Raw genomic sequence first — 288,358 nt, 5'->3', positions numbered from 1 at the left:
AAAATAGCCCCCCCCCCAGTTATAATTGAAGTTAGAGACACTACTACACTGTTTAATCATTAAATTGACAATTATATTTGTTGTATCTCTCTTCGGTGTTGTAATTTGTAGAGTGTCCCTAAGCACTCATCTTACTGCCGCTAGCAGTAGCAACAGAGAGCAGAAGCCAGCAGGCAAGTGTTATTTAAATAAATTCCTGGTGTACTTACAAACTGACAAACCAATCCATTGTTTTATGAGTACATAACCTTGTTGTATCCTGCAGACGTTTGGTATCATTTCGGATATTATTAGTGGGGTCATTTACGAGATACACAGTTGGTTTCATTAGCGCCTGCACTAAGCTAATCACGCTAACTCGCCCATATTTGACCCAGGTAAAAAAAAAAAAAAGCTTCTGGGGGGTTGTTTGGCTCGAGGTCATGGTGCAAAGGACCCTATGGTGAAATTACTCCAAACCATCACTTTAAAAAGGCAGGAGGGGGCCTCGTTCTCTTGTGTGCTAAATATTGTGACATTGTCACGATAGACAAAAAAACATGCTAGTCTTTCTGTCATTAGCTCTTGAGGCATTGTAGACACAAATCTTCAAAGGTTTTTAATGGCAGAGAGAAGAGAGAGAGAGACAGACAGATGGGGTGGGGGTGGGGTGGGGGAATGTGAGTGCTGATATGAATTTCAACCTGAGCTTAAAATTGGCTACAGCAACTGTCAGCAGTCGACAAAGTGTCTCTGGTGTGTTCCCTTTGCAAGATAGGATTTTGAGACTTCCTGATGGGTTAATCACATTCACAGGTCAGGTCACAGGTCAGGTCAGCATGCCTCCTCGAAGTGTAATGATAGACAGACAATTACCAATCGGCACTATTCCGTCTTGGTAGAAGCATGTTGCATGCTTAATGGCTCACTGACGAGATTCACTCCTTTAGGTGTTCACATTTGGTATTGAATGACAAGTCATATTTTGATATACGATACTTTGGAGGCAATTCGGTCGGTGCCTCAAACGTATCGACGTTCGGTACTCAGCCATGCCAACGATGTGTTTTGTTCATATTCATTTTTTTTCCATCTAATAACGATGGGTCCGGCTATAAAATATCCACAATTTGACATTTTCAAATAGGTCAGCCAGGGAAACCAAAATGTTATCTGAAGAGATTATTGCCATATCTGCAGATGACGTCACTGCAGATAACTTAACTCCAGTGACTCAAGGCATTGCACAGAACTGAGTCAATCTCAAAATGTTCCAGTGTCTTTATTGTGTGCAAAAATGTCATAATACAAATAAAACATAATTCATAGTCTTGAATTAAAACACAATCCTGCAACTAAAATGACAGTACAGAAAATTTGTTTAAAATGTATCTTAAGGTTGACTGAAGGGATCTGTGTCTGCAGACTACATTTGAAAAGGTCCAGAGCCAAGCAACAATCGCTGACTCTGAGCCGGTGCGAGACGAGCAGATTCAAGCCAAAGAAACAAAACAAACACACACCCTGTTCACTCACTCCCCTCACAAGACTGTGTCAACAGCAACCATGGCAACAGAGACCCGAGGGCTGCTTGGGCAAAATCATTTTACATCTTGCAAAGCACAAGTATACACACGTGAACACACACACAATCAGTGACTGGGCAAACATAATTTATGACGCACATTTCCTGTTTTGCACTTTTTGTTCCCGACACCCATGTTGGCCTACACTAACAAAGGTGAGTTCCGGTTAATTCTACAGGACAACCTGGAGCACACACACAGCCCAAAGGATGACATAACACGCTATATGTGCTTTCAAAAGTAACTAGTAACTATTTATTGTGCCACAATTTGTAATTGAAGACATGTGGACATGATTAGGTTTGCTTTCACATTGACCATATGTAAAAATATATCTGTTTTTCTATATTGTTTCTATCAGTGTTTCTTATGATGGTGCTTGTAAATGTGAAAGAAAGCAGAACCTAGTTCTGTATTTCTAGTTGTTTTCATGGCAACCAACAGTTAAACCTAGGTAATATGTTAAGGCTGCACAATTGTGGATAAAATGTTTAGACAGAACACTTTTTAAAATAAAAAGTCAGGTAAAAAGTCAAGTCTAAGCACTTTAAGTAGGATATATTTATCTATTTATTTACTTTTGTAAATGTAACCCTTGTAAAGTTACTTTTCCTGAAATGTATTTTTTATCCTTCCGTCTTGGCTATGTATTGTTTGTAATGTCCTGTCTATTGTGTATTCTTGAATTTATGGTGAAACCGAAGAAGAATTTTCGCAGTTGTGGACAATACAGTTTTTAATATTTGTATTAGGAAGAATATGTTCTTGGCTTTAATAACTTCATCACTACTGCATTTTGCACTGACTTTTCAGGTGGTTAGACTTTGTGATGTTGTCCTGCCTTGGTTCAGATGGCAAAACATGTCTTGCAAAGAATATACTTGGGACTGTCATCATCATCATCATGTTTAAATCTGAAACAAAAAATCAAAAACAGAATGGGATTCTTGTTTTGCTACAAGCAAGTTTTTGTCAAAATTAATAAAAGTACATTATCTTACTGACCCCCACTGGCCGGGTTTCCTGACCTGATACTGACTCTCTTAAAAGCTTTTTTCACCGTGTTACTGTTTTGTCCTTCCGTCCCATTTTATTCTCCTCTAACTGTGATTTAGTCTTGTCATTTGTTGATACAACTTCCTGTGGAAGGATATTAGAAATGCTTGGTTGGTTGACAAGCTGTAATTTTCAAACAAGACGTTTGTGACGGTCCATTTCACAAACTTGCTTTGCTTGCTCAACAAACACCCTGCTGAGTCAGACATTATCTCCTCTCCAAAAGTTTTACTTTCATTGCCGTGTGAAAACAAAATATAAGAACCCATCTGTCACCAAATGATCTTTGCATTGCATGAGAAGGAGGGAGACTACAAAGCCAGAACATAAATGTGTTTCAAGTTTGCCTGGGGACACCTCCAAAGACAGAGCTCCCTCCTCCGGTCGACATTCCTCACATTATTACATTCCTCTAATCACTTCAGGATCTCACACACACACACAGAGAGAGAGAGAGAGAGAGAGAGAGAGAGGAGAGAGAGAGAGAGAGAGAGAGAGGGTTGTGAAAGACATTAAAAAAAGACCATCCAAAACTGATGTTATTGTATTGTGAAACCAATCTTGCAAAAGACGGAAGATGTTGTACACTGTCTCTTGTTGCTGGTCACACAACTCAGCGGAATTCAGCCATCAGCTGCAGTATTTACTGATCAAATACTCCACCACATCTCACCTTATCTATCCCTGGCAATACAGGGCACACAGGAAAGGAGTTCTCTTCAACAGGTACTTTGGTAATGACAGAGTAAGCACACCCTCTCTGATTCACTACATTATGCAAGACAGTGGAGATCAACTCCATCTAATGACGGATCACAGAAGTGTGAAACAGGACAGTAATCTTACAATGAGCATCAGAAAAAAAAACTGGGACTAGTGACTGTTAGGCCATGAGCTGATTTTTAAAAGGCCGTCAGAAGCATTTACACACCACATTTTAAGAAGGACCAAATAAACCATTCTTAGCTAATGGGAAAGCTGGACATTCTGACAAACAATACAAAAAAAATTGGCACGTTTTACAAGCCTGGTGTTTAACTTACTTTCTTTATTCTTAAGCGGTACTTTACATAGTTTCTTTCCAGAGCCATTTAAACTATTTATGTGGGCTGATTTTGTGCAACACAGGTGTGTCTTGTCCATGCTAGAACACTTTTAGTTAAAAAGGTGTATACTGTCTGGTACAAATTGAGAAGGAAGGATCTGTGACTAAACGTTTGATATAATGCGAGTAAAACACCAGCACAGATATAGTCATGATAGAGTTGAATTGCACGAATGCAGACTCATCAACAATTTGACAGAAGATTAAAAGCTTCACAGAGGTAGACTCACCTGAGGCTGTCCCTAGCCACACTCCCATAGCTGTCTGGTCTCTCCTGTCTTCGTCTGTACAAGTCTGAGTTTGACAACTCTTTCAGCCTCAAAGAGTTCATCTCCCCTTTTTCCTCTCTCCCTTCCTTCCTTCCTACCCCTTTGTCTGCTGAAAACCCTCAGTCCACAGTAATACTCCAAAGTGTGTGTGTCTGTGTGTGTGTGTGTGTGTGTCACGGCTCGATCCAAATAAGAAGATGAAGTCTTGTGCCAGGCTTGTTCTCCCTCTCACACCTCCAGGGCTCACAGCCTTGGGGGAGGACATAAACAGAGGTGTGGTTTCACAGGCTGCACACCTATCAAATACTTCTTGGTCCTCCTCCCCCTCCTGCAGCAGGTAGCGGGAGAATGCCACAGAGAAAAGGAGAAAGAGTCGCAAAAGAAGAGAGAGAGGCACTGCCCTCCCTGGCCTTTACCCCCACTGTCTCTATTTACCTCCTACTTCTCTCTGGCTCATTCCTCGGTTCAAAAAGGAAAGCCCGAGATCGACAAGAGAGCACAGACAACAGAAGGGAAAAAGAAAGGCTATTTCCCACACACATACTGTATATTCATGTGGAATATAGAGATGGATCCTAACAATGTCATTTCAGGTCAGCAACCGACCCCGACTCATATTTTTTTGTTTGTGGGTAAAACCAATATCTACTTTATAGTACATAAAATATATAAAATCAGCCGGCACTATAATTGATACATCACATTTTTGGCAAGGATCCTACATGTTTGGTCATTACAAATATAGTATGTACTAATGCAGTAGATATTATAACAATAAACCTTATGATTAACAATTACAGAAACAGTCAATATGTACAAGATAATGGTATATATTAACCAGTAAAAATCACTGAAAATTATACAAATTTAGTTAAAAGTATCAATGTACTGCAGTTTCGTTTTTACGTATGTGATAACACATACATTGACACGAAATTACACTGTGTGTGTGTGTGTGTGTGTGTGTGTCTGTGATAAGCCAATATTGGCAGATAAAATCATCATTCGACGTAGCATCATTTTAATTTAGGAACAGGAGTATGACATTTTTTTTTAAACTCATTTTAAATACTGTGTGAAGGTTATGCCTTAAATAACATAAATCATTTAAGTAACTGGTCATATCAAGCACACAATAACTTGATGCACCATTGTTTGGTATAACTGTGGGTTGTCTTCTCCAGGCCAGGCATGTTTTGAACACAGAAAGGAGCAATACTAAAAAAACTACAATCAGAACTTTAATCTGAACAGCAGCTTGTTTATTAGGGTGGAAACATAATGAAGCTGCACTCTATGGAACAATGCCACCTATTATGGAGTAATATTTTCCTCCATTGTAAACTGTAAGATGACTTCCCACCAGAAACAGGGGAAAATGTCAATCTATGAATAATTCTGCACAATGTTATGTCGGGGGAAAAGGGAAATTTTCGACCAAATACCTCAGTATTGATACCGCAACAATATTGTGGTGTTGACACTTGGTGCTTTCACAAAATATTTACATAATGATATTTTTGATAAATAATCATCAGTAATGTGGATATAATGACTAAGTGGGTAAAGGCAAATAATAGAACAGTTACAACAGTCTGGTAAGTTCAGAAAATGACATTACTTTGCTGTAATGCAGCCTTTAAAATCAGGGTAAGACAACACTTATGCCATATTACAATATCCAAAATCTAAGACAATATCTAGTCTCATATCACCATATCAATATAATATTGATATATGGCCCAGCTCTATTAGCAATGTAATTCTATATTTACTCTGTGCATACCATTCAGTCCATACCTGTACCTGCCATTACAAAGGAGTTAAAGTTAGTGTTAAATGGTTGTGGGTGGACTAATCGCTGACAAAAACCATGTCTCTCCTTAACCCTTGTATGGTATTAGGGTCAAATTGACCCATTTCAACTTTTTACAAGATAAATGGTACAAGTTACATTTTTATACCTGAAAATCAAGGGGCCTTACCTTATTTTCTGTGATAAACATGTATTCCTGACTCAATTCAGAAAGTTATTCTGGATATGACAACTTGTGTGTGTTCCCCAATATAACAATATCACATAGTGGATTTTTAACATGATTTAAACCTTATGACAAAAAACGAATCACAGTTCTAGAAGAGCCTGATTGCTTTCCCTAAATGTATACGCTATCTCAATTGTTTGAAATATTTGTCAATAGATTATGAAGTAAATTTTATTTCAGAATTGTTTTAAAACCCCATATACGTCACGGGTCAGTTTGACCCAAATGACACGAGAATTGAAGACATACAAGGGTTAAGATGTACAGACAGGTACATTCCCTAGAGTATGAACAGTTCACACACTATGTAGATTCACCTACAGCGGCTTGCTTTGACCTGTTCAGCATTCCACACACACACACACCACACACACACACACACACACACCACAACACACCACACACACACCACACACACACACACACACACACACACACACACACACACACACACACACACCACCACACACACACCACACCACACACACACACACACACACCACACACACACACACACACACAACACACCACACACACACACACACACACACACACACACACACACACACACACACACACCACACACACACACACCACACAGTGTAGAATGTAAACGTGGAACTTCAAAATCACATCACCTCACATCTGGAGCAGCTGCAACAAGGTCACAGTAGCATAGGCTGACATGTCTGAGATATGGCAAACATTCGTAAAAAATCACTTCTTGAGGCTTTATATCTGAGATCAACTCACTCACAGTTCAGTCCATTTGGGATGTGCAATTCACTAAAAATTCAAAAACTGGGATTGTCATAAATGTAAATCTATTCCATCTTGGTAAGGTTTAGTAAAAGTAACACATTATGCCATCTGTTCTGAATTAGTGAAGTGTATGGAATGTGTAAGTAAATGGCAGCAACAGACCACCGTGTTATGTCAAATCTCTCTCTCTCTCTCTCTCTCTCTCTCCTCTCATCTCTCTCTCTCTCTCTCTCTTCTCTCTCTCTCTTCTCCTCTCTCTCTCTCTCTCTCTCTCTCCTCTCTCTCTCTCTCTCCTCTCTCTCTCTCTCTCTCTCTCTCTCTTCTCTCTCTCTCTCTCTCTCTCTCTCTCATCTCTCTCTCTCTCTCTTCTCTCTCTCTTCGTACGGTACTGCCACTGTGTGGACAACAGTAGTACAACCGCTATTCTATCTATACATTTACAGTATCTCTAACCTCGTCACTGCAAAACCTAAGATTTTCAAACTGACAACAAACTAAACATTATTTCTTAACATGTTCTAGTTGTGTTAAATTAATTAAAATAATTTCAATGAATTGGAATATTGGCATCACACACACACACAATAATCCAAATGCTTTGCAAAGATGTATGAACGGAAAAAAATTAGCCCCATTTACCAGCTGAATGCTGGTAAAATATGTAAGCATATTGCAATGGTAATCTATTGGGTGGGTGTTGAAATTTGAACATTCACTTGCCATTTGGTTGGTGGACGAAAAGGTAATTTTCCACTCTGGATGTATGTAACAAGACATCACTTGACATCAAGCTGACTTCCTATAGCTTAACTTTCTCAGACAAAATACACAATACAATATTCAACAGGTACACAGAGGTGTTAGACCATGCACACAGCTCTTTAAACAGAAAACAAAAGCAAGTAATGGTGCCCGACTGCAACAATTACAAATAGTTCTTAACCACATAAATTCACCTTACCACTGTTTTGTGTAAAACTGTAGTCGGGATATTTGTTGTTGCTAAAGTCGCTTTGCTGTCACTGCAAACACTTCTACTGCAGTTATCTCAGTCTGCATGGCCACATCACTTCCTGCTTGCTGTGGTGTGTGTGTCTCTGTGTGTGTGTGAGGGCGTGAATGTTTGTGTTAACTTGTGCCTATGTGCCAGTATGTGTTTGTGGTAGACGGGTGGATGTAAAGCCGCAACACAATTGTCCAGCCCTGTGTGGTTTAGGCCTCCCAGACTGTCCGTCAGGATGGGGGTGGGATGTGAGGAGGAGGAAGAGGAGGGAGGTTCAGGGAGATAAAAGGTGGCGCAGAAAAGAGGAGGAATGACCAAGGAGGTGTGAGTAGGTGCGAGGAGCCTACAATGATTAGACTGAATGGATAAGTAGATCTCATAGACCTGCCATGTTAAGTGATCCTCTCCAGCTTCCATTGAGGAAGTGAAAGGCCAAACCCAGTGACCACACTGCCTGCCACTGGAGCATTATGCTGGCTGTGTGGGTGAGCGATGATAATCATCATGGGTGTGGCTTGAAATACGTAACACAACTCTGTCTTCTCTGACTGTTTTGCAACTGCTTGTGTTGTTAACTTGACCACAACATAATATAATGTTGGTAAAACGTTCTGATGCAACAGAAAACATGTAAATAACAAAATAAAATAAACGTAAAAGAATACCTAAAATGTTATGCCATACTTAAACATTAAAATACAAATACAGAATGTATTATCAGGAAAGAGGGGATTATGTGCAAAACCAGCATCAACAAATCAGTAAAGGAGTGCAAAATATCTGCCATATAACAAGAAGTGAGCATAGTTTATATTATTAAACAGACATGAAGGCCTGATGACACATTAAAGTTGCTGGTAGTCAGATAGTAGTACATTTGCTGTGTTTTTCACATTTAAAGCATATCAACATGCATGTATAACTCACCTGTTAACTGGAAGGATACAGCAACTTTTGCAGATTGCTGTGTCAGGAATGAGTAAATTATGACATATTTTTCTGGTCATTCCTCATATGAAAGTATGAAACTAATAGGAGGTGTTTGAAGTGGGAATAATCATAGTGTGACGTACAGATTTTGAGGTCTCTTTAAAAATACACCATGGAGGAACTGCAGCAAACCATTGCAAAACTTCCTCTGCATTGGTCGTCAGTGTTTCTCATAGCACACACACACACACACACACACACCACACACACACCACACACACACCACACACACACACACACACACACACACACACACCACACACACACACACACAACACACCACACACAACACACACACACACACACACACACACACACACACCACACACACACACACACACACCACACACACACACACACAGCTTTAGAATCTAAAGACTAGTTTTAATGAAGGACAACAAACATACCACTCACAAATCTTTTTGTCAAAGCAGCTCTATAAGCAAATGATGATGTAAGCACCAAGTTAGTACACACACAGTCCAAATCCTACATCACACAACTTCACCGCTCTTCCAAACAAGGACAAGTCCACACTGGAGAGACTGGGACATTCTTCTAAGCTCTAGTTGTATCAACACAGCCTTGAATCAGGTCAAAATGTAATGCGTTGGAAACGCAGCAATCCGTAGGCCTTTAAAAGACTAAAACACTACTTTAGTGTCCAGAGTGCTTTATAAAAGCCAGATTCATCCCAGGCCATAATTAACTTGGCAGTACACACAGTAGCATTCAAAATAGTGGAAAAAATATGGGCCTGAATAGCAGTCCCCAGGGAATGGATGGTCAGGAAGTGGCTCAGAAAGCAATAACTACTGTCCAGTGACTTTATGTAGACATTCCTAAGCAGGGAGGTTGATCTGCAGAAAATGGAGAAACATCCTCTTTCCTTCTTTAAAATTTCTTTCTTGCAGCTATTCTGGGAGTCCATCACTTCTGTCAAATGTTTGTGTATAAGTTGCGTTTAAAGCTATTTGGGCTTTTTATTATTAAAACTGTGCAATAAGTGCAGATTTACTATCATTATCATCCAATATAAGCAACAGCAAATGTTGGAATATACTGTATGTGGATTCATTAACAATCTGTTACTTGAAAAATATTACCTATACCAACTTTCAAGGCTTAACTAAGGATGCCACTTCATTAGACAGTTTTCACATCCATCACATCTAATTCAAACATAATTTAAAGTTGACTACATTTCTGAAGGTCTAACTAAATTAGGCCATTTCATTTTGCATGGACTATTTTTTGTTTGACTGACATATCATCTCCAGATTGTTCAGCAAGACAAATAAATGAAGCAGATAGAAGTGGCAATTCAGTCTGAGCATGGAGCTAAAGAGTGTTTACCTTCCTACCAGGAGCAGCAACGCACACAAGTATGAAAATAAGAAGAAAATGAGTATCAAGAAACAACTACAGACTGAATCAGAGGTTTAGATTTCCAGTCTATTATAGGATTTAGTTAAACAATCTCAAAAGGGATGATACCGTCCCATAAAGGAATTACAAATGGAGTCTCTGTTGCTTCTTGGATAATGATTTTGATCTCTTCATTGCACTCATGCCTCTATATTGTTTCTGTTTAGAGTATGTACTGTATATATTGTGTATATATTAGTGTGTATATTTCTGTTTTGGTTGATATGTATGTGTAAGCACAGTGTGAGTAACAATGCTCCAAAGACAAATTCCTCGTATGTGTCCTCATACCTGGCGAATAAAGCTGATTCTGATTCTGATTAATACATTTAAGGAAAACAATGCCATGTAAATAGAAAACTTTCTCAAGTGAAAGGATCAAAAGAAATCTGGTTTACACTATTAGATTTCTTATGGAGAGAGAGACTGTACATTGACGCTGAATCTTTGATATAATAAACTTTATAATCAAGAAACAGTGTCGAAGCGGCTTTCTTTTGACGCATCCTTGGCCAAGTATTTGGCCAAGCTCATGAAATACTTCGCATGTGTCAGAAAGAACACTACCAAAATGTGATAAACAACACAAACCTACTAATTCGAAAAAATGTTGACCTCTGGAAATACAGAAGTGTGCCAGCTAATAGCGCCCACCAATATTAACACGGCGGAGGGCGCTAGTGAGCAGTTTGAAAAGTGACCAAGTTGAGATTGTAGCTATATACTGTAGTAGCTATACAACATTAAAGTAACTAAGCTACATTAGCTAGCTCCATGTATCAGTGTGTAGCTAAACGTGATAAAAGCCATTTTCTCCGATACACATAAGCTATTTTTTGGACATGAAAGGCAACACTAACCTGGCAGATATTTTAATGGTTTGTCATGACCGTATTATAGTTTTTCTAGCCCATGAGAGAATGGAACATACCAGCGGGGCTGTGTCTTTTTCTTCATCCAGCGAGAAACTGTAAACTTCCCAACTTAACGAGCAAATGTCTCTTTCAGGAAAACACTTTTAAACTTCATACTCACCCGTTTGTCATTTCAGTAATGCCGAGCATCACTCCGCTCTCTCCCGGACCAGACTAGTGTTTTCTGACTTCAGTTGCAGATGTCCAGATGTTGTAGCTGCAGTCTGGGATGTAACGTTAGAAGGTTTTCACACAGAGAGTAGAATGGCGGAGACTGGCCTCGCCTCTGTTCACAATCCGTCAGCACAGTCAACGGAATATCGCACTTCCGCTCATGACTTTCAACGTAAAACCATACCGCTGATTCTTCAACAATGTGTTGCAGCGTCCATTTATCAGTTTTATTTTGAAGAAAATAAAAAAAAATAACGAAATTGAATTCACAAAACAGAAATTAGAGAAACGTCTAGGCTACACTTTAGCTGAAAACATTTTTTTTAAACTGTATTATACATCACTGTTGCAAATGGAATTTTTCACGGCAATATTTGAACTGTCATAGTAGGAACAAAGCACACTGAAATTGATAACCGGTAACAAGGCCGCAATTCCATTAAGTGTCCATGTGTCCTATCAGCAATCAGTATGACAAAAACACCAGGCCTGTCTCAAGGTGGAATGCAGACTATCATTATGGTTTGGAATGACACCTGTGCGTTTCCTGGTATACTATGACATGTCAGATAGGTCATGTCAACAATGTCTGCATGAAAGGGTCTATGTTCACACCTGCAGCATTTGCTCAGACATATACACCTCCTTGGTCACCCCAAAAGCCCACACCTCCTATGGCCTCCACTTCCATTTCTCAGCTGCAAATGACTGGAACAAACTACAAAAAAAAAACACTGAATGTATGTGTATGCATATGTATATCAACAAAAGGGTAATTTTAGACGAAATCCTTGAACTATAGCACATAAGTGATTCCACCAACATGCTTGTCACATAGAAGGAAAACAAACACGTAAATAATAATATTGATAAGGGTGAGACACTCATAGAATAGATTGGAACCAACGTTAATTATATTCATATGTGCTTTTCCTTTTAAACGTCCATTATAAAAAACGCCTTTTGCCAACACTGAATGCTGTCCTTAAAATTCTATTCTATTATTATTATAACTATTAATATAGTATAGTATATAGTAATAGTAATACACTTTTTTTCAAGCTAACTAATTTTCTCTCTTTCAGCAGTTAATTTGTTGATCTCAATACAAAGATAATGTTTACTGAAAACACATAAATCAACTGGTTTCCAGCCTAACACTACATTTTATCTTTGGGTCTCACATAATACCATTTTGGCAATTATTTACAGGCTAAATCACAAATATCAAGAAACACTTTTTCCATGATCAGACTTTTAGGAGGAAGTGAGGGGTCCCAATCCAGTTTAGGGCCCCAAAATGGCTGATGCAAACCATTATATTATATTCTGGGAGCAGGTACGCAAACACAGGCAACCAGTCCCATAATAATGTGGGCTTTTATTTTGAAGGCTCCAGTGCTCGGGGACAGTGTTTCTGTGTAGCTGTGGCAGCTTCTCAGTCTGCGAGCGTCCACCGCTGGTTTTCAGCCAGAAAGCGGCGACACCCGCCCTTCGAGGTTAGTGCACCATGTGTTTGTATCAACAGATTAAACGTGCTTGTTATTATCTGGATTAATATAGTCTTTTATTATTTAGGCTTGGCTACACATGAACCATCAATTCAGGATATATGACAAGTCTAGCTTCGTTTTCTGGCCACCGGAAACTATACAGAAGTTTAACTTGGCAAGGGTTGAAGAAACCAAATTTCCACACCAAGAACTTTACTTTTGATCGATTTAAAGAAAAGTGCTCGCCACTACTTTGCAAGGCTCTGCAAAATAACAGTATACGAAAAGATGATTAAGTGAATAGCATAGAATAATAGTAGCAATATAGCTAAATGAATGCATCACAAAGATGTGTTAATGATAACGCTGCTCCCCAGGGGGGTAAGAGCAGATAATAGCATGTTTTTCTTTCCTCCCGGTGGCATATGCAGTAGCTATTAATTAGGTTTACGGAACAGACTGCGTCATGAACTAGAAACCCACATATATTTCCGTCTAACGGAAAGCCCCCCCCCCACACACACACACACCTTCAAGAGGGATAACGACTTTCTTAGCAAGAAAATAAACGCATGCGGTAACTGAACTACAAAGAAACTGCAGATACATCAGCTCATACTACACACAGACTGAGGCTAAGAAACTTTCCTTGGAGAGATGTCCACCAAAACAGTGAAGGATTTCCAAATCTAAAAACAATATGGAGAAACATTAACACTGTTGTACTTTTATGGTAATTTTACAGTCCTAATCTGTATTTAATTAATTTAATTTATACTTTTATTGATCCCGAGTGGGGAAATTACAATTGTATTGCATTTGTGTTTTCATCCTGATTCCCTTTATCCAGCTAAATACCAACCTGTATGCTTTTAAGTGCTTTAGGAACAAACATAAATCCTCTAACTGAAACAAAGTTGTGCCTGTGATTTGTTTAAAAAAAACAAGGGCTTGATGTTTAAATGCAAAAATTTCATACAAAATGTTATAATGAAGTTTTTGGAAAAAACACACCCCTTTTTAACTTTTTTTAGTTTAAAGTTGTAAATATCCAAAGAAAACTGAAAAAGTTTTTCTGCTGAATCGTTAACTTCTGTATCCTTTATTCTGATGGACCTTTTTAAGAACTGAAATTCTCATAACTTCTGCGGCTATTAACCGTCATAACTATAAAAGCCTTCGGTTAAAATACTTTCCTTGGTGAAGGAATCACAAAAAACGCCAGTGGAATAAAAAAAAGAAAAGGGGCCTTATCCTTTGAAAGTGGGACCAACAAAAATTGATATGTAAGTGTGTGTGGAGTGTGTTTATGGGGAAGGGGGGTTTCTGTCGAATTACTTTTTTTTTTTACCTCCAGGGTGCAGGTCAAGGTCAGGTCAACACTAAGCAGCACCCTAGGGAGTCTTGCCCAAGGACACTTTAGCATGGAGGATGTGCTTGCTGTCATGGGGACCGTGCTTTAACAGGTCAGCTGTGAAAAAAGTTGCAACAAAATTTTTATTTTCATTTTTTTTTTTTACATAAAAAACGCACCGGAAAAAACCCTTTAATTTTCCCCAAAAAATATAGAAACTATGAAACAAAATTTGGCTTTTAAATATAAAAAACCCAAAACAAACGTAAAAACCCAAATTACACAGAAACCGGAACAAAATCAAAAATAAAATTACAAGGAGTGGGGGAATAAAAAACTAAAGGGGAATTAAAGTTATTTTAGAAGTGAGGCACAGTGAACAACTGAAAAACCATAAAAAAAAGTATAAATATCATTATTAACGTAAGCGTGTTGGTCACGTAAACCTAGAATTAACATAAATTGGTGAGTGAGTTATGATTAGACACAGAAAAAGGCTTGGGCAACAGCCCACACCCAGTTTGCTTGTTTAGCCATCAACTAAATCCCCAACATCGTATGTTTTCAAAAGCTGGGGATTTTTTTTCTTAAATTTTTTTTTTTCACTTTTAAAATACAGTTTACTCTAATTTTAAAAAGTTTTGATGTCTTTTTTTCATACTGTAAGAATGGGGGGGGGGGGGGGGGGGGGGGGGGGGGGGGGGGGGGGGCCCCTGGGTAGTAAAAAACAACTAAAAACCCATAAACATAAACATGTATTAAAAGGGCTTTATTTGTTTTAAAAAAAGAGGGGCCCGGGTCGCCTCCAAAATTTTTAACTTTTGTGCTTGTCACCTGGGTCTAATACCTACGCACAAGACCGCCCGCTTCACACGCACGGCCACCCCGGGGGGCCTATCAATCCCCCCCCTGTACATATAAAATTTTTTCATATGTAATAATTGTAATGCCTTTTGAGCGCCACTTTCAAAAAATGAACCTTATGTCCAGAAATATTGTTTTTTAAAAACAGTGCAATAGTAAGACAAAGGGAAAAACTGTCACAGTTTCATTGCTGAAGTAATGCACGAAAATTCAAACCCAATATTAGGCAAGTATCTTTTATTTTCCCCCACAACTTCCCTTTCTTTTCTGATCCCTTCCTTGGTCCCTTCTGTTTCCCCCCTTTTTAAAAAAACCCCTAGTTAACCTCCCCTTATCCCAATTTTTGGGGAATGCACAGTAGTACCGGTTTTTAAGAAAAGGGCCCAATCTTTTGGCAGGGGGCCCTACTGTTTTAGGGGGGTGGCGATACCCAAAAACTTTTTTCCCCACCACTTGAAAAGGGACTCCCGCCCCCCGGCCCCCGGGACCCCCCTCCCCCGCAAAAACAAAAAAAAAACTTTGGTTAAAAATTTTGGAGCCTTTTGAAAAATAAAATAATGATTAACAATCTTTTGGAATTGAGTTTGTGTGCCCAATGTGTGGTTGTGTGTTTTGTGTGCACTACAAAACGGGTTCCCCTAAACATCCCTTGTGCAATGGCGCTTTGTTTTTTTCCTCTGACGGCTGCAGTTGTGAATGGGGGGAAAAGCGCCTGCCTCTCGGCAATTTGCGGGAAGTAAACGCAAAAAACGTTTTCAATACCCAGGTTGGCCACACCCTTTCCCTCCCCTGGTTTCGTTTAACGACGCACTTCACCTTCGGGAAAGCGGGGGAAACAAAAAATTTAAAAACCCTTTAATTTTTGGCAAAGTCCGATTTAACATTTTTTTGCCCCAAAAAGCAAAATGCATCCCAAACCCTCCACAAAATCTCACATGGGAAAGATTATTATTTGGTAAATAGGTTAAAAACTTTCAACAAGTTTTAAAAGGTAGAGGCAAAATAACAAAAAGGGCCAAAACTGAAAACGGCCATCTTTTTAAGAGGAAAAAAAGGGCCCATTCAAGGAAAGGGGCCCCAAAAGCAAAATCAAAGTTAAATACTCCTAAGAAAAAGAACTTCAGACACAAGTTTAGTACCTATTGAATAGGCCCAAGTGGTATCAGGGGGCCCGGCATAAATAGCAACTCGGCTTTCTTAAAGACAGGTAATGGGTTTTTTATTTAAAATTTTTTACCTGCGGGGGATAAAAAAATTAACCATGCACAATTCTTTAGGGTTTAAAAATGCGATCTCCCATAAAGCCTAGACGGATTTTATTGATAAAAAAATTAACTCTATTGTATACCCTAACCCAGCATTTTTACGGGGGGAAGGGATTTTTTGGTCATCCCCGCTTTCCGTAATCAAATACGTCAAACATAAAGTAGGCGGCGCCACCTCACTGCGATTGACCGGGGTTTTAATTCTTCAAGGGTCTAGGGGTTTTAAAACATTTGGGTTGGGAGAAAATTACGATTTTTGAACATATAGTAAATTTCCCGGTCTAACAGTGGGAGGGCCAAAACCCCCTTTTTGCTGCGGGGAAAAAGGGGTTTCTGCGATGGCCTGCGGGGCAATGGGGGTTTCCAAACATTTGGGCTCGTTACTTTACAAAAAGTCAATGGTTCGATGCCATCGATTCCCGGCATGGCCCCGCTGTTTTAAACCGGGGTGCATGTGTACGGGATGTAGTAGGATATTCGCCAACCAACCGCCGGGCCCCGGGCCGTAGGACAGCGTCTACCCTCCCACTTGAAACCCCTACCCCCCTCGCGAGATTTATTGTCGGCACACAGAACCCCTTTTTTCGGCTCCCTCGGTCTTCTGCGGGGGCCCGTTCTTTTGGACATACCGGGCCCTCGCTTACACTGGGTCAGAGAACAGGTGGGCTACAGGAAAAGGGGAAGCCCAAAGCCCCCCCCACCGGTGGCTGGGATGTGGATTTTTACAAAAATGGGGGGAAAAACCCCGGGGGTACGGCTTTTTGCTGGGTCCCGGGGAATAGGGGGGGGGATGTCGGGTCGGGGTCTTTTTCGAGGCGCGCAGCAGGGGGTTTTTTCCCAAGGGGGAGGTGGTACTTTTCAGCGTCCCCCTTTGGGCCCCGGCCCAGGCCGGCAATAACGTCCCAAGTCCCAGGGGCCTGTCTGCTCACAGAAGAGTCCCCCTCATTCATCCCCCCCAGGGCAAGGAACAAATTTTACTTTCTTTGGACAAAAAGGGGGGGAACAACGCTGGCTGTTTTATATTGTTGGGCTTACCCCCCATTTTAAAATTTATTGTGACAAAGCGGGTTTGGGAAACCAAAAAACAAGGACTGGTCCACGAAAGGATTTTTTAAAGGTGCCAAACAAAAATTGTCCCTTTTTTTTGGGGTTTTCTCTTCAAAAAATAAAAAACTAAGATAAATATGGACAATTTGGATGAAGATCCCCATATGGTTGACACTTCAAATCTTTTAGAAGGGGTTTTAATATTGGCATTTTAAGGCTTTATTTGGAAGGGCGGGGAGGCCTTTATATGAAAACAAAAAAAAAAAATATTAAAAAAAAATTTTTGAGACATTAAAAAAAATTAATATTTAAAATCATTTGGGAAAAAAATATTTTTTTTCGAATGTCTGTACTTATGTGATTTCTACTTTATCTGCCCATGAACACCTTGGTGGCCCCGTTTCTGCGGAGGTGTTCATATTTCCATATGCGTTGGCTTGCTCAATTTTGACTTATCTTCTTTGGGAGGGCCCCCCCCCCAAAAATGGCTCTAGAGAACCCAAACCAAACACAAAAAAAAGATCACGGTTTGGGGGAAAAAGGAGCAAAAGATGGGGAAAGGTCAGGACCAAATTTTTTTCTTTGGCCATATTTGGTCAGACTTGAAATGCAAATTTTGGACGGTACGAATGACATGTTTATAAACTAAAAGGGTACAAGGGACCCCCGTTTGGTAACCCCTTTTTGGGGCGGGGGATTGAGAAATGCTCCGAGATGGGAGAGGCTAAGAACAGGAGAAGGGCTTCATCTCATGGGGTCCATGCCCTCCCCCCCCCCGGCCAAGACTGGGGGTCGTAAGGGCCATTGCCACCCTTTGGGTTTTGGTCTGGTTTTTGCGGGGGGTCTGACCATGGTTTACGACCGGGGCTGGACCGCCCCGAATCTGAAAAAGGTGGGAAAAGTTGGGAGAACAAAAAATTTTTTTTTTTTAGCGATGAAAAAAACAATAGAAAACTATTTTTTTAACATAAAATGTGTTGATATTTTTCTACCAAATGTTTCACGGTCTGAAAGGTACAATACCTAAATAAATAAAGGGTTCAATACTTATTTATTTGTCAAAAGATAAGGATCTGCGTGAAAACAATATTAATCCTTCTATACTAAAAGAAAACCCCACTTATTTTGCACCAAGTTTTTGGGTGAGTGCAACTTTTATTTTTTCATGGGGGCACCAAACCCACACGAAGTTAAAATTTATCCGTTGGCAAAAAAATGGGTAAAAGAAGGTGAAAAAGGACGGGGCTTTAGAGAGGGGTGGACAAAAGAGAAATAACGATTTAAGGGGGCCCGAAAATAAACCAATCCCCCCAAAATTTCCCCCCTCACTCGCATCTACCTCAAACACACAAACTGCGGCAAAACGCTAACAAAAAACCCCTAAATCTTCAGCCCATAGTGCTGTGTCTGCATAATGTTGGTACGTCTTATCCTTCTCCTGACTCTTGACACAACATTCCTTGTTAAAGAGAGCTTTAGGATGTGCACAGATCTAATCAATCAAATCTGTTACACGTTTAACATGAAGAAGGACTCAAGCTAAATCAAGCTGTAGTGGTAAAAAAAAGAAGAAGAAGCTATGAGCGGGGTAAAGGGACACAAATTCATAGTAGAATAAGTTTCCTGGACCACATAAATACTGAGCACAGTCTCTGCAGAGCCACAAGAGTCAGCAACATAGAACAGCGGAGAATGATGCTGCCTCCACTGGTTTCTAACTTGTAAAATACTGTTTCTGGAACTAGTATTTGTAGTTTGTCTTAATGTACTGATTGTTTGTTTAGATTAAAGAGTAAATGGGACAAAACATGACAATGAATATAAATCAATCTGACTGTTTGTTAAAGTTGATTCATAAAAAACAGGCCAGTAAAATGTGTCCATGGGACCAGCAGTTTTATGACCCACCTGCCAAATAGGGCCAGATGTTAAACTCTTCTCCATTTTAACTACCATTACATGCAAATACAGTCGTTAAAAGGCTCAAATATGACTTTCAGTAAAGGGTAATATTGGCCCCATGTATCGAGCTAATCCTGGCGTGCGTGTGTGAGCCTCTAATGACGAGTCTCTCCAGATGCCACAGTGAGCTGTTTGCCACACTGAGAGGCGGGAACATAGCCGAGGAGCCTGGCCAACACCTGGCCATGCTGGAGTGACAGAGAAGTCATTACTATGTATTACTGTGTATTTGCTGAGTGACTCCAGAGGGCAGCTGTGTGGGAGGTGATGAATGAGCTCCCAATGCTGCTCTACTGATAAACACACCAACATGCACCTTCCTCTGTTCTCTCTTCCATCATTCCTCTCATAAAAAATCTAAGCGAACAAGATAGAAAACTTCACCACTCTAAACACTTGATGCTTTGATGGATCTCTTTGTAGGATACCAATCATGCACCCGTTGAGCTAACGGCCGTGTATCTTAGCAGCAGTCACTTTTTGGATCAATCTTTCTGATTAGCAATATAATAGATAACATATGTTATATCACATATTTTCACTGCTACTTCATGAACAGAATCAGGTACTTACTGCCTGATTAATTTAAATGGATAGTTTTTAATTTGCTTCCATGCTTACTGTTCTGGCTCTGAAAGTAGAAGAGTTGCTCCTCGATGCGGGTCATCTGGCCCTGCAGGGTCTCCACAGTGGCCCGGTGGTCGTCCTGCAGCTTCCTCAGCTGCTCCCTGTAGGTCTGGCGCTGGCTCTCAACCTGTGAAGACAGGTCAGCCTGAACCTGGGAAAGATCTGACTTCAGAGCCCCATTTTCTGACTGCACCAACAGCAGCCTGGAGGGGGAGACAGAGTGAGAGGTAATTAAAAGAATCATTTAGAGACTTCTGCTGCCACAAGGTATCTAGGTAGTATGAGGAAATGTACGGTATGTCAATATGGTAGTATGATAAATTCTAGACAAGAAAGGGTAAACAACTGGAAAAAAAACCTTTTGAGCCAAGAACAGCTCACCTCTCACGGAGCTCGGCCTCCTTGTTCACGGTTTCCTGGAGGATTTTGTTGTGTCTCTCCAGCAGAGTGTCGTGTTCAGTCTGGAGCTGCTGCAGCTCAGCTGTGCAGCTCTGGAGACTCTGCTGGCTCTCTGCCAGCCTGGACCTCAGCTGTTCTACCTGAGAGGACAACTGCTCCCTGCCAGACACATCACATATTCATTATATTCACTTCACTCTTACAGCGTTGACTGACACATACTATTAATTAGTGTTCCCTTTAATATGGTCCATTGAGCGGCTGCCTTTTAACCTGTGAATTAATTAAATTAACATTTAAATACTTACTCATGTGATATGATCTGTATTTAGCCAATCCTCTGTATATATCTGATTATTATCCTAAAGACCAAGCTGTGTTATCAAACCTGATCCAAGCATTGAAACTGCAAAGAACTTGTGCTTGTGTTACACAACATGCAGTAAAGTAATTATTTGTTTGTAGCTATTAAGTCAACCTATATTTAGGTGTTTTATGGGTGTGTATCTGTATTCTCCATTACTTTCTGGTTGCCTCTACATCTTCCTTAGTCATGCATGTTTGTCACACAGGAGTTCTCCATACCTTTCTAATTTGGTAGAGTCTCCGTCACTCTGGGAAGTGGTTTTGCTTTTCTGCTGTTTGAGCACATTGTGGACTCGCACCTTGTAACCCTCAAACTCGCCAGCTGTTGCCATGAGCTCAGCCTGGAAACAGCACAAAGATTAAACAGATATACAGTAAATAACAACATACATTTTGTACTACAGTTTTACTCCACCTTGATGGTCATGGTCTCATAGTTTACTCAGACGTAGACCTAAGGACATATTTTATGTGACTAGTTGAGAAAACAACTGCAGAGACATTATTTGACTGTGTCCAACTGGTGAAAGATATGGAGCCAGTTTCACTTATTTTCTTTACCAATTATGTTTTAAATGTTTTTCCTTTCTCCCGTTTTCTCAAATTGTTTTCTTTCTATCCACTAGTGCACTCACACTCACTGTACTCTCACAATTTACCTGTCTCTGGGCAACTGCTTCAGATAAATAAAAAAATCAATTATACATATTAACATGAAAAAACTGTCTTTTAGGCTTTTGTTTCAGCCAGTTCATATGCATATATCATTAAAACTGCTTGTGCCAGGTCTCTAATAAGATTGAAGACCCAGCTGAGCGTAGTTTACTCTTTTAAAGTTGTACACTTGTGATCTTTTCCATCATGTAGTAATACTAAGAATGTGGGGAAATAATAATAACTTACAGTCAGTCATCAACCAAAAATCAACCAACAACCACACATATTTGCTACTTTCAGCTTCTCAAAAAAAGAGAACTTCTGGCTTTCTCTCTTTTACTGTATAATCACTATAAATTGAATGGCTTTGGATGTGTAAAAAGTTGTCATTTTTCCACAGTTTCTTGACATTGTAAAGATTAAATGACTCATAAAAATGATTGAGAGCTTAAAAATAAAAATAGTCCCAAGTTGCAGCGCTACATAACCCAGCTCACTAAGCATGAGCTGGTGCAATCTTCAATTAAACTGATCAGAGGTGGAAGTGTCTCTTATAGTTGCTGATGCTGCAACTATAAGATGTGCTCTTTACCTTACCCCAATCTGGTGGAGATGTTTGTGATCAGCAAGTGTATATCGTATAGAGGAGTGTCAGTCGAACAACCCAACATGATTTGACCCAAAATGAAACTGTGTGTTATGATCATTAAACATTTGATTAATTGTATGTGTTGCTAATATGTTGCTAATTTTCAAGTGGAAAAATGCTCACCTTGAAACAGACCTTTTTACTCAATTGTAAATGCAGCAGATATCTGAGATGCATAGTGTTTACCTTTTACTGAGCGTGTGTGTGTGTGTGTGTGTGTACCCTAGCAATGTCTCTCTCCTGCTGCAGGCTGTTGATGCGTTGCTGCAGGGAGCTGCTGGTTCTCTGTTGCTGCTCCAACGCAGACCTCAGCTGCTCCTGCAGACGATGGCGCTCGGCCATCAGCTCGCACACCTCAATCTCAACGCACAAACACAAACGCACTTTAATTTGTGACTTGTGTAATGAAATGTTGATTTATAAAACTACATATTTTATCAAAAGGGATAGCTGAGAGAAGTTTTGCTGGTACCTTGGAGCTTTCTAGCTGCTGCTGGTGAGCCTCCAGCTCTCCTTTCAGAGAGGCCTGCAGCAGCATGAGGGAGCTTTCCTGCATGTATGCACACGCACACATAAACAACTTTAAATGCATACAGCCGTGTAAGCAACCGCGGCTACACACATATGATTTACTGTTGCTAACATCTTCAAGGCCTCCCCCACCATCATGCCCACACATGGTTGCATAACACTATTTACATTCATCAGGCAGCAACGTTACACACACACAAACAGACCTGCATCTTGACATCGGCCAAGTCCTTCTTGGTGTTCACCAGCAGCTGTTTCATCTTTGAGGTCTTCTCCTCCCCCTGGTCCAGCTGGGACTTCAAAGTCTCTGGAAACCCAAATTCACATGCACAGGCCATGCAAACACACAAACAGACAAATTAAAAAATGGTTTAGGTAAAATACATACTGTATTGACATTTCTTTCAGTGTTTTGTTTTATTACAAAGCTTGACAGTATAGCGCAATAGGAAACCTGAAGACAGAAAAATGACATACTGTATAACAGAGGGCCCTGCAGTTACATGGTTGACAGTAAATCATTAGGGCTCTGCAAGAATAATAACATGTTTCATATCGTATCAGTGAACGCTGACTGGAGTAACTAAAACTATGCAGACCTGCAATATATATTATTTTATCAACAATCAAAGGATCTAGAGTACATTGTCAGTCTTATATTATTGTATTATTATTGTATTTCATTAGGTGTCAGACATCTCTGATATGATGGCTACAACGCAATTTTTTGATCACATATTTAATGTAGTATTGGTGAATACCGCACAGGTTGTATGGGTCTGATCAATCTTCAAATACCAATTCTGTGGAATCTTACTGTGAGCCAACAACAGTGTGAGCACAATTGGCATTCTTGTATCATGCAATTTCTCAATAGGAATACATCTTTCTTTTAGCTAGACCCACTTATCCTTAAGGGTCCTACAATGACCCAGCTGACATTGTAGACGTATTAATCTATGCGTTAAAAGAATTAGTGTAAATGTGAACGTCTCATACACACCAATTTTCTCTTTGAGTGTGTCCTCCTTCTGGGTCAGTGCATTTATCTGGGCCTTTAACTCCTTAGCACACTCATCTCTATCTGCAAGTTGGACGTTGAGTTCTTTTACCAGGCGTTCGTAGTCGGCCATCTCCATGTCCATTAAGGAGCTCTGCTGCGCCTCCTGGAGGTAGAGCCGACATACCACATCATTACAGGGAACAAAGCTAAAACCTCATATCCCTGTCAGTCAGGTCATTCATCTCAAATGTTGAGGGAAGAAGAAAATTGGTTTAGAATTAAAGCTCACTTTGCCAACTGACTTTACCTTCATCCAACATGTAATTGACTGTTTTTAAACTTTCACTTTTTGAAGAGATTTCCTTTATCTGTGATTGTGTGTGTGACTGTTGAGAACCTTGTAGCCTTAAGAGGACTTAATATTTTTCACACACAGTAATTTAGCACCTGACCTTTAAAAGCCCTAACTTCTTAAGCTACTGCAATAATTACAATTCCAGACACACACACAATTAAATCTTTTACTATGTGGTAAACTTTAAGCAAGGTAATATTTTTATGGATTTTGATGGAGTTTTACATTTTTGTTGTAGGTATCATTTAACTTTCTGGAACCTTTGCCGAAAAAAGAAAATGTTTCGTTATTTGCTTTTTTTTTTAATACTCTGAAAAAAATATCGGTATCAACCTCAAAAATACCATATTTGTTGGGCTGTAATAACAATGTGGACACATGACATGAAGTCAGACCTCCATGGCAGCTTGCATGTAAACTGTTGTACTATGTAGGTCTCCACTAATGGAAATGAAACAGCAAATCCTCCAGGCTATAATTGCTCTCTTTCTCTCTGAGAGGTTCTGCTGTAGCTGCAGGCTGGACATCACAAGTCCAGTTGCTTGACTGGACAGGCCCTCAGAGACACTAGTGTCTGAGAAGTTGTGTGTGTGTGTGTGTGTGTGTGTGTGTGTGTGTGTGTGTGTACCTTGCGTAGCTGCTCCAGCTCCTGGGCAGTCTGCTGAGACTGTTGCTTCTGTTTGCGGAGCTGGGCTGTCAGCTCTTCTACCTCCTTTGTGGCAGATGACAAGTCCTGGAGCAGCAAGCAAACACATGATCAGTTTTTTTTTTTGTATGTATATAGTATATATTTCATATTATTATAGGCTGGCATGACCTCTGATAAGTACACAACAGTAGTACAGAGTATCCATCTCCCCTGATTTCTACCTTGATCTTCTGTTCTTTCATAGCTCTCTCAGCCAGCAGGTCTCTGTCCAGACTGGCTGACTGTCTTTGCAGCTCCTGGTTTTGGACTTCCAGCTGCCTCACTGTGCTCCTCATGGTCTCCATACTGGCCAGCAGGCCCTCTTTCTCACTGCTCAGTGTATCATTCTGTAAAAACAATGTATATGTCAAGTGCTACACTTACATCTACAAGATAGCAACTTGTCAAGAAGGTTTTTACCAGTAGAGAAAATGTGATTTATTGATAATTTGTGAAATGAAACAAAGTGTGCTGAAAAACAATTTCACACTGAGACTGCTGCTTTTCTTTTTTCAGATTTGAGGTGTTTCACGTGAAAATGCACATGTACTGTGGGCAAATGCGTCAAACCTGCATGTACGAACGTGACACATTTGAAAGTCATTCATGCAGATCTGACAGCGGCAGGCTCGGAGGGCTTTCTCTGCAAGGAACACCAGCACCAGCAGCAGCTACCTCCCAAGATCTGTCAGCCAAAGACTGAAACTATGATTGGTAAACAAAGATGTCCAGACATACTCTTAGATCCCTGACTAGCTTTCAGTCTGCCTGGCCCCATTCCCCTGAGACCCATAAGCGCACACAAGAATAAACCTGTGTCTCAGAAAATGGTGCTGCACTAGCACACAGCAGATGGAAGCAATACTCTGCTCCATTTACCTGCCTGTTGTTCTCTCATTGGAAAGAGACAGTTATGAGCTTGGGGAGAGGAGTATATATAAACAAAATTTCTCCCTAGCTCAGCCAGCCACATTTGATGGGCTATTTGTTGGTGCCAGGCTGTCAAGCGTAGTGGGGTAAAGTGGCACTGGCTAAAATGGCTCACTGTAAATCAGAAGGAAACTAAGTTATGTGAGAAGTATTGGACAGATGTATCGCTGGACAAAGTGGCACTGTTTAGATTTACTGGAGGGTGAGAGCAGTCTGTGTGTTTGTTAGTGGTAATGTGTGACTGTGTGTCTGAGTGATAGAGTGTGTATTTGTGTTACCTGTGTGACAGCACTGCTGAGTCGTTTGGTCAGCTCAACAATTTGTCTCTCTGCCTCCTCCACCTTCTCTCTCTCTTTATCAGTTGCTCTGTCTGCCTGTCGTAATCTATCTGCAGGTTCTACACACACACACACACACACACACACACACAACACACACACACACACACACACACACACACACCACACACACACACACACACACACACCACACACACACACACACACACACACACACACACACACACACACAGCATCTCAGCTATCTGCTGCATTTACATTTGAACAAAACTCTCATTACACACAACAGAGTGGTTTTGTTTCTAATGGAGACACAGTTGTAAAGCGAGCATGTTTCCACTTGCAAATTAGCAACATTTTAGGATGACATTACCCTGGCCTCCAGCACCACTGTGAGGAATCTTGGAGTTATCTTTGATCAGGACATGTCCTTTAATTCCCACATAAAGCAAATTTCAAGGATCGCCTTCTCCTTCTTCTCACCTACAAAGCTCTTCATGGTCAGGCACCATCTTATCTTGAAGAGCTCATAGTACCTTACAACCCTACAAGATCACTACGCTCCCAGAGTGCAGGGTTACTTGTGGTTCCTAGAGTCTCTAAAAGTAGAACGGGAGCCAGAGCGTTCAGTTATCAGGCTCCTCTCCTGTGGAACCAGGTTCCAGTTTGGGTTCGGGAGGCAGACACCATCTCCACATTTAAGAGTAGGCTTAAGACTTTCCTCTTTGATAAAGCTTATAGTTAGGGCATAAAATTGAATATTGTTAGGGAGTGAGGAGTCGCAGCGTCCGCCTAACCCGGCCCACCTGCTTCTCGTCATAGTTGTCAGATTTATCTATCATATAATCAAGCATATAATAAAACTAAAGGGAGACTTGGCATACAGCCCGATCTGGTTGGGGAGAGTTCTAGCCTGACCAGGCTCCTCTCTTTACCCTGTCTCTCTTGGTTATGTTTTGATAAAACTTATAGTTAGGGCATAGAATTGAATATTGTTAGGGAGTGAGGAGTCGCAGCGTCCGCCTAACCCGGCCCACCTGCTTCTCGTCATAGTTGTCAGATTTATCTATCATATTATCAAGCATATAATAAAACTAAAGGGAGACTTTGCATACAGTCCGATCCGGTTGGGGAGAGTTCTAGCCCGACCCGGCTCCTCTCTTTACCCTGTCTCTCTTGGTTTTGCTGTAATAGTTTTAGACAGCTGGGAACATTCTTTGATACACTGAGCTCCTCTCTCCTCTATCTTCCTATCTTTTCATTTATGTGTATCCATGTCCCAGAAATGCATGTTACTAACCTAGCTCTGGGGAGTCATTCCCCGGAGTCCTTATGTTCTTTTTTCCCCAGCATGTTCCCTCGGATCAGGGATGCTCCAAAATCATGGTAGCAGCTGTCGCCATGGTCCCGCTACACGTTCTGCGGTGCCATGTTCATCTGCTACACTCTGCAGTGCCCAGCTACGTCCTGCTGTGCCTTGTAATGCCGCACAGTGCCCTGCTATGCCATGAACTACTACAAAGAACTGCTACAAACTACTATTTTTTCTATTTTTATTATTTCCACTAACCCCAACCGACCCGTTAGACACCGCCTACCAAGAGCCTGGGTCTGTCCCAGGTTTCTGCCTAAAAGGAAGTTTTTCCTCGCCACTGTCGCACTGTTGCTTGCTCTGGAGGAAACTACTACAACTGTTGGGTCCTTGTAAATTCTGGAGTGTGGTCTAGACCTACTCTATCTGTAAAGTGTCTTGAGATAACTCTTGTTATGAATTGATACTATAAATAAAATTGAATTGAACATTTTAGGAACGCATACAATTAATCAAATGTTTAATGATCATAACCCTCAGTTTCATGTTGGGGTTCTCTTTGAAAGAAAATCTAATCATTTAAATAGTCCATCATATGGAGTGACATTTGGATACCTTAGCTTGTGTCATTTTCAATCAGTCATGGAGGCAAAAAAGAACAAGGCTGTTTAAATATTGCCTTATGTGGTCCATGTTCTTACATGGACAACACAAAGAATTATCTTTTACATTACATATTTATTCATGCTCTATTATGGAATCCAGCATTTGATTTGCAATGGAAATAATTATCGACCGGAAAGTATGCATCCCTAAACCACATTATGCTACACAACAAGGCTTTTAACTCCATCTTTGATAAGATGATACACAGCTTACTGCAAAACAGTGCAGTGACTTAAACGTTCTTAATGAATGAAACGTATTAATATTTACATCTCTGCTACCACGGAGCTGCCATTTGAAGCCAGTCGGATAAACTACAATAATGCATGGCTATCTATCTAAAAACAAGGCTGTTTTCTATTGTTCCTGAATAGTTACCGTTTTACAGATCGAATTTCTTCACCTGGCAGCCGCTGTTGGCATTAATGTCTTTATGGAAGTACCTTTTAGTTGTATAATTACAGAATTGAAACAGGGTATTCTTATTTTTTCTCCCCAAGATTATTTTTTGGGCATTTTAGGCCTTTAATGACATGCAGGAAAGGGCCGCAGGTTGGAGTCAAACCCGGGCCCGCTGCTTTGAGGAGATAAACTCAATATGTGTGAGCCCGCTCTACCAACTGTGCTACCCGGGCGCCCTAAGCAGGAGATTCTGGCAGCACTCCTGTCCCGCCTACCTTGTAGCCTTCAGCACCGTGGATGATATCTTTCATAGAGCTGCTTACTTTCTCCCTCTCTGCATTCAGTAATTCTACTTTTTCCTTGAGGGATGCAACCTGGAAGAAAATCAAATAAAATGTACAATTAGTAATCTAAGCATAGAGCAAAACAATATATAATAATTTTCTACCATCTATACAATTATTTATCTAGTCTAAACTTGAGGCATTGCTTTCTAATACTAAAAACTTGATAAAAATCAAAGCTTTTTGATATTTGAATTTCTCTTGAAATTTACAACAGATTTTTATATGTTATATAGTTGAAGAATTAGCAGGAAACACTGTACCATGTAAAGTCCTGTGTATTTACTTTGTTTAAATGCCACGTTCATGTTGTTAAATGAAACAGTGCAAACTAAAATGTACAGTTTAGACATGTCATGCTTCACTCTACCTCTTTCTTGCTGATTTCCAGCTCCTTCTTTGCTTTGATGGCAACTGATTTGATTTTGTTCATCTTCTGATCCTTTTCTTTGTGTTCCTTCTCCAGGAGGGCTGAGGGGAGCAGCAGAGTAACATTCTGAATTTATAATCTATAATTTATTACCTGCTCCAAAGAACAGGCAAACTAAATTGTTTCTTGAAGGACTGTAAATTTAATAAAATGCCACCTGCATACCTATTTTCTTTGTGAGCTCACCAGTAGCATTTTCCTCAGAGGAAGCAGACTGGGCAGCAGACTCCTGAGAGAGAAAAGCAGGAAAGAGCAGGAAAGTGTAAAAAGCACTCAAATTACATGTCAATTATTAGTTTTTTTTGGTTTGAAGCCAACATCTAATATTTTTGCAAATATTTATTTATCCTTTCATAATATCTGAAATAGCCCCCAAAAATGTACATGCATTTTGTTCTTATTCCAGGCTGAGTGGATAACCCCAACCATCCTCCAAGTGAAAGAAAATACCAACTGCAATATTTCTAGAGCTAAAAGACACATTGCATTTATCTATCAGTTCATCTACAGATTATTTCTTTAGTTTGCAAGATGTAAAAAATAATGCCAGACGCCTGTTTGCTGGCAGCTTTCTGTTTCAAGCTGTGAACTACATATATGTTAGGTATTTTACTTGCTACATGACTTAAAGCCACTATGTGCAAGTTTGGTAATTTTCTGATATTGCCAATTTCCAATGGTGTTATCAGAAAAGGCACCATTACAGACAGCATAGCATCTAATTGATTAATGTGGCTTCATGATCTTGTCTGATCAGGCAGTTCAAAGCAAAATGTGGTCCATTAATGACTTGAATATTGAATATAGAATATTTATCAGAATATCACCAGTGATTATAATCAGGAGCATAACTGTCAAATTTCCATTTCTGTGGACTAACAAATGTGGACAACTATTCTAAGAGGAAGCTGACACATCAGGAGCTCCACTCACCTGGAGAGCAGCAGTCTCATACCTCAACTGAGATATGAGTGAATCCTTCTCTGCCAGCTGGTCTTTAAGCTCTCTTCTCTCTTTTTCCATATTCGTCTCAATTTCCCCTTTCTCCTTTTCCTCTTGCTCTTGAGTCATGAGAGAAATGTGAGCCTGCAGTCTCTGGTTCTCCTTGTGCATCTTCTCATTGACTGACTTCATGTCCTCCAGATCTTTCTGCAGCCCTTCGGTATCCTTCACCACCTCCTCCAGGTTGTTTCTCAACATGCTCCTCTCCTGTTCCAGGTCTGCGATATGAGCCTGAAGCTCCTTTTCCACCTCCTCTAATCCTCTTACCCCTTGGGCCTCCTCTAGACTACTCTTCAACAGCCCCCTCTCCTTTTCCAGCTCATCAACCCGTGCTTGGAGCTCCTCGACTACCGCAGTGGAGTTTCGAAGTACATCAGATTGACTTCCCTCCAGAGCTGTTATGGTAACGCGGGCCTGCTCTGCCTCCTCTGTCAGTGAATTCAACTTCGCCACGAGGTGATTCTTTTCAGAGGTCTCCTGTTCTAGCTGAGCCTCCAGGGCTGCCAGCTTAGAGGCTAAAAGCTCCCTAGTTTCCTGGGCTTTGGAAAGCCCAGACGATGCCTCTTCCAATTTCTGGTGAAGGTCAACCTTTTCCGAAGAGAGGTCTTTGATAGTCAGCTCTAAAGTGGAAACCGTCTCCTGCATTCTTTCCACCTCCTCTTTCAGGCTCTCCTCCATCTTCTCCCTCTCCTCTTTCAGATGTTGCACTTCATCCTCCTTCTCTTTTTTCAGGCTTTCTAACTTCTTCTCTTCCTTTGTTCTCCACTGAAGTGCCTCTTTCTCTTTCTCCTCAAGCAGCCTCTCTGTTTCATTTACTCCTTCATTGTTCAGCTTTTGCATTTCCTCTTCTCTGTGCTGAAGCTGGGATTGTATTTCGTCTCGCTCTTTAGTCAGCATGTTGACAATCTCCTTCAGGTCTTGAGTCATGTTTTCCTTCATCTGCAGTTGGGAGAGGATCTCCTCGTTCTGCCTGGTCAGTTCCTCTACAGATTCCTTTAGTTCACAGGCCAAAGTTGTTTGTTCCTCTACAGACAACTGGAGTTTCTGGTCATCGCATACAGAACCTTCAAGCTTTGGCTTCAAGTGTTCTAAGTTCTTCATCAGAGTATTTTTCTCCTCTGTAACTTCTCTCACCTTCACCAAAAGATTATCCCTCTCTTGGCTAAGTTCGTCCATCTTTTCTTGGAGTTCCCGTAAAGTTTTGCCCCCCTGCTCCTTCATGGCTTTGTACTGAAGAACAAAATCTTTCGTCTTCTCACCTAGTTCTATCTCCACAGCTTGCAGTATGTCTCTCATGTGTTGACACTCAGCCTGGGCAGAGTTTCTCTCTTCAGTCAATGACTCACATTGGGCCCTCAGCTCTTCTGGACTTAAGGGGTTTTGGTCCCCAGGACAGATTGCTGACTCTTTCAACTCACATCCATCTTTGTGTGCTTTACTCTGTTGCTGAAACTCTCCTTGGACTTCTTGTTGGTCCGGGTCCAGGGTTATGGCTAGATGACTGGGAGCACTTTCACGGCTCATCTGCAATTCATTGATTTTGAACTCCATCTCTTCTCTCTCCATCTGAAACTCCTCCTTGGCTCTCTCCTGCTCTGCCTCGAGCTCAATCTTCACATTACTGAGCAGGGTAAGCTCATCCCGCAACATGGTGTTCTGGGCTTGAAGTTCTTCCATGGCTGCTCTCAGTCTTCCGATCTCTGTCTCCTCTTCATCACCTTGGCTGGAGTCACCCTGAGTGCAGGCAGACAGCTCCAGCATTTTGGCAATCCCTGAACTGCGGGCAGGTTCCTCGTCTTCCTCCTGCACATCCTGCAAGTAGCTGTCTGGAAAAAAGAGGTAATGTTTATGTAAAATTTATAGATTTCACAATCAATTAAAAAAATATTGAACTCATGAATCTATATTAAAACCCTTGCTGCTTGGTCCACAAAAAACTTAAAAAAAAGTTAATGAATACTGCATCATTGTATGGATAGTTGAAATCACCTAAAGGAAACAGTGACAGATCTAGCTCCTATTCTAAACTCTTTGCATGAATGTTGTACTGTTTTACCTTTGAGAGCGAGCTGCTCGGTCAACTCCTCGTGGAGTAACAGGAGACGCTCCCTCTCCATCTCACAGTCCTCCTCCAGAGCCCTCATTTCCTCATCGTGCTGCAAACTCTTCTGAGCCAACTCCTCTTTAAGGTTCTCCACCTCCTGCTGGGCCTCCGTCAACTCCCTTTGGTGGCTCTCCTGCAGCTCAGCGATCTCCTGGGATTTTCGCTCTTGAATCCCTTCCACTTCAGCTCGAAGGGTTTCCAGCTGAGCTTCAAAGCAAGGGCGGACCTCTTCAGTGGTCTCTTTTGCAATGGCTTGTTCCCTCTCTCTTTCACTCTCCCTCTTCCTGTCACTTTCTTCCCGGTCTTTCAGTAATCTCTGGAAATAAGCCACTTCTTCTTGGTGTTTGTTGTTGGATTCCTCAATGCTGCTCTCTAAAGTCTTAATCTGCCTTTGGTGATCTTCTATCACACGGTCAAGCTCTCCTTGCAGTACCGCTAGATTATCCTAAACAAAATAACAGTTAAGTGTGTTTTATGACAATCTGGTTTCCATATAAGCATACATGCATCAATGAATGGACTTAACAAGTTACAGAAATACACTGAAATCTCAAAAAGTATTCAAAGAAACCATGTAGAATTCAACAAAACTGGCAAATTAACCAGTGTTACACAACGTACAGTATTTGTGTTGTATTTTACCTTGGCTTGCTGCTTAGTCTTCTCTAGATCTTTACGAGATAGTGAAAGACTTTGTTGCACTTCGGCCTTCTCCAGTAGTAAGGCATCCATCCTCTCAGTCAACTCCTAAGACACACACACACACACACACAATTTACATAATGCAGCATGAAAATGACGCACAGCATGTTAAATAGAGGAATATTTATAGCAGACACATGATGAAATGCTGCCGTGCAAACAAACCTGTATCAGAGTGGAGTCATCTGAACTGTTATTGTTTTTAGATTGCTTTTTGAGGGATTCGACTTCTTTTTCCAAATCTGAAAGAAGAAATAATGTCACATACTTGCACACTATTGGTCAACAGAGCCACACACAAGTTTGTATATATATCAGAATATATCAAGGGTTAAAGGACTTATGTGTCAACAGGATTTGGAAAAACTTGTCCATGCCTTTATCTTCAGTAGACTTGACTACTGTAACGGGGTCTTTACAGGTCTCCTAAAAAATCAATCAGACAGCTGCAGCTGATTCAGAACGCTGCTGCTCGAGTCCTCACTAAGACCAAGAGACTGGATCACATCACTCCAGTTCTGAAGTCTTTACACTGGCTTCCTGTGTCTCAAAGAATTGATTTCAAAGTACTCTTGCTAGTTTATAATCACTTAACGGTTTAGGTCCAAAATATATTGCTGATCTGCTACTACACTATGAACCACCCAGACCTCTCAGGTCATCTGGGACAGGTCTGCTTTCTGTCCCAGAGTCAGAACTAAACAGGGTGAAGCAGCTTTCAGTTTCTATGCTCCTCATATCTGGAATAAACTCCCAGAAACCTGTAGATCCGCTGCTACTCTCAGTCTTTTAAATCAAGGCTGAAGACCTTCTATTTGATGCTGCCTTTCTTTAAATGACTAATCATTTCTTTAAATTTCTTATGCTGCACTGTAAATTTTTTTCTTGTGTTTTATGTTTCTCTTAGTTTTTAACTGTCTATTCATGTGTTTTACCGGTTTTAATGCTTGTGATTTTTAACTGTTTTTACTTGTGTTTTATCTGTTTAACTGATTTGTGTGTAAAGCACTTTGAATTGCCTTGTTGCTGAAATGTGCTATACAAATAAAGCTGCCTGCCTTGCCTTGCCTTGTATAGCATTTATAGCTACCTGCACATCTGCCCTTCATCTTCTGCATAGCAGCCATCTGCTTCTTGGCAAACTTGATAAGGTCATCTTTGGGGAGTGTGTCCAGCTGAGAATAATATATAAAGAAAAGAGCTAAAACATGAAACCATACCAACATATTTAACAGTGAATCCTGTTTATACAAATCTAGACTCATAATACACTTTTCACACATAGATGTGCAGTACCTTTGACTTGGCTGCACCTGCTGGTGATGGAGCCCCATGCTCTGCTCCTGTACCACCAGGGTCCTGTTTCAGTGAAGGGGGGTGGGGGGAAGAAATGACAAACTGAACTAGATAAGACACGATAAGAAAAACTTTATCCTCTTAGGTGCAGATTGCAACATTGACATTTAAAAGCTTTGTATGTATGCTAGATTTTCTTCTTCGTCTTGACTGCGTGTCCGATAAATGACCAGTCTCACAGTCAACACAATATTTCTTTTGAAAAGTCAGAAATCTTAATGTTGTCGCTAAAAGTGAACTGTTGATAAATTATGTTTTAAAAGCTTGTGTTTGTTATTTGGAACCCTTTTTCAATTTGGCATAGATGGACAAAATTGTCACCAATTCGGAGAGCTGGCTTTTTTGAAATACAGCAAAAATATGCCGCTTGTACCTGAACGATATAGTGTTATGCGCCAGCTTATTGTCATTTTCTACCAAGTAACGTGTTTGTCGTTGGTGTATTTCAAACCAAGGTTTGGACTGTAGTTAAAGACATAGGGTTAACCGGTTAGTGTTTTACAGCCTTTCAAGCCTTTTCAAAGTCCCAAACACCGCTATTACAAACGGCAGAACATTATACTATAAGCTCATTTAGGTTGCTATAACGTTACATGCATTAACGTTGCTTAGTTATGCCAGACTGGCTAAAGCTAATTCCTCGTCACTGAACATTTACCTCCATCTCAGTCGAAGTTTATCGCTCGCTAGCTACTTCTATGTCGTCTGTCAAGCAAAGAGAGGTAGCCGGTAAGTTGTCCCGGATAGAGTCAAAGCGATATCTGAAACAGAATCAGATTTTTTGGGAGATTTAATACGAAAAAATCCCCTCTGTTATGGTTCTGAGTTAACGAGCTAAAGCAACGACTTGCTTCCGCTAACGTCAGCCCCGTGACGTCAGCAAAATTTACGTCAAACATCCAACAGGATCAGCATCCTCCAGAAGATTTTGGCAACACTTCAGCAGATTTATCATTGACCGTATCTATAAAGACTTTGCCCTATTATGGGAAAATGTTGTATTTTGTTTTTATAGAACTCATAGTAAAGAAAAGATGTTTTTTATTATAAATTTACTAATCCTTTTGGCCAAATTTCCTATCCACAAATGTAAATTCAGTTCTAAAAAACCTAATTTTATTCTTTTTTCCCATGATGTTGTGCATTATATAAATCTGATTTCGGGCTCCCATAACAAGAAGGCAGCTAAAACTGTCAGTATTTGGTCCTCCTTATCTCTCTAATGACCTTTAAGCTTCCCCTGGCAAATTGTATCGTATTACCATGTTTGTTGTGTTTGTATCTTTTACTTTTGTGTGTTGTTGGTGTTCTGTTTTGTATTTTTTGAAATAAAGATGGCATTTAAAAAAAACAAAAAAAAAACAGGATCAGCATCCGTTTTTTGTCCCGTCCAGTCTTTTGCAGATTGTACCCTTATTAATTGTGCACAGACAATCTGAATTTATTCTACATTTTTTTTGGCTTCCAGATACAAATATATATATATATTATTTTTCACATGTGGAAATAAAAAAATATTAGTAATAACAATTAACTGACACCAACCAACAATAGTCTTAAACTACTTGTGCAGCTGTATTTTATACCTGGCCACTTACACTGTTACCTGGAGGCAGAAATGTCATTAACCACATGGTGCATGACCTGATATCTCAGGTCCTCCAGAATGTGTCACAACTGAGTAATGGAAAGGTCAAATTAAGCGCTTTCACCTGTTTTCAGAGAACTGGGTTGAAAGCCATTATGTCTGGGCATCCAAACTAGATTACAATACAGAAGAGTGAGTATGGAAGAGTGAATAAATGTGGCCCGTAGCTTCAGGGATTACAAGCTGGGGCCATACATTAAAAATGCTCTTAAAATTTAGTAGATGAGTAATATTTCATTGCATTCTGACCTTTTGGACCCATTCTGACTTGAAAAGAGTGCACATCACAGGGAGCAGAAGTAGTAGTAGTCTAGTAAAAAGACCTTGTAAGTTAGGAGAAGCCTATTCCAATTGATTCTTTTACCTACAGTATGCTAGCAATGGATATATTGTGTAGTACAATAGTACTGTGAAAAGGTTTTATGGTTTTTGCACAATATGTTGTACCACAAATTAAATAAAAAGGAAATGACACAACATTTACAACTATGTATAAAATAACCTCACAATCCACACTTTTGTGTAACCTTAACCTTTTTTTCTAAATTTGATCAATCCAGTTATAAACAAATGTGGATGGTAGTAATGTTCAAAACCGTTATATACAACCTAAATATAATATCTATATAGTAGTATAACACAAGATTTTGATTAAACATTTCTCTGCTAACCTTTGCACACCCTAATTGATAATAAATGTCACATTGTATTAACTACATTAGAATAAACACAAAATAGAGCTTAAACAATTTTTTTTAAAAGCGTCTCTTTACTGTGAATTTTTGCAGTGGAGCAGTCAGAATAAGATCATCAAACATTACACCTTAATGACAATTAAACCCATCTTAATGACCAGTATTCAACATTGACAGAATGCACAGATCTTGATTAGAGAGAGAGAAGTGATGCAGAGACAGCAAACACCTTTAAATGACAGTTTGACAAGGTGGCTGCAGACAGAACATGCCGTAGTTGAAAACCTGTGTAAATCTAGCTGCTCTGATAAGTTTTTACTGTGTATTCAAGGCCATATGGGGAATAAAATTATGAACACAAAGCTGTCTGATGCGATACCATCATGTTGTTTTGGGACTGCTATTGGGAGGTGGCAGGGGTGGTGGTGGTGGTGGGGGGCGAGGGGGGGTTTCTGACCTCATGCTGACATCAGGCCTGTCACAAACTCAGTGGATGGCCTAGCTGTGCTTCTGTATTCCCATCACGTGAGGTCCAGTTTTATCCGTTGAATATGGAGAGTGTCTGTTTTGACACAAGTGATAGAAGCACTGACAGAGGCAGCTTAGCGAGGTGCCTCTCATCCTGACAAGGCTGGGGTGCTCTGGGCAGAGGGGCAGGGGCTCTGCCGACTCCCTGTCTCATCTGGAAGAGACCCATCTCTCCCTTCCACCCCGTCTGGGTCAAACACACTCATCCATCACAGCCCCTCCCTTGTTTTCTCCCAGGGCATCGAGCCACATTTTGCAGCCATTTTTCTCCCCCCACTCGTGGCCGTCAGTCAGGGACGGCTTTGCAGTAATATAACTGACACTGGCTGGCGTTCAGGGAGTAATGAATAGCCTAGCTGGGTCCATCAGGACAAGCAACAGACACCCCTTACATCCTTCTCTCTCTCACTTTGTCCTGCTAGTTTTGTCTCAACAATCACCACATTTCAAACTAACATGCAGAGTGAAATACATTCTACTCTTTCCTGCCTGTCTCTCCCCATTTCTGGAGTGCCCCCTCAACTGTTTACATGAAAAGACGTTTTGTACATTTGACTTTCCAAATGTAAAGGTTGCACAAGGGTTGTGGGAAATAAAAATAACAGTCAGTGCTCATTTTAAAGTTTAAACGTTTATAAAATTGAGTTTAGACTCAGTTTAAAAAAAAGTTTATTTTAAAGAATATATCTGTTCTCCGTCAAATTTCACTTGCAAAGCTTCATGTCAGTCTACAAAGATGCACTGGGTCTATGCAGAGTCACTCTCTGCTGCACTGCTGAGTGATACTGTATGTCTTTTTTCATGGCTGTAGTATACAAGTATAGCTTTTCATGGCTGCAATATACAAGTATAGCTGTGGAGCCAGTTCCAAAACTGTAAATGTGTTGTGGTGACAAACCTTTCCTGTGATAAAAAAAAAAGTAGAATGGTAAAAAAAATATGACAACTTTGTCATATTGTTTACATAGGCTTTAAGTGTTAAAATGGTGTAAGGGGTGTAAAAAAACATAAACAACTTCACAGCTAAGAGAGCAGAGGAAGTTCATGCCAGCCCCAGCAGTTGAGGCTACATTTCCCCAGTTGTGACCAGCAGCAAGAATACTGTCATTGTGATAAAGAACAAAGCATAAAAATTAGACATTGTGGTTTTACAGGAATTATGCTCAGAACTATTTCTCGGCTGGACACAGTGATCTTGTCACGCTCACCATAGTCTACGTCCTTGATATTCCACTTTTAGGATTGGTCCATTCCTGCCGGAAAATCCGCTGGATTTCGCCCATTTAGGCCAGATACCCGTTGCCTTGGGCTTCCTTTGTGTTGGCATTATAAACTCTGGTCAACTTACGTGGACTATGGTTCCCCTTTTATCTAATCTCTGCAGGATAAATTCAGACAGCTAACTAGACTATCTGTCCAATTTGAGTTTTCTATTGCATGACAAAAGCAACTTTCAAACCTACGGTACACCAAAACAAGTTCTTTCCACGCCTATTTTGCAGTGGCATCGAGATTTTCTCCGGTGCTTAGCACCAACCAAGACGATTGTGATTGGTTTAAAGAAACGCCAATAAAGCAGAGAACGTTTTACTCGGATCCCTGAATGCTATGTGGAGTAGCCAGACTCTCCTCCAGCGCGCTTTGGAGGAGAGTCTGGAAAGCAAGACTATATACTATGGCCGGCCAAAAAAGCTAGCTGTTAGCCTCAGCCATCCCTTGTAATTAATCAGTGTAGTTGTAAAAACATTGAAGTGAATGGTACAATAAAGTAGTCGTCCTCTCCAGACTCCATTCCCCCTTTCTTCTTCCATTTGCTCCCCCACTCCACTGCACTCAACCTCCTACCCAATCAGTGAAAGGTGACTTTGGTGGTGGCAGGATGGAGTGGTTATGTTACCAACCCCCTACCGCGTGATTGAAGCCTCTCAATTTTAGAGGCCAAGAAAGATGGAGTCGTAGATTACCCCTTCATTACAACATTGGGATTTACATTTGTTTGAATGAATCTCTCAGATAAGATTGTTACTTTACTCAGCATACTGGTCCACCTCTCATTTTGTTCCAATGCATAGTGCATTTGTTTTCTTCCTGACATTTTACCTCTGCAGACTGGCTGAACCATTAATAGCTTTGACATTTAAATGTTTTAATGAGTCAATTGAACCTCTCAGATTGTTCTTTTCACTACAGAGCATAAGAGTGGGGGTTTCTAATAAATAACCAAAGTTTATACTCCTAAGATGACAAAATATGTCATTATGTTCTGAGCTGCTCCAATAGTGTTGGCGCTGTACATAACAGGTTAATATATGATAAAGTCTGGGTGTCATAAAGTCAAGAGAAGGTACTGTGTCCGACGTACATCATTAATCAAACATAGCTGTAAATGATGGATACATACTCTTTTTCTTTGATGATAATTCATAATTAAATCTGGTTTTATTTTATGAATTTGCAAACTTGTGGCAGTACCTGACCCTCTCTCATCACTGCTGCTGAGGTTCTCTTGAGAAAGGGCCATTTTGGCCAAAGGAGGTGAAGACAAGGGACCTTATTTTCCCGAGACGAGCAAACACAGATCAAAGACCCATTTGATCTGAATGAAATTATTGGTAAGAACTACACATTAATCTAACCTGTAACATACTATACCATCGCTGTAATTGCACTGTGCATAATATTTTATGGAAAATTTCTGTAGTAACAGATTAACAAGACAAAGATTCTTTGGTAGCAGCTCTGTGAGGCTTTACTAACACACAGTGGTGCTTTGAGCTAAATGTTGAAGCCAGCATGCTAACATGCTCACAATGACTATGCTAACATGGTATAATGTTTACCTTGTTCACCATCTTAGTTTAGAGTGTTAGCATGCTTATGTCAATTAGCACTAAACACAAAGTAAAGGCTGATGGGAATATAATTAGTTTTGAAGGTTATCTATCGCTAACAGATTTGACTACAGAGGTAGGAAACATTTGTGGAGATACACAGTACTTTACCTTGTTTGTGTGCATACATGTGCAGCAGTGGAGGCCCCATCCTGACGCTTGTCTATTATTGATGTGGCAGAGTCACATCCTGTCAGCTTGGCCTCTGATCTGATGAATCCAAACTGCATAGTTGACCTTTGATCTCCGTGACAACCTATCTCTCAGGTTGTTCCGACTTTTTGAGGCAGAAGCCGCCCCGTGACACCAACAAGTCAGAGACAATAGAACAATGTCAGTAGTGTTTCAAGAGTTGTTGCTTATCAGCATTTATTTGTCATAATGTTAATGGCAGACCATGATGGGTCTCTTCATTTTTTTTTGTAGCGTACACATACATAAATAAATATATGACCTAGTTTAATCTGCCACTTTGAGTAGAAGTATTGAATTGAGCGATCGAGGGATTAGGAAGAAAGAGTAGTAAGTGTAGCAGTTTTCTCTTCCGTGCCCATTGGCTGTCAGTGTGCTGTATATAAATTGTTTGGTGGCTCAGCAGGAGTCGAACAACACTTCATCAAGGACCACGGGCACAACATGCATCCGTCTGCACCCACATCAGGCGCTCCGCCTTGATTGCAACAGTCTTTCCCCTACGCACTCCATTCCCTCTTTTGCCCTGCTCTTCCACGTGCTTAAGGCACATTCTGCACATCCTGTACAGATCTTGTTGATTCACTGATTTGTTTCCTCCAACAGTGGAATTGAGACAAGGCCACCTTTCTCCAAGATAACACATAACTAAATCTTGTCAGATAAATAACCCAACGGCCCAAGAAACTTGCTGATTATCTGTATCTAGAATTTTATGCTGTTTAATAGCTTTTATTTCTGTAAGTGGTGACAATTATGCTGCTCTTACAGGATGTGCTGAGTAAAATGTCTAACATATTGCACTTCCAATTTTGAAGTTGGACAGCATTGCACTCACATGCAATTCTGTTGGGACATCAAAGGCAAACAATAAATAACCCTGAAATGTTATAGAGGTTACAGGTTTGTTGCCCAATAAGCACGCTAAATTATTTATTTTGTTATACTTCATTCATTCAGTTTTACATTGTGTTCGTGCTAGCTGAGTATCCTGTAGGGCTGTAATTAACAGGTAATATTTTGAACCAATTCAAATGCAACTCAACCTAATCCTAAACTACATGGTAGAATGGATGTGAGTGTACAAAGTAACAGGTAATTTCAGATTTGTTGTTGTGGGAGTGTTACTGTGAGGCATTTGCATTTTGCAAAGTTATCAATAAGTCACAAACAGGTACAAAGAGTCCAAAATGCTTACACACATGAGGTTTTGAGTCACGATTAAACTTTCAACACGGCTCAACTAGTTTTCTCCATTTAAGTCTATGATTTTAAGGTTGTGCGCAGGAGAACAATGGCCACCAGGGAATGTGATATATCAGAGTGCATTTTACAGAGACTCCTGCTGGAATACAATGGACGCCCTTTTGTGATCATATTAATTTTTGAAGTTCATTTGTGACCATTTCCATTGGGAGCGACATGTTTGCAGATATGCAAATAAGGTTTATTGTACAGCTCAATAAAAATGTACAAAGTCTTTGGTGATTAGACTCCATCGCTATACAAATATTTCGTATATCTATATAGAGGTAGAGAACCCCATTAGCCCCCCCCAATGGAATCTAGACACCGGTGGTGGTGACGAAGGAGCCCGAAGACCAGACCGAAGGAGGTTTCGGACGGTCCGCTGGAGTAGATGACTGGAGGTGGAGGATTGCAATCTTTGCCTGCAATGACAGCTGATAGCAAGGGGAGAAATATATTTAAAGCAGGATTGTGACTCTGTGATTGGCCCTTGCAATTTTTGTACAATTCTGATTGGTTTAGCAGGGAGGTGAACGCCTCCAACAGCTGATTCGAGTTAGGTAGAGCAGTGATTAAGAGTTAGGTCTTCCAGAAAGAATTTATGCTGAGCTACATGAGGTGTAGTTACAGTTCGGAAAAGCTAGTAATGGGACCTTTAATTTAATTTTGATTTTGTCACGCATAGCTAACAATTAATTTTGAATAAAGACCTATTTAAAGGACAATTCCGGGGCAAAATTAACCTAGAGATGAAAAACATGTGTACTGAGTCAATCGTTCTCTGGGATCTGTGTTCATGCTAATCAAATGTGTCTCAAGCTTGAAACAAGCTACCGCAAACCGGTGATTAGCTGCTAACGCTATCATTCGGGGGATTGGGTAAATCACTATTTTTATACCACTAAAGCTCAAAATAGTAACACACTAGAAGCACTTTTCCAGTGAGGGCTGAGCGTTACTGCACAGCCTCCAACTGAACTTGAAGATGTAGATGTGACGTGAGCAACCTGTCAATGCACTTCCAAAACTTGCAGAGACGGAGAGTGTTCTCCAAAAACTGCCTTTATTCAAAATCTTGAAAGTTCCTTTTTTGGGATTTTAGTGATGAATAAGGTGGCAAAAATTATTAAAATTGTCCCGTTGTTGGTCTGTCTGTACCAGAAACCCGACTCTCGTTGACCTAGGTTTCTATGTGGAAAAGGGAATAGCGAAAAGACCCTGCCCTGAAGCAGGAGCTGAAAGAGTTACAGGAACCCAAATTGGTCCAGTCAGAACCCAAGAAAAAAAGGTTCTAAGAATCTTATGTTCTTGGAACTGCAAAAATCCCTCCAGTTGGAAAGCGGCTAATGAGAAAGTGATCCACTTCTCACTTGAATTATTACCTCAGTAAACATTTGCATAATGAGTTTATGGTCTCAATTGCTAGTTTTAAGTCTTCTGTAATACAGAATGATGTTCATTTTTGGAATTATGGTCTTGTTGATTTTAAAAATCGGCGATGAAGCAGGGGGTGTTTATGGGCGTGGCTATGATGTGATTGTGATTGTCTAACGTAACGTGGAGTGTAAGCAGCTCCTCCATCTCTCCTCCGTCTTGTGAAAATCAGCACATCTACAACCAGGATGGCTGCGCCCGTGACGGCAAACTCGACGACTCTTAGCAGATATCCACCAACCAATGGGTGATGTCACACATTCTCTGTCCATTAATATTAACGGTCTATGCGTGCAACCAGTAACCAGTAACATGGCTCAAACGCCTCTTTTCCAAGATGGTGCCCGCATGTAAACATGAACGCTACTGTCTTTATATTCTATCTTTTTATTTAACTGTCTGTACACATACAAAGTTCTCAAGGTCTCGGTTTAGATGTAGGGACCCTCATCATGCTACTATTGAAGTGTGGTGCTATTTTGAGCTTTGTTTGTGGTATAAAATAGCGATTTACCATGTGCCCTGAAAGCTAGCATAAGCAGCTAATCACCTGTTCACTCTTGTTTTAAGACAGAGACACATTGGATTAGCATGAAAACAAATCCCAGAGAACAATCGACTCGGTACACATATGTTATTAACTTCTTGGTTCATTTTGCGCTGGAATTGTCCTTTAAGTTACTGAACAAATTGGAGATGACCCTCATCTCCAGTTTTTTTAGAGGCCTGGGACCTGCAGCTTTTGAGCACTAATAGAGGTTAGCGATCGACAAGGCCAGCTGATGCAGAAATGCATCAGAATGTTTGTTAAGACCTTCAGTGAGCAAGTAATTTTTCATTGTCATTGTGTTGTACATTACCCTGTTGTGCAGTAGCTATGGAAGCTAAATTGTACATTCACTCAGCCTAGTGAGGCAGCCCTGAAATGACAGCGCTGTTTAATGTATGGTCCTTAAAACTACCCAACACACATGTACGTGTACACGTACACACACGCACGCACGCACGCACACACGCACACAAACACACACACACACACAGCAGACCAGTGTTGATTTCATCAGCAGGGGCAGGAACAACACAGTAGCTGATGGCTTAGAGAGTGATGAGGCATTTAGATTTACCAATGACAGCTATTTGCTAAGTGTGACTGAAATACTGTCTCCTCTCTTACTCTGTATTTCTCTTATGCTTCTATTCTCTCCATATTTTCCTCTCTCTTCTGCTTCTTGTCATTCATCATCAGTCTGGAGGAGCTGGGGCCTGTAACCATTGGCCTGTGTGTGTGTGTGTGTGTGTGTGTGTGTGTGTGTGTGTGTGTGTGTGTGTGGTGTGTGTGTGTGTGTAAGAAGACTATTAATCTCAACTGAATGTATTTCATCTGCACTGCCTCAATTTCAATCAGAGCTAATGGAAGTGCTGGCCAACGATCAGCTCAGCCCTGGTCCTCAGCTAACACACGCACACACACACACACACACCACACACACACACACACCACACACACACACACACACACACACACCCACACACCACACCACACACTACAGCCCTGCATGCACCCTGTGTGTAATAAAGTTGGTAAGCATTCACAATAAACTATAACAAAAGAAGCTACTCAACAATGAGACAGTGGCATGCTGGACCTGAAATAAAATAAAATAAAATACCTGACTGCTTACCATCCAGGCACTGAGACTAAGACACAATTATTTGTACTGTGAAAATGATTGCAATGTTGCACTTTATCCTATCTTAAGGGAAACCACTGTCACAGCACAGAGACACATTGTTGGGCAACAACAATTTGAAATTCGGTAATTACAATATAGTTACTAAACCAGGTTATGGTCTGTTACTTCAACGTTTTTGTGGTTGGCTTGTTTGCCGTACAATCAGAAGTTAGAACCGAAGATTAACATAAATTTCTTCTCTGTGCGTCCAGTGGAGGGACTGATCTGGGATGTATTGGCTTGGGGACAGTGAGGTGAGGGTAGATGGATAGCCTTTGTCAGAAAAGAAGGAATACAGCTTCTGGTAACAAAGTTGTCTTATTCACATGTTGTGTTGTCCCAGCTGGCTCTTTGCCATTAGCCATTGGTAAGCATAAACACAAGGGTTAGCTGGTTTTCAGAGTTGGAAAATGTATTAATCCAGTACTTTTACTATCTAAGAGGTTGGGCGTTCTTAAATGTATTTATCTAATTTAATTAACGTATTCATATGGACAAAGCACCTTAATCAACATTACTGTAAATGTACATGTGTTAGCCAGCTGACAAAATGTTTTGAAGCACTGTGTGAAATTATCAGAGCCAAGCTAGCTGTTAATGGTCCATAAATACCTTACAATGTAATCACTGTTTCAATGACTAATATTATGCAATGAATAATTGATATTTGCCCAGCACTGATTGTCTATATAGTTACTTTGTATCTATAATTTGATGCATACGTATTTATGCTGATGTCACAAAGGTATGTTGTCACAAAGGCATATCTGCTCAAGAAAAGTTAAATCAGCAATTACAGATTTTTTTAGCCTCTTGGGGGCAGCAGAAACAAGTTGTTGACACAACATTGACATATCACCTTTACAGTTGATATGGCCAATATGTACTTTCTTTTGGTTCTATTTTTGGCCTATACCTGCTAATCTTTGACTGTCTGTCTGCTGTTTGGTGCTGATCAGAAAGCATAGTGGGTTTTTAGAACTTCACTTATGTGTATAGTCTTATGTATGGAAAATAAAGTTTACCTTCCCTTACCCTAGATTCAGGTGACAATTCATCGACCTCTCCAACATCGTTTTATATTGTATTTTGATACATTGAATTCATACAAATATAGATAATAGCCACTTTAAGCTGAAAAAAATTCACATTTAAGTTTTCTGCAAATGCATGCAGTTTGTCTCACACTATTAAACCACATATTTTTATATTATATCATGTTATATAATGATAATGGTTTTTTTTTCATACTTATTTTATTATGCAGCATTTTGGCCCTCCTTTTGTCATATTATATTCATTAACACAGAATTTGTATTAGGTGTTCAATTATTTTTACTGCACACATTCACATGGTGTAATAGCCTCATTCATTCTGTGCATATCTCTGAAAAATACAGGGTTTTAATTTTGTTCATAAGAAATGGAAAGTCCTGGTTCAGCCTTATTTTCCAGTAATATTGCTCCCTTGTGACCCCAACAGTATGTGCTTCAGTGTAACACATCTTGGGTATCGTTACGAGAGCTCCTGCACCTCTCTGTAGCTGCAGTCATGCTCTATGTAGCAACAGAAGAGAACCCCTCTCTATTTTTTTCAGCAATTAAGCAGCATCAGTCACTGTCAGAAAACTGGCCCTGAATGGTGAGCAGTCCATTAGTGGAATTACAGCAGCTTCAGACTGCTGCAGAAAGAGACGGGGAAACGAGGGGAGTTAATGAATTCCAATAGGTGATCCATCAGTTGTAATATGCCTTTTGCAGGAAACACTCGTGGTGTGGACTGAAGCAGAATCTTAAAATTACCCATCCTCAAAACACTAGTCTACAGTTAGGTGTAAATAATGAACTGCATATTCAGGTGGATAAGGACAGAAACCGTAATTACACTGAGGAGCTCCAGATGGTTAGACTGGAAGACTGCGTCCAATGCACATTACCAGAGTAAGGAAAGTTCTTGCTTAAAGAGCACCATTATGTTGCATTTTATTAGGATTAAAAAAAGAATATGTATATACATGTATGGGTTTATCAGTGAATTTTGGCAATTAATGTAGAGAAAATCCGCTTTCTACACACTGCCCACATGATTTAGTGAAACAAGTACTTTTCTTTCCTGGACTTAACTAGACTTTAACCATGTAGATGCATGATCAGAAAACAATCAGTCCAGTACTTTTGTGTAGCTTTAACAGTATTTGTATTTTCTACAGATTATCTATCTGTACAGTATGTCCTGCATAGAGGGGCTTTAGTCAGCTCTTTCTGTTTTCAGGCTTGGCACACAATATGTATAAATGTAATACATCTGGCTGATGTTCTGCTTGTTTAGACATTTTCAAGCTTTACTCCATAATATCTAATTTACATGAACCTCTCTCGTCATCATTACCTTCTCACTTTCTTTTTCTCTCAGACTCCTCATCGGGTTCCATATCTCTTCCCTACCCAAAGCTTTGATTGACTTTTTTAAGTTTCTTCTATCTCAGTAAAGAAAGCAAACACAGGGTAAATTTATGTTTATATTTAAGTGTTACAACAAGCCGTAATCATGATGAATGTCCACTGTCTAGAGTAACGTGAACGCACAGGTCATGTTTGGGGATGAATGAAGTACAAGCATTCCACTGGTAAAACGATCTAGTTACCTCTATCATGCTTCACATGGATTTCACTTCACACGACTTCCACCTTTGCTTCTGCTAAAGGACAATTCATATGAACACAGGTGTGTAAATGTAACCATAAGTTGTTTTCAGTCAGTTGACTCTTCTTTGTTATTTAGCTGTCATTCAAAACATCGCTAATGGTGCATTTTGGTTTACAGTGATTGCTGGTAACCAGAGAGCAACCAAGAAGGTGCTGTCTGCTAAGTAACCAGGTTAGTCAGGTCAAAGGTGGAGTGACTGGTAAGTGACAAGTAGCCCAGCTCTGGGCCCTGGATAAGCATTCCTGTTCTCAACTCAAATGCCTCTACATCTCAAATCCAACACTGGACAAATGAAACTAAAGGCTGCAATGGCCTTTTCCAATCCCGTTCTCCAACCTCCTTCATTACTCACCCTAAAAGTTACTTTAAAAAGTAATACCCTTCTGTCTTTTGGTGCTTTGTGGGCATCATGTACACATTTCCAGGGGAATTCTCATATTTGTCTGTCGGTGCATCCACCCTCTGTGTTCCCTGATCAAGATGAACGGCTGTGTGCAGCCCAAATTCAATCCAGCAAGACCCAGACATCAATAATATATTAGTGGAGCAGTAAGAAGCCTAAATATATCAGTATTGATTGCCTACTTAGATTCAGCTTGTTTGGACTAGGAGACAAATAGCCTCTCCGCTTCTCTCGAGAAACCCATTTCATTTTACAGAAAGAGTTACTGTACAATGTTACTGCACATCTGCTGCTGTGTGTAAAAGTGACATTAACAACAAGACTGGATATGGGACCCAAGAAACATTTTTTATTTGTATTTCCAATTACGCGATTACAGAATGCTGCATTCATTCATTATCATTTCTATCACATGGTGTGACTTGAAAGGCCAAAGTGAAGACTTGGAAGTGTTCATGTTCAGAATTGTAGGTGTCAAAATGCCACGACTGGAATATTCCATCAGATTGATGGATAGAACGTTGTCCAGATCTTTGAGAATGGCTTTCCTCCTATTCTAAGAACAAGTCAATTAATTCCCCCTCTCTCTTCCACAGTTTTTTCTTTTATAGCTGCTCTTTGTCAAACAAATCAATGCAAGGGGGACGTTTTAGTTGACTGAACGGGTGAAGAACCTGCAAACCCTGCCTGATCAAGTTTGCATGCTGATTGTGACATTTATTACACATTCTGTCTGTGCATTCTGCTTCTCTCTTTGAGCAGGCAATATTTAAAACTTATATTTTATTATTAGACAAAATATCAAACAATTAGACAACAAATCTGTGCAGCGCTGTTTTGTTATGTGATTATTCTTGGTCGTAGTTATATATTTGTCTACAGTCTTTTTTGAGAATGATGAAAAGTTGAGTTTAAATGTCAGCTGGTATAAAAGAGATAATACGATTCTTACTGAATGAAAAGCACAAGTGAGTTCAGTTTAGTGTATTATGTCAAAATTAAAGTGGAATAGCTGCAATTATAAAGCAAAACGTGCTTCAGTTTTCAAATTTTCTTTTGTCTATGGCAGCGAGCCCTGTCAAATTCTGTTGTCCTGACCATGCTAGCAAGAACCCAATGGTTGTGTCTCTAAAAGGTTAAATCCAAATATTTTAGTATCAACATTTTTGTAATGCAATTCACCTTTTCACATTCATTTATCTGCTGTGATATGATTTCATGTGGAATGGAAAAATCCTGTCAATGACAATGGAAAGCAGTTAATTAAGTCAGGGCTACATAATGACTGAATGACTGAATAAATATTTATTAAGCAGTAAAGGCTACATAAAAGGCAATACAAAACCAATGTGTAGGCTGTTGTTTGCTTTGTTTTTATTTAGACATTTCAAATCGTCCATAGAGATGCGAAGGTGTTAGCCTCGACCAACAAACAATGTTCCTTGGTAAAACAAATGTTGCCAACACGCACGGGTAGCTTTACCTCCATTCAGTTGGTAAACCTTCAGTTACTGTAAGAATGGAGTGCTTCATATGGTCAGTCACCGTGGCTAAGCTAAAGCTAAGCTAAAGTTCTTAATAGTCAATAAATACCAATACCTTTGGAGTTGTTTAAAGGCACCTTTGACAGAGTTGTGGTGAGTAGTGAAATTAAAGTAACGAGTAGTGTAAATAATTACTGTAATTAGGAAAGTAATATTATTACTTTTGCAATGAGTAATTAAGAAAACATTTCTTGCAACATTGTGTATGTGGGAAGTAAATCACTTTTGTAATGTAATGCTTTCAAGGGATACATTACTGAGAGAAGAAGACAAACTTTAAATGTTTAGCCCAAGTTTAGCCACACAACAGGAAAATGTCAGATTATTAGTTTAATGTTAGGGATGTAATGAACAGTGCAGCCTCCAATGGCCGATTAGCTGCTCATCAGAGTTTTTGGGTGCCATCTTGCACCCGGCACAGCCCGGCACGATGCCTGCCGCAATGCCCAAAGTGTCTTTGCTATTTTTTGTTTAAACAGAAAACGCACCTGCACCCATGTTTGGGCGTGCCAGTCTTAAAGGGAGGTGTGTTCAGGTGAATTCTTGGCAATTGCTTTCTTGAGGCAGCGGGAAGTGATCGCGCCGTTGACCAACAAAAACCTTGTCTAAAGTGAATAGTGCAGAACTTTATTGTTATTTTAACAGCACATTAGTAAAATGCGCTTAGGCTTATGCACAGCGTGTGCACACTATGCTTGTTACACACACACAAGGAAGTGCAGCAGCACACAAACATGCAAAAGATTACATGTAAAAATATGAGTGCAAATCCGCCACTATAGCAACGCGCCAAGGTACAAAGGCGCCTGGCATTTAAAGGGAATCGGAGATGCACTTTACCTGGCTATTTCTGTCAGTGGCTCTCAGCGTTAGACACCAACGCAATCAGGGACTTTCACCAAAGAGACGGGAGTTTATGTCACTAAAACGTACACGTGTAACTCCACCCATGATCTTTTCCTAAACCTAACTGTCTTGCTCTGTGCCGCATGTCAGTTAGACCCATAGCGTAAAAAATTGACGCAGAGAGTACCGACCCAAATCGTCATAAAGTGATGCCCACTCAAAGTGTCAGAAAGTGCCAGCCAAGAGCATATAAACAGGATGCCAAAGGGCTTGACGCTATAGGAGACTTTTTGCGTCAGTAACAAACACCAAAGGCACCTGACCAAGCGTCACTTTTTAACTCTTTTTTTAAGCTCTGGAAGTGAGAATGTTTTGCAACTGTCAACAGAACTTAATACATGTTCATGTCAGTCATTTAAAATGGAACAAGACATAAACTGAGTTCAGGAAGGGTTTACCCACCATGACATCCCAACATAAAACTAATAAAATATGAGCATGCATGTAAACCGGTCTAAACATTTACAATTATAGTAAAGGAAGAATAAAAATCTTAAACAATGCAATTTCCATTTTATTGATCTCAATTTAAGAGCCATTCCTCTGCATTTGGAAAGGGTGTCCCAATGCGTTACATTGGCAATACATTAGTAAATGGGTTAGCTCATGTTAGATTTAATTATATTTCCCCATTCAGAACAGGTAATCTGGTTATCCTCTGCGGCTTCCTGTATGGAGCAGAGGGAATGAATGAATCGGAAGTACTGAAAGTAAAAAAACAGTTGTTTGTGAAATATTTCACTGCGTCCAAGCATCCTCCTTCTCTTAATCTTGCTCAGTTCACTTTGCGTTTCTGTCAATTAACCTCACAACAGAACAATTTCAAGTCAATAAGCCAACATAATTCCACATTAATTACTGCTGCTCATTTCATTCCTTGATGACAACAATCCACAATTAATGCAGTTGAAGCTGTACACTGTGTTTTCCTGGCAGATATTTGGAGCAATTACATTATGGGAGACGTCACTTAAAGAACACATAAATATTCCCTTGTTGATTGCACTTTCCAAGACTGAGCCAGCACTGAATCAATAGGCCTTTTGTAACTAATGAAAACATGTCTTAATAAAATAGAAGCCTTGCAAAGCCTTTTAATGTACACAGCCAGATGCATTTCAAAATGACTTCAATAAACAGAATCTCCTGGGTTAAAGGTTAAATCACGTTTGTTTGTCATATATCACATTCTTTCCATCAATTCAGTATGAGTTGCACTAAATCTATCTATCTATCTATCTATCTATCTATCTATCTATCTATCTATCTATCTATCTATCTATCTATCTATCTATCTATCTATCTATCTATCTATCTATCTATCTATCCATGGAAACAGTGTGCTCTGCCGCTGCTGTGTGTTATAATTGGGCCACTGGACTCACTTTCTCTTGCTAATTAATCAATTATTAATTGATTAGTTAATAAGTAATGTGTCTGTTCAATTAGTGATTACTTATAGGAGTCACCTGGGCCCAACAAACTGTATTCTGTGTGCTCGGGTTGTAGTCACCATTTTGCTAGTTTGCTAGACACACACACACACACACGCATGCACTTACACACGCACATAACTGATAAGACGGCCAATATCCAGAGTTTCACAGAACCATTCCTCTTGATTCATGAGAGATGTAAAACCGGAAGAAATAATCAAATAAATAAACAAGACTGGCACGCACGCACGCGCACGCGCATGCGCGCACACACACACACACACACACACACACACACACACACACACACACACACACACACACACACACGTCCATCCATCTCTGCCTTGTTGTTCGCTTCTCTGGGTTGCCTCCTCAGCAGCTGTGTGTGTGTGTGTGTGTGTGTGTGTGTGGTGTGTGTGTGTGTGTGTGTGTGTGTGTGTGTGTGTGTGTGTTTGTGAGATGACCTGGGATATTGGCAAGCTAAACCCTGCTATCATATGTCATCTTTAAATGACAGTGTCGTAAAGCATTACGGAGAGTGGAGTGGAGGAGACAGGCCCTGCCAGGGCTTTGTTGGCCAGATTAATGTTTCTGCCCTGTTAGCCTGTTAGCCAGCAGCAGGTATCACTTCTAATCAGAAACACACCCCGCCTGCTGCAACAGGTGTCCTGCAAATGGGGGAGGATAAAAGAACACAGATACGGTTTGACCAATAACAAAACTGACAATTTTGGTTTTGTTTGGAAATATTATATTATATTCTATTCTGGCCACGTGGCAAATTTAAGCCCAATAGTCACTTTAGGTTAGCTCTGTTTTTGTTCTCCTGTTGTGGAAGTTTCTGTACAGCGAGGGAGGAATTTGAGTGGCAGAAGAGACCTTGTTGAAACAAAATAAAGACAGGCTGCAAACTGGATTAAAGGTTTGGTTTATTGTTTTCTGCAGAGAACAATCAAATGACGAGAACAGCTTTCACAATGAAACAGAGTTACAATGTGGCCACAGCTCTGGTGAATACAATCAGTAACACACTTCTTATATCCCCGTGTATCTGTCTCTAGTACGTCAAGAATTACTGTAGTCGTCATTCTGTCTGAGAAATCAGAGATTTATCTCGTCTGTAGAATGCTTCATGGCTCCAACCTTGCTTACAGTGGAGAAATGCAGAGTCATAACATTTTTGGCTGTCTCCAACACTCGAGGACTTATTTTAGGATATACACATATTTCAGAGGCAAATTGAAGGATTTACTTATAATGAAAAAATCCCTTAATGAATGAACAATTATTGAAAGAAAATCATTGTCTTTGTAATTTTCCCATTACACTCCAAAAAACTCCACCAACACAACCAAGGGAACTATCCAGCTCCTTAGCTGCTAAATATTCCAGTATGTTCATCAAATAGTCGCTAGCTGTCTGTCTGCTGGTTGGTGGTGAGCAGGTAGCATACATTCCGTTTTTTGTGAGTTTTTAGAGCGAGCACAGGGGGAAACCAAATAATCACTTAGACTTACTGTTCTTTCGAGAAACAAAAAGGCACAGCATGGAATTTTTACGAAAGCCTCTCAAATTATAATTCCAAATGGGATAAATCATTTATTTTGGCTTTTCTTCTTCAAAGTAGAGCTTGAATAAAGAATACTTTCGATTTTGCCAAGTGAATGTGATACTATATGAGTAGTGACAACTTCAATTTTCTTCCATATTAATGTACAGTATGAACATCACCTGCCAGCTTTCATGTTTTTTATCTAAAATTGAATTGTTCTTAAATTTAGCTGTTTGCAGAACGGGCGTCTTACTGTAAGCCGCAGTAAAACATAAAGACACACGCACGCACACACGCACGCACAAACACACACAGATGCATAGCCGTGTTTTTACTATACTGTATGTCTCCAATGTGGCTTCAAGGCTGCACCTCCTTCCCCCACTCAACATTCATCGTGAGTCCAGGCATTAACTAAATCACTCGGAAGCATCCCACCCTCCTCCTTCTCAAACTGTGGTGTAATATAATTTGTGCGTCGAAGGTTGTGTGGGTTCAGCTGATTACGTTAGCATTGCTGTGACGAGAGTCAGCTTCTGTCAGCTCTTCAACAAGGAGAGAAAGCAGACTTAGGGCATTCAGGCTTTAGGAGGTATAAATTGTCAAGAAAGAGGGGAAACAAGAGTGGATAATCAATGACTCTGCATTGCAACAAACTTAAAATATATAGTAGCTATAGCATAAATAGTCCATGTTGTCCCAGGGAGACTTTAAAATGTGATGATTGGCCGTCAGAATACAGCAGTTTGTTTCCATCCCACGACGCCATGCTCATTACACTGATTTATTGTGAAATATTAAACTTGTTGCAAGTAAAATGTGGGATTTGTTAAGCTTCATCACAGGGAACCCAATTTATTACACATCACAATCTCCTCTCCTCTCCTCTCCTCTCCTCTCCTCTCCTCTCCTCTCCTCTCCTCTTGGGCCTATTAGAGGCATAATTGGAGCAGAGCTACTTACCACTGATGGGATCAATGGGAGAACCAACAGTGGACATACACCATTTTCATTACTTACCACAGTTCAATACATACTGCGGGCAGCGACAGCATCAAACAGTAAGTGCAGCATTGATAAGAATGGCTGCCTAATTTGTCAAAACAAGGATGTGCAGCTGAATTATATTACATAAAACATATACATTTAACATGTGGATGGGTGATGGTAATTGGCCGTAAGTGAACCGAATATGGTTGAATAACTATTATGACATTTCACTTAGAGTGCATGGTGATTGCAATACATTAAAAGAAATTGTATGCCGTGAATCCAGATGAAACTGGTAGCACAATTGAAAAATAAAAAGGAGTAGAAAATGTATGGTAAAGCAGCCCAGTTTGAACCTTACCTTCACATACACACACACACACACACACTCACCGCAGCAGGTACAAAGGAGCTGTTTGAGAACCTTTTTAGTTGCAATCAGGGAGAAAATCAAATCCGATTTGCAAACAGATTAGAGAGAACAATTGATTTGGCTTCACAAATTGAACGTCTAAACAAAAATAACTGAATAATGGAATAATGATAGATGGAGGCTACATATTAGTAAAAGAGTGTTCTGTTAGGCTACAAACACCAAAAATGTCTATCATACCTTCCACTTTCACATCCTTTTTTCTCCATTATTCACGGTTTTGACTGACAAAGGTCTTACCAACACCTTGGAACGTGCTTTTTTTCAAGCCATCAAAGAAATAAAAACACAAGGCAGGTCATTAAGTACAAGAAACGAATGAGTCTGCAAATTTGGTCTGGTGAGCGTTTTCTGAGAAATGTGACTAATCTGCCTGTTCACCAAAGATGTGAATGTTTGATTGACAAAATATCAGCTGAAAAAGGGCTTTGAAGAAACTATTTCACCTTTTCCATTTCCACGTAATCTAGTGCAAGAAACACAGTACCTTCAGTAAAGGTGGCATGGGGAGAGATTATTAATAACATTGTACGTTAGTATGACTGGAGTTAACTCAATTTCAGCTATGTGATATTTTCCATGGCCCACTATCCAACCTGACACTGCACCTGCCCAAAGGTATTGTCCAGAGTATATCCAGATCACACAGCACCGACGTAATTTCATCACACTCCCGGAAGAAACCCTGCTTTTGGAAGAAATATACATTAGATATTATCAGCCATGACAATGATGGAGAGCTGAATAAGAATGTTTAAAATGTTCTGACCTGATTGACTTAAGTATAATACTTTACAACTTTACAATCAGAAAGTGAAATGTCAAGCAAACAGGTCTGAGCTCATTTAAAACACAAAGTAATGAAGAAAAACTGAAACCTTTCTCTCCCAGCACAACAGAAATCACTGGAATGGCAGAACATGATATCAGGAGAATCTGGCATGAATACTATTATCTTTATCCCAGCCCTGCTCCAGCTGCCTTTGTCACAAAGTGAATTACTTAATTATTTAAATAACTTCACTAAGTAAACTTGGAGTCTTCTTAAATGAGCCTATTTATGACATTGAAGCTTAGCTCAGCTTAACAACTGGAAACAGGGTGGCACGGCTGGCTTGGCTGAAGGGTAAGAAAATCCGCCCACCAGGTAACGTGGCTCATTGCTGCTGTTACAATTTGGCTCCTTCTTGTAACAAAAGAGGAAGCTCAAACAAACATCAACTTAAAGGCTTTATTTTGCAAAACTAAAAATGAACATAAACCTGGAAGTCAGTAATGTCAGCAGTGCCATGAGTCCATGGGTGGATGGGAGGTGGAGTGAACCCAGGGTGGTGCATGGTGAAGAGAGAGACCTGAGCATGGTCTGCAGCCATCTTAAAGGTGCTCTAAGCAATGTCAGGAGGTTTTAGGCTACAACATTTGTTGTCACATGCAGCAAACATCTCCTCACTATCCACAAGCTGCCTGTCCCCAGAACACACTGTAAACAAAACACGGTCTCTGTAGACAGCCCAGGGTCTAAAATTTCCTTCGGGATTAATAAAGCCTCTATCTATCTATCTATCTATCTATCTATCTATCTATCTATCTATCTATCTATCTATCTATCTATCTATCTATCTATCTACAAACGGCAACAAAACCAAACTGTGCCCACCTGCATCACGAAGCATGCACAAACAGGGTTCCAGCGTTCCAGCCAATAACCGACAAGAAGGGTTTGGGGGTGGGGGTGGGGGGTTATAGTGACAAAGCACAGAAGAGAGCGGGAGGGGCAAGCTAGTCTCGTTTTGTTTGAAAATACTTTGAACGTCGACAAGAAGTAACATCCCTCAACATCGCTTAGAGCACCTTTAAATACATGTGAGCCGGGCCGTACGGGAGTCTCCGCTGACGACTCTGGCTTGGACTCTGCCTACAGGCACCCTGAACACAGTTAAAGACACACACAAAAAAACAGCACAGCACAGGACATTTTAGACTGTAATTAATTCCCTTACGTGATGGCAAAACTTAATGACGTCCGACACATATCGTGTAACGTTTCGATTCCTACATGAATTCTACAACGAAAGCTTAGCAGGATAATTAGAAAGCTTTAGAGTTGCTGGTAGGTGCATGTTGCAAACTTTGGACAAAGCAAGGCTAGCTGTTTCCCCTTGCAACCAATCCATGCTAAGCTAATAATAAATAATAATAATAAAAAAAATAATCACATTATTCCTCTACATAAGTAATCAATATCAGTACATAAAAGAACTGAATGAGTACCAAGAGTCAGTATAGTATTTCTCTGTGTCTGCTGCCTTTTTTACATTAAGCTGGCATTTTTCAAAATGACAGGTTATTTATAAAAAAATGTATGGTAGTATGATTGCAATGAACAGTTATATTATGGCATTTGACATTTGCTTGCAGAACAATGTGCTTACTAAGTGAAATATGTCCGTTTTCTCAGTCTCAGTTTGTTACTGTGCAATATTATTCTTGCCATAGCTCCAGCTGTAATAAATCTCCTAATAAGTTATGTTCCTGTCTACAGTATTGGCAGCATTAATAAAATGTACCCTGGGGACAGGGTGGATGTGTGTGTGTGTGTGTGTGTGTGTGTGTGTGTGTGTGTGTGTGTGTGTGTGTGCAAATCCTGAATCTGACTGCATATGTGTGTATACCATGAAAAATAAAAATGGAACACAAGAAGCAAACACTGATGTAGAAAGTGAGACCGACTAATGTACTGTTTGGTCTCTCACGGCACAGGAGATGTCAACAATTAAGAAAATAAATAAGAAAGCTATGGAATAATTCCAGCCCTAACATGATAACAAAAACGGGTGGTTGTTTGATAAGACCAAGCAAATTCAAGAAAAGGTTGTTGACAATGAAATATATCAGAAGGCTGATGTGTAAGCACAGTTATCTGAGTGACAACGTTGTTAACCTGGGAGCAGGTGTGGGTCAGGTTGGGTCAGCTAAATGACCTCTACTGTGGAAAGAGTAGGTTGGACACAGCTTCGCCAACAGACCGTCAATCGGTAACAGAAAAGTAATGTATAAAAGGCATCATGGTAGGCTGACAAATTGTTGGATAGCCAAGCGATCTCAGGGAAGTGCAGAGCAAAGTCTCTCAATAATCACTACTCAGTTCAAAACTGGACAAATATGAATCTCTAAAGACAATAAAACGGAAAATAAACAATATGAATAACAACTCATCACACACTCACAGATTGTCACAGGTTTAAGGGACACAAGCAAGGACACAGTCGATTGGCGGATGGAGACTTCCAGCCCATGACTCATATGAGCTAAGGGTGCACCAGTGGCCTTCCTATTCATTTCTCCCTTCTTCTCCCCCCCCCCCCCCACTGAAGTGGAGCACTTAGTCTAATGCGAATAATAACGATGACTGTTTTCCAGGCTGACCGTTACCCCCTGCCCGTATTGAAAAAGCAGTAAATGAGCCAAGATTTATTGCTTTAAATTACATCATCCACCTCTCTATCCTTAGCTAGACCTTTGTTCTTTTTTATGCGATATCTTATTGTTCAATCTTCATTGCTCCCTTTTCCAGTTATTGTTTCTGTTAAGCTGCATTTATGACTCCCTGTTCTGTCTCTCTCAGTTGAATTCTCCTTAGCGGCGATAACATAGCCCACACACATTAATAATAATATTAGTAACAGACATACAGTATGTTTGTGTGACCACAGTGCATGGGTGCTGAAGATGATGTCTGTCATTAACTAAGACAACTTCATTCCTTCTCTTCTACTCCTTCATTCCCTTTATAGCTATGCCTCTTGGATATGAGCCATTTATAGATTTTATTATTTTTACTATTCCTATTATCCTATCAGTTTAAAATGTATAAAGCTACCTTCTCTTGGTTTCCACCGCCCTGTAAAGAAGAAAATTACAAGAAGTAAAGACACCTTCCCCACCAGCATCAGTGCAGACCAGCCAGCCTGTGTTTCTCCATACTGTATGGATGTCAGTGTAAGAAAAAAAAGCTTTAATTAAACTATCCGAAGGCATAACATATAAATCATAGCTGTTATTAAAAGCTCAAAGCAATTAAAATGTAGAATACTATGTAATTGATAAATAAAACATATAAGGGGTGTCAATGAGTGTAATGAGCTGGCTTTTCATCAGCACTTCCAACTGCCTTCCTGACTTTTTTGTCATTTTAGAGAGAATAAGTCATGAGCTGTGCTTCAGGGCTAAATCTCTCTTCTTTCTTTCTCTCTCTCTCTCTGAATTACATGCTAGCCTACTAATGACGATCAGGGAATTTGCTGTTGTTTTACACAAAGAGGAAACGTCAGCAAGGACAAAGCTTGCGGCAAGGCTGTTGGGTTAGGAGATATATATATATATATAACAATAAAGAGAGAGCGGAAACATTTCAGAGGCTCACTCGCCCGGCTGGGAGTTCAATCAGAGGATTGTGGTGATAAACACATGACAAGCATCAGCTCAACAGAGGTTGTATTTGGTTTGAATGATACATCAAACATAAGAAGCGCCACGCAGGAAGACCCGTGAATTCTTTATTTGAGCCTGAAAATTCCCCCTATCATGCAAAAACAGCGTTCTTGCATTTTACAAGCTGCTCTGCTCAACATGTTGGATCTCAAAGCCAAAATGATCATACATTTATCATAAAACATTAAATGGTTAAGAAATAATATAAATAGTAATTTGTCTTACAAGGACAAGTTGAATGTTTGCTGTTCCTGCAAATTTTCTGCAGTGTTTTTTTAACAATATGGAATATTTTCCAATATATGTAATATATGAAATGTGTATCTTTCCAGGTCGCCACAGGTTTCTATTGACAAAATGCAGATTGCCATATTAGTCACTCTGACATTTCCTTTGTTTTATTTTTCAGACTTGCTTTGTAATTGGCTGGAATATTTTTCATGATGTCAGACCAAGCTCATGTCTGTCACCTGTGGGCCAATCATCTGTCATTGTGGAAGCTCTCATTAACACTTACACTAGTACCTATTAAAGCTGCTGTCATGCTTCAATCTCTTTTTACACACACAAATGGCATTTTTCCACTGAATGATACCTTCTTCGCCTCACTCTACTCGCCTTTTTGGTTTTCCATTATGAAAAAAGACACTTTTAGTAGTCCCACCTCAGTCGAGGTTCCAAGCAGCTGAGGCGATACCAAAAGGTGATGTGAAAACCTGCAGACTACCGACTGGTCGAGAGAATCGTCACCATTCAATGCGTCGTCTTTGCTCGAGACAGACAGGGGTGGCCTGAACAAACCGCTGTGTTTAAGTAGTTTAACCAGCGTGGTTTTTTTTGTTTTTGTTTTTTTTGCTGCCTCCAGCTTCTTTTGATACTAAATCTGTCTTTGGGCTGTGGCAGCAGCCACACGCCGAGAATCAAAAGCAACACACCTTTGACGTTCTGTGTGTGTGTCGCGTCAGGACACGGCAGTTTCCTGCTAGGACAACCAGCCACGCTCACCTCACACATGAGGCGAGTACTAATCTACAATGGAAAAAGGAAGACGGAGCACAGCGGTTGAGTCGAGCCGAGTCGAGCAGGTACCATGTAATGGAAAGATGCCAAAACTTGCTTTCACTTTAGGTGGCCTGTTAGTCTAGAGGCATGGAAGGTGCATATGATTCTCACAAGATGAGGAAGTGACAATAATGGGTGTAACAGCCACACATGACTCAACTCTTTATTTAAATGTCATATTAGTTTTTGTTTAAGAATAATTTTGGGGCATTTATTTGACAGGACTGCTGACGACATGAAAGGGGAGGGAGAGGGAAACGACATTCAGCAATGGGCCGCGGGTTGGAGTCGAACCCCGGCCCGCTACGTCGAGGAGTAAACCCCTATATGTGGGCGTGCGCTCAACAGGTGAGCTATCTGTGTGCCAAATATCCCAGTTTTACAGATAGAAACATTACTGTCTCAATTTCCTTTAGCAAGACTGAAATGCACATAAGTGACTGAGATAGAAGTGGCTCTCTGAACCACCATGACTCAATGAACCATATCATTAGTGAAGAATTACAAATCTAGACAAAAAAACCAGCATGGAGCTTTTACATATTTTTTAAAATAACTCTTTTTAAGTACAACAAGTGTCTATATAGAAGCGCCTGGAGCCTTGTCAAATATAGAAATCTTTTTAAAAAGGCAGAGAGCGAAGAACTGAATGTACTCAGATAATCATACCCTATAATACCTTCAAGAAGACCAGTTAGTGAAACACATTTTTGACATTATAAATCCTGTAATGCAAGAAGACATTTTCAGTCAAGTGGTTTATTATAATTATTACTCCTATTAATGTGATTATGGTTGTGTGGTATGGATACCATCTTAAAATTTGAAAAGAAATTACAGATATAATCAGTAATGAAGTTTCTTCTGAACTTACCCAGTTGCATTTTATTTCTTTCTGTCCATCCTGGTTTCTTGATGTTTGATATTGCCAATACGGCCCTGTCCCATCCCCATTACTGTCACTCACATGTTTTACTTAACATAATTAAGCTTTAAACCCAAATCTTCTGCTATGGATATTGCTTACCTATACTGATCTGGCTCAAATTTGAACATCATAGTACACTGCTATATAAGGTGCAATATGAAAGGAGCTTTATAAAATATAATTTTGTTTTTTAATCACAAAACAAATGTAATTCTTCCTTTTGTTATTTCTACTTTGAGAAAAAACACATGGCATCCAAGGGGTCAGACTGGTATACGTAGATATATTGGGATCAGTGACGTGTGAGTGTTTGTGTGTGTGTGTGTATGTGTGTGTGTGTGTGTGTGTGTGTGTGTGTGTAAAAGAGAGATTGACAGCCCTGACAGTTTTGGCAGTTATACAATTCTGAGGTGGGCGTTTTGATTGATGCGTCTACAGTTAGATAAACCCTTTGCGCACGCACGCACGCACACACACACACGCACGCACACACACACACACACACAAGTACAAGTATGTACATATGGAGAAAGAAAACCATGACTGTGCTAAATAATATAATTTATTCAACTGATCTCACATATGTTTACAACTATACTCTTATAGACACTGCATGAATAAATAAATAAATAGCTGTATTTCCCTATCAACAAACATCATTTTCAATGCTGCATTTAAAAGTAGACTAATTTGTTCCAATGCTTTGGGTATATACATTAGTCACACAAAAATACATCATCATTGCAATTTACGACATACAGTATATTCACAAATGTGCCAGTTCAAGGGCTGACAGAATCTTTTGTGTGTGTTTAGGTTAGTGAATGAACCTAAACTACGAAACACTCGTTATGAGGCTTATCTGACGAGGAGGAAAGTCTACATTCACATTTAAGTCCAATGAGATTGCCTGACACTTTGCACAGCGTCAGACCACCAGTCAAGCCATTCAGTTTGAAGCTGTCATCGCCTTGGTGGCAAATCATAAATCCCTCAACTGTTATTAATGTTTTAGGGATGAGACAGGATCGGGTTGGGATTTAGTTTGTCTCACTGGATCTCAGCAGATATGGCTGCATGCCTAGTTCAAGTCCCCTTTACTCTAAATACTAACTATAAGGCCATTATGCCACCTTAAAGGATAAGGCTGGTGTTGTCCTAGATTTTTATTATTGGCACCATATCCCTTGACAAGACCAAAATCAACAATGAATCGATCCTACTAACAAGTATTTTCTCAGCAACCATACCCAGCTAGCTTGTTTTTCTGTGCTATAAAGCTTTTTTTGTTTTTGTTGTTTTTGTTGCCCAATAAACTAGTGAAAACACATCCGTGAGCCACACTCATTGACGTATTCCTCCATTGAGATTAACATTGGCATTTTTAGTTGTTTAAAGTTCTACACACTATCCACACTGCTGCCATAAATGCCCAATAGGATGTCTAATGTGTATTAATCTGCATGGAAATAGTCCCCAACAAATGCACCATTTACTCCTGTTTGATTATTGTTTGTTCTGCAAACTACAGTGTCCCAACTGTGATAGGCCATTGTTCCTTAAAAGAAAATATCATTATATATTTATGATCTCCTTTTAAAGATGGACGTCTTCTGTCAGAATTAATAAGCTTGCGCCGAGTGCTATAGATATGGTCGGGAAGTCGGAGAATACTATAAAATAGTAATAGACACGGTGTTGGTTTTGGTCGTAATCATTGACAATAAATAAAATACAGAATGTCACCCGCCTTATCCTTTAACTGAAAAACTATTTCTACATAAGTGGTCACTTTTCGCCAGTGTTTCCAAACCCAGTCATTGTCCATGGTTGACCTTGGCATTAAGGCAGGTCCATAGATAAAATAAAACACCAACAAACCACAACAATTCCGACAGGGAATTGTTAGACAACATAAACACAGAGAAGTCAACTGGACAACAGTAACACGTAACAAAGCCAAAAAAAATCACTTCCTAGAGAGACTCCTTTCCGTGATTCTGATCATACAGAGTAGCAGTGTGCCAGGTAGTTTGAAACAGCCAGACCTGGGGAAATGTGAGGACTGACGTTGGAGGATATATGTGTGAGGGTGCTCCATCACCCTCTATCATCAGTAACTTTCATCACTGTATATGACACACTGTTGAACAAACCCTTATAAACTGCAGTTTCAACCTTATCTGTGGCCTTAATTAAACGTCCGCAGGGCTACTCGACTGGGGATTGGATCAATAATGACCGGTACTACCGACACCATCCTGGGAGAAACAATCATTTCCTGTCTCTGCTTACCTGCTGTGGCTTGCCAGTCAATACAGGTTTATGAAGAGCAACCAAACCATCATAGGCACACACACTGTTTCAAATTAGCTTTTGTGTGATCGTTTTAAAGGATCATATCAGTTGTTTAAAAGGATACGAATGAAGACTACTGTAGGGCTGTGCAATTACTCAAAATGTCGTCGCGACTATGATTTTGGTTCCCAATGATCACAAAAACAAGAAAAACAATCATTTAGCTCATTGCGTTTTGCAAGTAAACACTTATTTTCTCATGTGTTCTGAATGAAAAAATAAAGTTTGAATAGGAAAAGTATTAAGGCAAATTTCACATTTTGTTTTTACTATTGATTTATTTAACTTTTCCCACTGTTTAAGTTTGATAATGGCAACATCTTTCCAGAAGTTTACGAGTAATCGTGTTAAATTCTTGTGATTTCAATATTGACTGAAATAATTGTGATTACATTTTTTTCTATGATTGAGCAGCCCTAGTATACTGTTTATTAATTGCAATATTTTTTAAGAGTTACTGTAGTGTTTTGAATGTCTGAATTGTCATACTTTCCATGCTGCCATTGGGTTCCAATCATTTATTTATGAAAATGATCAAATGTGCTTTAATTTGGCAATGTTAGTATAATGTGGTGATGTAGTTGTAAATGCATATTAATTCAAAGATGTATGAAGAAGATGTACGACACAATCATAAGTTTGCCAAAAAATAAGATTGCAAATTGATTTTCACAACGTATGGAAATGAATGAAAGCCAATGGCTGCTTAGAAGGTACACAGTAAAAAACAGCTTTCTATTGGATATTTGTCAGGGTGGTATGTAATGAAAGCTGAGGCTTTTAAGGAATTACATTCATACATGAGGATTCTGCAGTACACGTGTTACGTCCAGTGCAAAAAGTATGGAGTTCAAGATAGTGGAGGATGTTTGATTTGACAACAAATAATCATGTTTGTGTCTCATTTTTATGTTTAAAAATGACCATTATCTTTTTTTAAAGCTGATTTAATCAATATTTTCTATTAAATAAAATAGATCACAGATTGATTAAATGACTAATGGTTATCAAATGACATAATTAAATATTAATATGACGGCATGTGGTTCTTAATACGACATGTACTGTGTGTGAGATTAGCGATTATGTGAGGAAATTTAAGAGCAAGGTGAACATGAAACAAAATAAGCAAAAAATAAAACTAAAATCTCAATGACAGTAACTTGCAAAGTCAGTTCAATGTATCCGTGTATCTATACAACGTAGATCCTACAAATATTATTGCTCTATTAATACATTTACTCTATGCAAACTTACAACTCAAAACGTGAAAAGGTTCTGGAGCACTCACTGCTTTGTTGCATGTGTACACATGTGCATGTTCATCAACACACACACACACACACACACACACACACACACACACACACACACACACACACTGCTATTAGGTGGATACGCATGACATGTACACAACTCCTTGGTTAGATATTGCACTATTTTCATTACTCACAGCAAACCCTTGTAGACATCAATGTCCACAGCACTCATTCCTTGTTTTCCTCTGAAAGTCCTTCTGATCACTGTTGCAGCACTTAAATTTAAATAGATTCACAGAATCATGATTTAAAAAAAAAAACATGAGTATGGTATGCTTGACACAGCTGACTGACAGACAACGTCCTGGGATCTTAAAAAAGAAGGAGGCACCATGTAATCATCATAAAACAAACTTGTGGAGTCACTCGGAAGCCACAGCAGATTTCTGTTGATTTGGCTTCCAGTGCGGCAGTAGCAAGTTTCCTGAAGAATGTCGATGCCTCTTGGATTATTCCTTCGTCTTCAAATTCCTTGGTTTAGTTTTCTTTGTGCCTTTGTTGCCTAGTTTTCATTGAGTAACGCCTCTGGACTGGACGGCCCATCATCACTGAGGACCTCAGTGTTGATGAATGTCCCAGCGAGTGACGCGCCAAGGCCCTGCTTGACCGGCGCCATCTCGGAAAGAATGATGGTTTCTTGGTTGCTCACCAGTGTGGCTTTGTCCATGATCTCCTTGCTGTGCTTGGACACCACGGCGTCCAGGAAGTCGTACTTGTGTGACCACAAACCGCTTTCAAATAGGTACTTTGTCAGGTAAGAAAAGAACACATTTGCCAAGAAGGATGCCAGCATGGACATAGTCTTGAATGGGAACCTTTGCTGGATAAAGTGCTCTACTTCCCCTGTGACGTGGTGGATCCTCTCCTGGCTCACCCAACCCGGGTAGTAGATGAAAGGAGGGAGTTTGAGGTAGGGCTCCCCTCCACCAATGCGCAGCAAGAGACCAAATATATAGCCAGCCACGGAGCCATACGTGTTGGTGCCCTTGACGAATAACACACTGATGAGTTGGGGAAAGATGATGACATAGACCAAGTCGGAGCTCAGGTACCACAGGCCATACACGGATCCTGTTAACAAAGCCATAGCAGTGGCAAGAGCTCCGAATACAAAGATGGTGAAGCGCATCACCCAAACAATCTCCGTATCTGAGGCCTGGAAGAGAGAAGAAAGACAGGGAAAAGGAAAACGTGGATAAAATGTGGACAAGACAAGTTGAGAACATAAGGAAAAGATATGACAAGAGAGATAAAATTAAAGTCCATAAAGTCTACAGATAAGCTTTTGGCTCTATGAGGCTGTACTCAGTGGTGCTTGAACTGAATGCTATTTTTCAGCTGAAATGGTAACAATGAATTTGCCAACCCGCTGATGTTTCAAAGGCATAATGTTTTCCATCTTAGTTTAGCATGCTAACATTTGCTAATTAGCATTTAACACAAAGAACAGCTGAGACAAACACATTCTCACTCCCAATGCATCAAAAAGCAACGCTTGGTCAGATGCCTTTGGCGTTTGTTACTGATGCAATATATCTCCTTTAGCCTCAGTCTGACACAGTGGGGCATTCAACTGATCTGACATGTTCGGCACTCTTTGCGAACGTTTCAGTGACATGGGGAAAAAAAACAGGACACAAACCCCGGTCTACTGGGTGAAAGTCATGTATTGTTTGACCCATCCACCACCCTAACCTTGCTCTTTATGTGGATTTATTTTTTCACAGAAAATGACAAATTTTGACCGGATAATGATGCTAGATGAAACATTAGAGGATCACCAAAGTTGTTACAATACAAGCTAAGGAGGACATGAATGTCGGTATGAAATGTTGTGGCAATACGTATAATAGTTGTAGAGACATTTCACTCAAAACCAAAAATGTCAACCTGCTGGTGGTACTAGAGAAATAAAATATGAAATAAAACCATGCCAATCTCAGGGGATCAGTAATATCATCAGGATTCTTAATTCTCTGGGGACTGTCAGTGTCTGTAGAAAATGTCAATCCATATTATAGTTGCTGAGATATTTCGGCTTCCGGACATAGCCACTCTAGAGGCTACCATCCCTAGAGGCATAACAGTCACACAATGTTAACTAACCTCAAGCTACATATTTCATATCAGCAGGAGATAAATACAATGTTGTAATTTTGAAATAATTTGATTTTTTTGTTCTTTTGAGTCTGAGCTTGTCTGTCTGAATGTTGTCTGAAGCTTTGGGGTCTAGGTTTGTATGTTTACCAAGTACAATCATCACTTGAACAAAACTACAATTGAGTTATTGATGATTTGACTGACGCTTGAAACCAGTGGTTTACACAGTGCAGATGTATGTTAGTATCATTGTTGACACTCTTACCGACTGCCGAAAGGCGAGCTGATAGATGTTCCTGGCAAACATGGAGCTGGCTGAGAGAATGGATGAGTCTGCTGATGACATGACCGCAGCTGACACCGCCCCCAGACCAAAGAAGGAGACGTAGGGCGGGCAGAGGTGCTGAAGCACTATAGGAAGGATCATGTCTGATTGATCCTTGTCCTTTGGGGGGATGGACCCATAAGTAGTCTGGTTCCAGTCTGGAAGAAGAAATGGCAAACTGTAAAAACCCATTGTTGTAAAAGATGCAGATGTAAATAGAAATATCTAGGCATATTTTTAGACCTTATATATGTGCGAAATTGTAAACAATGAAAAAAATGTAGCGACTTGTGGGAGGCAATGACACAACATAACTAAAGTTGAACAGGCTCTCCTTGGCGCATGTTGCTATGTTGAGATTAATACAATTATGTTCCTGGCCAACTTGTGGACTTTAAAGCGGACTGATTACAACACTGCAATTTTTTCTTAGCTTTTAAGAAAAACATTATATGAGACGTTTTATTATGCCCCTTTGGATACACCTGCTCCAGTTGCTGAGAAACAAAAAGCCTTCACTTCACATGTCTGTGTGCTGAAAAACAGCAGGAAAAAAGCCACAGTTGTAAGAGGAATGCCAGAAATAATGGATACTGATGTAAAATATCACATCCATGCAATATTAACTATAGTTCTATCAGGTCCATTAAGTCAAGAACAATGCAGACATAAAAATGCTTTTGTGTTTTAATTAAAAATATTACTAATTAAATTTGGCGTCCCCTGACTTTTCATGAGCACCCTAAAAGAGCAGAGAATCAGGACAGAAGCAGCAGCAGAATTAGGGGACGCTCACACAGTTTAAGGCTGGGAGGGCTAAACTATTCCCCCATAGGAACAGAGCATCAACAATGACATAGAAGCATATGCCATGTTAGACATGACAAAGCGGAGCTGGGGAGGAGGTGGGTTGCATCAATGCAGCAGCAAGCAGCCGACACCGCAGTTAGAAGCAAACTAAAGCAGCTTTAAGTAGCCATTTAGCAGCGAGGGGAGTTGACCAGCTGATGCGCTGATGCATATCAGCTGCTGCAGCTCAGCTGATGCAGATCAGTGCTGCAACCGTGTTGTTAGCCAATAGCGGTTAGTAGCATTGTGACTACTCGGCCTGCCAGAACTGAAGCTGATACACTGGTACACTGGTTTGTCCTTATAAGATTGCTAAACCTAATATGAAATATGAGTCAGTATTGTAAAATACATTTTGTAGTTCAATTGCATTTTAATTGTACATTTTACTAATAATTATTTAATTAATTATTGAATTATGTGTGGGGGAAGCCATTGATTCTAATGACATTTTGAGCAGATTAAAAAGGAAATATTTAACAAAACCTACAGCCATGCTCTGTGAGGCTGTACATTGGCACAGCACTACTTTAAGTTAAATACAACATAACATGCTAACATGATGATGTTTAACAGGTACAATACAGCATCATGCTTACCATGTTCTCCCCTACAGTCTCCATCATCCCATTCAGTGGGACAATATTTATCTCTTTCCCCCTTAAACCGTCTGACATCTTTCTATCTCTCTCCAAGTTTTTTTGTCCTTCTTTTCATCCTCCAGAGGTCTACAATCTGTGTCTCTGTGTCTTCCTCTCCTTCCCCTGGATATTTACGAGCAGTGGTTGATTAGCGTTGGTTTTGCATAAAACAGCTTCAGACAAACCAAATTAATTAGCTCCTCTTCAGATGTAATATTCACTAAATTGGCATGGTCTAATGACTCTCTCCTCTGCTAGTCGTGACAGGATCCATCTGATGTTTTTTACCCTCCAGATACTGTATGCATCTGCATTTACACATCTTACAATAAAGCAAAGAACCAAGGCGGCAAGGAAGGAATGCATTGTTTTTCCTTTGATCACAACTTCCTGTTTAAATAAAGATTCCTGGAGGTTTTGATTGTCTTGTGATCTTTCAATAAATGATTTATCAATGTCTGTGTCTGTGTGTATCCACATCATACATGGATTATTGTTTGTGTTCATCTCTGATATAACAGCGGCTGTGTGTGTGTGTGTGTGTGTGTGTGTGGTGTGTGTGTGTGTGTGTGTGTGTGTGTGAAATAGAAATATTGGGTGCAGTTTGGTAATTTTTCTGTCATTTGTAGGCTTTAAATCCAGATGTAAATAACATGTAATTGTTGCTATTTGATCAATACTGAATCAGAACTTGGCTTACTCCGATTTACAGCTTGAGGACAACAATTTAATTCATTTTATTTGAATAGTATTTTACTCAATTATAACAAAGAAGAAGGATGTAACAAAACAGAGCAAAAATACAAGAATTAGCATAAAAAAAATAAAGTCAGTTTTTGTAGTCCCAGACCCATATTTTGTATTTTATTGCTGTTTTAGGAGTTCATAATTATAGCAAGAGCTCCACTTTTTCACATTTCAGAAACTAAATTCCTCAAAATAGCTTTAAGCCTGTGTGTGTGTGTGTGTGTTATGTGTGTTTGTGTGTGTGTGTGTGTGTGTGTGTGCGTGTGTTTATTTACCAGTGGAGGCCCCTATAGCTCCTATTAGGACAGAGGGTACGGCCATGACCAGGCAACCAAAGGCCGCAAGGAAGGAAAGGACCTGGGCGTAGGTAGCTGAAGAGGCAGAAAGAACCCGTTGAAAATAGACCTGCCAGGGAATCCCCCCCAACATCTAGAAACAGAAACACCAGCGTAAATACAGACACCAAACCAATGCATAACAGTCACACACTAGTACAGCTCTGAAACGTACTCAACAAATGTGACAAATCTGTTCCGCAGCTGTGCTTTCAGTGATTCTAAATGCTACTCCTGTACTGTTTCTCAAACAAATATAATGCCTTGTTCCTCAAAGAGATATCTTGCTGCTTTAAATCCAGCTCTGTGTCATGGCAGCGTGGGCAGTGTGTTTAAATGAACAGTGTTAGGCTTCCCTCCATGGCACCGGTGCACAGAGCTCCCACGGGGGGTCGGCCAAGATGCGCTGGATGACAGGAAGTGCGCCACGGAGGTCTGCCGAAATCCGCTGTTCCACTCCGGGGGAAGCTCCGTGCACTAAGCCAAACACCTTAAAGTATCCCTTAAACTGCACCACTTCACTTAAACCCCCTGTCCACAACATTTGACGATAAAACTGCAGTGGCTTGAGAAAGTTTACACACCCATGCTCAAGTTGATTAAAAAGAGGAATAAAAAAAATCATCTTTTGTAAATTGATCTTAATGCCTTAATAACAATTTTTCTTTGTGAATGAATACTGGCGTGTATATAAATAAATGTTCTTCCTTTAAATACCGGGGGCATAAGTATACACACTCATACGTTAAATTCCCATAGAGGCAGGCAGATTTTTATTTTCAAAGGCCAGTTATTTCATCCAGGATATCATGCATTCTGCTAATGTTCCCTTGGCCTTTGGGATTTAAATAACTCCTCATCATCACATTACTCTTCACCATACCTAGAGATAGGCACGGGGAACTTTCCATAAACTCATCTCTCAATGCAAATCAAACCAGCTATTAGGCTAACTGAAATAAAACCATGCCAATCTCTAGGTATGGTGAAGGGTATGTGGTGATATGGGGTTATTTTAATTCCAAAGGCCGAGGGAACTTTATCAGGATGCATAGTATCCTGGATCCATGAAAAAACTGGCCTTTAAAAGTAATAATACATATTTTTGAATTAAGGCATTAACATCAATTTCCAAATGATTGAATGATTTTTTTTATTCTTATATTTAAGCAACTTTTGCATGGGTGTGTAAAGTTTCTCAAGCCACTGTATGTATGCAATTTACTTTACAGTAATACACTTTCTCGTAAAGAATCTTCTAATAAAAAAAGACTTACCAGTAAACAGAAGTTGTCCGCCCAGAGCCATTTGTCTTTAGGCTCAATCTTCCCCAGCCACGGTGACTGGTAGATTACTTCCTTGGCTGTAACACTGATGTCCGACACCGCAGGATTGGACAGGGCAAAAGGCACACTGATCCACTGATGGAGAGGAGGGTATCACAATGCAAATATTATTAGTGTTACATAGATATTCTGGGATGTTAATATCCACTGTCAAGGTTGTTGACTGTTACATTGGATTTAAGTTTCACTTATTGTTCCACAAAGTTAGATATAATTTTAAGCTTAGGCAGGGACACTGTAGACTAGTGTCTTTAGATGTAAATCAGTTATGTTTCTACCAATGTGTCTCTAATATAAACAACAATTAACACACTTTATTCAGCCTTTTGATCAGATTTCACATGTGTTCATACATGCTCAAAATCTTTGGATGTTTTCAGCAAGAAAATGGCCCAAACACCTCAAATATTTGTATAAATATTGGCTATAAAACGATGGCTTTTTGTTTTGAGCAGAAACATACAGTAGAGGTAATAGTTTTGGACGTCAGTCTGTATTGGTAAAAACTGTTTACACTGCTGGAATTCCTTGTCACCCTTAAATCCCTGGCTGGGTAGATGTACAAGTGAAACTCACCAAGCCCAAAAAGATACAGAAGAGCTGGACCACATCCGTGTATGCAACAGAGTAGAGTCCTCCAACAAGTGTGTAGAAGATAGCTATCAGGGCTGAGATCACCACCGACATGTTGATGTTTATGTCCACGATCACACTCAGAGTGGCACCTGCAGGACAATACGTTCAGTTCATGAGTTTAGACTAAGCATAATTTGTGTTATTATTTAATAAATCCTGTCCAACAATCACCCACCCAGGGCAGATAAAATGGCTGCAGACCAGAAGATTTCTCCCATTAGTGCGGGGATGAAGAGCAGGCCACCCATCCTTTTTCCATACAGCTGCTGGAAGGGATCCAGCATGGTGACATATCCACGTGAACGCATGGGCTTGGCAAAGAAAAGGCCACCTGAATGATGTCAGACATTAAGATAAGGCAGACAAATAGTGTAACAAGAGCATTGAAGTGTGTTTTACAGACCCTGAATCAATGAAATTGTATAATATTACTTAGTTTGTGCACAAACTAAGTAATATGTCATGTCTGGTGAGTGATTTATACGTGTATCATGACCATGTAGAACTGTTTGTTTCTGGTTGAAGCACAATAACATTTTTGTTGTTTATATGTATAATATACTTTATTTCTTAGAGGACCATGTGTTGTGTTTTTGCTACACTACTACATCATACTAAGCTATAAATGCTAAAGTACCCTACTGTAGTACCTACAAAACAGAAAATACTTGACATTGATTTCAATTAAATAATCCAATGCAATAAACATCAACCTATTATGTTTTTTTAATTTTTAATTTTTAATTTTTTATATTCAAACATAAATTTATTGTCAAAGTTTTTTTTGTGTAGTAGTTTTACATTCAGATTGATTTGATTTGCTGTTAAAAAGGCAGCTATCCTGCCTTCTTGCTATATGGTTTCTGGCACTATACTTTATATACATTTGCTTTTTAATGTAAATTAAAAAAAGACATACAAAGACATGGGGTCTTACCTACTACCAGGCTCAGAGCGTAACCAAAGGGTGCTTGTGCCCAAGCCAGGCCGTAGTCTGGCAGGTAGACATACTCTGCTGTCCCGTTGATGTAACCCCCACCCACCCAAGTGGCTGAAACCAGGACATAAAACACAAGTTTAGTTTGTCAGACTAGTTTAGCAAATGCCATGTTGCATAGCCTAATGTTAATTCCAACAACAATAACCCTATAAGTACATGGTTGTTTATTGGGGATGATTTAGAAATGATCGAACACCAAATCCATTTTGTGTTGGGAAGACAGAGCTAAAATTCAGAACTCCCCCAAAAATAATGCGGGACCACCCTATCACTTTTCAGTAATCACGTATTTTACCTTTAAGTGCCCAGACATTCGAGGAATGTAATAATAAAAGTTGTGGTATTAAATTATATTTGTGCTGTCCGTGCGTAAAAGGCGGAGTAGGTGGAACGTATTTGTCTTTTTCTGACTTCTTATGACACTCATGTGTGACAGCATGCGCATACGGGTCATATTAAACACCTGCCAACAAACACAAATCCAAAGACTCCCCGTAATTAAACAACTCACCGGTCATTGTGAATCCGCCAACGAACAATCCGATGTCCCTACCACCGACCATGATGCTCTCGCTCCGGTCTCCGCTCTCGCCTACACCGGAGTTCTTGTTCTTCCACGCGGCCCAGATCCCCACAACCAGAATCAGGAGGTAGAAGATCACGATAGCCACGAGACCCTCGGCGTGGATGGCCATCTTCCTTTCGTCCGCTTCCTCCCGCCGAGATCAAGTGCGCGCGGAGGACTGGAATCTCATGGAGAGAACTTTGAAGAAGACAAGAGATAAACACGTTTCTGTGAACTGTTCTTGACTTCGATCTTTCATAAATATTTTACAGAAGCCTCACCTTGTGCCACACCCTTTTAGACGTTCCGCTATTAAAGTGCTTTACGCATTAGGCTACATGGAGATAAATAAAAATAAGGATTAACCTAACGATCAACTTTAAAACACTAATGCCCAGACAATGTATTTGAGACTACCAAATGCTTAAACCTTACACATTTAATTTGGTCAAATTACTCGTTTTGAGTTGATGAGTGACCATATTAGAATAACATTTTGCATATTAGAAACTGGCATCCAGGGTTTTTCATCCAGTTAGAGAATACAAAGTAATTTAAAATTGAAAGTTTATGTTTTCTACGCACCGAAAAACTTCATTTTTCCAACTATAAAATCCCTTGTTCACCAAAGTAGTAACATAAACACAAATTATTTCCGAACTTAAGCGGATGTTTTTAATCAGTTCAAGTATTAAATGGCAAATCACAACAAGAGAAAAATCTACAAATTCCAATTAAGAAAACAACATAGGGATAATCTATAGCCTACATTTTTCGAGTCTGATTTTTGTTAGTAGCCTCCATTCAGCAATGTCCGGCAACCCAAATCCACAGAACTGCTTGTACATTCCTGCTCGTTGGTCATATATTTTACCCAAAACGATCAATTAGCCTATTAGACAAAGGACCAGTTGGTGCTGAACGCCTCTCGGATTTTAAAAATTCTGAAATAATTTCGTACCTTTTCCACTTTGATATCGTTTCATACTTGAATGAAAGATCATATTTGAACTTGTTCGGATAAAAGCTATGAATATTAGCCATACCTTACCAAAGGAAGAGGAACAACCGGCACTCCATAATCTGTCACCAATTTAAAATATATGAGTTAGAATAAAACTAGAAACAATGAAATTATTATTGTAACACTTGTTCAGCTTTTAAGCCACTTGAAGATGTTTTACGCGCGCCTTGCTGCCTCACTTTAATTCCAAAAATGGCTTTCTCTAATCATTGTGCCAGTTTACTCACGCAGCGTCTGTTACATTTAAATGCATTCGTGAAAAGTGTTCAGGCTGCCCTGTAGCATACTATGATTTTAACATTTTGGACCGACATGGTTTTGTTTCGTGCGTAAAAGTCCGTGGGTAATTCCCAAATGTAACGCCCCGTCAAAAAACTGCGAACCATTGCCCAGATGAGACCTAAAACGGATGCACAAGGGTTTTATGTACTATGTGCTGCATCACTAGAATCAAACCTGTGGGTTGCAGCCCCCCATTGTGCTGACACCTTAGTTCCAGGAGGCCGGTATTGCAGTATTGATCTTTCTTTAAATCAGCGTCTACGGTCAAATACAGTTCCAGCCAGCCAACACATATTAGTAAAATAAGACAATATTAGAAACTGATATGATCTTACCTTTCCTTGGGAGAAACAAGTCTAAATAGATTACAGAAGCAGGATCTCCAAAAGAATAATTGCAAAAGTGCCAAAGACGGGTGGAAAAGTGTTAAGGTACCACAAAGTAATCCTCTTGGACGACCAAACACAATTCTCCTATGTTGTTTTTTTTAAGTCTCCAGTGCTTGTCGGAAAGGGAGAGAGAGAGAGAGAGAGAGAGAGAGAGAGAGGGAAAGAGCGACGGGGAGGGAGGGTGGAGGTGGGTGGAGATGAATGGGAGTGGTGGGTTTATTGGGTGCTGTCAGGGTGAGTATATGGTGGATGGATGTCTTCCAGGGCAAGACGAAAATAGATAGACTAATAGAAAGTGGCGTGACGCACAACCTCTTCGGGAAAGCTTTCCAATATCATAATATCATATTGGCAATGGATGAAACCTTTACTCTGCCAGGTTACATTGCAGGCCTGATTTACGATCTTGCTTCCCGATTAAAGCACTTCGCGTTTATTCTGCAAATGCTGGCTGTGTGGTGGTAATGCTGAAGGTGTGGAAGCCCCACATAAGATTACTTTTTCATTTTACCATCCATCTTACGCATGCAGCTCTGACGCCTTTTTGTCCCAAAAACATCACTCCACTCACAAGCTTTTGCATTTACATATCCAAACGTTCAAATCAACTTTGTATAAACAGACAGGAGTCACAATGAATGAACAATGGCGACTCACATGACATTATTTTATCACTTGGAGTAGAATTGAAGTCGTATGTCACCAAATCCAGTCTTGAAGAACACTTCTGTTTTAAAGGGCTACAATTCATTCCTTCTTTTTTAATCACATAAAGATGTTTAGAAAGAAATGCGACTATTCAGATGTCACATCTATCTTCTATCTACATGGTGTACAAATTATTATCCTATCTATTTCCTGTTCCTTGCATGTTTGTCACACTTAAGTGTTTCCAACCATCAAACTGAATTCAACAATAGTCAAGACAACACAAGTTAAACCACAAATGCAATTGTAATAAAGGTGTTTATATAAGGTGAAAAAAAATCCAACCATCATGGCCCTGTGTGAAAAGTGATGCCCCCTAAACCTAATACTGGTTGGGCCACCCTTAGCAGCAACAACTGCAACCAGCGTTTGCGATAACGGCATGGGCTTTACAGCGTCCTGAGGAATTTGGCCCACTCATCTTGCAGAATTGTCCTAATTCAGTACTTAGAGGGTTTTGAGCAGAACGGCCTTTTTAAGGTCATACCACAACATCTCATAGGATTCAGGTCAGGACTTTGGCTAGGCCACTCAAAGTCTTCATTTGTTTTCTTCGGCATTTGGTGGGACTGCTGGTGGTTAGGATCATGTCCTGCTGCAGAACCCAAGTTCGTTTCAGCTTGAGTACACAAACAGATGGTCGGACTTCTCCTTCAGGATTCTTGTGAAGCAAATTCATAGTTCCTTTTATCATGGCAAGTCTCCAGGTCCTGAGCAGCAAACAGTCTTGGGGATCATCAAGAGGTTGGGAGAAATTGAGACACTTTGAATTTCTTTTGCCAGCATGGTTTTCCCTTGGAACTTGCCTGCAGCCATTTTTTCCCATCTTTACCTGATGTGGAGGAATGACGCTGACCTTACTGAGGCAAGTGGGCCTGCAGTCTTTGACGTTTTGTGGGGTCTTTTGTGACCTCTTGGATAGTCGTCGCTGCGCCTTTGGGTAATTTAGCGCCCAGCCATCCTGGAAGGTTCACCACTGTTCCATGTCTTCGCCATTTGTGGATAATGGCTTCACTGTGGTTCGCGATTCCCAAACTTGGAAATGGCATATAACCTTTCCAGACTGATAGATTCAATACTTACTTTATTATTTCAATTGTTCCTGAATTCTTTGGGGCTCGGCATGATGTGTAGCTTTTAAGGATTTCTGGTGGACCTACTGTGTCAAGCAGTCCTATTTAAGTGATGCCTTGATTTGAACAGGTGTGGCAATAACAGGCCTGGGTTGGCTAGAGAAATGAACTCAGTGTGGACAACCACAGTTATAGTATGTTTAACAGGGGGGGCAATCCTTTTCACACAGGGCCATGATGGTTTGGATTTTTTTTCACCTTTAATATAAACACCTTCATTTACAAATGCATTTTGTGTTTACTTGTGTTGTCCTTGACTATTTTTAAATGGTTGATGTTCCGAAACACTTAAGGTGACAAACATGCAAAGGAACGAAATGAGGAAGGGGGCAAACACTTTTCACACCACTGTATCTATCTATCTATCTATCTATCTATCTATCTATCTATCTATCTATCTTCTATCTATCTATCTATATCTATCTATATATTATAATCTAATATATAATACCACTGCCAAGCTTGGGGAGATTTATACCTTGTAAAAAACGTTACCTCATATAGACTGCCTTCAAACCACAACTGGAACAGTAATAAAGGATCTCCAGTCCGCATTGCTACATCTCTTTTCCCACTACATGAGGTTTCCTCGGTGCATTCAGACCCCTGTCCATGGTGCTGAAATGTGAAAACTAAGCGCCCGCAGGCCACAAAAGAAACTTTACTAGCACTACTCATTATGGAGTGTTTAGTTTGTGGCCTTATTAGTATTATTTATAATTTGCTTTGGTGTGAAGCCTTTTTATCGTGTGATACGTCTTTATTTACATTATTTTTTGGAACAGTTTATTGTCCATAAGCAGTAGCCTACAAACATTTTCCTTTTCTGAATTCCAAACTTAAAAAACAAAACATAAATAGCAATATTTTTGGTGCTTTACTAGCAAAATAAATGAGCTCCTCGATGTCAAGATGTTGATGCTGACTAGTCAGACTGCTGGGAATAAAATAAATGATTTGCTTGAATTGCAACACATCCTCTAATTGAATGTATGTGCGGCTGACAGGCTGCCAGATAGAGGGCATCTCCTAATTGGAAGGTTTTCTAACAATAAGCCTCACACAAATTTCCTCAGTGTTACAGGTAGTTATAGGCAAGCAGTCGGAGAAGCTTTAGAAGAGTCACAAATCACTTTGAATTCAGCATCCAGGAATGAGATTTCTTTTTTAATTTAACCTTTAATTATTCAGAGAAGGCAGCCTCTTTTTTTGAAGGAATGCCCTGATCACATTCACACAGTTGCACACATTCATACCTGGAAGCTGCCCAGTACAACCACAGTCTGATCTGCTGGCCACGGAGCAGCTTCACTGGTGTGTTTTTTTGTTTTAGGTTAATGGCCTTGCTCAAGGGCACCTCAGTGGTGGTAATGAGGGAGGGAGAAGCACTGCTCTTTCACTTTCCCCAACCAGATTTTATCCTATAGGTTTAAGGATTGAACAGTCACTTCTTCTCAGAAGACCTTTGTCGCCATCCAGTGGCTTTCTTTTGCTTTACAAAATGTATTCTTTATGTAACTATACTGTACATGAGAATAAAAGTTGGACAGTCTTGTGTTCATAACTGCAGCAGGGGTTCCTAGGTGTTAAACTGTAAATAATCAACATTGGGTTTTAGGGCAAAAAGTGTCATAATGTCCCCCACTGTAGTTCTAGCAGATGTCTGGACTTGCCATAGCAGGAACAGCACAGTTGGAACTAATACTGTTAACAATAGTTCTGTTTCATCTAAGAATCCCAGCAACCCAGGTCAATTGATGTCATTATTAACATTATTGTCTCTTTTTTTATTTTGACATGTCAAAATATGTGCTTTGAAAAATGCTAGTACTAATCTATGTCTAAATCATCAGAAAATGTCTTGGTTTATTTTTACAGAATTAAGGTATCATCCATTACCTTTAAAATAACTATTATATTTAAATTGGCTTTCAGAAAAAATTAACCCCAACTAGAAAGTAGGCTACAGCAAGGAAGTGAGAGAAAAACAGCAGATCCATTAACATGTGTGTACAGTGTGTTTACAGTCTCTTCTGTGGCAATCTGCAGTAAAATATTGCCACCTTCTGGTCCTTTAGGTACACGGCAGGAAGTCAACAGGTTTGAGGTCTCTGTTCTTTCTCACACACTGTTCGTTATGTTAGGTTCTCAGGCCTGGTCCTGTTGAAGTTAGAGGAAAGCCTGTGCAGTGTGTCAAATTGTGAAATCCTTTCAAAATCAGATTTTTGGTCAAACATGGTGATGTAAAATACAGTTTTTTTTTAAAAACTTTTCTTAAAATACTTGTTAGGATATATTAAGAATTATTGTAGACATTTTTAGTCGACTGTTTTGGTATATGCAGTATCTTTTTCATTCATAATAGTCCCCATGGTTTTGCAGTTTTTGGGTTTCCTAGAGTTAGACATAGTTATTGAGCCTATAGCCACTGCTGGAAAGGTAGCAAAGGGAAGGAGCATGATTGTCCTTCAGGGCCTCGGGGGGATTGTAGAGTGGAGCAGGAGGGTATATGCTGTTGAAGGCAGGGGGAGGTGATAATGGTTGATTTCTCTGCATATGGCGGGGCCTCTGTGACCTGCCACCACTGCTGCTCCAGCATAGCACCAATCCTCCAGTCAGACTAAGGCAGGCTGATGCGTAACCGAGGTACACGGCCAGGCCGATCTCATACCTCAGGCCGCTGGGAAGGAAGGGGTCGTAGAAATCCATGATGACATCGTTAGTGGTCCAGGACACGGTGGTCAGGCAGAGCAGGCCCGCACAGAGAAAACAAACCCCCCCACTTAGCAGCAGGGGAGACTTGATTAACGAGTCACGGGCGAAGCGGGTACACTTCATCCCCAACACAGACAGCAGAGATGCCAGGACAGATGTGACGCAGGAGAGCACCATGAGCGCCCGGGCAGCCTTATGTGGAGAACAGATAGAGAGATTAAAACAGATTCTGACTCTAGCTAGTAGGGTTAGAAAACTGCAACTGCACTACTTGGTCATGCAAGACCATGGTAATAAGAAAATCTCCAAATTTCATTGTATGTTATCATGTAAAATGACAAGTCTATCTATCTATTTATCTATCTATCTATGGAATGATTCACATTGAATATTTTTCTTGATTAATCAATTAACAGTTTTGTCTATAAAATGTTTGAGTCCAAACGGTCTTCAACTTCACCAATGTGAATGTGTAGTACCTGCAGGTCGCGTGGCAGTGCCAGTAGAGATCTGTACAGCTCACATTGGTAAATGCCGGTACTGTGCCATACACACTCCATCCACAGGCCTTTCATATAGGCGTTGGCGGTGGTGATGTTGGAGCTCATGTAGGCTGTGCTGCGCCAGTGGGGAAGCAGAGTTGCAACAACAGTTCCTGCAAACCCCAACAGCCCCAAGAAGAAGCCAAGGAGTTGGACCACCATGCTGGCCATGATTTGCCAACGCAGGACAGATGCTCAAACTGCAAAGTACAAAGTTACAGTTTGAAATCACTGTTGATTAGGGATCAACCAATACTATTAATAATATTATTAGTAGTTAATGAAACCGATACTTAGAACCAATATGCATTTACACTGAAAACAAAAAATCTTTAAATAAAAGAATTTTGAATGTTACAAAACTCCAACACAAAACTTTAGAGTTTAATGCTTAAGCAATTATTTTATAAATTAGAAACATTCGACATAATCCACACAGGGACAGACACAGAGCTGTAGCAAAGCAAAAGTAACATACTTTTTAATTAATTAACTTTATCTGTTATCAGGCAAATAAAACGCAGATACAGATAATCTGCAAAGTGCCAAAAAACGGCCCTATAATCGTCCAGGGCCGATAATTGCACTATCCCTACTAGAAAGAGACAATTATGGACATTTGGACATCTCAAAATGCATAAATCACTAAGTAGGCTCATTAATATACATGGAAATCAACAGATAACATAAGTAGACAAAAGGAAAATCAACACACAGGAACACAATAAAAAAGAAACACTTTCAGAACAAAACTACAGTCCCCCAGGCTGAAGATGAGGCTGGATTTCTTCTGTTATCTGCATGGTCTCCAGCAGTACAGTATATTCCACTGAGCTTAGATCCAGTCACAGAGTCTGAGTCATTTCTCAAGTGTCTCTGTTGTGCGGGCAGAAAAAGCTGTGTAAACGTTCTGGCATCAGTCTCTGGTGAGTGGCTGGTGACTGCATCTGTAACTAATGAGAGCAGTGTTCAGCTTCACCTGTTTACCGCTCTCCTCTGGAGGGCAAACCACAGAGTTTATTTGTTAAGCCCACCACCACCCCCTCCGAGATAGAGAGAGAGAGAGAGAGAGAGAGAGAGAGAGAGAGAGAGAAGAGAGAGGAGAGAGAGAGAGAGAAATTAGAGATTACAGAAACACACAGCTGAGAGATATTAAAACCATAAACATTTTCACAGCTGCAGAGTATTTGAGAGAGGACTAGACTTGTTACACTTGCTATCTGAAATAGTGACACATATGGGATTGGTTTTAGGGATTACCCGGCACTCACTTATACATTTTGAAATTCACACATAGCAGTATCAAATCCACAATTGTCCAGTATATATTAAGAAACTCAATGACAAGCCCCCCAAAAATACAATGTCAAGCATGAAAATATATTATTAATGAACTGGCAAAAAATCACTTACCCACTAAAATGCAAAATTCCCCGCAAAAAAGGAAAAGGAGCGACTTTAAATTTGAAAGCAATGAAACCAAACTGTGCTGCTCATACAGATCCATTGTTTTAACTTCCCCAGAGAACAGAGGCTGGTTATAAAGCCTGATTATTGTTCAGTTAGACCTGACACTGTTGGGGCCTCGTAAAAAAATCACAGATACAAGCCTCATTGTGTTTATTCAATGATTGACTGCACTGAAGGCATGAGAAGTGAGCAACAGAAACAAAGGCAAGGCTGTGACAAGCATCTTGTTTCATGTCAGTTTGCCCACACATTAGCCCACCCAAGAGCAAAGCCAGTGCATTATTCATTGTTCAAAATGTTTCGTCACTCGCCAATTGCAATTTCTACAATATGAAATATTGAACATAGGATATTGCTTAACCTTTCGCATTTCAATATTTAGTAAAACTCTCCACATTTGGATACTCACCAGCAAGGTCAGACGAGGACTACAGAGCCATGGTCACAGGTGTCCAGACGGTACACTTCCAGAGAAATAGGGCCATTGGCACTGATTCCACACTCTGCTGCTGCCTCAACGGACAAGGAATATGCATCTGTGCTGCAGGAGTGTCAGATATTTGACTGGGCAGTGTTAGATATCATCATCATCATTATCCCTGTCAGCATCAGGCGCATCCTGCCAGAGATGACATGAGAGACAGTCCCAGTGATGGTTGGTTGCTCCAGACAGATGAACCTGTGAACCCGGAGGCAGAGCAGTGTTGCCAAGCAGAGACAGACAGAAGAGATAATTGTTCTTACTGGTTGTGCTGTTTTTGTCTCAATAATTCAGCTCTCTGCATCTCCACATCTTCTGAATGATTAATGGACAAAATGAAAAGAAAGAAAAAGAAAAGTAAAAAAATCATCAAATTATCAACTGATAAGCAACTTTTAGAAAAACATCAATACATTAACTAGTTATGGTTGATCAGCAGGCATATGAAAATAGGGCTCAGGTAGGAATAAACGGAAGTTACCCTTTAAAAAGTAAACAACGCTGCAAAGTTGATAGCCAAACTGCTCTTGATAGTGACGTGGTACTGTACGTTTGTGTCCTGCAAGCCAGGTGAGGTAACTTAAAACTGTAGTTTTATCTCCGGGTTCTTCTGACGTCCATCTTCTTCCTTCACAGTTCTCTCTCTCTCCCTCTGTGCCCCAAGTGTAACCTACCATGACATCCTGTTGGTATACAAGGGCATTTTCCCAGCCCTTGCACTGGGTCCCCTGTGTAGTATTCAGTTCTTTGTAAGAGCTCTATAGTGAAGGGATGATCCTCTCTGAAGTCTGCCTGTGGGAGACGCCATTTGAATGTGGAACACTTAATAGTCTTAGTTAAGCAGAATAATCCTGTGATTAGCAGCTGAGCATAGCTGGTCTGTTGTGCACAGTGCTGGAGGTTAACACAACCATAATGGTGTGTGCAGTACAGGTCTTCACTTTTGTAGTGTTTTATGTTCTTCAGAGGAAAGCTGCACTCTTTTTTTGTACTGCCCTAACCATTTCAACACTATGCAGATATACACAATGTTCTCAAAATATAGTACAAACTAGCATATCTTAAAGGGCCTGAACTCCCGCACAGCTGATGGCCATTCAGGTTGAATACACCTCTCTGCTCAGGTTAAGGTTGGGCGGAGTGATGATGGGAGTTATGTGAGGCCGCTGCACTTCAAGAACAATCTGTTACTGCTTCATTACTATTTGATATTTGACACACAAAAAAAATATTGGGACAAGGCTATGTACCAACACAAAATAATTTAAGATGTAACCAACACAAAATAATTTTGTAAAAAAGCCACCTTACAAAAAACTGAAAGTGAGAATAAGAGCTGGGATGTAGGCTACTGTAAATTTAGTGTAGGCCTACTATTATTAGTCAGTGTTGAAACATTAGCACCATTTAACGTTACCAGACAAATACTGGTAAAATATGCAAGTGGCTGGTAGATTTACTTCCCACGCTAGCCAAAACAATGGTAATCTTTTGAGTGGCTGTTAAAATTTGAACATTCACTAGCCATTTGGCTGGTGGAAGAAAAAGTTAATTTTTAACCCTGAATAAATGAATGAAATAAGGGAGACTCTATTATATGTCAAAGAAATTACTTTTTATAGTTAAACATTACTGAGCAAACTCAAGCACGCTTTTCTTCTATGGAGCACATTAAACATTACTGTAGGCAGCGCTATTGTTTCCTTAGTGTACCCAGCTGATGGGCAGTGAGGCCTAGTGTTAGCTGGACCATCCACTATGACGTTACTGCAATACAGTACACAACGAAACCTTTACAATCAGCTAACGCCAGTAATGTGCTACTTTTGCTTCAGTTTAGTGGATAAAGCCACTTCTAATACTTCCTTGCCTTAAACGTTACTTTTGTGACATTTTGAATGATTTATCTTACTTCAAGGATATTATTTTAAGGCTACTTCCCATGTGCGTCTTCGAGGGAGACATTTTTTCATGTGGAGACTAGCGTATGTATAAAGTTATTCATTTCGCGCCATCATAGCGTTAGACAGCGAGCACACAGCTGTCTCAACTTTTACAGATGACATTTGCTGCCTATCGACATTAACGTTACTAAGTTAATTATTGGTAAGATACTCTATTGCTTTAACGTTGTATTCCTACGTCCCAGGCTATGACTACATAAAGTTAATGAAATCGAAAATCGAAATTAACGCTAGCTAAATTAACTTTAGGTTAGCTATCTATCTATCTATGTAGATTTAGCTAGCTAGCATAGCTGCTTCTTCTGTGAAACTGGTTTTAGCTAACGTTAGGTTAGCTTGGGAGTCAAATGTCCTTCATTTTGTTTATTACAGTCAATTCAGCGACGATGGCAATGGTTAGGAAAGCCTCCAGAAAAGCTGGGATCTACACACAGACACACAAATCCCGCAAGAGGACTCATCTTCGGCCCCGTCCAACCAGAACCATCATGACCCGCAGCCAGTGTAACAACAGCAGTAGCTTCTTCCACGGGCTCCCGTCAGAGGTGTTTGACATGATCCTGGATAAACTGTCTGGTAGGTGCAACTGGTTAGCCTTAAACTAATAACGTTAACTATGCCCTTCAGAGTGTGATTTAAACTTTCTTGTATTTTACTGACTAACGTTAAGTACCTTTGCTTATGAACTACATTTGTTCTGGGGAAAAGAATAGTTTAGTGTCCTGGTATTTTGTACGGTGCATTGTTAAGTATCTACCAGCAGTCATTGGATATTTTAAACTAAAGGGTTTTTAATGATCAATAATATATATAAATAATATTGTGGTTTACATACACAAGTGTACACAAGTACCAAATACCAAAAGATGTGTCTTTTTCTTAATTTAACCACTACTTTTAGGACACTTTCAGACAAGTTAGTAGAAAACAATGTTTGTTTTCAGTCATATTTGAAAATTTGTAAATGGTCAAATATTTCAAAATGTTTGTGTTTGTCAGAGGTGGAGATCAGTGTGTTCAGCATGGTGTCCAAGGAAATCACTAGATACATTATGAACTACATCTCGACACTGGCCTGGAAGAATAAAACAATCAGTCAAAGCTTTCATCACTCCACCTGCCTTGAACAGAGATCCATTATCGGACATTACAGAGATCTGGGTAAGTGGCAATGCATGTTTAGGTGAATATTTGATCTTGTATAGATCTTCTCCAGACTATATATGGGGAATTTATAACTTACATTCTGTTGATCTGTGTCAAGCATATCAGCCTCTCCCAGCATTTAACATACACTTGAATGATCACCACATTGTACTTGGGATAAGCTACCTTGTCAAGTGAAGTGTTAGGAAAGACCAGCATTTTTTTTTTTTATAATGTGCTTTTTTGTTCAATGTCTTAGGTTTGTTGTTCAAGAGATGTACCCTATTGCTACCAACAAAGGACAGGTTAAAGTTTATCTTTAGCAAGTTTTCACAGGTAAGAAAAATGAGAGGTGAGAGGACAATTAGACAAGGTGTTGTATTAAATGTCACATCAACAAAGAACATGTAATTACACCAGGCTAAATGGTTTAATTTATCTGATGGATTAGATTTATAGGGTAGTTAAGACTATTCATGAAAAAAACGGTTAGTAACATAGTGTAATTTGCTTCATTCCAAAGGATGTAAGGGAATGAGGCAAACTACACTATGTTACTAACCGTTCAGCTTTTGCCTACATTGCAATGTTGTTGTTGAAACAATATGTTATCCAGCCCTAACATCTATTTATCTATTTTCATGATGATGCAAAATAAATAAAGTTGTCCCACTGGTCTGTTTCAGATTCCATGCTTCCTGTTGGAGCAGTGTTTGGCACCAGACTGCATTGGCTTCTCCAGCTACGGAGTCTTCCTCCAGGTAAGGGCCTTATAGAAATACAGATGATGTCAATCATGTTACCCTTTGTGTCCCATCCCAGTGCCTGAAAACATTTAAGCAGGGAATATATCTTTTCTGTTATTAAAAATATTTAGATGTGTTCTGTTGAATACTTTACAGACACTGATCGCAGGTTGGGATGAGCTGGAGTGCCACAGAGTGTTCAACTTCCTTTGTGACTTCACTTATCTGCTGCAAAAAATGGAGGCAGTCATCACTGGAAAACCAGGTGTGTTTTCAGTGTCTGAAAGTGAAAATGTTGCTGAATATAGAACAGGGTTTAAAAAAATAAATAAATAATTAAACAGTCCTGGTTAAAACTGGCAAGGTCTGCGTTGCATGCTTAGCTTTGTGAAAGCCTAAATGGACCTGATACAAAAAACATGTTTCTAAATTTGTTTGTCTGTCCTCAGGGGTGAGATGGTACCAAAAGCTGCAGCTCCGTCTATTCTGCCGTCAGGTTCTGTTGGACCCATGGCCTAACCAGTCGGAATGTCAGTTCTGGCTAATGCAACTCCTAAAGCCTTGGCCGATGGTCAGCCAGGCACACTTACTGTTCATCCTCTATGGACCTCTGCTGCCTGAGGGTATGATTACTTTTATACCTAAAGAAAACAATCAGTTAGTTGGGTTTGTATTCATTTGACTTCATGAGAACATATTAATTGGGCTGATATTTCTTTTGTTGAGAATAATGTTTCTGCATTGGTTAACACTGCCACTCTGAAAACATGATCAGACTGTAATCCTTGCCTACAGAAAGCGCTGTGCAAAAAATGCAACACATTTTAGGTTAGTGGTGAGTTTTGTTCTGAAATGATTTTCTTTCTGTACCAGATTTCTCATCAGTAAAAAAAAGACTGCTACCTCTTGGCCGTGGTTGATAATTATGTTGAAACGTTGATTGAAATACAAAATGCATAGATGTATTATCAGGCCCAATAAACCACTTATGGTGTTGTACTATGGTGGAGGAGGCCTGGGTAACTTACATTGGGGTTGGAAAACGTGGCTGCATTTTTTTAATTTATTGGAATGTGGTATAGCCTAACACAGTTATTAAGTGAGGTTCTCTCCTCCATGCAGGTTCCCTCGGTTGGCAGGATCTGGTGGAGAGGGGGCTGCCTCACAGTGCTCTGTGGGACCTGGCCAGGGCCATCCTTCTGCTCTTTGGCAAACTAGAAGTCCAAGGCCAATGCACCAATTCGCTGCTGTCAATCTTGGAGGAGCTCATTGGTATCATACTTCAGTGGTTCTCAAATGTTTTTATGTCACAGATAAACACATAGTGTTAACTAGGGGTATGGTGTGACACTTAGCTCATGAGACGTGACGAGACATGAGAAGGGGTTCACGAGAACGAAACAAGACAAGATTTTAACACTATTTTAAAGAAAGCTTTAATGAAGAAATATAACTGGAAAAATAGACTCTCCTCAGACAACCAAGGTTATAATGTAACCAAGCGTTTTATTGCAGCAGTATACAAGGAACTTGGCTGCTCTTGTATTGATTGATGACCATTTTGAGACAAGGGGAGAGCATTTCTTTGTTTAATATCATTAAAACTAAAGATAGGTTTTGCTTTCTGCTTCCGATTTATTTTAAAAAGATAGCGAAAGAGAGTGATCTGCGTGAGTCAGCGCCACACTGAACTGTACGCTGCAGTTTGTGTGTGTGTGTGTGTGTGTGTGTGTGTGTGTGTGTGTGTGTCGGGCACAAGTGAGAGATAGAGAGACCGTACCCTCTAACACTGGGTTTTACCGGCAGCTTTGTACCATTGCAGCTCCGCTACCGCTCTGAAAAAGTGAACTCAGAGTCAACTTTGCACACGGGCAGGGGATCTTCAATGCTAATTTAGAGGTCCAAGCCAGACTCATCTTCAAACATATTATAAGACCAACCAGGTCAGACTTCATCTACGGGCGGCTGCTCTGCATTTGTGACCGATATTATCAGACAATTTTTACCTTGATGAGAAGTCTCGTCACATTTTAATGCCGAGATCTCATGAGGGACAAGATCTTGTCACACCTCTAGTGTTTACCGCATGTGATAAGAAATTTAACTGATTGTACTTGGTTGTCCTCCTTGTCATCTCCAGTCATTCCTCAGCCGTGGCATGTGGAGAATGTAGCTCGTCTGTTGGTGTTGTGTGGCAGCAGTCTCTGCTACAATGTTCTAGTCAGCAAGGCTGTCAATAGACGACTTCTTGAGACCTCTAGACTCATTGTGTACATCATACTGGTGAGAATACTAGTTATTTTATCATCCGCAGAGTAAATTAAAGAATGTAAGTTCATTTATGTGTGAATCAGATATTGGCTAGCATTATCCATTTCTGATTTGATTTGATATGATGCAGTTAGACTACAAAGTCATTGTACAGTTGATTTATGTCAGATTGAACATGGCTTAAGGATAAGTGTGCAGAATAGCATCAGGCAGAGAGGAACATGAGTCATGTTATTTTCATTATCTATTGCTTTGCCCTGGTTGTTATGACTCATTTTGCCCTGTCTGCTCATTCCTATACAATATCATCATGGAAAGGGTATTTCTGTTTGTTAACAATGTCTGTAATTGTTTCTCCTGACTGCATTTTATTATGTGCTTGATTTCCTTTATGTTGATCAAAAATCTTTTGACCAATTGGTCTTGTTTATTTTCACTGGTCATTACAGGAAAAGCAGTCAGTTATCCCAGGTAACCTGTGCACAATACCAGGACCTTGGACCTGACCTTATTAAAATTATTATTAACTAACACATTGTTAATTTCATTAATTAAAGCTACAACAACATCTGCGCTGTAAAAAGGCATATTGGTTTTGTATGACTTCCCTAGGTGTGTGAGAAAGACGGCTATCACATGTCCTGGGCGGTGAAAATGGTGCAGCAGATCTGCAAGGTCTTCACCACGGCTCCTGAAAGGTTTGGCTTCATCCAACAACTGGAGAACATGTTTTCTGAAGTCACCAGGGAGTTTTTTGAGTTTTCTGTAGCAGGTGAGGTGGGACATCTAAATTGTACTTCACTCTTTCCTCTTGGTATCAAAAATGAATCTTGAAAAAACCTTGCATCAAGTTATACCACACTTATTTGAAATTGCAGTCATAAAAGCATGAAGGAACAATAAATACAGCATTACGATAGTGGGCAAAGCTACAGTAATAAAATACTGAAAGAAAAATAACAAGACAAACAAGTAATACACAACATATGGGCAGATGATGCAAACAATATTGAGGGGCAGGCAGATTTAAATACCAAAATATCCTAAATTTAAAGATGTGGAATATATACAATCATAAATACAATATGTATGTACAGTATGTATGTACAGTATGAATGTATTTATGTATGTACTGTATGTATGTATAGTATGTATGTATGCAATAGGGCTGAACCACATTGTGTTTTAGCATCGACATTGCAATGTGTGCATGCCCAATAGTCACATCGCAGGACGTTGCGATGTTGACGCTAATCCTTTTTTGCTGCTTGATAGAAAAGTAAACTTCCACCGTTCTCCTTTTACATGATTATTACCGTCCGACTTTAAGACAGGTAGCCATGTGGGCAGCGTGGCAGACGTTAGTCCGACAGGGTTTGTTATGGGAAGTGAAGCTCTCCGTGTGTAGAAAAGTACCGTAGGCAGCAGCTGACCCTGAAGCAGGGATGTGCATAGTTTTGATTGGTAGTCAGTGAAGCTACAGCTGACAGTGTTTTATGTTTGCTGCAAATACAAATTAAATCACTTGATTAATGCAACATAATCACGTCTCCCGGCCATTTCCCCCCGCAGAAAAATGCTACCAGCAAGGCTAAAGCTAATATAGTTAGCCCAAGGAAACAAGAGGTCTGTCCGTCCTTTACGGTTCGGAGCTGCGAGGCTGGAAACGTAACACTAATCTACTACAGAAGTCTGTGTCTGATCTAACGTCATTTCCACTGATTTAATTGTTCTTGGATACACAGTTTGTTGCTAGTGCGCGTGACATGCAGGTCGGATCAATTTATCAAACTAACGAGCTGGCCCCGCTAGTCGACCACAACCGACATTTAGAGGAAGCAACATGCAGTCACTGTCATTCACGTTAGCCTGGATTGATTATTATATGAATCCAATACCAGGATATTTCTACCTGATGTCCCTCTTCAAAATTACAGAGTAACGTTAGTCACAACGCTTACTTGCTTTTGTGTTTGTAAAGCATTAAAGTTCAACAAACAATGGTTCACTTTAGAAAAGATCCTTTTTCATTTTTTTCTTCTATGTAGATGCACTCCTCTACAAAATCACTGCAGTAGTCTAGAAGGATTTATTATTTCCAACAGAGCTATTTATGTAATCTTTTAAAAATTACTTTTTCCTTTTTTCATATCGCAATATATATATCACAGGGTAAAAACAATATCGCAATGTCAGATTTTTCCAATATTGTGCAGGTCTAGTATGCATGTACAGTATGAATGTATGTATGTATATGTATGTATATGTATGCATGCATGTACACTATGTATGTATGTGCTGTATGTATGTATTCTGTATCTTGAAAATAATAATGATAATAATAAGTGTATTCAGGGTATGTGTATGCACGGTTGAGTGGCTGAGAAAATGCTAATGCCTGCAGTGTTGAGCAGCTAGTCTTGAAAGTCTGTGAGTTGATGTGTGGCTGTGCATGTTTGTGACAACTCAGACAGATTGGATTTTATTGGGTTCTCCTCATTATTTTATCAAAAACATTTCTGTCTCAATTACGCCACTGAGAGCAACCCCTCATTTGTTTGCCTTTGATTACGTCCCTCCTTGAAATTTTGGACCCATTTTATCGACACCCATGCTAATGGGCAATAAAACATCTGGAGTGGTGCATTCATTACATTATTTAACTCTCTGCTAGTGTGAATTTATGAAAATAAATGCTACGCGTTTTAAGCTCTATCTGCTATAGAATGGGTTTTGCCATCCAGAATGCCATTAAAAAAACAATGAAGAGGGATTTTAAACATTCACATAATTCAAATGTATTTGAATTATTATATTATCCCTAAACAGTTGGTTCTCGACTTCTTTGTGTTTAACCTTGTGTTGTTTCAGCTGAAAAACCTGTGATCAATTTTTTCAACATTATTGTCACTATTTTCCAACAACCTTTGTCACTTGTTTCAATTTGTGGGTCTTTTTTATTGACGTTTTTGGGATCTTTGCACAGAGTTTTCGACTGTTAATGTTCTGTACTCCGCGCCGCTCAATTTTAATGTCTAAACAGAATGAACGATATGGGTCAATTGACCAAGGACAAATGAGGGTTAAGAATGTTAACTGAGGGAGATTGAGGAAAAGCTAGAAAAAAAACTCTTTAATACAATGGTCAGCATTTGGTAAAGCATAGTTGTGTTCACCTAGATTATCTCTAGAGGTTGGGAACCATGCTTCAACTAGTACCGCCACAGTGCATCGGTTTCAAATTAAAAGAGGTACAGAAAGGATTTTTTAAATTCATCAATTTCCCCCTTCAATCTGTTCTCAGGGAACCATCTTGACGACAGGGAGACTTTCCAGACCCTGTGTATCCTCCTGGACTCCAGCGCTCGCTTCCACACTAAATTCCTCCACATGTTCCTCAAACAGGAATGATGCAGATTAAAAGTGACAATGGAGAGAAGGAAGAGTTGGGAATGAAAAAAACGTAAATAATGAAGTGGGTTAACGGTGAACAGAATGAAAAAGAGTGATGGACCTTAATAACAATAGTCAGATTTGGAAAAGGCGAGTGTTGTCAAGTTCAGAGAAATCTGAGGGTTGAATTGGTTAACAGTTCACTATACGCTGTAACCAACACTGCATGTGTTGGTTCAAAGGGCTGTTTAATTACTTTGGCTAAACAGCATGGTTATTTGTACAAATTTTATATTTCTCTCCAAGTTTCAAAATCTTGTTATTCGTAAACATCTTGCATGCTATTTTCTGTAAAAATGTAATATTTATTCATTACCGTAACACTATTTATTGACACTATTATTTATTCACATTGAACCTTTCTGTAAATGTAGTGATACAATTATTACATTGCTTTTGTATAATTTATTAAATTGGTATTTTCAATTTTAATTTGTCTTCATTTACACATTTTATTTCTTTTTTTGTGGCTTCCTTCTTCGAAAAATAATAAATAGCACACACTCAGCAAAAAACAAGCTTTTATTATCCTCCAGGTTGTACAATATTCAGCACTGACAGCATTTTCAAAAAATAAGTTTAGTTGACGAAATGTGTTAAATTAAATTGTGTCATGGAATAAAAAAGCAGCTTAAAATAAAAATGTTAATACAGAAACAGTTTTTTTTTAGTTTACAGTATGTTATTCAGACTGCATTCACATTTTTGTAATGATGTACTGTAACTATTAGTAAGCGCTTTAAAAAATCTATTTAGATAGTATCCCTATACAAATTAAGCTATGACCAAGATTTAGTTTTCCAAAGAAACATGGTTTCAAAGTTGTACCATTCACAGGAAGTACTAAGCCATTTGACAGTGAAGTTTAAGGCCTACAACATCAATTGTGATGAATGCTCCAAGTGGTAAATTAGATCCAGTTACCACATCGCCATTTCAGTCATTCATGTGCTCATTGTTTTCATATGATCTGGCAGGAGAAAAACAGAAACATTGATTTTTAAGGATTTATTTGTGTTAACAACTCATCATTTGGCACACCATGAGTTAAACACCATCCAAAAAGATACTGAGATACGATCTACCACCACAACCACTTTACATGTTGACATACTTACTGTGCAATTTGTTCTATGGGTATGAAAAAAAAACATGTCTTAATATTGACAGCATTTTTAACATAAAAATTCTGAGCACAATTTAACATGACCTTTTTGTTTCTTTTGGCCCAGTACGACAGTTTTATGAAAAGTATTGAACAGACACATTACCTTGTAGCCAGTCCAACCCTTCCTGGAGACCCTCTCCTTTGATAGCATTGCTGGCACTGAAAATAAATAAGAAGTCAAGGAGTTGATCTCGCTTTGCCAGACCATCCACACACTGCGGAGCGGTGGAAGGGTCTGGCTACTCCACACAGCATTTCAGGATGGGAGAAAACGTTCTCTGATTTATTGGCATTTCTTCAAACCAGTCCCAGTCGTCATGGGCGGCGCTAAACTCCGCACAGAGCCGCTGTAAAATGGTCGTGCGAGAGAAAACTCAGATTGGACAGATAGTCTAGCTAGCTGTCTCAAATTGCCCTGCAGAAATCTGAGGAGCAGTTAACTATAGTCCCCATGAATCCACCGGAGTTTAAAATTCTAACACAAAGGAAACTACGTGCATCCGGCAGAACTTATCACCTTGTGGCACTTTCTCACGACTTTTCTTGGATCCTGGCTGTTTAAAGCTGCCTAGCTCATAATCCATCTGCCTCCCATCTGTCTAATAAGTAAACAGGGTGGTAAACCCTCTGTTACCACTCTGTTTAAGTCTTTAATCCGTAACTCTTGAAGACACAAATGTTGGGGATCGGGAAGAGAGGATTGGCTCAGTTCAGCCAATTAATCCAAGTGCATTTACCTCAAGACCACCTAAAAAAAAGTATGATTCCTGTTACAAACTGCTCAACAATATATCTGGATGGGGCTTTGAAAGCTTTGCTCACACACCCTTTAACAAGGGGAATATTTCTACAATTATGTGTCCACATCAACGTCACAGCATCCTTGTAGGACTTGACCAGAGTACTATAAGTGATAATCAGAATTATAAACTAAAGATTGGTTTGGAATGACCAGCCTGTTTGAAAAACCAATGACATATTTTACCAGATGTTCCAGGGTTTGTCTTTGATGTTCTCCAAAGACAACATCTGTGAGATTTTGACAGAAGACATGGCATCACGGAGATCCGTCTTGTTAGCAAAGAACAATACTGGTATCTTTTTGCTGCGGATATCTGGATAAAAAGACAGACATGAAGACCAGTAAATCATCGACAAAGAGGAAGATTTTTTTGTTTATCCAATAAGGAGTCAACTATCAGCAAAGTTTATAGTTTATGTCGACATATAGCCTAGCTTTAAATGTGAATATTCTTAATTAAAGGTGCTCTAATGTTGGGTGATGTTGCTTCTTGTTGACGTTCAAAGTATTTTCAAACAAAATGAGATTAGCTTTCCCCTCCCTCCTCCTCATCCCATTCCCTCCCTCTCCCTTCTGTGCGCACTAACAAAGTCAGAATTCTGACTTTAATCTCAGAATTCTGAGAATAAAGTCAGAACTCACATAATGTTTTCACCAGTGGCCCTAATCCACTTCCGTAGACATCGCTTAGAGCATCTTTAATACATGAAAACGTTGTACCATATTGGACCAAGTGCCATGATGGACTAAAACTTGCAGGTTTTCATTTAAAATGATTTTAATGAATTCTCCATCGTGTTTTGGCCAGTGAAATTAACTTTTACAGTCTTAAACTTAGTATTTCATGCCACATGGTTTAACATGCCAGATTCAGACAGTTAGTATACTAACAACTTAATTTCAGGACACTTCATATTAATACTAATGCCTACAAAGAAATGCAAACTGTATAATTTCTATTATTTTACAGAATATAATATGAACCATGTCTGACTGTACTTTTTAAAAGGCCACACTTGGTGTCATATATCATTATAAATATATATATAGTAGATATTGTTAATGCATACAGTATATGTCAATTCTGCATTCTGCTGAAAAAATAGCATCCACCCTGTGTCTGTATACAAATGAGTTAAAACAGTATTGCTGCTTTTTTGTACCTTCGTGATTGAGAAGAGTGTCTAGCTCCTCTTTGGCAACAACCATTCTCAGTTTGTCACCGCTGTCAACGACGAATATGATGGCATGGCTCTCTCTAAAGAAAGACAAGAGAAGAAGTTACAGATGACTGTTGAATGTTACTGTGATGTGTTTTTGATAAGCATGTTGTGTGTTTCATACTTGTAGTAATGCTCCCATAGGTTTCTGTATCTGCTCTGCCCAGACATATCAAAGACCGTAAAAGACAGGCTGCATGCAGGAAAAAAGAGAGGACAGACAGCTGAGAGTGATACTATACGCTGCATTAGCCTTTTTTTTTAATTTCATGTCTGTAATTTAGTAAAAAATAATAGTGATGAAAATACATTATACATTTCTACCTTGAACTCTTGAACTTTTCAATGTTGAAGCCAATTGTTGGGACTATTTCTGGTGCCTGTGTCTGCGTACACACACACACACACACACACACAAACAAGCGCATGCACACATGTACACACACACACACACACCACAACACACACACACACACACACACACACACAAGTAATGGCAAAAGTATGTCAACGAGAAAGTAGTATAAGGAAAGCAAGATATGGGCTTTACCTGACTAACATGTTTCCATTCTTCTGACAATGGGCCTACATGATTGGAATTCTGAAAACAAGCAATCAGTGAATGATTGCAGTGAAAAAGAAAATTTTGACAGGCTTTGCCCCAAATTTATCCCAAATGATCATGGTTTAAGATTTTTTTGAATGCATTACAAGTTTGTGTAGCCGTATTACAGATTACGGTACACAAAGGCCTCTCTCACTTTTTCTAGCAAAATAAATTTCATCCCACAGTCTCATGTACTCACATGAGATGGTTTGAGTTGGTTGATGATGGTAGTTTTGCCACTGTTATCCAGTCCCAAACACAAGACGTTGACCTCTTTTTTCCTCAGGCCAAGCCAGCCCGACAGTTTATCCAGCAGCCCCATCAGACTCGATTGATGCTACATTTAAATCACCCCATGGAAAGTCTGACTATTGGAAATCTGCAAATTCTGGTAATGATAAACATAGCTGTGGATCGAGAGTTCCTAGTCCTTGCTTTGAATAGTGCGACAAGTGGAGATACCGCCTTGACACGGGTAATCCTATTAAGGTGAATTAAGCTCTGTGAACCACCTGGTAACCTGGTCACGGAGTATGGAGCTCTCCAGGCCCCCTATCCTGATTTCCTAATCTAACCTTACCTTACTTTAATTGGAGTCAGCATGAATCTGTTTTGTCATTATGTGTGCTTTATACTAAGTCAAACAATCTTTGATTAGAGTGTTGATGTAAATCTACAATGACTGGAAAATATAAAAAAAAAAACAGAGAGCTCCAGGCCTGAAGCTAATCAGTGACCCAACAGCTCCATCTCTTGGTTATCAGTTATGTGCACAACTTCATGTAAGTTGCCAGGGTGAAGAGGTGATACAGGTTTGAGATATTAGACAATAATTTACATTAAAAGCTAATTAAACCAATAACTCTGGGATTTGACTGCCTCTGCGGGTTTTTTTCCAATAGGTGGCAAGGTTTCTCCTTCATTTTAGCATTGAAAACAAGGACATTTCACAACCTGAAAGATAGAAGTTAGCAATATTTCATTTAAATCAGTGCTGTGTTGATTGGAAAATGAAAACAAAATTAAATGAGCAGTCAACCACCAGAACTGTTCGTTTTTATTTGCAAATAAATATTCGCTGTAACTGCCTCTTACAGTGTGCAAGATCTACAACATCTCTTTGGAAATTATAGAAAAATAAAATACAAGAATTATAAGTATACTTGTACTTTGTACAAAACGTTCTAACATTGCTCAGCAGTAGAACATGCTAAACAAACAGCATCTGATATTCTCCTTAGTCTGTAGAAGGGGGGTGGCCGCGAGCATGTGTGTGCAAATACCTTGTATGTTAGTGTACTGTATATGTGCGTTTAGATGTGCGTGTGCACCTTTCCTACTCCTGCAGGCTGGGATGCGTAACTACGCTGTGACGGAAAGGCACAGACCTCTAAATCCAGTCTGCCTTTGACATTAATCATCGAGCCACAATTCGTAAGAAAAACCATTGCTGTAGAGGGGCTAGAGTCGCTCTCTTGAACATGGAATACAACTCAAAGTAATTGCTAGGTCCTGTGACTGCACTGACCACACCTAAACTGTCTTGCATGGTTAACGGATTGTAAGGCATTCTACGTGCATGTGTAAGTGTGTGTGTGTGTGTGTGTGTGTGTGTGTGTGGTGTGTGTGTGTGTGTGTGTGTGCGTGTGTGTGTGTGTATGTAAGTAAGTGTTTGTTACTGTTGATGTTAGAATGACAAAAATGAGTTATGATGCTGCTGTTCTTCCTCTACTGTCATTACAGTCACTTACTGTCTCTGCTGGACAGCTCTGTCCTGATCACACAAACCGGTTTCCATCCACTAGGTTTTAGCTACTTCTGCTGCCCCCAACTGCACTAACTGGCTATATTCGGCAGCAATGCCTATTCACCACTGACTACCGGATGAAGAAAAAATATTATTTTAATGGCAAACATCTGACAAATTGACATTATCTACTGCAGATCCAACAATTTTCATTCCAGACTACATCTATGTACACTGGTTTCCCATATTGCCACAAATGCCACAACCTTTACATGACCACAATGTAAAAACAGACTGGAGAAGAGTTACGTCCAGTAGCTTTGCATCTACAACACACTATTCTGTTCTGACATCTTGGATCAACTTTGTCCACGAAATGCACTGCATTAGTGTATGTGCAGGCAAAAAGAAACAATGAATGTATATTAAAGCATTTCGGCTAATTCTGAAAAACCATACAAGTCCATGTTATGTTTCCAGACAAACATCTCCTATCTATATCTATCTGTTAACATTCATATGTTAGGACAGTGGAGGTTGTGTACTTTCAGGCAATGTATAACATTTACAATCCAAAATATAGCAGGCTTATCGTTACACAACTGCGAGTACACTGGTTGTTAAAAACTGTCAGAATAGACCTGTATGGTTATTATCTGAAGGCAACGGATCCAGTTCTGCAAGCTAAGCATGTGACAATAGAAACAGGTGGATGGTGTGGTGGGAGCCTCATGTTAACATGTCAACAAGAGTTCTCTCATTGCACAATTCTTCATCTTTCTCTGAGATACTGGGGTGACTGCATAATACTGTATTGCTGATTTGGATAAAAATTAGAAATAAATAAAACATCTTAAATAAGATCCAGATTTACTAGGGCTTTCACATACAGGACTGCACATATATAGATATTAGGTTATGATAATAATTATTGGTTAATTGTCTATACACTTTTGAACATTCAAGAAATCTCCATAACTTGCTTCTCACTTCTTTATTCAAGTATTAGCATACCAGATACTCTGGAGAGAGGGTTAACTAAAGCAAATCGAGATAAATAATCAAACTCTGAAATAAAAGATATTGAGGATACTTTTGGATTGCACACCCGATAGCAGCTACATGAGCACATAACTCAGAGCGAGAAAATGGCAAAAAAAGAGAAGAAAATAGTCAAAAGTTCCGGTAGATTACGTTTGCAAATCTACATCTCTAGATATTGTTGCTTCACACACAAAAGTACTGCTGTTGCAACAAGGCATTACATTCCCCTAAGTGAAGGCCTGGGCCAGTCTTTGAAGTCGGTCAGGCTGCAATAGTCTGGCAGAGCCAGGTATACTGGGTAAGGGGTGTATAGTAGGAAACAGTCTGTTACTAATGGATGTGAGGGAGACCAGGGGGCAGTCTGCTGTGGTAGTCTGTCCATTTGCCTCCTTTATGAGGACTAGACTTCACTTCCCTCTGGTCCATCTATCTGTCCATCCCAGGTTGCGTTAAAGGTTATCCTCATACTTGAAAACCCTTCTCCTGTTCGTGCAGTAGCTGATGGCGGAGGGTCTGTACGCTGCTGGTGATCCGCCTCTGGTGGCCGATCAGATCCACCCCTATACGCCTCACATCTCTAGGCCGAGAGGGGGAACACAAAAACAAACACACACAGAAGACGCTTTAAGTCTTACTTGTGAGTCTCATTGACTTTCATTTATTTCCTACTTTTTCTTCTTTAGGGAAGCCCTTTGCATCTTGTTTGCAATGCTGACTCTGTCTGGTAAAAGGAGGGGGTGTTTTGATTACAAATGTGCTATAAGCCATAAGCATTATAAGCTGTCCTCAGTCGTAAGGGCTGAGTGAAGATTAAAAAAAGGATCTCACTTTGAGGTACATCCCTCAGATTTTTATGTAAAACAAATTATATTTATCCTACAACCACAGGGCTGTATCAACAATTCAAAAAGGGAAAAAAAAATCTCAAACATTTTCATTCATTTATAAAAAAAAAAAAGTGTAATACAAAACACAAGCTCATTAAGTGATGTTAGCACTTAGTGAAAAAACAGCAGAAGCTGAAATATCCTGAATTTTACCACCTAGTATGAGTCTTGTGCAAAAAACCCTGGATCCTACACTTCCCCTTATGCAAATTGACAGTGTCTTTCATTAAAAAAAAAACTCCTTATCGCACATCTTTCAATCTTCACACCCCCAGTTTGAACCACAGGCATTCAGGCAAGCTGAATTTGAGATAACCCTGATGACATCACTATGACATCATCATGGTTATTTTCTCAGACTTTTGAAAGCTCCCTCCGAGAGCCACAGGAGACTGAATAGTACTCCAAACAAGTAAACTGAACTTGATGAGTAATTGTTAGTATTGGTGTTTCCTTTTACATCACCACTGCTGCTACACAGACAGGTCCTATTTGGTTTCATGCCATTTAATAATGGTAATAATGTTTTGGCTCTGCTACTCACTCAATACTCATCCTCGCCACTGAATCCAACGTGTTGTAGCCAGCTGCCATGAAATTGCTCTTGTACTGAGTCATCTTAATGGAGTCCAGCCAGTCCCCGATGGAGATGAACATCGGGTAGTCCATTTCCTCCCCCGGAGACTCCGGTAGACTGATGCAAAAATAAAAAAACAAGCCAGATAACGTCAGATCTTGCCAGTATTCCTAAAGCATCTCAAAGGGAGAACACTGACCTTACTGGCTTAAAGATTTCAGAGTGACACACACATTTGGTCCTACTTTTAGGCGTAGGAGTAAAAGCATTTTATACACTTTCTTAACCAGAAAAGTCACCCTATCTTTGCCTGGATTTAGGAGAGATCTCCTATCAAAGCTTACTGTGTATTGTAACTCAAATAACTCAAGTTCGGTTCTTAGTTCAGAGATGCTTGAAAAATACAGTCCCATCTCGCCTCAGCTTAAATGAACTGACAGCAGGCACATGCACACGTAGACATAAAAAGGGGCTTGAGCACTTTTTCTTCCTTGAGACTGTCTAATGACAATAGGCAAAATAGCGCATTTTAATAATTTAATGCATATCAATATAGCGATTATATTGATATGCATTAACTTCTTAAAATGCATACATATGACGAGGCACTGCAGGTGAACAGGATAAACAAAATAACTACACAACTAAACACATATCAGCACAGAACTTCCCCAGGAAATGAGTTTACAGTCTTTCTCCATTAAATGTCAGGTTTAGATTAATTTAGAGGAGTTCCACAGATGCAACCTAAAACAAATATCATCTAAAATGTGTATTTTGGAAGTTTTATTCCCATTAGAGTAAAAGAAGACATGGAAGCAAAATAGACCAAAATCTCTAAATTGACCACAACATGAAAAAGTGTCCTGCATTAAACAGTAACTTTTAGGCTGCTTGTTTGATAATAGGTGTTTTTTCCTGTAAAATTAACACAATCACAGCAACAGCCTTTTTCAGTGTAGTGTGAACATTTTGAAGTTTCATTTATTCCAATAACCCCAAAAGATTTAAAATGATTTATTGCCATTTTTCAAAATAAACAAAACTACGTCCCTTTCCTTGGTGCAGTTACTCATTATTATTATATTATATATATTATTATTATATATATATATATATATATATATATATAATATATATATATATGTACACACTTGAAACTAGTAACATAGAAAACATGCACATTGTGGCAGAGTTTTCTTTTGTGTTTGTGATTAAACTGATGAATGCTAAAACCTGTGTGAACGGATTATTTTGTTGAGTATTTATAAAATCTGTTTTCGTTTTTTTTTTCTTCTTGAGCCCCTGCTGCCTAAAATGTCTGTGCACGTCCCTGACTTACAGTGCATTTACATTTCAAGAACTTCATGATGCTAGGAACTCTTTAACACTGTACCTCTGAATGTCCTCTACCAGTGGCAGCAGGCTGCTGGGGTTACGGATCAGTTTATCCAAGAAGGTAACAACATCGGTGAATTTAGGCCGGTGATTCCTCTCCTTCTGCCAGCAGTGCAGCATCAGCTGGTGCAGGGCCACGGGGCAGCCCATCGGTGCAGGCAGCCGGTAGCCCTCTTCAATAGACAGAATCACCTGAAGAGACAGTCGAATGTGAGAAAGGACAAAGTCTAAATGTGGAAGCTATTTCATAAGAATTTTATTTGCTGGAAAATGGATCTACTCAAAAATCAAAGTAGTGGTTCCTCTTTGATCTTGCAGACAAACACAATAAAAAAAATACATAAAATGTAGCATTGTTAGGCATTATACACATTTTCATGTAAGGTCTGAGGTTTTGAGGAGGCTTTTACAAAGCTTTACAGTACTATGAGGTAATCCTACTCAACTTATACAAACGTTTTTCAAAATTATTTTCTATGAATTAAGACCTAAAGTGAAGGTTAAGAACGTTGTAAACGGTGACTTAACATAGTGTTTCACACAATTAAAATATATAAAATGCCTGTATTTCACATGTAAATGCTAAGGAGATCCTATTTTTATCTATTTGGTCTTTCATCTATGCATATTTTATTTCCTGTAACCTCCTCCTTGCATGGTTACTTTCCTGTGTAGTTGTCTACAAATAAAGTTGTCTTTTATACATATGCCCAAACCTATATTGTACTATCAATCAATTCCAACATGCAAGTGTAAAAAGTTTTTTTTATCTGAGCTGATAGTGTGTCCAAGTAGTCTCTATACAGTTGATCTCCATATCATACCTGTGAGTGTACGCTACAGGAAAGTCGAGCTCCATACATGTATCTTTGTAGGGAGCATTGTTAAGTGGCTGACCAGGATGAGATAGTGTTTGGCTGGTTTTGCGGCTTGGCTGACCTTTTGCCTTGGAAAGCACTTCTAAGCAATTCCCAAACAGCACAAATCCTCCCCAAACCCTGGGACCTTAGTGAATGTGCGTGTGTGGGTGTCTGTCTATAAATGTGTATGTGTGTGTAAGAGGTTGAAGGGATTACGGTGGAGCTTTCACACTCAGCGGAGAGAGGGATGGATCTGCTTCCTCCATGGTCCATTCCAATCCCTGACCACAGCCCAGGGATCAGCAGGGTTGCTCAGCCACACTGAATCCATGGCTTTAAACTCCCCCTCTATCCGACCCAAGTCTTCTGAACCTCTCACCTTCACTGCTCTTTTCCTTTCCTTCTCACTCATCTTTTTCATCCTTTTGGTGAATCTCAGCAGCATTTCTGTTCCTCCCTTACTCTCCTTTAAAGAGTTACGCTTTTGATGTGAGAAAACAGCCAGGGAGCAGGTTGAAGGGCAGCAATTTTAACACATATAATGGAAAATAAACGGAGAATTTACTCAGTGGAGCAGGACTTGAATTGAGAAGTCAATATTGAGTTGAGTTGCAGTGCTAGAGGTTAGAGAGCCAGACTTGTGAGGGGAATATTTGTGAAAACAACATGAACAAGTCTACTCCATCCTCTCGGAACAATCACTGGTATGCTGCAGGGAAAATCACTTAAAGGAATAGATAGGAACAGCACTCAAAAGTTCAAACACCAGCACGCTCACATTACACGCACTGAGTTAGCTAATGCAGCTGTGTCAACCATTTCATCCAGGAACAATTTCTTTATATTTTCCAAAAGAAAAAAAAATCACAGAGAAATTAGTCTGTCCTTGATTAAAATAGCAACAGCTCTTAGAGGGCTATACTCATAGAATCTAGAGTTATAATACGTAACTATTGTTTAAGACTGTGTCATAGCTCCAAATGAAGTCCATCCAATGTTTTAGTCAGTACCTCCCTATGCTTCCCACAGACAATAATTTTATGTCCCAAAATGATACGAATTGGACATATGGTAGCCACGACTACCATTGAGGACATCAGAGTTACTTCAATTCAAGGTCTTCAGTAAGATTTCTGGGACTTTTCATTTTAAAGTTACCCACTTATTATACAAATTGGATTTTTAAAGCTGATTCTGATATTTTTTAGACTTTATAGTTTTTAAACGTCATTTAAAAAAATGACTTATTTATAGGTAAAAAAAATTTTAAAAATCAAGAAACTGTGAAGACAGCAGAAAAATGTACATAAATAGTGCAAGCAGAATTTGCTTTGCCTGTTTTCTGAGCACACGCATTCTAATTCTGGGGAAATTTGGGATCTTTATTTAGTTTTTGTCAGGGACCTTGTACCTAAAAACAATGATCTCAAACCAGAGAAGAGATGTTTGGTACCAGATTTAGCTAGTGGCCTCCAAGTGCAGTCCCTGGGCAGGTAAACATTGTTCCAGCATTTCTTTAATCCGGGGCCTTGTACAGCAAAATGCAAAAGTTTTTATAAACTAAAAATGGGGAGCCAATGAACATTCTGTTGTGTGCGCAGCAGCTCTGCATTTTTATTACCACCAGTTTACATGCACTTATCTGCTGCTTGGGTATCACCCGGGACACAGCCAATAAACACCGAACGAGAGAAAACAAGCCGTTACACACCTTTCCGAGGAAACATGTCGTTCAACACGGAAACCGTAACAACGTGGTGCACACCCGTTTGAGATTGAACGTGCCCCTGGTCATGGTCCTGCCCATAGCATCATTTCACCAACAGGATAAACCATGATTATCAATACTATTAGCATAACTTATTTCTTTTAAGTAACTGACTGACATTTGTTTAACATATCTCATGTATAATAGGCCTATTTATTGATTCTCTTTTTTGTTTCATACTGTACCATAAAGTTAATTTGAAAGGACCAAAAAAAAAAAAAGCCAATAAACTAATTAAGATATCAGTCACCAAACTGATGCCTCTTCCTCATCCGCTGCAGTAGCTCCACCACTTATTTTCTCAAATGACTAAAAAGCTCCTTTGCGTCATGGTCCATTTCCTTCATTTCTGAATATAAGTGTCATGAATATGCAGCACATTGTATTAAAGACTTACAAACTTGGTGGCAGAAGCTTTTCGGATTAAGTCACTGACACTCGAGAACTTTTTGATAGAACTTTTTGGTAGAGTGAGTAGGATAATGAGGCAATCATGCAGTTGGTACTTTTCATTTTTTTCTTTTGTAACTCTAAAGAACATTATCCCGACAGGGTCACTTCCCATGTGACACAAGTGCACTGTAAACAACCATTGTGATGATGACGACAACTACAATACTCACATCCTGATTGGACATCTCCCAGTATGGCCGCTCCCCATATGACATCACTTCCCACATGACGATGCCGTAACTCCATGCGTCGCTGGCAGAGGAGAACTTCCTGTATGAAATGGCCTCAGGAGCAGTCCATCGGATAGGGATCTTACCACCCTGGTCACACACACACACACACACACACACACACACAAATACAGTAAACACTCATGGATAGACTTATAGATTGTAAAAATTTTTATTATGTACACCATCTAGTAAATCTTTCAAAGTATACCTCAGCATCTCAATCCCCTCAACCCTGCCTCTTTCGCCATCCCCTCACCCTTCTATGGATTTCAACCACTGGGTTGTGGAGCCGAAAGTTAAACTTGGAACCGTAAACACAGCATTTTCTCCACACAATAACCTCAATACAAACCAGGAAATGGAGGTCACTGTGAGCTCAGACAGATTTACAGAACAGCGTCATTTCAGTTCTTGAAATTTAGCTTTTGCTATCTAAGGTAGCTCCATCTGTCGCTGGACTCAGGAGAGAAGGCAGAAAAATGTACCAGGGTGGCAAAAGGCATACACAAGTTAAATAAAGACTTTTTAATACCACTTCTAAATGAAGACCAAATTTTCAATGGAAATACAAGGTGGAAATATACAGTAATCTTTCCAAATAAACACAAAATGAACAATATGGTAAAATGATAATAATTGGTTGAGTTTAAGAACATTGACTTGATGTGTGTAATGCGAAAGAATAACACAACAATGTAAGTGATGTCCTAAATTATATTTATTATTACAATATTTTCAGAATATTTGGGTCCCATGAAGAAAGGGTTATCACATCATGTCAATAATAAAAAAACACCTCCTTTTGAACAAAAATAAATTAATAAAATAAATAAATGACAATTCCAGCTGCTTTTAAAACGCAAAGACATTTATATAATAATTAGTGTGTGTGTGTGTGTGTGTGTGTGTGTGTGTAACAGACGAGAGAGAGAAGAGAGAGAGAGAGAGAGAGAGAGAGAGAGAGAGAGAGAGGAGAGAGAGGAGAGAGAGAGAGAGAGAGAGTCAGATGAATGGGTTGCAGTTTGTGGAGGACTCATCATGGACAGAGAGGAGACAGCAAGTGTTTTTCTGTGTCACTGCATCCACATACATCACGATCATTGGCCATATTATAATAACCTGGTCGATGACAGGTAGCTTTTCTATCCAGCGATGCCCATAGAACGTTAGGGAAAACACAGATGACTTGGTCAAAGTGCAGAAATCATTTCTTCTAGCAGGGGTATTATGAAAGAGTGTGTGAAGCCCACAGATCCCCACCACAATCAGCTGGGCACTTCCAAATGCCTCTGCATGTTCCTGTTGGAGCGTTGGAAAAAAACTTCCAGTTGACTTTTGGTCCCTCCATTGAGATAGAAATCATTTTTCTAAAGGTCAAGATGCTGCACGAACTCCTGGAAATTAAAACACGCAGCCATTAGCCATACAACAGTCAACGCATCTCATTTCTGACACCACTACTTCAGATTAATGTCAGACTGGATTGGTTGAAAAATAAGGAATACTAATTCACAAATTAAGCAACGTGAGCCATCCCTATAGACACAGCGCTGCTCATGAGTGTATGAACCCATGCTAAAGTTGACTAAAAAGAGGTATAAAATAAAATCACCTTTTGGAAATTGATCTTAATGCCTTAATCGTAAATAAATAAATGTTCTTCTTTAAAATACAGGGGGCATAAGTATACACACCCATATGTTAAATTCCCATAGAGGCAGGCAGGTTTTTATTATCAAAGGCCAGTTATTTCATTGATCCAGGATACTATGCATTCCAAGATCCCTTTGGAATTAAAATAGCACCCCCCCCATCATCACATACCCTTCACCATACCTAGAGATTGGCATGGTTTTATTTCAGTTAGCCTAATAGCTCAGTTGATTTGCATTGAGAGATGATGTTATGGAAATTTCCAACATGCCTATCTCTATGTAGGGTGAAGGGTATGTGATGATGTGGGGTTATTTTAATTCCAAGGGAACTTTATCAGACTGCATAGTATCCTGGATCCATTAAATAACTGACCTTTAATATTAAGATCTGACTGCCTCTATGGTAATTTAACATAGGAATTGTGTGAATACTTAAGCCCTTAAAGGTTGGATTTTCTATTTTTTTAATTAAGACATCAGAATCAATTTCCAAAAATAGATTTTTTTATTCCTCTTTTTAGTCATCTTTAACATGGGTTCCTAAACGTACTATACTATTGAGACATATTAGCAGGTAAACAACAGACTCTCCTACAATTCTAAAACTCAATCTGGCTGTTTTTCATTTTAAGTTATCTAATTAACGTGTAGTGCCCTATCCATAGTTGTTATTCACTTAACAAATCAGTAGAGCTTAACCCTTGTGTTGTCTTCCCATCAATCATGCAACTTTGTGTTATTCTGGGTTGAAATTTCAACCTTTTCTTGACGTTTTTGTCGATTTTATTAAATTTTGTTGGTGACATTCTTTCCAATTTTTTTGTCACGTTTTTATAATTAGGTTTTTGTAATTATCGTTTTGTGACTCTCTCAAATTTTATGGTCACTTTTTTCTCCGTTTAAAAAAACAAACGTTTCCTACAAAGTGTTTTTTTTTCTGTGTTTTGTGCCTTTTTCCAACCTTTGTCACTTTTTTCAACATTCTTTTGTCATAGTTTTGATATAGAAAGTTTTTGTATGCGGGTCAGATTCAAACCAAGGACAACAGAAGGGTTAACTATAGGATACACAAACATATACAAGAGTTTAGTTAATAAATATATTTATGGCAGACTTACTTTGAAATGCTGAAATAGTTCCTGGACAGTTGCATGGCCCATGAACTGTGCTCCATAGAATCTTGACTGGACGGGGTCATTTAACTAATACTGCAGGTGCAGGTCCAGTTGTTTGCTTTTGGTTGTCTGGTTCAGCGTCTCGTCGGTCTTAATTACAAACGCACCGCATTTTTAGATTTCTGTGATGAGCTCTTTTTTGATATATGGCACCAATCCAAATTTAGCCATGTATCTGGTCTTGTCTTTTCCACAAGTAAACGACTGTACAAGCCCCAAATCTTGGAACACTACATTTGTCATCATCGTCATTTGACCTGTATGACTTGTGGCTTGTCACGGTTCTCAGCGCCCAAATCACCTCTGTTCAGAGTGTTGGCATAGAGCCACAAATTGCTTGTAGGTCAGGTGGCATTGTTGGCTGTGGATTTCCCATTGTGACATCCACCATTGTGGCATTGACATTGTTGCTAGCGGTGGAACTAGTGGAGCAGAAACTAGCAATGGCGGGTTGCTGGCGTTCCTTTACGTAGTCTCCGTGTTTTTTGGGCTGTATGTACGATTCCATTGCTCTGACCCCCATAGAGGGTTTTCACGATGCGTCATCAGACCGGAGGTTGCCATATTGGAGATACTTTACATCACAACAATGCACAGGCACTGAAGTAGATCCCGAACGTTGTCAAAGAAAATGGTTATTATTGCTGTGTTTTAGGTTGCACCAATGTAACAGACCGAGAAGAAACATTTGGAATATTATCGACTTCCAAAAGTTATTTAAAACCAGGGAGAGGAATGCCAGAAGATATTAAGAGGAAAGGAGGCGCTTGTGGTTGGCAAAGCTCAAACGCACTCAGGTAGTGTAGATAGCAAACTGGGGCTCTTTGAAATGAAAAAAAACAACGATTGAGACTTACTTGGACACAACCTTGAGTATCGCAATTATGTCATACAGTTAAGGTTAGGTTGATTAAAGATGTCATTGCATTATTTAATTTGGCCTTAACAACACAACGGTCGTTAATGACTTGGTAGGCTAATGCTTCTCCCGTACTTATCCACACACCATCTGGTTACAGGTCTCTTAACCCTTGGTAGGATTTAAGGTCTGCAGCTGTGTATGGGCTCGGTAAGAAAAGCAGGTGGTTGACTAGCTATATCGGGGTATGCAACTGAAGGAAGAATAACCGGGTCGCCATGGATACAAGAAGAGTGAGCCAACTTATAGGGATGTGCACCGCCAATAAAGTGTAATTTCTCGAAATATCGCGCCTTTTCTTGTGGTCTTAGTCCTTCCCTATATGCCTTTGCACCTTGGATGCTTTTCTGTTGTTTAGACATGGCTACATTCACTTAAATTATCCAAAGTGCACAATACTCAACTGTTCTTTGTTCAGTTGTTTATACCGAGTATCTCTAACATGCACCCGGGTTACTGCCCAGAACGTGACTACAGTGAAAACCCTCTATTGTCCCAATTTTGAAAATCTTCCGACACATAACGCAGTCCGCTTCATAAGCATTTTCAGGCACCAACCTTAACCAAGAATACTCGTTGTTTTCAAGCCATTTGTAATTGAACTTGCATTTCCCCATGTTTCTAGGTGGCTATCAACCATGGCTGGACATGTACAAATGGGATTATGTTACTGCGACAACGCAGCGCAAAGCCTACCGATAAAAAAAGAAGTCTGAATTTAAGACTATGTATTACATTTTAAGGCCTTATTTTTGGGAAAAGTGATTAAAGACTTTTTAAGGACCCGCGACCACCCTGTGTAGCCTACATTTCAGCAGTCTTATCTAGCAGTAATATCTAGTCAATACATCCGTTTGCTGATATCTCGAGCCACACTGACAGCATCAGTCTGTAAATACAAGTTCAAGTGTCCCAAATTCCAATTGCATTTCCATACTGACAAAACTTAAATGTTTGGAAATGATGAACTTCCTTTGGAGATTAAAAATTGATAAGATACAATAACAGCAGGTAACTGTTTTTTTGTTATGAAGTGATACAGGGAGGATTAGCCACAGTACAGCTGGTAGGGAGTGTCTTGTAAACTCTCAGCACATGTCTATAAATGGAGTTGCCGGGTCTCTGTGCCTTTCATAGTTCAAGACTTCAAACTTCTAATGAGGTTCTCTTACAGAGCCAGGAACAGAACAGGAGACATCAGCCAACTGTTATCTGTGTTATTACGGTTGATGTTGTTGCTGTCACAGCTGACAAAGCTGACACACGTATTATTATGTTTTAAATCAATGTATTGTTCTGATATCCCATCTGCATGATGGCTTGTTGTAAATCACATTGTTTCTACGGTTGGAGACAGAGCTAGATAGTTTGTTGGAACAAGGAGAGATGATCTAGCCTACCAAGCACTACACTGATTGCGTCTTTATCTCTGCTGTATCTCTGAAGCCAGCAGATTGTATCTTGAAGGAAACCATCTTTGAAGGAAAACCCCTTCAGATACCTTTTTCAAGTGACTAAATTTCCAACAGTATAGCGAGTATGAGTGTTCATTCCCAGAGATGTTTAGTGCTGTCACTATTTGTGTCTGTGTGTTTGTATATTTGTAGAGCTGAAACATGCAAAGCTTGCCTCCAAGAAAAAAATCAGGCTTTTAAATGCAAATACTGAATACATTTAGCCAAATATTGTATTTGGGATATGAAACATGCCTGCCTTCTACCCCTGAATCTCCAATCAAAAGTTTTTCAGATAAGCTCTGAGCAGAGAAAATGGACTGGAGTCAATATGTCACTGTTGTGTGAAGGGCTTTGGAGGCTATTGCCAAACTGCGGATACAAAATTTTAATATACGACCATTTCATATACATACAACGCAGCATTTTCAGTCTGTCCCATAAACTAAATCTTTGTAAGAGTAAAAAAAAACCAAGCTATGTAACTATTTACCAACACATCCTCATACCTAAATGGTATTGAAGGTTGATTTTTTTTTTGATTTTTAAAGACTCCCAAATCAACATACAGTACATATAAAACTTTTTTGTTTACTGCTGCACGTGTGACCATAATTTTCTGACCGTTCTATTTAATCTAATAGCTAATAGGCTCAGTATTAAACATGTACTAAACTTTGTTAAATGGAACTAGTTAAGTTAAAGGCAAAAAACATCAGGGATTGGCTTAAAATGAGAAGATGTAAGGTGACGTCACGTACGTACTTTTTGTCACAGACTAAAACTCAGTTAACTTCAAGAAGAGAGTTAATTTGTGGTTTCACACAGGACCTGAATCCCAGTCTTCCGAGTGAAAGTCTTGTGTTTAGTTGACCCATCCACCACCCCAATCTACCTATCCTTGTGCGGAATTTGGCACTTTATACTATGTCACATGACTTCCACATTTACTCTAGCGTTAATTACCACAGCCATGAGAGGCTGCCACTTAACTAGAAACGTAATTGTGGGTCATCATGAACTGCTTGAAAAATCGACCCATGCAGTCGTTTTTTAGGTACTGACTAGTCTCGCATGGCCAGACCTTCCTCCACAGCGCTGCCCAGGAGGGTCTGGCTGGTCCACACAACATTCCGGGATGTGAGAAAAATGTGCTCTGGTTAATTGGCATTTCTTTAAACCAATCAAAATCTTCTTCGCCGGACGGAACAATGGTGCCTCTGCAAAATAGCCTCTGGGACTGTTTTGTACTTTTTTTCTTTTGTGTACGTTCAAAGGTTGTTTTAGTCATGCAAATAAAACTTCCGGTGGCACCTGAACAACTACGGAATTGAAACGTCCATATAGACTGTGTGCGGATGGACGGCTATAAGCGAAGTTTTCAACTAAACTAATGGTTTTATTATTATTTCCTAGAACAGGATCAACTCATATTTGTTAAAACCTGTCACATATTAGTAGCAGCTGCTTGGTTTTAGAGGGAAGTGTCAGGTGTGTACCGTTGTGGTGTAAGCAGCCTCCGGGTCGTCCTCCAGGACTCGGGACAAGCCGAAGTCTGACACTTTACACACCAGGTTGCTGTTGACCAGGATGTTTCGAGCTGCCAGGTCTCGGTGAACGTAGCCCATGTCTGACAGATACTTCATACCCGAGGCGATGCCACGCAGCATGCCAACCAACTGGATGACAGTGAAGTGACCGTCATGTTGCTGACAGGGAGAGCAGGATACAGAGAGAAATGAGAAGCCATTGGAAAAAATAGAGAAAGCGCAGACAACGAGAAAGAAAAGCAGGGTCGATGGCAAACACATAAAGACAAAGGAATAACGTAATGATATGTATAGAGCAACAGCATCCAGCACAGTGAAATACTTTTTTTGATTTTTGTAGAAGATTTTTTGTAGAACATTTTCTGAATTATGCTGGACGGACAATATATTCCCATTTCAAGGCAAAAAAGAGACAATGTTAAACTGCCTGTCCTAAAATTCTTAAAAATACTTCACTATGCGCGGTCCCCGGCTGTAAACAATATCCGTAAATAACCTATGACCAAGGGTGATCTTACTATCATGCGTGCAACAAAGACATGCAAAGGTAGCATTGCTTTTACAGACAGACAGATGTGTTAAGGATTTGTCTTTTCTATGACTATATTTATATCAGCATTTTTTTTCAGTGTTTATTTGTCAAAGAAATACCACCTGAGACAGGAAAGAGACATAATTATTCTCATGTTCTCTGATCACCTCAAAACTCACCCTCAGAAAGGAGTCCAGCGATCCATTTTCCACATACTCCACCACAATCATTACAGGCCTGCCTGCAAACACACAAACACAACACACTCCTTATTTCTCAACACATGCTTTCTTTGCTAAAGGAAAGTGGAACGGAACAGGTGAATGTGATGACACCTGAGCAACTTGCATGTGCTGTGAGCCACAGTTAAATGCTCATGAGCTACTAAGTGTCTGTACTTGGATTTTCTTGCAGGTTTTTAATGGTAAATATCAAGATTGATATCTTTTGATTAAAGATGCACTTAGGATGTGTTTTGTGTAAAATTTCTGTTTAAATTTCACCATTAAAAGTTACACCATTATTTGTTGATGAAACCTTTAAATGAAACCACCACTTAGTAACATTACTAATTATTATAAACAACTGGTGATATTAAAACAATGATAGCATGTGTGGACAATCCAATAATGCCACTTAGAAGTAAAATCAGTTGAATGGCTTTTGTAAAACCACCAGTGTAGAACTGCAATGAAAGAATCTGAGGTGATTTTTGGCAACTAATAGGCAAACCCTTAATTTTTAGATGTCTTTGCATCTATTATCATCTATAACGTAAACATCTAAAGTTGCGGGTGCATACAGATATCACGGGACAACGTGGAGAAAAGACTGGTCAGGATAATCAATTATTGAATAGTGGCCATCAAACTATTAGTCAAGGGGCACTGGTCCCAAATGATCCACTGATAAAGCACAAGATAATGTTCTAAGTCATGTAGGTGACACATTGGAATCACACTGTGTGTGTGCGTGTGTGTAACTGCCTGTCTGAGACAAAGAAAAGCAATGAGAAGGCTTGGGAAACACACACACACACACACACACACCATCAGCACTTGATTGATTGAGTCAAGACACTCAATTCATAAAACCTTTTCAACCTTCCGAACAGGACTTGCTCAGTATTCAGTCCGTAACGTGAAACAGTTAGGAACAGGTCCAAACACAGTCTCTCTTTCCAAGTGTTATTGTTTCCCCTCAGAGGACTCCTACAGTGTTACAGATTGACTGGTTTACAGCTCAGAGACAGTTGTCCAGGCCGGTGTGCCAGTGAGCTGTACTGTAAAACATACAGAACTGCCGGAAAAGGAAATAAAAGTGTTGCTGTAGTGAAGTAACACCATGGTATCACACTCCAGATTCAAGACAGCTTCTTTCCTCACATTTGAACGAGAAAAACCTCACGGTGGAGGATCGAGTATCACTTTAATTTATGATTTCAATGCTAAGATTGGTAAAAGCATCCCTTTACCACATCTTATCTTACGTCTTTACAGGATACGGGATGTTTTTTGTATTGTAAGAGCAAAATACTTAATAGCAGCGGAACTTTATTGAGTAAAGGTATTTGATCCAAATTTCAGACACACTGACATATTGCACAGCTTGTGACAGGTCCCAACCTGTCTAAATGACATCTATCAACACCGCTTCACCCTAAAATCATTTTCAATAACTGTTGAGACAGACCGGCAATAACAACCACAATGTTAGTGGTGTGCGGCCCAAACTGATTTTACTCATCAGCCTCTCTGTCTCTTAATAGCTTAAAATATGGATTTATTGCACATTTCCTTTTCCACAATTACCAGGACAGTTTTTCACCTAAACATTAGTGAGAATATTTTCATTTACGATTTATGGAATATAGGTATATAGACATGAAGACTTTGTTTTTCAAATCAAACCATGTTACTAGTTGTTCTGACTTCATGGGATTAGAATGTGAATAGTTGACTACAACATCATAACCAATTCATTCTACAAAGAATTTCCCATTAGAGAAACACCCAAACTTTGATGCTGACATGTCAATTGGATCACAATTATAGCATATTAGGGGAAAGCATGATAGCTCATTTTGCCTATAAGGACCCAGGGCTATTGATATATTGATTAACAGTGAGATCGACCAGATCGGTTTCTGATCAGCCCTCACTTTATTAGTGACCGAGACTCCGGCGTTCTGCTGAGAATAATAGCGTTAAGGGAGTCAACATCTCATTAGAGAGACAGGAGACAGCAGGCGAGACTGCTGGCAGCAATACCACTATTCTGCACTCAAAAACAAACAACATACCACACCGTCAGATTTATACTTCAGTAAAACAGTATATATTTAAACAAAAAAATATTTGACTATTACATTGTTGGTTAGACAAAATGCATCTTGGGATACCTTCTCAATATCTGCAATGAGAAGCATCTAGGACTATACAAAATGCAACATAATTATTTAAAAAAATGGTGCAAGCCATTTGAGCAAGTCATGACAATGGACTCATCTCCTACTGCAGGTGCAGGTGAAAAAAATGGTTTGTGTGTCTTCATAAATGTATTTTTAATTTAATGCTAGGGACTTATTGACTTCTTCTGACTTCTATATTGCACTTTTCCATTTTGTGTTAAGAAACAAAACTGATTTATTATTGCATACTGTGGCACACAACTTTGGAAAAACTGAGAAATCTTGACTGTGTTAACATTTACTGTTAAACAGCTTCAATTTGTTTAACATTTCAAATAATCAAAGCCAAACCATGCATAACATAAACAAGGGAATGTTGAATCTCAGCCCATTCACCACAGCCACGTCACCAGAGGAAAGAAGGCACGGTGGGGATATGGATGAGCAGACTTACTTTAGACCAAATAGGCACATGTTTCTTTTTTTTGAACTGCCACTTTTATCATGATTCCCTTATATTTGCAGATATTCTCCTCCTCCCCCCCAACACCAATCCCGGAGGGATAGACAGGAAATGATTTGATCAAGCTTGGCTTTCCTGAGCTAATTAGCAATGCCTTGAAACAGTATATAGTTATGCAGCGCCTGAACAAAAACAAACGCACCTGTTTACCAGAATCAAAATGTGTCACCTGTTATTTCTGAGCAGGTATAGCAGTCAGTCACAGCACAGTACTCTCCGTAATTAGTCTCTGAAGAACAACAACAGATGTAGGGAGCCAAAGATGGAGAAAGTGAGTCAAAGACAGACAGAAAAGGAATACCCAGAATTGATGTCTTTCTCTAGCCCACTGCCAAGAACAAAAGAGTGCATGCTTTGGTGTGTGTTGGATTGTGTACAGTGGCGACGCCAGAGATTTCTTTTTGCTGGTGCTAAGGCGTTGCTTGACGTTTCGGTGAGGGTGCTCTGAAAGTTAGAGTTTCTCTTGACGTACGTAGCCTACTGACACGCTCCCACCTCCGCAGCGGTTTAAGCGAGCGAACAAGAGGGAGAGAGAGATTTATGTTTTTTATGCACTAAAGTTGCCAATACAACAGCACCATGAAACTCTGAACACATTTCAAATACCAGCCAACGAGCCAGGTTTACACAACCATTACTGCAGCTTTCATACAGTAGCTTACATTGGCAGAAGAGTATTGCGGCAGGCCAAATAATAACACACACACATGCATCCTCACACAGTATTCATACTTGCACACATGGTAACAATAATGTAACGTTTTTCATGTCTGCAGTGACTTAATACAAGCCACTGAACCTGTTTCAAACACGTTTCCAGGGCTATAAATAAACCAAAGTCCTGTGCGCTGTTTACCTTTGAATTCGGTGATCCATTTCTTCAGTTCTGTAAAACACATTTTCACTGTAATGTTCTGCTACGAGACAGAGATAAGAGTGACGTTCTTGCATAGACTCCTATTGGATGAATCCTCCCCCCCCCTGTGGCCTTGCTGTGCGACCCCCTGGTCTAATGTCATTCCCAGCAGTGTAACGTTAGGCATCCTCAGCATCCATCACGGCCGCGGTCCGGTCATCTTCCTCCGGCTGGTTGTTGACAAGTTCACCATATCTCTCAGGTTCATTTACAGTTTTTTTGATAAAATCTCCACACGTTGACGTTCAGGTAGTAAAAAACGACCTATTACTAAACGTTACACTCACTTCGCTAATCCCAAAGACTCCAAATACTGCACTCTTCTTTTATACGTTACTGCAGAAGTAAGGTCAAAAGTTGGGTGTCAAATGGGTGTGCTGCACCCATTGGTCGAATAGTATCACCTGTGTTTGCTCCACGTGTTTGTTCTGAAAATAATTGTTTCATAATTGCTTTTATTCATGTATTCGCTTTTTAAATATCAATTAACACATTCATGAAAATATATATATTGTTTTACACACCACAGAAATTTCTTGGGGGTGCTGACTGAGTGCTAGAGCAACCCCAAGCTCCTCCCTGGGGCCTTCTATGATTGTGTGTTGTGTGTGTTGTGTGTGCAATGCATGCACCTTTAGTTAGACAGAAATTGGGAAAGGTTTGCTCTGATAACTTACTCACAGATAAACGCAGATGACTAAAAAATAATGTCAGAGATTCATGTAGGACAAAAGTGGAGATTCAATCAATTTTACTGAATGTTTCATGCGGTACACATTTCAAAGTGCCTTAAAACACACCTACAGTAGATACATGGTGCCATCCTGCTCATCAGAAGCACTTTAGGTGACTTGCTCAAGGAAACTTCAACACTCTCTCTGGAGGAGCAGGGAATCGAATCGGGAACCTTCCGATTACTAGACAATAGTCAGTCTAGTCAGCGCTGTTGACCTCGATGTGATGAAAAGTCCTTCCCGAGCCACAGTGACTCAAAATGTTTTCATCCTTTTATCATCAGATGTCATACCAGAAAATCATTAGTGTTGTGTGGGGGGGATTTGTTTTTCACTCAATAGCTTCAGAGCTGGTCGACTATAAAAAACTACAGTTTAAACCGTCAGTGCAAAGCATCAGCAATCAGCAGCTTTAATGTGATGATGGCATGTATCGGCCTTTAAAGACCCTTATCAGCTGAGTTCCTTGTCAGCAGGGTCAACGCTGAGGAGTGTCCTCTATCTACAATCAGGGAAGGGGGAGGGAGTTGAAAGTCTTCAGGGGACACATTTATATTCACAGCGATGTCTCAGTTTATACAACCCCTGTAAAAACAACCATATGTTGTGCTGGGTGAACCCTGTAAAACAAAGCTCGTTAACAACGCACGCGCACACACGCGCACACACTCACACACACACAAAGCACTATGGGAGAGGGTAATGCTTACTCTACACCAGTGGTTTTCAAAGTGGAGTCTGGGGACCCCCAGGGGTCCTTGAAGGAGTTCCAGGGGGTCCCCAACAGAAAAGGAGAATCATTTATTTTCACTATAATTTTATCCATAAGTAACACAATGACAGATTGTATAACTATTTTGCTCATGGGTTTCACTCACTTTCTGTAGTAAAATAATAATATAATAAAAATTCTATCGGGTTGGGGACCCTGGGACGAATGTTATCACATGGGGGTCCAATTTGTGTCAGTTTAAGGATCCGTGGTAAAAAAGTTAAAAAACCACTGCTTTACACAAAGCGTAAATACAAAACAAAACTATGTATGTAAACAGAACAGAGTCAGCTCACTAATCTTGGAAAAAGAAAAACATAGTGACTAAAAGGAATGCAACCTTAAGAAGTGGTTTTACTGCAATTTACCATTCGAACAACAAAAGTCATGAATTAATCCATCTAACTCTGGGAAACATGGTGATGGGTAAAGAGATAGCAATTTCAAATGCACTTGTTACATTTTATTTTGCTTTTAAAGCAAAGTGCTTGTAATGCGAGTGCAGCATCTGGGGCGCCCCCAGACAACAAAACTGGAGGTATCTTTTTTTTTTAATAGAAGTGCAAATGTTTGTATAACACATGTGTTCTTCTTATCTTTGTCTCTGTGAGTAACTGGGATTATACATGGGAAAATGCACCACATACAGTATATGACAAGAATTTAAGTAAGAAGTAGTTAGTGGTTTTGGATTGGCCAACTACCAGTGTAGTAGTTGTATTCCCCACTTCAAACTAATTTATGTTAAAGTGTAGCTGAGACTAGATGGAAACGTGAGGGAGGCACCGTCGTTGTCCATCATGTTGATAACCACATTGTAACTGAACATATCTGTATCTAACACTCCTCATAAAAGAAAAAATTAAAAATAGAGTATGACTGACAAGAAAGTTAAAAATGGCTTGGTTTCATCAGTGGTGTCAGGACTTTTACTGAATACATATTAGCTAGAAATGTATTGGTAACATGGATGTATTCTGATCACATCTCCAAACTTGGCATCTGCAATAATCCTACTTACTTTTGGTGACCACGCCCTCTAGTCTGATGATGTTGGGGTGGTCAAATTGGCCCATGATTGACGCCTCGCACAGGAAGTCCCGCCTCTGACGCTCCACATACCCGCCCTTCAGTGTCTTTATTGCCACGGCAATCTCCTTCTTCCTGGAGTTCTCAAGCGGCCGCTGCACACCTCGCCGAACTCACCTAAAGCGAACACACACACACACAACACACACACACACACACACACACACACACACACACCACACACACACACACACACACACACACACACACACACACAGTCTATATCATCACACACCATCAGCAGGCAGCACAGTTTGCCACCTGGGGGCACTGTTGCAGTTCCCATCCAAACTCCAGCATTTTTTCCTCTTTGATTAGTTCAACTTCATGAAATTCTCTATTTCACCTACTTAAAAAGCTTTGGATCTATTCTAATACTTTCTTTTGTTCTCTAAACCTGTTAAGCTTTAATAATCCTACAGTCTGTGCAAAGAAAATGACACTGGGAAAAGGAAAGAAAGGCATCCATTTTAGTGTGTACAATGGAGTAGAGACGGGGTTCATAGCAATTATATGTGTGGAATGAAAATAGATCATCTCCTATGGCACATTTAAAGCTATTGTTATTCTCACCAACATGAAATGATCCTCTTCCGCCCACATGGCAAAAGGTAGAACCACAAGTGGATGAGTGTATAACTGTGTGTGCATGCCTGTGTGTGTGTGTGTGTGTGTATACCGGCTCCGATCACCCTCTCGATGCGAATCCTGGAGGGGTCGATCTCCTTGGTGAACTCGTGGATGGCCTGCGTGGGGTCTTTGTATGTATCAGGGTCCACATAGGTCTTTATTCCTGGAAAGGGGACTGTGGGGACAGAGAGAAAGAAATAGACATTGAGAGTGTCTTTTTAATATCTTCACCAGACTGGAAGGTACATTAGGCAAAACTTAGCAGGAACATTTTTAGACAATTTTTTGGACTAAAAAAGAAATGTATTGACAAAAAGACTGCTATTGATTTGAAAGCCACTAATACTATTGTGTGGCTACAAATATTACCCAACCGTGGGCACATCTGCAGTTGGGATGTGGAAAAATTGTGGTATCTGACATCACGTACGAAACAAACTTAAGTTACATCCACACACAAGTAATGTAACAAACTGCTTTTTTTTCTAACCCAAATGATCTTTTCTTAAACCTTTTACGTTAACTATGTGTTTAAAACTGTTTTCACAACTTGCACCAGTGGGGAAAATAAGCTTCCATTGTAATTGAGAATAAAGTTTAGTTGCATGGGAATGTCATTTTATTTTTATTTATTTCATTTTTATAGGACAGCTGAAGACATGAAAGGAAGAGAGGGGCGATGACACACAGCAAAGGGTCTTAGGTTGGAATCAAACCCAAGGCCGCTGCATCAAGGAGTAAACCTTTGTATATACAGTATAGGCACCAGAGGTGGGTAGTAACAAGTTACATTTACTCTGTTACATTTACTTGAGTACGTTTTTGAAAAAATTGTAGTTCTAGGAGTAGTTTTAAATCACTATACTTTTACTTGTACTTGAGTAGATTAGTGAAGAAGAAACTGTACTCTTACTCCGATACATTAGGCTACAATGAGCTCGTTACTCGTTACTACGCTTCATTGTTTTTACCCCAGCGTACGTCTAGTTTTAATGTTTTATTTTGACAGAGAGTCTTCTGCTGAAGGCTCTACCACGTGCCTGTGCTTAACCAATCACACGTCGTTGTTCAGTCATGTGACCATACTCGTTTCAGCAGCGTTTAGCTTTACAGTCGTAGCAAAGACGTCAGAAGCAAAACGTCGCCAAGGCAACGCAAACCAGGAGGACCCCCCCGCCTCATAGTGAAAGCATGTTTACGTTTTAGGAAAAGGGGAAACAGCAGCTACGTTATGCGGCGTCTTCTGTGTCGACCAAGACAAACGGACATGTGAGCGTTCAACAACTCAACATCTAACCTGAGGAAACGTAGCGGTGGTTTTAGTTTTTGCTGTGGAGAAGTGGATCTTTGTCTTTTAGGTTACATAAAGTATGTTTTACACATGCAGTATCCATCCTAATTTGATGTGACAAGTCTCTCAAATAAGCTATTTTGTAATTAATAAATTAATTTTAATTTATTTTATTGATTGGATGGACTATAATTTGCCTAAATATGATTATTTTGTATTTTTGTCGGTCTGGTTGATGCTTGTGTTAAGAAATAAATCAGACGTTACTCAACAGTTACTCACTACTTGAGTAGTTTTTTCATCAAGTACTTTTTTACTCTCACTCAAGTAATTATTTGTATGACTACTTTTACTTTTACTTGAGTCATATTATTCTAAAGTAACAGTACTTTTACTTGAGTACAATTTTTGGCTACTCTACCCACCTCTGATAGGCACACACTCTACCAGGTAAGCTACCCAGGCACCCAGAATGTCATTTTTTAAGTGAGTGGGGGTTGCACTCTGAGACTTGCACACGCAAGCACGCACGCACACACACATACACACACACACACACACACACCACACACACACACACACACACACACACACACACACACACACACACACACACACACACACACACACACACACACACAATCGTGTCTTTTGCTAAGAAGCAGCCGGGAAGCCCATCTTTTAACCCGGGCGAGGTTTTAGCCCCTGCTTTAAGCAAGCATCCACCCTGTTTAAGTGTCCTTGAGCAAGTCAGTGACTCTTTACAGGCTGCTGCTTTTCTGCCTCTGACCCCGTGCCTTCCATTGGAGGTGGGGTTAGACAAAAGCTGCATTTCTCCTTCAAGAATCGATACAGTGTAACAAAAACAGCAACAACAACGAATCAACACCAGCAAAACCCCAAAGCCCCTGTTCTCCTCTCAAAGCTTGTGCTCAACACAACACCCAGGGCTGAGACCTGAGACAAGACCCAGAAGATACAGGGTTTTGAACACACATCAGTAGCGTGTAAGGTGTGTGTTTTAATTTGGAATATCAGAGAACTATGTGGCAGCTTGTTAGCCACCTTTCAAAAACTAATTTAATGTATGTTTCTTCTCTTACCTTTGGCTATCTGTGCTGGTTTTCTCACCTTAATCCAACTCTCCTCTTAAAACTGTCATTTCTCTTTGTCTTCTCATCTCTTCTACCTTTCAACCTAGTTCCCCTTCTTACCCTCGCTTCTTTCACCTTTCTGTTTCTCCTCCAGCAGTCTTCCCTCATCTCGCCCCAATCTTCGGCTTTACACTCACTTTCAAATACCTGTCTTTTTTTCACTTTACCTCTCTCATTTAAGTTTGTTTTTTATTATGTTGGGAGTGAAAAGTTTGGATATTAAAAGATAAAAGACAAAGGCAAAAGAGACAGAAAGGTACAGGAGTGCAAAAGCAGACAGCTCAGGGATGCAGCTACATAAACAGATTAATACAAAAATAAAATAAAAGAAAAAGCTCATGTAATAGAACATCATATGAAACTGGAGGGGAGGAGGAGAGCTGGAGAGGAAGGAGAGGAAGAGAGACAGAAAGATGAAGGAGCATGGTAGTTTAAAGCGTTTTGCTGTGTTGACTTGTCTGACGTCGGAGTCCCTGAAACTATCGTTTATGTATCACATTTGCTACTTTTTTTCTTGCCAGCATTTGTAAAAGTAGCAAGTCAATATTTTTGCATTTTGTACAAGCGTTGTTGAAAACTTAAACATGTATACAAACACATGGTAAATGCTCCATACAGCAGTATGCTGTGCATGTTGGAAGCACATAGAAGAGCATGTGACTATAGCTGCTAACTCCTTATCTTCTTTGCCTATAGGCAAAGACAACACAACATAAAACCTGTCACTTAATCTTCAAATGGTTGGAAGTTCTGACTAAAGTAATTTACATCACCAACTTATGTAATGTGCCAAACAGAGTTTACATTTATTTAAAAATAGAAAACATAGACCATGCAGACTTTCCCCTACCATCATTACCATACATGTGGAAATAAATTATTGACTTAATCTTTTTGTTAAATAAAATTGTGAAAGATGAGCTATCACAGTGAGAGAACAGTATCATAAACAACAAAGAAAAGAGGTTGACTGATTGATTTACCGTGTCCATTCTGATAATTGGTCCTCCTTTTCTCCTCTGAAGTCATCTTGGCCTTGAAATACCACTGACACCTAGAAAACACATTGATGGACAGAGTTATTGGGTTATTCTTTTCTATTTAATTTTTTTTCTCAAATGTGCAATAATATTACTTTATAGTGGAACTGACTATCCGGGACCTCAAGAGATGTGGAATTGGAATTATCTTTTAGTGAGTAAATTAAGAAAAAAATTCTTATTGTCTTAATCCTATTCTAGAAAAAAAAATCTCTCACTGGGGACATTTTAAAACATTTATTAACCAATTTTCTGCAGAAAAAGACTCATGTCAGCTCCTGAGTAAATAACACAACCACTATCCAGTTACATAACACACTTTCCAAATTCACCAAATTCCAAACTCTTGTATTAACAGTGTGACACGACAATAATAATAAAGTGCTGTGTTGCAGGTTAAATACAGACCTCAGTGTGTGTGTGTGTGAGTGTGTGTGTGCTCACTGCTCATGTCTATTTGTGTTTAACTAAATTCTTGTGAAAGAGACACATAATCATTTTAAGAAATGGTGGCACCTTTACATGAGCAGGTTTACAGATTGCTGAATTTGACAGTAATTAAAAAGTTATATGTGAAAAAATGCAACAAACCAAATGCAAGGGTGAGATTGAACAAACCATCAAACTCAACACACTACTATAGAAGGTAAAAAACACTTGCATCGACTGATGCAAAAACTTAGTTGTTGTCGTCCTCTTGGTGTGTGTGTGTGTGTGTGTGTGTGCGTGTGTGTTTGAGAGAGAGACAGACAGAGAGAGCGTGAGAGAGAGTGAGAGAGAGAGAGAGAGAGAGAGAGAGAGAGAGAGAGAGAGAAAGAGAGAAAGAGAGAGAGTTTATCTGGGCACTGAGACACAGAGAGACAGCCAGCGACTGATAAAAAGCTGCTGCCAAGAAAGTCTGAAAAGCTGAGAGATTAGATGACAGCATCTGCAAAACACCAGGGAAAAATTTATCCAAATAGATGCTTGGATGTTACTCCCAAATAAACAGTACCCTGTCAGAATCACACATAGAACCAGAATAGCCTTCATGGGAAAGTACAGCTCAAACACATTACTGTCAGATCAAAATAGTCCAAAAGCACACCTGTACACATAACTGTTGAGTGTTGTATATATAATGTAATGAATAGCACAAAGAAAAAAAACAGTAAAAGTTTTTTTTGCTTCTGGTGACATTTTCTACAGATAGATGCTCCTCATGACGAGCCATATCATTGTTTACTTGTTACTGTAAAAATATATAAAATTTTAGTGTGTTGCGTTTTTAGGCCTTACTTTTTGACAGGATAGCTTAGACTTGAAAGGGGAAATGATATACAGCAAAGGACCGCATGTTGGAACCGAACCTGTGGCCACTGCATTTAGGACTGAGCCTCTGTTTATGGGCACGCAGCCTACCAGTTGAGCTACCCATTTAATTATTAAATGCATAGCCAGCTTTGCACCAATACAATACACATCTGATCAAACTCAGTTTTACCTTTCGACAGATGATTAAAAAAAAAAAAACCTACCACTAACAGCTCACATAGTGTTACAGTTGAACACAGATAGATGCAGACACACAGCAGGCCCAACAATACCAACATGGCTGCCTGTTTGACCATTCTAAAAGTGAGAGCTTTTTTGATTTGGATCTCTGTTTAAGGTTTAGTTAAGTTTAGGAAACTACAATAATTGTCACATTGTCATATTTACAGTTAGGAACACACTGTCAAAAACTGAAAAACTATGTCTTTGTGGATCCAATCATCCACAAGCTACTGCTTTTAGAAACTGTGTAAAAACAAAAGCGCTATTTTCCCCAACAATGTAAACCATCAAGCTCAAACAAATTATTAAAGCAACAACTTCAACATAATTTAGACCTGTGGTCTGCAATATTCAGTTTTCATTCCTGAAATGGCTTTGTGAACAGTCAGGCACACGTTTGAAATTGATCCACAGGTTTTTTACAGTTACACAAGTGTTGTTATACATGTATACATAGAGGTTTGCCGAAGATGGCTCACTTGACCGTAATTGCATGAATAAATGTGTAACAAAACTCAAACGACGTCTCATTTCAGTTAATCAATCCATGAAGTAGAGTTTTAGCAAGCTACCCAGATGTTTTTTCTCAGGAGATGGAGGAGACCAACAAAAAGTTACAATTAAAAAAGAATACTGGACTCACATTTGCTAGCTGGGCCGAAACATTATACTTGAACTATATAACAAAAGGTTGGTTGTTTTAGTCCACCTAATGATGGAAAATCCAGTGTTCACTCTTCTTTTAGCTCTGTTTTGGTCTCCACCAATTCTTAAGAGAAATATATCCAGTGTATTTTTTATCTCTCCTCTTCACGTTTGAGTCATTTGCTTTGCCTGACTTTGATCAGCATTCATGAATTGTGCAGAAGATTTTGGCTTTTCCTAAAGAATAAATTCCCTCTGTTAAAAATGTGATGTGAAGCAACGGTGCTGCTTAAGTAACTGCTCTAATCAACATAAACAACATCCAACAAACAGTGGTAGAGAATTTGTACTGCCTAACAACATGGCTAAATGATGTAATAATGCAGGATACAATTGAATAAATTAGGAGTGATAATGCCCACTATGTACTAGTGGAGAAAGTGTGTGTAAGTGCTTGCTTGCATGAATGTGTGTGGGTTCATGTGATCACATGTGAGCCTCCTCCTCTTTGAAGATTTAACATAGTCCGGGTTGCCAGATTAAAGCAGGTGTCAGAGGGCTACGAGCTGCAGGTTGCCAGATTGGGTTTGGACTAAGAGAAGTCTGTGGTATCTTGGACACTGATAGACAGAGCAGATAACATGGTGGGCAACAGTGGCAGAGAGGACAAGAAGGGGATTTGGAAAGCTACTTTTGACCTCTGCTGATGGGGTCAAGCTGTTCATTAAAGAAATGGTGGCATGTGCCATTATCAGTCTTTTCCAGTCCTATCCTCTGATCCCCTTTATCCGCCTATCCCTGTCTCACTGGCTTTCATGTTGAAACGAGGCCGGACATCCAGACACAGACACACACAAAGACAGTTATCACACACAAAAGCTTCTGTCACTGCTCTCTGGGCTGTTGAGCATTCTTAGAGTGCATATTCACAAGCCCTTTACACACCCACACATACACCTCCTCTCCTGCCCTAACATCCCTCACAGTCATCTCGCCCTGGCACATCTCTCTGCTGCTATAGAGGGCACAGAAAGGATGAAAGAAAATATGTATAAAATGAGAGAAAAAAAGTTGCAAAGATTGACAGACAACTCAAGGATAAAGAGTACACGTGCAGTTAAAGTCCTCAGCTATGCTACGCATGTGCAGTCATGCCACCTTTTCTCTAGTAGAAGTACTCACTCTTTAAATTTAGCACAAGTAGATGCAAACATAGATGAAACTCTCAGAAGCATTTCATGGGGACAAGGTGTTCTATCTCCCCGTTAGTTAAGTAGCTCCTCTTATATCCTCACTTGTCTCATACAACTTTCCGTCTATGAGAGCTGTGTGACTGAAAGCTCTCATCTTTCTCAGGCAGCTCAAATACATTTGGTGCTTTTTCAAACTAAAAAAGAGGAAAAGTCCGTCCTACACAGGGCAGATATGACAGATGCAGATATGACAGATCGTGATGAAGTAAAAAAAAAACATTCCCAATACTGCAACTGCTTTTAGCTGGATTCAGGTAAAAAGAAAAAGGCCCTCCTTGTGCTGGAAAGCTAAAAGCCTAAAGAGCTTGCTTTAGCTGTTGCACCTGGTGTGTGTACGTTTGTGTATACAAACTAGGAGCACACACTGTCCAACACACCAAAATCACATCATGAACACAAGAACACTCTGAATCCCTGCTATATATCTACTGCTTTTCGATTTTTTAAAGGATACATACTTAACATTCTTTTGACATTCAAATCAACACTGAAGGACTTGTGTGATAAAAAAACAACCTGATCTCACACTGCTTCACTGCTCACTTGTGGAAATTCTCTGTAAACTAGCACAGTTCAATGCCGCAATGGAAGTGTTTTACTCTGCAGTTTCTCTAATGGGTGCTAGATCTATAGAGACTGAATTGATGTAAGTGCAAGTTTGGGCTGTGTTTATTGATGATGATGTACGGCTTACACAATCAGCACCTGGGATGGTCTCATTCTTCTTCTGCCATGAGAGCTCAGCAGGTACATTTCAATCATGCACTTGTCTGAAAGTTCATAAATAATTTACGTAGTGACACTGTATAGAAATACCAATGGCAAAAGTGAAAAAGAAAACGGGGAGGAAAGGAAGTTTTTCCTCTTTTTCTAATTCAAACTAATATTTGTAGTCTTCTATTTCCATCAGTGTTGTTTTACAGTAGTAACAATACCCGTGCTGACAGAGATGACAGAGAAATTTAAAGGAAAGTAACAATGTTTATGACTTATATTTGTTTGAGATGTGCATCAAGGTTGGTTTAAATTGCTTTGAAGGGGGTTAGAAATGGCTGGACTCATTTGTATATTAATTAATTGCCAAAATTGTGTATCTTTTGAATTGTTGTTTGTCTTTTGGGAGTCAAAACTAAAAACCTAAATAAAAGAAAAAAAATACTAATGGCTTAACAAGATAACATGTTTTTTTGTTTCTAATGCCACCTTTGAAAAACTACTTTTTTTGTTGATTCAAATATTTTAGGGATGGCCTCGGTCTTGCTGAAATCAGGACCTACTATGATATTTCTTGCATAATGCACAAGTATAGTTACTCCAATATAAAACATACAAATGTAGGCATGCTGGAGTGGGTTGAGGTATCAAGGCCTGTTCCCACCAGAAAGTGGCACAGTAAGCTTCATCCGTGCCTTCTTGCAGAATATCAGTGGTAGAAGCTCACCGACATAGTAACTACTCAAGTTGGTGATTTCTGGCGAGCTAATGGCTAACACGCTAACCAGCCGGGAACAAGCTGCCAGTCAAAAACAGGACAATAACTTCAGGCAGTTTATTCAAGAGATGTGTGTACCACTGACTCCTGTCTCATAACAAACCATTCCTCTTTAATGTAGCAGTTTATACTCTGACAGAGCAGAGTCCAATAAAAGTGTGTGGTACAACCCAGTCAACAAGACACTTCTTTAAACATCAGCCTGTCTACAGTATATTGGTAAATTTGTGTGTCACAGTTTAAAGATGTTGAACTTCAAGTGAAACGTTTTATAAATTCATATTGCCCCCCCCCCCTCCCGCAAGCAAATCCACCAGAATGAGCAGAAGTCTAACAGGTGATTGCTACAATTGTAGTTTTAAGTTCAGGAAGTAGATGTAGATAAACTGCAGTGACATCATGAGAACATCTGGATGAATAAGGGCTGCACACACCCAGTGAGAGTTATTTTGGATGATTAGAACTCTTCTAAAGCTAAAAGGAGAAAGGGGCTGTCCTGAAAATTACCAGGATTTAGACCATCATGAGACATTACAGTAAAACAAGAAGAAGAACAAAAGCTATTCAATTTATACCAACATGTCAGAGGCAGGCAACACTGGCTGGTTGATTTTATCAGTCAAGTGTCAACTCAATATGACATCAGTTCAAATTACACACTGAATGACACTTTCTTTGCATACCTTAAAATCAAGGCAGTGAAGTGCTCTTACCTTCCAGTGATCAGGAGGAAGAGGGTGAGGATGACGAGGAGGGTGAAGCCACCAACTGCTGCCGTGATGATCACCAACACCTGGCCTTGGTCAGAAGCCATGTCTGATGCTGAAGGTGGCGGAGAATGCAGGATGGTTAGGATGAAGGTAACACATTGGGCAGGATGGGGCAGAGAAGATGTGGAACAGAAGGAAAAGAAGAGGAAGGACCAGAAAATAGAGGGAAAAGGTTGAATGAAAAATGTGGAACAGAAAGAGGATGAGTAGGAGAAGTTGAATGAAAAGAGCAGGTACGGGTGATAAAAGCAGGGAGGAGAGAAAAGAAGGAAATTAGATGGGAGGCAGGATAAAGTGAGAAGAAAGAGCACATTTTCATCAGTACATACATCTTCAATGTTCCTCTCCATCAATGCACCACACATAGACCATGTATACCATGATATTACAGAGAGATGTTCGATCTGCTCTTTTTTATGCAAAAAACCCTCCATTAGCTTTCGTACTGGAATGATTCATATGCCTGCTGCTGTTTAATTAATATTATTCATTCATGAAATTGTGATTTAGTCCATGATCATTTGGTTAAATTGATCCCATTTTATATTCATGATTTTCTCTTTTCTTTGTCCTGTCACAAGGCTAACGAATTCAAGATAATTGAAAGATGATTGCTATTACCAAACTTATTTCTATAATATTTCACGCTTAATGAATATGAATTGGAGATCAGGGTGCGTGGTCGCTAGCCCAAAGAGTGAGGCTCATGTGGGTTTATAGAGTATGTGGGTGTTAAGTCACAAGCATGTACTGTGTGTGTGCACCGGGTATCAAAAATGTGTGTGTGTGTGTGTGTATGTGTGTTTAGCTTGATAAAATTAATTACACTCAGACCACTCAGAGGAAGGGAGAGTGAAAGTGGCGTTGGCCAGATCACATGAGACAATTCTCCCAGACGTCAGCTTCACGCACTCTTCACTAACTGAGCAGATGTGTTGGACTGATGCTTCTCCAATGAGTGTGTGTGCGCGTGTGTGCGTTTCTGCGTGTGTGTGTGTGTGGATGTATTGGAGGGGGGGCAAGGTGAGGGATGAGGAAAACTGATGACTGAAGAGAGGTAAATAAAAACAAGAGAAAAAGAGAGAGGCGGAAATGACAGACGGATACACAGACAGATGGAAAAACAAGCACATGAGACAGTGACTGACATGGAGGAAGAGAGCGACAGGGGCCAAATCTGCTTTCTCTTTCAGATAAAAGGCCAGTCAATACAAAGGCTTGGCTTAGCACCGTCTGATCCGCAGATAAAGCTTTGGAAGGGAGAGTGCCACTGTGAAGCCAAATCACCCTCAACAATACCTGAACCAACATAAAAGGGCAGCTGGACCTTTCTATTTTATGAGTAGACACACAAAAAACATTGATTCAAAATACAAAGAACATCAAGGCTATGTTGTCAGACTCCCTTGTTGATTGTATTTAATTCTTCAATTGTCTTAGCAAGTGATATCCTGACAGTAAGGGGTTTGGGGTTGGTGAGTCCAACCAATAGGAAATTCATGCTGTAGGGAGACCAAATGATCTGGCTGCAATGCAACAAGTCTTGGTGAATTGTAGGCTATCATTTAAAGGAGCAGTGTGTAGGATTTAGTGGGTTCTTGTAGCAGAAGTGGAATACAATATTCGTATTTATGTTTTTATTAGTATATAATCGCCTGAAACTAAGATCTGTGTTTTCTTCAGCTTAGAATGAGCCTTTTATATCTACATAGAGAACAGGGCATCTTCCACCAAACCTGCCATGTTGCACTACCATGTTTCTATAGTAGCTCAGAATGGACAAACCAAACACTTTAGAGAGGGTTGTTTGCAATTTTACATTACGTGGAAGCTAAGGTAGGTTCTACTACACGCTTGTAAAGGAAGGAGTGAGCCAAGGGTTACAATTTGCAACCATACTGCAAGAAACACACCCTACTACCTACTACCTACTACTACCCTACTACCCTACACATTGGTCCTTTAACAACAAAATCAGTTGTAATCAAAGATTTGCAAATCTTTTGTATCTTCATTTACTGCTAAAATGTGCCGTTGTTTTATGTACCTGAAATTATTACTATATATAATATTATTAATGGTTTGACTTACAGTATATTTTGCATTAACATAATTGAAATGTTTGATTTACACAAATTAAAATCATTGAATATATTTTTTTCCTAAAAAAATAAACATTGTCTAACATATTTTTTATTTTTATTTTATTATTTATTGAACATTTTATAGTTTTTTTTTTAATGGGAAAACCCTGACACACGTTTTTAATATTATTGACTAAAGATTAAAGAAAAAAAACGTGTGCCACAAGCACAACAAAAATGTAAATTTACACTTCAACTGTACAACCTTGCCATAGTTCATAGCACAACCTCTCAATGGTCCCACCTTAAGTATAATAAGTAAGTATTAAGTAATATATAGTAAGATGATTTTTATACTGTGGTATAAAACGGAGCAGGTTAAGGACAACACATAAAAAAATCAAAAGGACTAAGGTTGGAAAATGATCAGCATGATCTGGGTGGTGATGCCGAAGTGGAGAAGACACGTTCCTTTGGTGTGTGAGACCAAGGATTGATTCCCACTGCAATACATCGACCAATGTGTCCCTGAGCAAGAACCTTAACCCCTAGGTGCTCCAGAGGCGAGCGACCTCTGATATGTATAGCAATTGTAATAAAAAGCATCACCTAAATGACATGTAATATAATGTTGATGTGATCGTCTTAAGAGTGCCTTGAACTACTACAAAGAACTACTACAAACTACTATTTTTTCTATTTTTGTTATTTCTCTTCACTCTAACCCCAACCGGCCCATCAGACGCCGCCTACCAAGAGCCTGGGTCTGTCCGAGGTTTCTGCCTAAAAGGAAGTTTTTCCTCGCCACTGTCGCACTGTTGCTTGCTCTGGAGGAAATGACTAGAACTGTTGGGTCCTTGTAAATTCTGGAATGTGGTCTAGCCTCTTCAGAAACACTTGAAAATCCATCCTTTTCTTGCCTAAATTTTTACCCCCCAAAAAGTGATGCAGTTTCCACATACTTTTTCCTTCTGGGATAACCCTGAGGTCATTGGGAAGTTAACACTCTCAATTTGTTGTTTCTAGTGGCATTGTGACACTAGGCCTTACTGACACAGAGCTAAACAGGTGGGAACAGAGAATTTCTATTTCCGTCCAAGTAAATCATGTGCAAAATTAATAAAAAGCAATACTGTAAGCATATTACATGGGCTACATACTAAAATAGTACCCTAGCCACATATCTCAACTTAGAACAGAAAAAATCCAGAAAAAAATGACTTAGAAATGGATTTTATATGAATTTTTTTCTACAGACATGTCTTTGCGTTTTTCTTATTTATTATTTCTAAAAAAGCCCAAAAAGTGCAAAATACAATACTTCTGAAATACAAAAACACATCCACATCCCTAATCCCATAATTTGATGAAATGCCATAAGAAGGCCTTATTTTTGCTTTGACACAGCTGGAGCCATCACAGGGTTAAATGTTTCTGGTCATATTTGGTATCAATCATCTCGTCTTCTTATTGGCTACACAGGGAGGCTGGTTTTATAATGTTTGGTTGTAATTGGATGGTCTAGCTGTCAATATTTAACCAGGACCCTCCTCTGTAAACACTGCGACTTCATTGGCTTCCACAAGGGATCACTCTGGTTACAGTAGACGGATTGGCTTATATCAGCTGTCACTCAATTTCTTAGGCTTCAGGCTATTCGGCTGTGTAAAAAGATCCAATGTGGCTGCTTCAGGGCAGACGGCAGGAGGGATCAAAGTCCAAAAATGATGGACTGTTCAGCTTTGTTTACAAGGAAACTCGGCCAGAATTTACAAGATTATGAGGGGACCAGCTCGTTTTGGATTAAAAGGATTGGATGTACTTATTCATTGAACTGTTGGCGATGTAGGAAAAAAACGTTTATGACAATCTTTCACCGCTGTGAAGAAAGACACAAGGACAAAGGTAGGGATGCACGCTCGACTTTAGACAGAAACGGTGCAGAATCTGTCTGTGTTTCTTAACTTCATAACATGATTACAACCGCTATAAGTCACCTTTTGCTTTGTGTGTGGGCTTAATGGAATCATGAGACTTTAAGTTTTCTAATGATGTGCTGCATGAGCGTGTGTGTGACGATTTAATGCTTGCAATTCATGAAGGAAGAGACGTTTTCTCCTAAAGTGGAGAAAACGTTCCGTCAGCGGGACCGTGCTGGCAAAGAGGCTAGACCTACTCTATCTGTAAAGTGTCTCGAGATATCTCTTGTTATGAGTTGATACTATAAATAAAATTGAATTGAATTGAAACTGAATTGAAGAGTGCAAACACTTCACTTCAAACAAAATGGATCTGTTGCCAGGATTGAGACAGTGTAATGCTACATGATTAAAGTTAAGTTGTGATTTTGTGATACAATCACAAAATCACAACTTAACTTTCTTCCTGGGTAAATTTTACAGGATCTCAAGAAGAAGTTGTTGGAATCCTACTAAGGATGCTCCTGTTGGTGGGCTCATATCGGCTTACAAGTTGCTGCTGTGCTCTTGGTGCAGGCTGCCCTGAGCGTTGCTCCAGGCTACAGTACATGAACTTCATCTGAACCCAAACTGCTTTGACCTTATTATTACATGTCTCAGATAGTCTTCTCATTTACAGTTTGGACGACACCAACCCTAAAAAAGGTCTGCAATCATAGAAAAATTGACCAAAAAGGTCCAAAAAAGCGGCAAAAATGCTAGAAAAAGTGGCAAAAACATTGCGGAAAGCGCCACAAACTCTCAAAAAAGTAACAAAAAACTTTGAAAAAAGCGGCAAAAAGCGGGCCATAAATTTATTATGACCTTCAATTGATATGCGGCTGGATCAAAATCTGTGAGGGGCCGGATTTGGCCTGTGGGCCTTAAGTTTGATACGTGATGTAGACTTATAATGGATGGCCCTTTTCACTAGCATCATCCCAACCTGACACTAAGAGAGAGATGTTTTAATTGCTGCCATCACTGCATATGATGTCCGCATACTTCACCTTATAAAACCCACTATCACCGAGAAAAAATGCTCTTTTGCCCCCTGACCTAACACAAATTGAATGTTTATGATGAACCCCACACCAAAAGACCTAATTTTATTACAGCAGGGGTGAGGCACAGGAACATGCTTTGGACTATTTACCATATCCTGTCATTTTGCTGTGAAAAGAAACACACACACACACACACACACACACACACACACACAAAGACAGATGCATCCCAACCCAGTAATAAATGCTTTAGATGGTCTCAGGTACTTACAGTCTCCTGTAGTTTTGTATTCATATTTAGGGGTGTAGGAACTGTATCCAGCTGGTGAGTGGGTGCGAACACAGAAGACATACCAGGTGGCTGGTTTTAAACCTGAGATGATCACACTGGGAGCCTTGGTACGTGTCGACGAGTAGCTCAACTGCTCGTGTTCCTGTGGGAGAGAGTGAAAGATGAACCAAATAATCTAATGAATTAAGAACAGGTTTCCACCAACAATTATCTAATGACTGACAGTCAGATTTACCTCATTTTACATTCACAGTATGTGTGTAATTTCCGTCTGCTTTACTTTGACAGCTGCTGACTGCACAACCAGTGACAAGGGGTGTGTTGGAAATTGCAGACTAACGTACTGCATACTGCCTACCAAATTAATGAAAGTTTAACCCAGCCAGCCGCTCTCACATCTCCAAAAATATCCTTAACTGACCACATATTTGGAATCTAAGTGGTACCTTTCTTGCCTGAAAAAACATTAAAACTTAATAAAGTGACATATTAGTAGCTTTCAGCCTGGCTTAAAATCTACAGTGTTGCACAGTAACATCACATGTCTTATTAAAAAAATCCTTGCTAACCTAGCATACATCCGGGAATTTCTCACATCCACATCCTTTGCAATGGAAACGCACTCCATTCTCAAGTCATACTTTACGTCATACTTAGTATGAATAGTACTAAGTGTGAATAGTACTAAGTATGGGTCTATTCGACACAAGGACTGCCTTCACACTTGATCACTTTAGTGAACAAAACATAGGCAATAAACAAGTTTTGTGAATAAACTTTTTATGAAACTAACAGTTCCTATAGTTGTACTGCATAGATATCATTGTCTTTTAAAATAATGTTATGATCATTATTATGCAGAGAGAGCATAAATGAATTGTCTATTCAGCTTAAAAAGGGTTATAATTTGTCCGTGGGTGCACATTTGAAGTGCTTTATCATCATATAATGGCTACTATAGACTGTATTTGTGCCTTGGGACACTTTGGCTTGGGCCCTTCTTTTGACTGGTAAGATGAGAGCACCTGATGTGGTTGTTATTAAAGCTCAGCCCAACTCCTGCCGCTCATACTCTTTTCTTATTCCAAACTTTTACAGAGCTTGCTGTGCTGCACTAGGATGACACACACATTGGCACTCGCCCCAAATAGCTGATGTTTAATTTTCACGCACCACTTTCCTGTATTTGGACATCATGGATAAGATATTTTAATGCGAGAAATCCCAGGTCAAGAGTGTTTAACGTGACAGTTTATATCAGTGGATTACATTGCTGTCTCAGGATAGAAAATACTTTAGGCAGAAATTTGTCTTTTGCATGTGCACAGACTGCAATTAAAATAAGTACATTAAAAGCCATAATGTTACATCCAGACAGTACATATACAACTCAAGGAAATCTATACATAATAAAAATGCTGAGGTAGTAAGCTGGTAGTAAGCTGGATTCAAAAAATGGTTGTCCTTACTGATTAAGATATTGCATGGCAACAGAGACAAACACTTTTCTATGGATATTCTTCTTTGCACAGGGGACTCTGACCCCTAAGGGCAGTGGCTGAAAGTGCGGATTTAAGTGAGATTGTGCCACTTTGGACTGTTTTGCCATGGTGATGGAAGAGTGGGGTTTGTTTGCAACCCAGTTTAAAATTTTGTCTTGCTTTTTACACTTAAGTGGACAGACTGTTAAAAGTGAGTATAGTGGGAAGACTAGCTGATCTAAGGCATAGATGTTCTTGTTTAACTATGAAGACATCTGTAGATGTTCTTATAAATTATGAATTGAGGACCTAAATCACATTTTACACACTTGCATACTATTTTTTACTTCATATCTCTAAATTCTGGCTAAATAAATTGCTACAAATACGTCTCTGACCTGAACAAGGATCAAGTCTATACCTAAAGACTGCCCTACAATTTTAGGCTGGACCTGGACATACCTTCTCATAATATTTGATCTCGTAGTCGAGGATGAGCATTGTTGTTTGTTCGGGCTGCTGCCAGGAGAGAGCAATACTGTTAGGAGAGGCCCAGTCCTTCTTCAAAGACCCAACCAGCGATGGACCTGCATGGTTTGAATACACAATACACAGCTTCAGCTTCAATGTCTTTACCATAATATCACAAGAATTGAATGAATACAACAAAGGTTGGCACATTTTAACACAGTTGAACTTCAAGTGTGTGCAAATATGAACAACACTGAGCTGCCAACAGATTTGAATTCACAAGGTATTTTACATGAATGCACGGCTCTCCTCCAATCATTCAGCCCCTCTAACTGCTTTTCCACAGAGACTTTAAGGAAGTAATTTTAAGAATACCACAAAAACCAAATAAGTTTGGGCGTGCTACCTAATTTTACATGGAAAATACTGAAGTCCCCAGGCTCCCAGGTAGACCGGTAAGGGTGTGCTTGATGTAGCTCTGTAATTTCATGGTGACAATGTGGTTATGTGGCATGCGCTGTAACCACTTGGCTACCAACGTGCTCAGGTTTATCTCATTCTAAAGAATCACAAGAAAAAATATAGGACTAGGAAAACAATTAAAGGTTAAGATGCCAATAGGATGATTCACTTTTGTGTACTGTGGGGTTTATGTTGCAGGCTGGCCTAATCCATACATAATGGATTACATTAAAACGACGTAAAGCATTGAGTTAATCTAAGTTAAAGTGTTGTTCCTCTATTGTCCAATACCTTGGTTTAGGACCAAATACTTGTAAAACGTATGACATCCCCTTTAGCCTCATCTGTAGGTTTGCGTTAATTATCAAGTGTTAGCATTGTAATTTAATCTGCAGTACAATGATGACCCATGTTAAACATTTTCTTTTAAATATCATCATGATATAATTGTTATTGTAAGCATGTTACAGTGCAGTCTCAAAGAACTCTGTGCATACTCTTAGGCCGACTACACAGTGCCTGCGTCTCGCAGAAACATGTCTGACACTGGCGCTGTTGCTGCTAGGTAGAGCCTACAGGGAGGGCTATCTCGGGACAAAGTTAGACAGATTCAAATTATGAAAAACGGGTAAACATAAATATATAGGTTACTGATTTGATTAAAGCAAGACAATGTTTTCAGTATTGACAGAAAAATAGGTTACAGAATATTTTGTTCTGTATGTGCAATAGGCTATTTGAAAATCGTTATATATGTGTATATATTTACATTTATATCTGCATTTATGTTAAACCCTAGAGACTTTTAAACATCACCATGTCATTTATTAATATGTATTTGTGTCGAAATTACATGTAAACATCTTTTTGTATTCTATTTTGCCTGGAAACGCTTCCAACACGCTTGAGTGTCGCAAGAAAAATAGGTGTTAGTTCTATTTCTAGTATGCACACATTTTTGGCGTGGCTCGAGCTGCGCGTGACACGTGCATATCACCCAGGCAGTGTGTAAGCTCTAACCTGTTAACAGGGGAGCCGAAATAAAAACGCCACGCAGCTGACACGCTTGTGCGACTCATTCACTGTGTAGCCGGCCTTAGGGAGAACCAACTGTCCTCAGAACGCCATTGGTTTGATGAGAATGTGCACTGAATACAGAGTGAGGAGTTCTCTATGATACAGCCAGTTAACAATGAGGAAGTATAGCACAAGAAGGAATCCAATGGTTGACAACGCATATGCAACACACACAGATGAACACCTGTCCACCTTGTCAACAATAATTATCACATATCCATGCTGACACTCAATTATTGTATTTAAAAATAGGCTGTGGTCCATTCAAGTCGCTAGGGAAAGAAGAAGAAAAAAAAACATCCACACAGCTATTCCCTTGTCCCATAAGATCATCCTGTTTTAATTGAAAATAAGTTGAGGAAGCTACATCTTCTTTTCTTGGACTGAATTGCATTGGCTTTGCTCTATAAATTTCTGCTGGGTAAATAATTGCATTGAGCTCCCAAGAGAGGTCAGCAGATGTAACTGCCCTGAGAGCGATTATTGTATATTTTATATCATCTGATGTAACAGAGCCGACTCATTATGTGGATATAAATTGTCGGCCTGCTTTTCCCGTGTGTATTCAAAGTAAAATGATGCCACTGACACTATTTTTTTGCATTTATTCTACAGTGTGTGCCTGGGGGAGGTGTTTGCAGTTCTCACTTTGTCTGAGGCTGGGTATTAGAAGAAGCATGATGGATATACGATGGGGGTTTAGGGTTTGGGGGTTTGTGGAGGAGAATCTTGGGGTTAGTGGTTGGGGGCTTGATGACATGAGAGCTGTGGGCTGTAGGGGTTTGAGCTTGTTAGCTTGAGACCTACTGCTACTAATCTGATGGAAAGCACACACACCTCTGTTCCCTTCATCCCTCTCTTACTTGCTTGTCTCTATTTCTCACCACCTGCTTTTTTTTGTCCATTTGCTCTCCATCTGTAGTTGGCTTTATCTCTTCATATCCTCCTACATGGTTTTTACTCTCTATCCTCTGCTCCTTCTTTTACTTTCCCACCTCCCTTTGAGTATGAGTACATTTACTATTGGTATATTATGGAGTAGGAACTCAAAAAGGTGAAGGGTTTGAACTTGATTGGAAGGGAATAGGAGACTTGGAGATTTAAGTATAACTTTAAAACGACATTTCGCAGAGGAAGAGCAGAAATGCTCAAATTCTGTGGATAAAAGTTCAACTACAAAAAGGACACAGAATTGTTTATTTAAAGATATATTGGCTTCCATGGTGCTGTGGTTCTAATATCATAATAACATTTTATATTCTCATGTGGCATTGTGATTGTATTATTTTCTAAAATGTGAAAACATGAATTTGCAAAAGAGGGATATACAAACATCTCTCATTTCACGGGAATACTTCACAACCATGTTATTCACATGCCTAACTTATGACTGTGATAACAAATGATTAAACCATGCAGTTAATTAAGCAGCCAACAACTCAGATCAATAATTTTAACTGGATCAAAACTATAAACTGCATCAAAACATGATGACGGATATAATAGGGCTGGAGGGGGTACGTGTACAGTACTGTGCAGCATCCAGCACATTTACATTAAATGCATTTTAACGCTTGACTTCTTCTTAATAACCACTAACTTAATAGCCATTGAACATTTAGAAAGGTTGTCTAAAATGTTAGCAAAAGTAGAACAATATGATATAACAATCAGCAAGCATGTTGGGGATTACTGTGCATGTGTATGTTTTTGTCTCAAAAAGAGTATGGTGCACCCCGAGTAGAAAACAAACAGCCCTGCAACACAATAAGCCAACGCTGCTGACATCATAGGTGTTATTATTACATCTCTCACTTCTCATATGCCCATTTCACTCAGAGCTTGCTTGAATCCTCTGCTCCGTCTCTCCTCAGTGGCAGAGTAAATTCACCTCAGGGGGATTTTATCTGATCTAACTCTGTTTAATGAACCAATCTGTTGAAGCTGTGACGTTACAAGGCTTTCTGCACTGCTTAGGCCAGCTGGGTACAACAGTGGCGGCAGGGCGGTGTGGTTGGCGGCTAGAATCATGCAGTGGAGGCATCAAACTAAGACACAGCAAGATGGTTGGCATCTGCGGTTAGCATATTGGCCCCTGATAGGGAACTATAAACACAGCTTAAATACAATCTCGATCTGACTCAAAGATTTAAATCAGCCTCCCACCGCAAGGCACTGCACACTCACACGAGTTGTGCAAGCAAACAAGGGAACACAGAGTGCAGGAAGCAAATGCACAAAACACGTGTGCGCACACACAACTAGTTGAGAACTGACGCATGTAAAAACAATATGTCTGTTAGAGAAGCAAGACCACTGTCTGGCAGGCAGAAACTAATAGCCAGTGCATAGCAAATGTACTTGCACGTCATGTTAGAACTCGTCTTGACCCACCACCAAGAAATTCCTTCTCAATCATAAAAAAACTCAGTTGCTTTAATTCAGCCAACCTTTTTTCTCAGGTAGAGTATGTTCCTACTGTAATGTGCTTTTGGACTAGACTTAGTGTTGAATACATTACAAATTTAATATAATGTTTTTGTTGGTCTAGTCAATGTTGTCTAGATTTAATGTAATATATATTTATATAAATATAGTTTGAGGAGTAGAAGCCCTAAACCTGTGTAAAAACACATTGTTACTTTCTATAGTGGACGAATTTATCCAAGCAATCATTGAAAACCCATGGCATTAAAGCACAGACATCACGGGATAATTCATACATCCACACATACACAAAACAAGGTAAAACAATAGAAACTACCGTGCCTGCTTGTGTGTGCAATGTGTAGGAATATTTCCAAAGACTGCAGTGTGAAACACATCACTGTCTCCAGGCATAGACAAGATACTTTGAGGATACAGGAGGCGCAGCGACCGTCTTTAATGATTCTGTATGTGGAATATTAGAGCTGCAGCATGAGATCTGCCAGAGGAACTCAGGAGCATTGGAAAGCCATTAGAAACACCAGTCAATTATGATGCCCGATGAATGGATTTTCTAGTCAAGCGTGGTTAAGCTAAACATAAACTAATGGGGAGTCTTTAAATGAGCTTGACCTGCATTGATTTTAATTAGCTTTCCTGCCCTAAAGGCTTCCATTAAGTGTTTGAAAAAATCAATAGAGCTAGTATTGATGCTGTGTGAAAGCTTAAACGATGTCTTAACACTCCACTGATTCACTGCTGATACAGAGATAAGGGTAGAAGAGAAACACGTGCACAATATAGGTGCTCTTGATTGCGTCATATTGATATGTTTCTCTTTTTTAGGTGTCTAGTTGTGTTTGTATTGCGGCTGATCCAAATTGCTCCTTCAGGTAGCATCTTCCTGGATGAAGACAATTGAAATTTCCCAATCCGGGATAAATAATCTTAAATCAATAACTGGTACAAGCATTTGCGTGCACATGTTGTACAACTCTTCAAGTTACCTAAATATGATTTCATTCAAATTAGTTCAATTCAATACAACTCTAAAGCGCCACCTGCCGTGAACTCATGTATAAATCCACAGACACCACAGAGACCTGACTGTAAAATAAACGGTTAGGTCTAATTATAGAGTAAGAATAGGTGACTGATTTGTTCAACTCAATCAAGAGCAATATAATGGAAAAGTTGTCTCATTAGCACGGACCTCTGTGGTATCCACCTGAGAATCACATCTCCGTGCAACATGTGGCTGTTTGTTGGGCTGTCAAGATGTTTAAGGAATAGTTTGTCATTTTCAGCTTTCTTTCTAAAAGTTAGATGAGAAGATTGCCACCTATGACATTTCTGTGCATTTAGTACGGAGCGTATCTTTAGAGAGTCAAATAAAATATCCGACTTTGGACACAGCCTTTGTTATAGCAGCTTTCATATTTGTGAGTATCCATTTCTCATACTGGGTTTCTTTTTATTTCACCAAGCGATTTCTGCTCTGCTTGCATTTTGCAGCAAGTTTACTTGGAGAACTTCTGATTCAGTCCTCAAAGATCATACTGGTCATTGCATAGCACCTGTACATGGTACATAATGCCTGCTTCTGAATCCATTCCACTCTGTACCCATGGTAGCTACACATTCCTTTTCTACAATCTCCATATAAAGTGTTGCAATTTGTTGGCCAATCGTCTACAGCAATCTCTCTCCCCGCTGTGGTGATTTGGGCTTCTTTTTCTGGAAGCATATTGTCGCTGCCTGCAGTCTCAGAATGGAAATGGATGCGACCCCTATGACACTAAATAGCTGTCAACTGGATCTAAACTGGGACAGTTTCTTGTTCTACCTCGGTACACCTGCAATCCCCCCTGCTGTGGAGGCTGTCTTTGGTATGACAGTGGAAAAAAGCTTCCAAGACTTCTTTGCCCTATCCAGATGGTGGCTACAACAGTCACCTGCACCGTTTATCATGTGTATCTGCTGAGTACGGGGAGTTAACAGGTAATTCAAATCATCAGTCACGCAACAAAAGCAGTGATCGGGGAGGTGGTGTGGAAAGGAGAAAAGGAAAGAGACCCTTCAGCGAGTTTGGAGCTATTTTCACCCTTTTGCTGTGGCTTTGAGTTGTGGTAGGAGAGTGAAGACTAAAAAAATAGGAGCAGAGAGAGTAACAACAGAAGAAGAAAGAAAGAGAGGCAAGTCATCTAGTGAGACAAAGTCTGACTTTAGATGGTCTTTGACTTGCAACCAGCCTGTAACAGTTCAACCTTTGTCTTCTTATTGACTATCTGCACTAAAGCAGTGGAAGAAGGATTAAAAGACAGACAGACAGATACAAAGCAAAAAATCTGTGTTGTTTATGTTGCGGAGGAGGTTTGTGTGCTAGCTAGCCTGTCTGACACTCTGAGGTCTCGTCTTTAATTGGGTCCCAGCTTCCCACTGATCCCTCTTGTTGCCACTTAATGGGGACGTGAAGAAGCAATGATGTGTAGGAAAGGACGCTGAGACCAGCCCTATACTGGCCCACCACAATCAATACTCATTTGGCCTCCACCTCTCTTTCCTCAAAAGTAATTAATGAGAAGAACGGAAGTATCTGGCCACTGACAGCTGATTTCCCTGCCGGTCCCTGTCCTTAACACCCTGTCCACTCCTCACTTTGCTACTTAAAAGCTTTATTATGGTTGAAACTAAGCGTTGGGTATTGGAAAGTGACACAGATATGGACAGACACGGATGTCGATGTGCATAATGTTCTTTTAGGATAAAAACCTACAAGAAAAGGTTTTTGTTTTTTTTGCCAGTTTAATGCCGTCAAATAAAACCCTTGCTTTTGCGCTTCCATTTTCATTCTATAAAGATTTAAAGCAACACCAAAGATTCTTTTGTACCTTAAAATAATGTTTCCAAAATTGTTTCAGTGGTTCATCAATTCGTAACAGAGTGAATTGCACTTCTGCATTCACTTTGCGGCCCTCTATTGGCTATAACTGCCTATAACCTGAAGGAGGACAGAAGAGGAAAAGCGCTTTGATGTTGCTTTAATTTGCAAAATGATAATGTGACCAAATTAATGGAGTAATTTGTGGAAGCATGTTGGTCCATCAACGAAAAAATTGGGGATAAACTAAGTCACAGGATTAGGCAACAGTCACGTTAATTCTTGTTCAATTCATGTATTAGTTTGAATTCTTTTAAACTTTATTGAAAAGAAAATGCCATAGCCCTAAACCACTTACCTAGCTTTTGGCTTTAATTAGTTCCACTAAAACATTTAATTAAGGTTTCACAATGATGGTGCACTTGATGGTGATGGCAATAGAAGTGATGGTTTTGATGATTAAATTATGATTATGGGTTCAGTATCAAATTTACATCATTGAAATGCAGTTTCAGTTGGTTCCTACACATACAGGAACTGAAGTTGTGGTGAAATTAAATTTAAAAAAAAATCCTTGTTACACAAATATAGTTAGCACTGCATATCCAAACCGAATAAAAACTCTGAGTAGCTTGAAAATCTCCTCTCCTCTTTGAATAGGAGTGCATGGGGAGAGGAGTGCCACTGCAGTGGAGGTACAGTATAAATAGCAGTTGACCCTCCTATAGCACCCAGAGCAGACTCACTGCAGCAGAAAACACAGCAGCCAGAGTGGCAATACGCTCTTTCCTATAGAGCTCATTTCAAGAAGAGCCAACCGTACACAATCGTGCTTTTCATAGTGAACCACCCTGGTGTTAAAATAGCTCACACAGTTGATGTTGTGTGAATAGGTCATGAAGGATTGCTTGAATACAGACGACGGTGTATACTTTAAAAGCACTCATAATGCTCAAGGTGACAGTAAACGTGTTTAAGAATAATGCAATTCCCATTCGGGCCAATCACTTGCAACTTCTACAAAGTGTAAAAGGTCACAGTTTCATGTTTGTTTTTTTGGTACAGAGAAAATGCCATTTTCAGGAATGTTTTCAGTTCCTGTTAATATTTTTCTTTTGTTGATGTGGCACCTTAAAATTGATTGAGTACACAACAGTTTTTTATTTGCTGGCACTTCCACGTACCACCCAGCAAACGTGACAAAAACTGATACTTAAGACAGCAAACTGTCTGACTAATCAATATAGTAATAATAATAATGTATACTTTATTAATCCCGCAATTACAATTTACATTCTGTTGTTATTACACACAGGCCTGAGTTACACACACATGCTCAGTACCTATACATGCACTAAATGGAGAGATGCCAGAGTGAGGGGGAAAGGCGCCTTGCTCAAGAGCACCTTGCGAGGGCCCAGGAGGTGAACTGGCACCTCTCCAGCTACCAGTCCACCACCATACTTTGGTCCATATGGGGACTTGAGCCACGACCCTCCGGTTCCCAACCCACCTCCCTACTGACTGAGCTACAGCCACCCCATCACCACACCAGTATTAACATAGTGTATTAGGCAGTGTATTAGGGCCCTGTTTACCCGTACATTGTAATTTTGAAAAACTGAGACATTTCCTTTTGTTTCTGCCCTTTGTTCACACGCAAACAGAGAATTTTCCTCTGAAAACCAGTCTTTCTAAAAATGCCGGCCAGAGTGGAGATTTTGGAAATCTTCACTTGCATGTGATCTGAGACAAACGGAGGTTTAGGCAGCCGAGGAAGTGAAGACGCAAAGACAGAGGAAGCGATTTGTTGCTGTTGTTGCTATTTTGGGGATTTTGATTGGCTAATGTGGGCTTGAGCTTCTCGTTAGACTGCCACCTACAAGTTTTGGCATGCTGTTATTTTTGAAAACGGAGAGGTTGAAATGTGCTTTAATGAAAATAACCGACCACGTGTAAATGTAGCCTAATGACTAATATCATTACTACAGCACTTAAATATTGCCAATTTAGTAAAAACTTTCTGACATGAGAAGAATGTACAAACAAATGGATTAGTAAACATGATGTGTTTCACAGTAAGAGGTAAGCTTGTTTTAAGAAAGCTTGTCGATTGTTTGAGTTTGATGTCTCACTCTGAAAATGTGTACAGTGTACTCTAATACTGTGGAAATGAAGTATATACTATAAGACCTTAAGCTGAATGTGTCTTCAATGGTTACTAAAATGTATAAAGGTTTAGAGAGATTGAAGTTAGAGCTGCTGTCATTATAAATGGTTTTATGAAGTGAGGCTAATGCAAATTCATTTAAATGAACTGAAGCGAAAAAAGGCATTGGCAACTGATTTATCTAACTTTTAGAAGACAATGGGGCTGAATTCTTTAGAGGAAATTCAACCCGAAGATTGAAGAGGGGATTGAGGTGGGAGTTGAGAGAGAGAAAACTTCAGAGAACATCCATCAGGATTGCAGAACAATGAATCCAATCACTCTGCATTAATGAGCCAATGCTTAAAATAGTTCCCGTTGTGAGGTGAAGTCAGGGGAAATGATCTTTGCAGGGGGGAGAAGAAGCTTCCTGATAAAAGTCTGGGCATAAATCATTTTGTGGAGTAGAAATAGCTAATCTCTTTTCCTTCAAACTCCCCACCTGCTCTGAACACTGCTGAATAGCGATGCTGGGGAATAGCTATTCTTAACAGTGACTGGTGAATAGTTGACTTACTGTATGTCTGGAGTGCTCAGAGGAGCTGGCTGGAGATATATGTGGCCACACACAACACTGTACATGTGGGCAACTCAATGACAGCCTACAAGGCGTAAAATAACAAAGGCTTGAAGGTCTTTCTGAAATCCAGCCACTTTCCAGATGCTAAATGACTTATCAAGCAGAATTGTAGTGATAGAGATTTAACGCGTTATTTACTAATTGTTATTCCTGTGGGAGCTCTATAGCATTTTAAATAGAGGTGCAACAACACTATTATTTATGAACTGAGTAACAATGACTTCATTTTCTGCAAATGCATCATCAATACATCTTTGTTTCAGACTGAAACATCTCAACAACTATTGACTGGATTGCCATTAAGTTTGGTACAAATCTCATGATTAATTGCAATCACTTTGGTGATGAGTTTTCCCTTAGTGCTTTTTATTTATGAAATGCTAAGGTGCATGACCAAAAACCTGCTAAACTAATCACATTTCCAGTAACTTTGACTGGACTTGTAGTTTACTGCTAATTAGCACTAAACTACATTCATGTTTATACTGTTGTCTGTCCATTATTTGGGTGATTTTTTTCAGGTTTCAAAGTTTATTTCTTTGTAAACAGAACTGATAAGCGGGTCAGTCTGGCTTAATTGGCGGGCCGGAATTGGTCCGTGGGCTGACAGATAAATGCTGCACAGCAAACAAACAAACAAATGCATCCCTGTCCCTGAATAAATGACCCTTTTTGAAATTATTCTTGTGCCTTTTTACATTGTACTATGACAAATTATACTGGGGTTCATACTCTAACCTTTATGCGCGTCCCTAAAGTTTTGTGTCAACTATATGACATCATCCCTAGCCCATCCTCTGTGATGTTACCCATAATAAACCGGTGGGTATTAATATGCTGTAACCTGAATAAAAATAAACAGATGCAAGGCCACCATAGGCACAGATCTCCCAACTGGGCCCAGCTGGGCTAAAATGACCCTCCTCACCTCATTTTCACCTCTTCCAGCCCTATTCACATCTCTCTTTCTCATTGTCCTCCACAATAAGTATACCCAAATCCAAGTCTATCTAATGCATAACAGACTGATTATTATGTTACTATATCAATCCACCTTTTCTACCCAAAAGCAAAATATGCCAAAGTTCAGATTTTTTGTATTTACAACAATAACCTCTTGTATTCCAATTGTTTGACTCCACATCTGTTGATTTTCTCTACAAACTGAACGGGTCTAAGCTTATGTAGTTATGTGTGTATGTGTTGTAGTTTGCATGTAGAGTATGTTGTATGTATGTAGTGTAAAGTATGTATTAATGTCTACGTACAGTGGCTTTAGAAAGTTTACACACCCCTGCTAAAGTAAGGAAAAAAGGAATAAAAAAACCTTTTGGAAATTGATCTGATGCCTTAATTCAAAACATTTAGGAAAATCTAACCTTTTAAGGACACCAAATTTCTTTGTGAATGAATAGTGTATTATTAAATTAAAAATAAATGTTCTTCCTTAAAATACAGAGGGCATAAATATAAACATCCCTATGTTAAATTCCCATAGAGGCAGGCACATTTTTTTTTATAGGCCAGTTGTTTCATGGATCAGGATTCTATGAATCCTGATAAAGTTCCCTTGGCCTTTGGAATTAAAATAACCCCAAATCATCACATACTGTTATCGATACATAGAGATAGGGAACTTTCCATAAGATCATCTCTCAATGCAAATCAAACCAGCTATAGGCTAACTGAAATAAAACCATGCCAATCTCTATGTATGGTGAAGGGTATGTGGTGATATGGGGTTAGTTTAATTCCAAAGGCCAAGGGAACTTTATCAGGATGCAGAGTATCCTGGATCCATTAAATAACTGGTCTTTAAAAAGAAAAATTTTGCCTGCCTGTATGGGAATTTAACATAGTGGTGTGTATACTTATGACCCCTGTATTTTAGAGATTTATTTATTTAGAATACGTTATTCATTCACAAAAAAATCCTTAAAAGGTTACATTTCCCAAAACATTTTGAATGCATTAAGATAATTTCTAAAAGTTGTTTTTTTTATTCCTCTTTTTAATCAACTTTAGCATGGGTGTGTAATCTTACTCAAGCCACTGTATGTATGCATGTATGTATGTATGCACAGTAGGTACAGTATGTAGGTATGTACTGTATGTATGTACAGTAGGTATGTATGCATGTACATTTGTACAGTAGGTACAGTTTGTATGTATGTATGTATGTATGCACAGTAGGTACAATATGCATCAATGTACAGTATGTTGTATGTATGTGTGTACGTATGCATGTATGTCTGTCTGAGTTTGTGTCTAGGTCATTGGCAATGATAAAAGGGACCCTGAAGGGCAGACAATGGGCAGGGGGCAACAGATGCCCCAGGTTACATCCAGTCCCATGGGAAGCCAGCTAAACAAACCTGCCAACAAACACAGTGAGCAAACACCTGCTGACATCATATCGCAGATGCACACATTCATTAGGTTTACAAAAGCACACACACTCATCCTGCTATGTCTAGTTCATACAATATAAACATACAGCTCTTTTTTACATGGCTGCAGAGCCTATGACATTTTTTACTCTGGTAGGAATAATATGTTAAGCTAAAAGTCAGGCCACTTCTTATGATGTAGTTTATTTGGTCACAAAAATATTTGATCCATGCTACACTTCTTCGTCTAAATGAAACTCTAAGCTGAGTTTATTTCTGAACAGAGACAACTGAATTGTTCCTAAGAAAGTGATGCTTTGAATTTTGGATACAATTATTGGCTTTCAAGCTCCCACATTAGTCAAACCACTGGCAGAAAAAACAAAACAAAACTCTTGATGTGGCTTTTTACACTACTTGAATGGCACATTACAATCATGTTGCAGGATTGAGATTTGCTGAAACAGCAATGAGTGCACAAAGATGGAAAACTTTAAATTGAACAAAAATGTGCAAGGAAATCAGGTCAGAGAATACATTAACACTTCCTGCTTCTTTATAATAAAAACAATAAAAGCCTTGCATGGTGTGCCATTGGAGAACTTTTAATGTAATCATCATAAACCAGTGAGGTCACGTCTATTAATTGAAAGCAACAACATGAATGTTAAGAATGTCAAACTCCAAACAACTTCACATTTTTCTATGTGCTTTCTCCAGTCACCATACTGGTTGAGACAATTCATTTAATAGTGTTATGTTTGCTTTTTCGCAAAGTAGCAAGGGAGCTCCCCTTTCCTCTTTCCTAGAAGACTGTGTGGGGACACGGCTACAATACTACTAATTTACTGCAATCGGTGAAAGGTAGGAAAATAATTCCGATCAACATTGTTTTTGGACAGTGGCAAACTGACCACCTTGAGGAGAGCCACACAAACACAGAAAGAACATGTACACTTCACACAGAAAGGGCTTGTACTAAAGCCTAAGACCTTGTTGCTGTTAGGCAGGAGCCCAAACCACCCAACTAACATACCACCCCTGCATTAGAATCAACCTTAAACAAGGAAAAATAAATAAATAATTAAAAAGGCCCCATTTCATCGTTTATCCCTATGCTTGCATTTCCAACACCTTCCTTAACAGCGCTGCAGAGGAACATGTATTTCTGCAGTAGTTTTGGTTTTCTACCTCAAACGTAGAGCAGCCTACAACCACCACACAACCCTAAACTTCCGCTCATTCAGGAGTGATGATGGTGCAGTTTGATTCTCACTGCGATACATCAACCAATGTGTCCCTGAGCAAGACACTTAACCCCTAGCTGCTCCAGAGGTGTGTGACCTCTGATATATTGCAATTGTAAGTAGCTTTGGATAGAAGCGTCAGCTAAACGACATGTATTGTAATGTAATTTAATTCAGAGACTAGAATCTCAAACGGTGCTCTGTGCCTGTCAGAAATTCTGAGATCTACCGTATCAGCAGGGCATTCAGGTGATGCACGGCAGACTAAGTGTTTAATGCCCCCAGACCCCCTGCATCATAAGTCCCCACACAAATCTGCGAACAAAACCTTGGCCTTTGGGTTGCCAGGCCAGTTTTGATTAGTCCAAATGTTGGTGCTATTTAACTATCATCTACAAACTGGCCAGCTAAAATGAACATACGCTGGCTACTAACAAGCTGGGCAAGCCAATCACCGATTCGCATTCAGTTTAATTAAATGGGTTTGGGCTAAGACCCCAACCTCCTCAAGTCCTAAAAACACCCCTGATCATAATATTCTTTGTCTGCTCTTCTCTTTTTTTCTCTCCAACTCAGCACAATACTTCATCTGACAACTCTCTTTATTTATCTCCTTTCTCCTCTCTTTCCCTGCGTCTCATTCTTCTGTTCTCACTCTCGTTTTGCAGAGCAGACGGCAGAGGCTGGGTTTTGATCCAATCACAGGCTGGCCGCAGCAATCACCGTCTGCTGATTGGTTTTATAATCCTCACTCAGGATCTCAGATGGGAGAGAATCAGCTGGCCAAGACGTGCTGCTCTGAAAGCTGTCACACACACACACACACACACACACACCACACACACACACACACACACACACACACACACACACACACACACACACACACACACACTCTCTCTCTTTCTTTCTCTATGCATCTGTATCACACTTCTTCACTCCACATCATTGCTTTCATTCTCTGTACAAAAGAAGTCTATGAATGTGTGTGCATGTGTGGCAATGATTGAACAAAGAGGAAAGGAGAGCATTCACAGCTCAAGTTCTGTATCTGCTTTCAGCTTCGCTGTACAGTATGTATGCATGTGCATTAACATGTCCATCAGTACATCTTAGAAGATGATGCAAAGACTGCATCCTAACCCTGTAACACCTTGCTAGGGCGTAGAACAACACGATGAAATAAACTAAATGAATGCAGCAATGCTACACACATTCCAGCCCAAACTCCCAAATCAATAAACTGAGCTTTAATTCTCATATTTAAACATCCAGAAAAGAAAAGCTAATCTTCAAGGCACAATATCGCAGCTAAATCCTCAAATACTCAGAGGTAACAGTGGTGGTTTGATTTGCCGTCTAGCATGGATAACATTGTGAAAAGAGAAAATGTAATTAGTCAATACACACAGGTGCTGTTCATGAAAAATACAATAAACACTCACACACACAGGTGGCTAAAGAAAATACTGAATCCAAATCTGTAATCGTGTGTATGTTGTGTGTGTGTGCTTCGTATTTTATTTCCCTATTCTCACAACATCCGCTATAATCATGTTCGTATATTGTGCCTACAGTTTACACAAGATGCCTTGACACCTTGGCTGTATATGTAACATAATATCCTGTGTTCTGCATCTTGCATTTTAAATCCTAAATTTTGCCTCCTGCTTTGGGTTTTACTTTCTGCGTTGTTAAGCATGTTACATCAGCCCGCAACCTTCTGTTTGTCCTATATACTGTGTCCTTGTCCTACTTCTGTGAAGTTAAGGACAAATAAGAGTTCTACCCGTAATGCGAGGTGTCTATCAAAATGAATTGTACAGGTGTATAAATGAAATGTAAAGATTGTAGAAGTATTCATTGCAAGAGACTGTCAGGTGGGTACAATGAGTTTTTGGTGTTTAATTAATGTGTACAAGGTTGAATTTTGGAGAATCTAATGGGCTTTAACAATGTTATAACATGTTTAACAATAGATTCTGAGGACTCCAATAAGGGATTAAAAAGTATTACATGTGACTTTAGTTTCTCAGCCAATTACAGAGAGGCTGCAATGTATGTTCAGGTCCCACATGTACATGTATCCATAAAAGGTATCCATAGGACAAAACTGCAAAATACTGTTTTTTGTTCTGTGATGGGGAGTGAAAAAGTCTGCAGGGTGTTGGTAATTCAACTACCACTGAGCCGATTCCCTACAGTCTTCTTGTAAAGTGGAGAGAGGAAAAGCTGCATTGATCACACACTGGTTAAAACATATGCACACACTGGGCTTTACAGGAAGTGGACTGCCTATTGCTCTCTGAAGCTGAGGCTCTCATGTGGGATGGAGAAGGAGAAGCAAAAAGTGCAAAGTGGTTTCTAAATCATAGTCAATGTAGCAGTCATTGCAGCAATTATCTAGTCAAAATATGACAATTATTTACTTTGAAATCCCCCTGTGACAATGTGAAACTGCTGGTGTGTAGTTTTTCTCCAGATAATCCCGAAGTTCCACCGCTTGCTGTACGGGTTTTTATGAACAGTCATCTACTCTGCTCCTTTCTACCAGATGGGATGGGAGTGTTTCTTAAAAAATGTACAATTATTAATTACATGTTAAAAAATGTACTCAGTAGCCAAATTACCTCAATACCAAATATGTAAAAAAAGACAAAAGAAAAGAAATATCAATAAGGCGACTTTTTGTTTTAACTTAATACACACTTGAGTATACTGTAAGAAAACAGAACACTGTAAACTTAGAAAAGAAAATAGTTAAATTAAGATTTTTAGTACTTTAATGAGTCCTCTGCTCATTTTTAAGAAACAAACTTTTCATTAAGCAAATTCAGGAGCATCATACAGACTTACAATGCACAACACATGACATTACTTGAGACCAGTGGGGTGGTGCGTGAGACTCGTAAAGTGTTGCAATTTGTGTGTTAGGGCTGGGACGGCTACTGCAATACCGCGGTCAGGTGACGCCTACGGCGGGTCTGAGATTGTCACCGTCATCAACGCAAAAAGAATGCTTGCACGTGTGCACGTTGTGTCTAATGACATGGGTTCATTGATTCTAATGACATGGATTGTGTCTGATGACATTTGTGTCTTACAGGGATTCAAGGTTTTCTAAACAAAACTTATCGTGAAAAAATGGAGCGACACCAACCTTTCGCTAGTTGGGGAGGGCAATGTTCCATGACACATTAACATTCTATTTGTGTTGACTATTAGGCCTATATGCAAGAGTACCTGTGTAATGTCTTCCGTTCTCAGCTGAGGTTGACGCATTAACATTACAGCTGCAGTATTTACCATTTTCCATTAGCCTAGCAGCTAACAGAGTTTCCTTCTGTTCGTAGCTTTATTCTAATAAAATGGCACGGTTACATTTCAGCATGCATGCACATTTTGTAGCCTTAAACGGTTCAATTTTAGCCCCTATTTTACTTTCTATATTCATAAATAATATTGGAAAGGACGTGCAAACTGCTAAACTGCACCTTTATGCAGATGATACTTTAATATATTCAGTTGCCTCTTCACTGAACCAAGCCATGAATGACCTTCAGTTAGCCTTTAAACAGCTTCAAGTTTCACTACATGGCCTTAAGTTAGTGCTAAATACTAAGAAAACCAAATTTATGATGTTTTCAAGGGCTCGTTCACAATCCCTAGATCCCCAGAAACTTTCTTTCAAAGTTCATGTTGAAAAGCTTGTAAAAAAGCTGAAACTAAGGCTGGGGTTTTATTTTAGAAATAAAACTTGTTTTAACATGTGCAAAACACTTGTGCAGGCTACTTTTTTAAGTGTTTTGGACTATGGTCTTGCTGCCTCTAGTACTCTCCACCTGTCAGATTCTGTAAACCATAGTGTTATGCACTTCTTAACTAACTCTTATTCCCGTACTCATCATAGTACGCTGTTTGAACTGGTAGGCTGGCCATCACTAAGTCTATGTAGACAACTTAATTTGTATATTTTTCTGTACAAGGCCATGTTACTTGTAACTGGTGTGCCTTCTTGGCCAGGTCTCCCTCAAAAAAGAGATTTCAATCTCAAGGGACTTCCTGGTTATATAAAGGTTAAAAAAATAAATAAATAAAATAAACAGAGCTGCTTATATTGGTAGACAGGGCAACAAGTTAGCAAACTGCAGAGTTGCCCTCTCTGTTCTCTGCCTGCTCAGCTGCTAGACGGGCTGCACTCAAACTGCAACACATGTTGTACGGTTTAAGTTGCTGTTTTTTCGGGGGTAACGCCATTGACTTTACCGTTAGTAGGCCCACTGACAACAGATAAAGCCATCGTGTCTTGAGAAGCCCTACCTTGTTTTATTGTTCACGTTTAACTCACTTTACATCAACTTTGCAAGTCTTTTTCCTCTCTCTTTTCCTCACAGGGCACACATACCAGTCGCTCTCCTTGCACAACCACACAGGCACGGACGTCATTCACTTAAGCACTACTGCAGGATTTTTCTTTTCAACCGCGATAAGAAATAATCCATACCTCGGTTCCTGCGGTAGTGCGGTATGATTCCGGCTGTACATAATTATTGACAGTGGCCATAAAATAAAGACAAACCTTGGTCAAGCCCCAATGTTTATTTCCGTCCTGCATACATAAAAACACAAATATGCATGTGAGAAGTTTTTGCAGTTTGTAAAATCTTTAAAATACTGTTAAGAGTGCACACAGACACACACATGGTCCCAAAGCTTCCCCACTAGCTCAGTGTGTGTGTTCACTAGGGTGAAACCAAGCCACTGGGAGCATCACTCATATCATGCCTGGAGGGAGAGAGAGAGAGAAAGACTGCAAGGCCAGGGCCTCTTCCTTTCTCTGTAGCATACAGTATATGCACACATGCATACACACACTGTCCCCCATGAAGTGAGCAGGGTAAGCTGGTTTGGGAAGGCATGTACCCTTCACTTCCTGTCAATGACAACATGGGCTGGTAGCCGCTACGCACCACCGAGTCTAAATCACTGTCTCTCTCTCCTCCCATGTTTTTGTCTGTATCTCTCTCCCTGACATCTTCCCATTGTATCTATCCCTGACTTATCTCTATTCCCCAGGCTTTACACATCCACCTCCCCTTGAAATCTTCCTCTTATAAGATGAAACTTTAATGATTCCCTTGGGGGAAATTGGCTTGTTGCAGTAGAAAATATACAGTCTCAACAATAATAGGATGCAAGAAAGAGAGAATGTTTGGGTTTGTGCATGTCCAGGGAAGGAGGCACTTTGTTCTCCTCTCTGCATGGGTTAGTCTGACTTCCTGGGCTAACACGTTTGTTTAATAATATATATTTATATACTTATTATTATAAGTCTGTACCATCTGGGCTGCACAATTCTCATTGTCTCACTTTGTCAAGCGATATAAGCATGCACCCTCTCAAATAAGCAAGTGTTACTTCTGTTAATCTGTGGTCTTGTGTCAGTTAATGGGTGACGAGTTGGTTAGTGACTTTAGTCAGTTTTGGCCAATTTTTCATTAGTGTCAGTGGTAAGTCTTTTGCACTGTGCAATAAATAATAATATTATAGAATTAAGAGCTAAACTATAAAGAAAAACATTTTTTGTATAGGGTTTGCAAATATTTCAGATGACGTACCATATTACTGGTATAACAACTTGAATATGAGCATGTTAAAAACTAGATGGAATACCAGCTTTGTTCTTTCTAACCCCCCCATCTTATCCGTCTCCATTCCTTCATGTCTCTCAGGGCTCTAATCACACAGGGGACCGTCATCCTCACTCTCTGTCTTTCACTCTTTTAGTCTCCCAGATACATCATTTTCTGTCAATCAACATCCTCAACACTATTCCTCTGTCCCTTGGCCATTGGTGGATAAAACCCTAAAGATTTTCTAAGACAGCTGAATTGGACACGTTTGACTTCAGAGTTGTACAGCGCTTCCTCTAAGATCATTTAGGTAAAACCTTTCAGGGCTGATTTGAAAAGATAATGAGGCTAAGAGAACTAAAGAAAAATAACTCTAAAGACTCAGTTTGGTTGAAATATACAGTGGTGTGAAAGTGTTTGCCCCTTCCTCATTTCCTGTTCCTTGCTGTTTGTCACACTTAAGTGTTTCAGAACATCAAACCAATTTAAACAATAGTCAAGGACAACACAAGTAAACACAAAATGCAATTTGTAAATGAAGGTGTTATTATTAAGGTGAAAAAAAAATCCAACCATCATGGCCCTGTGTGAAAAAGTGATTGCCCCCTTGTTAAAACATACTCTAACTGTGGTTGTCCACACCTGAGTTCAATTTCTCTAGCCACACCAGGCCTGATATTGCCACACCTGTTCACAATCAAGGCTACCTTAAATAGGAGCTGCTTGACACAGTAAGGTCACCAGAAGATCCTAAAAGCTACACATCATGCCGAGACCCAAAGAAATTCAGGAACAATGAGAAAGAAAGTAATTGAGATCTATCAGTCTGGAAAGGGTTATAAAGCCATTCCAAAGCTTTGGGAATCCAGCAAACCACAGTGAGAGCCATTATCCACAAATGGCAAAGACATGGAACAGTGGTGAACCTTCCCAGGAGTGGCCGGCCGCCCAAAATTACCCCAAGAGCGCAGCGACGACTCATCCAAGAGGTCACAAAAGACCCCACAACAACGTCCAAAGAACTGCAGGCCTCACTTGCCTCAGTTAAGGTCAGCGTTCATGACTCCACCATCAGGAAAAGACTGGGCAAAAATGGCCTGCGTGGCAGAGTTCCAAGGAGAAAACCACTACTGAGCAAAAAGAACATCAAAGCTCGTCTCAATTTCTCCACAACACATCTTGATGATCCCCAAGACTTTTGGGACAACATTCTGTGGACCGATGAGACAAAAGTGGAACTCTTTGGAAGGTGTGTGTCCAAGTATATCTGGCGTAGAAGGAACACTGCATTTCATAAAAGGAACATTATACCAACAGTAAAATATGGTGGTGATAGTGTGATGGTCTGGGGCTGTTTTGCTGCTTCAGGACCTGGAAGACTTGCCGTGATAAAAGGAACTATGAATTCTGCTGTCTACCAAGAGATCCTGAAGGACAATGTCCGACCATCTGTTCGTGTACTCAAGCTGAAACGAACTTGGGTTCTGCAGCAGGACAATGATCCTAAACACACCAGCAAGTCCACCACCGAATGGCTGAAGAAGAACAAAATGAAGACTTTGGAGTGGCCTAGCCAAAGTCCTGACCTGAATCCTATTGAGATGTTGTGGTATGACCTTAAAAAGGCCGTTCATGCTCGAAAACCCTCTAATGTAACTGAATTAGGACAATTCTGCAAAGATGAGTGGGCCAAAATTCCTCCAGGACGCTGTAAAAGCCTCATTGCACGTTATCGCAAACGCTTGGTTGCAGTTGTTGCTGCTAAGGGTGGCCCAACCAGTTATTAGGTTTAGGGGGCAATCACTTTTTCACACAGGGCCATGATGGTTTGGATTTTTTTTCACCTTTAATAATAAACACCTTTATTTACAAATTGCATTTTGTGTTTACTTGTGTTGTCCTTGACTATTGTTTGAATTGGTTTGATGTTCCGAAACACTTAAGTGTGACAAACATGCAAAGGAACAGGAAATGAGGAAGGGGGCAAACACTTTTTCACACCACTGTAAAGTTTGGGGGTATGTTTACAATTTTGGCCATTGGTTACTTACCATACTGTACATTATGATGGATTGTTACACTAACTACGTAAACAGTTTCCCAACCCTGTCATACAACATTCAGCACCATCAAAGTTGACATCATTGTAGTTCATACAATGATTTTAATGATATTAATGTTTTGATTGTGATAAAAAAAATGGATATGATAATCCTGAAATGTCATTCACTATCGATAATACAAGTATGACGGGTAAAAGAAGGAACAGTTCATTTGCGTACTGTTGCAATGTTTTCTAATGAGACTGTTGTGCTTGATAGATAAAAGGATGACTGAGTTGAAAACACGGATTACAGTTATTTTGATTGCTAAACAACAGTGGTCACAACTGAAGCCCCATGTGCAAAACTCAAACTACAGTCTGCACTAGCAACAGTCAGCTCAGCTAAACAGTTCACATCTCCTGCAAAACTCATTCCAAGCAACCCCTCTTCACACATGTCTCAGAACAGGCTCAGTGCACCAAACACTATGACCAACCCTCACTGAGATAACACACGCCATCACTCAGAACACACCAAGTAAAAACACAAGCATCAAACACCAATACAGAAATTACAAACTTTCTCATTTTTACAGCTTGAATGATTTGAGTGACTTCTCACTACTCAATAGTTTCTTTACTGTAAAGAAAATATATACATTTTACAATATACCAAAGTGTATGTGAGATAAACAAGAAGGAATGAAAATCAACAGTTTGCTTCAATATAGTATTTTGTCTCTAGTAATTTATGGAATTACTGGTAAAAACTAAAGGTACTTGGACAATGTGGTGTTGTCATTGCATTCACCTCCATTACTTTCTGACAAACAGTAAGAACGCAGTTTTACTATAGTAAAGGTATTGTCTTTCACTTGTTTTTTATAGCTCTGTGTGTAACCTCAGACATCTTTCCTGGGCATATTGGTATCTTTGTTCTTTTACCCGTTTCTCTCAAATAGTACAGTGTATAATTGTTTCTGAGCTTTCTCTATGTAAATACCGTTTATCTTCACTTACAAGTATAAAACAAGACACCTGCTTAGGCTTTCAGCTAAAATTACAATCAGCAGTGTTTGATAGGCACCAGACTGAAATATATTCTGTTTTGAATGCATAACAGTTTTTACAGCAGTGTGTTAGCATAAACCTTGAACATGCATAAGTGTGTGGAGATTTGAAAACTGTGTTCTAGCAGTGAAAAACAAACTAGAGTTTGGTCCACATGAACTGCTGCTCTGCCGACTATAGTTAGAGTTTTACACGTGACTCCAGTTGTGCCGACAGTTGTTTAGCAATTGTAAAAAACTAAGAAAATAACCCTGAGAAAATGTCCCAGAGAACTTGAAACATGTCTGACACAGCTTCCCTTTGTGTAGAAGCACACAAAGGGAAGCTGTGTCAGACACGGGTGGCTCTATGTAGCTCTTTACACAAATATTCACATAACATTTTACAAATCTCTTGCAGAGGTTCCTATCTGACTTATGAGTGACCAGGCAGGGGTTGACTGTCTTACTCAAGGACACTTTGACACGGAAACCTTCTGGTAACAGGACTGTGCAGTCTGCAGGGATTTACTGCCCGCGAAGCATGTGTGTTTGCGCAAGTTGTGTGTCATCCATCTGTGGTTCAGTTACGTACGTACACACACACACACACGCACACACACACACACACACACACACACACACACACACCACACACACACACACACACACACACACACACAATAGATGGGCATTTAATGTCTACAAGAACTAATAGATGTGTTTTCTCCGTGAGACTAAGGGAAATATACACATAGCCATCAGCTGGGTCTAAGGTATTACTAGTGTGAGAATGAATAATGCATAAGGTGAATGAAAAAAGCACAAAAGAAAAAATAGGTGTACCTTGGCACAAGTCTATAGGCCACTTTATAGATGTTGTTGTTTGCTGAACAAACCAAACTTAAATGGACCAGTGGGCTGTTCTTTACCGACCAAGTTAATAAAAAGAGCTCAATCCTGGGCGCATGGACAGCTAACCTGGTAGATTGTGCAACCCATGTTTTAAGACTCAGTCCTTGACCCAGCTGCTGTGGCCCGACCTGTGTCATTGTCATTCCCCCTCTCTATCCCCTTTCACATCTTCAACTGTTCTCTATAAAAAAGCCTAAAATGAGCTCAATCCAACAGATCAGTTGTTTCACTTGCTGACAACACACTGAAGATAAGATTTATAAAAATAAATCATGATTTTTTAAGTGTTGTTAACATATCCAACTAATTTCTGTCCTCTAAACCATTGTGACTATGGTTAAAATGGGTATACATCCCACACTGTTCATGTGATGTTTGTGAAAGACTTCTAATAAAAGTCAGAACTCAGCCCTTTAACCTCATAGTAAGTGTATGATTTTGGATCCAACATGCTGGAGTACAGAGCTAACAACAAAAGCAGTCTTACAGAACCTAATATTTTCTGACTGAACTGTTAATTTGTTCTTTTCTCTCAACTTCCTCATTTCTCAACTTCCTCTACTGTCATTGTACTTTAGTTTCTAAAATCCTCGATTACATGTGTCTGTTGATCTTACAATTTTACAGTGCTACCCTCAATGTTACCTGCTAAAATTTGTATTCTAAAAGGTCAGACGCCCTTATATTGGAAATGTTTTTGTCAAAAGACTTAATTTTAAACTGACTGCTCATCTCTGCAAAAATACAGATAGATATACATTTTAATATACAGAACCCAGACAGAAGAGGGGAGGGGGAGTAGTTAACAGATTATTAATTTGTACCTTAAATAATTTGACATGCTCAATACAATAATGTACTTAAGGTGCTACCAGGTGATTGGCAGTGGTGTACTGTTGCATGAAGTCAAAGTAAATCACTCTTTCGCGTTATCTAAAATAGCACCTGCTTGACTGGATTTTTTATCATAAATAAAGAAGCTGTAGTAGAAGTAATAGCAGTACCACTAATTCTTTGTACTAAATGTTTTAAATATAACAAAAGATTTCATATGGAGCTCCCAAGGCTCAACCCTTGGGCTCCTTTTATTAGGTATTAGATAACCTTATGCATCATAGTAAAGCTGCATATCATAATATGCTGATGATACTAAAGTTTATATTACATCACCAAATGAGTATTTACATATTTTTTTTTCTAAAGCTCTTTAATCATTGTTTCCTATTTCTACTTTGTTCTTTTAAAGTTCCCCAAAAGCTACATCTAATCTACTACTTGAGTCTTAACAAAACCTGAGTAAGTTGGTCTTTTGTCTTAAATTTTAATTAATTGACTTCTGGCAATCAGCTCTTTATTTTATTTTTTTTAATTTAAGTTTTTAAAGGGATGTGAGAAAATTAACTGAGCTCCAAAGAGGCCAGATGATCTTTCAGGATCAAAGGTGCAAGGACATGTGATTTGTGGAAACAACACTTTGTAGTCATGACACACATATGCCAACTGCAACTCTTTTATAAATTAACCAAAAGGGGTAAAATAAATATAGTTGATATATGCTGTATATAGGCAACCGACAATTTAGCAACCTAATATGAGTCGCTTTTACTTAGAGTCATTATTAATTTGTATTAGAGATGTGTAGGGATGTCTCCTAATGATGGATATACAGTATGTCTCTGAGACTGTAGAGCTTCAGTGCAAATTTGTTCCCCTATAGACTGTTTATAGGTGCTATTTATCAAAAAGCTTTCAATGGTAATCACCAATGATGCTGCAATCCCAACCCATTTAGGTCACTACTCTACAGCCCACGCCAGTTTGATGGAGCTTTAGTCATTATGTCTGTGTGTGTGTGTGTGTGTGTGAGTGTGTGTGTGTGTATATGTGTGTGCTTGTGGAGAAAATTGTGTTTTTCTGTCTTACTCAGCATTATCACTCCATTACAGGTGCAGGGTTTTCACACAGCCCTCGTTCTGTTGTGCGTTATGCATGTGTGTCTGCATGTGTCCGTTTGTGTGTACAGTGCTATTTCCTCAAATGCAAACACAGCACTCCACTCTCCTAATACATATAGCGGTCTCTCCTGACAAGTGCATTCAATCATGCTAATTTTTTCCAAATACAGCATTATTAAACTGCTGTGTACGAAACTGTAAGTTTATCTCCATAAGCTTTTGTGAAAGGTTGACAAGTTACTAGGACACTTATATTTGGTTTTCAGGTTAATTTATATAAACTTTGGTCTCACTTAATTTTAAGGTATGACATAAGACAAGACACGTTATGTATAACCAAAAAATTAGACCAAAACATTAAAAAGAATGTGGTATTAACTAGACAGTAAATGAACAGTTATATCCTAACTTAACGGCATACCCCTGCATTATGCTGTAATTAGAATATAAGTAAAGTTATAAGCTTTACTTTGTATCAAATTAGAACAGAAAATGAACAGCTATACCCTAATTACAGTACTCACCATACACCTAAACTATTCTGTAATTAGAATATGCATATATTGACATATTAAACCAAACATATACTATACTTAGTCACTGTTTTACCAGATAATACTCTAATTCGAAACATATCAGGCATAGCCTTGTGTCCTTTGTTACTTATTACTTTTGTTTAGTAATTTCAAACTACATCAAGTCACTTCTGCTCGCTACACAGTTCCTCTTAGCCTAGTCTCGCTTTGCCTGACCCCTCTCCACAGCGCGCTCTGGTGCGCTCTGGCTACTCCACATAGCATTCGGTGATGGAAGGAAAACATGCTCTGGTTTAATGGCATTTCTTTACACCAATTAGAATTGCTATGGGCGGCGCTAAGCACCGGCTGCTGCAAGATGGTTGTGCAAAGGAAAACTCAGATTGGACAGATAGTCTATCTAGCTGTCTCATGTGACCCTGCAGAGATCTGAGGAGCAGTCTACAGTAGTCCTCATTAATCCACCAAATTTAAAGTTCCAATACAAAGAAAGCGGACAGAAATGGAAAATACCTTCATCCGGTACAGGCGCAATCTTGGAAGTGGAACGTCAAGGATATAAGGAGTTTGAACGTGGTGCATGTACTAAATACATGGTTCATTGATGCTACTCCCATGACCATTAATGCATGTCATTATCTGACCACAGTAACATGAAAGCTGCCAGGACATTGCATCTTTTGTTTCCTAATTACATCCTTAGTAAGGGGTAATTAGCAACATATTAGACCAGAACGGTACCATAATCTAAAATCAGATCATCATTATTTCACACTGTTTGATCTTATTAGACTTTCTTAAATAGTTGTAAGAATATACAACAAGACCCTACCGTAATGTATAGTGGGATACATTTTGTTAAATCTTATTGAACTTTCTTAAAAGGTAATTAGTGCCACACCAAGGCTAGCTTCCAAACAGACTTATTACTGAAACAAGTCTTTACCAGTACACCCAGGTTAACGGCACAAATGAACATACTTATTAATTAAACATTGCAACATCGTGAAATACAGAAAATCTAATCATTGTGCCACATGAACGTTATAGCAGTATTATTAATACTTACCATCAGCAATTTTTGCACGTAAAAACAGGATGAGTAGAAAGATGTGGGGCGTGCTTTATGAAGTGGAAGTAAACCGTCACAATTTCAAAATAAGTCTCTGAACATAAAGTTGTGAATTGCTCAAAATTAATAATTAGTGTCTTAGTATAATTTGGGTCTAATATGGAATTACATAATACTAATAATTTCAAATTACAGCATAATTTAGGAATACAGTGTTTAATTATTTGTTTACTGTCTAATAAAGACCACATTATGGCTTATATATGACTTATTATGTCTTATTAGTGTACTGTAAAATAAAGTGAGACCTCAACTTTGAAAGATGTAACATGTAATTGTTTTTATCAGATTTTTAGTTTGGCAAAACCAGGGATTAAATCAACTATGTTGTAGCTACACAGTCCTCTCTAACCCATTTACAGCCTCTGTACCTTTCCTCACATCCTCTTAGTGTCTAAGTCCCTCCCACCAAAATTGCAAGACACAGTGAAGAGACACAACGAGAGAGGACAGGCATTTACCCAAAATGAGAAATCTGGACTTCAGAGAAGTCATTTTAAAGTGACGTCAAAATGATGTCACAGGCGTGTACACGTCACAGGTGCCAAACAAACTTCCGTTAAGGATAAATCTGTACATGCTTGCTCCTTGCTCCTCCTCTCCCGAGATGCATTTCATTTTGAAATTGAATTGAGACATCCTAGATGGTGCACTGAGATTGTTTTCTGGGTCACAGGCAGGAGAAGAGACCCAAAATAAATCAATGAAAAGAACGCAATGATGCCAAGAGCTGCCACTGCCAGAGAAAAGGCAAAAACTTTCTTGCTTAGAAAACTTTGTTGGAAATAACAAGTACAGGTTCTGCTGCAATTTGTGACAGTCACTTGTGCATCTAATTCATTATCACCACCAAAGTGATACTGAATCAGGTCGGTAATCAGTAAACTGCCTTCATGTTTATGATTACAGCATATTAGTACAGTACCCTATATTATGCAAGCACTGTTTTTACAGCAGAAAGGGACATGATATGTTTTAGCGTCATAAACATAGCCATACAGTAGACATACAGTATATTACATTATAATGACATTATATAGAAAATGCATTTCCTGCAGAAAGTGTGTGTGAATGCTGAATAGCTAAATTGCTAAAGCTAAACTGGATTAATAGCTTAAATCTGTGGGAAGACACTGAAGTAGTGAGAATAGTTGGGAATTGTTTTAATTGGTATGCATTTCATTAACAAGTTGAATAACTCTTTTAAGTCAACTTAAGCAGGGCTTCCTTTACTCATGAGCAGCACTATAAGTCTATTCTGTGCATGTGTGTCTGCACACTCTGATTAAGGACTTTAGAATGAATGTAGGAGTCAGATGGGCCAAAAGAGAACAAACACCGTTATGCACACATTGAAAGAATTTACTGTCACACACACATGCAAGCTCACAAGCACCCACCTTTCCCCAAGGCTCTCAAAGGAATAGGTGAGCTTGGAAGTTTGTCAGCTTTATCAATGTGTAAAACCAAACACATATTTGCAACTGAGACCTTGTCATCTGCTGAATAAAGATGAGAGGAGCTTCACAGCACACATTGGCTATAAAGAGATTTAAATTATACTAGAAATCTTTGGTATTTCTGTGGAGCACTTGAATGGGAACAAAAAACAGATTTGGAAATACATTTTGTGCATTATGTGCAAGGGTGTACAGTCATTAAAAAAGCCCCCTAAACATAACAGTACTGTATTTTCCATGCCCACATGTTGTGGAAGAAAGTCATTTAAAGAACTTTGGCAATCACATTAAAAAACATTGTAAATGAATGTAATCAGGGGTTTTGCAGATGGTCCAATATCAACGCTCTGTGTGATGATACGTTTGGGTAATTTACTACTAGTACCAAGAGACTTTTATCCCACAGCACAAAGATGGTATAATTACATGTTGTCATCCCTCACCTCCACTATCTACACCTTTTCTGAAAGCTGTTTATTGCAATTCTCTTTCATCTGTTTGTGTTCTACCTCAAAGATTGCTGTCATGATTAGACTGGGCGGAGAGAGAGATACTGGAATTCTACAGTACATAGAAACAAAGAGAAGATGAGTAAAAAAGGTCCAGTCAGAGGGCAGGGGTACACCAAGGGTGAACACCTTCAAAGCAGCGCAGATTTTTTTTACTCCAGAGCATGGGAACTCCTTTGGTTTGGTCAGTAAGAGTCACATTTGTTGGTGTTGGTCCTTGGCTGTCATGTGCCATTTGGAAGTGTGGTTATATGGCTGTCGAATCTAGCAATATCAATAAGCTACCCGCCCCACTTCAGAACATTCACATAAAAATAAAGCCGATTAAGACCACGGCATATCACAAGTGGGTTAGAATTTCCTTAGATTTGGGTGGGTGGGTGCAGCATGTTTGGGTTGGCTTTCACATGTATGTCCATGGATTCTAACAATATCAAGTACACCAACAACCAACTGAGCTGCATGAGACAGTACACATTACGGGGGGGCGATATGGAGGAAAACATATCACAATATTTTTTACAAAATATCTCGATATTATCTTAATATTGTGGGACTATTTGTGCTTTCATCTAATGTTTACAGGATGACATTTTTGATAAATAATCATCCAAAATGTAGACATGACTAAAAAACAATAATAGAAAAGCTAGAACAGTCTAATGCAGTCTAGTAAGTTCAGAAAATAACATCACTTTACTGTAATGCAGCCTTTAAATCCAGGAAAAGACAGCACTTATGCCATAGCATGATATTAACAATATCCTAAATCCATGACCATATATTTCTAATATCAAGATATCAATATAATATAGATACATTGCCCAGCGCTAGTAAATGCATGTACTGTATATACATATAAGAATAATATGCAAAAATGCACAAATACATACAGCTTGGAGATGTGATGACATGTAAAAGGTGTCCTAAGCTGGAATGCAGCAGGATCTTGTGGTTACATTTGTTTTAGTCTACATCCATGAAGTTCCACTTCCGGGATTGCTCTATTGTTGCCGTTACCTTCCCCCTCTTTTTGTGTTGGAATCAATTTATTGGGACAATTTATGAGGGTCAATTTATAAGAACTAAAACCAAAATAAGTTCCTTGCCGAGGCTATTTTGCAGCGGCATCGGGGCTCCGTCTGGCGCTTCTCGTTGCCCTGGGATATGACTTGTGACTTAACAATTTTTGCCGATAGTAGGCTGTCTTTACTGTGTTGATGTCTGAGGTGGGTATCTGAGGATGTCAGACTAGAGAAGCCACATTGAAGGAAGCTATCTGTTTAGCTCCTTCAACGTTAGACTTTTCTTTTGTAGTAGTTAAGGCTGCTACACTACTGGAAGAGCAGGACACATTTGTGAAAAAAACCGTCAAGTAAACATCACACAAAGGGATGATGCAGCCCTGACTGCTCCAAATGTCAGTGATACAACTATTGAACAACAAAATGAAAGCCAAGAAGGTATAACGTTAAGGACTTCTTGTCCATTTTGGCATAGAGGTCAAAGCGGGTATAACATATATTTTTATATTACCAGTGAACGTGAAATGGATATGAAAAGGGTTGTTTGCAGTGATGAGCTCACAGATAACTAACCAACTCTGCAGTTCCCTTTAGCAGATTTTCTAGTGTCTTATAGCTCACTGTTTTAGTTTTCTAGCCACATAATTCACTGTTTTGAAGGTTTGCAAGTTTAAGAAATCATAACAGCATGCCAATAGATCGATCTATTGTTTTGTCAAACAATACTACAAGAACTATACTGTAGTGCTAATAATGCTTACAAAAACAAATTGTTGTGCAATGCATACCACTTATATATGAACAACCTCAAATACATCTTCAAACACACAAGAAATAAGAGCTTCAAACATCCATAAGTCACGCTCATCTCCTTTTCATCTAACAACACAGCTCTCTGTTCTATCATGATTAATTTTTTAATCATCACTCAAAAAAAAGCCAAATCTGCAACACATACTGTACACAAGGTTGACTGCAATGGGATAAAATCCTTTGTACCTCATGTTTGGATAAATACAAGAACAAAAGCCGCTACAGCAGCAAACACTTATGTCCAGTAATACAGCTGAAGCTTGATCTGATGTGTTTGGTATTCGTCACCAGTGTTGGAGAGAAAAGAATGAGTGAAAACACTGTAGGAATGCCAGTAGGAATGGAATGATCAGTCACCCCTTGGGGATGAGGTCACTAAGGCAGGGGTTGGATGGGGTTGGATAGGGCTGGGAAAGGCCACAGAGAAACCATAACACTGGTGTTAGAGGGTAATTATACTGAACACTTACAGTAAAACTTCCTCAGCAGGTGAAATCTTTAAGCATGTGTAAAGTTCTGTTACAATATCAGCGGTGGAAAGATTGCACTCCATTCCACAAGTTCAAACAAAGGCTACTTCTGCTGTTCAATGGGCAACATATTTCGTAGTATTGTTATTGTCATCAAAAGTAGAAAAAGCGCCTCTCTGCCCTCCTTCTGGTTATTGGCGTAAATTACAATCAGCGGTATCCAAATTTATCTAGAAAGGCAAGCGGCCGCAACTTAAGATGTCTACTTTACAGTGGAGGAGAGAGGTTGGTGGCCTTTCAGTTCCCAACTTTTAAACTTTATTTCTGGTCATTTGTGTTAAGACCCCTTCTCACTTGGTTTACCCCCGATGTGTCTGTCTGCTGTTGACCTTAGAAAGTTCTATGACAGAGGATTAGTCGCTCCATGATGTTCTTCTTGCCAATATTTCGAACAGTGCCAGCTATGCTTTAGCCCCATTATCTCTCATCTTATCAAAACTTGGAGATTAACTGAAACATATTGCCATATAGCTTGTAACTTGCACACTTTTCCCCCATTATTTAATAATACAGCACTCCTGATTGGTGGGAGGCTGATAACAGCTCCACAATGGGAACAAAGGGGAGTTCATTGTCTAGAAGAAATTTTTAGTGAGGTTGGCTTGTTACCTTTTTCTGACTTACAAAATGCATTGGGTGTGCCACATTCCTCTTTTTTTCTTTTACCTGCAGTTAAGGTCGGCACTCAAGGCATACGGTGTCCCTTGGCAGAGGCCTTTGCCCATCCATCCTATTCAGAAGTTATTTACTGTGCAGCCTAGAAACTGTGGTATGGTGTCAGTTCTTGGTGATACCTGGCCGCGTTGGCCTACCTATAGAGAAGATCTGGGTACGCGGTTGCCCAGGCCCCGCTCTTGACTGGCATAATGTATGGTGTAAGATTCCAGTAGTATCTCGCTATCCAGATCATTAGCAGATTCACTACAATTTCATTCATAGGATATATCTCACCCCGGTGAAAATGCATCACATGAAAATAATAAACAGCCCTTCATGCTGTTTCTGCCAAATTAAAGCTTAAGGTACATTTCTTCATATGTTCTGAGAGTGCTCTCCAGTTGGTCAGTTCTGGAACAATATTGCATCCAAAATTTCCATCTTGATCAATGTTACTGTGCCTGTTACTGTCAATGTTTTGATTTTGAATGACCTGTCAGCCTTCCAGCTCTCTAAAGCTCAAAAACGTGCTGTGTTTGCTAAATTTTCAGCTGCTAAGAGGATGACTGCAACCCGTTGGAAGCCACCTCATGACTTATCTGTTCGTTCATGGATCCTTTCTTCTTTGGATGTCATGTACATGGAACTTTCAACGGCTCGTGTGAGTGGAGCCCCGGGGAAGACTTTGGAGACTTGGCACAGCATTGCTGAGTCCTTGAAGGCAATGCTGTAGCCCTTACTTCTGTTTGTTTTGTCTCCCTCCCTCCCTCCCTCCCTCTTGTTTTTCCTCTCCGTTGATTTTGTGGCCATGGGATGCGTTCCAATGTCCCAATGTGTTTGTAACTGTTTGTGTGTGTAAAGTTTACATTATTATTTTTCTGAATATAAAAATAACAATTTGATCACAAAAAAGTAGAAAAGAGCCCTCAAGAGGGCCCTCAAGTGGCCATAAAAGAAATTTAGTTGCTGCAAGTTTTAAGTTGTGTAATTTATAATGGTGAACTGCTTGTTTAAGATTGTGTGGTCTGTACAGTATCAGCAATCAGTAGCAGACATATCACCATACAGAGAATTATATATAGCAGCTTATTAAACTCTCTGAATAGTCTTAATATAATAACCTAGAAAAGGTGTCAATTGTAAAAAAAGAAAATTAACAAAAAAAAGTTATTTTTTTAACATTTTACTCTTAGCTAATGCAAACATATGACAATTGATTGAGTGAGCAAGGAGTGATGAAGAAAATCATCCTGCGAGATATGAACATTTCATGCATGCTGCAAAGCTTAATTATGTGTTGGACAGTGATCAGTGTAGAGGCTTCTACAGTCCAGTCAGAATGCAGAGAGGGAGGCAGGCGGAAGCAGATGAGGATTCCATCTCCACTATTTCCCAAAGGATCATCACTACATGCGTGCATATTCTTAATATTGCAATTAAACTTGCACACAACCATAGTTCTTAAAGTGATTGTTCTTGTCTTGGAATAATAATTTGTCATAATAGCACTGAATTGAGCTGAAGATGTGAAATTAATTTAAGTAAATTGAAATTAATTATAGAGATGGGCCCGGTCAATGAGGGTTTGCGAAAACTGGAGTGAGAGGGAATAATGTAGCTGCTGTTGACAGGGCTCTTAGATTTTTCCCCAGAATACACACACAAGAATCTGCATGTATTGGGTTCACATTGACTGCGTTTACAAGCACATAATATTTAGCTTTTTGCCCTTATTCTGAAAAAGACAATATACCGACTAAACTGTTTACATGGCTAAAGAAATTGAAAATTCTACTAATATTACGATACGATTAATTCAACGTTTACCAGCGGCAGGGTATTTGTTGGACAGTGGAAACACAGCGTCCCTCTTTACTTTCTTCAACCAGCTTCTTGAAAAGGTCAGTGTAGCGATGCGTGTGCATATCCAAAAACCTGTTGATAGCCAATTATTTGATAATGTTTAAAAGTAGCTATTTTCTCCTTCTTATCGGGTATGCAGCCTTGCAAACTGTTGGCTGGTTGGTTTGTGTGCTGCAACCATAGCAATGCACAGAACTGACCTTAACCCTTGTATGGTATTCGGGTCAAATTGACCCCTTTCAAATTTTTAGAAGAAGAAGAAAAAATGGTACAAGTTACATTTTTTTCTACCTGAAAATGAACCATACTCAATTCAGAAAATATTCTGGATATGACCACCTATGTTTTTCCCATAATGGATTTTTTAAATTGTTTAAAAAAAAACCTAATGGGGTCAATTTGACCTAAGGGATAGGGTCCCGAAAGTGAAGACAACACAAGGGTTAAGCCGTAAACAGGCAAGAGACCGTAAACTGGGGTTAAACTTTGGTAAAACCCCCAATTGACACACATTTTCCAAATGCGCTGTATACATGTCCAAATAATATTTCTAAAACCCGAATAACACCGAAATATCCCAAATGGCGTAATCGGAAAATGCTATATTAAAAAAAAGGCCTTGTCTGAAATCTCCAACTGGGATATGCAGTTTACAAGAATTTTGAAATTTAGGAATATTGTCATATTCGGAATACTAGTGGAATACTGGTGTGCATGTGAACATACTCACTGTCACAGGTTCCAGATACAACATTTTAAATTACATTTTCCAACTACCTTCACCTCAAACCAGTACAAGTAGTTTTATGTCTTAGACATGCTTTCACACATGCTCGTTAGATGGGTTTCACAGTAACACACATTTGGGTTATTATTAACATTGTGAAAATAAGCCTTTCAACAAGTTCTGTAGTGAGAAACCGCAAAAATCTTTCATGCTGCAAAGTGTTGATTCACTCATTTCCCCTAGGTTTCATGGTGTAATTCACTGATCATCGTAGGCACTGTACTGCAGACCCAGTGTGGTGCCGAGGGTGTACTGTAGTGTTTGTGGATGACAACAGGGTCTAATGCAACCATAGACTGTAAAAATAGTGGATTGAATGAAATCAACATAATTATTAAATTCATAAAAAAACATATAAATATAGCATTCTTTTAACTGTTGGTGTTAAAAGGCAATTTGTAATCATCAGATGAATAATGACATGGTTTCAGAAACATTAACTACAATTCACAAACTAATTGAAAATCTGCGGTCACAATACAATATAAAACATACGTTTAGATGTTATTGTGGGTAAGAAATAAAAAAACAAATGTTTAATAAAAATCATACTACAATAATCCTATATGGAAATGGTTAAAATAGTAATTGTATTCCTTCAAGTCTCATCTTAGAAATCTTTATTTTCCATGTGAAAGCTTTATCAGGATAATTCTTCATACTTTACTGTACTTATCTTAATAAAACTGTATTGACATTATAATGATGACAGGATGATAAAATAAAATGCTCACAAAGTGCAAAATATGTGAAATATTGCAAGATAAAAGGACGGAAAGATCAAACAGGGGGAGATATAAATAAAACAAACATGTTTGATCATCATGCCATTTTACAGATAGGCTTTTGCAGGAAACATCTTTGAAATGCACAAGGAGAGAAAGCCAAACGTCAGCCTTAATGCAGTAAATCAATGTCACGCAACAGACAATTCAAACGTACACATGGCCTTAATGTAAAGGGATGGGGGGAGAGAAAGATGAGGGAGAGGCACAGAAAGAAAAGAAGAAGAAAAGATGAAGGCACATCAGCAGGATAAATACTCTGATAATTCATCGTAGGGCAGAAAGCTGTCGAATAAATGTATCCCGTACTATTGTTCCCCCATATCTCTCTCCACAGTTGGTATAAAAAATGCGCGTGTGTGTGTGAGTGTGTATCTGTGAGAGAAAGAGAGATGATGAAGATGACCCTGGTACTGAATAGTTGCATTGGTGTATACAGCAGCATAAGACATGTGCACACGCACAACATCTATGGCACTGCGATGCAAAATGTTCCCTTGACACATCTTCACATACACATTGCACAGGGTAATTGCGGCCCCCTGGGGCTGAAACTCTGGGTTTGAGTGCCAAGGGCGCACATTCCTTACAGAGAAGCAGATAAATCAACTGTTAATAAGCCGGCAAGCACGGAGGCTCTATTTACGATCGCTCTCTCCACAAGGCCAGTGCCACCAGCTCAGCTGTGGTCACACACACACTTAATCTTTATCAGACAGAAGACCCCCAAGATACACATGCCCATACAATTGTATGTCAAGGAAGAAAAAAAAAACTTCTATAATGGGATATTCAGCATTTTTCATCAGCGGCTCCTTTTTCATTATTTTTATTATTATTTATTTTTTACTATTAACCCATAAATGGAGTAAGGCTTGCAGCTAACACAAGCACACACACGCGCCACAACGCACACACACGCGCGCGCACACACACACACACACACACACACACACACACACACACACACACACACACACACACACACACACACACACACACACCACACAATATTCAGCCTAGGCAGATGTACAAAGCTAGCTGGAGCTCAGCATTCTGGAGAACAGTATTGATTCATCAACGGAAAGTCACCTTCCTCTTCACCCCACCGCCCGGCCGGAGCCTCAGGGACCCCGGTCATTCCACTCAGCCAATTTGTATGGCTGTTGTTATTATTAGTGTTTCTCCAGCACAGCGCTTAGGTCTTGGGGCACGGACACACGGCTTTATGATGCCGAGCCTAATAAACATCATTGGATTTTCCCAGGCTAGTAATTAAGTGTGGACCTAATTTGTCATAGTTAGTTAGAGCGTGGCGCGATGCTGGGAGAGGGCTGCCAGGGAGGGGTACAGTGGCTGAGAAGGCCAAAAGTCTAACACACACTATTCATTTATAGCCAGTGCTGTATAATGACGTTGGTGCTGGCTTGAGGCATGGCAGAGGGCCATTAAAGATCAAGGTGGGCCAGAGGTTCTCCTATATAGAATATAACATGGACAGTTTTGTGCACATAACAACTTAAAGATTCAACTTTTAAAAACGCCAAGATTTTCGTCCAGGACTTACATTATTGACTCTGAACGTTTGTATTTAAAACAAATTATAATGTCTCATGTCAATGTAAATTGATTGTTATTGACCAATATATAAAACTGCCCTTTGAATAAAAAAAAAAAACAGCTTTTCATCTACTGAACTTTAGTCGTACTTTCCTGTCTTAAAGCAACAAGGAGCAAACATGTACTAAATTGTTAAGGCAAATGGCGATTAAGAGACATAGATACAATTTATCATTCAGCTCATTCACTTTTTACAGACATATACAGTAGTAAAAACAGCAATAAGCCTGAAGAGAGAAACAAGCATAAACTCATAACTGGGAAGTTAATCATTTTGGGAGATATTGTGGGTCCAGAAAAATAGAAGCTATAATGGACACATTTGTTCTGCCAGTGCTCATAAAAGACAAAAAGGCAAGTGATAAAACTTTTGTAGTGCAGGGATTGTCAGATGCTAAAACATCAGTTCATACTCAACAAAGATTGCACATGGACATTGTCTTTACGGAGTAACTGAACAAAATGTTAAAATAATAGGTTTTACTAGATTGCCACTAAAGTTACCACTATTATTCAGAGATAAGGAGTCTGGCGTGTAAAATAAAGAGATATACGTAGAACTGCAGACAGGCATGTCAGTGTCAAAATAACCCCACATCATCACATACCCTTCACCATACCTAGAGATTAGCATGGGATACTTTCAATAAGATCATCTCTAAAATCAAACCAGCTATTAGGCTAATTGAAATAAAACCATGCCAATCTCTATGTATGGTGAAGGGTGTGTGGTGATATGGGGTTATTTTAATTCCAAAGGCCAAGGGAAATTTATCAGGATGCAGAGTAACTTGGATACTCTGCATCCTAATAAAGAGATGATAAAGAGATAATTTTATGGAAAGTACCCCGTATGGTGAAGGGTATGTGATGATGTGGGGTTAGTTTAATTCCAAAGGCCAAGGGAACTTTATCAGGCTGCATAGTATCCTGGATCCATTAAAATAACTGGCCCTTAAAAATAAAAATGGGCCTGCCTCTATGGGAATTTAACACAGGAGTGTCCATACTGATGCCCCCTGTATTTTATGGAAGAACATTTATTTATTAACGATACATTATTCATTCACAAATAAAATTGGTGTCCTTAGAGGTTGGCTTTTCCTAATTTTTTTTTAATTTAGGCGTTAAGATCAATTTCCAAAAGATGATTTTTTTTGTTCCTCTTTTTAGTCAATTTAAGCAGGGGTTCTATACTCATGAGCAGCGCTGTATGCTCCCAATGCTGCCTTATCTTCCTATATATTTTAGAATTCATTCAGGGAAATATGATTATATTTCCTCCTTTATATATTTCAGATCCTTAGTTCTGGGAAACAAATGTTGTTAAAAGACGCACAGTCCATGCACAGGACAAAAGGAGATCATGCTTTTATTGTTTGAGCTCCAAAACTTTTGAAAAAAAACTCCATGCCTGTAAAGTCTGGCATCTTTAGAGTTTTTACTGCAGTGGGTTTAAGCTGTATTTACTTTAAATGTGTTTCTTCATTCTTTATGTTAAACATTTCCTCAAATTAAATATTTCTCAAGAACTTGAATTAGTGATTCGACCACCCACAATGACTTAAAATAAAAGAAGTTTCAATGCCACTATGTAATTGATATACTACCAACACTACAATTCTGACAAATACACTATGTGTGGATAAGGTTTGCTGTAATGGGTAGCATCCCTAAGCGTTCTGCACCAACATCTTCAGGTTTACCATAAAATCATCATTTTTATTAATCTTTCATTATTACACCCTATTCTGCACACCATTAACTTCAAAACCTCTATGTGCATGGTATAGGGAGCTTGCATGCCAGGTAAGCACATTCTCAAATCAATTTAGATTTTGATGAAGTCTCAGATTATGCACAGTGTTGGCATATTTGTGGGGGTTGTGGCGTTTACTGGGGAAAGTAAAAGACAGATGAAGATGATAAAGATACTGGCGGTCAAAACCAAGGTAATCAGTGTTGTATGAGAGACTGACATGACACCGGTTACACGCAGGATTGATTGGGTGCTGTCATCCAGTTTTGCTATGATAATCATAATAACACAACATCACCATTAACCCTGAAGTTATGCATGGTTTATTGTGTTTACATTCACACTCTCATGTCAACTTTGGTTTTGTGGATGGTGGCATAATATCTTTGCACAATTTTTACGTCTCCCTTCAGGTAAGTGAAACAAATGAAAATGATCTGGACACTTGCAGTCAATGGCAAGTCAATGAGCAGCACTTCCTCGCCCGCTCCTTCCATTACATTCCATATCATCATGCAGATCCTAGATTGTTGGTTTTACCCACCGGCTTTTCATCTACAAAAGACCGTCTGATTAAAGGCTCTCAAGTTGCTGCAACTGAGAAGTCGATCTATCACTGATTGCTTTCAGCAACATTCACAATTACCCAGCTGCATCCTGTGATTAAAGCAACTCTCCTGTTTCTAGGCCATTTCCTCTTTCTCCTCTTCTTCCTTCTTTGCCTCTTTCTGCAGTCATCCACCTGTCCACCAAATCTCACCTTTTATGTCCAAGATTGGACACACACTGACACATGGACACACTGACACACACACACACACACACACACACACACACACACACACACACACACACACACACACACCACACACACACACACACACACACCACACACACACACACACACACACAGTATTTTGGTTGATGTGGAAACCTATCTTTCCATAAGTTTACATTTTTCTCAACATTACCAATGCTGCTCCATGTAATGTTGTTTTTCAAAACAGAAAGAAGAAAGTTTCTGGATATTTTAATACAGTGCATTCTGTTTGGTATAATAAACATTTTCATAACCAAAATTGGACCCAAAAAATAGCCAGGAGTTATATTATATATAGAGTATACACACACGTATATCTTCTAGGGGTGACCCCGAAGAGTCAGCTATTTAACGATTTGATCTAAGGAGCCTGAATCGACAAGCTCATAGTCTTATTGTCGCAGTGTCTGAAAATGTGGTTATGAAAAATTGGATTTCTCCATTCAGGCTATATGGGGGTGCTGAATGTCTGATTTCACATAAAATGCTTTCTTTTCCTCAAAAAAATCATGATATGCCTACTTTGGTAAAAAAAAAAAACATCATCCTATTAATAGTGTTAATAACAGTTATTAACTTAAAGGTACTCATGTGGAAAAAAATCCTAAGTGCCGTGACTCAGTACTGTTGAGTACTGAGTCACGGCCTGAGTAGTCAGGCACTGAGCATTTCTAAACAACTTCACCAAGATTTAGCTCTCTACAGTGAAATGTAATGCATGTCAGTAAACATGAACTTTTTTAAAACAATATTAACACGTTTGTGTCAAATTCCATCATTGTGGCTGTGTTGTCTTAAATTCCATCATGGTGCATTTATTATTATTTATTATAGTAAACGCAAACCCCTGCAAAATCTGCAATACCCTGAGACCCCATGACAAAATGAGCACGTTCAAAGTTGTTAGCTAAGTCAGCACATCTGGAGTCTACCTACTGTTTCAGGGATAGGTATATTTCAAACATGTCAGCTCAATAAGTATATTAGCAATAAAGTAAACACATTTCAAGATTTAGTTTTCACAAGTGCACAGATGTCTCTGTGTCTGCATCTCTTCCCCCACAGTCTTTATCCTCTGCCCACATTTCTTGTCAGCTAATTTACCCTTTTCATTCTGCCACCTCCTTCTTTGCTTTTTCGATCGTCTCCTCACTCAATCATTCTCTCATACCCAAGCTTCTCATTTTCTATCTTCTTTCACCCTCTTCCTTGTCTCTGTCACTCCATCCGTCTCTGTCCCGCTCTACTTCTGCTCTCATAATTTCTCTCCCTTTCTCTCTCTCTCTCTCTTTCTCTTTCTCTCTCTCTCTCCCTCTCTCCCTCTCTCCCTCATTTCACTTCTCCGTGCACTTAACCTTCCGAATCCTTATCCAGCTGTCTCTTGTCCTCCAATTGCCTCTGGCTCTTTTCTCTTCCTCCTGACCCAGTCACCTACTTTGGAAAGGCATCCAGGGTGGCAAGGCAGAACATCACCTCTTATTTGATGATTGGGATGATACTTTCTGTTCTACTAGTGAGTACACAGATTGAGGGACGACCATATATATATATATATATATATATAATATATATATATATATATTATATATACACTGTATATAGTATACAGTATATACATATATATATTATATATACTGTATATATATATTAGTGCTGTCAAACAATTCAAATATTAATCACAATAATGTCATAGTTAACTTGTAATTAATCTCACATTTTTATACATTCTAAATGTCCCTTGATTTCTTTTTGTCCCATTATTTTTTCTCATTTTATTGCTCTACTGTGGTGTTCAATTTAACACGTAACATTCTCACTTTGAGCAAATAATCTCTCACACAATGTAACACTGTCCATCAATAAAAGGGTGAAAAAATACTTTGACAAGGAGGGGGGAGAATTCCCACCACATTCGTTCACAACGGCAAAACACACAGATTACTTTGGTCTTGTCAATGGAACCATTTGGCAACTTTTAAAAAGTAAACTTTCCATTCAGAATCTTGTTGGCATCCATTTTGGCGTCTTGCGCTTGCCATCCACACGAATGTAAAGTTACTGCTCTTTGGCTGGCTCACAAGCCCAAAAAAGTGTGTGCGGCGTGCCTGTTGTTTTGTTTCCGGTCTAGCTAGATCAGGTGTGGTGTTGTAGTTTTTCTAAAGTTACTAGTTGTTGCAACAGCATGTGAAAAAAAGTTTGCTGGGCCAAAAAGAACGTTAATCTCATGATAACAAAATTGACGCATGTTAAAATGGTATATTTTGTAGGTATTATATTGATGATCTCATTTTTATTGTATTTTGTCTATTCTATATTTATGTTCTTAACTGTTGCAGTACTTTGTAAGACAGATTGCTTGTATGTGAAAAACTACTTGGTAACAAATTGGAATCGGATGTATGTAGACAGAAACAGTCTATTGAAACAATTTGGTAGTGACACAAATTAATTTGAATTAAAAATGAATCTCTTGAATGAAATAATTTTGGAAATTTCCGAGGTTATGTTCACAGGAGGTTGCATTCTGTCCTGTGTCTGCCTTCAGAGTTTTTATTGGTAGAAATAAACATTGATAGCATTGTGGTGGATGTGAACCTCTCTGTCCTAGAACCAGTGGTGAAAGAAGTATTCAGATCCTTCACTTAAGTAAAAGTACTAATACTACACTGTCAAAAATACTCCTACCTCTTATAAAACACTGGAAAATATATGATTTTCTCGCCTAAATTTTTACCCCCTAAAAAGTGCTGCAGTTTCCACATGCTTTGGCCCTCTGTGATGACCCTGAGGTCATTGTGAAGCTTACACTCTCAATTTGTTGTTTCTAGTGGCATTGTGACACTAGGCCTTACTGACACAGAGCTACACAGGTTAGAACACAGAATTTCTATTTCCGTCCAAGTAAATCATCTGAAAAATTAATAAAAAGCAATACTGTAAGCATATCACAGGTGCTATATACTAAAATAGTACCCTAGCCACATATCTCAACTTAGAACAGAAAAAATCCAGAAGAAAATTACTTATAAAATGGATTTTATATGATTGTATTTCTACAGATATGTCTGTGCGTTTGTCTCATTTCTTATTTCTAAAAAAGCCCAAAAAGTGCTAAATACATAACTTCTGAAATACAAAAACACATCCACATCACTCACACACATGCCTAAAAGAAGTACATACATAGATTTATAGGAATAAGTAATCATAATTTGATGAAATGGTGAAATGCCATAAGACGGCCTTATTTTTGCAATGAAAGGGCTGGAGACCATCCCAGGGATAGATTTTTTTGGCCATGTTTGATATCATTCAACTCGTCTTCTTATTGGCTACACAGGAATGCCAGTTTTATTACCTCTTTCTCTGACTGGTGGGATATGCTGTCAGTTTTTCCCACGTGGGCCCAATGGGGACTGTGGGATTTGATTGGCTTACCTTGGGAGTATCTTGAGAAATACTGATGCTATTGGTTGAGAAGAAAATTCATTGGAAACTGCACAACCCACAGATTCCGACGGTGTGCCGAGTGAGAATGTAGCGCGCACACGGAAAAAGATACACGCGATCAAAACCGAGAAATGATGCATGATCTAGATTTCTGAACGTCGAAACTTGGCCAGAAACTACAAGATTGTGAGGGGACCAGATAATTATGGATTACAAGGCTTGGATATTCTAATAGCTTGGCATGTTGGCAAAGTATGAATACCACGTTTACGGCGATATTTCACCGCTGTGATTAAAGACACGAGGAGACAGGTAGGAACACACACTCGATTAGACTCAAATCTGTCTGTCTTTCTTTACTTCAGAACATGATTATAACCGCTGTAAGTCACCTTATTGCTTTGTATGTGGGCTCGATGGAATCATGAGACTTTAAGCTTTCTAACGATGTATGACTTGAGCGTGTTTATAACGGTTTAATGCAAGTAATAACGTCCTTTCATGGTGCGTTCCAATTTCGAACCACCAGTGGTACATAGAAAACAAACAGGCTTTAGTTAAAGTCCTGCGTTAAAAATGTTGTTTGAGTAAAAGTATGTAAAAGTATCAGTAAAATGTACTCAGAGTATTACAAGTACTCAATGCAGAAAAATCCTCACATGTTAGAAACTGGAAACGATCAAAACAGTTCTGTCAGTCAACTAAGTGTTTAATTGACTAATCATCCAGCTGGACTTGACTATATCTTGTTGGGTAGTTTAATTTATAATAAAACATAATATTATATAAACTGCATGTGTGCAAAAATCTTAATTTGTAAAGTAAATAGTAACTAAAGCAGTCAGATTAATGTATGTGATTAAGGATTTCACTCTGAAATTTAGTGAAGTGAAAGTAGAAGTGGCATGAAAAGAAAAGACTCAAGTAAAGTACAAGTACCTCAAATTTGTACTTAAGTATAGTTGAGTAAATTTACTTAGTCACATTCCTCCATGGCCTAGAGCTGTAAACTTATAAGTCTGCCAGATCCTGGCAGTGCCACATTGTTGGTGCCGACTTCAAGAACTGCAAATGCACACATAATTTCCCCTGACTCTTTTTCTCTTTCTACAAATACGAGAGGATTTAATCCAAGACACTCCCCTGGAAATCCATATGCTTTATAGTTATCCACACAGAGTCTTAGTACATGTGTGTATATGTTATAAAGATTGATGCTTGTTCATACATCAAATGTATTTCAATGTATAAATCAAACAATATTGAAAAGGTTACACCTGACAGGAAATTATCACAAGCCTTAACTTCTATACGCCGCTCACGCATGTGTACTATACTTGTGTTTGTGTCTGTGTGTTTGCAAAGCAGCCCATCATAGGTTCAACAAATCATGACTAACTTCACCGACACAAAACATTTACCAAACGGGCCAGCTGAATTTTAATGATTATGTCTAATGTATATATGGACAGTGTACATCAGGGACTCTTGATTCCTCAAAACACAAAAAAATTCACATGGCTGTCTCATTTCTGCTGACAGCAACACTATGCTAACAATGTTAGAATTTTTTGTGCACTTTTTCAAACAAGCCCATCACAGAGAGGTTTAGGTGGATGTGTCTGAGGAAGCATATGTGCAAAAGCATTTGTTTGCATGCGTATCACTTCAGTTTCAGAGAAACACATCAATGCAATAATGTTTGCATGGTTATGTTTTGGTTTATGTAATATGTTGACCTTATGCACACTTTAATTATTTTTAAAAAACCACTGCAGGTTTTATATTGCTGACAATGTGATTCTTCATCAAAACAAAATACTTGGCTGATGCACCTGGTCCCTCTTCTTGTCATGTTAGCGGTTAATCAGTGTTTGCGGGACAGTAACATGCTCTTTGCATGTTACGGTCATATGCACTCCTTGTTCATTTATATTAGAAACAAATCACTGCAGAGAATAATGAATATCCAGGTTACACAAATTTAACACTAGGTTTAACGTCACTGTGCATTTCTAGAGTCTTGTAATTATCGCTACATTACCCCTACTCTTCAACTGCATGGAAACCTGTTTTACAGTGTGAGCAGTTTAGGTGAAAGACAGTGGTCTGTATTAGTCGTGTAATGACAGGAAGTATGTATTACTGCGCATGCGCACACACACACACACACACACACACACACACACACACACACACACACACACACACACACACACACACACACACACAATTGATGATTCAGTTTGTAAAACCTACTGGTATTATCTTGGAATAATTATGTTAAGCTTTTTTGAAAAAAAGCCTTGATAATATAACTGACAGTATAAATTGGTACCGTGTTTGATGTTTGTGTTCATGAATCATAGTCCTCCTTTCCCAACAGAGACAACCGGTCTTACATGTTAATATCCATCTCAGTAACAAATCCTTTATTAACTCCAAGTTGAGGTGTGAAAATAAGAAGTTACACTTAATGATGCGTAAAATACTTAGAAATCTTAAGGTTGGTCGGATTTCCTTGGTCGGACTTGTCACACTTGGATATAACATTATCCAAGTGTGTCAAGTAGCAACATTAACTATCAATTTCCAATAATACAATGCATTTTTTTTTAATAATAAAAGACTCTCATAGGTGTGTTTCTGCATAATGAATACTTTTAGAAGAAAACTACTTTGTACCTTTACTTACTTTTATTAGTAACAATTTGAATGCAGGACTTAGAATAGAATATTTTTAAACTATGGTATGTCTAATATGATATGTAATGTAATATACTGTATTTAATGTAATAATACCAAAAATGACCACAATGCGTCATCAGATATTAAGGAAACATGCTAAGCTGAAACATTATCTTTTCTGACAACAATGCTAATTCCAGTATTTTCTCCTTTTGAAATTTCCGTTCCGTGACGGTATTTCTGTTTGTGTTTTGGCCTGTGTGTTGTTATCAACGTTAGTACAGCCATGAAAGCAGCAAACAAACGAACAGGATCAACGGAGCTAGATTCTACCTGACCTAAAATAACAGCGTGTTTCTAATAGTTGTGTGACCAGAGACATAACAAACCCCGGGTTAATTTATTGAGATGTATTTGAAAGATGGAGACAATTTAGATCCTCAAAAGACACAGAGTTGCTAATTTCCTCCTGAACAGGTAAGCATTAGCTTCAAGCTAATTTATCACGGCTACAAGAGACGGGCGTTTTATGTAATTTCAACATTTGTGTACTACTTTGGATTATATGGCTAGAGTACCTGAGTTGGTTACTCGCAAAAACAAATGAGACACAGCCAGGGAAGGGATAGCGACTGGTCCTGGCTAACGCTACCATGCTAACCCTGCTAACTGCTCACATTGGCAGAGGGCCAGGCAAGCGGGCCATGGCTGTTTACAACATGTAGCAACAGTGAGACATTTTAAGCCAAGAGAGGGGGGCTGTAAACCGGAAAGAGAGAATCTTGAATTTGCATTGTGTTTAGCTGTAATTCTAAGCCAATAAAGTGTGTTCTGTTGGGTGGAGAAGACGGCAAGTTAGTGTTATTTTTTGCGGTTCTCACTGTAATTCTAAGACAAGGAAGCGTGTCTGTCTGTCGGGCGGAGGGGACAGCGGGGTTGTTGTGTTTTTAGCGGTTCCTATCGTAATTATAAGGTAAAAAAGTGTGCCTGTCAGTTGGGTACAGAGGTCCGCATAAGCATGGTCTTTTATGACTGTCAATTTAGCCAGCATGTAACGTTAGCTACTCTGCTGTGCTGTGAGACAAGCATCTAGCAACATTGTTGTGGATGTTGTCTTAGCATAACATCCTCCATGAAGGGGAAGACAACTCTCTCCAGTATTTTGAATTTGTACTGCAGTAACTATTTTAAAAACTAGCTGTCAGTATTACATATTGCACCTTTAAAGGAATACTTCCACCAGCAAAATATTGTTTTGGGAAGCAAAACATTTCTTTGAGAAAAATATGTGAAATAACCACCAGCCACCTGATATAAAAGGCAGAGACTACACTAAATATATAAAAAATAATTTGAAATACAAACCAGGATCATTAGCACACTGTACAATTATAATTAATATACAACAAGCTATGTAATAAATTAATAACCTCCATCAAAACCTCTCTCAATCTTGTTTGTGTGGTGATAGTGTTAAAATACATCACCTGGCTGCTTATCACTGGTTGATGGCCATAGCTCTGCCTTTCCCTTGAGCATTTTAAACAGCTGCAGCTGGGTATATTAATGATGAAATGGGTCTTGTGTACAGCTCAGGGACCAGCCTAGGCTATGTGCTAAACTGGGCATCCTAATGAAATAAAAAGGCTACGTGTTACATTGAGTTACCTGTAAGGGCCAGAACTGTCCCCTGTGACATAGAATGATGCGTTTAATGTGTTTTGGCTGTTTGAGAAAATGTATTGCTCCCAGACTCCCACAGCAACACAAGAGGGATGGAGAGAAAGAAGGGAGGAAAGAAAAATGAAAAAAGAAACAGAAAAGAAGAGAGAGAGAAGGATAAACAACCGATTGAAAAGGGGAAGAGAGAATAGTCGAGGGAGGACAGGAGGGAGACGAGGGAGAAAACAGAAAGCACAGTGTTTGCAAATAACAAATTAAAAGCATAAGCGTTCCTATACAGACCGCCCTCCCAGAGGAAATATGGGCCTTTCAGCATCAAAACCTTTTTGTAGCAAGTGGGTAGGTACAACCTCTCCTCCTGTCATCATTCACAGTAGCAGTTAAGGATGCAAAACTATAAATATTAGAGGAACATTAACTGTAGTGCCATTCTGGGGCGCCTGGATAGCTCGTCTGGTTGAGTGTGCAACCCATGTTGGATTCTTACCCGCCGCCCTTTGCTGCATATCATTCCCCCTCTCTCCCCCCTTTTCTGTCTTAAGCTGTCCTGTCAATAAATGCCGAAAAAGGCAAAAAAAAAAAAAAAAATCAAAATCTGAATACAAGCCTGACCTTCTCTACAATCTGCATCAAATGTATACAACAACCATACATATTGTGTTAAGAAATTTCAAAAAAGTTCTGCTCCACAATCCTATAAATAATTGGTATTTTAAAAATTATGTTTCCTGAATATGAAACCAAAATATAGAGTGAAAGACTTCATTATGGTTGTCATGAATTTTAGTGAATAGAGAACTCCTGTCTTGGAAAAAGGGTAAGGATGAAGTCTCAAAAATTCCACGAGTCAGACACATAACCAATGAGTTATGGTTATTTAAATGTATCAAGTCGCAAGTAGATGTGAGTGCACCTGTCCTAGAAACTTGATTGCATTTTAATCACATACTCAAGAGTTATTGTGTACCAACAGTAGATGATTGCAGCAAACAATTACAGGAAAAAGGCATGTAATTTAAGAAGAATAATAAAAACCTTTTCGGGCTCATTCAAAAAATGTTACGCAACTTGGTAAGGTTTGGATGAAATTTGCAGTGGTCTTTGGAAATCTGTGGAAATGAAAGGGTGTCCTGTTGAATCGTCTTGTAAACAAAAGTTGAAGTTTGTATTCAGTATTTCTCACCAAAACGCATTGTGTTATGGTGTTTGAGTTCTTACTACCTCTAACAGGTTGAATGCATCTGCAGTAAAAGTGACACAACACGTACCTCAAAACATCAAGTTAAAGTCAAAACACTCACCACCCTGATCAGTGCTGACGGTGATGATGGCTACCTGGCGAGGAGAGGAGCTTATGCCTGACACACCATTGAGGGACTCGATCTCAAAGGTGTAGTTGGCGTGGGTTGAGAAGTCCATGATCGTGACTGTGGCGTCAGTCAGACCCAATGGTCGTGGTAGGAAACGAAGTTCCTCCTCACACAACTGGCACTGGTCGGGCTCGGGGCCACAGCGTTTGCACTGGACATTGTAGGTGAGATCTCGGCGGCCCCCGGTGTCGCTGGGATGTGACCACTCCAGCATCAGACAGGTGTCGTTCAGATTAAACATCAAATTGCGGGGAGGAGAAGGAGGGCCTGTCAGTAGTAGAAGAAAATATAATTAATGGTTAATTAAATCAATGAGTCAAAGGGTGCTTTTGATATCTTAGCTTATGTTAATAATAATAATAAATAAGTTACTCAATCATCTGTACTATTGCACAACCTACAGGGTGTCCAGAACTGAAAGTTTCCATTAACCACCAGCTGGCTTTACTTCAAAAAGCAAATTTATATTCCACTATTGAACTGGATTTTAAGACGCGCTAAACTTCACAACACGCCGGAAAACAGGTTCGTAAACACTAATCAGCAGCATGAAGGCCAGTGAAAATGTTGCGGTGGCTACTTCTTTTTTAATCTTTTACTTATTCAGTCTCTTTCGAATTCACTACCTCTCAATTATGAATGAGGTTTATGCGCTGCTCACACAGAGACAGGCAAAAGAAGTCATAAAATTAAACCGGAAAAGGGGCTTAAATTAGCGCGTCCATCCTGGTGTCATGTATCCCTGTCGATCGGAGCTAGCGCGGACAAACCTGTGATTACTGCAGAGTCATTTGTCCAAGGGCTGAATGCCGATCTTTACCTTTCCCACTAAAGGAGAAAGCCACAAGTTATGCCGGTGGAAAAGTAGCATCAGAGAATCCAAGCCGGCAATATTACTACGCAAGAGAGAATAAAATACAACATAAACTGAGAAAAGCACTGGACCCAAAATTGACCCCTGAGGTCTAAGACTCAATTCTAAATGCTTTACATAAATGATAGCATAAGGTAGTCTGTTAATCTGTATCTATATGAATCATCCCAAAGGAAACAGCGGCCGTCCACACTGGTACTGTACATTGCAGTATTCAATTGATAAATATCACATTTTACTGCCGTACCACAAAACTCTTCATATAAATTCCTCTCCTGTGCAGTAAACATTCTACGTTATTTTACCTCCATTGCATTTTGCTTTGTTAAGGTATTTTTGTGCTCACTGGATGTATGTTTTTGTGTGTAAGTATTGTGCTATAGCAGGCACCCAGCCAGCTGTCAGGGTGCAGTTAAAAGGCCTGAGGGATTTGAACACTCCGGTCCTGCCAGGCTCACTGTCTGCCTAGACAATGGGATGTTTCCCTACTTTACCATCCATCCATCCTTCTCCCTCCCTACCTTTGCTAAAAATCTCAGCAGACAGCAAAGCTCCACCTACCCGTCCTCCACTTATGTCAGCGAATGCCATTCTCTCTCTTTATCTCTTTCTGCGTCTATGGCCATTATCTCACCTCCTCTATTCTCTCCATCAAGGAGAAGTCACCCACCTCCCCTCCTGCACAGCAACCCCCTGCCATCAATCAACTCCTATTCTCCTCTAGGGGGAGATTGGTATCAGCACCCTCCTTCCTTTCTCTTTTCACTGTCAACTCCATCCAGCCTTTACACTTTCTCTCCACCTTTAGCCTTTACACTTTCTCTCCACCTTTATCTCTCCTCCGGTGACATCCTCTCTTTCTTGTTCTACCTTTGTCTTCCTCTCAGTCCTCAGTCTTTAATCTTCATTTCTTTCTTTTTTATACTTAGACATTGAGCAAATAGATTAGGCTCTGGCCCACAAGCTTCTGATTAAAATGCATGATGTGAGAAAACACAGAACTCACAGCTTGTTAGAATAGATGTGGTAGTTTTTAACTCTTAGTTTTCTGGGTTGTTACGCCCCCCCACATGCCTTCATACCCAATGTTTACACTGGACCGTACTTAGGATGCGCTTTTGTCTGGTACACTTACTTCCACAACTAACAATGTAGTATGGGTAAGTATGGTGTCCGTTTGTATTTATTTTATTTTGAACTTAACCTCCAAAAATCCAATGCTCACACCAAGATAAATTAACCACCCATATTCAGAGCAGAGTTGTGGCTTTGTGCTGCTTGTATATGTTATATTTGATCAGCCTGGTCATTGGTCTAATGTCTTCATATAGAGGTAAAAAACAAAAGTGATAAAAAAGTGAATTAAACATAATTTAGCAGTTTTTATGGTGGCACATCTTGACCTGTTTCATCAGTATATAATAGCTCTATACAGTACTGTTGGATATCAACTATATAATAACTATCCAACAGTAAGAGACTGTTGTTGTTGCTGTTACTCTGGAAAGCCTGCAGGTATGCATGGATGGATTTTTATGAGCAGAAGGAATATGTTGCATAATGGGAGTCTAAATTTAGAGACGAAAGATTGTTTTAAGGCTTCAAGCCTTTCAGAAGATTTCCTCTGCAAATAGTGTATTAAAGGGAACTGTAAACTCACAGTTTCAGCACAATGGCTTGGGTTTGTGTTGCCGTAAAAGACAAATACACTTTTCCACCCTGTAGAGCTCTTAGACGTGGCCCCCGTCTATCTCAGTGACAGCTAAATGGCTTTTTAATTAAAGGAGAATTAGTCCAGTTAAACTGTAATTTAATGCAAATATGAAGTCATAATGACAGTCGGTGAATCATCAATGAAGACGAGGCAGCTGAACAAAAGCCATGTAATTCATCCAGAGACTCTCTAATGCACAGTTTCACAGCAGATAAGTCCTGCAGACGAGACTGGATTTACGGCCACAGCTAATTCTGAGAGACCACTGGAGTAATCCACCAGCTCGAGAGACAAAGCAATAACTAGCCCAGACTGTCAGGCATACACAAGTATAGAGATATTTACCGTGAATTTACAATTACAGATGGAGTAGTGATGGCAATGAGGCTCAAAGCTCTCCCATGACTCTGATCCCATCAAAAAGGATGACTAAAAGCCCTGAACATCCATGTGGTTATGTGTCTAATGAACGAGTAATTAGTAATTATCAAGCCCAGTGTGCTGATTTACTCACGTGTACAAGCCATTGTTGGAGGATCGCTCTCAGCCCTGAAGAAGCCTGTCTCACAGCGGCAGATAGCAGCTCCGTCTCCATAGCTGAAACTATGTGGAGGGCACTTTGAACACCTGGTGTTTCCAGCATATGCCTTGAAGAAGCCTGGGTGACATGCTGGGGGTGACAGGAAGACAATATGACAGGATATGAGAGCCAAGCCAGGCCATGTTATGGGCAAACACAGGAATATCACATTTAAACATCTCATGTCCTTATAATGTTTGCCACAAGAAACCAGCAATGACAATGTTTCTAAAATATTACATCATATTGAACTCATACCTATAACATCAATAAACAAGAAGCATTGGAGTGACTTGGTGTCAATCATCATCATTTCTATGCTAACTGTGTCTGGCATTCATCACACATTCCTACTTCAGAGCACTGAAGAACAGATTCATTAAAATCAGGTTTTATTTTCAAATATGGAAATTGATGCTGCAAGGTTCACTGAAATATAATGAGACATCAGCTCTGGTTTTTGGAACTTATACTCAAATATTTTTTATTTTTTAAACGACAATTACCTTTTTTTTGTTTAGAATTAATTCACTTATCTCAGTAACTGGAATCAAAAGCACTTGCATTGCAGAATCCCACACATATTTATCTTCTCCCTTCCTGGATAAGAACAAAGGTTAACCCTGATGAAAGTAATGGACACAGCTTTAATGCCTTATTTGAATATACTGCTGGTGTTTCACTCTCGATAAATAATTTGAGCTGAACGATTAGATGTGATGATAGAAAGGCTTTTTCCACAGAATCAGGTGTTACACCTCGATGAGGATGTTTTTACACCTAGTTGGTTTGCTCAAAATGTTTTGTGTTCTACCTTTCACCTTTATCAGAAAAACATCATAGGGTGAAAGAACTATGAAAAAATGAAGAAAAAAAGCACAATGCTAACAGAATTTTATTTACTTAAACCATCAACTATTCCGGCATAGCTGGAACAGTGTTAATGGTATTAGTAACAACTATGTACTTTTTCTGCTAGGACATATCCAAAATGTCTGCTGTGATTGTGAAAAAGGCATATGACAAAAAAAAATAAAGGTGATAAAGTTAAGTATGATTTAAAAAACTGTTTGTCTGATCTGAGCTGTGACACTGAATGAAGCAGTCTGCACATGGCTACACAGTCCTAGAGGTGTATTACTACGGGTTTCTCAAAAATCTGCATACAATAATATAAAACACATACACAAGGGACCTTAAAACGATGGCAGTGCATCTTCTAGGGTAACTGGGCAAAAAGTCCATAAAAATGTTTCAGGAAGTGGTCTGAGAGAAAACTAGACTTCTGCATCTTCGCTCTGTTTTTTTTCAGGCTTTAGGAAATCCAGCCTGTGATGGAAGACTTTGGACAATTGCAGGAACCTTCACAAGCAAGACAGGCCGATAACAGGTTGTGGTTAGGAAGAGAATAACGCGGAAAAGGAACTGCAACAAGCATGACACGATGCCCGGTCTCCAGGGTGAAAGTCCTGGGTTGTATGACCCATGCACCACCCCGACCAACGTCCCTGCGCGGCTTTTCAATACTACTCGCTACCGTAATTGTTCCGTGATCATGAAATAGGCTTCCATTGAAATACATTAGTTTAAAATTCATAATCAATACATGAAAATAACGACATTAACGTGACCTGTAGACAAATCAATAGAAGAAAACATGGCATGGCATTAACAAGTAACCATGTTTAAATTAAAACTTAATTTACACTTCTTAGAGCGACATTTAGTCTTTTATCGGTGGGGGCTAGCATTAAATGCAGCTTAGCTTAATCTGAGGCCAAAGTGTTTAAAGAGACAATTTCCATTCTTTAAGGATGACATTCTGACATGTAAGAAAAACACAGGTGCAAGTAATGAAATTAATGAATGACTGAATTATATTTAGAGTTGCAGGGACCTGACATTCTGCATGCTGGCTCACTGATGAATAGAGCTATTGTTGATGTTATCTGGTAATTAATGATCATAAAATGCAGTCTCTGCACTGAGCAGACAAATAATATGAATACATCAAATACAACCTTGTTAAAAAACTTAAAAACACAGTATTCTCTTACTTTGCTCCATGGTCTTGGAATAACTTGCTCCACGTAAATGATCTAGTCCAATTGAACGACTTTAAGGCCGTGTTAAAATGCCATGTAATTCAAAAATGCAACTGCTGCATGTGACCTGTTCCTTTCCTCTATGTGTGATTTTGACTAAGCTGTATTTCTGTTTAAATGGTAACAGTTGAGCCGTCTTGGCCAGGTCTCCCTCGGAAAAGAGATTTCAATCTCAAGGGACTTCCTGGGCAAATAAAGGTTAAATAAAAAAAACAAAGTATTGAAAGATGAAATAAACATTATTTCTACCAATTCATCTTAGCCCCTAGGAACAACAGATTCACTTTCATAACGTTTTCATTTACTTTTTAGAGAGATTATGTCTAAAGCTGTAACTCCCTGTACTCCTTCCTAACAGAGAGAAGGGTTTAAACACCCTGGTATGGTGCATGGAAAATGTTGCCAAAATGTCTGTTTTTGTTCTAATCCAGCACTAGCTGCTAGATTTATTCCAGAAGCCCTGTGTATGTAAGTGTGTAATGATGCCATCTCTTGGCAAAACATCTGTAAAAACACATATTACTATCAAACCTAGGTTTTGTATTAAAATTCACAGTATAAATAGAGAAAATTGACCAAGACTACATGCATTGTGAGTTTTGTACCACTATATGAAATACAGCTTGTGTAGATTTGGAGCAATCTAAGGGAGCACTGAAACTCCTTTTTTTTCCAAATGCTTAAACAAGTAAATTAAAGTACGTGACTGCTACAGTGTGAAACAAAAATTAATAAAGGACCTTTGCTTAATAAAAAGCTAAGAAAATCAACTAAAAGCTTACAAAAGTCATTAGGGGCATATTGCAACAGCTTTTGATAGCATTTTCTCAACCTCCAAAGCACTTCCATGTCACACAGACATGTGAAAGTCTCCCGTTCGGTGACATTTCCATTGCTGCTGGTTGTCACCAAGCACATCGATTTAACAAGGTAACACAAGCTGAGCCATTTGAAGGGATTCACCTTGAAGCACCGAGTGCCTTTGTGTGTCTCCATTGCTTGCTGTGATAAATGGAGCTGTAGGGAGGACAAGGAATCGCTTGAAACCATGACTGATCAAATAGGGACAATTAGGACACGCACAAACACGCACACACACCACACACACACACACACACACACACACACACACACACCCTCTTTTTCAATAGAAAATCTAAGTGTCCTGTGAGAGTGAGATATATTAAAATTACATTTCAAAATATTGAAATTTGCCATTGAAATCTTGCCCTACACAAATACATGCAGCACATACACCCACATACTGTCCATCAGTATGATAAGTGGCATCTACTATAGCGTGCCAAGGCTGCCTCTGTCATTAACCTATGATACTTGTGTGTCCTTGAGTCAAAAATCGTCATTCAACTCCCCCACCCCACTAGACTCCGTTTTAGACTGTCAACCTAATGATGCTTCTACCCGACCTTCGCTGAACTGAGGGCATGTTCCTTTTCGAACCTCGCAGAGTCCCTCTGCAATCTGTCTGGCCAGGCTCGGAGCTACAGCTTGTCAAATGGGAATAAAGCCTGAAGATATTTACTTTTGAGCGGTTTTATGGACTGTATAAGTAATATTGCAATTACAACAATAAATATCCATCCAGACAAATTAAAAACTTGGTATTGGAAAGAGTTTGCACACTGAGCGGCGGGTAGTGAGGTGACTAGTGAGTATGACAGCCAAAACAAAAGCACAGTGGAAGGAGGCAGGAGGGCAAGGTGAATGTGTGTGTCAGGTGTGTGTGTGTGTGTTACTGAAATTATTCCATTTTGTAACAATTGTATCAGGGTCACAGAAATTTCACAACACATCTAAAAAATTTAAAGTGCTCATATTATGCTCATTTTCAGGGTCATAATTATATTTAGAGGTTGTACCAGAACAGGTTTATGTGGTTTCAATTTCAGAAAACAGCATATTTTGGTTGTACGGTACATTGCTGCGGCTCATCTTTTCAATCCTGTGTGTTGAGCTTTGTTGAGTTTTAGCTATAGAGTGAGGCATCTCACTTCTGTACCATCATTAAGAGTCGCACATGCGCAGTAAGTAATGCTAGCTTGTCAATTTCAGAGTATGAGGGTATCAGAGATGGGAAGTAACGAAGTACAAATACTTTGTTACTGTACTCAAGTAGATTTTTCTGATATTTTTACTTTACTTTACTATTTATTTTTGTGGCAACTTTTTACTTCTACTCCTTACATTTTAACACAAATATCGGTACTTTCTACTCCTTACATTTTACTAAATTGGCTCGTTACTTTAGTTTTGTACAAGAGGTTGTTATGTCGGACAATAGCGCGGACACGTGCCACACACCACGAGCGGGTGTGCGCGCTACACGGAGAAAAAAGTGAGAGAAATGAAAAGGAGACTAGCTGTCCGGAGGATGATCAGCTGAGATTGTGTGTGTGTGCGTCTTTGAGAACTGTAAGTCGTATAACACATGTTGTCAGTTTGCCTGTTTTTGGTTTATAGTTCTCACATTTAAAGTAAGTTAGCTAGTGGTTTTGGTGTGTTCTTCACCTGTTAGCTAGGTTGCACGTTGGTCTTAATGAAGCATCAACACTTTCACCTGCTCTATTCGCATGAGTTTTTTTTTTTTTTAACCGAACTTCAGATATTGTAATTCAAGTGGACAAGTGGATGGAAACTTAGCTAGAGAGAAGTTGTCTCTGTCTGTTTTAACAGACACACCTTGGGTGAAGTTGGAAACCAGAATCAGCTTTAATCCAGTCCTAATCTAGTCCTCAACTTTCACATAATTTCACTGGAGTTCTCCTTATTATTGTTTACGTCATCAATCATCCAGAAGCCATATGTGAGCACACACATAAATGTAGATTCATTTACATGTTAGGGGGAAAGATTAAAAACAGAAACTGGATCTGTGAATTCTCACAGAATCACAACTGAATTCATATCTTGCTAATAAGTCAGAATCTTATTAACCTGGAGTCCCATTCTCTGTCATAATAACCATATATGTTATGTTTTAGGCCTTTTGGCAGACAGCCATTTAAAATGTAGCCATTGCCATATAAAGACATGTCTCCATGTCCACTGAAGTTCCTCAGCGTCTCTCTAGAAACATTAGTGTGCTCCAAGTAGCATTCGCAAGGCTACTTTTACTTTTATACTTTAAGTAAATTTCCAAGCCTGTACTTTGTTACTTTTACTTGAGTAAAGAAGTTTAATCAGTACTTCCACTTTTACCGGAGTATTTTTTAACACAAGTATCTGTACTTCTACTTAAGTACGGAAAGTGAGTACTTTTCTGGAGGGCGTGCAATGCTAGTAGCCAGGTGAGCATTATAACGTGTTACAAAGTGACGCACGTTGTCACAAAAGGCTGGACTACAATAGAGCTGTTGGGAGTGGTTTGGGAACAGTGTTTTCTCTGAAAAAGAGGGTAAGCCCCTTTGGGGTGGACTTTGGGATTTTTCACTTTTTAAACCTATAACATGCACAAAAAAGACAAGACAATAAATGAATGGGGAAAAGCCAAAAAGCGTAATATGAGCACATAAGGAAGTTTCTGTGAAGCCTATATCTTAACTGAATGTGCTTACATGAAACATGCACAAGGCAATGAATACAGTTATTATGAACCTTCATAATGCACTTAGATGTTTATAAGAACAGCTGTGTAAATAAGCATGTATTATATGATATATAATATTGTGTTTGTCATTAGGTTTTATTTGCATATTTTACTGATTATACATACAAAATATAAACCATTGTTGGTCATATTTACTCAACTCATTTAGAAAATTATAGTGTTATGACCATATTGGTGCCTCGTTTAACAATAATAAAGAGAGCTCCTGTCTACATGAGCTGTACTACACTATGGCTGTATTGATTGACGGATATGTTATTGTGAGAACATATTGTACCGTCTGTCCCATTAGCTGTTTGTTGATCGTGACACCAGAACCCATGACAGATGTTTAAAGAGTTGGAACAGAGAACAGACACGCAGCTCTTGAGTGAGTGAAACTCTGCAGACATCACATAAAATTATTTACTGTCAACAACATTTTGACACTTATCAAGCATGAGATCCATTGAAAACAAAGCGTTTTATCAAACTGCATACCTTCATTTATAAGATACAGTCAAGTGGCCTGTATTTATCTTTTATAAAAATGCATTGTAATATATTATGAAGGCTTTTATCAATTTTGAGCACAAATCTCTAAATGTATGTTTCCAGATGAATTCCTTTCATATGACACTTGACAGTAGCAATGTGTGAAGATGTGTAGTTGTATAATGTACACACTAGAGCTGAGCAGGAGATTAGAGAAGAGTACGCTGACCCACTGGCCTTCGGGGCTCTGATCTAATGCTCGGCCCTCAGCCCAAGGTTAATGAGACCTGGAAGTCATCCAGAACATCTACATCTCAGAGCCCCGAGCCGGGCCCTGAGACCCAGAGGCAGCAGATTGGTTGGTGAGGCCTGCCACTTCACACTCACTGGACCTGAACAACACCAGAGCAACTGGCACGCAGATCATGTACAGGGAGTAGACCTGTCTGTCTATCTGGCCCTCTACTGTCTACATTGTACTGTAGGAGCATCTGGTGAAAAATCTACTCAATTTGGCCCTGATGTTTAAAGTAGCTAGACAGTTTAGTGGCTCCACCTATGTTGTTTGTTTGTTTTCAGACATTTGAACTGAAATTGATTGTGAGAGTTTTTGCAAATGTATGGAAAAACTATATCCGTCACCCTGCCTAAGAGCATATGTATTATGTTTACAGTGGACAATGTGCATGCCACGATTTGTGTCCAATGCCAATGTCAATCAAACAATGTGGAGGTTTGGGTAGTGCATAGGCATTTGAACTATAACCACAATCAAACCAAGTTTTTTTGCTCCCTAACCCTAACCATACTATTCACATAATGTATTTGCTATAAGCACAATCCTTCCCTATCCTTATACTGTAGTTCCAATGGACAGATATTGTAAAAAACAAAACGTGTTGGCAATGGACGTGATATTTTGCAGAATCTTCCAATATTGACATTTTTGTCTGGCGATAAGGTTGAGAAATTGAATAGCCAGCTTCAACAATCTAGACATTTGCTTAAGACAGATTTAAAATAAGCTGTAAAAAAGAATAAACTTGTCATTCAGTCAATCATTGTGAACCTTCACTAAATTGGATGAATGACAGTTGCCCTGGAAAATAAATAAATACTAAATAGAATAAATGCTTCCCATAAACTATTCCCCACATCAGGTTTTGAATCTGACAATTCTGTTTGGCTTTGATAGGTGAAAGTCTTAGTGTCCCATTAGGGTCTAAATACTAATTTAGACATAAAAAAAGAATCATTAAGTACAGTATTAGTATAAAATGTAATCAGTGGCAATCATTTCAATGCAACACATTCTAAATTATAACCGTCTTCCTCACCGGTATCTCCCTATGTGTGTGTTGTGTGTGAAGGCCTGTGTGCATGTGTAAATGAGACTCTTTGGTTCTTTGCAGTGCATAGCCAATGATGGTGGGTTCCTCTCTCCCGGTGGTCAGCGAAGAAGAACAATTCCAAGAGGAGCACAATTCTGCAGCATTTACTTGCAGAACCACATCAACAAATGTTGCAGAATAGTTCAGCTCTTGAAATCAAAAGGCAGCGTGGTGAAGAGGCGATGCAAAGGATGAGAGATCATTGCAGCGATGGTGTAGGCGAGATGAAGCCTGAAACTGATTGCATATGAAGAAAACAATACAAAAAGCAAGACCATTTTAAGTTTCATCACCCTCTGTCTCCCTTCTATAAAAAAAAAAAAATTCAAATAAAAACCCCATTGCTCGTTCTCTGTGCTGACACAGTACACATCTTGTCCGTGCATATCTTACATATTATCAGAAGTGACATAAGATTCATCATACTCTGAATGGAAAAACATACCCTATTTTCCTTGCTCATGATATTCAGGTTCACTTTAAACAAACCAAAAAGCCTAGCAATGTGAGTGAGTTATATATAGATTATACAGTACCATGATACAAACCAGATAACAATATGGAGTTATCTTATGGTCTTGAGCCAATAGTTTTACTACACTCTTCAGCAGGAACATTAGCAGTGGTACTCTGAATTTATTAAATGGACGTTTCAAACACTCTTAATAAAAAGCCCTCCTCTCTCCTCTGTGTCGGCACATCTCTCTTACTCATCAGCCTCCCCCCCCTCCATATTCATTTGCGAAAGCAGTAAGCACCTTCTCTGATTTGCACTTGAGGATTAGTGGCCCTCTCCAACACATCTCTGGAGAAGTGTTAAGAATGTGTTTGCTCAATTAGTGACAGAAGGTGAAAGAGGAAAAGCAAGCATTGTGTGTGAGAGCTAGTTTTTACCAGCTTCTACAGCAACGCTAGTATTGTTTTCAGGGAGTCTGCGGCCTAGTCCACACGTACACAGGTATTTCCTCCATCCTTTGTTCTCAAAAACAATCCCCGCACACAAGCACTTAAAAAAAACGTCCAAATGAAATTGAAAAAAACCTTGAAAAACTACAGAGAGCATGCCAAACCAACAGGCAGCCTAACCCTGAGCCATGTCAGTCATTGCACAAGATATTGCCCCATTTGTATGCTTTAAAATAGAGACTACCTGTGACGTGAAGACCGGGCCTCTGTGTGTTTGTGTGTGTGTGTGTATGTGTTTGTGTGTGTGTGTGTGTGCGTGTGTGTGTGTGTTTCATCATGGCAAAATGTGGTCCAGGAGCGGAAACTACCACAGAGGTGGTTTAGGGTACTTTGCCAGATGTTGATATTTCTGTCTGTGGCCACTGTGGACAGATTTACCGTAGTCACAGAGATAGCATCCTAACCATACAAGATGCAATCGCAAAACTACACAGGTGTGTAGAAATTAAAAAATAAAAGGCTTCGTTTGTAAATGGCTGTGGTCCGAGCAAGTGCAGCAAAAGTAGAGGGTTAGGAAGTATGAAGGTGCCATTCTCACGCCCCCGGCCCAATTTGTTGGAGCAGCTGCTGTGATCCCATCTCAACATGGTCTCTAATTAAAACGACTGTGTTAATAACAACTTTTATCTTCATTTATTAACATATTTCGGATTAAATTGCTAGCATCAACATCATAATCCTTCATCCGTATCATAATCTTTAAAACTCATTGCAAATCAAATACATCAAATAAAACAAATCTAGTTGTATGCTTGTCCACCTTGTATGCTAGTTAAGTGCATAGTTCACCGTAAATGTAAAGTTATCTTGAACAAATAATCAATTTGACCTAATATCTCTTGCACTTTGCCTTCCACACCACATGCACATGTTTGCACAACCTAACCAGTGTTTACAATCTGCTATTTCAGCCATCTCTTGTACAGGCTTTCAACCCAGTGGTTGTTGCCGTTTTATAATCACTCCCTCCTTGCTTCCTGATTTTAATCTCCATCATGACATTTACAGATGATAGTCTGGTGGCTTTGCAAAGCGCCGATGTTTACAAGCAACATAGCGAAGGCTAACCTGGGCACAGCAAGCGTGGAGAGTGAGCCTCTCTCCACTAAGCACGTTCACTATTTCTGGTTAATTTGTTCTTTTATGTGCCCTCTTGCCACAATTATTTGAACACCATCTATTGCATTGATTTTCATTCTTCAGTTTAATTAGAGTGGTATTTTGTAGCATGAAGGTTTATTGCGTTGTATCTTGATAAGATACAATGACTGGAGATTCCTAATTGGTGATCACAGGTAATAGAGGTAATAAGCTTTTTCAATGCAAGCCATTTTTGTTAGTAGAAAAAAAAACAATACTATTAACAAGAATAATCAGAGCTAATTATCTCACCCATTGACAACATAGAGACTGGGGGTGTTTGAGACCTCATAAAGGATGTGAATCACTTACACTTAGAGCTTTCCATAGCAGCTTAATGCAATGTCTACTTCAGCTATAATAGGACAACATTTTTGTTAAATACTTCTCCTTGCCCTTTCTCCCTCTCCAGGCCCTATTTTCATTCCAGACCCGTCCATTCCTAATCCGTCCACCAGTCACCCCTCTTAAGTTTCTCACTCCTCCCAGTCACCTGACTCTACTCCTCTCTGCACATCTGTTCCTTATTCTCTCATTAAGCCACACCTAACCCCTGTTTTGCCATTAAAAGGTACCTTGTGGAGTTTTCTTGACACATTTATATAATATTATACAATGTTTACATTTATTGTTACTCATCAAAACACATTGTTTGCATCCTTGATGTCTTAAACATATTGAATGCATACTTTCCTCCTAAATACTATTCTAAATCCTGCATTGTTTACATCCATCTTTACTTGTAGCAGTTTTCTACTTTCCTGCCCTTGCTTTTGCAATTCTGTGTGTCTTGGTGCATTACCCCCTCTTGTAGACCAGTGGAGTAGTGCGAAACCATTGGCAGGAATGTACAGTATATCACATCATCTGTGTACACATGCATGACAAACCAGATCTTTTATGTAAAACTAGCAATACCACAGTGTAGAAATACTTTGTTACAAGTAAAAGTCCTAAATTGAAAATGTTACTGAAGTATGAGTAAATAAGTATTAAAATTAGGACTGTCAAGCAAAAAAAATATGTAATAGCAATCACACATAAGTGTCCTAGTTAATTCACAATCAATCACCCATTTTTATATGCTCTAAATGTACTTTAAAAGGAATAGGTTTTCAAGTTTTTAATGCTCAAGTGGTATTTGAGACTTGACTACTTTTGAGAGTTGACAGAAGCAACTCAATTCACATCGTCAGTACATGCAAACAACCTCCCATAACGGAGGGCTTTAAAACTCAACTTACTATTCAAAAGGCTCTTTCATGTATCCATTTCTGCTCAAGGAGGTTTGTCCCTGCTAGCCATCCACTCACGTTCATGGATGTATTATATCCGTAAGAATCCAACCTGCGGCCCATTGCTGCATGTCCTCACCCATCTCTCTCCCACCTTTCCCGTCTATCCATTGTCACAAAACAAAGAGGAAAAAGTCCCCCAAAAAATAATCTAAAAAACAAAAAAAACACTGTCCACAACATTACTACAGCAGCTTTAATACTTTCCCAAACTACAGAGCCAAATCACAGATCGTGCGTTATTGCACGTAAAAAAAAGAATGGCTTTAAAAGGAATTTGCGTTAACTAGTTAATTTCGATAACCGTAATGACAATGAAATATATTTAAAGTACCAAAAGTTAAAGTACTTATTATGCTGAATGTTCCATTTAAGAATAATACATCCTTCTGGACTATAATTTTCAATAAAAATAATGTGTAAGCATCACTGATAGCTAGAAAAAGTGGAACTCATTTTAACTATTTTATATCTTACTAGAAAGCTTAATCTATAATACATCAGAATGTATTAGTTGATTGATCAAGAACAAAGGCGTATTGACCCGAATAGAAGTTTTTTCTTCCCTATGAAGATATCTGAAAAATTACGGCCGTTCTATGGTCGAGGGTCTAGAGTTTTAAACAATATACATCCACAACAACAACACGTGGTGCCAAATAGACAAAAAGTGAATGTGCCTCTTATGACCAGAGCCGTCAACAGCAAACAAATAAGAAGTAGTTTGGATGCTAACTTTAAAATGGTGATCAACACAGCAGAGTCGTCAAACAACTGCCAAGCAGCCAAAAACTAGGATGTCACAGAATGTAATGTACGGAGATTACGAGTCCAAAAAAAGACCATTTTAAAAACGTCAACAGTCAAAGAAAAGCATACCGTGGTCGCCAAACTGGGCGCTTCCGTGAGATTGACCGGAGGGTGTGTGCATATGTGACTAAAACACAAAATGAGGTACTGCCTATCAGTTGAATTTGTCCTCCAAGTAAGAGGTCTAGATATCATAAGAGAGTTAAACCTACACACCACAGAGTTTAAAGCCAGCCTCGGCTGATGCAGGTGAATGATGCGCCGTAATGGGCTGTGTTTGCAGTGGAGGAGAACTCTCGCATGGCGCTTGCCCTCAGATTGCAGAGAGAAGCTGCTGTATTTTCAGCGCTTTGCGATTGACTTAAGAAAAAAAAACACTCATAGCCCTGGAATCAGATTTCTTTATTAAAACAAGATTTGGTTTTCAAAAAGTCTATTTTTCAAAAACAAGTTTTGAAAAAGAAGTAGGCCTACTATATTTCTGTCTGAAATGTATTGGAGTATAAAGCAGCGTGAAATAGAAATACTAAAGTACAATTACCCCAAAAGGAATGAAGTACAGTAACTACATTCTACCACTGCAAACCAAACAGGGAATGGCTCACAAAATGACTGCTCCATTGAGCTACTTGTGGTCAAAAAAACTCTACAGCTTACCTTTAACTTATCTGTTAGCCTACTGTTGAAAAGTGGAAAGATAGGTATTCCCTAAAAATCAAACAAAATTGCAACACTGTCAGTCCTGTGTTTGCCGTCACCACATCTTTTTCAGTTATTATAAATTTTAGGACATGCAGCTCATCAACAAGCATGTGTCCTCTTTAATCCTTACATCACAAGAAAGTACTTACAGATTAGACAATCTGGTGTAACAAAATCAAACAGTTTGTTTCAGTGAAATGAAGGGCCTTTTATTTCTACACTCCATGAAGATTGATTACAGTAACAAGAGAGAGACCTGGCATCAATAGACATGTTTATTTTTTTGTCTTTTTGTATGATCGGTTGTCAACAAACAAAGTTTCAATGTTGACTACCAGTTTTTATAATGCATTGGTACACTGAATTTTGAAATTGAAAGGTAGATGAAGGTGAGAGGGAAACAAATACAGAAAAAGCTAAGTAACAATCAGACAATGCTATAAAAAGGAAAAGACAAAATACGCTAAAGAGCTTAAGCTGGCTTAAGCCAGGCTTCACCAAAGACAGTGCGGGGTGGGCTCATTCAGAGGCAGCCATCACTTATATATCAGTGGCATTATTAGAGACAAAGATCTTTTTATGGTCTTTACAGAGGTCAGCCTCACTGATCCCTTTACGGCAATGTTTATAGCAGCATAGCGAGAGTCTTGCCAAATTAACTAACCGAGTAGTAAACTTTAAAGCAGCAGACATCAAATAACTCAGAAAGAGAGCAGAGCTCCTCTCTAAATCTTACTGCGGAGACAAAACGGTAGCTGGAAGAGGCTTGGGAAGGACAGTAAAGCAGTGTTTTTATAGTCTGAGCTTGACTGCTGAGATAATGTCCTGACTGGCTCCAGGGCTGACCTGTATTAGGATATCTGTAATGCATAATCACAACAGTAAATCTATGATAGTGCTTATCGTTGGCTATAGTGGCCACCGACCCCATCAACTACCAGTGGAATGTGACACTTGTTGCCATGCAAGCTGGTGATGTCAATTGGTTGCGTTGTCTTTTTAACCCTTTGGTCCAGAGCAAGAAGTCTCAAACAAATAGTCTGACATTCAGGAAAATTCCCTTTATTGCCAAGAGTAAGATGAGAAGATCAATAACACTCTCATTGGTGTATGCTATGAGCTACAGCCAGGTGACCTTTAGTGCTTATTTCTTGTGTGTGTCAATCCTTTCCCAATACTACCCATTTACGTCCACTTCACCTCTACTCCTCAACTGTGTTGCTTCTCGGCCTCTTGCTCTGCCAGAGGCATTTGTATTACGCTTTTGTTACTGTACGTGAATGTCAGTTTAGCAGACACCATATACAAATGTGGCGGAAACAGAAATGCAGTTCGTGAATCTGTGATCTCCACCAAACCAGCAGAGGTTTCTGGGATTCCTTTATGGTACAACCCTTCATTCACTGCCTCTAAAATAGTCTGCCTTACATTCATATTGATCCCCCTCTTTTCACTCTTACTGAGTTTAATTATGAAAATCACAAGGCTATGGCTCTGAAGATGAGAGAATGCATGTCAATGTGAATGTAGGCCTAATTAACTTATTATTATAAGGTGTTTTAAAGATTAGCATGACTTAGCCTCCAACTTATCCCTCATTCGCGGCTTCCCTTCCGCATGATTGATGCCGATTGTGCTTTTAACACGCTGTTAAATTGACAACAAACCATCTTTAGCAGAGGTTTCATTAGCAGAAAGGCCTTCTTGTGGAAAATAAACAACAGCATTGTCTTCTCAAAAACAGCAGAGGAGTGGAATAATGACATGGCAACCCTTTAGTAACATCAACAACACCATAATGGAGCTTGAGTGAAATTAAAATGGATCAGTTAATTAAATCCCTTTGGTCTCTCTCTCTCAGACATGAAAACAGGCTTAAATCCAATCAAGTGATTGGATAAGAGAAACATATTTACTGATGCAAAAAAGTATATTACAAATACTGTATATAATGAGCATCAAGATGTTGAACTATGAACACATCCTTGTACAGATTTGATAACATTTTTCACTTTGAGACAAGCTGGGTCCTTGAGTATATCTCATGAACAAATAACATTTAGAAGTCTATGTTTTTGAGTGTCCCACATGCATTCTTCTCAGATAAGTTGGTATATTTCAAAACAGACCACTTTTAGATTCCAGAAAACAAAAAGATGAAATAAATAATGATGAAGATAGTGATATTACAAACATATAAGTATACGTATATGAGAAGCAGCTGTAGGGCTGTCAACACATGCATGTGGTTAGCAAGAAAATCTTGCTGTCACATTGCTAATTTTTTTTAAAAATTGTTCCTAAACGAATGAGCGCAAGGTCCACCCTGATTGGCAAAATAGAAGTAAAAAATAGATTTGATTACACTCTTGCATCTTTCAGCTTCCTCTGGGAGAAGTGTGATCTTCTCTGGCATGCAGATATTTGAAAAGACTAAAAATTGTAACTAAAACAGATTTTTTACACTGTGCTGGCAGCTGTTGTTATTACACACAGGCCTGAATTACACACATGCTCAGTACCTATACATGCACTAAATGGAGGGGTGTCAGAGTGAGGGGGCTGCCCATTCCTTGCTCAAGAGTAGGGGGACTCCAGCTATGTATGGCAGCTAGCTGGAGTCCAAAGTACCACCATCTTTGGCCCATATGGGGAACCAGAGAAAATGTTAAATATAATGATAACATAAAAGGCTAAGTTTAAATTGAAGTTTAAAAAACTGAAACTTTAGTTTAAATTCATAATTGCAATTTAATTTTGACTTGTTTGACACTGTACTGCACTTGCTTTACTTTATGGTTCGCAGGCTATCGCACACAATAAGCCTGTCTGGTCCAGGTGCGGTTCTGACTTGGTTAAAGGGGAACTACTTTTTTTTTCAACATATTTTCCTATGTTATAGTGTCTAAGTGACTGAAGGGAAAAACAATCTTTGACATTGGTTCAGTTTTATTATCATCATCGGTGCGGTTGGCAGCAGCTAAACAAGCTAGATTTTAAGATTTTAAGGCAGTTGTCCACGCACCTTCGTCCGCTTATGGGTTGGGTGCAGGGACAGCAGCTCCAGGAGGGAAACCCAAACTTACCTTATACATGGCAATTTAATAATTAATGTTTGTGTCTGACAACGTTATGGAAAGGCTCCCTTCAGAGATAGACTATTAAAACCTCTTTGAGACATTTGTTTTAAAACCAGAAACAACTCTGAAGTCACTGGTGCTAAACCCACCAGACTCCATTTAAAAATTAATACTTTTAGCATGTATAGAGCCATCATATTTAACAATGTAAATCGATAAATTATATGTTTATCTCAACCAAAACTAGATTTCTGATGGTTGGAAAAGTGAAAAGGATGACCAAAAACGGATTTTCATTCTGAATATATGTATTTTTACAATGCTAAAATTACTGATTATTTACATGGAGTCCGGTGGGTTTAGTGAAAGCTTTTATAGATGTTTTATATTTAAAAAAAGGAGCTTACTCTTTACTAGGAATGTCAAACTCCTTAGAAATCCTTTCCACAATGTTGTCAGACAATTACAATTTTTATCGGAGCCTGGCAGTGGCAAAAAAGCACTTTTGTGAGGGTTAATACAAGCTGGACAATTGCCTTATTCACTTTCATTGTAGCTTGTATCTGCCAACTGCAGCAATCTCACTTAAAGGTGCAGTAGGTAAGCCTTATTGAACTAACTTTCAGTGAAATTTGCTGAAATTGACCCTATGTTCGAGTAGAACTACTGCATATAAAGGTAATTAAAAAAAAAAAAAAAAAAAGCTCCTCTGGCACCACCTACAGCCTGTAGTGCGATTTATAAAAGTCTACAGCTCCATGTTCAGAGGCCCTAATCAATGTCAATGGCAATCACTGCTCATGCACACACATTCATTCTCCCTTGTGGGGGTTTTGGCATTTAAAAGGGGGGAGGGACTTGAAGAATTTGTCGATCTTACCTACAGCACCTTTAATACTTGGACCAATTTCAAAGATTGCTGTTCCCATCAGTCACATAAACACAAAAACATAGGAAAATAGGGTTGAAAAAAACAGTGGTTACCCTTTAACTTGCTTAGCAAAGGGCGGAAATCACTCCGAGTGTAGTCATCTGGGATGATGGAGTGTGCCTGCATGGGACTACCAGGAAGCATTTGCCAGTTTGCCTTGCCTGCCAATTGTAGTAGTTACGTACAAGCGTTTCGCTCAGTCTACACATTCACACTCTTTGTAGTCCTCTCAGTCTGGTAAAGACATTTTAATACACTCCTATATGGACTAATTAGCTGCTGAAATGGCGGCATTCAAATTCTTAATTGTATATTTGTCCCGGAGGCTGGCAATTAAATATTCTACAAATTATGTTTTGTGGGTTATGTTGAGTGAGAGGAAGTTTTCTACTCTGATCTGTGGAGGGAAGGAAACGTTAGCTTCTTGGTTCAAAATGAGGTGTCAAGGGTATGGAACTGTGCTTATAGGTGTGAGTTCACATCATCCCAAGGCCAGGGGCAGGTCAGTGTGTGTTTTCTGTATATTATAATAAGTTACATTTGTCTACATAAGAGTTCCATGACAATGTCAAGAACGTGTCATAAAACATTCTATACTCAAATTACTAAAAAAACGACATTCTGGGATTGCTTTCAAATGGCTCTCACAGAATGTTCCCCAATACTTGAAAAGCCATTCTCTAGTCAGGATGACATTACTCCACAATATCTTACAAATAGTTCTTTACCTATATTAATATTCTAAATGTTGAGTACAAAACACAAACCACAAACACAAACATGCTTCTTTCTGCTGCTCTAAGAGCCAAGTATTAGGAGTTGAACTTGCTTTCAGGTTCAGCAGATAGGCACAGAACATTTTGGCCGTGGTAGTAACCCTCCCCCTCTCCGATTCTCCAACAGCAGCTTTTTTTTCACTTGAATGATAAGATGCATGGCGAGACGTCTGAGGCTGTGTGTGATCATGTACTACGTGTTACAGTTTGGCTAAAATAAGAAAGACATCCCTTGGGGAGCGCACTACAACCAGTCAGTGAAAACAAGTCTCAGCTGATCATGAATATGCGTTTGTTACTGTAATATTGATACTACTTTTATAGGAGTATTTTTCATTGCTTTGATTTCTCTTTTTTGATAAATAGCCAGTGTTAACTCTACATTGAACAACAGAATAGCAGCCGGCTCTACACAGACCACCTAAACATAAAACATATTTTACACAAAAGCGTGTTTGTCTCTAGTGAAATCATTTCTATACATACGATTACAAAGTCAAAGTGAAACTGTTGTGCAGCCAAGTATATTATATATATATATGAATGTTTTATATAATTACTTCTACCTACTATAATTTTTATAATACATGCTGAAACATATTGCATTGTATCAGAGTTGGAACACCTTTACTGGATCAATAAACAAATTTATGGGCATATAATCCTAATTTACACACACTTCCACACAAAGACGAGCTGGAAGTATATCTTTTTCAGATCCTTCTCTGATCTATGGAGTCTAATAGTGTTTAATAAGTCTGACATTACGCTGGGATAATCCCACTCTCTCATGCACCGACACACAACCAATTCCATTTCCACCGCCTCAGCTGTTTTCTCTGCGCTCCAAAAGCTCATTTCAAGAAAAGAAGTCCAAGGCGCAAAACGAGGCCTCAAATATCAATTACCACAGATGGGAGAGAAGGGAAAAAAGCTGATGGATGCTACATTTCCTCAAATCCTTTGCTATTCTTTTCATTTTAGTTTAATATGTTTTTTATTATGGAGCGATAACAGCATATGATGAGGAAAAATTAATACAGATTGGCCCAATGTGAGACCTACCAAGAGTGGCAAAAATGCAGAGACTTCAAAATGTGTAGAGACGCGAATGTGTGTGTATTCACGGCTAGGCTTGTGTTTGTGGACAGAAAGAACAGTTGAATTATATTTGTATGCAGGGAGGATTCAGGGGGACTTCTGCAACTCTCAGGTTTTGTGGTTTTATAATTTAATTTCTTCACTGGCTATGAAAAATAATAAAATGTCACAACTTAACCTGGGGGTGACGATGCTTTCTATGTGAAGTTAAGGCAAAACAGGGCAAAATCTATTCATATTACATTTCAAACATTGGAGAACATGGTCTAGATAAAAGAAAATAAGAAATCTGATGAAAAACCAATAATGAAAATATTTTACAAGATGTACTGTACATTAGAAAAGATTCATTTACATCGATCTGCACAAACTATTCAGTAATAAAGAGGGAATATTGATTCCAAGGAGGCAACAGAGAAAAGATTAAGAGACTGAACACATTTCAGGTCCTCAGGAAGGCTGCCTTCGCGACTGGAGTATACATTTTAATGCTGGGTATCGTTCAAAACATTTCGATAGCGGTACTGATACCAATAACGGGACTTCAATACAGGTTCCTAAACAATTTATTCAATACCAATCATGTGAAATCAATTAGTTCAATCAAATCCAATAGTTTATCCTGCGAGTCCATACGATGTGTGACATTAGACAGCCCATCATCAACATCGTTAGATATGGGTTCATGCTGCATGCTTATTGGCTCACTGACAATGATTTACACCTTAGGCATTTTTTCTGTACTCAATACTTAAAACGGCCAATTAATTAATTCTGGTACCGCAGTCGTAATAAATATAAAAAGCAGCTTCAGCAGAGATCACCAAATGGAACAATTGGGACAAGAAGACGGTTGCAAAATGACATGAGGTTAGAACAATGTTAGAACAAAGCCATTCAGTCCTTTACAGACAAGCTAAAGAATCCTAAAGTCAATGTAATATTTTGAGGACAGAAGTAAAATGCTAAGCCACCAGTTCTCTGAGTAAGGCCATTATAGAAGTCTCTTTTACAAGTTATAAAAGCCTGCAGTTATGGCTTTGGTTACAATCCTCTTATTTCAGCAATGCTTTCAGCACAGTGCACACAGTACAATGTACATTGCCACTTTATTGTTTTTGCACAGGGAGCCAGACACCACACTCCTATATTGGAATATTATCTGGACCAAGGTTTTCTGTGTGTGTTAGTTTGTGGATGAAACATGACTATTCAGGAAAAAACACCATTTGTGCACAATATACTGTAAGCAACAAATAATAAACGTGATAAACAAGTTTTTAACACATGGCCCTCCTACAGATAGGGCCAAAAAAAGATGCATGCAAGAACTAGTTGATGATTATGTTTAAACACAAATTGTTTGTTGCAAGTTTTGAACCGTTAGTAATAGTACCGTTAGCCTTGAGACTAATACAGTTGTGTACAAGCAGGGTATTTATTAAATCTTGAATTGGGTTGCAACATGTAGACACTTGATAAAAAAAGGTCTGGGATTGATACTTAATGGAACCAGTCACGTAACTGTTTTGGATAAATGCAAATTCTCCAGTGGAGCAAAAGTTGGACTTGAAAGCCATTGCAGTCTGGTATGCTTTGCCTTCTGTTCTGAGAGGCATGTGTGTCCCAGTTTCTCCCCAGATGAATCTAAAGATGGGTGAATGTTAGTATGACATGCTGAGTCTATAATCACAACTCTAACTGTTTCTTGTTGATGATTCTGATCCCTAATATTATTAAATTAGGCAGTCGTTTTAAACATGAAAGCATAAGGAGAGTATCATTGACAAGAATAAGACAATTAGCCATTAGCTGGGTTGCTCTGCCATGTAAAGAGTCACTGCCCTATGGCTTATTAGTCAGTGAATGGGGAGAGATAAGGTGTATGAATGAATCAAATATCTGCATATTACTTCCAATACAAGACGGCACACAGATCAGGCTTTTACACGTCACACCGCTGTCCCCAGTTTGCGTAATTACTTTAGTGTTATTGCATTCCCATGGAACACAGGGTGTGAAATGTGTTATTGCTTTTTAACTGAACACAGTGGGTAAGCTAATGTGCTCAACATGATCAATAAATCATATCTGAACACATCAACTCCCTGCCAACTGGAAAATTAAGCAGTGGCTGTGCTTCTGCTTGCATATGAAATAAATGTGTGAATGGTGTGTGCGCTTATAGAATATATCTTCCAACGTGTAATATGTAAAAAACATTGTGCATTATGTGCATGTCATACCTCTTTTCTTATGTTTTGAATAGCCAGCAAGGTTTATGCATACTAAATGTGCTGTTAACGTGCATTGAAAAAACCAAGCAGAAAACCTCTACTCACATGATCTCCTAAAATAACACAAATAACACCTGTCAAGAGCAGCTCCAAATATAATCTTCAGTCTCTGTGTATCTGCCTTAACAATCTTCTCATAGCTTGTTCTGTGCTTCTCTCCTCCCACACCGTGGACAACTGAGGCAGTTAGTCCACTTAGAAAATGCCTCCTGCAGTCCACTAATCATGTTGACCGCCAGCTACCAAATTAAAGCTGTCTCTGGCGCTGCTGGACGCTGTTGGTCCGAGGCAATGTGGCTTCTTATGGTTAAATGGATCCACCGCAAGGGGCCATTCCTATCACAGTCTATCATACAGATACTGCTAATGCAACAGTCTTGTAAATTCAATGTTTCCGTGTTCTCTCCAGATCAAGGATTTATGTCATATTTAGAGATAGAGATAGATGAGATAGATAACTGTTTTGACTACAGATGTTAGTTACATAGCATTAGTGAGGGCTTCAGTGTTAGTACCGTCGCTGCAATGCAGTTTAGCAGCGAAGCAGCTTTTGTTGATTTCAATGCACTGCTGTACACCAGTAGACAAAATGATGTTCCTTTTTGGTTTAAGACGTCAGGTCTTAGACGTCAATTTTCACTAAAACTGCTTTCTGAACACTTGAATGTTGATAAAACCATTCAATTCACCTTTGGATCACTTTAAAAATAAATGGTAGTTAATTTAAAGCACTATGTATTGTAAATATATACAGAGGGAAAAAACAACGAGGAGAAGCAATGTCAATTCTTTAATTTTTATTTTAAATCAAAGAATTTTCTTGCCTTCCGACAAGCTCTATGTTTCTGCAGAACAGGAACCAGCTGGAAACCAGTTTTTAAACTGAGTCAGGCCTGTTTAAACTGTAACTTAATGTTACTTTTATTCTTTTCCTGTATAATAAATAAAAAATGAAAAAGCTTGTGAACTAAAGGACAAATTTTCCATAATTGCCATCTACCACATTAAGAATAATTTAACTTTCAAAGCTTTTATCCCGTCATGAGTCTTTGAATAAGGTTCCAAATGAAATATAAAAAATTAAAATAAAATATGAATAAAAACATACAAACAAAACCTAATGACAATATAGGGGGAACATTGGGGATCATCATTGGGGATGGTTTGACAATATGGCAGGAGTGGAACCAAGGTCATTGTGGCTACATGGTGCTGAATATACATTAACCTGCAAACATTTTGTACAGCATCAACCAAGCTGCCATGACACTACAGTTGTTGACTGGAGAGGTAGACTAAGGAGCTGAATGTGAGTGCACAAATTAAGTAACTCCAGAGCCAAATATGAGGTTTTCCCCATTTTTAAATAGTTTATTGCTTTAGTATTTTAGCTTCACACCGCAGGCACCACAGGGCACTGCTTATTGTATTTGCCTACATGCAGCTCAAAGCCTGCATAATAAAGTTTAATACAGTGGCAAAGTCTCTCGGGCTAGGTACTCCCTCCAGCAGACATACTGTATATAAAAATAAGCATTATGAAATAATTTAAAAGTTGTTGAATGTGCAGTGCTTCAACAAGTTCACTGAGCCAAAAAGCTCCCTTGAGCCAGCCCCTATCTCTGCTACTTAAAAAGCTGAATGTCTCACTGTATAGTGAAGTGAGGAGCTTAACTGTAAATCACAACAGAGTTAACAGAGTAGCTCCATCTCTAAATAAAATGCAAATATAAGACAACATGGCATGGTAAAGGCATTTAATTAAGTATATGTCAGTGCAATTCCCTCAAAATTAAACCCCGGTGGAGTATTCCAGCAGTTCAAACATATTAAAAAAAATGTCTCGTGTCAGAGGATGATGCCGTAGCCCATTAGCCTATCCACAGGCGCATAGAGGGTGTGGAGAAGAATGAATATTGGGAAAGACTATTTCTGTTTTTTTGAGGAGCAGTTGTGTGTATGTGTGTTTTCAGAATGACCCCCTTAGGTCCAATTTAATCAGAACAACACAGAGTATAGGGAAACCTATGGTGAGAAGTGGCACTGACATAGAAACACTCATGAACACAGACATACAAACACAGACATGGGCAGTCTCACGCGTAATGTATCTACACCCACCACCAGCACACACCTACATCTACTGCAGGAGAGTTGCAAAAGGAAAACTCCCAGGCTACCTTCTCTCCTGTCTTTCTGTTAAAACATGCTTAATGACAGAGCGGGGGAGAAGATTTTAATTAGCCAGCAGAGGAAGCTTGATTAAATTTCTCCTCTTCCATCCTGCCAGGCGCTGTCTTGATACAAAACTCTCACTGCCATTAGGTACGTAGGACTACATAGTGACAAGAGGAAATCAGATAAATCTTCCACTCAGCTTGACACTGCTGATGGCTTGGCAATTTTCTTGGTATATGGGGATGTAAATCTTTGGACTGTCAATGCCGACCAATTAAGTCATGTGAATCTTCAGCAGTACACAATATGTGGGCATGTTTTTATGATGATTAGCTGCTAAAAAGGTCATACTGAATGTCCTTCCAAAGGACTTTAAAACTTAACTTTGGAAAACTTAAAACAGGCTTATATAAATCCTTTTCAGTTAGATTTAATCTCACATATGACGTCAGATCTACAACAATCAGTGTGCATCCCCTTAGCACCAGAAATACGTCATGTGATGCGACCAAAAGTGCGGCTACACTAAACTTAATTATTTTTGCCATAACAAACAGCACTCATATAGTAAAAGAGATAATCAGTTTTCATATTTAAACTGAAAAGTTTTTAAAAAGTTGTGTTACAACTTGCTGTTCTCGCACGACTGAGAAAGAACAGCACTTTGAGATTGAGTGATTGCCAACAACATGAATGTGTTAGGATTGGATGATTTAGGAAGGCTTTCATTTCAGTACAAACACACACACACACACACACGCACACACGCGTACATCACACATACACAAATGCCTGTGATGTAAATCAGAAGAAGCGTTCAGCTCGTTTCCAAACTTTGACATCTTTCACAAAATTTATTTATCTATTTGTGTCAGTGATGCCAATTAAAAAGCAAGTGTAGGAGAAATATTGCCAATTAATGAGAAATTCTTAAATAATGAGAAATAGAGCATAAAATTTGAGCAGCAGGAGGATGAGCAGTCTGAAGAAAAGGATGAGTAACAGCCAAATTACAAAGTAAATAAGTCATAAATGTGCGCATCTTACTCTCCAACTGACATAAATATGATCCTATCTACCACTTCTTTCTTTATGTGCATTTATAGATAGCATAAACACCTCCCACATCCGTCACAGGAACACAGGAACTGCACACACGCTTTTTCTAAAATCCTTTTTTATTCCTATGCCAGACGTCACAATATATCACTTTATCCCTCCTTGAAAGCTCCCGAGAGACGACAGTTACAGAGAGAAAAGTGAAATGAGAAATTCCCATTGCCACCTAATTGCATGGCTGAATCGATCCTGTAATAGATTCCTTCTCTCGGACATCCAGTCTCACTGACAGCACTATCAGACAGACAAATCAGAACACTAAGTGTGTTTCTCTTCTGTGTGTATGTGTGTGTGTGTGTGTGTGTGTGTGTGTGTGCGCTGTTCAGCAACATTGCAGTTACTGGACAGCCCACCATCTGTGGGATTGCTTAGAAGCGATGGAAAGGCAGATTGACTGTATGCAAAGCTCACTTCATATCGTTTTGTTGGAGATGAGCTAAAACGGGCAATTCAATACTAAACAACCCCCCCCCCCTCCAAAAAAATCAATAAAAATGTGACAGCAGTCTGTAAATATGTTCTGGATGGATACATTTTGTGAAATGGAATACAAAGCCAGATATATATAGTAGCATCTTTAAATTGTATAGAATCTGTAAGAGTTTAACTGATACAGGCATTTGCTTACTGCACGTCTTTATACTACCTTAACAAGAATCACTTGAGTTTCCCACCTTGCCTTTTCTCAGTAACCTGACCATTTATGCAGCAAGTGGTCACAAACTAATAAGTGATGGTGCAAAGATGCACAGATGGAGACAACCATTGTTAATGCACTCACAAAAAAAACATTTAACAACTTTATTGAAGGTATCAGGAACTGCCATCCATCCTGAAAACTATAATTAGTGTGATTCTGAAAAAAACACCTGTTTTCCAGTTAGTGACCCGCCTGTGCACCCGAGCAGCAGCAAACCATTTCAAACAGAAGTCTAAAAGCCCTTCAATTAATCAGCCACAGCCATTGTTCGTTTCCCTTTCCTCTGTCTTATCTTCTCTTGCCTGCTGGATTTCCCAGAGGCTGACGCCTTCCCTTTACTGCACTCCGGAGCAACCTCCTTGAGTGGAACCCAGTGCGATGCTAGAGACCTGTGCTCCGCCTTGTCTCTTTAGACCTGTGACATTACTCCTGTAGAGCAAACTGCAGATGGGAGGAAATTGTCTGCATACAGAAACTGATCATAGTGCAAAGGAGCGCACACACTCTGTCTCTCTGCTTCTGCTTCACTGTAACAAAAGACAGACAAATTCTCTTTTTGCTAGAAAAGGCAGAGTTGATATAAAAAAAAAACAGTGTTGAACAATATCTAGTGTGTTATCTAGTGTCTTATGTTCAGTGTGTAAGGTGATGACAACTGAGCATGCAGGGACAGCATCACTGCAGCATTAATTCAAACCCTGCGACCTTTCTTTGTGCCTTTGCCAGCACCTAGAACAAAGGACACGGTACAGAACCAGGCTATGCTCCTGTATAGAGACAAGCATGACGACACACAGATGTTCACACTTACAAATATAGCCTACCTGTTTTTAATTATTTATGTTATACTACAAGGATTTAAACTGTTATACATACGGATTATGCACAAATTCTTCTGTAAAAGTGATATTTTCATCTGTAATATTTGCAAAAATCAACTTCTGTGTTTTTAAATGATAAACACACCAAATGCAGATTGTATTTATTTTCTGTCACTTAAAAACTTAAAATATGAAGGTACCTCAATCAAAAAATTCAGATAAAGCCTTTGAACGAATTTGAAAAGGTGACATTACTTCCCAGTATTAGACTAGATGATAAAATAGCTTTTAGTTTAACATACTATTTCTACATGGAGCTTCCCCAGCTGCCCCATTCTCACAAATCAACATAATCATTTCTAGGTTTGTGATAGGCCTGCAAGATTCGGGGAAAAAATATGAATCACAATTTTTTATTTATTATAATTGATATCACAATTCTCTTCCACGATTCAAACCATTCAAAAAATTGAAAAAATAAAGGTATTTAAAAATGTATTCGTGAACAGGGTGAATCAAGATTGCAATTTTATAACGATTAATCACGCAAGCCTAGTTTGAACCAGTGTGTCCTAAAGAAGATAAACAGTTTTCCTTTGCAGACTTACAAATGAAGGTAATGAACTCCTCAGCGGTAGGTAGGTAGTTATTAAAAATATGTTTGGTCAAAGACAGTGATAAAGTTAGTGCTGACAGTTTGCAGTAGTCCACCAACTTCATTTGCAAGGACTTAATTCCCCTATGCATCCGTCCTCCTGGTGTGTATACGACAATATTCAATTAGGTTTTAGGCGCCGCATAATATGTCTAATGAAACATGACCGAGGTCTCTATTGTTTGCTTACCGAAAGAAAAAAAGCAAGGTGTTCAAAAACTATAAATCTAAGAAAAGCATTAGACCTTCATTTTGTAGTGTGCTGCTGTTTAGTCTAGTTTCAAATGACTAATCACACCTTTAGGAAAGTAAAGTTATTAACATACCATCTGCTTCAAGATCTCGGCAGGAATATATGCTACTGTACTGAAAACATTGGATTTCTCTATGTGACAGCCAAAACTGATAAAAAGAGGACAAGCAGGTGGGGAAAGAGACTAGGTTATACAGCAGCGTGACAGAGGTAACATTAGCCAATTTCTTACTCACGATTTATTTTTTAAGACACTATAAGTTAGATCGTATGACAAACGTACACCCACATGTCAGGATGTCAACCAGCTGTCAATCATGTCTCTGAAAGGATTGCTTTCATACAACTTCTATTCAAAGTTTTTTTTTGCTGACCAGGAACAAAGGGATCAACTGAATAAATCTAAATTGTTTAGTTAATGGTTACTATGTGGACTGGAACTTAATTGTTTTATTAAACCATCCTTCAATCACAATCGCCATAAAAAACTGTGCTTTAATACAGTAGCAATAACATGAGGTTGTGGTGTAAATATAAGGATCAATGTCAGACCTCAATTAAAAAAATTAATTAAATGCTGGTATTGATAGCTAAATTACAAAATGTGGAAATATCAAACAATATGTCCCAGTGTCAACAAATCAAGGGGAAATCATGGTATCTAAAGAGAGAAATCAGTATCAGTTGGATTAGTGCAGACACACACACACACACACACACACACACACACACACACACACACACACACACATACACGCACACGCTCATACGCTCACACTCACACTCACACTCACGTTCACACTAACACTCACACAAACACTTATACTTACACTCTCAGATACTTCTGAACCATTTCCACTTCAATACTAAGAGTGAGTGTGTGTGTTCTTGTGTTGTCTAGAGCTTAAAAAAAAACACTGGTGTTTCTCACTTACATCACCATTTCTTTTTAACTCGGGTTGATTGAAAGGAGAGAAACAAAGAGAAAAGGTGAGAGAGAACCATATGGGCAGTAGGTGGCCTCTTCATTGATTCTCTGTGAAGTTGTGTGTGTGTGTCTGTGTGTGAGTGTGTTTGTGTGTGTCATCAACGTGTTTTTGTGAGACAGCGAACAGACGGTAGTCAGGTGCAGAGGTTTGGGTCTGACACCCTGGGGTCTTCGGGTGCCCTGACACCCACATAATGTTAATCACTGTCCATGATCCTGTCTTGCTGCTGTTAACTCTCAGGAGGAAGGGGCTCCTTTAACAAACTTATTCTAAGCATAGACAAGCTTCGACAAGAAATGCACATCTATCAAAAAAGCTTTACACCATAACTGTTAGGACTAATCTTAAGTGTGATGCAGCCCTAAGGAGGGTGTCAAACATAGAAATGCTTAAAATATGTATTCATGCATTCACATTGATTGGATATGGTAACAGGTAAGTGAGCTACGCACTCCACTACTAAAATGGAGAGAATATTGCATTTTTGCCACTGAAGACAAATGAATAAGGTAATTAAAATGAAAAATGAAAATGAAATTATTCTCTTGCAATATGGCATGGCATAGCAACAGTACTGTGACACCTTCTTTTAGAAGACTGGGGCAGAGGTGTAGTTCAGCCTTTTTATAAAGGTTTTATATTTGAATAATGCATTGACCTTTCAAGGTCAAAAATAAAACTTTGAATGTAAGCTTTTAAGTCAACATGAATGGCTTAGAAGGGATCCATGTTGTCATAAAAGTTTTTAAAAAAACATCTGCCATTCCACGCGAAAACTCCATCAGCTGAGGAAGATTAATGTGCTATGATGAAAAGCTCAAGAAAAGCTACTGATGGACCTTAATGTGAGTTTGTCAGTACAAAGCATGATTTTTGCAAATAATAAGCAAAAGTAAAGCAGAAGACACTGCATATGATCCATTCCTTGTTTTAAATTTTGAAATTTACATTTTTGAGAGATAATACAGTTATCATGTATCATGAATGACTACTGAAATATTCAGGTATCACAGAATCCCCTCTATTACAAAACTATTGCTATTATGGAAAACGTAACAGTATTAGTGTTGTATCTATAAATCACATTTCTATTGTATTTTATTAGATCCTTATTTTATAACCTGGTTATAAATAATAGGAGTGTATGCTTCCAGTTTATGGCTGGCTTTATTGTGTTTTCCTGGTACAGAAAAGTTAGGAACTTTTTGACATGTCTGGAATGCAGGGTAATTTATGAATGTCAAAAAAGGTGATGGCACAAAGCAGTGTAATTGTAAACACTTTCGTCATTCTCTTTCACCGCCATACCTTTATTACCTGCTGTCACTCTGAATAAAGACAAGGCGAATGTTTCACTGATGGAGACACCAGCAGATCAATCCCTTATAAAACAAGCTGTATTGGTTTATAAATCAGGTCTTCAGTTTCTGCCTCTGGCTGCCCAATAAGCATACATCAGCTTGAGTGGGATGAGCTGCCTGCTAGCTGCAGCTTTTGATAGATAATAAGAACTCGCAACCACATACAAACGCAAGGCACAGAATATGAGAAAGAAATACACAGACAGACAGACAGACAGACAAACAGGCAGACACACACACTCGCACACACAAATATATAGCAATGCAAATTGCTCTTTTTGTCTCTGTAACTGTTGGCCTTTACTGTGGTATAAAAAGCCACTTTGCATTTTAGGGGGTTTCAATGGATTTCAGAGGAACCATCCATTTGACTAGTTGCTGAAGCCTAATGGTGCAGAGTGTTACTATTACAAAGAGTAATGATATTTTGAAATTGCTCCACTAAAAGCAATATTCTAATGTTCAGCTGATTTGTGGCCAAGCACTACCACTTATTTTGCAACTTTAAATCTGTACAGGAGTGAAACCAGTAAAAGTAAAACATCTTTGTGTATGCACAGGAAAATGAATATACAATACATGTATGTAAAGCATGCACACTTGTTTTGTACATTCCCCTTTTCATTGTCCTCCATCAACCTTTATTACTTCTTCTCCATAACCGAACACATTGAAATCATTACACAAAATGTGGTGACTCAATAATCCCACAGATGGAGCTGTTTAAACCAATGAGATGAGCGGCATCCATAGGGGCAGTAATACCATTATTATCTTACCTGGCAAGACAAGTGGAAGCCATTACAGTCTGATCTCATGAGTCTGAAGTGATTATCACCTCTAGCAGCATTTAGATCACCTTCCTGTAACTGAATAAATCAGTTCATTTCCTACATGACACTGTAAAATCAGGTCAACACTTTACTATTTGACTTTCAAGCCAAAATAATTGGCATTACCCAATCATGCATCTTTAAACTTTTTTTTTTTTTTTTTTTAACTAGTTTTGGAAATCATCTTAATCAGCTAGCAAAAGAATAACAAGTGAGTATACACTCAACTGGTACAAGAACAGATGCATGTACAAAACGGACTTAAAACATAGCGTCTTAAATCCACCCCTTAAACATTTCTACAAGGAAATGTAATTCCTAAGAAATGTGAAATACACACCATGAAAGGAGTGAGCCACCATCCTTTCGTGCTCTTCAGCTTTAAACTTTCGCCTCCCTAGTTAATCTCACCATGAAGAAAACCCAATTACAGCTACTTCTATTTCCAAGTCCAAATAACTCTTCCTACGGCTTAAGCCTACGTTTAGCCTGATTAATGAAGTTGTCGGCATTAATTCAAACGACTATTTTTTTATGAGGGGGGGGGGTTCAGCCAAAGTTCAGACCTCAATCCACCCCGTGGGGAAAGGTTCCACATCGCGGTCTTCTCTGGAACTGACCCACGTTCTGCTATCGCTGCTTGCCCTGTTCAATGGCTGGATTAAGTCTATCCATGTGGTGTTTGTGTGTGTGTGTGTGTGTGTGTGTGTGTGTGTGTGTGTTGTGTGGTGTGTGTGTGGTGTGTGTGGCGCGTGCGCGCGTGCAATTCCACCAGTGTGACTAACAAGCTTGGCTGCTGCAGTCCGGCAGATTGAGAGACACCTACTGCTAGTTAAAGCCTTTCAAACCCTGGGGTCATCTGCCTCTTATGGGGTGAGGAAGAGTATCAACGAAAGTACTGTCACTGTGCTGACATTTTTGTAAAAGTGGAAATAGATACTCGTACATATTCTGTCAAATGGCAACATATGAATTGCAGCAAAGCATTTCATTAGACCATCAGATTTAAAAAAACAACAAATACACTGTCCCCAAAGAATGTTCTCAATGACAATGACCCCCTTTGGGCTGAATTTATGCTTTAGGAAACACTGGCTGTTTTGCTGTTCTCATACAATATTTGAGTCAATGGAGTTACTTAATATTTTGGCACTTCAAATGAAATGTGTCGAAACCTAAAGTGCATCAACAAAAAGTAAACAAGTGTGTTACAATTATCAATTATTATTCAGTGGGAGCTTGGATTTTTTGAATGCCTGTGTTCCATTTTTCAGTGGAACTTTTTTCAATTAAAATTTGTATTTTAATTTTCAAGTGTTTTAATTAGATTAGTTTTTTAATGCCACATTATTTTTTAATACCATAATATAGTCACTGCCTCGGCTCCATACACGTTCGTGTTCACAACAATGCCACTACTGCAAATCCTGTGAGACGCAATTGCCCGTAGGCAGCAAAACTAAAAACTCACCTTGATAATTGCATTGACATGACTGAAGATTTCTTAATTTTCCAGAGAAAATGGAGATTGTAATCTTGGTTTCTTGGTTAATAATGTCAAGATAGCTTTGATAGAGCTCAGGACTGCTGCTGTGCTCAAATACTATTTGAGTACAGCAGTGGAATCTATGTCTATGTTATCAGTATGTTGTGAAGTAACAACATATTTAAATTACATCCCAGCAATATGTTAAAACATTAAATTGTACACATGAATTTTATGATTGTTCAAATTTTTAAGGTGGCTTGAGCAGGGGGGAACAGTACAGTTTAATGCCAACAAAAATTGATGAAACAAATTAAACAAATTGCAGTTTTCTGTCTGTTTTGCGAAATCACAAGCTTATATTTGCAGCTCAAATCACCTTGGCGCAAGGAGGTTAGTTCAGAGCCAGAAAACAGGTCCATGTGCAAGGAAAACAACAAGCGGCCATTGCTTCTGCAATTGCACTGCTGCCAGACCTGTGGCAGTATGAAAATAAAAGCCCATTGAGTTAATGGACAAGAAAACACAGTCACTTTCTGAGCCAGACTGAAACAAATGTTTCAATCTTTCAACAAATTGCTAATTAATTACAGCCGCATGTTTTGTCAAAATGTGACACTGATGTCTGAGGTATTGCATGTAATATACAATACAAAACTATTTGGATTAGAAAATGTTTTACTTGTATTCAACAAAAGTCACATCATTTGAGCGCTAAAATAATCTTTGCCCTAAGGAAAAGAAATGCAACGATGAGGTGAATGCAGGAACAGGGTGGTACTGAGATTGACCAAAGGGCATTGATCTCTGTGTACAGGTGTGGAGCTAGCTTGTGCATTAGTCTGGATTTGGATAGAACAATACAATAACTTTTAAAACCCTCTCTCCAACCCTGTCACTAATGAGGGCTGCTTAGAAGTCATTCATTTTTTACATGGCAGATTAACATGTACACGTTTTAATTATTGGACACAATTGTATTACCTCTATTATAGGGCTGAAAAAATAATAATCACGGTTATTTTGGTCAATATTGAAATCATAATTACTTAACACGATTACTCATTAACCTTTGGATATAATAGCTACTGTCCAGTGTATAATCTTTTAATGTCCTTTATCTCACAGAAAGTCTTTGGAGATGAATAAAATCTCTTTTACTTCTGTGAGTCGGTTCAGCTTTTACAGATGTCACACATAACTTTACACAGCTAATTAACAATTCCAGATACACAATATTGCATTACACATCACAATTTCACTCACTATGACAACTGCTAGCCTACTGTCATTACAAAACATTGTGCTAAAATATGAACAATAATGTTGCCCTCAGTGGGCTTATTTACTAGCTACCCAAGGAAAAACCCAGCACATAGACGGTACCTACATTACATACATTAGACGGTAATAACATTACATAACTCATGTTGACTCATTTTACACACAGTTTAACAAAAAAACTAAATGCTGAGGGAACGTTACGATGTTTTTTCATGTTGGTTTTGAGCGGTTGACCTATGCACCTAGGTGGAAATGCTTTTAAAAAGTAAGTGAATACAGCGTGTTGGGGGAATACAACATCTACTACAGCGGGGGGGACAGGGGCAAAGGGACCGCAGGGTTAGCGAAGGTTAACTCTTCCCAGACAACAGAGTTGGTTTTACCTTTTTTGCTCACCAAACACTGCTGTGGTTGCCCTCCATCTGCCATCTCGCGCTGAGTTTTTAAATTGCAGCGGATGTACATGACTTGCCCCCTTGACTGCTGGGAGATTTCTCCATTATACTATTTTGGTGATAGTTGGGGGCCAAAATCAAAATTGAAATCGAAATTCAATGAATTACACAGCCCTACTCTATTACTTTATGCCTGCCGAAGAAAACAAACTGCGACTGAGACGAAACACAGTCCTCATTGAATCTGAACCCCCAATAACCCCTGTTTTTTCTCTTTTTTTTTTTGCTAGGGAGGAGCTGTCTCCAGCTCCTAAAATGTACTTTCATTTGTGACAAGTCTGCTCTTCAATCCAGCCCTGTGATGTCTTATCTGGGCCATGTCGTGATATACATAACTTTAATGTCTAATTCAGTCTCTTGGTCTCTTACGTATTAAAATAGAACACACACATGTGAGAAAAAAGGAAAATCAATTGAAATGTTGCAATATTTGACAGGAATGTGCTCGAGGAGACACAAACAGTAGAAAGAAAAACATCACACGGTGTCGCTTGCTTTTCTTTTTTGAATGAGAGAGTATGTGGTTTTGAGACAGGCAGGAGCTGTATGCATGCATGCAGGGTGCCGGTACGTTGGGGAATTTATTTTTTTCAACTGTCTTTGATCACTTCCCAGCTTTGAAGTAACTCTCAGCGAAAAGGGGGGGGACGCCAAGCAAAAGTCACCGCAAGTTCACATCGCAACTAGGACTCGGAAAAACTGCAATCTGCATAATTTATTCTTTAAACTGTAAAAATGCGAAGAGATGAAGAGATCTCTAGGTGCCCAAAAAACCCGCCCCCCTGCTTGACAACCCCAATTAAACACTCTCCCTCTCCACATTTGTTCTCAATTACAGCTTGAAGAGCGACAACATAAGAGCCTCTAATGCTCATCAAGTGATGGATTTAAAAAAAGACAGTGGAAGGTAAAGCACCACCGATTTGGAGAAAAAAATAATTAAAATACAATGTAAATGAGCAAATAGAGAATGGACGCTCATGCATGTGAAAACACACACAAACACACACACACACACACACACCCCTATCAACATGCTCTCCTTCTCAGTTCAACACATCTCAGACATTTAGACAAGACAGTATGTTCTCGGGGTGTGCGATTCAGAAAATGCCACGATTCAATCAATATCGATTTTCAATTCAAAAACAATTCTTGATTAAAAAACTGATTCATAGTATGTAAATGTAGTTACTTTTCCCATGTATGTATGTATGTATGTATGTATGTATGCATGTATGTTTATTTATTTCCATATATTCATGTGGATTTGTTTTTAATTTTTAATTTTAAAATCCTGTTATGATGTATGTGTATGTTGTGTGTGATGTCTGTAAGCGACTTGAATTTCCCCTTGGGGATCAAGACAATATCTATCTATCTATCTATCTATCTATCTATCTATCTATCTATCTATCTATCTATCTATCTATCTATCTATCTATCTATCTTTCTATCTATCTATGTGTCATGTGATTGCAGCAGGCATACAAAAAAAAGGTGAAATGAATCGATTTTTGGAATTCTATGAATCGATTTTGAATCATTAGAGCTTGAATTGTGTTTCAAATACGAATACGTTTTTTTGCACACCCCTACTGTGTTCCTAGACAGTTTTTACTTCTTTGTGTGTCTTAGCTTGCTGCTGATTGTCACTTTATGTGTGTTACTCCATTTTGATATTTTTTACCTATTTGTTGGTGTTTATGGGTGTTCTTCAGAAACCAGCAATTATCAAATCAAGTGCCAAAGACTCAAAGTGGAACTTCTAGACAAACACACACACAGTTGTTTACAAATATGTCAGTACCAAATATGAATCTTTAGTCAAATCAAATTTCCCTATCCCAAACCCTTCAGCACTACTCCTGAGTTCACGTATAGTGTTGTGTTTTCTCTAGCCACATTTTTGGCATTCCAATCAGTGAACAGAGGGAGTGGCTGAGAACGAGGACGGTGAGGACATGCGCTAGAGTTGTAGTTCCGTAACGGCGGCGGAAAAAGATGTGAGCAAAGCCATTTGGTCCGCTGTGGCAACGCTGCCAAATATCCAGAAGATAAAGCACGAGAAAAACAAGCTATGATGAGTTTTGTTGGTGGCCATGATGTTGTGGCACTCCTCCCCACGGGGTTCAGGAAAAGTTTAATTTTCCAGCTTGCTCCGTTAGTGGTGAAGGAGTTGGCTAAGGTTTACGCTAGCGACGCTAATGCTAAATATAAGCCTTGTCGGTCTCCCTCTTGTTGCACAGGCGCATGACATACGTTACGACCAAATGTTAGTGAGTGGTTATGGCAATAACCGCCTTCAAGGAAGTTAAAACCTGTCAATGGAAAGTGGCCAGACTCTTACAAATGAAATGTACGAGAGTCTGGCAGGACCAGACTAAAAGTTGTTCACTCCTCCAGAAAATGTAAATTCCGCTCAGCTCGTACACTTCAGCTAAGCTATGAGTCAAAAAGCTAACGCTTTGGCAAAATCCAAAGTCAATGACACTGTGTACAGTTGACCATCAGAAAAATAATTTAAAAGCTAGCCATCCTGCCATGTCATGGTCGCCAAAACAATATAACGACTATTACGAACAATTTTATCCGTGACGTGTAATGTTACTGTCAGCTGTCAGATTCACATTTCCTTTTTATTTTAATGTTGCACATTTATTTAGAACAGTAAACAGTCAGTTTCACCAGAAGTCCTTTAGTAGGTGTCCTACATCACTTTTTAATGGATACCCTGCAGCCAACCAGAACTGAGTATTCACCCAGGCCATGGTTTAATATAGTCTATATCTAAGACGTTCCACTTCTGGGATTGCTCCATTGCCGGCGTAAATTCTGCTGGATGTCACTCTTTTTGGCCGGATGTCTATTACCTTTCACTTTCTCCCTGTTGGCATTTTAAATTTTGGTGGATTTATTAGGACAATGGTTAACTGCTCCTCAGATCTCTGCAGGGTAAATCCAGACAGCTAGCTAGACTATCTGTCCCATCTGAATTTTTTGTTGCATGACTAAAACAATTTTTGATCGAACACGTAACACCAAAACAAATTCCTTCCCAAGACTATTTTGACACTGTGGTTCGGCACTTCACAGCGGTCACAGCCCCGGCACATAAGCCTGCTCATTTGTGTCTGGTTATGCCTGCTTGCAGTCAGTTACCTACTGGAAATATGTCACTTAAAATTTGATAAATGTGATGTTTTCTGACAATAAGTTAAAGATTTTTGAAATGGCATGTCTATTTCATCTTGGAGGAGCTGAGATGCAAACAATCGGAATACGGACATATTCTTGTTCAGCTGCTTAATCTTGTTGTCAATCAACCATCGCACACCGCTCGTGCATGCACATCTAGGTAGGCTTAAGCTATAGTTTTTGATGAATGTTCCTGGGGGATCCTTAGTTGCGCAGGATGTGGAAGCACGCGAAAGTTCGAGAAGATCTGAATCTACTGCGTTAAAAAAATCTCGAACTGTTGGCCGCCGCTGCTGCAGCAAGATCAACTTTGTCAAGTTCATTTGAGAGCTGGTTGTACAAAAATAGCCCTGGCCTTGAATGAGAAGGTAAGGAAAATAAGACTAAATATCAATTAAATGTGTGTGTATGTGTGTGTGTGTTTGTGAGTGTTACAGTAACACCGGACCCCACATAACAAATGCCAGTTTAACCCTGGCACGTTTTTCCCCGATCCTGGAATGGTGGGTGGACTAGCCAGACCCTCATCCACAGTGTTGTGGAGGGAGTTCTGAGACTCTTAACAATACAACCATTTAACAAGAAGAATGTTACATTGGCTTATAGACTGTTGTCTATAAACAACAACATACAATAATTTTGTCAAGTCTGACTGTAGAATGCAGGTCTGCTGCTTTTGCAGGAAACAACCAATGATGGATGGTGGAGTCATAGTAACAGTGTTCTGGTCAACTACCTTTATTTGTAACATACTCTGCTGTCTAACACACTTTGGTATTGGTTTAAAGCTTTGTCAGCAATGCTGGGGTCACACCAGGTTTCTCCCTGTCTGCCATGGCAATTCACTGAGTCTCCTTTCCAGACCAGCGGAGTGTCAGAGAGTAAGTAGCGGGTAGTGGAAAAATCAAGCTGCAGCAAGAGTATGAAGATGACCGATGAGATCATGACCCCACCACCCTCCCCTCACTGCAACCCACAAGTCAACCTCCATGGCCTCCTCCAGATGGCGCCTTTTTTTCACTATGCCAAGAGGCCATTGATCCCTACTGCATGGTCAATACCTATCAGTGGGACAAAGGAGTTCCACATGGCGAGAATACAGTTGAGGTCTGCGGGATTCAAAGACAGCATAATCTAGCAAAAGCAATAACTCTTCTCGTTCAAAGTTGTCTTGTTCAAGTCATTTTTCTGTCACATGCAAACAGCGCAGGGAGATTATGAACACTGCATTTGAAACAAATCATTTTTGGTGAAAATGCTGTGATTAATGTGAATGTTATCCAACATTCGTCTCAATGATTCTTTTTTCCCATTCTGACAAAAAAATTATAAAAAACAATGAATGCTTTTTCTTTTATGATATTGTCAGTCCTGACACAGCTAAAATATGAGACATGACAAAAAACACAAGCTAACGGCATCACGTTGGTCTGGTTTAACGTCAAGTGAGACAACTTACTATACCAGTGGTCTTCTCTATTTTTGAAATGAAAACCCAACCCGTTCTCACTCCAAACTTGTGTGTATCAGTGTCTAAAGGGATGAAAAAAGGAGCCCTTAAGTGTGTTTGTATAACATACTGGGGAGCGCAGCAGCTACACTGGGTTTAGCGAGTAGTATGCGTGGCAGAAATGCCGCGCAAGGAGTTTGGTTGTGATGGGGGATAGGTCAAACACAAGACTTTCACCAAGGAGGCGGGGTTTGTCTGCCGCTGCTTTCTTAAAGTTATTCTTGCGTGTCACGAAAACGTAAGTCCACCCACAACTTTTTCCATAACATAACAGCGTCAAAAGGGACGCCAATAGTCCCGACCAAGGGCGTTTAGGAAATACGCTAAAGGAGACTTTTTAGCATCAATAACAAAGAACAAAGACACCTGACCAAGCGCCAGTATTTTAGGAGATGGAGTGAGAATGTGTTGGAGAGCCACACTGATAGGACAAAGTCAACAGGAGAGACACTTTTACCACAAAGTATCAATAGTTACATCCAGTCATAAAAAGCATGTCTGCTTATCAATCTGTCATCTCTGAACATGCAATATGCAATAATAGCCCGCATGGATCTAACCATCTAAAAGCACATTCTGGCTGGAAAGACCGCCCAAACTGCCAACCCAGCAGCAAGTCAGTGTTATGAACAAAGGGCAGAGCAAGTTTAAATGTATTTTCTAGTCTATATTTCCATCTTGTAAGGCCAATGTTTTGGGTATTTAAAAAAAAAAAAAATGTGTGTAGTAGAGCAGACATAGGGTTATGTTATAGCCCTGCTTGTTTTTTGTTTTTATGAAATATCGTTACTGCATGATAGTATCACCGTATTATTTACTTCCATGTGAGCCTCAAATTAATACTTAAATAATTCATAATTAAAGGAGGCTCGCAAGCCGCGCAATGAGTAACACTGTGCTAAACAGGTAATTACTAACTTCAACAATAATTAGTTTTTCAAACTTTAACTCCTAGTACTATACAGTGTGTATTATTTCAATGCTATCAATTTTCACATGTGACATTAAAAGTTTTGATTTGGAATAATGTCTTATGAATGTTTTACATTTCCAGTGATTATTCGCTGCACATGTTGACAGCATGTAGTGACAGACAAAGGAGCAGTGGGCTGACAGCAGCTATTTACACTGGGCATTATTCAAATCACATCAAGCCTTTGGCAGGGAAAGTCCATGCCTTTCAGTGGTACACTGAGCTTAATGACAACTCAGGGGAAATATGTATTAGCATACTGTTGGCGTTCAAAGAGCTTTCAATTATATTATTTGTGATGGCTGCGGAAGCAAATGCTAATACAATGACTGTGTGGACAAACAACAACCCATGCATTCAGTTTCTGCAACTCTATGATTTGCATTCAAGTACAAAGTACAAAGTATAGGACAGTGAATTAAAAAAGAGAAAGAGAAAATGACTAAGTGTTATATTCAGGCTAGATAAGGAGAAGCTGGAGACATTGTCTTTGATATACTTCAGCACAGCCCTTAGGAAGAGACATCCTTTAGAACACACATAGAGTGTGTGTCTGTTGATGCTGTTTGAAGTGGGGTTAAATTTATCTGACAATCTCCAATCCCCAACCCGCATACACACACACTCTCTCTCTCTCTCTCTCTCTCTCTCTCTCTCTCTCTCGCTCTCTCTCTCTAGACACACCCAATTAAGCCTGAAGGACTATGCTTGTTAAACTAAAACCATCCTTTTCTGAAATGTCACAATGTCTTCCTGCAGTGTGGCCCATCTGTAAACAGCCCTGGTGCTGTTGCCAGCCCGAGCCCCCTGGTGTGTCTGCTTGAGGGTGTTTGTTAGAGCATGTTTTGTGAGAGCAACATGTTGGCCTCTTGCATTAACACTCCGATGTGAATGCTTGAAAGCATTTTGGTCTTTTTCTGTTTGTGCATGCATGTTGGTTGTTGACCAAGATGCCAGGTAGATTTGGCGTGTTGTATGGGCTATTGTGTCTTGGCCTAGGTGTGTGTATTGGTGTGTGTTTCATGTGATTCATTATGTGCGTCTTTGCCTGTGCAGCCATCCTCCCTCACGCGTGTGTCTGTGTGACATCTCATTTGGTGGGCTGACAGGTTGAAGGATATGTGCTGTAATTGTTGTCTGACTGTCTTCATGCTGTAATTGAAAATGTCTTATAAGTGAAACTTTCTACCAGCATGCCAATTAAGATTAATACAGCTACTCCTGTTAGCTGCCCAATTACCAATGTGTAGCCTACCTGAAAACCCGATGTGCATCAAGTGCCATGCTGGACCGTGCAAAATGTTTGCTCAAAATTGACAATTGTCAGCACAATTTGTGATTTAAACCTTAATAAATTGTGATCTCAAACGAATAACATTATTAATATCTGATCAGTTTCCACATCTGTGAGCACTCCAGTCCTGCTTTATGTATTTAACTTGTGAAGTACTGTTTTGTTTTTAGAATTGAATGGACTATAAAAGAGCACAAGTCAAGCAATAAAATGCCACAGCGTGATATTTAATTGCTGTGTGTGGCACAGCATTAGTTTAAAATGCAAATAGATTGTTCTAACTTTGCTCCAGCCCTACACAGGGGAGAACCACTTTGGTTCAGCATATAACAAATAAAACACACACACACACAAACACACACATACACACACACACACACACACACACACACACACACACACACACACACACACACACACACACACACACACACACACACACACACCCCACACAGATTACATTATTCATTGCACTGCAGAGAGCTCTTACACAGATCCCGGTAACACACAAGATGTGCTGCTGTAAAACACTGAGTGGTAACCACATCAGCTAGATTGTCTTACAATGACAGGGGATGGAGAGATGGGGAAAGATGGAGTGAGACTGAATGCATGTGTGTGCCAATCATTTAGGTGGAGCAAGGTGTTTTCTTGCATTAACACCAAGAAGTGCTCTTATTGAAGTTGTATGTGTCTATATTTAGACAAAGGCATACCAGCCAGTTGCCTAGAGAGTACTGGATGGATGCAGGGGTATCACGTATAGGGGTACAGGGGTACACACAGAATAAACCACACAATGTCCGCTTACATAGATGTAATAAACACGTAGTATATACCATAGGGTAGACTATATAAAACAAACTATTTGTTTTACAGTCTAAAGAACAATGCTCACTATCACCTGTAACTAAAAGGAATGGAGTCAAAAGTACTTGGAGATACATTGTTAAAGAACTGGTTGTTTTATGGAGAAGCTTTCTCTGCCTCCCTCAGCTCTTTCTCTCTCTGCCTCTGTTGCTCTCTTTATAGGGAATGTGCAACAACACTTTTTTTATAAAGCTACATTTACAACTATAAGCAATGAAGAACTCAGAAACATCCAATGCAACAAAATTAAATTGGTAATCAAGAAATTACAAAAGTACAAATTACTTCAAATCCCAACACATATTACATGGGTTCATGAATAGACCAGTTACATCAATTAATACAGCCTTCATGTGATGGATTTTGCGCCAATTAACTGATTTATGGGAACCAAAGAAGACAAGAAACTTCTGACCACTATTATAGTGGGACAAGAATGGACTTTAAATTGTCCTATAGCTGTGTGTTTGTGTGTTAGTGTGTGCCCATCTGAGCCAAAACTATGATGATTGCTCCTATTAAACTTTGGTTTCTGAGTACCACTATCCAGTAAGCAATGTAACCATCAAGGGGTTAGATATGGAGCATGAACACTATCCATCCTGTCCTCAAGCATTTGAGAAAGAAAGAGAGTGAATATAAAAAGAATGAAACAAGCTGAAAATGACAGAGCAATAACTACTGTAAGAAAGTGTTCAACCACACACTTGCACATGAGAAAGACAGTACATTTATAGCATGTGTGAGTGGCCTCAAGAGGATATTAGGACGTTCACCTGCATTTTGAAAGGAAAAACAAAGGGTCTACATTTTGTTCCATTGCTGTAGTTCCTGGCACTTCAAAACCCCTAAACTGGTGGTAGTATTTTGTACTGGCCCAGGAATTATTGTGGCAAGGCTTACTGTGCAAAATATCACTCACTGGTCACTGAGTCAATGCAAAAATAAATCATAATGTTCAGTCCACCTGTCCACCTCTACATGTCTCCTTTTCATTTATTCATTGCATTCATTCACTCCACAGTGAATACAAAGAACGTGATGACTCAATTGTTGCTTTGTCATGCTTAAAAACGGTGTCAGACAACGCTGTTGTTTCCGGAATTATTGGTTGAAACAGGGGCATTAATGTGTAGCCACATACACACCCTTCATATTTTAATCCACCCCTGTAGTGGTCTGTGATTTCATTTTAAAACAACTTGCTCAACAGCTATTTAATTAATTTACTTGTTTCTTTATTTTGTCCTGACAAAAAGAAAATCAAATTGTCTAATCTTTTAACGGCAAAACCGCATTGTATATCAATAATTTGGGCAGATAAAACAAAACCGTTAAGAATTAGGGTGTTACTGACAGCTGTAGATTAGTGGAATAGTGCAGAAACTAGAATATGGGTGCCCACTCAAACCTATCCATACTACTTGTGGGAAAAAAAACTAAAAAAAAAACTTGAAAGGATAGCTTTATCTTATCTACCACAAGGCCAGCTGCTGTATCTTTGAGACATGATCACACAATGACATGTAATGTTTTAGTCTCATAACCACACTGGTAATGGTGGATTAAAGTCCTTATGGAATCAAGAAAAAAAACATATGCTAAAATGAAGTGGTTGCCAGTTTAAGTCTATGCATGGAGGAGCATGCCAGTTGTAATGTGGGTCATTGTGGGGTTTTGTTAGCTGATAGATATGATTAACTTCAGCCTTACTGACACTCTAAATGTCATTCAGCAAATAATAGGGGATTAGAGTACTATTGTGAGTAAAGGCACTGGGTTGAATTAAAAAAAAAAGATTATTTGGCTTTAGCTGGGAGAAGAGCATGTCCTTTTTTCATACCTTAAAAGAAGAAGAGCTAAAGCCCTTCATTCATACTTCAAACAGCTCAACTGGAGTGTTTGTCACATATTTGTAGCTGGGCTGGTGTTTGGCGTTATTTAATGACAATAATTTAAATACTAAACTGATCAGCAGCACTATTTGTGAGACCTAAACAAAGCAATTTGGGAAGGACTTTGGCCCACACCTCTGCTCATACCATAGCAACATTCACAGGAATCTGTTGCAATTATAGAGTAACAATACTTTGACTAGAGAAGGTTATATGTAGTATTTAACCTCTCCCCTCTAAAACACGTTCAGGATGGAAACAGCAATCATTTCTTCTATGTAACATGAACAGTGCAACAGTGCGTGAATGAGCTGGATTAACATTAAATCTCAAATCATAACACATGAGCAACAAGAGATAAATAGCACAAAGGTCAGTGCTGTACTTTTAAAAACAATTATCAATCATGGTATATTACTAAAATCAGAGATTGGAATCAGGATCCTGTTTATTGCATAACAAACCTGTCATTTCTTCCCAACCTAGTCAAGCAGCCATAGCATTTGAAGGACCAATCAGTTGTAAACTGCGAATTGAAGTATTAGCTAAGACAGCCACCTCAGTCCTTTTCCTTCAATGCCCAGGCGCTCCAGTGGTACCTTGTGCGGAGGTTTTTAATAATGACGCTTGTTTGAATCCTGGAACAATGAGCAAGGGCTGCATTTCAGGGCTGACATTGCAGTAAAATGCCATCACATTGCCCAACGGGCTAAACTTAACTCAACTGTGAAATGTGCTTCTTAGAGAGAGAGGGGTGAAGGATAGAAAGGAGCAAAGTAAAATGAATGCAGTAGGTGGGGCCTGTATGGATCGCAATAGGTGACTAATGATTGATATGTAAAGCAAACACAAGACCAATTTAAGGTAAATATATAAACACTGTACCAATTCTTTCTTTTAAGTGTTACACACTTTCAGAGTACATTTTATATTTTGATTTTGGGATGCACCACATCAAACAATCACCTTTAGGATAAAGAACAAGCCTGCCAATACATATCAACCTGCAGGCAAATTTACTTTGCAATCTGTTTTTCCTCCATGTTCTCAAGAGCAAAATTATTCATCATTACAACACTTTTTCTGCCACACAGCAGCTATATATAAAAATAGGGAATCATAATAAAGGGAAAGAAGTAACCATTTTGGTACAGTCCGGCTCTAATCACAGCTGCAGTTTAACCCCTGGCCCGTTGATTGCAATGCAGCTGCTAGTGCAGCTGGGAAACCAAGCCGTGTCACAAGATGAATCCTAATCAACTGTACAAGGACATCTGGTTTTGGATGGCAGGAGAAGAGCATTTAACAGTCTTGAAATCCTTTTACAAAAGAGCACTAAGCAAAGAAGGCTGTAGTTTGTGGTGGTGTTGGCTAGATGTGGAGGGGAACAAAATTGCATTGTGTAAAATTTGTGTCAATACTTTTGGTAAAGGCATAGTGGGGGTACATTGTCTTTATTTAAATCTAATAGCCTTGTACTGTGATTGAGTTTGTGTGCAAGTGTCTTAATTTTTTTTCAAGCTTTTTCAGTGGATTTAAAGCACTTGCAGGCATTAAAATCTGTTTTAATTAAGTAACACCATATTGTTACTTGTCAAGATGACAGAATGCTCAGACCCTGTTTAAGAGACTTTGTTAGTTAAGTGAGTCGATGGACACTTTTTGCAGTTAGTTTCTCTGTAAGTACCTTTGGCATCTTGTAGATTGCAGATTTATTAACTGCAGATTACAGACACGTGTACCAGTTGACCTGACATGACACTTAAAAAGAAGTTGCGTATGACCTTTAATGAAGGTATGTTTTTTTTTACACTATAGCATTCCCAGTGAGTGGTGCTACTGGCAATAATAACCTAAAGCTCATATCAGAGAGTTGAAGATGAAGCTAGCTGAGGTAAACTGTCAAACCAAGGCTACTTGGACAGCGGGTGGTAGACCCCTGATATACACAACAACATTCCTAGATGCTTCTACAATCACAACACTTTATTTCTCTGTTTATGTAACTCCCACTGACAGACTGTAAATCGACTGAAAGAGTTCTGATTCCTGGATCTTCAGCTTGAACACAAGACGCAGCACTGTGTTTCACTTCAGTACAATTCACTAATGCACTGTGTTTTGTACATCTAAAAAATTTGATCATCATGCTTGCAAGTAATAAGAAAAAGTTGAACAAAAACACACTAGCACAAACACATAGAACAATACTTCTATCATTTTAACTATTTGGAGGAAATGTTGAATTCAAAAGCAACCATTCAAGCATTCACTTTTCTTGATAACCCTGTTTAGGATTTGTGTTATCATAGCAAGCCCCTCTACTAATCTTGCATGTAACATAACCTGAGTTACTGCTGGGTGCATCTTAGCCTTGCAAAAAATGATATCTTCTGAACCCCTGCAGTTTCCAAAAGGCCAAGGCAATACAATGCAAGTGTCTTAGAAAGGGGAATTGATGTCATAGAATAAAGTATATTGTACGATAGATAAGACAGAAAGTATTAAAGCATCACAATAACTATCAGACCATATAGAAGAAAACACACACACACAGACACACACATAGACACACACACACACTATTTTTTTTTTTATCTTCATAACTCATCTTATTCTCCAGAGTTAGCAGCAAGCAATAACGGAGATAGCAGAGGACAATGAAGGAGGGCTGATGAGGAGCAGGAGGGAATGAAGCGGGAGGTGAAGAATAAACTCTCTTTTCTAGATCATCGATGTACACAAGCACAACGTTGGAGTGTATACATAGTAATCGTAGTAGTATATGGAATACAGGGGCTCGTAGAAAGATTGACAGCCACTGACATTGTGACATTTGTAGTTGTTGCATGCATTGTTATGATGCATGAAGGACATGGAAATGAAGCCCTGTGGACTTTTTTTCAGCTACTTTATCTATCTACATTGCACATCTATCCGATGTATCCATACGTATGCTAAGCAGCTCAAATAAGAAATTGACTTCCTGGACAGGTTGCTATGTAATACTTTATGTAGAACCATGTTGATAAGAATGTTGATGGATAAATGGGGACAGACAGAAGACTGTAAAAAAGATGAGGGAATATACAGAAAGTGTGCAAGTAAGGGAAGCATTTGAGTGAAAATACGAATAGTACTGAATTAATGTTTAATGGACTAGATGAGAGATATCAGCTTCCTACTTGACAGCACAGTTTACCTGTGCTGTCAAGTAGGAAGCAAATTACAACAAATTGTGCTAAATACTGTAACCTTCAGTTTCCAGTTGTAAATTATTAAAGAATGCAGGTCATGTCAGCGTACAGATGGTAAACATTCAAACAAAATAACATTCATCCTTAAGTTTTGTTTAGAAATCCTCAACCCTTGAACACTTGTGTACACTTCTGTGTAGGTATAACTAACTATCAGCTTAAAGATTTACACATATAAAACACATGTTTCAAATAGGCAAAAAGATGATCAGGGGCAAGACTTGCCTAACTCAGATCTTGATATTTTAACATAGCTACACCCATTAACTAGAGCATTAAACCGACAAGGTCCACACTCTAAACCAGAGCCACTTTCTCGTTGCAAGACTTGCTGGAGACTCAACACATGCTACATTGATGAATGAAGAGCAAAATGAATGACAGAAAAACTCACCAGTACATGAGCCATCGATCTCCTCATAAGCAATGCTGCAGACGCATCTTCCTAAGGGGACCAACCAGTCTCCATCAGCTCCACAGAACAGTTTGGGAGTGTCTCTTTCTTCAGCATGGTCAATACAAGCCCCCCTCACCTCCACCAATGAAGAAGAGTCCACACGAGGCACTGTGTCCGGAAATGAGGCCAGGTTCCTTAATGTGAAAGGACATTTCTTATAGTAAATCCTTACTGAAACCAAGGCAATGCAGGCACCGATGTCCTGGAACGCCAGGTAGAAACCCTTCCTAGTCATGGGTCCCACTTCCCTCACTTCAGTGTTGAGCTTGAGGATGCGATCTCCGAGGTCCATCTGAGTGAAGCTCTCATCAGCAGCGATGGTGTCGATCTTGGTGAACTGTTGGGGCTTGAATTTGACACCGTGAGCCTCATCAGTCTCATGGTAGAAGAGGTTGAAAGTCTCCTTGCAGGTACCAGACACCCAAGGGATGGAGTTGCAGTCACGCAGGGTGAAGCGAAGCTCCACGTAGATCTTTTGGGCAGCCTGTCGAGAGATCCAGTTGGAGCGAAGCCAGTTGTTCTGGTTGGGCTCCATCACATTGCAAACCTGGAAAGTATGGATGGGCCGGTTGTGCTCATCCATCTCAGTGATGGCATCCCACTACACATGAAATAAGAATGGGATTGGGGGTAGAAGAGGGAAAAACAAAACAATCGTAATGATTAATCAATTGTAATTAAATGATAAGAACAAAAGTCCCTAAAAGGTCCCGGGGCGGTTGTGGCTCACTGGTAGAGCGGTTGCCTGCCAATCGGAAGGTTGGTGGTTCGATCCCCGCCCCTGCAGTCATTGTCGAAGTGTCCTTGGGCAAGACACTGAACCCCGAGTTGCCCCCGGTGCTGTGCATCGGAGTGTGAATGTGTATGAGTGTATATCTGATGAGCAGGTGGCACCTTGTACGGCAGCCCCGGCCACAGTGTATGAATGTGTGTGAATGGTGAATGTTTGTAGATGTAAAAGCGCTTTGAGCAGTTGTTAAGACTGGAAAAGCGCTATATAAATACAGCACTCATTTACATAGTCCATCTAGTCGCCCCGGCAGGCAACTCTGTTCAATATAAGGGTGATGGACAGAATGAAGAAGATTGTTGGTTTCATTAGTTAGGCTTAAAATGTAAAGTTTGTCCTGATTGTCGCACTTAAGGATACACCATGGGGTCATTGAAATCAAAAAGGTTCCAAGGTCCTTTTAGAGCATTAATGTGATAAGCTAATTTAATTGCAATTTAATTTAATTTAATTCAATTTAATTTAATTTTTTAATTTAATTTAACTGCCTGTGTTGGCCTATTATGAGACCCTTAAAGATAACATATGGGCTAGAAGTTGCATGAAAGGAAAGCAGTCTGGACTGCTGCTGAGCAGTCTGGACTTCCCTCCCAAGAAGAATGATATTGTTAATCGTTCAAGAAAGTAGTAATCATGACAACAGCAAAGGAGGAAGTACGGTGACGTTATTATAGAACAATAGAAAGTTAGGAAGAGATCAGGGTGAATGTACAGTATGGATCAACAAAACATCTGACTTCCAGACAGGAGACTGCTGTTGGTTTCCAGTTTCCAACCATGAATCAACTTTATTTTTTTAATGCATGACCATGATTGTTTTCGAACCGTAACCATGTTTATTACTATAACCATGATGACGTAGCTCCCCCGGCCTTAAGAGAAAAGTAAAAAGTTTCACTAATATTATTTACATACTTATCACAATATTTTTCCCTGAATGTAGTTTATCGGTTTGACTAAAGCTTAACCACAGGATTGTAACATAATAAAACAGATGTATCATTCATCAGTGATTTGTAACAGTTTTGGTATGATGTCCTGTTGATAGCGAGTATAACTTTAGTTTAATAACGTGTCGTTCTAGTGAGCATTCATAATTCATCACATTTAGATTTTTAATTTGGAGGACTTGCTAGGAGAGTCCCAGTGAGGCTACATACTCATTACCTATCTGTAATCTCTTACCATCTACCTCTGCACAGTGTTACTGTACTAATCTAGTTGATGTTCTAGCTTGATGGTGGTTGTCACCATGTTTCGCTTAATCATGGAGTGCAGGCCTATGGGGCTGAGTTATATTAACATGGTAAGCACAGCATGCTAACCTGCTAACATAAATCATCATGATAATTTGAGCATGCGTGCTGTCATGATTCACACTCCCAATGAAATATCCACTCAACTAATTTCTTACATTCCATTGAAATGTATTATCATTGTTCCAGGGAATCATCTTTTTAGGACCCTACATTTATATTGTTAATATTATATGTTAGGACAATAATAATAATGATTAGAAGTCGTTTTGTTGTCTTTACATGAAACAGTTATTTGATTGTCTTGATTGATGCACAGACATTGGTTTGTCTGTAGGGGGAGCTTCCTGTTTACAGACAAGTGGTAGAAGCTCCTTAAAGGGAGTTCTGCCAAATAGCTGCCCAATAGCCACCCAAATAGCCATGAGCCTGTAACTTTTCTTTTGTTGACCTGTGTTATGTTCTTTTGACAAGATATTGTAGGTTTATTTGTGTTTTTTTGTTTTTGTAAAGTTTTCCCCGCCACTACTTTACCATAACCAGCCTGAACTACTTGTTGGTGTTATATAAACTTCAAATAAAACATACACTGGGGAAAATCAGTGTTCTCCTTTCACCACGTGGCAAATACTTAGAGTTGTACTAGAAAAAAATGATTCATTCAAATCAAATTTATTTACATTTGGGTAGCCATTCTTTTGAAATACAGTGGCATGGATTCAACTTTTGGTGACGTGGAACTCAAAAGGGCGTTAGTATTTAAATTAAATTACGGCAATCAAATATTAGTTAGTTAGTTGTCAAAACATCTTGCACTTGAGCAAAATGATGAACAGACAGAACGTTATCCTCAACACTGACAGGGAAATAAAAGACATAAACAAACTAACAATCTATTCTCCAATTATTCCTTCAGGTATTTATGGGTAGGTTTTCTGTAGAGTGATGTCTGATTCCAGCTGCCTAGTCCTCAGCTCTGCAACTTCCAGGTCACATGATTACAGGGTATGGCAGCTTTACAGGGTCATGAGGTTACCTTTTCCCTGTATTGATGGGAGAGAAGGTAATGGGGTTTTTAGCCTCCTGGTCCCGCACGGCCCTCTGGTTTAATTAGAGCGGGGACTGGCTACATTGGTGACCCCAAAACCAGCCAACACAGACCAACACAGAATCAAATTATCTGCCTGAGAAAAATGTCTCTCAAATCATTTTGCTTATAATACAGCTTTGGACACACCACAAACCGCAGCATTTACCTTTATGTTTGTGTGTGCTTTCAATTTAGACTGACATACAAACCATTTTGCTTTTACTGTATACGGTTGGGTAGGATTCTTTTTTGACTATTACTGCTATTGCTTCACCCACACTTACACCCCCGTCTCCTGGTATGAGCCAAACACTATAATCAACATATTTTCACAGAGACAAGCAAAAGATGTAAGTGGAAGGTTAGGTGAGCAAGGCCAAGCATGAAGCTATTAATTACCAACAACCACATTCACATAACTATCATTTTGCATTTAAAAGTTACTAATTACAAACACACACAATTAATTTTACCATTTTCTGTTCAGAGAGTAGACATCCCCATTCTAATTACAGGCTGGAAAACAATTACTATATAGGCAAACACAGTCCAAAGAATTGCAATGGACCTGCTGGTTAATTCATCAGTAATATTTGCCTGATAAGCTTGTGCATTTAATAAGCTATTTTGCATTTAGCTAAATATTACCTCTTGATGAGAGTAGTAATCACAGCCTAATGTTTGCTTTCACATACTCATTATTCTTTTTAATAACATGTTCTAATTCAATCATGCAAAGATGACAGACTTTAATCTGATCTTCCCTCAAGGTGTCATTGTAGCATTACAGTCAAACAAATTAATTATGATTAATTGTGTTATTACCCATCAAACGTGAGGCTTTCCACAATGAGTTCTGTTGGGCATACATAGCACTGCGGTAAATGCAGGTAAACATGGTCATAGTGTAATTCTTAATTCTTAATTCCTACTTTAAAGCAAACAAGGAACAGTACCACACATTGTCCATTCATTGTGTCCAGTTTTCCACATTAATATTACTAGGAATGGGTTATAAATATTAGAATTTCAGCAAGTTAGTATTCAGCATGGACGTCGTTAGGAACATTTTGAGGTAGCTTCAGCCCCCCTAAAATATGCCTAAGCCCCCCCTCCCAAATAATAAGAAAAGTAATAATTTAATTTTTTTTACAGTGCATTCTGTATCACTCACTACGTGGAATCAATCTCCCTTCACCATCTGTTGATGTTGTTGTGCAATGCAGTCTGTTTAATTTTTATTTCACGAACTGTCAACTGGTCGATTTGACAGTGTTTTAGAGACAGTACGGTAACGGTATGTGGACAAGCGAGGTAGAGAGTTACTGAAGAGAGAGAAAGCCAGGCAGCATTATAACAAAGCAGTAAATCAGAGAAATAAAATGTTGTTTTCATCGATTTATCACTTGAAATGCGACTGTAGCAAGTATCTCACTATCATTAAAGTTACCCAAATTCATATTTAGTAACAACAAATACTACATCCAGCTACAAAAAAGCGGAAAAGTCGAAAGTTAGACTGAAGTACAAAGAGTCATTGACTATGAAGATGATACACCGTCTTGTCTCTTCTCAATGGTTTAGACTGGCAGCTTTCAGAATGCTGCAGACCGGTGCATCTCAAGTATAGACTGTTAATATACAGTCTATGGTTGCAAGCATAGACTGTCTATGGTTGCAAGTAGCTGTAGTATTTATCTCACCTTGTCGCAAATCTTTGATCTGGACTTGCTACTGCACCATAGACTATAGGCCTATAACATACATCTATTGACCGCACATACAGTGAGTGATACAGAGTGAAATTGTAAGTTGTTAATGACTTTTATTTGCTTCACTTTAGCTACTTTTACTGTACTTGAGGTAAAGATAAAGGAATAGTTTAGTTGGCTATGGATAATTGTCTAGGTAGTGTAAACAAGTGAAATACAAGAAGTAGCTCTCCTGGTAAGGTATTGGGAGCTCTCTATTCTTTACCATTAATACAGCCTGCCACCTCTATTAAATAAAATATCGGTCCCTAAATATCATAGTGTCACTGATAATGCTATTGTTCCAGTATATCATTCAAATCAGAGAGAGAGAGAGAGAGAGAGAGAGAGAGAGAAGCAGGAGTTTGGCAGTGCAGCAGATTCTGAGGGAGGCGGATTGATTGAGGTCAATAGTGGTCTACAGAGCTAAAACAAAGTGTGAGGTGGGGGGCGGGGGGGGGGGGGGGGGTGTGTTTTCTTCTAACATGCATTTGTTGACAGGTCTAGGCAACAAGGCATAGACCAAACTAAATCATTTCATGATATTTATTATGTATGCTATATTCTGATCAACTTCACATTCTGCATTCATTTTCTGTAATGAATTAAACAAGTATCTAGATGGTGTCTAAATGTAGACTAGGCTATACATGAGCATACATACAGTAGACTAGGTTATACAACAGTAGCATACATACAGTACACATATGCATACTAGAACTTCTATTCATCTTGCCATCAGGTTATTAAATTCAGACATACTTTTAATAGGATCCTTGTCAACCATATTGCTATGAACTAGTTCAGCATATCATTCCTGACTGGAGTAGTGTGCTTTTCTGGCCTAAGTAAATCCCCCATGCAGCTTTGCTGTATCTTTTTTTGTTATTATTATTTTTTTCATTTAACCTTTATTTAACCGGGAAGTCCCTTGAGATTGAAATCTCTTTTTCGAGGGAGACCTGGCCAAGACGGCACAAAAGTTGCAATATAAACAGAAAATACAGCATTGACAAAATCACACATAGAGGAAAGGAACAGGTCACATGTGGCAGTTACATTTTGGAATTACATGACATTTTAAAATGGCCTTAAATTCATTCTAAAAGCTAACATTAGAGTTTGTAAGTAAGATTTTGCAAGGGGAAGTTTTGCATAGCCTCGGGGCCAAGCCCCCTCTGTCTTTCAATCCTAGCGACGTCCCTGGTATTAAGCATCAATTTTCAGTGTCAGTTAAAAGCTTGTTTTACTCATTTACTTAACTTACATATTTCTTCTTCATTTCATTATTTTTTATTTCATGACTTAAAGGAATAGTTTAAAACGTGAGAAACAATTGTTTTTGCTTTCTTGACGAGAGTAACACTAGAAAATTAAAACCGCTGTCATACGGTTCTGTCTCTACGGTTTAAATGAAGCAAATCTCACTTTGACAGACCTTCCTCCACAGCGCTGCGGAGGAGGGTCAGACTGGTCCACACAGCACTCAGGGATGGGAGAAAAACATGCTCTGGTTTATTGGCATTTCTTCAAACCAATCACAATCGTCATCGCTAGATGTCAAGCAGATTCAATCCACCCTTCAGGCTTTTTCACTCACTAAGTTCCGCACGGAGTCGCTGCAAAATTTCAGAAAACACCCAACTTACACATTATTGCAACGTCATACACTAAAATATTAAAATGCATAACCCACCAACTAATTTGAAGACTATAATAAAACACACATGGGCCTACACATTTTGCATGCAATACCTAACAGCAGTATACATATATGTGACACCATTATACAGTATATGTATGTGTGTGTATAGATGTTTGTTTAATTGAATTTAAATATGTTTTTGCTTTTGTGATTTACTAAACTGAACCTACAAATCCAAATCTACCACATAGACCTACCAATATGTCATTGTCAAACTTCATGCTTCTCTCACTACCATCTACATAATTATCCAAATACTTAATTTAATTATATATTTTTAAATTTGACCTCCATTTTCTCCAAGAATATCTTTTCAGTGTTTTTGGTTAATGTTGCTTTTATTACACAGATGCTCAGCTCGGTCGGGCCATGGAACTGCATAATTGAAGTGCATGAATGTGTTGATTCATCCACCATTCAGGCTTTTTCAATCTGATTTGACTACTTGGTCAGCTGTTGACCTGCAGGGGTGTTTGTAGGAGGAAAGATGCATCAGCACCTTTGGGCTTCAAGACCCTTTTTTAACAATAGTAGGTTCTACAGTTTAGGAGACTTACTGAATAACTGGAGATTGTACAGACTAATCCTTTCTTTTGGTTTATAAAGAAAATGTTTGACATTTCCACATTGGAGACATGACTTGGGAGTTGAAAAAGGTCATCATGAATGATGTATGAAAACAACTACAAGCATGTCTTTGTTGAAGACGCAAGCAAACTGAGATTGGTGATAACAGTTTTTCTACAAGATAGATTGTATGCTGTATAAATGGCTTCAAGCTCAATGAAAAAAGCAGGGATGAGATGGTCAATATTGCTGCAAATTCTGTGTATTTTTTAAAATATTTCTAGATAAAAATTTGTAATAATAAAGATGAAAAATAAGCTATAACATATAGGTGAGGAGTGATGTAGAGTGTTAAATGGTATGTTACAATGCTTGCTAAAGGGCAACCAAGCAGGCCACTGAACCCCAGTAGATGACATATTATAATGACTGTTGAGTGATGACTGAGCAACTTCAGTGTGTGTGTGTGTGTGTGTGTGTGTGTGTGTGTGTGTGTGTGTGTGTGTGACTGTATGACTGTGAGGTATGTATGCTGGCGTGTTTTATTAGCGGATACAAGACTGTTACTTAAGTTATGAGGCAATGAAATGAGCCAAAATGTGATTGTAGATCAACTGTGGCCAGAGACAGAGAGAAAGAGGCATAGATTAGTGGGATTTCTCCCAAAGGGGGTAAACAATCCACTGTGATAGGAGCACATTGCTGCTTGAATCCCCAACGAAACACCATTCATAGCTGATTGAAAAGCCTTCAAGACTTTCACATATTGTCTGCGAGCTGGTATTTTTAAGCAGCTATGTGGTGTCAGCCCTTTTAAATAAGTCACAATAAGAGCTGGGAATTAAGTTTGTCTAAAGTGGACTACAAGCAATGAAATTGATTTCCTCTTAATTGACTTCAAAATAAAAGGGACATTTCAGCGTCAGTGTCACACCTTTGGGCCAAAACCTGTAGTCCCCTTGAAATCACTTACCTGACAGGACCATAGACACTTTATTGTGTGTGTGTGTGTGTATGTGTGTGTGTGTGTGTGTGTGTGTGTCTTTGCATCGCTGATTTACAATCTGAATGTGAACTAACATCTTTTCCAAAGTTAGAAAACTTAAAGTGAAGTCTTGCCTGCCCACCTCAATACCCTGCCATCCAGCCTTAACATGCATAATTGAAAAACGGTCAGAAACTGTGTGATTGATTGCAGCCTGAGACCAAGGCTCTTATAGCTCATCTCTTTCTCTCATGAAAGAGAGCCAGAATTTCTTACTGGCCATTCGCCCGGAAGGAGAGCTCCTTCTATTAAAGTTGTAAAACCCGGACCCTATTGAGAACAGCACTTTTAACTATAGTGTCATAACCAACGCCACCCTTCCTCAATCGAAATTAAACATTTAGTGATCCATAACATTCCCGCCAACTTGGTTTAGTAAAAAAAAAAGAAACCCAATTTAAAAGTCAAATCTCCCTCTGTGCGAATGAGAGTGTGTTATGACCTACTATAAAATAATGAGTTAATAATTACTGACAGAAACCAGTGTGGCATGTTAAAGAGCGGAGTATGGGCTGAAATATGTGCCAACAGAAACTGAATTTGAATAATTCATATTTGAATTTGGCTTGCTAAACTTGAATAATTGCATTGAAAAACTGAATTTGAATCACATCATTTCAAATTGTGTCATTTAATTTGAATCATTGCATTGAAAAACTGAAAATGAATAGTATAGTTTGAAATTTAATTTATTCGTTTGGAACTGAAATCCAATAAAATATGATCATCAAGGAAAATTCAACTCTCTATATATCTTCACATTCAGTTCTCACAATTCAAATTCAGGTCACAAAATTCAATTTTAAGTTACTGTGACTGACATCCGGGTATTTGAAGGGTGAAGGAAGAGCAATCGAGTGCAGATCAATGTGTATCTTTCACGCTCCCAAATCACCCACAATCCTATGCGTGCAGCTTTGCCGGTTTGTTAAAAAAATAAAATAAATGGCGGACATAAACAGAGCAAAGCAGAATTGGAGCGGCACCGCTGACGGCGCAAAAATCGTTTAAATGTAAGTATCTTTAGTGTTTGCTATACATTTGCTATCACCGTTAACGTGTTACATTAATGTGAAGCTAAAAAATTTAATGCAGGTACAAATTGCTATTAATAATACGGTAGATACAGTACATCACAGGCTAACGTTACGCTAACTGAACCTATCAATTATATTAGGCTGTCAGCTGGTTTGCTGTCTTTTGTGCCATTTGTGTTTGTAAAGTCTAATGTCCGGTGGCATTTAAATCTCTTTTTATATGCCGTTATAGTATAGGCATAACGTTGGCAGAGATCTAGAAATTGGTGTGTTTAGCAGTTGCAGCTAAGGATTGTAGGTAAAGCTGCACCTTGTTTACTTTACTAGCAACGTTACATGGAAGCTAAAATGTACATTCCCACGTAAAAAGTATAATGTAACGTTACGTTTTAGCATTCAGAACGGTACACATCTTTTTGTTGTGTTTGCTGTCTTTTAACAGGGACAAAGGAACACACGGAGGCGGTCACTGAGGATGGAAGGAACAGCAGCAGGTTGGCCTTGGTTTGTCAACATGGATGAGGCATCAGGGCAGTCTGCATCAGTCTGATTGCCCTGGAATGGACCTTTAAAAGGTTTACTATAAGACTGGAAGAAGACGTGTTAAAAAATACAATTTTTACAGATCTGCCTAACACACAAACACAAGGTAATTAATTGTGTTTTCAATATCTATCCTAAGTATACTACATGTTGTAGAAAGTCAGCTGACTTTTACTTGGGACAATCTACTTTGTGCAGCCATGCTATGTCAACTGCACATTATTTTGGTGTGAACAAGCTGTGTAGTGGGTGTAAATGGCCATTGGAGATACAACTGCCAGGTGTTTTATTGATACCATAAGACTATGTGTCTATGCATGCATAGTATGAACTCAGATTCAAAAGCTTTAATACACACGCTGTGTATTCATTTATACAACAGTTGTGTTGTTTATCCAAAGTATGTCCAGTGTATGGGAATTAGTATATATAAGGATACTTAGGTTTCCAGAAATACATGAGCAATTTGTGTTCCTGAATAATAAATAATACACCTTCTCATTCGTTGGTTTAAATTTAGCGGGCCCTGAAACAATTTTAGGAAGGAAATATCCTATGGGAAACAGGACTCTACACATTGTATATTGTTGGTGGCAAATAAGAATAGAAATAAATCACAGGTGTCCCTTTGGGCCGCAAGAGATTGGATCTGTATGAATATTTGTAAACTATTTTTCTTTAGTCATCACCGGGAATTGCAGAACAGTACAAAGTGTCCTGAAGCCTCACTTGTTTCACTTAGAACAAGACATGCTCCTGCTGTGGTCACACACATTCACACACTGTGTCAGTGGATTTGGGAGCAGGTGTGTGTTTTTCCCCGGTCTCCTGAGACTTCCTCTCTCAATTAAAGCAAAAATAAAGACTGGGGAGAAAAGAGTGTGAAAACCCAAAGCAAGCTTTCTTTCTTTCTTTAAATCCTTTCCACAATCCATCTTTTTTTTTTTGTCTTTTGTTTTTTGTCTCCCCCACCCCCAGACGAGCATCTTCCTTCTCCAAAAACATTATTCACATCAAGATGCTGTTCTTTTTGCAATATCTGACCCAATTTAAGATGCACCACACAGGAACTTAAACAAAAAAGTAAGAAGTTCAAACAAAGCCTGCTTAAATGTTTTGTTTGACACTATATCAACAGAAAGTGACAAATTCAAATTTACTTGTGAGAGCAAACTAATAAGCTGTCCCTTTGCAGATCGCGTGACACCCATGTTGGACCATTCATTCACTCTCCTGCCCTTTTTGACATTAGCTTTACACATCAGACAAGTGATTAAATACATTCAACCCCTTTACTAGTTCTGTTTATAAAAACTATTTAGACTACATAAAATCCTCTTTTGTTTCTGAGTTGCAGAAAGTGATCACTTACTTTGAAGGGTCTGATTCAATTACGCTCTAGTCTATTGAGGACATTTTAATTTGTTATTTTAACCAGAAAGATTGCTTAGTTTTTTTTGGGAGACTCATTATTTCTTGATACCTATACCATGTGAGCATTCTTAAACACCAAGCAACAAAAAAAAAGGTAATTAAAGTAAAAAAGTTCTTCCTCTGTCTTATCATTACTGTGTATTCCCTTTGCCTCTGCTTCTTTCTTTCTCTTTATCTAATCTATCAATCCATTTTTCCTCCCCCTTACTCCTCCTTTCCCGTCTCTATTCCCATGTCTCTACTCTGTTTGTCATTCTTTCTACCTGATGCCCTCTCTTTCTTTGTTCCTCATACACTTTGTTTCTTACACAAACACATACATCTTGCTGAACTGTGTGTGTGTGTGTGCACGCGCGCGCGTGTGCGCGTGTGTGCGCGATGCCACTGTCACTAGGATTGAGACATTTTATTTAATCCCAGAGCCTCCCTCTGTGATGGATGAAAAACCTCTCACACACACACACACACACACACACACATACACACACACTCACACACACACACACACACACACACACACACACACACACACACACACACACACACACACCACACACAGTAATAGGAATGAGTGAGATGGATGAAGAATCATTGCTCACTAGGGAACTTGATGTCAGCTCTTTGACTTTATGAGAAAAGAACAAACAATGAGAAAAAAGTAAAACAACTAAAACTGAGCAGGAGAAAGTAAGAGAAAAATTAAATGAGCTCTTTCATCCTTTTTATGACTAATGAATATTTATGATCACCGGCTTGAAATTTTGACTGTCACAGAAGTGAATAAAGTCACCCACCCCACCCCTTCATCCCCATCTCATAAGATTAAGTCTCAGAGACTACGGGACACATTTGTACATTCAAAGCACCTCATTAATTTCAAACTCACTCACTCACTCACTCACTCACTCACTCACTCACTCACTCACTCAAAGTCAGTTTTCTCTCTCTTTCCTTTTAAATTGCTGTGTAGCGATCAGATTGTCAGGTTAATAATAATATATTGAGATGAATAAATAATTGAGATATTGTCAACTTTGAAACACTTACCTTAACAGTTAAATTAGGTAATTAGGCTATTTATTTATATTTTAAGATCACGAGGAGGACACATACAGATTTGTTTTTATGAATCTATATTTAGAATGACTAATGATTGCATTATATAACTATGGGACGTTGCTGTTGGGAGGAAGAAATACAAACATCCGATTCTACAAGAAGCTGACTGCAAGAAATCAGAAGTCTGCTACATCAAACATCCTGACAATTGTCCAGGCATGTTTCGCAATGATGGAGAAACAACGCTGAAACTCAGGCTGTACTATGACTTGGATATTTCAGTAAATACATCTATTGTTATTATTCAGAGCCAGAACTGTGTGTCAGATGGAGCATAGTGTTAGGTCAGGCAGAGCACTGAAGATGCACTTGCAATTGCTGACTGGCATTATCTGTTGCACGCATGCTTCACAAATCAGTGGTTCATTTGTGGCAATCAGCTGATTAGTAACTACCATGTATATATATGTACAGCCTGTATATTATTACCTCCTCTTTAAGGGCTTGCCTTAGAGAGCAGAGGCTTTTCTGACACATCTAACTGTGTAAGCATTTGCTACAAATGGTTGATTCCTTCATGTGGAGTCTGACCAAACTGCTTCCACCTCTTAACGATATAACAGAAAGAAATTCCACAGTTAATCATCATTTGGGAAACACAATGCAATAAAATGCAGTTATTTATTTACTGACAGGTATATTCCTGCTGTGATGGAGTGCAATTGTTTTCTAATTCTAAAACTAAAAATAGATGTTTTTGAGAAACTAGATAGTATATTCTGTCAATTTTGTCCGTTTTGGGCACCTCTGTATCTTCTTGTGTTGATCTTTGTGCTGAAATGAAGCTGTGATGTTGCTGCCAACATGTCAGCCAATACTGAAATGATTTGACAGTTTAAAAAGAATAAAGTGGCCCAAAGTAGAGCAATAATTTTCAAACAGGTAGTATATGTTTATATTTAGTTATTATATTATATATTATGCATTGTGTTTCAACTATCTCAAGGTATGTACAGGTAAAGACTACAACCCTACACAATCCCCAGGTCCTTTTTTGGTAGATCTACCACCAATCAGTACTAACCATATGGGAAAATTTGGCCCCTCAAAATAATATTTTTTACAACAAAATGTCAGCAAGCTTTAATCCGAACATGTTTGTATGAGCACTGCCCTCCTTATCATGTAAACTAGTTTTTTGTACTTTATTAGATGATTTCGGTTGTAGAAGAAAATGCTGCTTGTCATTTGACTGTAAGTTGGATGCATTTTGATAAAGTATTTTTTAGATATCTGGTTGTTTGTCACCACTCTTTAGGGACTGATTCTTCAATTTACCCCCCCACCACCCACACACACACACACACACACACACACACACACACACACCCACACACACCACACACACACAACACAACACATGCAACACGACAGGAGCAACAATCCAACAGACCCTTGCTCACTACCCAGCACACAACTAAATCAATTGGAACAAGTGAGCAGTGAGCGAATGAAATCCAAAGACCCTGTGCTTCTCTCATTCCTGCATCCATCACAGTGGATGGGTAGCCAGCAGGGTGTAGCCAGAGCACCCGCACCCATCTGTCATCCCTGTGGTGCTCTCACAAATGACACCCTGTTGGCCATGGCCTCAGTCATCCTACGAAGAGAGCCGAGGGCGCTGAAGATAGAGTTCGACCTGTTTGACATTTTTAAGACTACTCATTTTGGACTGATGTTTGGAGCTGATATTCAGTATCTTTGACCATTTTTTAAAAGTCAACGAAACACCCTGAAATGACTAAGTGTGCCCCTAGAGTTGTAATTCTGGTCATGGTGTAAAATCCTCAGGGTATTATTTTATTAATGACAACCAATGAGAGCAAGGATAATACAATTCTGTTAAGTGGATGCAGTTCCTTTGAGGCATGTTTGATTGCAGGTTTAACAGACTGTTTAGTTAAATCCTCCCACTAAACTGGAATGATTTCTTTGGTCAGACATTACCACCATACTAATTTTGCCTGCCTGGCTGCTGATTGATTTAAATGCCATGTTGTAAGCCCATGTTTTGACTTTAGAAGGGCTAACCCAAGCTTTCTATACATCTCTTAAACCTGATTTTAACTTCACTTGCATCACTTGGACAAGTAATTCTTCTTGAAGAAAAGTGGGAGACGCTGCAGCACACAGAGCAACTATCACAAAGCTCAGATCTGAGAGACAACAGACAAAACAAACAGTTCACGTCTTAAAGTATACAGCAGGTTATTACACTTTTTTGCCCTCTGTGACATGGGAGATTGTTGCAGAGTGTGCTTGTATACATCTCTTCAAGATAAAAAAATAAGAAATTAAGTTGAGGCATTGAGGCTAGAGAAGAAAGAAGAGATAACAGTTTCACATTTCTAAATGTTATGAAACTGAACTCAACCTTAATCCTACTGCTTAAGACAACGGAGGGCAAAGACGAAATACCAGTGAGACTGAGCCTGCTACAATATGTGACATCGGTTCCACCAGCCCAGTGGAATGATCACTGCCTTCCAAGATTTTGTTGATCGCCCACATAACAGAACTCATCTATGCAAAAAATAATTTATCTTGTAAAATAACATATATGTTTTCCTTAAAAAGACAATGGAGTGGCTAATAATAAATATCATTGTTATAATGGAAAATAATAAAACAGTGTTACCTGAAATGAAAATAAGACGTTTCTGCCGAAGCCGCTTTGACATTCAACATGTTTGGCTCTGTCACCACCTTAAATTTATTTAATTTAGCACTAGCTATTGTAGTATTTTTTGCCATTTTTCACAGTGTAATGTCCATTACAGTAATGGCCTCTGGAGAGGGTCCTAATCTATCATGGGTCATATGTGGCAGCAATAGATCGCTCCTCTCTGTTGTATTCGATCAATCAAGGCTGGCATTAATGGATTGCAAAGCTTTAACTTTACCCTTATATTGGTTAAAAAAAGCAAATCTATAATTTGACAAGCCATATTTCTTGTACTTTATGAGAAGACCACCCTGTTTCCCACAGTGCATAAGACATATCCACCCTGACGAATTGCCCATGAACCTCTGACACCTCTGACCTCCCAATGCAATGTCTGCTGGTTTACATGCCTAACATGATCAGTTCAGTAGTTAGTGTCTACTTAAGGGTAAGACCAAAGAGGCCAATCACAATATATTCTAATTGACATTTGTGATCCACTAACCTTTCCTGTAACACCACCAGCAGGTTGTCACTACAGTAAATCTTTTGATTGTTCCTTTGGAGCAAAATAAAACGTGTTTTCAGCAACAGTAATGGAAAAAAAAGGAACAGAAAGTAAAGCCCTATTTCTACACTCACCTATAGGATTATTAGGAACACCATACTAATACTGTGTTTGACCCCTTTTGCCTTCAAAACTGCCTTAATTCTACGTGGCATTGATTCAACAAGGTGCTGAAAGCATTCTTTAGAAATGTTGGCTCATATTGACAGGATAGGATCTTGCAGTTGATGGAGATTTGTGGGGTGCACATCCAGGGCATGAAGCTCCTATTCCACCACATTCCAAAGATGCTCTATTGGGTCAAGATCATCTGGTGACTGTGGGGGCCATATTAGTACAGGGAACTCATTGTCATGTTCAAGAAACCAATTTGAAATGATTCAAATGTTGTGACATGGTGCATTATCTTGCTGGAAGTAGCCATCAGAGGTATGGGTACATGGTGGCCATAAAGGGATGGACATGGTCAGAAACAATGCTCAGGTAGGCTGTGGCATTTAAACGATACCCAATTGGCACTAAGGGGCCTAAAGTGTGCCAAGAAAACATCCCCCACACCATTACACCACCACCACCAGCCTGCAAAGTGGTAATAAGGCATGATGGATGCATGTTCTCATTCTGTTTACGCCAAATTCTGACTCTACCATCTGAATGTCTCAACAGAAATTGAGACTCAACATTTTTCTAGTCTTCAACTGTCCAATTTTGGTGAGCTTTGCAAATCGTAGCCTATTTTTCCTATTTGTAGTGGAGATCAGTGGTACACGGTGGGGTCTTCTGCCGTTGTAGCCCACAAGTGCTTCACAAATGCTTTGCAGCATACCTCGGTTGTAACAAGCCGTTATTTCAGTCAAAGTTGCTCTTCTATCAGCTTGAATCAGTCGGCCCATTCTCCTCTGACCTCTAGCATCAACAAGGCATTTTCACCCACAGGACTGCCGCATACTGGATGTTTTTCCCTTTACACACAATTCTTTGTAAACCCTAGAAATGGTTGTGCACGAAAATTCCAGTAACTGAGCAGATTGTGAAATACTCAGACCGGCCCGTCTGGCACCAACAACCATGCCACGCTCAAAATTGCATAAATCACCTTTCTTTCCCATTCTGACCTTCAGTTTGGAGTTCAGGAGATTGTCTTGACAAGGACCACACCCCTAAATGCATTGAAGCAACTGCCATGTGATTGGTTGATTAGATAATTGCATTAATGAGAAATTGAACAGGTTTTACTAATAATCCTTTAGTTCTGTGTTTTGTGCGGTGCATTTGGACGAATAAACAAAGTCTGTATTTGAATGAAAATTAACTGACATTATCCCCCGGATATGATGTCAAGACTCTGTCAGAACTTTCATTTTTAATTGCCAACACAGCCAATTCAACCTTAAATCACAGAAAAGCCAATTTGCCTGGGACTAATGTTATCACATGACCTGTGTTTAGTGAAATATGGTAGGTTATTTGCGTTAAGATCAAAAACAACCTTCCTAATTATTACAAATTACCAGAGATCCCAAGGTAACACTTGCTTTAAAGCAAATTCAACCCTCAGGGTAACAAAAACCAATGAATCCCACATGAAAACTGTACGATCTTAGGTGACAATACACATACAGTATCTTCATTGTTGGCAAAAATGTCATTTATCAACAGTATCAAAATCCAACCGCTAGTAAAAACCTATCTACCTGCACGATCAACACCGGCTAAGGGCATGAACCTTGTCTCCTTTCAACCTCTTCTCAATCTCATTTGCCTAAACGGTGATATGTCACTCCCCTTCACACACACTGACTCTTTGTCATCTGAGCTGACACAGACCAGAGACCCTTCTTTTTTTCTCTCCTCAACCAGCTCAGGGGAACTGTGCATGGGAAAAACGAAGGGAAAAGACCTTGTCGTTTTACATATCTATTTTTGCCAGAGAGGCAGGCTGTCTGGAATGTCAATGTGTGGCTCAGCAGCATCTGACTGATGTGAGATCACAGTGACGGCTGCACACAGCGGCACAATGAGAACACACACACATACACACACCACACACACCACACACACACACACACACACACACCACACACACACACACAGATAGACACACACACACACAACACAACACACACACACACACACACACACACACACACACACACACACACACACACACACACACACAGACAGACACACAAAAACACAGACACTTCCAGTGGGTGAGGTAGCAGGGTACAACCACAGACAGCTTATAGATAAGACCAGGTCACCCAGGTAGGGGGAAGTGTGCTGCACAGACACACAAATAAAGTCAACCCAGAACATGAATTTGTTGTCGACCTATAGGGCGGCTGTGGCTCAGGAGGTGGAGCAGTCATCCAAGTGGTTCGGTGGTTCAATCCCTGGCCCCTCACAGTCTACATGTTGATGTGCCCCTGGACAAGATACTAAACCCCAACTTGCTCCCAATGTTTATCTGATAAGCAGGTGACACCTTGAATGGTAACCAAGGCCAGTGTTGGGGAAGTTACTTAAAATGTAGCGTTTGCTTGTTACTTCTTAAAAAAGTAATCTGTTACTTTACTTAGTTATCCCCTATGGAAAGTAGTGTTTTACATTACTTGTTACTTTTACAACAGGCGTCTCTGGCAGAGACTTAAGATAACTATATTTAAGTAAAAAAAAAAACTATCTTTGACCATATAGCCAATCCATGATTTTTCAGTGAAGTGTCTGATCTACATTGCAGACTGGATTCTTTACTCACAGAGTGATGTCTGATTCGTTATGAACAAGTCCAGCGCTGGTTGTATGCACATCGGCAGGTCACAAAACACGCAATGGTCCGTGCATTGTCGTAGACACATGCAGCCTCTTCTGGAACTCCTTGTCTGTGCGACCGACGCAAGTCCATAGCGGTCTGCTGCATGTAGGATATGTATGAGCCCATCTCCACCGCATGCATCTGTAAGATTGTATGCTTTGTGTCTGCCTGGCATGCTCTGAATTTAGCTTTGACAAAAAAAGTAAAAGTAGAGATGAGCAGCGCGGCGTCCGTGGTCTGTGCAGTTTCAGGGTTATACAGGACGCGCTCCGGAGATTAAGTGTGTCAACGTAGCAATATTACCAGATGATAATAATTGCAGACTGGTCAGATACCAATACTTTCATAATTTCATTTTCTTAATGCTTGTCCTTCTCTAATAAAAGGACAGTTTGTGTTACTTAATGCGTAGGCCGAATATTTTTTATTATAGCTTACTTTGATTTCATAATCTTCTCAATAAGTGTCACATCACTGGACCAATAACATGGCCTATATAAATATATAGTGTAGTTTACATTTATCCCACCAGGAACACCACAGTGCTTCTTCATTTTTTTATTTTGGTGCTGTCACTTGTCAGAAGGATAAAAACAACAAAACATGAATACTGTTTTACATATTTGCTCACAGCATGTATTGAAGTCACTTCTTTTTGTCCCTTTCTGATTGTTCTACATGAACATTATACAAAGATATTTAGAATTAGACAGCTTATAGAGATTTGTGCATTTGGTTGTAAAACATGTTCTCGCGTTGTGAACAAGGGTTTGAAATTAAGCCTAGTCCTTCGGGTACATTTCCCGAGGAACATCAATTCCCTCTGCTCACGTTTAAGACAAAGTAGGCTAAACAATAATACAAACTATGTATATTGTGCTATACATTCTAGGTTACTCAAAGACACTTTACAGTAAAACCAGCACATTTATCACATAAAAACAGAAACTAGCATATTTAAAGCAATTAAAAACACAGTGTAGCCTACAACTTTGTAAAAATAATGTGGAGTGACTATAGGCTAAGGAGATATTTTTACATCCTTACACATTCAGTCGGTCCGCTATAGTCTGTTGGGCTTTTTCTCTCCGCTTGATAACAGCCGTATTTCCCTTTCTGCATGTTATCTGCTTCCCCTCCTCATTCCTTCCCATTAGAAGCTGCTGCTCATTGGGTGAACATATGCCGCATGCGTCTTCTCCATTTCTCCATCAGTAAATCTGATCAATACCGTGGTCTATTTAAGAACGTGCACTTATCCCAGCCATCTACACCTGGCTGGACATAGCTTCCCCTGTTCATCCTGGCTCGGCAAACGTGCAACTGATTAAGCCGCGATGAGCGGATCACATTAAGTCAAGCTGCGCTTTTTCACTTATCCTTCATATCTTTATTCTACTTTCGTGCAACAATTCCCGAAAAGCAGCAGGCAAAAACTTAACACAAAAAGTAATCCGGGCAAAAAACAAAATCACCAGGAACACAAGACAAATAAATCCAAAGACAGACCAGAACAGGACAGACCTTGACAACACCGCAGAGCAACAGAAAAATAATGATCCACACAAGACAAAGACAGTACAGAGACTAAATACACAAGTAAACGAGGGATAACAAGGGGCAGGTGACACAAGGGTTGGTTAACAGGTGAAAGACAAAAGCAGGAAAACGAAAACACAAGAACTAAAACCACAACACATAAGGGAACAGAGATGCTACAAAATAAGACAGGAAACTGGAAAAAACAGGAACATGAAACCAACTTAACAAAGAAAAACAAGGACAAAACCATAATGCAAAGAGTCAAAAGCAAGGGTCTGACTGGTATCAACTTTAGCAAAACACTTGAGTCAACGATAAAGACAACTCTGGCATTTTAAACTCTCGAAAAGGGCACCACTTTCTCATTCTCTCTTTCCCTCAGTCCCAATTCACTTAAATTCAAATCTGCTTTATTGGTCTGTCACAAGAAACCTGCATTGCTGAAACAATATTGTATTGATTGAGGTACCTTAATACAATGCTGGCATCAAGTACTGTTGAAAATATATGAAGGAGTTAATGAAATATGATGCTTATGGCAAAGACAACTGTAGAACACCAATTTCCAGTAAAGATTATGTTGCTTATTACATGTATGATATTATCTCTCTTTCCTGTCTCTAGTTTGTCTCTGGAAGACCTACATGCCTGTTTGATCTTTTAAATAAAATAACACATCACATGGCAAAACTAAGCCATGTTGCAGCAGCCATTTGATTTCCTACCAAAAAAACCTTAAAGTGCACCTGAAAGCAGCAATGTGATGAGGAGACAAGCTCTGATTAAACAGAAATAATAAAATAACTGGGTTATTTGGAGTAACATAATGAATATCACTTCTACTGTTTCATTTAGTTAACTATACTGTCCTCCATCTGCAGACATGCAGGATGGAACACACACAAATGCACCTACGACACATTGCCTCTTGCCTGTTTTCACAGTCTGCTGCTCTCTGTTAAGAAGAGGCTGTCAGAAAGCAGCGGGGGGGGGGGGGGGGGGGGGGGGATTGTGAAAAGTAAGAAATGGGAGAAAGATATCAAGAGGATGGGAAGGAGGAAGATGAACAGCAACGTAGGCACAAGAAAGTAAGACAGAGCGGACAAGAAGTAATGCTTAGCTGTGTGTAACAGTGTCAGAGGATGATGTGTGTGTTGCAGCACTTAGTACACTCGAGGGCCAAATATTCTCTCATAACAACAGAAAAAGATAGGGAAAAGATAGGGAAAATACTCGGTGGAAGAGAGTTTGCATGGGATGCTTTAGGATACAGATTGGAGTATAAAGTGAGAATTAGGATTATTGTAGGCTTAGGTTGGAGGGATGTAGCTTCAACACATTGATTGCTGCAAACAGCCTGGGAAAGCTGACACTGAATTTAATCAAAATAATGAGAAAAACAAAGCAATATACGAAGCTTGGGAAAGCCAATACATTTCCAAAGAAAGGTCTAACATACAAAATCAATATGCTAAGTCTTTTGATATTTTGATAATATTAATAATGGTGTCCATTAATTGTCTTACCTTTTTGAAAGATGGATACATAAGCAGATAGATAAAAAATATTCTAATACATGTTCCTCACAAGTACCCTTTCAAGCATTTGCTTGCTTACACTCAATATAAAAACAAAAAAAAAAACAGAATCACCTGTCAGTATACACAATAGGATTCAAAAGCACCACCGTCTGCAGCCTCCACAATGATGATACAGTTGAATAGACACCTCTATTACTCAGTTTAAATAAAAATACTTACTATTAGAAGTTTTATTAAGGTAGGATAAGGTAAAAGCTGTTGTCTTAGACTGCATTAGTTTTAGCTAGCTTTTTAGCTAATAACCTGGCTACTGACTTCATTTGTAAGATTGTATGAATGTTCAGTAGGAGATGTTAAGTGGAACATTGAAGTGTTGAATTATAAAACACCAGTTATTTTGACATCTAATTGAAGGTGCATAAAGGTTAGCCCAAATATCCATTAGGACATTGTTCTAGGTTTTCTTCTGGGTTTTAACCTTTAAACACTTTTCATTGCTACCCCCCTTAATTAACTGTTTGCGGTCAAATTTGACCGGGCAGTTTTAACTGCTCTTATTTTAACATAAATACCAATAACCCTAATGCAATGTGTGTGAGTGGGTGTACGTGTGTGCGTGTGTGTGTATGCATGTGTGTGCAAACATTGGTGGTTCATTGGGGCAACATGACAACATGAACTGACAATGTGACAGTTTTAACTGCTCTTATTTTAACATAAATACCAATGTCTGTCTGTCTGTCTGTCTGTCGTCTGTCTGTCTGTCTGTCTGTCTGTGTGTGTGAGAGAGAGAGTGGGTGTACAAGCACAGGAAAGTTGAGTAAGGAGATCTCTGTCCCCTGGAAGAAAATTATACTCATTCCCATTAATTTACTATGGCAGTAATTTTTGACCGTAAACAAAAAAAAACATCACCCAGCTGAATAAGTCACTCAAAATTCAAAGAAAGTTGTCACAATGAATTTTATGTGTTCAAATGCCTTTTGTGAAGAAAATCATAACGTCTTGAGGCAATAAGCTGAAAAAAATGCCCTATTTACGGTACAGGGAATGTGTAAATCGGTCATTTTTGACCGGAACAGTGTTAGAAGGTAAAGGTAGCGTGTTGCTGTCTCTCAAACCTATGTCTGCCTGTCTGGTAACAGTAGGAGACATCTTCCCTTAGCAAAGCCATCTGACTCCAGTCTATAACGCTTAAACAAGCCTGACTGGAAATGACTGCAGACAAAACGGGATTGTCTGGCCTGCTCGATCAATTAGGACAGAGGGAGCAGCGAAGAGGCAGAGTATGTGTGCTGTAAAGCCCGGCTTCCAGCGTCTTCAGAATTTGTATAAAATGTTAAGTGCATTTTAGAGAGCTTGCCAGACTAAACATTCATCTCCAATGAAACCAAATCCCTCTAACAGGAACCATCTTCTGACCCCAAACCCCCTCTTACCTTCCCCTGTAGGATCCAAGCTCTAGACTGAAGTCAGACTTGAGAGCTGGGAGGAAAACAAGATATGTCTCTCTCCCACGTCTGTCTCTGCTTGTAAAAGAGACAAAGAGGATGGAACTGTGGAGCTTCAGGGGATGAATCTCAGCCAAGTGACCCTGCTCTTTCTTCTGTCACAGTTCTAACTGGATTTCATTGAAGAAGGTGAAGAATATAAATGAGAAACAACCAAATGCAGGGAATGGTAACTTTGGAAATATTTGCATTTAAATGTTTTGTTCACTATAAAACAGCAACACAATACACTGAAATATAAGCATATTATGGTACAGCCAACAGCATACATGATGCCTGAACAATGATATATTTCCCAGTGATCTGTCTTTGCTTCACTTTCTCCCCAGATATGTAGTTTATAAGTGGGTTTTGGAAGCCTTGGAGACAAATGATATTAGATGCGGGGACTTAGCCATCATTGTGGGTTTAGTAAATTGATACCAAGGGTGAAAGGGAGAAGAGGGAAGGGAGAAAGGAGGCGTTTTTTTTTTTTCCTGTAGTGCTGTGATCAATCTTCTACCCTAGCATTTTGTTACAAAATGCAGCAGAACCCCTACCCATCCATACCCTCCACTGGATTGAATTGGGATTGAGGCAGTTTTGGAGGTGTTGACATATATTCAGATTGAATGAGCTGCTAAAATCTATGCAGCTACCAAGAGAAATAAGCTCTTGAACATTTTTAATCTGATACCCTGCAAACTGGCACATTTCTCTCTGTCTCCCTCTCTTCACTGGACTGGGGTGTAAACAAATTTAGCATATGGATGCAAATGACTTGAACCCATCGAAATCCATTTGACTTTTTGAATGTGCAAGGGAACCATTTCAATTTTTGGCATGACAGAACACGTGACCTTCACCAGCTGCAACGGCACACTGATGCAGCAGCATCAGCAGCTGTAAAGGGTGTAATCCACGTGACAAAGAGATGGATGTTGGTCATCTTTATTGTACAAACACCTGATGAGATGCAACAATGTGTCCCAAAAGATGGGACTGACTTGCAGGAGAGATGGTAAGGGGGTGCAGGGGGAAGGACATGTAACAGGTTTTGAGGGTATTATCTCTAAGAAAGAAAATTGATACTTTATGTTGCTGTCGATGTATATGATTAGAGGTGGTTAGTGGTAAATATAGGATAGTTCAGAACTTCTCTTGGTTCAAAAAAAGGCTTTTGTGGGACAGTAAACACAATCAGTTCACTGTATAAACAGTATCATAAGCTTGGGCTTTGGATTGGTCCCACTTATGTTTACTACCTTGATGTGTGTAGTATTATTAAACCAACAATGTTCAATTATATTAATCAAACCTGTCTATTTTGTGTATTCATTTGACAGCAACTAAAACTTGGTATTAAAAAAAGGACCTGGGCAGTTCCACTGCCCAACTTACAGAAAGGTCTCCTGCCAGGTTGGCAAGTGCTCAGGACTGTCCCACTGTGAAATCAGCAAGCACTTGAAGGCTCTCTGCTTGACTTTTTTAAAGCAATTTATGCACCCATCCTTGCATCATTTTCATTCCAAAACTAGAATGAAGAACTATGTGAAGTGGTCTCATTTTGGCATGATGGTGATTTTGGTTCAGCAGTACAATTTTCCCTAAACTAGGAGCGAACATGTCACTTCATTTTAATACACATGGAATAGGATTATTATTTTACTGTCTACAATAATGTCCTCATCAAATTATTGTTAATTCACACAGTGGGGTCCCATTTATCACTCTAGCTTGTCACTTCAATGACTATGTTTACATGGACATAACATTGCGGTTTTTGCCCTAATTCCGAAAATGACGACATTACGACTAAACTGTTTAAATGGAAATTGAAAGCGAGTATTCCACTATTATTGCCATTTACATGTAGCTGTACGCAATACATTTTTTTTTTTTTTAAGTTTACAAGCGGTGGCAGACTTGTTGGACAGTGCGAACACAACACACACACACACAACTGCTGTTTTGTGTACAACAACCATAGCAATGCACAGAACTGACCATAAGCTGTAAACAGGCAGGAGGCTGTAAACTGGCCTTAAACTGCAGTAAAAACCCAGATTGAGACGCATATTCTGAAGGCACTGTATACATGTCCAAATAATACCTCCAAAACCCGAATAACACTGGAATATCCCAGATGTCATAAACGGAAAATTGAATATTCGGAAAAAGGCCTTATTTGGAATATCCAACAACAATATGCTGTTTACATGACCTGCATCAAATTTAGGAATATTGTCATATTCAAAATAACAGTGGAATATTTGTGTGCATGTAAAAGTACTCAGTGATTTTTGATCAGATGTGGTAAAAAATGTCATCTTTGCATTGATCAATTTTTTTTCTTTTTCATTTAAAAGTGTCACGTTGGATTTTCCTCAATAGCTCTTTCAGCAGCTCACTGACATGTCCATGTCCAAAAATACAATAAACCATATGTACTGAAGACGAGGAGTTACATCTTTGTGTGTGTGTGTGTGTGTGTGTGCATCTTCCCTTGGCTTTCTATTAGACCACAGAGAGTGTGACAAATGGATGTGTCAGAGCTTGATGGAGCACCGCGATTGCTCTGCTAGGCACAAAGCTATTACAAGACTATATAGACAGCACCAAAGAAAAATCCTGTTTCAATCAACCACACATAATCTGGGAGACAAAGAAAGATGTTCAACTGTTGATAGAAAGAGTCGGACTCTCTTCCTGACGGAAGATTGTTTTCTAATACCAAATTCAAATCTGTTAGTATCTCAGAAAGTTGAATTTAGAGGTGTGTACAATTTTCTGTCACCCTAGCAGAAAGACAGGTGGAAGTGTTATCTAGGAGATGGGCAAGTAATACCTTCTCAATCTTCTCCAATGACAATGAATAGAAGACTGATTTGTAAGATCTACTTGTTGTTCACAACTCAAAGAAAAATCTGTATTCTGCTGAAGATCTTACCAGATTTTAAAGTTTGCTACTTTGTATATAAATAATTACATAAAACCAGACAAGAATACTTTCCACCAAAATTCAAACAAATACACTTCACAATGTATGTAAGACAAGTTCCAGTGCAAATGTCTGCTAATTTGAATCTTAATGAATGCTATATGTTAGTCTTCTTTCAATGTTCTCAGGGGATTATTTTTGGGTTTCCTCGCAATATGTTTTCTGTAAGCTCGCAATACTATTCTTCTTCCATTCCTTCTGAGCCATGTTTCTATTTCCACTCAGCGGCCCAGAACAATGCCACAGTATGGGCAAATTCATCTCTGTTCTAAAAGGAAATGTATGAAAAGATGATGTGTGATGTCAGAGGTGCCGCATGTGTCAATCAGAGTATGAATGTGTCCTTTGAGAAGTACATCGGCATAATGCCCCAAAATCAACGAGCTGATCCAGATGTGGCATTCTGCTGGGCTTCTAAGTGGAAATAGATACATGTCACAGAAGGAATAGAAGAAGAAAAGTATTACTGGGTACTGTAAAAGGAACACAACATATTGCGAGGTAATGCAAATCTTATTTGAGGGAACACAATATATTGCGAGAGAACGCTGAACTTAATGCGAGGTAATGCAAAAGTAGTCTCCCCAAAAAAATCTCGCTGGGGCTCCCCAGATTTCTGAAAGAAAACCTCTGCAAATCTACATCACTAGAATGAACTGCATAAGTGTTGAATTATGACGTCAATGCACTGAACTAGCATTATGACCACAATGTAACATCTATGAAGATTGAACCTCTTACCAGCAGTAATGCTTTTTTAAGTCTCTGAAAGTAATTATAGTGATAAAGTAAACACTTCCATGTTTCTTGCCCATAGGTTAGCCAAGTGTTTGTCTGATTGTAAACTGATCGTTTTGGGTATGTAACCAGCCTGCTGGCACTGCAATAAATGTCATTGCTAGTAAAGTGCAGACTTTAGGTTCCGGTTTGGAATACAGTGGACATGCGTCAGTGTCACTGTAATATTGTTGTTCTGATGCAAGTCAAGTGAAACAGACAGGAGTTAACAGCCTAGTAGAGATAAAGCACTGTTTCCTCTAACTGAGCCACCACACTGTTCTTTTGGAGTGCATGTGCACATGAGAATGTGTGCAATAGTGCGTGTGTGTGTGTGTGTGTGTGTGTGTGTGTGTGTGTGCACAGAAATGAGCTGGTGATGTTTCAGGAATAAAAAACTGTGCACCTCAATGTGTAGAGTTAGAAAGAGAGAGAAATATCAATGTGCAAACATCCATTTGTATGATCCTGTTATTGCGTGTGTGTGTCAGAGGCTGTCCCCTTATAACAGAATTCTAAGTCAATTCCCAGGAGGAGCAGATCCCAACCTTTCCTACCTGACTGACTGCAGTATCAGAACCAATTTTTATTTTTTGGGTTTACTCTGCAGTAGGTTTTACCAAACATCTGTGAGGAGTCATTTAAGAAGGCATAGTTTACCAAATGATGTATTCAATTATTTGATTAGTTCATTAATGTTTAATAAAATAACACTGAAGGATCGTAATAAAGAAGTCAGACGTTTATTCAGGTTTTTTTTACAATAAGTGATATTAAAGCACCAGTTCATCATGGAACTGCAGAAAAACCTACAAAGAGACACTTGCACTTTGCTAAGAAAAAGAAGCCTAAATGATTGACTTCTTGAATACTGGTACAACTGTGTAACTGCTTGTCTAACTACCTATAAAAAATGAATGGTTACCTGGCTTTAACCTCAGCCCTGTCCCGCTGTCTGGCTGTCTCTCCCTTCCTTTATCATTCTCTCTGTCTGTCTCCTTCAGGCTGTGTATGTAGAGCAGGCCTTTGCTGCCAGCATTTGTCGGCTCATCGTCAACAAAACACACGCACACACGCATGCACGTACGCACACACGCACGCACGCACAAGCACACCTATTTTTTTTTCCATTTTTAGTGCATTAACGTCAATATGCAGCAAAGGTAGGATTAGAGGAGGATGGGATAGGATAAGAGTGGTCAAACTAGGGGAGGGAGGAGGGAATCAGGAGACACATGGAGTAAAGAAGAAAACAACAGAAGGAGAAGAAAGTGTAGGCAAAAGACAAGTGAAGAGAGAGAGAGAGGAGGCATTTCTATCACATTTTGGTCAGTAAAACTACACTGATACTTCAGGGCTGAACAGGCTCAACACTGGACTTATAACTCACAGCAAGAAATAAATAAGAACTCTTCTGATAACATTTGATTTTCATGAGCTACTTGCCCGAAATACTGGAGGCCATTCAGAAATATTAGGTTCGTAAGCTTAACATATTGATGCAATATGTATGAAAGCTTAAAATTCCACTGACAACTCGGTTGGTCTTTTAAAAAAAACAACAACACACAATCAAACATTGGTGTCTCTCTAAGAAACAATCTTTGGCTGACACCAACTTGCAGAGAGCATGGTGACTACATCAGCCAATGTTTCATTTTGGCCTTTGGGTTATACAGCAATGATGTCAATTAGATACTGCAGATATTATCTGCCAGTGGTTCTATTTGTCTTTTTAGTCAGCAAAAGTCAGCACCATAAGAAACCTGCTATTTGTATGTGTTGTACAGGGCTCTTTAAAAAAAATAATATTTTAGGCTTTTGAGCAACCGTAAACCAAATCCAAAACAGAACTACCTATCAGAACACAACCTTACATAATCATAAGTATTTCCAGTACACGGATAAAAAAACAAATCAAACTTCATTCTAAATCGTCACATACACACAGTACAATTTAGTGAACTTATATTACTGCATTGGCCGGATGAGCTGTGATTGATCCGCTAACCTTGTGGTTGTGGGGCAATCATTTTACCTCCAAGGAACAAGCCACTCCCATACTTAATGTTTTAAAGATCCATCACAATGTGTTCCAAAGTTTAGCTGAGGCGGTCTATCTTTGTAGAACAAAATTCCCTTTTTATGTTTCCTGGACAGCATTGAGCCCCAGTGGACAAATACTTCCTGGTAGTTGCATGGAGGGGGGGGAGTTTTTCCTTATGTGAAGAGGGTCAAAGGACAGAGGGTGTGTATGAAGTATGCTGTACAGATTGTAAAGTATTATTTGTGATATTGGGTTATGTCTAACTCAAACTGATGAAGCCTCACATAGCTTCAGAATACATTTTTACACAGAAGAAGAAGAAGAAGAAGAAGAAGAAGAAGAGAAGAAGAAAAAGAAGAAGAAAAAGAAGAAGAAGAAGAAGAAAAAGAAGAAGAAGAAGAAGAAGAAGAAGAAGAAGAAGAAGAAGACTGGGGATTGAGTTCCCCATTCCTGTCAGCATACAGTAGTTGGACTAGACAAGTGTTGTTCCACAGTCAAATTATTAAGGTGACAACTCCCAATGAACATATTGTACATGAGTATTGTATTAAGCCAAACAAAAAAATCTGAACCTAACATTTAACAGTTCCAAAAGTAAGCTTGCAAACAGCATTTTTGACTTTCCAAACCCTATTCTTTGTCTAAGAGCCTACCTTAAAACATTCGTAATTTTAAGGTAAACAAACAAATTTAATTTGTATTCGAAAGATACGTTTTTTGTTTTTTTTTAAATTTCAATGATTTACACTGTTTAAAACAAACACAAGTTTGTCTGTCTAAACTCTGCCAGCAACCACATATTCTATTTTCTCTGCTACTTCCCGTATTCATGTATTCAGCCCCTGCATTCAGCAAGGCGCTAATAACCTCCTCTCTCTTCCCTCTCTCTCCTCTTCTTTCCATTTGCATCCATCCAGTGCCTCAATCCCCTCCCCCTCCCCCCCGCTTCCACTCTCTTTCTCCAACTCAGCCTCACTGTATTCCTCACACGGTGAGGGTAAGCCCAAAAAGCTGTCAGAATATGTTCTGCTGTCAGCGAGATGCCGAGTGGGAGAGCATAAGATATTGGCCTCGGTGTGTCCCTGACAAGAAACAAGCCAATTAAGGTATCCCCCGGCACTGCTTAAGCCCGGTTATGGCAGAGGTCCCCGAGACGAACACTGGTGTGCTAAATCATCATACCTTTTTTATATTAGAGCCTCCGTGGGGAGAAGTGGAGTGATTCTGGATTATTCCTACTTTTTTTTTTTCTTTCATTCTCACAGCGCTGCCGGCCATCACTCAGCAGCACGCCTTAGAGAAGTTTATCTGAGCTATGAAGGACACTGACATCCAGATTTCACTCTCTCTCCTCCTCTCTGTTGTTCAGAGCTTACTCTCAGGGCTAATAGTATTAGGGATGGAGGAAGTGCTTTGAGATAAGCCTAAGGTTGCGTAGTTGCAATCAATTACTGTGGTTAAATATTGCAATAAAAAGATTAAGGATTAGCATTGAGGGAAAGTAAAGAGGCTTGAGATGGTGTGCAAATGCCTTTGAGTGAGTGTGATTGTGTAAGCACATTGATGTGTGTGTGGTGTTTTAGTCATCTTTCACTCTCACAAGTTATATCCAATCACTCCACAATATGGGCCTCCGATCTTCTCCTCTCTCTTTCTCTCTTCAGCCCCATCTCTCCCTCCTCCCCCTCAATGTCCCCAAACGCAAAGCCTGAATCTGATGGCAATCCTCTGAAAACTTTTCCCAAAACTGACAGACCGATTTGTTCCGAGAACTTTATGTCAACTAGCGGCTGCCTGAGCTTACTCTTGTTGTATTGGGAGAATGATAAAAAAGCTGGGTATTCTCATGGTGCATCATCACACAATAACACAGTGGGAGGCTGCATGGTGGAAGTCAAATCTACAGTAGGAAAAACATTAACGCATTGGCATCCAAAACTGTATTAATAAGATACTTTGCTTCCCCAGCCTCTCAATCCAATTCATTTCTACTGCTACAGCGTTCTGAACAATGAGTGAATGGTGTAGTTTCTAACAACAGTGGAGCTTGATGTTACAGAGAAATAAGATATATGAAAGTGAGAAAGTGTATGAAAGTTTTCCTCCAAAAATGTCTTATTACTAAATATGCTAAATACTAACCACTCCAGCCATCGTGCATTCACAATACGCCACAAAGCCACACAATTCAGGAATGAAGGTAAACGACACTCTGCAGTACCTTCACTGAGAATGGTCAGTCCATCAAGGCATGTTATTAGCAACAGCTGACAAATAGAGGACACATGTTAAAGGCAGTTAAAATTACCTTTTTGGAACACGTTAGACTAAACATGAAGTCAGAGTCTTGTCTTGTTTTACAGTAGACTTTCTTTTTATTGTTGTATTTCAATTGTATTTCAATGTTTGCATCACATCTACATTACAGGTAACAGTGAAGACGCAGTAGCTGTCTGCTATAAAAAACAAATCTCCCTTAAATGTAATCACACACACACACACACACTGAGACAAATGTCTTGCTCTGAGCTGAGCCCTTGTGAGGTATCAAGGTTGCACAGCCTAATATTTGACTGAGCAGTGTTCTGGCAGCAGAAAACCGTTGTGCCAGAGTTGTGCTCCCCGCTTACATAATGCTCTGTTCATACGCCCCCGGTAGATCTGACTTATTGGCTGCTTGGGATCTCTGACAATAGATAAAAATGGGATTATTCTTTCCCTTTATGAGGGACAACCATCGTTCTTTGTCACCCATCCTTCCTATGCTCAGTTGCCATTATGATGTCAATGAGTGAAAACAAAAAGGCAACATTAGGCATTCTTAATCCCTTAAAGCTGTTTCATGTAATTTAATAAATAAACTGCTTCTTTCGTTGCTCCGCCCTCCCCCCCAACACCCACCACTGAGAAATGACTCATGCATATTTCAGCAGTGTGTCTGCCCATTCTGAGTGGAGCTTATTGTGGCGGCATGCAGACGCCAAATCAACACTCTTTTCCTTCTCCTCTCTCCTGTCTTTCTCTCACTCACCCCTCTGACACCCTGTTCTTCATCACCATTCAGCATCTCAGAACATGGAGAGAAAAACTGAGAACAGAGAAACATCTTTGCTTCATGAAAACAACCTCTCAACATTTTTCCCACTGACGTTTCAGCTTCCGTTAGCACACGCAATTAATAACTTCTTCTAAAGAAAAAAGTTTTCAGACTCAAAGTCCTTGAAAGACATGGTATAGATCAACTGCTGTTCAATATGCACAAATCCAATGAGTAAAACCGTTAATGGTGAATGTGTTTTCTAACTCTGAGGATATTCCCAGATTCAGTAAAGTCATTAACAAACATAACAACAGTCCTCCTTGCATGGTTTCCCCATGTGGGCCAATTGAAACAAGTCCATTTACTTCCAAATCAGAGCTGGTATAAAATTATCAAAAGGCACCTTGCACTGAACGCTGGGCATGACCAAGATGTTTGATCGTGTTTACAGCGTGTAAACATCTGTTTGCAGCTTTCCAGTGTGCCTAAGATGTGGACCTACAGGGAAATGCAATATAGTGATGAGAGAGACCAAGCTAAATTAAATCATTGATTGAAGTGTCTTTCCCTGTAATTTTCACTTTATTAAAGCCACTGTGATAATCACAGTACAGCTTTGTGAATGAACTCTTACACTACCCAGATTGACAGCTAACTCTAACCGAAAAGTTTGACCATATTCACTTAGTCTCAAATGCAAAGATGTGCACAATGAGGGAAAGTGAAGCAAAGATGAAGCCCTGAGTCTAGGGCTGCTTCTCACATCCCTTATTTATCCCTTTTAGTCCTCGGCCCTCGGCTGAACCAGAAGTTGTTCTGTCCCTCCTTCATGAAGGCCGTCTCAAAGCTCTTATTCCTGCTCCGAGTACAAGGAGCAAGCATCGAGAAGGGATCTCCAAGGAGCCATGAGCAAGGATACACAAGAGCATCCTTCGTGGTAGCCATGCAGCTGAAAGTCATTGCTAACTCAGCCCATAACGCTGATGATTTCATGTGACGCCTCAGTAGAAAGGATGTCTCATCCCTGTAAAACATATTTGGTTGTGTCCTTTCTCCGCCCATGATTTCCTTGTGTCTCTCCCATGCTTCCTTGATGGGACGGACGAGGTAGCAAGGATGGAGGGAAGTAGAAGAGCCAGGAATGCAATTTAATGGAAGTGAGAAGGATCCAGTGTGTGTCGAATTAAAATGACACCTTTTCCTAACAAGGAACGTGTAGGAGAAGAGGAGTGCTTTGAGCTTTGTTGTGTTAACCTGCTCCCAAAAAATATTATACATAGCTTCAGACATGGCTGTTGTAGTAAAACAACTGTATCTCACTTACTTTTACTGGTGCTAATTTGTCAAAATGTTAACAAATATATGCTAAAAATATGTTTGAGTTGTAAACTGACTCCATGTCAAAATTATACTTCTTGTACTTCCAAAAAAGATTGTTCCCTGTGTCAAAAACCTGTGAAAGAGGTAAATCAATTAATTTGGGGGGGGGGGGCAATAGTGTCAGACTTAGAAAATCCCCGGAGAAGAACGATTTTCACTTGATTTTGGCACAGAAAACTTTTTATCCTCTTAAAAACAGATTTGACATTTTGATTATTTGGCTGGTCCTCCTACCTGTAATATTTGACAGCAAGTAAGCAGCTATAGGGCTTCTGTGTCTTGCTCATGGACACTTCAAAACTGTTGTTGAAATTATGCAGAAGGCCACAGTTTCCTGTGTTCTAATGCTGGCAGACCACCACCATGTACTTGTGGCTAACCTTCCTCTTCCACAAAACCACTCGCCTGCCTCTCTTTACAAGGGTTGTTTAATGGCTTTTGATCCATAAATATACACCCCAATTTCCACTTCACCTTCAAATTCACATGATATGACCAGCTATATTCCTGGCAACCTCATCATCAGGTAATCATGTTGGAGCAGTTACTGCGTATGAAATTATTTTGAGATGTGCATTGGGCAGGACTGACTGACAACAGTTTATATCCGGAATAAGAACCAGTGTGCCACGCTGATAGGCAGCTACATGGTGCGCTGCTGTATCGGCCTGATACCAGGCTGTGTCTAATATGGTTGGGATTGACTTCCTCTTGCTGGCTTCCCGGTAGTGAGTGGGATTTAAACTGTTTTACGTCCCCAGATCTTCACACCTTCCCTCAGGCCCTCTCACCTCGATGCCTTAAATATTAATGGTAAATCGGAGGATAGTGGATGAGTGAGGATGGAAGCGGGCTGACAGCTCAATCACGGAGTTTGCAGCCTCCCTTTCTCCTCTTCCTTAACGCTGTGGGCGGCTGTCACCACGACCTACATGATGTAATCACCTCCATAACCCTGATATGGGCCACCAAGGACCTTGCAGGGAGAGATAGAGAGACAGAGAAGGACTGGGGCATAGGGATCTTCCAGCAAAGGATCATTTAAAGTCAAAATCCACAGAGACTAGGAGTCGCAAGGATAGTTGAGGATGGAGGAAACACTTCATAGCTCCAAAAAAATAAAAGCAAAAAGTTGTACTTACTGCTAGGGCTCTTAATCACGACCTCAACAAGAGTAAGAGCTTTTACTAGAACCTTCATTCTTGTTCTCTTTACTTTTCATATTAGAACTGCCTGCAGTCACCTTACAGCAAAACAGGCATCAGTTGCTGCTTCAGTTTTTTTAACGTGCATTTCTTTTTCTTTTTATGATGCTCTCTCAAGATGACATTTTGATTATTGCATTACCTTGAGATATAATAAAGTATATGGAGTTATTGAAGGTAATTCAATTCAGATATTGGCGACAACAAGGAGAATTTCAGTGTTCCAAGGGCTATGCTTTTGTATTGTGTAATTAAATTGATACTCACTGATTCCTTCTTTTTTTTTAAAATTTGGGCTCAAATTTCAGAGTTTAGGCACTACAAAATTCATCGTGCTTTGGGTGATGTAAACAAGAAGTCTTATGTTGACATTTGGTCAGTGATTAGCTCTGGGCTGCATCTTACCAACATTTTATTAACCTAAAGTTGCATGGTATTTCACTATAAAAATAATATGTTTGCGAGAATCTGCACCATGGAATGTCATGGCGCATTGGCTATTAACAATGTCTGCTCACACTGTAAGCATGGCTCTACAGACAGAATCAATTAGATCACATTCAATACTGTACTTCAATTATAAACATGTTTTTTGTCCATCTCCATAGACTTATTTATTAATCTCTATTGCATCATGAGAGATCACAACTAATAAGGTATGCCATTGATTGGAATTGAAACCCCAAGCAGTAACCTCATTAAGCAAAGCACATTATACTTGCCACAACATAAAACAAGGTTAAAGCCCCAGGCATTTCCATTTCAATAAATCATGGATTGGTTGGCCTTATATCCTGGGGAAATGGGGAGTTCAAGATGGTCAAACAAGGACTGAACATAGTCAGATGCATGCATGCATGGACAAAGTGGCACAGCCTCTACCTCTATTTTATAAGTAAGGTTTAATTGAGCTGTGCTGTAATTAATGGGTATGGAGACAAAACCGGCACAATGGAGTTGAACTGGCTTTGTTGCTCAACAAAAAGACATTTTCTATCAGGTCCTCAGGTATTCTGACAGCACAGAGAGGAAGAGGTTTTGATGCAGCTTGAAGGTTTTGATCTGAGGATGCTATCATCAGTTGTCAGATCTATATTTCATTATCATGATACCTTCAGTTTGGTACTTGCAGGCGTTTCCAAAGTTTCGATTTTCAGCCAGACACGATACTGTTGTGAAGCTGGAGGCACTTACTGCCAGGACAAAATGGGAAAACTATTTTTTATTAGCGGACTGACCAAAAATACTGAATAAAGGTATAGGGCATGCTGCCTTTGTTTCTTCGGTAACTGAGAGGCAACCAGAGTTAAAACAGAGACTTGAAGTTTTTCGCTGTATGCAGTTAGCTTTGTGAGCATGGGCTGGCTATATGCTTCCCTTTGGCTAATATTTAAATAATCAATAAAATATTTCTGTGGCTCAAAAGGGACACGAACAGGACATGAATTGATAGGTGCAGATTGGACATCATAAGGGAAGCTTACTTAGAGACCTTGGCTCATTATCTGTCTTCAAGTAACAGTAAATCCCATTTTGACAGAGGGGTCTGAACAAAAACAAGAATGTGAAACAAGGCACAATAGACAGTAAGACCGAAGAGAATAATTGGGGAAAAAAGTCACCCTTCTTACCCCGTTTATAGGATAGGTCTTCCATCCAAGCTCTCCAAGCACAGATGTCGTATCCAGCAGCACAACTGAAATGGGTGAAAAGAGGCGAGAGGAAATACAACCATTAGCAATCTGTCAACACACAAAATGTCCTATTTTCACACTGGAAATTGAAATATCAGTCATAAACCTATTCCTTTAGACATTTTTTATATTAACAGAAATTACTGTCCGATGAATATTTATGAGCATGGCGGCGTATACGGTGAAAGCAACATTTTTGCCACTTGTGACAAAATTTGGGGGAGTGATGTATTGCAGTCAGATTACAGTCAACAGTCCATTCCCTACCCTGCCATCCCTTTCTCCCATCCACAGCTTTACCTGAATCTCACTAACAACAACCTGCTCTTCTTCTGCCGATGACTTTTCAAGAGATATATAATCAGGGATACATCTGTCCTCAGCTCCTCTTATGCCATGAGAGTGTTGTGCATGTTTAATTATGCTAAATATTAATCAATATCCTGGTATGGTTTTTAGGTATGTAAAGCTACTGTATTGCACTTAGACAGTGAAATTAATTTTGGTACAGCATAATATGATAATCAGTTGACTCTAACTTTCCAGGTAGTGTTAAAAAACAAAGCAATTTTACCCTGGGAAATATTGCTATCCTTGACAATGTGTTGTCTTGCTTTCAAAGACAGTAGATTTAATAATTCAGGAGGATATCTCCCAGCGACAAGTGAAATACAGTAAAAAAGAGCAGACACGGCTTCTTTAAATTTACCAGTTCAGTGTGATGCCAGCATAAAACCACCAAATTAAAAAAAAACGTTTTTACCTACTTTTGTTACATTAGGGAATAGACAGTAGGCACATATTCTGTTGCATTTTCAATATCCATAAATATTACATGGAGTCGATCTAGTCACCTTGTCAAATCTGCCAAATGCGCAGTATGTGTGAAAAGACACTTATGTCCTAAATGTGTGCATCATGAGGTAGGTATAAGAAAACAATGGTTATTCAGGGAGAGAGTGATAGCTGGCAGAAAAACAACACTAGAGTCAAGAGGCTTGTCTAAAAGCCAATCATTTCTCTCACATGCAATGAGTCATCAAAGATCTCCTCTTTAAACTTGTCCTTGAGCAGCCATCGACTTAAATCTCAAATGTTGAGTTGTGAATCCCACATGCTTTGTAATGAGACTGATTTCTAACAAATCATAGTGTAGTCTTCAACTCGGATAACGACTGAGTTTTAAGTGTCAGTCGGTCATGAATGTCCACTTGAAGCTTTGTAAGTGATCCTTGGGGGGCTCATTATGCCAACACAAATCTCTATCAGTGACAATTTCTTGAATAAATCTCCATTAACATTATTGCTCTGGGATAGCTAGTTATTACAACTGAATGTACATCAAAGGAGGTATTAGTTTCCATGCTTTTGTAATTTTGTAATTTTGTCATTTGCGATTTACAATGTCAAGGTAAAAGAACAGTGATATTTATATCTATGAATGTGCTCTGACAAGATCAAGGCAAGCACAAAGAAAGAAGGGCCATTTTTGAAACTGTCTGTTCCCCAGTTATGAGCCAATACACCTCTGATGGAGCGTGGTTGACAGAGATTGTCCAAGCATCTGCTCACTGAGGTTTTCATTGTGTCTGCGTGTACAGTATGCAGCTGTCATATACAACTAAACCTTCCGCTATTCCACTCGTCTCCCTGAGTGCTTGTATTGGACACACTGCAGTGACACAATGTAACACCTGTTTTGGATTGAGCCACACGGGTATATCACGACATGCAAGAGTTAAGAAAGCCATGAAGGATATGAAACAACTGTATTGTCAGATTAAAAAAAAAAAATACATCACGGGCAAAAAATACAGATTGATGAATGCAGTGTCAGTGGGGTTGAACAGCGGAGTAAGAAATAGAAAAATTGTACTTGTTCTGAGGCTTTGTGTCTCTGTATGGGTGGGGTGCTCTGTGGTAAATATAATATAACCTGTTCATAGACAGATTTGTTATTCTTATAAAAAACATAAATGCTTTTTGATGATACTAATGTAAAATATTACACAACTGATAATCGGCTCAAAATAAAACAGGTGTTTCAAGTAGTGGGATACATGGACTCACATAGGTGCCTGCTGGAAATGGGTTGACAAGATCAGAGAAAGTAAGTACAATTAAAAAAGTTGACAAAAAACAAAACAATGAGCCTAAAAATGAGCCTAAACAACCTGAAGAGCTGAGAGTTGCTGAGTTGGGGGATAATTATCTATGAGCTCATCACTTCGAGAGACCTCTTTCACATTACAAATGTGCATGATTGATCCATTTTTAATTTAGAATCCTAATTGCAGCTTTAATTAGATTTACCGTTTTCATGTTCAATTTAGGTCAAATTTCTGTAAATATGTGGCATTTAACTTAAATGTTAAATCCTTGTTTTACTACTTGAGTACACTTTTTATGCATATACAAGCAGAGGTCAAATCAATGAGTTACTGAGGTCATGTTATTGGAGTGGGAACTCCTAGTGTGACAGAGAAAGTATTCTTAACACAATGACTGTGTGCTTCCCCAAACTTGGCTTATAAGTGTGGTTTTATGGACAAAGACATGTGTTTTACTTAAAATTTCAAATGCCATCCGTAAAAATCCATATACTGTGCATGACTGACAGCTTGGGATTGGTAAAATCCGATTCTCTTAGCTAAAGGGAGGACACAGGGACAGAGACAGACATACTCTGCAGCAAGAGTGAAAAAGAAGAAAGAGTGAGTTGATATAGTATTTGACAGTTTACAAGTTGTATCTAAGGTTTGACCAACATGTATTCTGATTAATACCATGAGCCTATGTTTTGATTAAGTTTGCTGATAAATGTTGCCATTAATTATATGTAGTGGCTGTAAACATATCCCTTTTCAGAATATATTTTCCCCACAATTGTATTCCATTTATTGTCGACCTCTGAACCAACATTTAGGCAATCATGGTGGGACACAAAATGCTATAGAAGGGACCCTGGCGGATTCAATTGCCTGTGAACCCTGAAATTGCTGGAAATTTCCGCGCTTCACAAACCCTATCAGTAGGACTAACATAAAATATTTTACTCCTTTTATGTTTTGTTGAAAAAGTTTGAGTTCAAGAGGGTGGTGCGCTTCTCTTCGCCTTAACCAGTTCTTCTGCTTCAAAATTGGAAACATTAAGTACATCAAATATCAGGTACACCAGATGATATTTCAATCTAAATACTTTAAAAAAGCAAACACAAAACATTTAATTAATCCTGTTGTGTTATATTAATCAGAGCTAAAGTGGAGAAGATTGATATTGATTTATATGAAAATGTAACAGATAATTCTATAGGTTGACCATCTTGTCCAAAACTGCTAGGGAATGCTTCCTGCTTATCCTTTCATATTCCTCTTCCAATCTTGTCCTCTCTGCTCTGTTAGCTTATTTCAATATTTGCCCACCAATTCCGGGTCTGTGCCATGTCAGTGCCAGTACCAGGCTTGAGGACTATCTGGCAATATCAGTGGTGTTAATGGACACCATTAGACAACCGTGGGCAAGAAAGCAGCACAGTCCCTGGAGGATGGCCTAATAAATGAGAATTGGCCGTGTCGCTGACTGCAGTGAGTAGTTTCACACTTCACTTTGCCATAAATGAAGAACAGCTGATGTGCATTAGAAGGCAGCGTGGAAAAGTATCCAGCCGAGAACATTGCACTGTTGGCTCAAAAATGTGTGTTTTGAACTTTTATAAGAGAAGAAAACTCTTCTTCTTGATGAAGAAGTTGTATGAGGTGTTCATTTGAAACTGCTTTTTCTAATTATACATAGCAACATATTATATTTTTTAAATGTAAGAGTACGGAGGTGTTTAAATTTGGAAAAAATACACAGTTGGAAATAAACACCTCCGTTGTGCTGCCTGACGTTGTTTTGAACTGACAGTCCAAAACAGCACTTGGCAACTCTTTATGCATATCGATACATGCTTTTCATAAAAAATAATTATCTACAGGGTTTCCAGATAACCCCAGTAATATGTACATGTGTGTTACTGTGCACTTTTTCATTAACATTTGAATGTGTGAGCACTCTTCACTGTGTGTATGTATTCTGGTTTGGGTGAATGTCTACTGAGCAGTGTACATTAAACTTACTGCATGTACTGTACATAACCATCATCATTCTCTCTCTCTGTCTCTTTATCCCTCCATAGAGTTATTTTTCAGCAAGGCACCCACAGACCCTGCCTGGAGCTCAGGCTCCTTTGGGACTTCCACTGGTTGGATATAAATAGAACATGAGCTGGCCAACTCATAAATACACGGAGCTCCAGTAGAATGATGACATCTCCTGTCTGGCCTACAGCCATTACAGACCACACAAACACCTCAAAATAACTACAGCCCTGACAAAAGACCATCCAGTGTTACTTTATGTCAATTAGAAGTGGGAACAGTTTTAGTATTCAGACAACAGTAACACCTGCTGTCTTCAGGTGTTTACACCTTTGCCTTGTCTGTAAAAAGTTAACTTAAGAAAAAAGGGTGCTTTTTGTGTGGTGTGGTGTGTGTTTGGGGGGTAGTTGATTTGAATAGGGCTGTCCTATATTACTGTCTGATTTGTTGAAATATAAAGAGTGGCATGAATTGAGAACCAAGCATGGCTCTTAAAACATTCATCACTGTGGCTGATTAGGTACATTAAATGCAATTGCTTACAGCAGCACACTGGCTTCAATTGTGAAAAAAACATTTTTTGAATGCAGTAGAATTCCTTTGTTTCTTAGACCATTAGGGTTCAAAAAGCAAAGCAGGAAATAAACCTTTTAATTCACAAGCTCCCTACATGCCCATTCCAGTAAACAGCAAGTCTTGTTAAAGACGAACAATAGCATTTGATGAACAGAGACTTGTGAAAATTGATTTTGGTGAGGATTGCACAGTGCCATTTAGTGGTGTAAACAAAGTGCAGGGCTCTTAAAAGAAGGGATGATATGCTGTGAAATGGAAAACTATCCATAGCAGAGGCAACCTGACAGGCATGACAAAATCTTCAACATGTCTCCACACTCCACCAAGATCAAACCATCAACAACATAACAAATGGCAGCAAAGCAAATCTTTGAATGTGGTTGATTAGCTTGGATAAAGGCTGTAAGGGTTTTTAACTAATATATTGGTTAAGGAATTCATGCAAATAACATTTCAATCAGCCACACTCAACACAGCTTTCAAAGGCAAAACACCTGCAGTGATAACTGTGATTAGGGGACAGCAAACAGTTCCCACAGAGTGCAACAGCAGTGTTCTATGAGACATGCTTTAAATCACCCTATATACTCATGGAGTTTATTACTCATGAGTAATAGAACATTTCATATTTGCATACAACAAGTACAAATACTACCTAAATATTGTGTGCACATGTCTCATTTAAGACCCTTGCTTGAAGATAATTCACAATATTCCTATAACATTACACCATTTCAAAGCATGTTTGTATTGGGATTTCCTTCTATGCAGAATGCCGTTGTTTTACAGTCCTTCCAGAAAAAGTTTTTTTTTGATTGTTGCGGGCAAAAGTCCTTGATTATGCGTCACGTTTTCTTAAAAAATGCAATGGAATATGCAGGCTATCTATGCAATTGCAAAAATTGCGAGAACTTGCAAAAACTGCGGTTTGATGAAAAAGAGACTGTGTTTGTCTTGTCACGTAATTTGGGGAATGGCTGCTTTTGTGTGAAGTAAACGCAACATTTTTCAACTTTCAGGTAAGATATATGTGAGTTTTTTGCAACAAAAATGTGGGGATTATGAAATCATGCAAGCCCCGCATTATTTTGTGTGGAAATCGGCAGTTTATGCAGCAAAAGTGTGGCGTATTTGAAAAAACTGTGGCCCCTGCATAAATATGCAGACTTTGGCTGATTATGCATTGAATTCGGCAATTGCATAATCACGTTTTTCTGGAGGGACTGGTTTTTAGTACAGTAAATACACAACAATGAGAAACTCCCTGTCTTTAACATATAGAATGTATTTTTATCATGTTTTCCCAAAGTGCACATACCATTGTAGTTGCATTGAATGACTTAAAGGCCCTGCGCTACAGAGGTTTTCACTTACTTGACCTCTGCTCAGGTTTAAGCTGGGTGAAGAGAGCAATGCTGAGAAAGTGGAACAAACCTAAGATGATAATTTGGAACATGTTAATTGAGCTCATTGTATGCATGTCCTCACAGTCTTTCAAATTAGGCCACACAAGTGTTTTCACTTGTGTGGGTGTACCCTGGGTGTGTAGGGTCCATATAATTTAAAATACAAATGTGTCTGCAAGATTATGCACATTAGGCTTGCAGGATTAATCGTTATGAATTCGCAATTTTGATTAACCCTGTTCACAATTTAATTTTTAAATAACTTGATTAATGTGATTTATTTTGTATAAAATAGGTTTTGAAGCACTCCGGAACGCCGCAATGCTCTCCCTTCTCTAAATTGAAGCTTCTATGTTTACAGGCTTGTGGTGACAAGAAATGTGCTATGGTACTGCCAATTTGCTGTTTTGTCATGTTCACTAAAAATCGTGGCAGAAAATCGTGAAATAAATTCTAAGCAAACAAAAATGCAGGTAGGGGGCAGCATGGTGATGTGATTGAGTCAGGGGTCAGCAATCCAATAATAGCCAACAATAGCAAAGAGTTTTGAAGACAAGTTAAAAACCCTGTCAATACCAGATCCGTACTGGAAACCCTGTTTGTTAAGGTTCTGTCCCCTGACCAATGGGCTGTCCTGTTCTAAACCATTCAGGATCAATGCATAACATCAACCATCTTCACACATTGGTAGAACATAGGTCGGTGTACGGTGTGTTATTGCTGCTGCACAGTGACAATGCTCCAGAAGTTCTAAATGGTTTGAGATCATTGGTAAGCCATCTAGTGTAGTCCCCCAATAACACGTGTAGCACATACGCAAGTATGTTACCAATTCTGTTCACAACCCAGCCGGTTGTCTACACGACAAACGCAAGTATATTTCCGGCCTTATTTGTTGAGGCAGAATCCCTTGATAATGGTACATCTGTGTGTAACCTAATGTATGTTTTGCATAAAATGTAGTGCATACATAAATAAGCACATAACCCATGTAATAAATAGGCTAAGATATGCAACACTACCAGCACGGCCCATTTAATACCAAAGCTAATTCATATAAATGACATTCCAAAATTAAACAGCCTTCACTGTGGCATAGTTGCTTCACTCTTCATGACTTTGATAGGAGTTATTTTACTTAAGTTTAAAGTATGAAGTGGATCTCGCTCACCAGGTGGCCATAAAGCTCACATACCGAACAACTCAACAATCATTATCTTAATAAAGGATCACCTCTGAAGAAGCCGAGCCCTGACTAACAATCTCCAGCCTGGAGTCATCTCAGTCTCTCTAGAGGACCTTTGTGGAAATACTTTTTATTACATAAGCAGCATGCTCCACTTAAAGTAGTGACTGTGATAACTTTTACAGCCCTAACTTAGCTTGCTAATACATGCTACATACATGGATGACAAATGTGATGAATCTGTCAATGTTAAAAAATAGGATTTGCATTGGGTATTTTTGATGTAGTGTTTTCAGAATAACCCCCAATGCATACATAATTAAAATGAGTATTAAAATAAAAAATTTTGTTATTCCTGTATATTAAGAATTCACATCCACACACGGTCAAAAACACACACTGTGGCTTGCGTGCAGATTTAAAAAAATGTTGGCTGATTTTCCTTGACAGCCCACTACTGGTGCATATCTATTACATCTACAGCGGTAATGGTGATCTTATTGCTCTGAAGGTGGTGCCAGTGAGAGCAAAAACTTTGATCGGCCATCCACATAAATCAATGTAAAAAGCTGCACTAGTTTTATGATCATTTCTTGGCTAAATCCTTTTGAGCCTTGCAATCTGTAAACGTATACAGCCCGACCGACAGTTTCCTTCTAATGTATGTGTTGCTGACTAGCTTCAAACTTACAAAGAACCAGCATTGTTTCAGTGAGATGCATTTGACCAACAAAAATGAAGTTTTCATGTGGTGCTTTGATCTGACTCATATACTATATTTCCCAAGGATGGATTACTTTCTGGTTTTTCATGCCTGAATCTCTGTCTGGAAAAAAACAATCTGAACAATGTTAGAAGTGTGGAACAAAGGCACTGTCTCCTGATTTACTAGGTGTAAGCAATCTTCTGCTTGTGGAAATTCAAGGGCTCAAGAAATCAGGTTAGTAACTGAGATCTGTGAATGTTCATTGTAATAAATGTAACCGGCTGCCAAATTCATAGGAGCAAATTGGGGGAAAAAAAGATTATTACAAGTAAATATTATGGAAAGAGATCTATTGATGGGAAAAAAGGGCTTGTTCAAACTTGCCAGTGAGTGAGCAGAGCTTTGTTAATAACTGTGTGCAATCCCAGTTGGGTTGATGTGAGGGATAATCGGATGTGTTGCTGTGAGAGGCAGCACACAGCCGAGAAGCAAAAAGTGATTGTTTTTTATTAGTTATCTACTAACAGCTGACATCTAACCCAATTTTCTCTGTGAAATCCCCAATCTTTTGAGTTCTGTATGTCTGTGTTCAGAGTTCAGACACATCTAACTACACCGGTGTTCAGATCCATCAAACATCGCCGTGTAATGTTGAGTTTTGTCCACAGCCTACAGTGTATACTGTAGCTGAGTGGGAAAAACAATGAGTTTCCTAGTTTTTTTTTTTTTTTTTTCACAGTCATGCTCTCTGGATCTCAACATGAATTGGGTGCAAAGGTTGAGACAGACCCTGGCAGACACTTTATACCCCTGCACAATTTAGTATCTTAGTAACCATGTAAACCCAACACTGAGTTGTCCTCGATAAGCCACCATACACAGAAGGAACCTGCAATTATTTTTGGCAAAGTCAAAAGCAATAGGCTCCATTGAGAAACCAGTGCCATAGTAAGGTGAGAGACATTTATCCATGAGCACCTAACGAGGCACTTTCCTTTGTCATCTGAGTTATTATCAGTGTTTCCATTCTAAGCTGCACCGGTGTGGTAGACAACGGCTGCCATTGTGGCACTGTGGTCCCAGACCAGTCAATATGAAAGACTAAAGTACAATAGAAAGCAGACATCAGTTCAATCATTCAATCTGTGGCAGAGAAAAACACAGAGTGAGGCTGTTATGTGGCAGCTGTCTAGGAGAACAGGGAGTAGCATCACTCTTATTGAACTGAGAGAACAATAAAATATAACCTGGGGGGGGAAGATCCCGCTGTGTTCCGCACAATCAATACGCCTATTTTAAACCTCACTGATGCCGCGTGTCTGCACACATGGAGCTACGGCGGAATACACTCACACAGACACACATACACCAACACACACACACACAAAAGTGTGTGACCATACACACATGCACACTCAAGTATCACATAACATGACAGGTGAACTGAAGGCAATGCCCAGTTTATACGATGACACATACACTTACACTGTACCCATAGCACATGCAGATGTGTGGTCATGTGCATTTGAGAGCCAAGACCCCACTCAACATAAAGTGCAGATGTGTACAACTGCAGATGCACTAACTCAACAAATACATTTTTTGGCAGCTCACAACCTTTTACTTTGTGTCTAAAATGTTCTGCAACGACCACGGCCCAAAACATGCAAGTTTGCACTCACACATTCAAACAAACATCCTCACTCTGTCACCAGTATATGTATATGTGTGTGTGTGTGTGTGTGTGTGTAATGCAGAATGTGTAATTAAAGCAGCCTCAGGTTTTTCACATCAGTAGCTGATTTCCATAAAACAGTGTTTCAATTTGTTATTTGATTCAGTGTTTGGGTAAAAACTGAGCTGATGCAAACCATTGAACTCTACTGGGAAATAATAAACTTGAAATCATTGTATCATAGCGTATTTATGATCAAACAAAACGTTTTTTTTTATTATTGAGAGTAATATATTTGATATTTATGCAATAAAAAAAAAGAAAAATGCAAAAAAAAAAAACACATGCGTTAATGCCAGTTAGTGCAGGATCTTTTTTTCGGTTTGCTGTTATCAGTTTTTTGGTTTGACAATACTTTTGTGAAGTCTGTTAGGCTACTTTAGTAGCTCTTACAGGGAATGAGGAATTAAGTGGAAAAGCTTTGCAAGAATAAATGCATTGTCAGTATTTAAGATGAGAAGTTCAGGTATTTTAGGAGTGAATCATTAGACTCACCTTGGTTGCAGTGGCTGAAGCGAGTGACGACAATTCCAAGAAAGAGTGAAACAAGGAAAAATCTGTTTCCAAAACTCATGTCTGCTGCAACATTTATCACCGGATTTATACAACGTAGCCTACTTTTAGCCGAGAGGTAACTTGGTCAGAGAAAAGAGCGGCTGGATTCTCCACAAGCACCGATCCAATGGTCCTTACATTCGGTCCCGATTGGAGAGAAGTGCCGGGTGACGGAACAAAAGGAGATCCATCGGAGGCAGCAGCGGCGATGGCGCGGAACAGGGAGGTTTTGGATAAAGTGGCGAAAATATGTAAAATGAAATCAAAATGTTTGGACAGATGAGAAACACCGAGCTCTGACAACTTTGCAGATTTCATGGACTTCGGTCGCCGGTATTGCCTTATTTTAAAGATAGGCTACATTGAATGTCCTTTTCAAGTGCGTCTCCGTAGCGCACAGAGTCGTGACAGACTTTAGAAATCCTGTTGTTGGCACAGCAATGTGCCAGCTCCCTGTCTCCAACCCGGTCCGCCGCAGCAGCGAGATTAACAGAGTGAACAGAGTAATGATGGGATGCATCTGAAGCGGCGGCTACAGTGGGAGACTGTGCGCATCTGTGCAGGATGCTCGGCACTAGAGGGGGTTAGCTGATAAGGCAGCGGCGTGTTGTGTGTGTGTGTGTGTTGTGTGTGTGTGTGTGTGTGTTGTGTGTGTGTGTGTGGGCTCAAAATGGTAAAAAATAGAAATCATTTGACCTGATGAACCCCATCTGAGAGTATATGTGATGTCAAATGTTTCTTGGGTTGTGATTATGATACCTCTCTTGTGTTTTGGTGAATTTATATTGTAATCAATATTACAATACAGGTGAATGCTACAAGAAATACGCTACGTTATGCGAATCTACCGTAACACTGTGCTGCCTGCGGCCGCAGGCAGTTAAGGGGAATAACAATAGACAGACAGACAGACACGATGATAGCACCTGGAGACAAATTCATTGGAATCCATGTTTTTCATGAATGACATGCATGACTTAATGGAGGAACAATACCTTAACTAATATATCAATTAAGGTATTTCAATCATCATGACTTCTGATCTATTAATGATGTTCATGTCTTCTACAAGAAACTGACCAGTCACAGCAGTGTCCGAATATCCTTTACAAAATGTAATTGTTCACGATTAACTACACATTACTTCTTCATTAATTCATCATGTTTGTGGCCCTTTAAATAAAATGCTGACCAGGTCCATCCATAATCTTGATAAATAAGATATTTATGATTAATAGTGGCATGAAATTAAATAAAGTGGTGGTACAGCAAGGTACCATGGTCACTACCATTGGTACAAATTACTGTAGACTGCAGGTTTTTTATTTATTTGATTAGGACAATGCACATTAATGAACATTTCTGTAAATGCGCCAGTGTTAGCCAATTGGCTAGTTTTCAACTGTAGTCCTACCTAGGATGCATGCTTTTATGGTGGGAAGAAACCCACGCAAACACGGGGAGAACATACAAACTCCACACAGAAAGGCCCGGAACGACCTGGATTCGAACCAAGAACCTTCTTGCTGTGAGGCAGAAGTGCTACCCACTTAGCCACCGTGGCCTCCATTGAATGCGACATTTCTAGTGCTAACACACAGGGCTAAACATAATGTCCGAGAACAATGCTTACCCACGATATTTATGGCTTTTATTTTTTACTAACTTCTGAGTGTCTGAACACAAGAAATGTTTTAAAATATGTCATTTGTGGGGTCACAAAGATTGGGGCATATGCCACCATTAATGATATCTTATTTATCAATGTTAAAGATGGAGCAGGTCAGAACTTCCTGTGAAGGGCCACAAACAGGATAAAGTAATGAAGAAGTAATGTTTAGTTCATCATAATTACAACACTTCAGTTTCTTTAGCCTGTTACTTTAACTACTGATTTACCTATGAAGAAGACATGAACATCATTAATAAATCAGAAATTATGATGATTGAAACCTTAGTTGATGCATTAATTGACGTATATACAACAGTGCTTGTAGCTCTCTTCACAACAACACAGACATAGGTTGGTTCTTTGAAACGGGGGTTGATTGTTTTGCTCTTTTGTCATACTGCATTCACGTCATTGTGTAAGAACTACATGTAAATGAAATTAGTAAGCACGTCAAATAAATTGAACATTACGAAAGCAAATGAAAATACAAATTGCTCTTAGTGCGAATATAAATAAAGCTTTACATGTAAGATAAAATACGGTATCTTGTTGGCTGCTTGTCCTAAAAAGAGCTTCTTAAATCGTTTTGAAAATTATTTACTGTTCGCCTTAGCCACGTTAGATTTACCTTGGTCCATTAACAAATACCGCAGCAGTGGAAACAACAACAACAGCGAAATTTGAACCAAAATCAGAGAACTTTGGACTAAAATCTTAAACTATTATATCACATTTATTTTAACCTTTACATTAAAACACATTTCCTAATTATTTTCTGTATGAAATTAACTATGTGTGTACTATGAATCTTGCATTAATTATGCATCATAAACACAGCACATATTCAACAGCACTTACAGGGCTGATGTAGAAAGCCATCATTCAGCATGTCTATACAACAAACTTTGTTGTCTCCGAGGAAGTCCACCCATTTGCAGTTCAATAGTAAGCTGCACTGGCTGCCAAGCGGCCAATGTCAGCCAAGATTAGGGAAGGTCTTCTTCTCATCTTCATGGACGTCTCATCGAGTGAGTAAGCAAACCCTCCCCAACCTGACCGGGTTAAACAAAGCAACGCTGGCGCTGCCTTGATGAGACCCAGTCAATCAGGACATAGGAACAGCTCCCTGTCAGCACAGAGGAGGTAAATACATCAACATCACAATCCGTCACCACCACTTAGCTCCCAGCCAATCACCAAACAATGCAGAGAAGCTGCCAACTGACTACTGACTTTGTGCGGCGCAATGTGCAAACACATTGGAGGACGGAGGGTTGTAGAGTAGAATATATTGATCACAGCGGCCTGTTTGTGTCTATTGTAGCTGGAGGGAACTACTCTACAGAAATGGATCAAGCTATTAAAGTCACCAGGCAGATATATTGCAGCTATAAAAGATGGATACATGTTGTGGTGACTCTAAGCAAAAGAGGAGGTTATAGAAATTTTAGACTGGTGGCAACAGTGTGTGCTGTAGATTTGTATGTGATGGGGACACAGAATTAAATATTCTAAGCACTTTCACACTTGCCACTACTTTATGCTCTTAAACCTAAACAGCGATCTTTTATATGTCAGCAAATGTTTGGCTGAAATTCTTTATAACCACTATATTTTGTCTAGGAGATAGTGTGTACATCCACTTCTTTTATTCCTACCTTGGCTTCTATTATTTCCAGTATTTATATATGAGTTACTACTAGTGTACTTTTGTGCTATAACTACTAATACCACCACTTAAAATGCAAACCAGAAAATATTGCTGATGACTTAAATCATCTCTCATCCCTGAAAAGGGTGATAACTGAGAAGGATGATCAAAGAGGGCAAACTGTTGCCACCCACCTACAATGATTTGATTTCCTTTGCTGTAATGTTGGTCAATGAGGTGTGACTGTAGTGTATAGGGGGCCTAACTGTGAGCTATGATTCCCTGTGTCCAGAGAGACCACGCTCCGTCCATCTGTACTCATCACAAGCAAAGAGCTGGAATGAGACCACATCAGCACAACTGACAGAGACAATGAGATTTATAACACTAATAGCTTCACTAATGTCCTGTTCACAATGAAGTGCCAGCCCATACAGAATGGCCACCCATGTGGATGAATCCAAACTGTTAAAAACTTAGGCCTAAAGGGAAATTTCAACCCGAAGGCCTTTAACACTGTTAATACTTACTGAGGTGTTTGTGTTCCCTAAGGGACATAGGCCATCGACCAAAGCCCTCCATCCTCTTTGGTTTTTCAGTCCAGTTGCTGCCTTGACAGCACCTCAGCCTTAATTTCTTGTCCTATGCTTCTTTAGGTGGTTCTAGGTCTTCCTCTTTTTCTCTTTTCTTGGGGGTTCCATGTTAATGCCTACTTGGTAAATAGATTGCTTTTGTTGTCCGAGTGTGTGGCCGATCCAGCTGCCCTTCCTTCTCTTAATTTGAAGTTCTCTGGGTTCTTGGTGGCCAGTAGATTCCCAGGGGGCATCAAAGGGATTGATTAACATATCTGTAGTTTGTTGAGTGTTTTTTTTCACAGTGTTGGTATGTATGTTGGTGGGAATTTTCCATGTTTTGGTTCTGTACACATAATGGATTTGACTTTTGATTTTAAAAAAATCAGTTTAATAGCATGCTGATTTTGGCTCAAAGCACCTCTGTTCTTCAGTACAGACGCAAAGACCCGCTAGCATAGAAATACAGTCTTATTTAATAGTTATGGTTCCTATATGAGTTCAACATAGCTGACGTGAATTCACATTAAGTTGCATAGCACTTAACATTGTAGTGTCTGTGTCACATTGTGGGATAGTCTAAACAAACTTAATCGTCAAAAAGAAGCAGAAATATAAATTTCTCTGCTTGCATTAGCCTTAATAGACCTGAACGCACTGACTAACAAGACACGGGTTTTGGGGAAAGTAAATTAGAAAAGTATATTTGAGGTATAAGTTTACATTCTATGGGTCCTAGTGGGCATCATGTTGAAAACATTTAAGAAAGTCTTAAAGATTTAATTTCAACATTAAATACAAACAATGACTATGCTGTCCACTATAACTCTGATGGAGAAAGCGGTTGGGGGTTTCTTTTTACATTATACTGAACAGAACTGCTCACACAAATCATTTGATCTGTAAGGGTTTTAATGAAGAGTTTTAGTTTTTCAAGTGAGGTTTTAAGCTCAGACCACTTGCATACAATATGATGATATGTTACAATTATTATGCCTACTACAGCTTCAAAACGGGGTACAAACAAAAATACAGTTCTGGGGGAATCTTAAACATTTTATGGTATGAAAGAAATATAGTGAATAACTCCTCTGAATAACAGTATTGGTATTTGGCCCCCCAAAGCCAAATTTAGTCTGACTAAACCAAGCAAAGATACAGTAAAACTAAAATGGCTGGAAACTGTCTAAGGACTTACACAGGAGTTAAACAGTGTTGTTTGGGTTTGGCAAAATAAAAATAGATCCCTGGACCTCTGTATTAATTACCCACTGCTCTAGTTTGCCAGTTAAAGAAAATAAACACTACAACATTGAGTCTGTTTTACTGATTAAATGTGTGAATTACATACAATTTAAAGACATTCACTCAGCAATGACTTAGTGAAGCTTTAGCTTTTGTGTTCCCATGGTAAGGGGTTTATTGCATCTCATCCCATCCTTTTGAGACTCAACATATTTGCACTGCAACAGTAAACCCATTTTCCATTTTCCATTCTAGATCATTGCTTTGGCCCTGAGGGAACATTGGTTATCTATGGGAAGCTTCAGTCTGTTGCCCAAGGCGAGGATGACATTGCATATTTTCCAACACAAAACGGTGACAGTGAAAAAAAACAATTGCTCACAAGCAAACCTTGATTACAGTGCTTCAAAATTGCCTGCGGCAATATAAAGTCTGCCTTGTCTTCCGATTAGTTTTTTTTTTTTTTTTCAAATTGTGCTCAGCTTTTGATTTAAATGATACGCTGGTATGAAGCTGTCTGGCCTGTAAACATAGGCACCTGAGGGTGGAGCACAGTGGAGAACATTAACTGACTTCTTCCTCCCAGTGTCCCAAGGATTGGATTTTTATTGCCACAATGGCAATAAGACAAACAAGACAGACAATAGCCCGATAACTATTCGGTAGGCTGGGGGTCTGGCTACTGCACATAGCATTCCGGGATCAGAGAAAAACATGCTGTGGTTATTGCCATTTCTTTAAACCAATCACAATCAACATGAGCATGTCACAGTTGTGTATTTTGTTCTGTGTCCTGTTTTATTTTGTAGACTGTTTTTCTGTTTTGTCTTGTCTTATCTTACTTCCTGCCTTGTGTTTTCCCACCTTTTCTGATTGCCTGCCCCAACCTGATTTGTTTCACCTGTTCCCAGCCATTGTGTCACCTGTCACTTGTTAACACTTGTTTACTTGTGTATTAATGTTGCGTTGCACGCAACCCGCAACTCGTGTTTTCACAACCTGCTACTTGTGAAAGTTCCCTTCAACTGCCCTGGCAGTCAAACCCATAACTTACTACTCGTGAAATCGTACAAGATAGTTGTACTCCCAGTTACAGTTTTGACGTCACACACACACTTAAACAGCAATGGTGACCCCTGTTGATGCTGTCCAGACGCTGTGAGAAATAGTACAAATAGGCAACGTAAAGTAATTCCACACATTGTCATCGAAACAATACACATACTGTACGATTTTGTACTACTGCAGGTTATGTTTATTAAATTAAGCCCAAACTATGTCACCAATGTGTCAATATGAGCTAATGGTAGCTAATGTCAACATTAGGTAGCCGCTAGCTAACACTAACGCTAGCTAGAAGGGTTTGTTGTGACTTTGCCTGGAAAGCTACCAAGTCATGAGTCGTGACTTAAAGTTGTGACTTATGGGATGAAAACTGTGTCTGGAAAGCAGCATTAGTCTCTGTGTAAACTGTCTGTGTCAGGTTATTGTATTGCTAAGGGTGTTTGTGTGTGGAGTCTACCCCCATTGCTCCTGTGTTCCAGTTATTCCTCTTCTTTTGCCTATTTTGCATTCTGGAGGGATTTTGTGTGCTGCTTTTTGGACTCCTTTTGTTTGGTATGGATTTTATGTCATTCAATCCTCAAGCTTAACACTACCTGCAATTATCTGAACCTTACAACAGATTGACCTGACCTAAACATGGACCCAGCAGAGAGGTGTCTTTTCTCAGAGAAGGTTGCCCAGTTCGAACTAACTGTGGTAAAATTGTGTACTTTGCTGGTGCCCAACGTCCCAGAGTCTCTTGCCCCCCAAGTTTTGTTGGTGGTCCTGCTGACCCCCCCCCGTGTTTCGTCGGAGGTCCTACCAACTCCCGGCCCCGTGTTTCGTCAGTGGTTCTACCAACTCCCGCCCCCGTGTTTCGTCGGTGGTCTGGCCGACTCCTGCTCCTTGTGTCCTGTTTAGATTATTTTTTAGGCATTTTTAGGCCTTTATTGATAGGACAGCTGAAGTCGAGGCCAGCGGCGTTGAGGCCCACCGCGAAAAGTCCAGACTCTCCCAATTGCCACTCCGCTACTGCTGAGCAGGTAGCTTACAACAGGTCAACCAAAACAGTAAAGTTATGGACCAAACTATTAAACAATTGGCTGAAACTTGCTACAAAACTCTATAAAACAGAGGGGAGCTCCAGATTTTGGGGGAGATTCTCTGTAGGTTCATCACTATGATGGACCCCTTTCAAATGGTCATTTATTACATTGTTAATGTAAAAACATTTGATTATAGGCATGTATTTGAGAACTTTAAAAGGTGGCGCTTATATGAAACAAATTCCAGAGGGGATAGTGAAAGCTAGGACTACCACCTTGTGCACTACTGTGTGTGAGAGAGACAGATTGCTGACTTGGCTTGTATCAATGTGCAACAATGTGTATGTGTCAGAAATCTGTGAAAAAAGACAAAATTCCTTCACTGCAGCATAAAGCTTTAAGCTTTCTCAGCTAATTTCATTAATAGCTTTGGGCAAGTCTGTAAAACCTGCCAGCATCCTAGATTGACTGAACATGAAGGCCTGTTTTTAGTAAACCATTCCTAGTGGGATGTTGTATGAAAATGTTTTCTCAAGTAGCATTGCCCACAAACTGGGGTTTCATACTTTTCATACTATTATGCGCACACACAGCTCAAAGAGTATTTTTTTTTTTCAAATTACATTTTGAATTTTAATTTGAAGACATGTCTACATTGATTGCACAATAAAATGTTTTACGAACCTTTTGTCTGTAAGTGGGTTTGTTTCTAACAGAAGAATAGGAAATCGAAGACCAGGAACTGTGATGAAAAGAAAAGGGCCCACTTACAGAAACTCCAAGTTCATTATTCATTCAATTCCGTGTAATGTCACAGTCTAGGTGACACCATTGACAAGTGACTTGCTCAATTCCTGTGGCCTGAATATGACATGAATTCTTCTCAAATACTTGTGTTCACAGTAATGAGTAAAGAATCTTGATTGATCCTCAATACTCATCTTACTTGTTAAAATAACGTCTTGTGTAAAACTATGACGTGAAATAGATTTGCCTTGGGTTTCTGTCTTTGTTAGGGCATTTAGTCCCAATAAAGAATATAGACACAAGAGCAAAAACTCTGCTACAGACCAATTTTTTCACCCGTAATGACTTGTAGTGTCTATCTTACCACACACAGGCATGCACTATCCCATACGCTCTGGTGCTACACCCCTGAGTTGCCCACCTCCCTGGCTGCCTAATGGGCCATAGGCTCTAATCTGGATGGCCACGGTGCTCAGGAGAATGAGCAGAGCAAATAGAGAGAGCAGCTCATCAGGCCTGCGAGTTGGTGTGTAGGTAACCCCCAACTGTTAAAGAGACATCCGCCCATCGTTCAGAGATGAGGGAAGAGAACGGGATGCCTTCACAGTGCGAGGTAATTTCCAGGGACTGACAGCAGATAGCTTCTCATAAACTCTTTTCTTCAACCTCCATGATGTCCCTTCAGCTATTCAAGAAGCTTTATTTATCTTTTCTGTCTCCTGGCTTTATAAAGAGACAATTGTTAAGACTGTGTTTATTATTACTAGATCTATTACTGGTTTGTTTCCCCTTTACAGTAATACTTTTGGCAGGGTAGAATTGGCAAAATATGAGTATACTAAGAAAAACAATTCCTTGTGAATTCAAACATATTCATACAAATGATTGACATTATAATTTGTAAATGTATTTTACAGCTGTAATACAAATTTACTTTTGAATGGTGTTTGGCGTCATGCAAGAAATTAAAACTCTTCTAATGTGTTTTTTTACTCTCCCGACTTTAAATAAAATGGATGGAACAACATGACAAACACTTGAGTAAAGCATTGCACACTTATTTGCATAATGTCCCATAGTT

At 39.2% G+C, this 288,358-nt stretch overlaps 6 protein-coding genes and 2 long non-coding RNA genes across 17 annotated transcripts; 3 read left to right on the top strand and 5 right to left on the bottom strand.

Moving 5' to 3' along the window:
* Positions 1–18,016: 18,016 nt before the first annotated feature.
* gcc2 (GRIP and coiled-coil domain containing 2) lies at positions 18,017–34,990 on the bottom strand. Its single transcript, XM_032529958.1, is given in 22 exon segments — positions 18,017–18,217; positions 19,918–20,126; positions 20,305–20,481; positions 20,908–21,029; positions 22,217–22,354; positions 22,467–22,544; positions 22,732–22,832; positions 23,529–23,691; positions 24,512–24,616; positions 24,754–24,918; positions 25,780–25,862; positions 25,865–25,898; positions 28,456–28,554; positions 28,895–28,995; positions 29,120–29,183; positions 29,888–31,782; positions 32,013–32,505; positions 32,703–32,807; positions 32,928–33,004; positions 33,853–33,937; positions 34,059–34,121; positions 34,777–34,990. Coding segments are annotated over 22 exon segments (4,497 nt in total). The 5' UTR covers positions 34,783–34,990; the 3' UTR covers positions 18,017–18,083.
* Positions 34,991–63,563: 28,573 nt separating this feature from the next.
* On the bottom strand, positions 63,564–74,976 carry LOC116698254 (high-affinity choline transporter 1). Its single transcript, XM_032530078.1, has 9 exons — positions 74,805–74,976; positions 73,110–73,361; positions 72,536–72,649; positions 71,774–71,929; positions 71,539–71,687; positions 70,894–71,037; positions 69,557–69,710; positions 66,985–67,202; positions 63,564–65,775 (listed from the first exon to the last, which is right to left on the bottom strand). The coding sequence occupies exons 2-9, from the start codon at positions 73,291–73,293 to the stop codon at positions 65,122–65,124; spliced, it is 1,773 nt and encodes a 590-aa protein (XP_032385969.1). The 5' UTR covers positions 73,294–73,361; positions 74,805–74,976; the 3' UTR covers positions 63,564–65,121.
* A 3,166-nt stretch (positions 74,977–78,142) lies between these two features.
* Positions 78,143–83,000, bottom strand: LOC116698390 (claudin-14). 5 transcript variants are annotated; one of them, XM_032530312.1, is made up of 4 exons: positions 82,389–83,000; positions 81,836–82,222; positions 79,894–80,156; positions 78,143–79,606 (listed from the first exon to the last, which is right to left on the bottom strand). In XM_032530312.1, the coding sequence occupies exons 3-4, from the start codon at positions 80,125–80,127 to the stop codon at positions 79,100–79,102; spliced, it is 741 nt and encodes a 246-aa protein (XP_032386203.1). In that variant the 5' UTR covers positions 80,128–80,156; positions 81,836–82,222; positions 82,389–83,000; the 3' UTR covers positions 78,143–79,099. The 5 variants fall into 5 exon arrangements, with proteins under 5 accessions (XP_032386203.1, XP_032386204.1, XP_032386207.1 ...); XM_032530313.1 differs by having other exon boundaries at positions 81,836–82,219; XM_032530316.1 differs by having other exon boundaries at positions 81,836–82,105.
* A 663-nt stretch (positions 83,001–83,663) lies between these two features.
* On the top strand, positions 83,664–91,487 carry LOC116698389 (F-box only protein 47). 3 transcript variants are annotated; one of them, XM_032530307.1, is made up of 11 exons: positions 83,664–83,892; positions 84,244–84,447; positions 84,871–85,032; positions 85,277–85,353; positions 85,704–85,778; positions 85,920–86,028; positions 86,213–86,386; positions 86,886–87,035; positions 87,904–88,046; positions 88,647–88,806; positions 91,339–91,487. In XM_032530307.1, the coding sequence occupies exons 2-11, from the start codon at positions 84,258–84,260 to the stop codon at positions 91,443–91,445; spliced, it is 1,347 nt and encodes a 448-aa protein (XP_032386198.1). In that variant the 5' UTR covers positions 83,664–83,892; positions 84,244–84,257; the 3' UTR covers positions 91,446–91,487. The 3 variants fall into 3 exon arrangements, with proteins under 3 accessions (XP_032386198.1, XP_032386201.1, XP_032386199.1); XM_032530310.1 differs by lacking the exon at positions 83,664–83,892 and adding an exon at positions 83,906–84,013 and having other exon boundaries at positions 88,647–88,732; XM_032530308.1 differs by lacking the exon at positions 83,664–83,892 and adding an exon at positions 83,906–84,013.
* Positions 91,488–92,157: 670 nt separating this feature from the next.
* On the bottom strand, positions 92,158–95,759 carry LOC116698391 (ADP-ribosylation factor-like protein 6). Of its 4 annotated transcripts, XM_032530317.1 has the most exons (9): positions 95,484–95,759; positions 95,228–95,278; positions 95,002–95,063; positions 94,802–94,870; positions 94,621–94,715; positions 93,641–93,770; positions 92,759–92,814; positions 92,606–92,618; positions 92,158–92,457 (listed from the first exon to the last, which is right to left on the bottom strand). In XM_032530317.1, the coding sequence occupies exons 1-9, from the start codon at positions 95,604–95,606 to the stop codon at positions 92,424–92,426; spliced, it is 633 nt and encodes a 210-aa protein (XP_032386208.1). In that variant the 5' UTR covers positions 95,607–95,759; the 3' UTR covers positions 92,158–92,423. The 4 variants fall into 4 exon arrangements, with proteins under 4 accessions (XP_032386208.1, XP_032386209.1, XP_032386210.1 ...); XM_032530318.1 differs by lacking the exon at positions 92,606–92,618; XM_032530319.1 differs by lacking the exon at positions 95,228–95,278 and having other exon boundaries at positions 95,484–95,758.
* A 562-nt stretch (positions 95,760–96,321) lies between these two features.
* Positions 96,322–279,836, bottom strand: LOC116698386 (ephrin type-A receptor 6-like). The gene is given in 18 exon segments (XM_032530305.1): positions 96,322–98,652; positions 99,507–99,656; positions 100,936–101,129; positions 104,189–104,338; positions 110,954–111,163; positions 111,716–111,777; positions 117,913–118,053; positions 118,056–118,097; positions 118,660–118,785; positions 122,039–122,109; positions 127,735–127,843; positions 133,112–133,274; positions 135,076–135,200; positions 183,372–183,707; positions 186,543–186,698; positions 232,830–233,493; positions 268,935–268,999; positions 279,241–279,836. Coding segments are annotated over 18 exon segments (2,958 nt in total). The 5' UTR covers positions 279,320–279,836; the 3' UTR covers positions 96,322–98,537.
* Positions 204,597–222,151, top strand: LOC116698388 (uncharacterized). The gene is made up of 3 exons (XR_004334206.1): positions 204,597–204,608; positions 210,059–210,065; positions 222,063–222,151. It is a non-coding gene; the product is annotated as an uncharacterized LOC116698388 (long non-coding RNA).
* Positions 237,310–248,643, top strand: LOC116698387 (uncharacterized). Its single transcript, XR_004334205.1, has 3 exons — positions 237,310–237,641; positions 242,732–242,733; positions 248,630–248,643. It is a non-coding gene; the product is annotated as an uncharacterized LOC116698387 (long non-coding RNA).
* Positions 279,837–288,358: the final 8,522 nt, after the last annotated feature.

This window comes from Etheostoma spectabile, chromosome 11 (assembly GCF_008692095.1).
Source record: "Etheostoma spectabile isolate EspeVRDwgs_2016 chromosome 11, UIUC_Espe_1.0, whole genome shotgun sequence".
NCBI lineage: Eukaryota > Metazoa > Chordata > Actinopteri > Perciformes > Percidae > Etheostoma > Etheostoma spectabile.
This window is presented reverse-complemented; position numbering and strand designations above follow the sequence as displayed.

Bases quoted from the DNA above. Each gene is read 5' to 3' on its own strand.
- LOC116698389 (XM_032530307.1), top strand. From the start codon at position 84,258: ATGGCAATGGTTAGGAAAGCCTCCAGAAAAGCTGGGATCTACACACAG. The intron at 85,354-85,703 runs GTAAGAAAAATG...GGTCTGTTTCAG, and splicing joins TCTTTAGCAAGTTTTCACAG to ATTCCATGCTTCCTGTTGGA. The intron at 86,029-86,212 runs GTGTGTTTTCAG...GTCTGTCCTCAG, and splicing joins AGTCATCACTGGAAAACCAG to GGGTGAGATGGTACCAAAAG.
- LOC116698391 (XM_032530317.1), bottom strand. From the start codon at position 95,606: ATGGGGCTGCTGGATAAACTGTCGGGCTGGCTTGGCCTGAGGAAAAAA. The intron at 93,771-94,620 runs GTACAAAAAAGC...CTTTTTATCCAG, and splicing joins CACTCTTCTCAATCACGAAG to ATATCCGCAGCAAAAAGATA. The intron at 92,815-93,640 runs GTAAAATATGTC...ATTTATTTTCAG, and splicing joins GACAAACCCTGGAACATCTG to TGCCAGCAATGCTATCAAAG.
- LOC116698390 (XM_032530312.1), bottom strand. From the start codon at position 80,127: ATGGCCAGCATGGTGGTCCAACTCCTTGGCTTCTTCTTGGGGCTGTTG. The intron at 79,607-79,893 runs GTACTACACATT...TCTCCACATAAG, and splicing joins CACTGCCACGCGACCTGCAG to GCTGCCCGGGCGCTCATGGT.
- LOC116698254 (XM_032530078.1), bottom strand. From the start codon at position 73,293: ATGGCCATCCACGCCGAGGGTCTCGTGGCTATCGTGATCTTCTACCTC. The intron at 71,038-71,538 runs GTGAGTTTCACT...CCTCTCCATCAG, and splicing joins TCTGTATCTTTTTGGGCTTG to TGGATCAGTGTGCCTTTTGC. The intron at 69,711-70,893 runs GTAAGTCTTTTT...TTCTGTTTCTAG, and splicing joins CGGACAACTTCTGTTTACTG to ATGTTGGGGGGGATTCCCTG.